The following is a 288,358-nucleotide window of genomic DNA, read 5'->3' on the forward strand; positions in this document are numbered from 1 at the left end:
CGAAAATGTGACCGTAGTAAATAAGCCCCATTGTGCTTCATGATAGTTGTAAAATTTAAGTGATAACTTTTGTGTTCATTCTGGAAAAAAAAAATTACATTTGGCAAAGTTTCTGAAAAAATTCTTCATTTTCAAAGTTTGAAATGTTCTGCTTTCCAGACAGACAGTTAAACTACCCAAAAAGCTTGATAACTAACATTTCCGGAATGTCTGCTTTATGCCGAAATGAGATTTTATACGTCATCTCATTCTACGATGTTATGAGGCGCAGAACTTTAGGTGCGATTTTTCAAATTTTCATGAAAATCACCAAAACTCACATTTTGAGGGACAACTCAGCTTCAATTGACTTTGAAATGCCTAAATAATAGTAAAACCCCATAAATTACCCAACTATAGAAACTTCACCCCTCAATGTATGTAAAACAACTTCTATTAAGTCTATTAACCCTTTAAGTGTTTCACATGGGTTAAAACCAAATGTAAGAGCAATGTAGAAACTTTTGAATTTTTTGGGAAAATACATTAATTTAGGCCAAAAGTTATACTTTCATAATGAATAAAATGATGAAATGCTCTGCAAAGTTTGATGCCCAATTTCTCCCGAGTGTAGCGATACCCCATATGTGGTAGTAACTGCTGTACGGGCGCATGACCGGGCATAGAATGGAAGCAGCGCTATTCACAGTAGATTTGTATTGTCACATTGTACAAGCAATACAATTTTAATATTTTTGGTAATGCAAACATATGAGGCTTATTATTTGTGGAGTGAGATACAATGTATAGATAATTTATTTGGGGGGGTCTATAGCTTATTCATGAGATTTTATTAACTATTTCAATGGGGATACAAACAAAAATATACATTTTTATTTTTGGATTTTTAGCATGTTATCTTTATTCTCTTGTTCACTACGATTACGATACTTCATTTATATAGGTTTTCTTATCTTCTCTCAATTTTACTGAGCAAAACCAATATTGGAGGAAATAGCATTTCTTTTTTTACAATCTTTTACTTTTCAGGGGCATAACTTCTGTATTTTTCTGTTGACAGGCCTGGTTGAGGGCTTATTTTTTGTGAAATGAGTTGTTCTTTTCATATCAGGGAACATAACTTTTTTTGATCACTTTTTAGAACATTTTTTGTGAGAGTGTTTGATTAAAAATTGTAATTAAATTAAAAATTACGGGAAGTTTTTTGTGTTTTTTTTTACGTTGTTCACCAAGCAAGTTCAATATTGTTTTAGATTTATTGTACAGATTGAGACAAATGCGGTGATAGCTAATATGTACGTTTTTGTGTTTTATATACTTTATTTGGATTTTATAAGTAATTGGACTGCATGCTCAGTTACTTACAGCCGGGTCCTGCTCGGAGGTGGAACCTGGTGTGAAGAGGAGCCGACAGCCTCGGGCACACACCAGTCCCTGGGGCTGCGGCACGATGAATCGGATGCCCTGCCAAGCAAACTGGGGGGGGGGGGGGAGATCCATGGTGGACACACTTACAGGCTTGACCGCGGCGTGTAATGGGTTAAACACCCGGGATCAGAGTTTTTTTAAACAAAGTTTAAAAAATAAAAAAAATTAATAAAATATTAAAAGTTCAAATCACCCCCCTTTCCCTAGAACGGATATAAAACATAACAAACAGTAAAAATCACAGACATATTAGGTATCGCCGCGTCCCAAAATGCCCGATCTATCAAAATATAAAAACGGTTACGGCCGGCGGTGACCTCCGAGGCGGGAAATGGCGCCCAAATGTCCGAAATGCGACTTTTACACCTTTTTACATAACATAAAAAATGAAATAAAAAATGATCAAAATGTCGCACAGACCTTTGGTATCACCGCGATCGCACTGAACCAAAGAATAAAGTAGTCGTGTTATTTGGAGCGAAGAGTGAAAGTCGTAAAAACTGAGCCCACAAGAACGTGACGCACATGCGTTTTTTTTTCAATTTTTCCACATTTGGAATTTTTTTTCAGCTTCGCAGTACACGGCATGTTAATATAAATAACATTACGGGAAAGTAAAATTTGTTACGCACAAAATAAGCCCTCACACAGGTCTGTACACGTAAAAATGAAAAAGTTATGGATTTTTGAAGTTGGAGAGCGAGAAATTAGCCGAAAAACCCTCCGTCCTTAAGGGGTTAAAGAGGTTGGCCACTTTTCAATAGATCTGTTCCAATAGACATGTCTCATTTACCTGTGTCTTTGCCTCCTGTAAGAGCCTCAGCCTTTCCCTGTTCTCCCCATGCTGCACTCTCCATCCCTACACAACTTCCTGTTTCTCACTCCTGCAGTCCGTCTGTCATGGCAGCCTCCAGTGTGTTTTTTTTTCTCTAGAGGGAAGGGGGGGAGCAGGATGAGTCACAATCTCCTGCTTCAGGTCCCTCCTATTCATCAGTGTTCAGACATGTAAACAGAGTGCACAGAATGGGGGTCATTTACTAAGGATTCACGTTTTTCCGGCGGGTTACGCAAATTTTTCCGTTTTGCGCCGATTTTCCCTGAATTGCCCCGGGATTTTGGCGCACACAATCGGATTGTGACGCATCAGCGTCGGCCTGCAAGCGACGCAAATCAGGGGTCGTGGCCGTAAAAAAAAAAACAGATGGATTCAGAAAAACCGCCGAATTTAAAATTACCTTCACTCGGCCCGGCTTGGTGGACTCCAGTGCATTCATCGACACCTGGTGGACGTCGGAGGAACTGCCTTAGTGAATCCCGGGAGAACCCGAATCCTCCACAGAGAACGTGTCGCTGGATCGCGAATGGACCGGGTAAGTAAATCTCCCCTATTGTCTGCACACAGCACTAAGCATCAAGGATGATGAATGAATTGGTGAGCATTGAAGGATTATTATTAAAGGGGTTTACCCAGGAACACAAGTTAAGCCCTTTCCACGGGATAGGGTCTAACTTGCTGATCAGTGGGGGTCTCAGTGATGAATTCCCTTGGACCCCTCGTTGCTCAGTCAGATCAATGGAGTAGACGGCCACGCATGACTGTTCTGCTCCAATAATCTCTATGGAACTGATGGAGATCGCCGAACGCAGCGCTCGGCAATTTCTGTCAGCTCCATAGAGATTAATGGAGCAGAACGGTCATGTGCTGCCATCTTCTCCATTACTCTGATGGACGGACATGGGACACCATCGGACCCCTCGTTTTTGTGATCTGTTGGGATCTCATCTCTGAGATCCTCACTGATTAGCAAGTTATCCCGTGGATATACCTAACTTGTGTTTGTGGGAAAACCTCTTTAAGGCAGTAAAAGCACATATGGTATATGGTACTAGAATCACGTTTCATGGGGAATGGAGAGTTAGTTTCATATGCCTACTTTTAATCTGTGGTTTAGGACCCTTGGGCATACCTCCCAACTTTTGGGCAAGAGAAAGAAGGACACAAAGCTCCTCCCCCTTTTTCTAAACCATGCCCATTGTCCCACCCTCAAACATAGTATAATATTGAACTTGATCGTCCCCAAATGCTACAACGCCCCTTTATTTCCCCCCCCCCCCCTTCCCATGGACCAATATAATACCCCCAATGCAACTCTGAAACATGTAAAACATATAAAACCCCTCTTTAATTTTATCCTCCCTTTACATTTGGTTTTCCACTTTTATTTATCTCCCCAAACTTACACATAATACTATCTGTACTTCTACCACCACCCCTCCTGTCCTCCATCCTCCTCCTGTAGCCCCCTGTCCTCCATCCTCCTCCTGTAGCCCCCTGTCTTCCATCCTCCTCCTGTAGCCCCCTGTCTTCCATCCTCCTCCTGTAGCCCCCTGTCTTCCATCCTCCTCCTGTAGCCCCCTGTCCTCCATCCTCCTCCTGTAGCCCCCTGTCCTCCATCCTCCTCCTGTAGCCCCCTGTCTTCCATCCTCCTCCTGTAGCCCCCTGTCTTCCATCCTCCTCCTGTAGCCCCCTGTCCTCCATCCTCCTCCTGTAGCCCCCTGTCCTCCATCCTCCTCCTGTAGCCCCCTGTCCTCCATCCTCCTTCTGTAGCTCCTGTCCTCCATCCTCCTCCTGTAGCTCCTGTCCTCTATCCTCCTCCAGGACCCTCCTCCTGTCTCCCAGCCTTCTCTAGCATCCTCCTTTGCTCCAGCCTCATCTTCCTGTCCCCAGCCTCCTCCTCCTGTCCTCCAGCCTGCTGCAGCATCCTCCTGATTTCCCAAACTCCTCTTCCTGGCGATCGGCTGCCATGGTAGCCTACAGTCCCATTGAGACTTGTAGGCCTGCCATGTGATCTCTAATAGCCAGCAGATGAGAGGCTATTAGAGATCAGCAGTAATATTGCTATAATACTGCGATACAGCAGTATTTCAGTACATTATATTAGTAATCAGTACCCTGGAGGGTCTGAAATAATGGAAAAAAATGTTTTAAAAAATTGAAAAAAAAGGAAAATTTTAAAGCAACCCACCTTCCCTAGATCACATATATACACATTATATACTGCTCCCCCACATTATATACATGTCACACTGCCCCCCAACATTATATACCTGTCATACTGCCCCCCCACATTATATACCTGTCACAAAGCCCCCCCAACATTATATACATGTCACACAGCCCCCCCCCACATTATGTACTTGTCACTTTGCCCCCCACATTATATACCTGTCACACCTCCTCCACAATATATACTTGTCACACAGCCCCTTCACATTATATAATTGTCACACAGCCCCCCCACATTATATACTTGTCACTTTGACCCCACACATTATATACCTGTCACACTGCCCCCCCACATTATATACCTGTCACACTGCCCCCCCCACATTATATACGTGTCACACCTCCCCCCCACAATATATACCTGTCACACAGCCCCCCACATTATATACCTGTCACACAGCCCCCCCACACAGTCCGACCCTGGTCCTGGGATCAGGAGACGGGACTCAATCTCTTGGCCCGGGACAATGCGGGGCACAGCGTGAAAATCTCTCAGCCCCCCTGGGCGGTGGGACTTGGGTTAAAAAACGTGACTGTCCCGCCAAAACTTGGACGGTTGGGAGGTATGCTTGGGGAACGTTCAAATGTCCTGAAATTCAGATGTATGAGGATTCATGGGTGAAGGCTTTGAATGGCCATGTGCCCCTCTAGAAGGCTTGGGCCCGGGGCTACTGCTCAAACCACCTGTATTATAATCCACTACTGCCAATGAAAATCTACAGAATTTTACAGAAAACACAGGAAAACCCTACCCATTCCATCCAGTGACTGCAGGTGGCATATCCATTAGGGCCACCATCAATGTGTCACACATTGTCCTTTAACGGGTTTGCCATGCAGATGTCTTCATGACATGTTGACACTTTTTCATCCTCTCCTCAATCCTGATACCATAAGGCCAGTGTCACAGGTCGTGTTTTTTTCATAGCTTTTTTTCGTCCTTGTAATCACATCAGTTTTGCATACTGGCTCTTTAAATGGGTTTTTGCATAAAGTGTCTTAACTTGGCGATGTTTCCCTTGCATTTTTTGTGTCTGCATTTTTTGAGGTGCGCTTTCATTGCGTTTTTCAAAGCAGTTGCATTCTTGAAAACGCATGCGTTTGTGGTCTGTGTTTTGAAGCGCATGTGATTACATGCACAAACAGCAGGAAGAACAAGATCACTGCGTTTTTACAAATTCCAAGACACAGCTGCATGCAATTACTGCACATCAAGTATTGCATTTTAAAATCCGCAAACTTTTAAAAAAATGCATGTGTAAAAGCACATGCGTTTTCAATGCCCCCAAATCAAAACCTAAGGCCGGTGCCACACGCACCGCTTTGTCTGCGTTTGAAAACGCAAACAAAGCCGCACCCACCGGGGCGGGCCATGGCCCGATCGCATCGGCGTTTCTATGGAAACGCCTGCGATCGGGAACAAGCCGCCGGTATTTTGCATTAAATTAATGCAAAACACCGGCGGCTTGTTCCCGATCGCAGGTGTTTCCATAGAAACGGCAATGCGATCGGACCACGGACCGCCCCGGTAAGCGCGGCTTTGTCTGCGTTTACGTTTTCAAACGCAGACAAAGCGGTGCGTGTGGCACCAGCCTAAGGGTGGTGGCACACATGGCATTTTGAACCCGTTTTAGTCCGTTTTTTGGCAAGCGTTTTCAGTCTGTTAAAAAATGCATGTGTTTTTGAAAACTCATCCGTTTTTAATTAGGGTAATTGGGAAAACCGGACAAAAACTGATGCGTTTTCAAAAAAACATGGGTTTTTAACGGACTGAAAACGCATGGCTAATAATGGACTAAAAACGGGTTCAAAACGCCACGTGTGCCACCATCCTATGGGTACGGTCACACATTCCATTTGCAATGTTTATTAAAATGAAAAACAACCAGAACAGAGAGGGGCTTGTGCCAATTGCAGTTACCCTGAGGGTGCAGTCACACATTACAGTTAAAACTGCATCGCAATTAGTTTTGGGGTGGTTTTAGGTGGTATTACTTATTTTAACTCCTCTCGGACCGCCCGCTGACTTTAGACGTCCGCGGGAGCAGGACCCGGTCTCCGGGTGTCACAGGCACCCAGAGACCCTAGGGAGAAGGGAGATGCGGTTCGTTACCGCTTCTCCCTTCTCCGATCCTCCCTGCATCGCGCTGAATGAGCGTGATGCATAGAGGAGCTGAGTGGCGTGACCGCCGGGTCTAAAGGGGTTAATTAGACCCAGTACAGCTCTGATCACCTGTGCCAGTGACAGGTGGGCATTTACCCTGTAACTGAGGCTCTTATAGATGCCTCAGTCACAGGGTAAAACTTGTAATAGAAAAAAAAAAGTAAAATGTAAAAAAACAAAAGTGAAAATGTCCCCCAGGGGTCTATTATGACCTCATGGGGGACATAAAGTAAAAACACACACACACACACAAAAATTAACCCCTTCACGCTCTGCATCCGATATATCGGACGCTGAGCACAGTGACATAACGCTCAGCGTCCGATATATCGGATGCGAGCGCTACTTGCATGGCATGGCAGCAGGCGTATCGTGGTGGAGCAGGCGTAGCGTGGTGGAGCAGGCGTTCTGTGGAGGAGCAGGCGTTCTGTGGAGGAGCAGGCGTAGCGTGGAGGAGCAGGCGTAGCGTGGGGGAGCAGGCGTAGCGTGGGGGAGCAGGCGTAGCGTGGGGGAGCAGGCGTAGCGTGGGGGAGCAGGCGTAGCGTGGGGGAGCAGGCGTAGCGTGGGGGAGCAGGCGTTCTGTGGAGGAGTAGTAATAGCATGGAGGAGTAAGCGTTCTGTGCAGGAGTAAGCGTTCTGTGGTGGAGCAGGCGTAGCGTGGAGGAGTAGGCGTTCTGTGGAGGAGTAAGCGTTCTGTGGAGAAGCAGGCGTAGCGTGGAGGAGCAGGTGTAGCGGGGGGGAGCAGGCGTTCTGTGGAGGAGTAGTAATAGCATGGAGGAGTAAGCGTTCTGTGGTGGAGCAGGCGTTCTGTGGTGGAGCAGGCGTTCTGTGGAGGAGTAGGCGTTCTGTGGAAGAGTAAGCGTTCTGTGGTGGAGCAGGCATTCTGTGGAGGAGTAGGCGTTCTGTGTAGGAGTAAGCGGTCTGTGGTGGAGCAGGCGTTCTGTGGAGGAGTAGGCGTTCTGTGGAAGAGTAAGCGTTCTGTGGTGGAGCAGGCATTCTGTGGAGAAGTAGGCGTTCTGTGGAGGAGTAAGCGTTCTGTGGTGGAGCAGGCGTTCTGTGGAGGAGTAGGCGTTCTGTGGAGGAGTAGGCATTCTGTGGAGGAGTAAGCGTTCTGTGGTGGAGTAGGCGTAGTGTGGAGGAGCAGGCGTTCTGTGGAGGAGTAGTAATAGCGTGGGGGAGTAGACGTTGTGTGGTGGGGCAGGCGTTGTGTGGAGGGGCAGGTGTTGTTCTACGTAGGTTGTGTACTAACCCCACCATGTCCCAGAAGTCATACACTGACTTGGAGGTATATAATTATATGGCCTCCGGATATGGAGTCTGCTAGTGGGGACGAGTGTGGGGACGTTTTGTTTGTGCACCTCTTCCTCATAAAGCGACTCTGAGGAACCCCCAAGAAGGCGCTTTCATAGTAGTGCTGAAGCGCCTAAGTACAAGGACAAGAGAGAGGTTGCATCATGATTCTTGGGGTGTTTATCTCCCGTGGCAGGAGCTGAGCACAAGATGACATAATAGATATTTTGTACTATCCATTAAGCATCATCCTTGGGGTCCACCTGTGGGGTTAAAATGCTCACTACACCTCTAGATTAATTCATGGAGGGATGTCGTTTTCAAATAGGGACAGTTCTCAGGGGTTCCTACTGTACTGATCCCCGAGGGCATCTACAAATGTTTTATGGTGCCAAAAAAATGTAAATGTCGGTACTCCAAATGCCATTGTCTTCCGAGCCCTGCCCTGTCTCCATCTTTTAGATTATTGGCATGTACCCGGGAGAACTTGCATGATGATTTTTGGGGTGTTTGCCTCCAGTTGCATGAATTGGGTAAAATACTTTTGACACTACAATTACAAATTTAGAGAAATTGCAAAGCAAATTTTACTCGACACCGTTCAATTTGTGTTACATTTGAGCCAGGATCTTATGGGTTAAAATGCTCATACAACCCTAAATAAATTCTTTGAGGGTTGCTCTTTCCTAAAATTGGGTCACTACACGGGGGTTTCTATTGTACTGGTACCTCAGGGGCACCCCAACACCAGTTTAGTGAAACGGGTGCTCCAAAATCTAGATTTTACTTGCCCCTTCTCCGGCCTGCTGTGTCCCCAGCCTGTAGACTATTGCTACACATGGGGCATTGCCATACCCGAAGTAACCCACTGAATGATTTTTGGGGTGTTTATCCACAGTGGGAGTTGGGCTGAATACATTTCTTCCTACTTTGGCACATTTGAGAAAACAATGCAATTTTTACACTGCCCCCATCATTTTGTATTACATTTGACCCAGCATCTCAGGGATTGAAATGTTCATACAACCCTAGATAAATTCTTTGAAGGGTTCCCTTTCCTAAAATGGGGTCACTACTTCGGGGTTTCTATTGTATTGGTACACCCCAACACCAGTCTAGTGATAAGGGTGCTCCAAAAGCAAAATTTCCCTTCTCAGCCTTGCTATGTACCCAGCTTGTCAATTTTTGGCACATGTGTGGTATTGCCGTACTCGGAACAAGAATTATTTTTGTGGTGTTTGTCTGAAGTGACATGAGTTTGACACAGTATATTAGGTGCAAAATGACATTTTTGAGATAAAAACACAATTTTTAATATGCACCATTTACTTTGCATAAAATTTTGACCATCATGTTGGGGGTTAAAATGCTCACCACACCCAAAGATAAATTCTTTGAGGGGTGTAGTTTCCAAAATGGTATAATTTCTCAGGGGTTTCTGTTGCAATGGTACCTCACGGGCCAGCGAACATAACATGGCACTCCAAATCCAGACAGGTGAAAATGGAGCTTCAAAAGCAAAATTTTGCTCCTTCCCTTCTTATCCCTGCTGTGTACCCAGCCTGTCAATTTTTGGCACATGTGTGGTATTGCCGTACTTGGGATGACCTGCAGAATGATTTTTGGGGTGTTTGTCTAAAGTGGCATGGGTGGGATACAATATATTAGGCAGTAAAATTACATTTTTGAGATAAAAACACATTTTTTACTCTGCACCATTTACTTTGCATTAGATTTTGGCCAGCATGTTGGGGGTTAAAATGCTCATCCCCAACCCCAGATAAATTCTTTGAGGGGTCTAGTTTCCTAAATGGTGACATCATTGGGAGTTTTCTATTATACTGTTACTTCAGGGGCTCTTCAAGTACACTGTGGCACCACAAAACATTTGCAGTCAAATTGGCCTTCCAAAAACCCAATGGTACTAACTCTGTTCTGGACATCGCATGTTCTGGACATCCACATGTCTAGTATTACTGTACTCGGAAGAAGCAGGGCAAAAATTTTGGGATGTATATTTACCTCAAATTCCTTCTGAATTTGTCCATTTTAGGGCTAAATGAAAATAATCTTATTCAAAAATTTCAATATTTTCAATCTATTTTTGTTTGCTTACAGAGAAAGATTTAAAGGGTTAACAGACTTCTCAAATGCTGATTTGAATAGTTTGAGATGTTAGGTTCATAAAATGGTGTTACTTGTGGGGGTGTATATTACATAAGCCTTTGTAGGGCACTTCCAAACTGAATTGGTCACTAAAAATTTAGCATTTTTCAAATCTCTTGAAAATCTGAGAAGTTGCTGCTAAAACTTGAAACCTTCTCAGATCCGTAAAAAAAATGGAAACTTAAAACAAATTATGGAAAAAAAAATAAGACAAATGGCAAAAGGTTTCTACAAAAAAAAAATTGTAGTATGACTTTTTGTCTAAAAAGTATAACATTGGAAATTTGAAAATTGTCATTTATTTTCAAATTTTTCCTAAATTATTGAATTTTTACCCCCCTAAAAAGAAACTGATCACCGAAATGATAATACTAACATAAACTACAATATCTCACGAGAAAACAATCTCAAAATCACAAGGATATCTTAAAGTGTTAAAAAGTTATTACCACAGGAAGAGAAACTGGTCAAATTTTAAGAAAAAGGTCTGAGCCTTAACTTAAAAACCGGCTGTGTCATTAAGGAGTTAACAAGTAAAAGACATCGAATCAATAGGTGAATGACATTTGTGGAACAGCTTTCTCCTTTAAAATCTAATTCAGTTCAGTTCATGTTTTTCACCTGTGAAATTGACAAAACTGCACCTAAAACCACCTCAAAACTAATTGTGATACAGTTTTAACTGCAACGTGCGACTGCACCTTCAAACAAAAGCGATTGGTAACAAGCAACAGGTGACTTGCATTGTTTACAAAACACATGGTGCTCGTTACCAATCACTTTCAAATCTGAGGTAACGCAGATGTGATCAGCACAAGCCCCTCCCTGTTGCAGTTGCTTTACGTTTCAATACAAATTGCAAGTGGAACTTGTGACTGCACAGACATCCTGCTGCTTTTATGCAGTGGCCATGAGAAAATGGCCTCATGCCCTTTACAGCAGTGAATCCGGAGGCTTATATGGAATGTCCATACACGTCACTGGTTGATTTGAAAGCCATGATCTCAGAAATCTTTTGTCGCTCATGGGAAACCAACATTGTTCTTTAGGTCACTACAATCATAGTGATACCACATGTATGGCGTTTGGGATCTTCAGGGGGGTGGGGGGATTACTTTTTTAAATCTCCGAAATCAGTGCCTTCCCCTAGTAGCCAATAGTTATACTGCCAAAAGTGCATGTCCCACAGTAGCCAAGGTCACAGTGCCCTTCCCCAGTAGTCACGGTGCATGCTCCAATTAGTCACAGTGTCTGCCCTCAGTAGCCAATGGTAAAAAAATAAAAAATGAGAGGGACCTACACAGATCCATGATTATGCCATTTCATTCCTGTTGTTTCTGGTCCTGTATCTATGTAGTAAGCTAAGTTGTGTTAACATATCTATTTAGTAAGCTTGGTTCTGGTAACATGTACATAGTAATCTAGGTTCTGGTATTGCATTTATGCAGTAAGCTTGGTTTTGGTTCTGTTAACCTCTTGTGTCAACACCCTCATCCTCATAGTCTGTAAGCTGTTGCAAGCAGGGCCCTCACTCCTATTGTTCCATATGACTGTTTGTACTCTGTAATGTAATATTATATTTGTACATGTCCGCTCTGATTTATAAAGTGCTACGGAATTTGATGGCTCTTAGTGATCTGGTTCTGATAACATATCAATACAGTAAGCTTTGTTCCAGTGCTGTATCTGTATTAGTTTCTGTGCAATAAGTATTGTTAAATTACTGTTTTTATATACTTAACATGAGATCATTTAAAAACTCTTGACCTATAATACAACTAAATCATGTTACAAACATAAGAAAGGAAACTAATGTGTGAGGGGCTAGATAAAGGAAAAGAAAAGAAACAGGCGCTCCCTTGTGCAAGGAAAAGAGATATTTTTCAAGAAGGTGCTCATAGTAGCGTGCATGTAATTGCGCTCACCTTTGTTTGTTGTGGGAGCAGGCACAATGCTGTATTAGGCACAATGGGGGTGCTGCCACGTCCTTGCCGGGGAGGGTGTCTTGCAGGTAGAATGGCTGTAGTACTGGGGTTTGGAGGAGCTTAATTTCCTCAGAGATACCAGATGAAAAAAAAAAAAAAAGGACTTACTTTGCGGCGCTCCCCAATATCAAAGATACAAGTCAATTTGAGCTTGTTTGTGTAGAATTTTTATTGAAACGGATAAAAATGGTTTCCAATAAAAACATATATATATATTAAAAAGCAATAAAAAGGTCAATGTTATACATAAGCATTAGTGCAGTTATATAGTCAATATCCGGAAATGAGGTCACAAAAATAAAAATTTTTTTATTTTTTTTGGAATAACTTAATTGTTAAATGTTAAAGGAGACAATTTGATATCCAAAACATAAACAATACAATATACAACAATACAATATAATACATCATATACCCTCACCGGCCACTTTATTAGGTACACCTGTCCAACTGCTCGTTAACACTTAATTTCTAATCAGCCAATCACATGGCAGCAACTCAGTGCATTTAGGCATGTAGACATGGTCAAGACAATCTCCTGCAGTTCAAACCGAGCATCAGTATGGGGAAGAAAGGTGATTTGAGTGCCTTTGAACGTGGCATGGTTGTTGGTGCCTGAAGGGCTGGTCTGAGTATTTCAGAAACTGCTGATCTACTGGGATTTTCACGCACAACCATCTCTAGGGTTTACAGAGAATGGTCCAAAAAAAAAAACATCCAGCGAGCGCCAGTTCTGTGGGCGGAAATGCCTTGTTGATCCCAGAGGTCAGAGGAGAATGGGCAGACTGGTTCGAGCTGATAAAGGCAACAGTGACTCAAATCGCCACCCGTTACAACCAAGGTAGGCAGAAGAGCATCTCTGAACGCACAGTACGTCGAACTTTGAGGCAGATGGGCTACAGCAGCAGAAGACCACACCGGGTGCCACTCCTTTCAGCTAAGAACAGGAAACTGAGACTACAATTTGCACAAGCTCATCGAAATTGGACAGTAGAAGATTGGAAAAACGTTGCCTGGTCTGATGAGTCTCGATTTCTGCTGCGACATTCGGATGGTAGGGTCAGAATTTGGCGTCAACAACATGAAAGCATGGATCCATCCTGCCTTGTATCAACGGTTCAGGCTGGTGGTGGTGGTGTCATGGTGTGGGGAATATTTTCTTGGCACTCTTTGGGCCCCTTGGTACCAATTGAGCATCGTTGCAACGCCACAGCCTACCTGAGTATTGTTGCTGACCATGTCCATCCCTTTATGACCACAATGTACCCAACATCTGATGGCTACTTTCAGCAGGATAATGCGCCATGTCATAAAGCTGGAATCATCTCAGACTGGTTTCTTGAACATGACAATGAGTTCACTGTACTCAAATGGCCTCCACAGTCACCAGATCTCAATCCAATAGAGCATCTTTGGGATGTGGTGGAACGGGAGATTCGCATCATGGATGTGCAGCTGACAAATCTGCGGCAACTGTGTGATGCCATCATGTCAATATGGACCAAAATCTCTGAGGAATGCTTCCAGCACCTTGTTGAATCTATGCCACGAAGAATTGAGGCAGTTCTGAAGGCAAAAGGGGGTCCAACCCGTTACTAGCATGGTGTACCTAATAAAGTGGCCGGTGAGTGTATACCTTAATCGGAACCCAATGTAGTGTACTTTAGAAGACTATCGAAGTATCTAGTGGCGCGGTTGTATGCAGAAGTGTTACCAAGGATACTGAAATACGTCAGTGAAGCGCATCGTGGATTGCATGGATCAAACTACGGAAATCGGGAGTGGTCAAAAAGACAAAAGCGTTAACCTTGTAGAGACATCCCGCTTGTGGAGATGTCAGGAGAGATGCAGGGGAAAGAGTAGGATATGAACATTGGACTGATAGCCCTAATGGATATAGATAATAGCTTCGGCTGCTTCATTTAGACCATCAGGAATTAAGGTACGTAATTTACAAATCAAAAAAACTTCCCTACGAGAGAGGGTTTGGTAGCGATTTATATCATTTTCGTCTATTTGATCTATAGGGCTGATTAACATCCTTTTGTCATTTTTTTGGTGGTTAAAGGCAAAATGTTTTGAAAGCCCATGTTTCAAGAAGCCCTTTTTTATATTTCCACGGCGGCTGGTGATACGGTCATTTAGTAGTTGCGTAGTCCTACCTACATATTGTAACCCACATGGGCATTCGATTAAATAGATAACATAGGAGGATTGACATGTCATGGTATTTTTGAGAAGGAAGGTTTCTTGGGTAACGTTCGACTTAATCTGGGTCGCATTATTATTAATGTTGGAGCAACATAGACAGAGTTTATGACCGCATTTCTTGATCTTATGAATGGTCTCTATTTTATTTTCATTTGTCCTTCGATGTTGTTTAATACAGCTAGGTTTTTTAAAGAAGCAGCTCTCCGATAAGTAATTATTGGCTTTTTCAGGATCTGATATTTCAAAAGTTGATCTTTTTCTAGAAGATACCAATGGTTCTTATATATATCGGACACTTCTCTGGATCTGTCATTAAATCTAGTAATAAAGTATATTTTGTTTCCTTACTTTGATCAGTTTTTGGAATCTTGTTTGTGTATTTGTCGTTTTTAGACAGACATACAGGTTGGGAGAGGTTTATTGTTTTTTTTATAAGTTTGTTTCAATACTCTTTTGTTTTGACTGAAGAGTATGTTATCCTTCCATTTCTTGAAATGTGAACTATTGTAGTTGAGGTAGCTGTTCGTATCTACCTTTTTTAAAAAAAAGTTGATGTTGATATAGAGCCATTATTTGAATGCAAATTGAGATCTAAAAACGTTATGGATGTAGAACTATATTTGGATGTAAAGGTAATACCCCAGATGTTTGAATTTAGATATTCAGAAAAGAGAAGCGCTTCTGCTTCTGTCCCTTTCCATATCAGGAACAGATCATCTATATAACTTCTATAGAAATAAATTGGGTGACTAAAAGGGTGTTCCGATTGTATATAATGGGATTCAAAACTACCCATGAATAGATTGGCATATGAAGGAGCAACACGTGTTCCCATTGCTGTGCCACATTTTTGATGGTACATTGTGGTACCATACGTAAAGAAGTTATTTTCTAGGACTAGCTTGAGGACTTTGAGCAGAAGTTCTCTAAAATCTATTGTTAGTGTGGGGTCATTAAGGAGAAACTCGTTCACACAATTGATGCCCTTTTCATGTTCGATGTTCGAGTAAAGTGCACTCACGTCTAGGGTAAGGTAGGATTATGAGCTCGGTAACTGTAGACTGTTCAATTCCTTTATTAGTTGATCTGAATCTTTGAGGAAACTTGGAAGATTAGTGACATAGGATTGTAAATAAAGATCTACATAATGAGAAATATTACTTGTAGCTGAAACTACACCCGAAATAATCGGTCGGCCTGGGTTTTTTTTATCATCCTTGTGGATTTTAGGAAGAAAATAAAAATGGGAAGTAGCTGGAAAGGGGATGAAAAGGAACCGTGATTCTTCTTCAGTGATGGTTTTGTTTTTTACTGCTGTGTCTAGAAGGTTCTTTATATGTTTTTTTAGGGAGGGAATAGGTTCGGACTGAATTTTTATGTAATAATGTGAATCCGAAAGTATATGCTGGGATTCTTGTTCGTAGTATTGAAAAGGTGAAATGACAAGTCCACCCCCCTTTATCCGCTGGTCTAAGGACCAGGTCCTTTTTGAGTGCATGTGTCTCCCCTTTGGTTAGATTTTTTGTTGTTACTCGTGAGTTCTTGGATTTATAAACCAAATGGGCTTTGCAAAGAGACCTAAAATCATCTTGTACTAGGTCTTGGAACATCTTAATGTAGTGGCCCTAATTTTGTAATGGATAAAATCTAGATTTATTCTGTATGATAATCGGTCGCGTAATTGCAGACTCGGCATAAGGAATAGTCGGATTTTCTGGGACAGAGTTTCTTTTTTCTAGTTCTTCTTTCAATAAAAAAATGTTGTTTTATTGTTAGCTTTCTAATAAACAAATTTATATCTAGGAATAGCTCAAAATCATCTGGTGGTTTGTTTGGACAAAACGATAGCCCTTTCGACAGTAATGACACTTCATCTGCTGAAAGTGTATAGTCAGTCAGATTATAATTTTTTACTGTACTATTTTGTTCGGCAGTTTGAGTTCTGTCGGAGGTACTAGGGGGCTTCTTTTTCTTATGGCCCCCTCGTGTTCGCGTTTTGTTTTTTTCTTTTTCTTTGATGGAGAGGCTGAAAAAAAGATTCCATTTTTTTAGTTCTTATTGTATGTAAGGGCAGAGGGTCAGAGGGGGTTTGTGTACTAGTTAAGGGATTCGAAAGTGCCCCGTCCAGGTTAAATGTGGAATCCCCACACTCTTCATGTATTGAACAAGGATGTATGCTAATATTTTGTATATTAGGCAGAGAGGGCTCGTTAATAGAAAAAGGTGGTGGTTTCTTGCCGACAAGTTGGCCGAGAGTGTTTAAATTGTTCCTAATTTTACTTGAGGTATCAGCAGGAGAATCCGGATCAGTTAGACTACTGATGTTCTCTTGTAGTTGTCGGACAGTATACGTGAACAGTTTGTCACGTGCATGTCTAGTAACTGGAGTAGTATTAGGGACTAGATTGTCACTAGAGACCACAGGGGGTTGTATATTTGGGTCATCAGTCTCAGTCGGCTCCCCATATGGGGGTTTTGACTGGTACTGATATTAGTGTTATTTTTTATTTGTAATGCCTCATAGCGGTTCTTATGGACAAAGCGATCTACTTGCTCGGGCATAGCGCTGTTTTGATTTGAAGGATTTTTTGAGAAGTTCGGCATAAAAGTTGTGGTCTCCCTCCTAGGATTCAAATTCTGAAATGACTGAGGGGAGGATTTCGCTGTGGGTTTGGCTAACGGTCGAAAGTTTTTAGCTGAGGTAGTATCGTTGGTGGTTTGGTTTCTATACATGTTTTTGTCATCTGAACCACCAGGGTGTATCGGTTTCGTGTGTCAGGTTCTATATCTAGAGTGATGTCCGTCATTCCTATCTCTAGTTTAATTTATTGAGTAAATTAATTCATTTTCCATTTTGTGTAATCTATCACTAATGTTGCTGTTAATTTTTTGAAAATCTCGGTGTGTTTGGAATTTGGTTAATTGTGTGGTGGTGTAGTGAATGTTATTTACAGCTTTTTGACATAAGACTCCTCTTTTATCTTTAATTGGATTAATAACACTTGCTGAAAATGTATTCAAATTTTCCCAACATAAAGAAAAATCTATGTCATTTGGAAAGGTGGATAGAAAACATGGTCTTAAGCCATGTGGGGCTAGGTTTTCACTTACTGTAGATAGATTTCCAGAAATATAATGTCTATTGCTTGTTGTAGTTCATCCTTGAGCGAATCTTCAAGGATATTGAACAGTCTTACCATAGTCCTTGTTTCTTCCTCAGGGAAGTGTTCGAATGTTGAGGTGTGTTCGATGCAGTGAACTTCACCTTTCGATGACAGTTGTTGGATCAAGTCAATCCTATTAGGTAAACGATCTTGTAGGTAATTCATTTTGATAAACTGCTGGTACCTGGGTGCATCTCTGGTTCAGCGGTTCCAAAGGTTCCCAATTGGGATTCAGCGGACCCGAAAGACAGATCCTAGCGGTAAGGCCGTCCAATGATGCTGATAAAGGAAAAAAAAAAGAAACAGGTGCTCCCTGGTGTAGGTAAAAGAGATATTTTTCCAGAAGGTGCTCGTAGTAGCTTTGTTTGTTGTGCAAGCAGGCACAACGCTGTATTAGGCACAGTGGGGGTGCTGCCACGTCCTTGCCGGGGAGGGTATCTCCGGTTTTTGCAAGTAGAAAGGCTGTAGTACTGGGGTTATTGAGGAGATTCATTTCCTCAGAGATACCAGATGGGAAAAAAAAAAGGAGGACTTTGCGGCGCTTCCCGATATCAAAGATACAAGCCAATTTGAGCTTGTTCGTGTAGAATTTTTATTGAAACAGTTAAAAATGGTTTCCAATAAAAACATATATATATTAAAAAGAAATAAAAAGGACAACGCGTTTCGCCCCAGGGACTGTGGGGAAGGGGAGGGCACAACATTTTATTTTTTTTACTAGATGTGGTCATTTTTGGCATCGGTGTGGAATCTGTACCAAATTTATTCAAATATTGCATGCCTCTTGGTGAATAGGCATACAATACAAATTAGGACCAAGTTCACATTTCAGTTATTTCATCAGTTTTTGCATCAGTTATTTTGAGTCAAAATGTCTTGTGTTCCAACACACAGAACAGATGCAAATATTTCCATTAAATCTTATCTTTGTGAAATCTCCACACTGGGTTTTAGTTCAAAATAACTAAACTAAAAAACTGATGCATGAAATGGTACAATTCACTGCAAATAGTTGTATGCGTACAAAAATTACTTCATAATTCCAGTGCACATCTACTCATAAATTGCTTGACAGGTTCCATTAAATACTCTTTAGAAGGTGGCATGCAAAAGAAAAATACTCAAAAGGTTGTCCAGGTATATATTTTTATAATAAAAACAAAATGAGTATATACTTACCTCTCTCTGCGCTTCTGATCATCTTTGTCACCAGCAGTTACTGCCGGATCTCCATTTATAGCGGTCAACAGTGCTGGCCTGAACACAGCTGAGTACCTGCTACAGACTGAAACTAATGCTATAGCAGAGCTATGGTCTGGACGGCACTGCCAACCTCTGTATACAAAGGTGACAGTGAAAGGCGGTTCTGCAGCTGAACATGAGAGGGGAGTATATGCTCTTGATTTATTGTTAAAGCCCCCCCCCCCATTCATATGTAAAAAATATATACCTGGACAACCCCTTCAATGCCCAAAGGAGGCGTGGCCTCACAAACGTGGCTGGTGTAGGGAGTTGTGTAAGTGTTAGCCAATGTGTCCAAAGCTGCATGGAACACAAAAAATAAGTAACAAACTTTTTAAAAATTTCCAGATTATGGTTATGGACTTTGTCACTTTTATAAATGCATATACAGTGTCATATTATATGTGATAAATGTGATTGAAGAAGATATATAAAAAATATTTGGATAAACACACTTGTGACTTGTTTTAGCTATGACTGATGGTGGAGTCTATTATTGTTTGCAGATCCCGTTCCATTGCATGAATAGAAGCCATGCTATTTTATCTACAACCCCTCTAAATTGGCATAAATAAATGACAAGGATTAAAAATAGTTAAGACGATTGATTGAAACACTGATTTTATTTTTACCTAAGCATCATAAAATACACATATTACAACAGGTACAGCATGAACTTTAACAAAACAAATGGATTTGAAATGTTCTAAATGTACAGACGTTTCTCTTTTAACATATACAAAAACATCAAAAGTGCAACAAAGAGAATGAAAAAGGCTCATCCATAGGACAAGATGTTAAAAAAGTCAACTTCAAACATGAAGCCAAAACAAGCAAATGCATATACAGATCTTGACCTAGGGTTCTATACAGCATAGTGCAGGCACTACATTTAGGCTACAGACCCACCACTACAAATCAACAGTCTTCTACCATGTACAAGAAAGTCTACACTAATCCATATAGTTTAATGGTAAGAAATCTACAGCTTACTATATACAAGTGCACAAAAACTCTGCATATTGCTGCTAACGCTTAAGACTTTTGCCTGAAAAGTCATATCTTTACAATGACTATAGTCCATGAAGCAGTTTCCAGTTAATGCAATTCTTCAATGGGCTTGCCTACATTTTATCTAAAGCAAACATAACTTATGCAAGTAGATCAATAGGAAATTTCTAAGAAACAAGATATGTTAACATATAGAGAACCTGGCAGGGAATGCAATAACACAACAATAGGTTGTTTTCTCTTTAAGGGCTTATTCCATCCAAGGTTTTCCCTATACAGTGTTACAGCTTTCTTCAGAAATGCATGTTGTATATAGGATATAGATATATATATATAATTTCTTTAAGTAAAGAATCTATAGAACTTGTCCTATGGTGCTGTAAACCTCTGTTCTTTACAAGCCTAGAACACCGATTGGACAGCCACTGATGGATAGCCTTTCCTGCCAGACTGTGCCTACAGAGATCTCACATTGTAGACCCATAACTGGACCCCTATGCAGGTTTTAAAAAAAGAATTTCATTTTGCATGCATGAGCCATTTCTGGTAAATCTATGTCTATACAGGTGATTTTGTGCTTTGAACTAAAAAAAAAATTCAACTGTAAAAGTAACTGGTCCCAGAATAACTGCGTAAAGAAAAGGACCAAGGGGATGGGATGGGGACTAATGTGATGAATCACACAATTGAACTATCCAACAACAGGTCCCTGCCATGTGGTATATACCCATTTATCTGGATGTAGAAGCCTTGTCATTTAACATCAAGTGTTTTACTCCTTGTTTTTTGTAGTGTAGTTTCGTTAACCTCAAGTCGGCATAAGTTTTCTAAAGCTAGTGTCAGAATAGAATAGAGAATCCAATAATTTAAGGCTTGATATGCTCATATATACAAATGGCAACTAACATTTTATCAAACAAATAAAAGATAACATATGCATCATTGCTCTGTTAACAAGTAGATAATTATCTCTGCAATCTAATGCAAGTTAAGTTACAGGTTATATAGCCAATGTTCAGATATTTACAGGCCACCATACAAAACAATAGCAACAAAACATTACTGACCCCTCTGTAATTTACTATAATAGATAAAATGTATGGAATGTACACGTCTCAGTGCATAAACATGCAGAACTAAGAAAGATACATTAAGGACAAAAGAATCCCTGCAATGCAGAAGGCCACAATATAATATGGGGAGATATTACAGCAATACATTACCATGCCAACCTGTTGCCCAAACAAGTTGGAAGCAAAAATTGTACAATGCTTTAGGGCTTAATATAGCTGCATAAACACTAAGATTAGAGTATCAAAAGGCAACTATACAGCACAATGTTTAAGGTGCGTTATCATGGTGGTAAATTATAAAACCAAAAAGGCCTTGGTTGTTTCGAAGCATCTCAGTGGTAGCAGTATGCGTGCTGACCACTGCTCCAGGCAAATTTCTTCTCCATGTAATTAAAAATTGGGACCCATTTCTAATGGTTGAAGAGGTCCTCCATTAATCATGTCATCACTACTGTGGTGGGAAACTCCTTTAATGCGAATGGACGGTCACTAAATGGGTTACCCCTTTAATGTGTTCTAGTTAATCTACATCAGAAGTCCATTCTGATAAATGGAGGAAAATGCAATTGTGAACTAATTGTAACGTATGTTGGTTTTTTAATGCACCATTTACTTTATAAACATTCTGGATTTCTATGAGTAAATGAAAACCAGGGCCTTATCTAGTTTTATATTCTCACACAACGAGTATGTATTACAAGCTATGAAATAAATTTGGTATGAAGTTTCTTAACTTAAAGTGATGACTGTATTGTATTTTCGGTTGAACTAATGTGTTATTATTATCCATCCAATTTCCATCTTGTTTACATTGTGCTTTATAGCAATCCTTATGCATTTTCTTTTAACAGTAAATCAGTTGTACAAGTCATATTACCAGCTATTGGACTGAGTTACTAAACATTGTTTTCTTTAATGATTCTGGAGAATGCACGCTATACAGATATGTGTAACTTGACTTTATATGTAAACAATACAATGCAACAATTGCCTAGAGTGCTGCAGTAAAACAGTGTATGACATTATTATGCTGTAATACAGTAGCTACAGTACTTTCTATTTTTGAAAAAGGAAGAAAAATATTCAAGCAAAACTACTTGAGCTAAGACATTGAAATTTTTCTCTTAGAGACTGGACAATATTTTGCTGGTTGGAAGGAGGTGCTCTCCAGAGATAGTCATTCAGTTTACCAACATCATCATAACCAGCTAGATTGGCATCATGTGTGTGTTTCTCACTTAGAGATTTTACTGGAGTAGTGGGCATGCTGTAGGAATATGGAGTGCTGGTGCTACATGGAGTTTGAGCAATTTCAGAATGGCTTTGCATATTAAGCTTTATTGGATGGTTGGAAGCAACCACAGGCTCATTTTCTTCATCTTCTGATTTGATCTCCACATAGTCATCATCGTCATCATCTCCATCACCAGCACCACCAGAGTCTTTAAAATTTGCAAAATAGTTCAGAGTAGCAATTTGAGCATTTAGGGAGGAGAGCTTGTTTAACACCAAGATCTTCTGGGAGTCTTGTAAAGTCATCTCGGAACTCTCCTCTGAATGTTCCTTTTCCTCAGTATAGCCACCACCAAAGTCATAAATATCTGACAATCTTTCAGGCTTCAAGTCACGTAGAGATTGTGGCGATGTAGGGATTTTATTTGATTTAATAGGCTCTTTTGTTCTATGGGTGAACATTGAGGATGAAGACTGTGAGCGAATATATGGCTGAGTTTTTTCACAGACCACTCGCCTTCCCAATGAACGGAAAGTTTGTTCCTGACCTGGATTTTCATCATGTTCTTGACTTATTGTACTCCACCTCTGTAGATGTAAGCTTGATTGACTAGATTTGACCAATGATGGAACAGAGCATGCAGAGATTATGTTTCTTTTCTGATCTTTAATCCCATTCGATGAAGTGTCAGATTTTGCCTTGTAGTCTTTTATATCAGGCCAGGTAAAAAAATCGCCTGTATCACCATTGATGTTTACAGTATGCAAACCTGTATTACTTTGCTGCAACAATTTACTCATCGGAGCAGCATGGCAAGCTTGTTGGTGCTTATGACTTGACTTTAAGACAGGTGAACTTTTGGGACTTGTTTTAGGTTCCTTTGGAGACTTTGCTGGTGATTCCCGAAAAATAACCTGGTCATACAACTGGGAATATTCTGCAATTCTTGCTCCTGTGAATACATAGACATAACATTAGTAATTATCCAAATAATTTTAGGTTTGTGAATAATAAAAACTAATGGTTTCAGTACCCCAGACGAAACGGATAGCACAAATGGAAAATCCATATCGGACAGTTCGTGATTCTCAATGGTAATTTTTATGGCTGAAATTCCAGGGTAAATCTTAAGGACCTTCATGCTCAGCTTTACAGGAAATCAACCACTTATAATATGTATTTGTGAGCTAAGCTCACTTACTGTTCGGTGATTTCTTACAGAAACCGGTGATACTTTTCTTTTTACAGGAAACAAAATCTCTTTTCCTAGGAAATTAAGTTTTAAAATCAGGCTTCACTGCTATTGCGCATGGTGTGTGCTTAATTCTGCCAAAAAAGAGCACCATAGCAGTGTTGCTTGGCGCTGTGTCGTATGGAAAGCAGTGGAGCGCACTTTTTGAAAATCTGCGTACATTCACAGCTGAATGTTCGCAGATTTTTACTCAAACCTAAGCCTCAAGATGGATCTGCTATGACAATGGAGGCTTTGGTTTTATCAGCCCCGGTGTATGATAAATTTACCCCATTTTCTCTTGAAAAAAAATGCAAAAATCATGTGGTCCCAAAATTTTAAATCTTACAAGTAATTTTTTTAGAAAACCGGCTCGGTTTCACAAAAAACTATATATTATAGAGCATGGCTTCTATCCATTCATCACATCCTGTATAGAATATTATTTGATGGTATTTAGCTCTTCCTTACAGTGATCTTACCTATTGCTGTACCCCCTTGTTTCTTCTCTTCCATTATTGCAGCAAGATCTTTTGATTTCAGCTTTTGTGATTTACAAGATGGTTGTTCCTGTTCTGGAGTTTTGATTTTTAAAAGTTGGTTGGCTTTCTTTATTTTTTGACTGTATTGACGGGCCATCAGGATAACTTTATTTTTGGATTTTTCAATGCTATCCAATCCCTGGGAAGCATTTATAGAATCTGTATAAGATAAGGTACTTTGTGACGAAAAGAAAGGAGACTCTATAAACGTCACTTCACTAGAAAGGGAGGTTCTCTTCAGACGGAGTAATGAGCTGTCTGGGGAAGTTGGGGGACTTGAATCCTCTTTCCGGATACTTTGACAGTTGCTCACCATCGTCCTTGGAAGAGGTTTATTGTCTGGTAAACATAAGGATGATATTAAAAACTGTGATTCTCTGCTAAAATGAGACCTGCTCATTACATGTCTCTTTTCACGTACATCATCTTTACTGACGGGAAAAGAAGCCAATGATTTGTCTTTCTTCTCTTCATTTTTCTTTATGTAATTTTCCAAGTCATTCCAGATCTCATCTACTTCTTCAGACAACTTGTCAGCAGCTGTTTTATGAGGGGTAGAACTTGAGTGTGAAGAATTGCTGAGCAAGCGATTATAGTCCCCTCCTAATGGCACACGGTGATCAGAGGATTCATCTTCACTAAACTGAAGGCTATCCTCTGACACAAATTGATCTGAGTGGTCATAACATTGAAAATCTCCATCTAAGACCAAAAAATTATTCTTTTTAGAACTTGAATTTCTGGCTACACGCTCCAGTGATTGCTCTGGAAGGCATATGGAGTCATAAATATTTTCTTCTATTATCCTAAGCTCTTGAGAACTGGAATTAGGTGTTCCCCTTCTGTATATTGCTTGCTCTTTGTTTGGCACCGAAGTGTTCTTTGCCTTTTCATGGCCTTTTCCTGACCGAGTTTCAGTGTTGATGTTACTTTGATAACATGGTTCATAGCTAGGATTATTATGATAATCAGAGTCTTCTCTTCTTGTAAGGCCCATCTGTTTAAGATCATCATAACTAATATTATCATATACATGCTCAATATCATCAATTGTCAACTCCTCTGAGGAACCAAGGGAAGAAAACTTTTGCTCAGATTTGCGTAAACTTTCATAATTAGCGACCTGATGACTGATATGATTCTGTCTGCTTCTCAAATTGCAAGAACGCGATTTATTTTCTCCTACACTACTAGCACGCCTGACAATTTTACAGAAAGAATTATTTACAGGATCTTCTTGCATTAAGCCCAGGTGCCAACTACATGGACGACTGGATGCAGTTCTTTCTTCTTGTGACCTTGAGGACTCTAGCTTTGAACATTCATTTGTCATAAACATTTGATAATCATCATCCTCATCATTGTCATTGGGTGATCTTCTCGGGGGAAACAGGGCTTGTCTAATTTGATGATCTGTCCAAATATTCCGCAAGGCGGTGGTATTCCCCAGCATATTCATTATTAAAGTGTTAGTTTGTGAGACACTTTGCTGTCTGTCAAAGGGGTGAATAGCAGAACATGAAAACAGCTGGTTTGTACTTGGCTGTGATGACTCATCATCTGACTGATCTTTTGAATTCTATGGATAAAATAAAAATGAAGCCAATGTCATTAAAGTTAGCATAGGAATTCCAATGAAACTTGTCAGTAGTTTTGTCAAAAGCAAATACAAAGCTGTCCATACAAAGCTGCAGTCTATGTTAAGGAGAATTCCCGGATATCTATGTAACAATAACTGTTCATGTGTTATTAGCAGCTGGACTATAAAAAATACATTTATATTCCAGGCCTGTAGATTTTGCAGAACAAAGATGCCTGAAATATGATTGCATTTTCCCCAGTCCTGCTGCTACTACACAAAGGTATTCAACAGATTTTTACAGCTGTCACCTAACACTGTCTGCAGCATTGTATGGTCTAAATTGCTCATGAACAAAGTCTAACCAATTACATATTTTCATATTAGTTTTAATACATGTGGGATACATATCCAGATTTCCACAAACCGGAAAATCTAACTCCCTGCTGTATTCATGAAAACCTTGAGGCTTCTATCACGGGTATGGCAGTATTATCATACATTGAATGGCTGATCTGGTGACCAAAAGTGAACCTATATATTAGTTATGTGCATTATACATAATGATTGTCACTGCCTGTTGCACTAATTAGGATATCATGTGTATATATTATAATTATATATAATATAAAATTATTCTATTATATTTTATATATTTTTATATTATTATAATGCCTTTTTATCCCTTTACACCTCTGTGAAATATATACTTAAATACTTTTGTGAGATGCGATTTAGGGGGATATCCTACTCTGCAAAGTGGCAAATCTCCCATCTCATCCTGCTCTATAAGGCCTAATGAACACAATCATTTCAGTCTTTTTTGTGCTGCCAGATCATGGCTAAGCCACAAATTTTAGAGCAGGTCCTATCCCTGCCTCAATCTCCGGCGCGGTCGCTATTTTCCTGTGGACATCTAAAAGGCTTAAACAGGCTACAAACATGACTAGTTTGTGGCCAATCATGCACACATGTTCTTGTGTATGAGGCCTTAACTATAGGAAGAACTACACTTACAACATGACAGGCTCCTTTGTAAAATATACATGCTCCTTTTTCAAATAAAAGCACTTAATTTTACCACAAAAAACTGGAAAAACCTTTTGACTCATTCACAGCAATGTGCCCATTTAATGAAAAGTCCAGGAGCAGCATCTCCCCCATTAAAGGGGTTTTCCCATGAAAGAAAATCCTCACATCTCAATCCCCTAGTGATGTTAACACAATGAAGATCATTTTAACGCGCCAGGGACGCGTCTACTGTAGGGGCAACTGAAATTGTGTACACCAGGACTGATACAGACAGGTTGGAACAAAAATGCAGCATTACACAGATATAACAGTGAATTAGATAATGTGCTATTTTGTTATTCTGACTACACATAAGAAACTTGTCTTCGTGGGAATACCCCTTAAATGAAATGTCCAGAAGCAGCTGCCCCCTATTAATGACATTTTCACAGCATTCCCACCAATTAATTGAATTTACAGCAACAGTTCCTCCAATTAATGATATATCCAGTAGTAGCCCCCCAAATTATTATTTCCAGGAGCAGCAGTCCCCCATTAATGAAATGTCCTCTTCCGAACTTCGGGATCCCGGCAGTGCAGGCACGTCTATGCACTTGCCTGCGTACGCACTATGATGTCAACAGCCCGTCATAGTGTGTGCGCAGGCAGAGTGCACTGCAGGACAAAGAGGACTCCATTGGCTGACCGCTGAAAGGAGAGTACTGCTGAAAAACTCGGCTTATACCCCAGTATATACGGTAACTGATATTCAAGACTAACTTCCTATTAAAATGTGACCTTACCCAGGGGAAACACTTACCTCACTGTCACACAAGCTGAGGTTAATACTTCTACGTTTCTCCACATTCTCTGCAGCCTGGCTGTTCTGTCTCTTTCTTCCACCTTTAACCTTTTGATGGGAACTGTGCTGTAAATTTTTAATTTAAAAAAAAATGTACTTTTGTAAAAAAAACATAGACCTGAAAGCATAGATATAAATATCACTACTGCTATGAACAAAATGATGTTAGACTAAAACAAAAGCACATAAATGCACACCTCCTAACCATCCCAGATTTTGGCTGTGGCCTGGCTGGAGGTTACGGATTTCCGTGATAATGCAGAGCGCCATCAGCATTCAGGTACCCATGCATCATACACACACGCGCCATTGGGGGGGGTGGTTTGGTGGGAATTTGTCACACTCTCCCCTGCACAGCCTGCGCTCCTTTTGGTATCTATAAACTGCAGCAGTAGTCAGAGAGTAGAGGAGGAGAGCAGGAGATCAAGCCGGGCTCAGGAATGGAAGGTGAACAGAAGAGGTATGTATGATGAGGTTCTGCGGCAACTGAGGCGAATATTATGACATTCCTTCTCAACTGAGGAGTGTATTACAAGGTTTTAAACCAGATGGGGTGTGTGGTTATTAGGTTCTGCAGCAGCTTTCAAAATAACTTTAGGGGAGGGGAGCACAAATATGTGGTTCAACATGGAAAACTAAAATGCCTTCGGAAGTGTGGGGCCCACAAAATTTGCCAGTCAGGGGCCCAGATGTATAATGTAAACAGTAAAACCCTCAATTATATGTATATAAATGGTCTAAACCTGTTCAGAGTCCTCTTCATCATCAGCATCAGTCTGATCTCCTGGCCTTAGATGCAGTTTCTCACGGTTATAGGTGTGCTGAAAGAAGTCATGGGAGTTGCTCATATCAGTACTGTGAGACAGTACAGCCTTCCTCATTCCAGGGCTCAGAAGTATGTCCCTTGATCCTATGATAGATGCTTGACAGAGCAGACTGCCCTGTATGCTAATTCGCTGTAGATATTTTAAAACAAAAACAATTCTTAAAGCATATTACAGATCTTACAGATGGTTCACTTTGAAATGTCACAGAATATACCCTTTTACAGTAGAAGAGCCAATTTGATAGATCTACTTCTGATTGGTTTCCTTTATGGTAACATGAAAGATAAGTTTTGACGGTAGATTCCTCCTGCTTGCCTCTGCCCTAATCTGTAATTTAATAATCCTGGAACCTAACCTAACTTGATAAAAACTATATTTTAATATTATGTAAATTAACTGCAGAGACTACTGGGGCGTGGACTAGCCTGGCCGGGAAGTTAGGTTCCAGGATTATTAATTTACAGATTATGGAAGAGGCAGGCAGGCAGGATGAATCTACTATCAGACCTACTTCTACTTCTGATAGTAGATTCCAAATTGTAGGTTTCCTTTAAAAGATTATGGCTAAACTTGACTGAAACTCCACCAATTGCATATTTTGCGTTTGATAGTTGGGAAGGGATGCTTCATTGATGGGTCCTTACTCTGATGATCACGGGAAAGGACTTAGCCAATGTGGCAACCATGTATATGTCTGCTTACAAAGAGAAGACTTAATAGGATTGTGCCATTGTAAACATTTATCCAATACCCAGTGTTGGGATCCCAGCAATCAGACTTGTGGATAGGTGATTAGGGTCTATAATGATAAATGCTTAAAACATGGCATTAGGGGGAATTCACCTTAAAGGGGTATTCTCGTCTGGGCATTCACATTCAGTTTCACTAATCTTCCATATATAAACATTTCTTCAATTGGATGTTATAAAAAAAAATGTTCCTGTGTGAAGATAATTTCCCATAAACATAGCCATATTGTCCCTTAGAAACGAGATAGCTTCCTCGGTTACGACCACCTCACATTTGGGCAGCAGTGGCCAGACATGCGCTATTGAGTCCTGTCTGACCTCCTGGATTCAGCGTTCATTACTACAGGACGGCTGTGGGACATGCAGTAACTCATTTCATATACAAAAACTTTTTGTTTATTTGTGAAATCCTTCCAGCAGAGGTAGCCGTATCAGAGGAAGCTATCTCGTTTCTAAGGGACAAAAAGACTACATTTATGAGAAATTATCTTCACACAGGAACATTTTTTTTAAGAACATCTAATTGAAGAAATGTTTATATATGGAAGATTTATCAAACTGAATGTGAATGCTGAGACGAGAATATCCCTATAACTTTATACTCCTCCTTTACAACCAAGTGTTTGCATTTGATATTGCATGAGAAGCTCTGTATCTTAAAGTCAATGTTAACTCACCTTCTGAACTTCAGGGCTCATATCTGAAAATTAAGGATGAAAAACAATGTTAAAGTATGAAATGAATGAATTCTCCAATATACATACATATAGTTTTCTATGAACTTACCATTTGATTTCATAACTTTATGTACAGTAGAGGATGGTTCTGAAAAAAAAGATATTGAAACATTATTAACATTTTTCATCTACTCCATGTTGCAATGAGGATATGAGAAGAGAACAGTTCCATCTGCCCATCCTCCATGTGCATTAAAAGAAGACTTTCATTTATAGATCTTAAGTTAGTAGGAAATTGCCTGTTATTAATCAATGACAAAGATGAACATTTTCTACAAATATATAAATCTGCTATTGTAGCAGATTTTCCTGACGTCAATGATGGCTCAGACATTAATAACATATCCACTGATTAACTTTGCTTGGCTGATTTTGGCACAACTATAGATGTAAATACAGATGCAACTAACAACTCCATCCACAGCTGCTGCAACAAGGGTCCCCAACTATTTCTCTATAGACAGTTGTAGGTTCCAAGGCTGTGTTCCTTTCCCAAGCGCTGGGTGGCACTGGTGTAATAGGGGTATTAATCTGCACCAACACATTTACTGTAATTACTTATTCTGTACTCTATACCATTGGACACTCAGGGTCAGAAAGGAGAACTTACAAAACAAATCACTTACATTTATTTAGATACAAAGTAAATGCAGTGAACTCAACCTTTGCCCTGAGTAAAGGAAAATTGAGCTACTGCTCAGTTTAGCGTGTTACTCATCTCATCCTGGAGTTGGGTTATAAACACTCTGTAATGTTCAGGTCTGTTATCTGTATAATAATCGAGGACTATACCTTATTATAAGATTTACTTTATGTATTTCTATTCAGTTCATTATTAAGTAGCAGTCTCAGTCCTATTTGCTGCACATAGATTGCTACATAATAGTTTACTCCTACAAATAGATTTACTGGCTTAACACTGCTAATCTAATCTATTGCTTTTCAAGGTTTATTGCCTATACAACTCATGCTGCTGTTCGCTTATTCAAAACACACTGCTCTACTAGAATGTGTGGTTTTTGCCTTGAGGTAGTCTTTGCTGCTTTAGGAGAAGTTAATAAGCTACCCGCTATATTTTGTTTGAACTGGAAAAAAAAAACAGGGAAAAAGTACTTCTAGAAAACTTCGCTGTTTTTCCACCAGCTGTCACAGGAACTTGAAACTAACATCTTTCTTAGTGACAGAACTATGCTACAGATTAGGTACCATCAATATCCTATATGTATTACAATACACCATCCCTTCTTAATATTTCAAATTACTCTACTGCCGGGTATTGAAAAAATTGTAGATGATACTTTATTGAAGTAAGTCGGGTAAAGCTATCATAGATTGTAACACAAACCTATATCTTATCTTTATAAAGTGTAATAAACTTAATAGATTTAAAGAGGAATTTGCACTGTAGTGTGCCCTTTAATCCATAGGATATAATATGCCTGCTGGATGGCGGTCCTACCTCTGGGCCCACCTCCTATCTAGTTATTAGGGGTTCTCAGTCTTTTTATCCTGCGTGATGCAATAGATTCAGAATACAGGCGGTCCCCTACTTAAGGACACCCGACTTACAGACAACCCATAGTTACAGACGGACCCCTCTACCCACTGTGACCTCTGGTGAAGCTCACTGGATGCTTTACTTTAGTCCCAGACTGCAATTATCAGCTGTAAGGTGTCTGTAATGAAGCTTTATTGATAATTCTTGGTCCAATTACAACAAAAAATGTTGAAATTCCAATTGTCACTGGGGCAAAAAAATTTTTTTCCTGGATCTCCCATTATAAAATATACAGTTTCGACTTACATACGAATTCAACTTAAGAACAAACCTACAGACCCTATCTTGTATGTAACCTGGGGACTGCCTGTATGATGAATAAAGTTATGTATACAAGACTACCTTTCCATTGACAAGGAACATGGCACTCGGAAGATTTGTTGCATGGTTTTAAGACGCTCTTACTTGTGTCATGCCAAAGGTGGCTTTGATGGCACCTTTATGTGATGTTATTTTAACTCTCTCAAATCCTGTCCTGTAACTGAACCAACAGGCAGATCATCGGCTGTCCTAATACTTACCAGACTTTCTCCGGACTCGGCCGGAGGAAAATTCTTCCTTCACATTTGGTGTGCTTTTCTTCTCTACTTCTGCGGTGTAAGAAAATCCTGGATGATCTAAATTTGAACAACAGATTTTTATCCCTATTGTAATGTTACACGTAGAAAGCCTCTTTACCATATCTAAGAATATATAGACTCTCTGCAGGAATTTATAGTAGAATAAGAGTGTATACACCCCATTGACAGGCAACACAAAAAAGCCACATTCCGTTCTCAAGGGAGTAATTAATTTATTCAAAAATTAAAAAAAAGGACAACATGTCCACTGTATTTTTAAGACTGAACCGAGTCAGTGTTAACCAAACACACCCATCCACATAGAGATATTTTCTCTGTCTATTGTTAAAATATAAAACATGTTTCATTTTATTATACATCTTTATGTATTGCTGCAATTTTTTTTTATAAAATCATTGAGGCTGCAAATATACACAGAACATTTATCAAGATAACATTATAAATAAAACAATTGCAAGTATTAAAATGAGGCATTAATACTTAAATATAATAAAGAGAACATTGATAGTGATGTTTGTTTTATGTATTTGCATCTACTGTAGAGAACTAAAGTTCAGTAAATTACCTGCATCCAGAGAAGTTACACTGGGCAGAGGGGTCTTTTTGTAACTAGGGGTCACTTGTAAGCAAGGTGTTTTTAAGTCGGGAACTGTCTGTACACTTCTCTATTATCCCCATAGACCTTTCACAGAGGCTTTGGGGACCCTTAATCCTATGATCTATGGAATCCCCAACAATTCAATTCCCAGCAATCTTACATTTATCACCAATCCAGAGGTTAGGCATTAAAAAGGTCAATGTACTGTAAAAACATTAGAATATAAACATTAAAACTTACGGATAGCATCCATTTCCAAAATGGCTTGCTTTGCCTAGAATTCAAAACAAAGGAAATATTTCACACATCGACACACACGCACTTATAAAATATAAAACCACAATACTAATTTGTCTATAAAACACTGGCCTTACATATGTTTTATGTAATGAATCTCATAACCATCAAGTAGAACGAGTTGAACAAACACTAAACATACTGCACATGCAGTTTCTTCTGCCAGACCAGGGGTGGGCATTTCATTTTCCCATTGGAATGGTTTTAGAGGACCAGACTAATATACTTAAGTGAGTTCTACTCAATACCTGTATACTGTATTCCGTTTATAACCTACCCCAACATAAAAACCAGAAAATAAAATATTACAATGATTCAATAAATATATGGAGGACCTAATTGCATCATTATTTAATAAATTAATAAAGAAGACCTCAGACTGTCCCATGTGAGCTCATTAATAAATCTGAGTTAGAGGGCCGGATGTGGCCTATAGGCTGTACAATGCCGAGGTCTGTTCTAGACCCTTCATCTACAAGGAAAAAAACTTATTCTGTTCCATTATCCCAGAGAACAACAGCACATTAACATATACAATCTTTTGTGTAGTGTGTAGTCTTCACTCTTTATTTTTTACTGATCTGAATACTGTAAATTTTTTTAGAAACTGTGTCATGCTTTCATACAAGTGTACAAGAAACCAATTCTACCACAAGGTGGCGGTAACATACAGGTAGAATAAGGATCATAAAGTTATTTACAGTACAGGCAGTCCCCGGGTTACATACAAGATAGGATCAGTAAGTTTGTTCTTAAGTTGAATTTGTATGCAAGTCGGAACTGTATATTTTATCATTGTAATCCCAGCCAGAACTTTTTTGGTCTCTGTGACAATTGGATTTTAAAAATGTTGGGTTGTCATAAGAATCAGGACTAACACTAAAGATTCATTACAGACACCTCTGATAACTGTTAAAGCTGTTTATTGTAGCCTAGGACTAAAGTACAATAAATTACCAATATCCAGAGGTCCGTTAGGAACACTCGACTTACATAGACCCCTAGTTCCAAAGTAGGGGACCGCCTGTATTTGGAATGTCTGTACAAGATAATTCTATATCCCACCGGCTCACTGTTATATTCCAAGAAGATTAGAAGAACCTGATATTTCGAAAATAATATTTTTAAGCTAAAACTATGTATCAGTAAGTCAGGCAGGTTTCACTGTTGACAGCATCTAATCCTTTTGTAGTTTTGGCAGGGATTTCTTCAACCTGGTTTTAATTACTTAAAGAGCAGTGAAAGCGTTTGGAATGAATACAGCATAGAGCTGTGATAGTCACTTTGAAGTTTTCAAGTATAGATTTAACATCTGCCTACTTTTTATCAGCACATTACAAAATGTGTTACAGGCAACCAACCTTTGTGCAAAGAACAAAAAAATATATTGTTTGACCCAATCCCAAGCCTAAAACCATCTGGATTTCCTGTATATCTTATAAATAGTTAACAGTAAGATCTTAGACTTTAGAATCTGCAAAATTGTGAAACAATTGTGAATCTGTGTGTCCAACCATGGTAATTACTTACTTGCCAATGTGACTAACTGGCCTCTTAATCATATAACCCTGTGAAAACCCTGTACAGTCATCATGATAGTCTACTCACCTTTGCTGGTATTTTCGCAGGATGATTTTCTAGAATTAATCTCTTCAAATGTAGAATCCAAAGTCGTTTTTCCTGCTGAGACTTAGCCTGACAAATGATGGAGAAGAATGCATTAAAATGAGAACGTGTTATTTGCCAGAACTTGTTATCCACAGCTTTACCAATTTCTGAAAATCTTTGTTCCCCCAGCTATTATTTTTTAGTAGTTTTGAGTTGTATATTGCAGGGTCTGTGAGGTAGGGGTACTGTTTTTCTTCATTGGTAGCAACTAGAAACAAAAAATTAAGCCAAGCAATGCTTTAATTAGAAATAGGCATACAGATCTCTTTACAAGAAGATAAACTGTGCCTTCAATTCCACCTACTGGAAGGTATCCGGTTATTGTGTAACAAGCAATAGCATAATGGAGGATGGAAACCAAATCAGAAACCTTTGGGGTTGTTTGTCCTACAAAAGTGCAGCTGAGAGTACTGGTTGGGTTACAGATTTTGATGTGGTTATTGGATGTTTTCTTCCTCCCTATGAAGAGCACAATTTGGAACATTACATCTGTAAATGGAGAGGTTTAGCTATGCCTTAATATTAACGAGTGGTCAATAAAGATCAAAACGAATTTATATTTTCACAGCTCCATATGTTCATAGCCACCAGGTAGATACCTACTGGCATCTTGAAGAGGTTATGATAGGATTTAAGTGCATACATCTGTATTGACTGTTGTGTCCATATTGTGGCTATGACTATAGATTAGCAGCTCACTATTGGGGCCCAACTTTCACAACCCCTGCTAGTTATGACAAGGAAGGGACAGGTTGATACAAAGAGATACAGTATAAGACCTAGTCACTCATACAGATGTGCCGGTGTAAAGAATGACGTTGGGCTGATTGACACACTTTCCTGAAAAATCTGGGAGATTTTGAAAAATAGGGGAGGCCTCCCAGAATCTTTGAAAATTAGGCGAATCCCCTGACCATTCCACCAGCCTCTAAACAGGAAATTAACTGTTATTTATTCATCATTTAAGATTTCACCAGCAGATGGCATTGTAGACATCTTTCTATAGTTTGTCTCGGTGAAGAGTTTTAAGTCTCTGCTACAGTGTAGATTCTACATATGCACAAAGTACTTATGGAACTATACACAAACTTGACAATCATCAAGATTCAGGCAGAATTTATATCCATTTATGCTTTCTTGATGCTTTCTTAAAGCAAATTAGTGAAATAGTGGGCTTTCCCTTTTCTGGAGCTCTAGTGGAGTCTAGCCTGCTATGTCTGCCTTTTTACTACTAAGTAGCAACTAACAACATTGCTTGTTCAGAAACCATCAAATGGCCACAGTTAGATCTTGGTGCTGCTTCCCAGCTAATCTACAGATTACAAAAAAGTCTTGTAGAAGAAGTCAGGCTATTGTCAAAGTTACAAGTGTTCTTGCCTTAATTATGGGTTAGGTATAGCAAAATGTCCAAGCAAACTCAAGTAAAAAATGTACACAATAAACTCCATGTAGTGGTGACAATTCCAAGACTATGCAGACAGTCAGATCTTTGTATCAAAAAAAAAAAATGTTGGATCACTATAAAAAGTTATTAATTTGGAACCTTATTAAAAATGCTATATATGGTGGATACTTTGCATAAAGGAGTTTAATTATCCACTTGTTTTGCTTGCTTCTCCATTCTTTACAGCCTTTGTTCTCATATGTCACCAAGTAGAAGTTACCTGCACTGTATGTTGGAGCTTTGGGTTCTTGTAATGAAAGACACTAAAGCTGAGAGGTTCCTTGGGAATCACTTCTACCAGCATTAAATTGCAGCACTGCAGGAGACAAGAAAGAAAAGTGCAGGTTTATTAGTTATTTATTAATGGTATTTTCTGGTTGACATATTAAATTAAAGGGTTATTCCCATACTAATGAGCTGTGCACCTGTGTAACCTTGGTGAGATTTCTGGTCAGTAAATATAGAAGCTTTCTATAGAATGACAGGAAGCAGAGATCTACAAAACTGAATAATTGATACGGAAAGTATATTGGAAAATTTGTATAACTTTCCATTATACAAACAATAACATTAATTTGCCATATTGGGACTAAGTGTTGACACAAAGCCTCATATTGTCTGAGATGCTATCGCTATTTACCATCATGAGCTTCAATATAATTCATTGATAGGGTTGTTATAAGGATATCTTTTTATTGATCCTATTAAGGGATTCATAACTCATAGAAATAGTGTCCTTTGGGATCTCGACTATCCTCAATATGAGCCCATATACAGATCCCCTCTTTAGAAAGGTCTATTTCAGTCACATTCTAAAAGGGTCTGTATCTAATCGAACAACTTTTTTTGTACCATTTTAAGGCCGCATAGGGGACGTATGGGAGCGGTATGGTGCAGAACACGTGCGGCACCGTACCGTTCCGTAGCCGGGAGAAAGATAGGACATGTCCTATCTTTCCCCGTAATGCGGCACCGTGCGCCATATATCACTATGGAGAGGGGTGGGGGTAAGCAATGCTACGGTACAGCGAGCCTATCGTTGTGTGAATGTAGCCTAATTTTATAGCCATGTAGCTGGAATACAAACACAGTGATCCATTGTATTGAAGACCTGAGTGTAACTCTTGTAGTGCTTGAAATGTTCAGACATATCCCCTTTAAGTACCGTATATAAGCCAAGTTTTTCAGCACAAAAAATGTGCTGAAAAACGTCCCCTCGTTATATACTCACCCTCCGGTGGCCCCGTCCTGCAGCGCTGCTCCCCCGATGTCCGCGCAGGTCCTCTTCTGGCTCCCGTGGCCGTCTTCTGTCTTCACTAACTTCGTGCCGGGCGGCGCCATTTTTTTCCCCCCAGGCGGTGCCTAGTATGACGTCTGCAGCGGCGCGTCATACTAGGCACCGTCCATGGGAGAACAATGGCGGCGCCCGGCACGAAGTTAGTGAAGAAAGAAGACGGGCGCCGAAGCCAGTAGAGGACCCGCGCGGACATCGGGGGAGCAGCGCTGCAGGTCGGGGCCAAGGGAGGGTGAGTATATAACGAGGGGACGTTTTTCAGCACATTTTTTGTGCTGAAAAACTTGGCTTATATACGGTACTTAAAGGGGATATGTCTGAACATTTCAAGCACTACAAGAGTTACACTCAGGTCTTCAATACAATGGATCACTGTGTTTGTATATATATTTATTATTTTCTTTTAATGCTGGGCTGGCTGTATATTATTGGGGGCAGTGCTGTATACTACTGGGGGCTGTGCTGTATACTACTGGGGGCTGTGCTGTATACTACTGGGGGCAGGCTGTATACATACTGGGGGGGTCTGTGATTAATGCATTTCCCACCCTCGGCTTATACTCGAGTCAATAGGTTTTCCCAGTTTTTGATGGTAAAATTAGGGGTCCCGGCTTATACTCGGGTCGTCTTATACTCGAGTATATACGGTAAGTATCTGTGTTGTTAAATACATTATAAAGAAACCCATTTGTAAGTAGAGATACAAGGATAATCACAATATGAATATTAGCACATCTGTGGCTTACTTTTCATATTAAAAGGTCTTGGATCCCTGACACAAGTTTTGCTCATGTCCTCTTTATGAAGAGTTTTTTCAAGCATGTCATGAAATGTTTCATGTGACCACTGAATCAGTGCTAGGCTGTCAGAACGCCACAAAGAAAACCTTGTTACAATGAATGAGATGCCGCACAGCCAACACTTCAGAGCTGTAACCTACCAGAATATGGGCTTTGTATGTGTAAGAGTCGTCTCTCTTCTTTGTGATGAGGAGCAGCCTGTCAAACAGGAACAAAGTGCGCTCGTTCTTGGCTCGTTGAAAACGAAATGTGCCCTCCAAAACAAGCTCTCCATAACTTGTCAAGTCTGGTCCTTTCCAATTAGTGAGGAGGCTCTGAATCTCCTAAATATTACATCAAGTGTAAATTTTGGAAATAAGAAACCATAAATTATATTCCAACACCAAAAGTCATAATAGATCCAGTTATTAAAATGTAAAGACAAAAATTCAAAGCATAAAAAAATGAAACTAAAATGTGTTATTTAAAACCATATGAAAATATCAAATCTTTGTTCACCGTATGGAGAGACTGAAAGGGTTGCAACCAGCAGCAGAGAACATGTCTAGAGAGTAGTACTGTGCAATCCATTTTTTAGTACAATGGGGAACATTTACTAAGATTAGTGCAAACTTCACTAAAAAGTGAACTGCCTGTGCATATTGCTTGGTGCACTAGATTCATCACGATTCTGGCGCTTCCCTGCAATGGCCGGACAGAATCTGCCGCTTCCCTGCAATGGCCGGACAGAATCTGCCGCTTCCCTGCAATGGCCGGACAGAAATCTGCCGCTTCCCTGCACAAAACAGTCGCATGTGACACAATAGTGGCGCGGACACTTCTTAAATACCTGTGCAAGCAGTTTCAACTTGAAAGAACGTGCAAAGTTCGACAGAAAATTAGCACAAAGCCCTTAGTAAATGTGCCCCAATGTATCTACATTCTATTATGGACATCATTTTTATCAGAAAATGGAGAGTCCACTTTGTTCCTGCTTATGTTACATAAATGCAGGAACAAGTAAAAGATCTCACAAGTTTCTCTATATCGGAGAAACAGATAGTGTGTGAAATTGGCCATTGTTTCAGTGGATAACACATATTCCCATGTATTTCTATTGGCTCACATACACAGCCATACTTTCCACGGCCGTGTGAGCCCAATTGACCTAGCTACAAAACTCAGTGGGGGTTTAACAAGGTTTGTACACCAGTTTTCAAGCCAACTCTTCACAACGCCAGATCCATAGCAAGTGGTTGGGGAGGGACGTGGATGCTCCGTCACTTTAACTATAGCCTGACACAGGTTCTAGCGCAATTCTACCCTAGGACCTGGCGGGGAATTAATCTGAGCCTCTTGGTATATCCGGCGCAACATGTGCGGTAAAGAAAACATCCAGCTCTTGATATATTTATCCCAATGTCGTGTAAGTAGAAACACTAAATCATGTAATAACGTTGTATTATACCTGAAGTCTGATATCATGTTCATGTTTTCTTTTCATGTCATTAATATGCCAAGCAACCCGCTGCATTGTGTCAATTGCATCAAGGACAACATCATACCCTTCTGTATCCTTATTCAGGTGGTTGGATATTTCCTGAAATAATATAAAATTAACATGATAATGAAACTTTTCAATCTTTTTATGACACAATTCCGACTTTATTTGCTCCAAACAAAAAAAAAAACAACTATGTATAAAACACCTTGCAGCAGATTTATCAAGACTTTCAGACACTTTTGTGACCAGTGTGATTGTGGCCTTGGTAAAAGGGTAAAAAAAAAAAAAAAAAAAAAAAAAAAAAAAAGGTAAAAGTTGCAACAAAAGTTTAACAAAAATGTTCTAAAATCGGTCATATTACTCTGGCTTGTACCAAGCCAGCCTAGACAGCCTTTTACTATGGCAGATTTATCACCCAGCATCAGACACTTTGATCAATGGGGTGTAGCGAGTATTCAATATATTCAGTGTTAACTTTTCATAGGTTTTGTTTTTCTTGCTTTATACTTTGCAAATGAAATGTCTCCAAGCCAAAAAAATTTGCAGATTGGTGGTAGAATCTCACAACCCTTAAAGCAATAATAATAAGCAAACAATGACTTGCCTTAGGTCATCAAAACTATGAGCCTATGTAATCAAGACCATGACTTTCACTACCGGCCACACCTAGTAACTGACTGTGAGCCAAGCCGTCTTTCCATCTCACTTTTGTTTTTATCTGGCAAACGTATCTGAATATCATCTATTCCCCATTAACTGTTCTCTTGTGAATACTTACATGCAGCAGCAGATGGTACTTAAGAATTCTTTGTACAGGTTTCAAAAGGTAGGATCCGAGAGGAAGACTATGTTGTAGGACGTCTTGCCTTTCTCGCAAGAATTTTGCTAGAATCTTATTTCTCATGCATTCCGTTAGCACAGCCACAGACCTGTAAAATATACATTTAGTTATAGAGATGTGGTCAGTGGATGTTATGGTGCCCTAATTATTGACAGCATGAAACACCAATGAACTCTGTCTTACTCCAACCATGGGATATTTCAGAGAAAACACACAGTAGATGGACTAAAGAGCCAATGATAATAAACCTCGGTGTGTCTCTACATTCTTCCGCATACAGTTTGCATATTGACTGCAGCATGTGCACATGACAAAATTATAATTTTTATAACTGGCATAGGGATTCTTTCAGTATTTCATTTTGCCTATAGTTGGGGCAGCATGAAATTGCTATCAGACATTCTTAAATTTATAACAATGCCAACTATATAAAGTACATAGAAAATATCATAGTAGACAATTGAGAAGCAGCACTCCGGTATTTCCACTGAAGAAAAAAAGTTTTATTCCACCAAAATAGTGCGACGTTTCGCCAATTCAATCAAGGCATTATCAAGCATGCACTCCGGTATTTCCACTGAAGTAAAAAGTTTTATTCCACCAAAATAGTGCGACGTTTCGCCAATTCGATCAAGGCATTATCAAGCATGCTAATAATGCCTTGATCGAATTGGCGAAACGTCGCACTATTTTGGTGGAATAAAACTTTTTTTCTTCAGTGGAAATACCGGAGTGCTGCTTCTCAATTGTCTACTACTATATATTGGGGTCGCTGTCGGACCTCTTAAGACGACCTGCACCCGAATGTTTGTATATACACGGTGCCGCTCAAAACACCCTGTTTGGATTGCTAGAAAATATCATACATGTATGTAATTTCTGTTAAAACAGACTACATTTGATCAGATACACAAAGTTCTTTGCAGAGGTGTAGCTGCCACATCCTAATGCAAAAAGTGCATCAGCCCTTCCAACTTTATTGTATTGTCATGTGCTCCGAGGCACCCACACCCTCTGCATATCCTCATACCCTATACAGTATATAGGTGCATAGGTCAGCAATTTTTCTAAATTATTTTTTTTAATCTATACATAAGCATGTACAGACAGTATCTTACCATGTAATTTCACATTTCTCTAATCTCACTCCTTCCTGAAAATAATATTGCTTTCCTTTACAATTTAATATCTATTTAAGGGTTCATTCACACGCGGTATGCCAGCCGTGCGGTCATACCGCCGTGTGGAGGTAAGGAGGAGGTGACCTTGCGGCCGCACGTACGTCCCCATGAACGGCCGTGTGAATTAGCCCACACAGGATTTTCAGCAGTAACTTATTGCTCCTTGTTCTACTTTCATCATGGTGGCCTTGAAGACACCAAAGTTAAAACAAAAAAGCAAATTTGGACTATCATTGTATCTTCTCTCCAGAGTCCCTCTGTACAGGAAAAATCATGTCAGCAGCAGGACCTCCAAATATAAATACGCCCTGTCCGCACCTCCTTTTTCTTTAAGTTTTCTTTAAGTTCCCTGAAAGTGCAGGACAAGTCTTGTCTTGGAGTCTTGTCTTGTGAACTGTGCTGGGGCGAGGACCTGGGTACCCACAGAGAGCACTCAGAGTGCCACCTCGGCACTCATGACATAGGTTCGCCAACACTTCTCTATGCTATGGTCTCTTCAAACAACTGTAGAGGGTATCAGATGCCCACCATTCATATAGCAGTCACCTTTCCTAATAGCAGCTCATCAGTAAAAGAAAAATCCACAATACACCTTTTATAAACAGATGAACATGGAAATTTCAAAATTTCAATGATAAATTAATTTCTAGAACCAACAACTGATATTTAATTTTCTAGTAACCAAATTGGTATAATTTACTATTTGCATCAACAAACCAAATGATGAAGACTTACCTCGGATAGTTTGTACAATACTGCGTGTAGATGTGAAATTCTTCACTCTGAAAATTATAAAACGTATTAATTATTCTCTATACACAATGAGCAATCAAAGATTTTGGAGCAATAGAAGTTAATTGATATCCCCTAGGTAGGTAGAAGGTAAAGCCTGCAATACATATACTGATATATATACTGTATATCAACAGGACCATCTAATGTCTAAACTGGGAAAAGTAATTTTGGGATTTTGGGATTTCATCATGGCAAGCTCTTTCGTTACCAACATCTGTTAGGTTGTAAATCCACATTTAGGTCCTCCAGCCAAATGCATTTGTATGGGGCACCAGGTAAATTAGCTACAAGCTGAGATAATTGCTGAGTAAACAATTATCCAGAAGCCATCCATAGTATATGGGCAGTAAATGGTTCAGAACCAAGGGTCCTTTAACACTCAAAGATTCCTTACTCATGATGAAAGCCATTTATATCTGGTTTATCAGCCGTCCATTAAAACAGATGAATGATTGCTGTATCATTCTTCCCCATATAGCATAGAGCGACTGCACCACATCCATTCACACAAAGGGGATGTGCTGTTGACAAATAATAACTACGTCTACATCAAAAATACAAGTAATGACAAACAGCAATTGTTTACACAGAGCAATGGTCATGAATGAACACTAAGAGCCTTTGTAAAAAGGATCTTAACATCTGAGAATAAATAAACTACCCAAACAGGGCAGGTTTACTAGTCATTGGTGCATTGTACAGATAGGCCCATATACAACTTTAAAAAAAAAAGATGAAGTAAACATCAGCGAAACCCATCTCCAGTTATCTGTAGCATTTACCATTTCCCTATGTACACAAATAAGTTATCTGAAGACAATAAACACAATGAAGACACAAAGCTGGTAATGGCCTCAGCCGCACTTTAAACATGAGCAATACATCTTAGAGAATTAGTACAGAAAAAAACATCTATTATATTTCTGTAGTATAAATCTTTAGGCTGAAAGCAAATGCTTTGTGCTGTGAATACAATTTTAGCAAATAGTGGTGAACTGTGTCATAAATGGCAAACAAAACCTTGGAATGAAGCCTTGCATTGTTGACATTATTGGAAAAATATTCACTTACATGTAGTTATCTTTAGTTAATGGTTTGTATGATAAGTGTTTAACTGGCTAGAGTTCCCTGTCCTCCACTGTATATAGATTTACATTGCAAAGATAATGTATAAAAGACCAAAGATAGCTGCTTAACCCCTTAGTGACCATCCTTATAGATTTCTCTGTAATTGTCTGATTTTCTTCCACTTCTATTATTTTCAAGTCAATATGACCCTACAAAACAATGGTATATTTTACTGAAAGATAGGACCAATGAGTGAACATTGGAATTTAATGTTGTATTTAGATGGGTTTTCAACTAAATCCCCCTTAAGAAATTAGAAGGATTGAGCCGTATTGTGATTCCAGCTACAGTATAAGTGTCACAAAAAATAAAAAGCGGTATTTCCATCTCATGAAGGCCATCATAGTATATGATCATGTAATGTACTTGTCTTAATAACAAGGTTTCCAAGTTGTTCTGTGCCTCTCAGTGTTTTCTACATCATTGACATTGTTTGGTTACCTATTGCCCTACCCCAACATATATCAGCTGTTTGATAGAAATGTGTACATACTGATGGTGTAACACGGTACAATAGCTCGTATTCTGCATTAGCAATCTTTCAGTCTTGCTAGCTAAGGGAGTGTTAAAAGCACTACTCAAATACACTTCTTATACATTTACCATATTTCTTAGATATGACATTGAATAAAAAGTGATAAATGGTTAAAGAACAAATACTGCTTAAAGTAAGTCTTGTTTTCCACATCGTATAGTTTAAAGGGCAAAAAAATTAAATACTTCAGTCGTGATTTACCCAGAGAAAAACCTTGGATTTTACGGTTACATGGCACCAAATCTAATAATTTAAAGCAACATTCAAAACAGATTTATAGTGGGGTCATCTATCCAGGATACACATTTCTTAGCCAGATTTACAAATGGCTAGAAAGCACAGCTCTTCGTCTGGAAATCACACAGATGACCTGTTTTTTAGAATGGGCATTCTATCTGCCCTGTAGGAAAATGTTTTTACCCTGCAGGAAAAATAAACACGGCCACTTTCACACAAGTTTTTTTTTTTTTAATCTAACAAGCGGCTCAACATTATCACCTATCAGCAAAAATTGGGCTTCCTAATGGTTTAGGTGGAGGCAGAGATTCATAATATTTCATTTCCAATAATCGTGCACACTGTGAATAACACTGTCAGAGGTCAGTTGTATTAAATCAAGCTTTGTGGGCTGCCATATCTTGTGTTCTTTCTGGGATGTTAATCTATAGGGGGACATTTACATAAAGTGTCAGTGTCTGCACTGGCTTTGTTACCAACCTGCTCTCAGAAAGAAGACACACATTTAATATTGTAGAGCTGTGCAGAGACATTTCTGGCGCCGAGACTATTTTCTGTCCCTGGGACCAAAATCTGTCCCGAGCACCAGAAAAGTGTCCAACAGTCCCTGCTAGACCAGTTTTCTTTTGGTCTACTTTCCGCCAGTTTACAGCGCCCAAAAAGACATATTAATTGTGTCTGAGTTTCCACTCCGCCAAAGCCACGCCCCTTTTCGGAGAAGAGTCGGAGCAGATGGAAAAAGTCATTTTTTCTGGCGCCGCCAGCTAATAAATAGGTCTGAGAGCAGAACATGTGGTGAGAGCGCCACAAAACTGGCGGAAACGCCATAGTAAATGTCCCCCATAATGTTAATAGGTAAATTGTCCACACCTAAGAACCTGTGTTACTTGGAGAGCCACATGGTCGACAGGCAAAGTTTTGGAGAGAATGGAAAGGATAACTAGCAAAACACAGCCACCAACTAAGACTGCAAAACACTTACTTATGTCTGAAAAATCGTTGAAAAGCACATGGACTGATATACAATTATAAGCATATTGATAAAATGTATGCTGAACCTTACAGGAAATCTACCATCAAAATCAAGCAGAAGGTGCTCTTCATAAGTGCTGAGGAAGCAGGGGGAGGGTAACAGCCTGCAATGTCAGATCACAGAGGGGCTAATGTAGCTTTTCAGGCTCATTAGCATAATCTAAAAGTTTATTTTAGAAGTAAGGAGGCATTGGATAACAAATATTTGTTTACCAGTCACAGTGCCTGGATCTATGAGTAAATCAAAATCGCATTGATGCTTGCAGGCTACAGGTTTTCTGATGTAGTTTTTGAAGCTAAAACTAAGATTGGAGTGAAAAATAAGATCAGTACATGTCAATTATACTTCCACTACCTTTCTGATCCATAATAATAGGTTTTGACTTCAAAAATTGAATCAGAAAACCTGAAAGGAGATAGATGGCCTTGGTTATCTAATCTACATGTGTTGTGCTGGTGACCATAGTGTATTGGCTTTGTAGAGTTCAATTTGACTCCTGAAAAGAAATGCAGAAAATGTTGCCCCTATAATCCCTGCTACAATCAGCTTTGTGTTTATCCATTTATGTACATTACCTTTGAAACAAAACATTCTGCAATGGCAACTGGGTCATTGTCACAGTTTTCTAGCTCTTGGAGAAGTTCACTAAGAAAAAAAAAAATTAAAAAAAGTGAGTGGTCTGTTAACCATTTTTGTCATTCTGCAATACATTTAGCATTACTTAATGGTGTAAAATAACATGTACAGTTACAGTTCTTAGAGTTCTAGAGGGGAATAAATGAATACAAGGGGTTTCACTATACAAACCTAAAGGTATTTTTATCAAACATATGCAATACAGGTGGTCCCCTACTGAAGAAAACCCGACTTACAGACAACCCCCAGTTACAAACGGACCTCTGGATTTTGGTAATTTACTGTACATTAGCCCAAGGCTACAATAAACAGCTATAACAGTTACTAAAGGTGTCTGCATTTCAACTTCATTCTTAATCCTGGTTCTTAGGACAATCCAACAAATTTTAAAATCCAATTGTCACAGAGACCAAAAAAAAAAATTGTCTGGAGTTACAATTATAAAATATATAGTTCCGACTTACATACAAATTCATCTTAAGAACAAACCTACAGAATCTATCTTGTACGTAACCCGGGGACTGCCTGTATATTACTTTGTATTTTATATTTAGAAATGTGTAAAACTATAGGAAAATAGTTTATATTTTATCATGTATCGGCCCACCTATTAAAATTGTAGATATCACGTATATTTCCAAACAGGGCAGATCTCTCTTCTACTCCTAAGGAAAGTCTTGTTTGGTCAGAAATGCAGTCAAGATAATCCTGAAATTAAAAAAATAAATTAAATATCAGATAATCTTCACTATTCAATTCATTTTAATATCAATTATGCCAGCATCCAATATAGAAAAATATAGTTCTTGCCTTAAGATAAATGTATAAATGTTTTCCAAAAACATTGAAAAAAATATAACAAATCAAAACCAGGTTGAAACTACATTACAGTTAGACTTATTAGACCAAAGCTGCAGCTAATGCAAAGGTCAATGTACAAATACAAGGTTAACATACAAAGCAATGTGTTAAATTATTCCTCCTACACATTATACAAGCATGTGTTTTTAGTAGTGAGAGAAATCAGGAGTTTTTAGAACTTTTTTAGGAGTTTTTACCATAAAAATAACAAACACTATATCAAACTCTAACAAACACTAATCTCTCTCTGGTTCAGAATGGTGTTCCTTCACCCCTGGCCTGTGTATGTATAGAGAGGTTCAGAGGAGACTGTGTCGACAACCATGAATCCCTTAGAACAGCAGTTGTACGCTGTAGTGGGTGCGCGCCTCTCAATGTGAGATCACCGAACTTTTATAAATTTGACAGGTGACACTGTGGTAAATGGGAACCCTGGATAGGGGTGAGACTACAAATGTTGTTTATTTTTATACCGCACCCTCCCCCAGGCCCTTTATGTATAAGCCCTGATCCTGGATGAAGGAAGAATTGCACATATTCAAATTAACACAGTGCCTGAGCTACAAACTAAATATAAATTCAACTAAAACAAACCTACAGAATATATTTTAAGAACAAAACCTAACATCAAAATCAAGCATGATAAACCAGGAGAACCTGCACTTGTGACTGTGGTAATCTTATATTTGTGACCTCCATCCTTCTATAAACCCCCCCCCCCCCAAAAAAAACAGAAAGACATTTATGCTAATGAGCATGACATACGCTGGAGGCGTTACTAGAGCCCCTCAGTGCTGCAGATTCACACCTAGTTACACGATCCCCCTGCTCTCTCGCTTCCTCCCTCCGCCTGTGTAATATAGAAGGAAGGAGGTCATGGATAACAAATACAAGATGATTATGTTTAAAATGGGGTTTCTTATTTGGTGTATACAAAATACACCATGGAGGGAAACGATTCTCCCCAATATCAGCATCAAAAAAGCTTATCCCCAAGAGGCACATTATAGCCCCCAGGCTGTATACTACAGGGGGCAGGCTGGCTATATACTGGAGCGGTCTGTGACCAATGCATTTCCCACCCTCTGCTCATACTCGAGTCAATAGGTTTTCCTAGTTTTTGGTGGTAAAATTAGGTGAATACTCGTGTTGGCTTATACTCGAGTATATACGGTAAACATGGAACACAAAAAAAGATTATGACATAATATACGTTACTTTTTAACATACCTAAAATTGTATTAAGAGACAGTAGTATAACCGTAGCCAACTTCAATGATCCCATAAAACAACTACTGCATAATATTAACAATTGTAATCGTGAAGTGGCACTTGCTTCTAACAGAATTACATTTTGACCATGTAACCACAAACATACAGGCGGTCCCCTACTTAAGGACACCCGACTTACAGACAACCCATAGTTACAGACGGACCCCTCTGCCCACTGTGACCTCTGGTGAAACTCTCTGGATGCTTTAAAATAGTCCCAGATTGCAATAATCAGCTTAAAATTGTCTGCAATGAAGCTTTATTGATAATTCTTGGTCCTATTACAGCAAAAAAATTTTAAACTCCAATTGTCACTGGGGCAAAAAAAAAATTGTCGGGAACTGCAATGATAAAATATACAGTTTCGACTTACATACAAATTCAACTTAAGAACAAACCTACAGTCCCTATCTTGTATGTAACCCGGGGACTGCCTGTAGTTAGTTATCGCCATGACTGTGTGGGAAACTAAAAACAGTCCATTTTCCATCAAGATCCATTTAGAAACATCATATATACTTACACCTGTGAGACTCTGCCTCAAGCAACTATCTTTTAAAGCTCCCTAGTCTGGATCTGAATTATGTACCGATATGCAAAGCAAGTCAAAAGAGATTCCCTAGGGGCAAGAGACCCAAAGATGACCTTACTTGTATCAGGCTCTTTTCTAAAGCTCATACCGGTTATGGCATAAGATTAATAGGTGAAGGAAAGACATGTGACATATTCCAATATACAATGCAAAATAAGAGAAACAGAGAACACTGAAATAGATATTTAGGATTCAGTTTCACTTACACAAATAAACCACGTCTGGAGGTCTCATAAATTGTATTATTTAGCACTGTCAAGTCATAGACCATACAGCGCTTTCATTTCATGTATTATTTATGCAAGTTTGAGACGTCTGTAATGTTGGAAGTCACTTTTTCTAGCCAACACATATTTATTTATTTTATTCACAGTTATTGTTTGCATCCACAAATGCAATCTTTTTCCAGTGTAGCTGCAACCTAAACTATTTATATGTTATGGAATAAACGTTCTCATATTTTATTATATTATAGTAATAGTATAGTGTTAAGAATTATTTTTTTGATCAGCCAGCCAAATGCATTACAGAACTATCAAGCAAGATTTGTTTGGTGGGCAAAAGGATTAAAAAAAAAGTTCCTGCAATACTCTGGTCTTCGACACCTGCATCTGACAGGTAGACCCTAGGTGATCTACTAATATAATAGGGTCAGTAAACAAGTGGTCTCCTATGAACAGGGATGTTCCTTCCTCTATGTCACAAGACTTGTCCCATGGTCTGAGAAGGACGCTCATTGACTAACATGAGTTGTGTGACCCCCCACGGAGCGGAAATACCACAGCAATGGTGAGCCAGAACATATATATGCTTTCTCTTCATTCACCCATCCATGTCCTGGCCCCCACAGGGTATTCCAGACTTCCCAGACTGCCTTTCCAGTTCCGGTTATATAGAAGTTAAAGGGAACCCTTCGGCAGAAATTGGCGTAATAAACCACTACCAGTATGTTGCCAAATAGCTAAACACCTTTCCAGATCATGTTTCATGACCCAGTATGGTGGCCTCACCCAAAAAAAAAACAAAAACAAAAAAAAAAATTTTGAGGTGGAATGTTATTTGGTTATATAAAGTCAATGACAGATTGAGCTCTCTCTTCCTTAGAAGGCCCCTTTCATAGTAACTGCTGGTCCTGCATCTAGAGACATCACTTACCAAATCTCCTGGTCCAGAGGAGGAGGTGTTTATAGATTCCCACCTTGACTTCAATGTTAAACTCTCTGCCTCCTTGACTTGATACAACCAATTTACATCTCACTTCAAAGTTGATTTTTGAGATAATACCATCACACCGGACCATGAAAGAAACATGGTTTGACAATATACTGGCAGTGGTTTATTGACCAATTGCTGATGACAGGTTCCCTCTGAATCAACATTGAATCTTAACATCATCCTATCTTTGTTTACTGTGTTATTATTGTAGGTAATCCATTTAAAGTGCATTCAATGTTGTTCAGATGCTCTGAAGGGATTGGTTTGTCAATAGGTAAAACAAGTCATGGCAATTAAGCACAAATGGTATATCTATGATTGTTTTCTATAGGATAAGTGACAAGTTCAGAAAAGTTTCTGCTACTTCTAACATACTATACCCAAGTTCCACTTATATTCACAGCTGATAAACATTTCGTATACCATCACATATTGTCCAATATGATCACATATAAAATAAAATGAATAAAAATCTGAAATTTCAAGTCTGCTTAAGACAAATTCAACAAATACAATTGGTGTTGAAATCTGAAACAGCTGTGGGTATTTAAGACTAGAGCTACTGAAATGAACAAGAATATAATCCATCCTCTAAGTTAACAGTCTAGTGTTGCCCCAGCACCACCTGTTTTCTACTTGAACTTATACAAGTAACACCTTAAGGCAAATTGTGGCATGAGTTTTCCTGAATTTCTGAAGAACATAAATAACACTTGAGTGTTTTGTGTTAAATGACCTCTTAGCACAAAAGAGGGGATGGTGAGAAAATTGTTATCAGCGTGGGCACTGGGGTTAAGGATTCACAGTCACAAAAATGTAAGGAGAAAAGACAATTAGAAAACAAAGCTCCATGTATTTAGGGATAGATTTCACTCTACAGGAAGTATTACATGCTGTGACATATTACACGGCTTTGTCATTCTCTCAAGTTACTAAATAATTCTTTTGTTTCTTATAAAACTATTTAACACTAACATAAAATACTATTTAAAATAATATTATATTTTTTTTTTTACTATGGAATCAAGACATCTGTATTTATACCCTGAACTACATACTTTACCAATATTTTTGCTACTTACATTTTGGTTTTATGAAGTGATGTAATATGTTATGCTATTTTGCCATATTGAAGCAATAAAGCAATAAAGTACTTTTTAATTTAATTTTAAATTCAATTTTAAACATGTTTTTTTTCAGACTTTCCAATATTTTTAACAATTGGGGAATCCACCTAATCAGACAACTGTGTGGGGGACACGGTGGGACACAAAGGACACAAGAATGGAAGGACAGCATTTCATCAGAGGTAAGCTTCAGACACCCTAGTTGCCTTTTTAAGAGCAAAACCGAACTAGTTTGATGAACCTTTAAGGGTAAACCCATGAACAGTTTGGTACCAAAACATCTTTGTCCATTTACATAAAGCTTAAAACATGTAATAGACAATCAAGCAAATATAACTTAAGGCTCAACTATGATTGAATGAATAAAACAATGAAATATCATCTTTCATATTTTTGACCACTGGCTAACATAGTACAAGGAATATTTTAGCTTATCTAATGAATAAGAAATACCTGTGAACTTGAATAAACTAAATGAAATAAATGTTCATTATTGTTATGACAGACCTGAAAGCCTGAACATGAATAGGTCAATTCAAATCATAATCCCACTCATAATACAAATCAAATAAATGGTGCTGAACTACAAGATTGTATAAGGATGAAAACAGGCTCTTTAAGGTGGGTTTTTACGGTTTTAGTTTCCATTATATAATGAAGCCATGAATGTAGTCACTTTAGAGGGCAGTATATTGGATAGAGATCTTGATATTTACATTTTTTAACATAAATGCCAGATGGTGTCCACTTTTCCTGCAATTTCACGTTGACAACCTGAAGCCAAAATTGTCAGATTTCAGGAAATTGTAACATGTTCTGTAATTGGGCAATCTCGCCCTCAAAGGCGAGGAGGAGAAGTAATAATACCAAGTAGCCAGTGGAAAAACCATGTTACATCAGATGTATTGTAAAAACATTGTATAAACTTCACGCTTTCTGCTTAAACAGCTGCACAAGGAACACCTAGAATAAACACATCAGGCTACAAAGGACAATGACTTTACACTCGTATTTCCTTCATTTTTCACTGTGCCACGGTCCAGACTGTTTACCCGTTAAAAAGTGTGACAAAGGTGATCACATTTTTGAAAACAAATTGAGAAGCCCAGACTAAATCCTCTAAACAAACACAAAATGACAACCAACAGTCCCATAAACTGTATAGACATCACATTAACCTTTCTGTTGACTTGTTGCCTTGCCTTACTCACATAATATAAGCTTTTCTCATTTGACATTATAGTTGACATTTAAAGCCTGTTTGCATGCAGTTTTAGATCATAGTCTAGTGACGGGTTTTATGTCAATACAAAGATAAAAGATGCTGTGAGGTTGTTTCACCACTGTTCAATAAGCACTGTTTAACAGCTTTACTAACTTGGCAATGAGAATTTTTACTGGATGCCGCTCTCAGTTTTATTTAATTTTTTGTGAACTATTTATGGAGGTTCTACAAAGCACTGAATAGTTCATTCAGCAGAGCAGTTAAAGAATTTGCATCAGCATCAATTTCTCCAAGGAATAAAATGTACTTAAAGGGAACCGGTCACCATTTTTAGCACTCCCCCAGTTCCCATAGAGCATAGTACATACACTGCCAAAGTGTTTTTGTATAAAAAATAGGTTTTACAGAAAAAAGATATGTTATATAGCACCTTTCAATACCATGTGCTGTGTGACTAGGCACTAGTCCCCTGGGAGTGGCTGGAAAGGAGCAGTTCCCCCCCCCCCCTTGGGAAACAGCTCCTCCATGTGTCCTTTTCAAATACATGAAAACACCCATCACTTGGCTTAGCGACACCCCCTGCTCCGCTACAGCCAATCCTGAGTGAGGGGAGTTATTCATATATTTGAATAACTTCCAGCCTCAATATGCATATTAGAAAGGCTAATGCTACTCTTATGATCCATGTGTGCATCTAAGTCCTGCTAAAAAGTGAGAAATTGTAAGTAAACAATTAATTAATGGTTTAAGAGAACCCATCATGATAAATAACCCCCCTAGTCTAAATAGATTTTCATAAACTGCCATTAGAAAGCATTACCTCTATCCCTTCATTGTCCCTCTACATGCCTGTAAACTTAAGCAATGAGGCCCTAAAGCTGTATGCAAATGACCCGTGAAATGTCCAATGAGTCATTAGCATATTCAAGCTCTCCAGCTTATTCATTAGTGGCAGGTACAGCCACACCCCCAGGGCTTCACCGACAGCCTCTACAATGATGTGATGTATAATGGTGTAATGGCTGTTACATGTGCTTCCTGGTGCTGGCGCCCCCTGCAGTCTGAGTATGAGATACTCCTATACCAGTGATGGCGAACCTTTTAGCGATCGAGTGCCCAAACTGCAAGCCAAAACCCACTTATCTACCGCAAAGTGCCAAAATGGTAATTTAGAGCAATATTACCTACATAAGGGCCAAATAATACTGCCACATGTTTACCACCACTATTAGTAAGCGTGAAACAGACATATACAGTGCACACATATATACAGTATGCGTGAAACAGACATATACAGTGCACACATATATACAGTATGCATAACACAGGCATATACAGTGCACATATATATACAGTATGCATAACACAGACTTATACAGTGCACACATATATACAGTATGCATAACAGACATACAGTACACATATATACAGTATGCATAACAGACATACAGTACACACATATATACAGTATGCATGGCACATATATATACACATATACACACAAATATGCACAGCACAGATACAGACACACACATTTATATACACATAACACAGACATAAACACAGACACACATGTGCATAACAAAGACATATTATATTTCTGTGTTACGCATATGTGTGTAAATGTCAGATAGATACACACACATATATGCATGTGAACTGTATAAACAAATTTTAGACACTGTACAACTTACAGTTATTTATGAGGAAGGCACACAGCAGCCTCTGGATGTTTTGGGTCACAGCATCCACCTTCCCCTCTGTCTCTGTCCCGGCTCCACTTTAGGTCTCCTTGTAGGAGGGGGAGGTGCTGCTTCCTGCTCCCAGCGCTGTACTGGGTACTTCTTATAAACATTTAGAGCAGCGGCTCCTCTGACAGGAGCACAGACATTGTCCTGCACCGGCCAAGTGCTGCATCTGAGGGGCCCGCAGGTCCTCAGTTTAGAAGAACTGCATTTACCCCGTGCAGTGTGACCTGTCTGCTCTGAGCGCAAGGGGCAGATGCTGTTCTTCTAAACTGAGGACCTGCATGCCTCTCTCTCTCAAGGGCCCAGTCGCAAGTGCACTCCCTGCGACCGTGATTGTTATGCCACTGCACATGGTGGGGGATGATGGCGTGTGTGCCAGCAGAGAGGGCTCTGCGTGCCCTGTCTGGCACGCGTGCCATAGGTTCGCCACCACTGTCCTATACACATGACTGAAAGCCTGTATAATGATGTGAGGTATAATGCTGTAATGGCTCCTCCATGTGCTTCCTGGTGCTGGCGGCCACGCCTCCTGCAGCCTGTGTGCATGTGTATGTGAAAGATACAACCGCTCCAGGCAGCCATGAAATAGCAGAACATGTCAAGTACATGTGTAGGTGATGTCTGTGTCTCTGTGTATTAAGAGGATGCAGCATGTCAGCAGATGCAGCACACACACCAGCAATGCTTTACTATAAATTACACACAGACAGGAGCAGGGGGAGGAGAGAGGAGGGGGAACAGGAGTGACAACACTGCCTCTGACCATGTGACCAGCATCATTTACATAATAAAGAAAATATGATTTGTACAATGATCAATGTATGAATTGACTAGATGAAGGCTGTGATGGAATCCATGTGAGCTGCTCCAACAGGTAGTGGTGACAGAAATAGTGACAGAGACCTGATGACAGGTGTCCTTTAATTGTTTTTCTAGACTGAAGGCTGGTTTCAGGAATGATATCCATTGTTTACCACAACTTTTTACGTACTGTGGAGTAGGAGATATGATAGTTCTAGTTATTTATTCAGATTATTTTCTTACAGAAGGAGAATAGGCAAAATTAGGTGCAGTAGCTAGGAGCAGTGTAATCTAGTAGTTATAACCTCAGACATTTCAGGTACATTTAATCATAAAAATGCAATGGTCACAATTGTCCCTTTGAAAGAATGAAACATTACTACTAAGGCTATGCTCTGTTTTTAAGCAGTCAACTAAACCCAAGTTCCATGTGAGTCTGAAAGGTCTGCTTTCATTTGCAATTCACACAAGCCATTATAAACTCTAGACGAACAGCCAGAATAATTTTATAGGACTTGGGTTCAATAGTGTAACAAAAGCTCCTGTAGGGCCTCACACAGTATGCTTGTAACATTACTCCTGCACACACTAGGTGGTTATTTTCAGTACATGTAATGGAAATCTTATAAAAACACAATATTTTGACTGTGGTTGCCTGCCACTTTCATGTTATTCCCTCAAAATCGGAAGTTTATTCCCTGCGTATCCAAAAATGCCTCATTCTTTGACATCAACTGCCTTTGTTATAAAAACAGTAAATAAACATCATCGGATTCCCTAATAATGCAAAGTAGAAGTACAAATGTAACTTTTAAAGTCTAAAACTTATCTAAGACAAACATTAGCTTTTACAAATAGCAAAAGGTTATTTACAGTATCATCTAAAATATGTTAATCATCAAGTCAATGGTTTAATCAAAGACTCCCAGGAAATCTAGAAAAGAATCCCTTTAATCTTTGGCGATATACAAAATAACAGTTACCAGCTGGCAAATAGACCTCATGGTATGATAGGCTATCTCACATATAAAAGCAGTCATCTCTACAGAATTTCTACAGTTCATTGAAGCAATAGTTTTGTTGGTAAAAACCATCAGGGGATGTTTATCTCCCACTCATTCAGCTGCAAACTCATTAAAAGCTCTGAATTAGGCTTTATTCACACGCCTGTACTATGGCTCTGTGTGTGAACCACATATTCATCAAAAAATATGGGAATGGAGAACAGCAGTGGATGCAGGATCTCGTCCCCAAGATTGGTTCATCTGCAGAAAAACTAGACAAGTTCTTGACTATGTTGATTGTTACATATAATTATTGTTATATGCAAATATTATTATGGTAAATATGGTTATTTAACATGTAGTTTCCTATATGCAGATAAAAAAAATGGACCAATGGGGGGGTATTTACCAGGGAGTCCTTTCTGTATGATGCATAGGGCTTCCACCCACTGCTCTGTGCTTGATCCATGGGCTGAACCCATTTGTGTGCAGTTGGCCAAATATTTATCATCTGGCATTAGCCAGTGTTCAAGGAAATGTATTGTCTCCTCCTCTTTTCCACCTAAAACACTGCTGAATTTTACTGTGGAAGAAAATCACTCACACCTGTTTTTTGCTGCATCCAGCTTGCAAGTTTCTTTATAGAAAGAAGGCCATGGCTTCAACTTCAATGGATAGACCTACAGCATTAATGTCTTCCAGCAGCACAAGTCACCTCTCAAGAGGAACGTGAATGGAGTCTGTTTAAATCCCAACCATTTTGCTGGAAAATTAAATGACCACGGATCAGCCGCTTCTCATAATATAGCAATTCAGGAGCACCGTATATTGTACATTGTGCTGCTCCACTGTTATTCTTATAGAAATATATAGACAAAGTGACAACTGACTGTTCTTTCCTTTGCCACAGTAAGGATATTGTCAATGTGTGCAGGAATATACCCCAACTAGTAAAACTTATAACTAGCATAAACTACTCATAACTTAAGGTCCACACTCAACTTCAGCTGGAACCCCATTGATCATGAGAATGGACCCCCAGCAATCCAGAGAAGGAGGTGGACCTGCTGCTTTCTTCAAATTGTATGGGATCTTATGGATATAACTTCATAGACTGTAAGCTCGTGTGCAGAGCTCTCAATCAATCACTTAAATCAATTCTCTTAAATGTATAAAACGCTTATACATAACATGACACAAAAAGCTCCTCCACACAGTGAGTGAATGACAGATGTATGCAATGGTATGGTACATTTTCTCATACGGTGACAAAAAAAGAGCAATATGTCTTAATTCCTACATATCCTTAGTCAAGAAGAGCATGATGCCCTGTCTGTTCCAAATTTCTCCAGGGTGAAGACGTGTTTGATTTCCATGACCTCTACCCTTTAAAAAGTTTTTCATTGCACAAATGTTTCCCACAGGAACAAATAAGTGTAGTTCAAAATCATAAGCCAATAAAACACTCTTGTCTTGTCCACACCTGACCTACAATGTGACCCTTCACCTGAACATCTGTTTCATTTTTAGGATCAGTTAGTAAATTGAGTTATTACTGTCGATTATTTAAACTGTGCAATTTCACTTTTCTAGAGAGGAGTTGTAATTCCCATGTCACAACCACTTTTAGTCATTTCATCAAAAGTGAAAGAAAAGTGTGTACTTTGTGGTCGGTTACCATGAAAACATAAAGTTAGTATACATTGTAATTATAAAATAAGGTTCATATTTCCTTAAAATTAGATTTTCATCAACTGAACTGCTAAGCATTAAAGGGAACCCGTCACCAGGGACATTATTTTCACTAAAGACGGGTTGTAAAAGCCCATTACACCTGCAGTGCACACATTATATCTGCCTTTTCTAAGCATTTGCATTAAAATATAATTGTATAATAACTTACCTTGCACCATGGCAGAATCCTCTGTGTAGTCCCAGGGATTGGGGCTTTTGGTTTGGATGCATTTCAAAGAACAACATGTGACTTGTCTGTGCTGCAGACTGCTCAGCTCTCAGCCCCTGCCTTTGTGCTCCTGTACAACGCCTCCCTCCCCCACTGATGTCAGCTGTGAGTTCTGTGAAGGAGCAGGAGGAAGGAATGTAATGGGCTTCTGTAACCTATCTTTAGTGAAAATGAGTTCCCTGGTGACATGTTCCCTTTAAAAGGGGTTATGATTAAAAGTTATACAATTTTCCAATATACTTTCTGTATCAATTCCTCACAGCTTTCTAGATCTCTGCTTGCTGTCATTCTATAGGAAGCTTCATTGTTTACTTCCTGTGGAGAGAAATCTGACCAGGGTCACACAGGTGCACGGCTCGTTATCACCCACAGCTTTGATCACTCTGATACTAACAAGCTGTGCACCTGTGTAACCACGGGGATGCGTGCGCACCGGAGCACGGAGAGGTAAGTGAGACTGCACGGACTGCAGCCTGCGAGACATGGCTAGCAGGGACACCCATGACAGGAGTATTCATATGCCATGAATTGCATACATTTTTCATCCCCAATAAGGTTGCAGGTAACAAAACGAGTTATAAAGGATGCTGACGGCAGCATCTGCATGAGGTTTGTATGATCTTCCCACGTTTGTGCTAGTTTTCTTTCAGGTCTAATCTCTCTTCCACCCTCAAAATACAGATAAGCCAATTGTGAATTTAGATTATGAAGACAAAAATGTATGTAAACCACCACAATCACTGAAAAGTGATGCAAAGTATAAATTGTAGATTCAGAGGTTTGGAAACAAAGATTTGACATAAATGTGCCACATAAAAGACTGATCCACAAATACATACTCCAAAAGGAGAAAGACTCACAACTGAAAATTGGTCTTTAAATGTGGATTCAAGTTTAGCTGGTCTCATTTGTCTTCTAGTAAGGATTACCAGTACCCACATTAGCTTGTTTGGTCAAATATCTATTATGCTTTAGATAGCAGCATAAAAATCAAGGCTTCTTACAAACAACAGTTTTTAAAATTGGTCATAAAAAATAGTTGTAAATATGAAATAGCTGTAAAGTCTTCTTTTCAGATCCATTCATCCGTTTTTTTAATAGACCCATTGGTGCTCATTTCCTAAGGGTCAGCGGACCACACGATTGCCGCTTATTCTGACGATTTCTATTTTGCGCCGCATTTAACTTGGCATTTTGGCGCACACGATTAGATTTTGGCACATCGGCGCCAGCTTTCATGTGACACAAATCGGGGGGGGCGGGCCGTCGGAAGATCCAACGATTTGGACAAACCGGGGGATTTAACTTAAAAATTCTGTCGCAAGCCAAGCACTTACATGCACTGTGGGGAGAAGATGGTGAACTGAGCGGGAAAGCGACACATGCAAGAAATCGGGCGCACAATCTAAGTGAATTGTGGCAGCTGTGCATTCTTGTCGGGGAACGCACCTTGGAAAACGTGCATGGACGGGTAATGAAATGTGCCCCATTGACTTCTTTTGGATGGTTGAAGCTTTTAAAACTGATCTAAGACTTTTTCCTACTCCACAATGGAAAAGACAAACGGTACATTAAAAATAAATGTTGCTAGGGAGACTAAATTATTTTTACATTGCTTTGCAAGACATAGCTATGAAATGAGACCCGGGCTTAAAGATCAATCATTTAATTAAGAAGATGTGCATATAACATGCAGGCCCCTCCGGTTTCCGCCATCATTCCAAAACATACTGGTAAGTTGGTTAAATTGTAAGCCCCATTGGGGGCAGGGGCCGATTGGACAAGCTCTGTGTAGCACTGCGTAATCTGTGTGCTCTATATAAATAAAGGAATTATTATTATTATTAGCAGCTCCTATGGGGCCCAGTCATCCGACCTGACACATTAAAGAGTGGAGGATGTGCACCATTATATACATATGATGCACATTGTACAGCATAATATGTATATAGCATGTATGGGATGTGTATATGCTGTATGTATACAGTGTATGATGTCTATATATGCTGTACATTTGTATGTGGCACTGTATGTGTGTGGACATGGTCTATATATGTGCACATGAGTGGATAAATGTGAGAGTATACAGGAATTTATATTTTTTAAGTGGGAAGGGGGTCCCCAATCATAACCCTGGCTCTCTTAGTTACTCCCCTGCCCCCACTTAATCTACCGGCTAAATAATGTTAAAAGGTTTTCTTTACTAACGAAGCTGAAAGTTTTGTTTTTTTTATTCATAATTTTTGTTAATGCCTTTTTTTAAAATTAGTACCTAAACTAAGAGCTTACAATCCCACATGGATAGATTTTGGAGGGGTAGTGAAGAAGCTAAGTGCCGGCTTAGCTAAGTGCCGGCTCAGCTGGCTCAACAGCTGGACTACCAAAGACTACCATCATTGTAGCCACTAATGGAACAACATTTACCACTGCTGGATAACAATTCTCAACCTAACATGGAGTTCAGTCAAGCCATCCTTTTGCTACATGCAAGAAAAATCTACAAAGTTGTATATCAAATCATACACAAGCTCCTTTCAAGTTTCTATATCTCTATCTCCCTAGTCATTTTGGAAAGTATAAGCATTTGATGCTTGGAAAATAGATTGTAGGACAATGCAGACACCTACACAATTTTTAATATCATGCGCACCATGGGGTAAATCAGCCACTTTGTGTGCTGCTGTATAGGTTGAGCGCTTATGACTATGACTAGTTTTACATGTGCAATACAGAAATATTGTTTTTCCATTACATTTTAATCAATTTTTAGTCCAGTGATTTTGTACAGTGAATCAGTTTCTGAAGCTCCTGGGTCCCAATGCAAAATCTGTATACATCCAATACAGTTTGTGGCACCCTTTGCACCAACCAAGAGTCTGTCCCCAAGACCTATAAGATCCAGCATGTCTGTACATTATATGGATGGCCAATTTGTTTCAAAATCAACAACATGATTCTTTGTTTAACGTGTGGTGGCACAAGTGATGCTAGAAGTTCTAAGCTATGAGATCTTCTATGGTCAGCTGTTTAATGGGGCCTTTTATAAAAAAATTGTTGTAAAAAAATGTATAATCTCACTAGTCTGCAGAATTTTTATAGACCTCATTTACCATGTTTGATAAGACACTGTTATACTATTAGTGAGTTAGGTCCCGTATCCAACACAATAAGATTTATATCAGATAAGTGGAATATTTTTTCTTGTAATGTTTCTGGCTGTTGATTAGGTAATGCAAGTCAGATCCTCTATTCAGAGTCTGTGGATTTAAACTACTGATTACTATACTGTATATCTCATATTCTAACATCAAAGATTTAGAAATCAACTCAAAGTTATAGCATGTATTTTCATTTCATTATTCAATGTAAAAAAAAACGTAACCTCACATGAATCTCAATATTAATATCGGTACTGGAAACCCAGAAAAATTTTGTGATGAGGAAATGGAAATCTAACACCGGCTTCCCTTGATGGGCTTCCTGAGAAATTATTGAACGTATTATAAAGTAAATGATTTAAGGGATATTTGCCCAGACAAGAACAAACACATTCCAGTGAAAGTTGCCATTTACCAAAGCGGTTCATTACAGTAGGGGATTTCTATTGTTATCACCTAGGGCTGTCTAGTAGAACATAAAACTCAGCCTCAAGAACATAGTTTCCTGTTGTAAAACAATCGAAAAAATATATTTTTTTAATAACACTGTGGCATCAATGGGCATGATCCTTATCCAGTCAAAACTGGAAGCCAGCGGCATCTTTTCTCATGTATAAGAAAGCTAATGGGACACATTTACAAAGGGCTTTGCACCAGTTTTCGGACAGACTTTGCACATTCATTTAGGTGTAAACTGCTTGCAAAGGTATTTAAGAAGTGTCTGCACCACTAATGTGTTGCACGCAACCATTTTGTAGCGCAGCTGCCCTAACCACCATGCAACACAAATTTGGGGGCGTTCCGGTGAACTCTGAAGTTGGTGAACTGTCAGGCCACTTCAGGGAAGCGACAGATGAATCTGACGCACCCAGTATAATACACAGGCAGAGCACTTTTAGTGTGGTTTCCCACATTCTTAGTAAATGTGCCCCAATGTCTTTTTGCATTGATAAGAACACTGATGAGAGTCTACAATACACAGACAGAGTGAAGTTATGTGGAATCAAACTTAGCAGCTAAGGGAGGAAAGACAAGCTGAGTAACCAGTACCCAGGAAACATTTCACAACCCACTATTACTTTTTTTTCCTGTTTAGTCATTTTTCTATTCATTGTATTCATAGAATGTTAGGTCGAAAGCCAAACATATTTTTTTTTACACAATTATTAGTAGTTTTAAAGTTGTATGTAATCTTACCTCAACAATGCTTTTCAAGTCTTGTACATATGTCCTCTCAGTCTGAAGAATTTCTTGGACCACTCTATCAACATACATGAGCTTTGGACTGGTGGACTCCACAACTTCAGCTTTGGAACAGTTATTGACAGATCCTTTGGATTCTTTCCAGGGTATAGTCCTTCTCTCATCATAATATTTGTCCCTTGGACCTCCATGGCCCTGTTCTCTGGTGTAGTTAGTCCTAAGGTCATCATTTGACAGCTGACGGGAAGGAACAAGTTCAAGTTTTATGGCTCCAGCTTCCTTATCCTGGTGAAACAAACCAATGTGGCTGTTTGATGCCAAGGTCATCCGACTCCCAAATGAACAGTGACTGTCCCTAGAAGAGGCAGATGAGGAAGTTGACCCAAAGCTCACAGGCCTATCGCTGTCTGAGAGCTCCATGGTTTTGACTCCGCAATAATGGAAATGTCTATTTGTCCTCTGCAGATCTATCCTCGTCGTTCTTGGACTTAGTGTTTTTGTGACAGATTTTAGAGAATCAAGTGGTAAGTGGTAGTCGTCTGTAAGTTAAAAAAAAAAAAAAAAATTCATATTAGGTTAAAATTATTTTTAAGAGCATTTTTTAATTCTGAAATATGAGAAAAGCAGTTTATACTACTTTAACTTTCTAATAAAATACAAGCAATGGGTGGAAGTTCTTGCTAATTCTTGGAAACCAAACATATCCCAATACTTATTCACTTACCAAATTGCATAATCAGCTGGGCCTGAATTGGCTCTATAGTAGTGCTGATTAATGATTTATGCCACGTACCCCCTAATAAAAACAAATATCATTGTAACCCCAAAGATTTAGTCATATAGTGTAGAAAATGCCTATAAACATAACCACCAAGATAAACAACTTGTAAAGTTGAGAAGCTAGGACTTTAATTATTTGGAAAAACATAATTTTAAAATATTTGCAACCTGTAGTCTCCATCGATCTCCTGTTTAATTGATCATGTGGATACCATTAACTTAGTCAGCCGCTTGCATAAAGAGCTTATTTAATGGCGTTCATATTTATTCTGTTCTCTTAACTCTTTTAATTTGTGATTCTAACTGACACAAAACACAATGTAATCTCTATTTAAACAGAAAAATTAGCTTATTTAGTAAAGTATAACACAATCCAATGCGTGTTTTATCTGGCCATTGATAAGAGCCTACATACTGTACACACAGAAATGAAAAGTGACACATTACATTCAACGTAAAAAGGACAGGTTTTACTGGGAGCCAACAATTAGATAACATGAGCCATTTGACTAGATTGAGGACAAAGACAGTAAAATGACATAATTGCTATATAAGCAGCACACACTATCCAAGTGGTGGATTGTTCCCACTCCAGCGACTGAATAGCAATAAAACAAAGATCACCATTATACGCCTTCCTCTAGTTCTACATTAAAAGCACAGAAGCAGATTGTGCTGTTGAGACTCAGGCAGCTGAATTCAAGTAGCAATTTTTGCTTGAGGTCACCTATCAGCAACACTACAGCTGACATTGTTTGTTCATTACATGCTTCCCCCTGGCAATTGTTTTGATGGGGTCATGTCAAGGCCATTTGTTAAAGGAAAACCATATCTTCGATGCCAGTGACTATGGAAAACAAAAAAGCATAATCTTTGTCATCAGGGCCGAGCTATAACTTATAGGATTCAGTCTTACCAGGTTTGTATCTTAAAAGACAAGCATAGCTGACCAAAAACTTTTGATGACCAAGATTGCCAAATGTTTGTTTAGCTGTTCCCCCGACACCCTCATACACATGTCTTCTCAACCAAACTCAATAGGGGGATTGGGGCAGTGCCAAATATCTCTAATTGCATTCTGAATACTGCAACTACTTAATAAAATTTTATTTCACATTACCAGACCCCCTGCCAGCAGTGTTTGGGGAGTCCCAGGGAGAAGCTGCAGCAGCCTGTTTCTCTATGTCTCCTCATGTTTTCTTCCTCGTCTCTACACACATCCAGCTTCCTCTACCCCTCCCCTCTTCCTGTCATACGCATTGAGCAGACAGTGTAGGGAGGGGGATGGCATGGAGGAAAGGAGAGGTAGAATGCATTCAGGAGACCGAGACAAAAGCACACAGGGTGCTGCAGTTGCCCTTCCCCTGGGCCTCACCACACACTGCTGGCTGGGAGTAGGGTAATGGGAAATATATTTTTATATAGTAATGGCAGTTTTCAGAATAATGACAAAGGCATTTTTAAAACCACCATAGCATAGGCTATTGGAATCTGTCACCAGCTAAAAAACTACATCTGAGGATTTTGTTGAAACCTGAAGAGTATCAAAATTGACTTGAGAATTAAGTCAGGACATCTGCAGTCTATAGTTTGCATATTTGGACAACTGATATTACTACTGTATACACTGCCCTTTTATGTGAAATTATTTTGCTTCATGTAACAGATTCATTTTTATTGCACTGGTTTTTAAAATTCATCCCACATTTTGCTTTCCATAGGGAAAACAATGGAATAATGAACATTAGGGCCGCATTCCCAAGGAAATGTCATGTGTCTCTAAAATAAGTCTCATTATTGTTTCAGTCTTCCACAAACTTAGTTACACTTCCCACTCTTGACAGGATACGCCCTTTGCAAGAATATATAGCTCCACAGAAAGACTTTTGAATAAAGCTACAATTACACATATACATCCTGTAGGGGAGCATTCATGCGGGAATGATTTATTCTACACCTTCAGATGGCCCATACAAAGCAGGTGAACATGTTCATGACTTCTAAATCAGGCAAGACCAGGAGAAAAGCAAAAACTATGCATGAGAAAAATGCATTATGCAGCTTTGTGTGGAACATGTTAATGGAATTCCCCGTCTTTTACTTCTGTATAGTGGAAAATTGGATTTCAACTTCAGATAATGCGTAAAATATTCTTTTGACTTTTCTGTTCAGGAAAATTCTGATGGTTCCAGCTTTGTATTTATACGGCTGCATCTCTCTGACACCAGAAGTCTTTTAAACTTAATAGTATAGCATTATACAACCTGCTCTTAAAGGGGTCCTGCCATGGAGAAAAGTTCTCCATTTTTAAAACCCTTAGTGATGTTTACACAACAAAGATCCTATTACTCAGTGATGGTCAGTGTGGGCTGGCACTAGCTGAGCACACTTCATGATTCCTCTGTGCTAGGAGATGCTGTGTGCTGACAATGGCCATGGTTTAGCTACACTTTGATTTAGCCTCTGAACATTCTACGAATATCCAACACACAGAAAAAAAAAAGATGAGACAGATCAGAGTCACAAGATGGATGTAAGACATAATGACACACTCCAGCAGTAGTGTGCAGAGGAGACAGCAGCAGCTCTAAACACGAGATAAGCTCTGGATCTGAGGGGACGGTAGCAGTGCTGACTGTGTGTTTTATAGGAGAGGTAGCAGAGCTATGTCACACCGTCCCCTCAGATCCAGAGCTTATCTCGTCTTTAGAGCTGCTGCTGTCTCCTCTGCACACTACTGCTGGCGAGGAAGTGCCTCAGTCTGTAGTGCTCCCCGCTTCCTGCCCCTCCCCCTGCAGTACAAGAAAAGCTATTCACGTTAGAGGAATCTGCCCAACCATAGTCAGGAGTTTAGGGTCGTATCCATGGACAACCAAAATGTAAACACCAGGGACTAACAGACAGGTTGGATTTATATCTGTGAAATGCTGTATTTTTGTTAACAACATATTATTATAACATGTTCTTTTGTTATCCTGAGTATATTTAAGAATTTTGTCTTTGTGGAAATTACCTTTAACCGGGTTCCATCCAAATCATGGAAAATGGCAGACACTGCAGCAAGTCTACCTTTATAAATCAACTTTAGAGTTGTAATGCATCCTTGATATGGGTCTGCATCGCCACTGCCCCTCCTGCCCAAACTGTCCTAGAGGGCATTTGCATTTTATTTGCAATTCTCGGCTCTGCGCTGGGAATTCAACTAAATCATAGCTGTATGCCTATTTTCCTTCATACAAGCCATGATGTGCCAACACTTGATGTTGTATGGAACCTTTATAATAAGTTCCAAAATTATGTTTTTATATTAATTATATAATATTTTTGTCTACATGATAGCCTAGGCTGCAACCACTAACACTTTTGGCAACAACGGTGGCAGGTTGTGTTGGACCACCAAAGGATCATCCAGTGGATCTACATTGTGGTAGGATAACAATGCCCAGCCACAAAAGGGACCATGAAGTTAAACAGAAATCAACCACAGAATATTCGGGGAGGAATGGATAACTTGTTATTTAGAGTTAACTCTGCTTGAAATAACAGTATAATGCATGATATAATGAAAGATAGGTTCACATCTCTCTCGTAAATATGCCATGTGCAGGACTTTTTTGTCTGACAAATTTAAACATATAGTATATGGGATCTTATGGACTTCTGGCATCTATCACAGTAAACAAACATCTTTGCTATAGCTGGAATTTGACACCATAGACTTACTATAGACCTCAAGTATCTCACATCTACTGCTGTGTGTATTCATTTTAAGGAAATAACATGAATGGGTGGCCAACAGAAATGGTGTGCTCTCAAAAATTTTTCTGTAAATAAGCAATTTGGTTGTCATTCCTTCTCGGTATTCGGTTCCATAAATTCATCAAAATAGTTAAAAATATGGCTGAGAATAGTCATTTTAAGTACCCATTGACTTGAAAATAAAAAAAAATAAAAAAAAACAACTTTAAAAGGAAGCATTAATGTCATCTAGAGAAAAGATAGCTTTTTCCTATGAAATATTTACACATGGGCAAATAGCATTGTACTTAGAAATGAGGGAGAGGATGGGACTGTATCTCACCACAGAGGAATGTCCTTGTACAGTGAATGCATAAATCCCAGCCCACTACATAAAGCTTCTCTTAATACAGCGGCCTGCAGTGACCCACCAGCCTACAGTCTCATCCCTGCCAGGATTACCTCACTGGGCTCTTAGGTAAATCGAGAGTCCTCAGCTTGTTCATCCTGCTCTCGATTGCATCGGAATATAACATGAGTCAGCTTTTACCAGGGAAAATGGTAGCACAGTAGGCCTGGGAGAAACCTGACTCGTTAAACGCCTTTCACCGTCTTCTTATACCACTTGAAACCCCCTCCCCTTAAAGCGAGGAACTTCAGACTTCAGCAAGGATAAGAGCCTTAAATGAAACATGACATCATTCAATTCAGCGCAGAACAATAGGCATCACTGTGGGTAGCCTTAAATAATACACTTCACTGAACACCACCCTTCCAAATTCTTTCCTGCAGAAGGCTGCAATCCAAAATCTTAAGCAATTTAAGTTCCTCAGCTTCATTTTACAGTAAGTGATAAGGAGCTTTCAGACATTAGGAATGTCTACTACACCTGGGGCATTCTCAGTGGTCATTATTAACAATGCCACTCTGTATCTGCAAAGCGCCAGCTCACTTATCAGAATCCATTACATTGCAGTAAACTTCATTCTTACAATTAACCCTATATGGGAACTTTTAAGTCCTTCAGCTCGATGGCAAAATTTTATTTTATTTTTCCCTAAATTTCCCTAATCAGATTTTACATTAGTCTGCAGTTATCCATATGGTCAGATGTTTCTTCCTAGGTAAAGAAATAAATATATCCAAAAGCAGCTCCCTGTACAGTATATACTATACAAGAACACTGTCCCAAATGTTCATGTGAACACTTGTGAAAATGTACTTGTGCATAATATGGATATAATTACTGTTACGGGTATAGGAGGGTATGTCAGGTTCCCAAGGCCACCTAATCTGAATATAGCGAGGATCAAAGGAAAAAATTCCTTTGAGCTGAATATATCATTTTTTGTGATTTGATTTTGTTAAAATAGTTTTTGTTTTTCAGGAAAAAGGTTCCATTTACAATATGGGTATGTAGCAACATCAGACTATTGGGAACCAAATATTACATTTTTAAAATAATATTTTTTTAGTACTAGATTAAATTTTTGTTTAAAGTCACATATTGCTTGCAATCTGTTCTGCATACAATACATTGCATCCTCTTCAATGCAGGGCATGACTTTTTTTTTATTGCAGAAGGTCTTGTATTATACTTGTATCTATCCGCTTATACAAAAAGTTGATCTAGTACAACGAACCCACTTCATCCATGCATCACCCATTCTGCCCAAGTTAGAAAAATCTTTTTATTATAGAAAGAAACTCACTCTCCCTGTTCTTACTACCATTTGCTAATTCTATAGACTCCAGCCTCCTGACATGGACTCTCAAATGAAAATAAACAATTGCCTTTTGCCATAGGAACAGCTCATAAACTTTCCTGCTCGCCTCCCACATCTGGCTATAACAATCTGGACATGAAGGTTTTATAGGGATAAGTACTCATATAAACCCACTGAGCAAATGGCATACATTCACCTCCCATTGAACCTCTCAGCACTAAAGTCTATCTAGCCCCTGTTGTGTTTGCAGCTATGAAATTTATACAGCACATCCTCCATGGACAGCACAAAGAAACCCCTGAAGCAAACTCCCACATAGATACATGTGGGGCAGTTTAAATGACTTTAAATTGCTATGGAGTTTGCATTTAATATGCCAGTGGTAGGCAAATGATCCTGAAGCACTACTGCGACAAACATGACGGTCCCTGAAGATTCTCTATATGAGGCAATCAATTGTTACGTACATCATAATTTGGTGTTTAGTGGAATTTTAGATCATGATATGGAGTTTACAGAGAACATAATTTATTCTGATACTCTGGTCATTTAGGTGGGTGAAAATAGGACATCTGTGACGTGTAAAACCTATATAAAGCTTGACAAGATAAACAAAGCCATTTGCAAGAGGTTAAAGTTCAGAATGTAACTACAGAACAGAGGCCCTTACGAAAGGACATACTTTTCACTGACACCTAATGTAGCATGGTTGGTAGAAAGGGTCAAGAGGCAGTCAAAGAACAATATACACGGTCAAGCAAGAAAAGACAGATTCTCAAGCATGTGACACTATAGGACAGTGATAAACGATAGATAATCTGAATCCCTTACCACTAATTGGATATACTGTATATCAGAGTCTACACTTTAATAAAATAAGGAAAACAGAAGTCCTTGTACACATGTTGGACTTGACGTGGATTCTACACAGAAATCTGTATCTTTATATAACATAAGTGAAGCCACACTGTTTATTTTTGCGGTAAAAAACAATTGGGCTAATCCTCGCGTAGATCTGTTGTACACCCATCAGTGTATCCGTAGCAGAAATTATATGCTTTGTATACACATAAAAGCCAAAGTGGGAAATTTGACATTTCTGGGTCCCTTTTTCTGAATACCTGTACTTCACTATTCCTTCTGTAGCCACTGAAAGGATACTGAGACTATGATGGGAGCTGACTCTCACACCACACATGAAGTACTTTACTAGTATACTATATTATGTAGTAAAAATACAATGAACAAATCAACATGGCGCTACTTTACACGTAGCTTCAACAGATCACTCTGTTGATGGTCTGTTATTATAGTACAACCTACCCGGTGAATAAATCACTAGTACATTTGGAATAAGTTTAAGTGTTTTATTTGAAGTGTAATAATCTGTCCTTTGCAGTCCTCACTGAGCTTAGAGGCAGTAGGGTGATGGAGACCTGGATACTGCGACTTACTGCTCACCCTCCCCCTGTATTGAACTTCTATGCCGGGGCGTAACTCCAGCGGTAGCAGCTGCTATAGGGCCAGCAGTGGCAGGGGGCCCCGTCATCCAACCTGACACAATAAAGAATGGAGGATGTGCACCATTATATCTATATTGTACTGCGCATGTCCAGTATATAACATATACTGTGATGTATATATGCAGTATCTGTGATGTGTATATGGTGTCTGTATACATTGTATGTGAGTATGTTGCATATGGCACTGTATGTATGTGTATATGCACTTGAGTGTATTTATATGTGATTGTAACTCGCATGTGTGAGTATACTAATATGTATATTTTTTAAGTGGGATATTTTTTAACTGCTAGGGAGCCCCATCTCTCCTGGTTACGCCACTACTTCTATGTAATCGGGCACCTTAGCAAGCTTATGTTATCTTGTTGGCACAAATTTTTGTTACATTCATTTCATCAGCAGGTGGGTGACTATGATCAGGAGGGTACCACCACGCTCGGCAGTGATGGGAACTGCTGCAGCTGGAAGAGAGAGCAGAGACTGGCAAGTATAAGAGGTTTATTATTTTTAAAGCCACCCCTCCCCCAGCCATATATTATTTATTTTATATTCCCGGACAACCGCTTAATTGGCTGTTCTGAGAACTGCATTTTTGTCACGTTTACATAATCACTGCAAAAAAAATATGTTAGCGTCATATACAGTAAAAGAAAGAACTTAGTGGGATGAATAAACTTTCTTCACTCATCAGACTAAGATGTCCATATATTTCCCTGTCAATTATTTCCAGACAGAGTTTCTTCGACATCTGTCAAGAACAGTCCCACCAGGTACCCTAAAGAAGGGCCTCTCTCGCCAATGATTGGCATATGTTTAAGAACACTTTGAAGTCATGCAGCTAGTATGAGTTTTTAAGAGAATGGTCTTACAGATTTGTCAAGAGGTTAAAAGAAACCATTAACAATGAATTAATTTCTATGGGATGCATTTACAAAGCATGGTATACAAAACTAAAAATAAGCATAATATTCAGGTACTTCCCAAGTTTTGAAGGACATTTGTTTTAATTTCCGTTTTTTAACTAATGACTATTTTCCTTTTCACGGGCACTTGAATTAGCAAATTCCTCTCGACAATCTAACATCTACTGAATTTGAGTCCTTGGACTCAGTGCCAACTTCAGCGCCTTATTTGGAATGAATGTACAACTTGATGTTAAGTCATGGAGACATGTTAAAGGATTTCCTAAGTAGTAGAGACATAGCTGAAGATGGACACATTTTGTCTTTAGTGCAGTTTAAAGCTCTCACCTAGATACTTAAAAGATACAGTCATGAGAAGAAAAAAAAAAATGTTCCCTCTTTCAGTTTTAATGGTTTTGGATACAAGGATAGAATAAAAAAAATATATTTTGTTAAATTTGGACCATTGATGAACAACAAGATTCCAAGTAGGAACTACCGTATATACTCGAGTATAAGACGACCCGAGTATAAGCCGAGGCCCCTAATTTTACCACCAAAAACTGGGAAAACCTATTGACTCGAGTATAAGCCGAGGGTGGGAAATGCATTGGTCACAGACCCCCCCCAGTATACAGCCAGCCCATCTTGCCCCCAGTAGTATACAGCCAGCCCATCTTGCCCCCAGTAGTACACAGCCTGCCCCATGTAGTACACAGCCTGCCCCATGTAGTACACAGCCTGCCCCATGTAGTACACAGCCTGCCCCATGTAGTACACAGCCTGCCCCATGTAGTACACAGCCTGCCCCATGTAGTACACAGCCTGCCCCATGTAGTACACAGCCTGCCCCATGTAGTACACAGCCTGCCCCATGTAGTACACAGCCTGCCCCATGTAGTACACAGCCTGCCCCATGTAGTACACAGCCTGCCCCATGTAGTACACAGCCTGCCCCCAGTAGTACACAGCCTGCCCCCAGTAGTACACAGCCTGCCCCCAGTAGTAAAAAGCCTGCCCCCAGTAGTATACAGCCACCTCAGCTTGCCCCCAGTAGTATACAGCCACCTCAGTCTGCCCCCAGTAGTATGCAGCCACCTCAGTCTGCCCCCAGTAGTATGCAGCCTGCCCCCAGTAGTATGCAGCCTGCCCCCAGTAGTATGCAGCCTGCCCCCAGTAGTATGCAGCCTGCCCCCAGTAGTATGCAGCCTGCCCCTAGTAGTATGCAGCCTGCCCCCAGTAGTATACAGCACCCCAGCCTGCCCCGTGTAGTATACAGCACCCCAGCCTGCCCCAGTAGTATACAGCCCAGCCTGCCCCAGTAGTATACAGCCTGCCCCGTGTAGTATACAGCCTGCCCCGTGTAGTATACAGCCTGCCCCGTGTAGTATACAGCCTGCCCCGTGTAGTATACAGCCTGCCCCGTGTAGTATACAGCCACCCCAGCATTAATAAAAAAAAAAAAAAAAAAAAAAAAAAAAAAAACTTATATACTCACCCTCCGGTGACCCCGATGTGAAGCGCTGCTCCCCCGATATCCGCGCCGCTTGTCTTCAGGCTTCTGCGCCCGTCTTCCTTCTTCTGCCGGGCGCCGCCATTGCTCTCTCCCGGGCCGGCACCTAGTATAACGCGCCGCTGCTGACGTCATGCTAGGCGCCGCCCGGGGGAAAAACAATGGCGGCGTCCTGCAGAAGACAGAAGACAGGCGCGGATGCCTGAAGACGAGCCGCGCAGACATCGGGGGAGCAGCGCTGCGCATAGGGGGCCACCGGAGGGTGAGTATATAAGTTTTTTTTTTTTTTTTTTTTTAAGTAATTTTGACTGACTGACTGACTGACTCGTGTATAAGCCGATGGGACGTTTTTCAGCACATTTTTGTGCTGAAAAACTCGGCTTATACACAAGTATATACGGTACTTCCTGCATGGTCTTAGTGAAGCAATGGTTGCTATTCATCAGTCTCTGATGAGTTATAAATTAATAAAAAGACAGAGCGGGTTGTTAGGAGAGTCCCGACCTCTCCCTAAATGCTGTAGGGAGACCTGGTGAATGCCCAAAAGCATAAAAGTACTGAATGTAGAAGTAGGCCGACATTCCTCCAGACCTATGTAATAGGCTTATAAGCCAATTAGAATATGACTACCACTCAAATTACTGTTGCTACAGGTGGTTCTACTTCCTGTTGGTTGATGGGTTGTGCTTTTTTAATTTTGGCTTAGTTTTTGCCACCTTTATAATGACAAGGTGGAATCTGTAGTATCCATCTGTGTAATCTGAACATTGATTCTGGTGGGATATGCAAACAAACAGTTTGTATTTTATGCCATATAAACATAACCTAGGGTAAAATGTTGGTAGCCTTGTATATGGATGTATTGCATCTATAATTAAAAAAAACAAACACAAATGCTAATTTGAATAATTACCTACATAAATGAGTATATATTTAATTGTTAATAAGTTGGTTTGGTTGATGCAACAAGAAGGAGAATCTATACTTTTTAGGAAAGATTTTCTTCTTTCCTCATATAAGATTTTAAAAAAATAATATATATAATAGGAGATATTATTTAGACCTAGTAATAGAGGCGAGAGAGATTTGGTTTTAAACATCAGCACATTAACCTTTCCTTCTCATCCACAAGTAAAAATCAGCATTGTGTAGGTCATCCGTAATGGCAGGACACAGACAAGGACAGTGAGCCCTGGCACTGAGACCCCCAATCTGTCCCTATAACAATAATAGTTATTTATATAAAGCACACTAATTACACAGCGCTGCACAAAGCATGTAAAATTGGTCCCTGTCCCCATGGGGCTCACAATCTAAACAACCTAACAGTATATTTTGGGGTCCCTACCTACTTATTGGGCCCCCCCTAAAAGGAGGCCATTAACTGGGCAACGTTCCCTCCCTGGGTAAGGTGTGAACACTTAACAATACAGACAAACACAATAATGTAAGGTATGCAATCCTAATCGGCAATAGCGGGGAATAACAATAACCAAATCACAATCCAAATAGAGAAGTCAAGACACAGGCAAGATCAGAAACCAGAACTAGAGAATGCAAGAGAAGCTAGTGAACACAGCAAGATAGCAGTTTGACCAGCAAGGATTCAAGGCTAAACTGGACACTTAGGGTGGTGCCACAGGTGGTGTTTTGAACGCGTTTTTGACCCGTTTTTAAGCAGTTCGTCAATAAACCCATGTGTTTTTGAAAAAAACTTGCATTTTTTGAAAATGCATCCGTTTTTGACAGGTTTGACCAATTATCTTAATTCAAACTGGTCAAAAATGTATGCGTTTTTTGACGGACTGCTTAAAAACGCACCAAAAACCCGTTCAAAACGCCACATGTGGCATCACCCTTATAGGGAAACTCGGCCCAGCTACAGGTGGAAGGGGCAAGCAATTACAGGTCCACAGTTAACTCTTGCAAAACAGAATCAGTGAGGGGTGTGGTAGAAATCAGGTCAGACAGCCATAGAACCTAGTTCAGACTGCAGGATGATGAAACTCAGTGTCTCCTAATCCTACCAGCACAGATAGAGGAGACAGCAGGCGCAGACGTGACAGCATCCTATAAAATTTCCAGACAAATATATCCTGTTTCCCGGTGAAAACAGTGGCGAAGTTGGGTCAGGGGCACCCAAACCTGCAAAATTCGGTAGGAGGGTCCACTCAATATAAGATGTGGATCATTGAGCAAAGAGGTGATATTCCTTGATGTTGGGTATAAGTATAAACTCCCTACAAGATATGTAATTGATAAGTTTCAAACCTCAATTCCTTTAACAGGTGTCATGAAAATGTGGAGATGTAAACAGTCATACTTAGTTTGGATAACAGATGTTCACATAGAAACAACTTTCCTTTGAACCTTAGTTTAAAAAACCTAAATGGTTTGTTGATACCCCCATAAAACTAGAGGTGGCCTGTTTTGTAAGTTTATTATGGCCATATAATTTAAGACATTAGTGAGTGGCCACTGAGCTCTGCCCAAGTGGGGGATGTATGATTGTCATTACCTTAGTTTTCAAAATGTCTCACAATTTGCACCAAATTTGGATCGGTTTTGTAATTTTTTTTACCAACCCACTCCACTTTTCACTTGAGACAACTTACTCCAGATAGATCATGTGAATCGAGATGTGCTAGAGCGATTTATAAAGTTTAAATTAAAAAAAAAGTCCCAAATTTAGTCTCAAATCCAGATGTAGAAAAAAATATAGAAACCAACAGACACACATTTGTGTGGCATTTTAGCTCAAGACATTGACAACGCAGGTTGTCTAATCCACTATGATATATCTGATGTAACAAAGAACTAAAAAACTGGAGGAAGATCCTTCCTAGTGTTAAATTTCCTCCCTTGAGTTAGTCAGTTTATATGCATCTTTATTAGGGTAGGTACACACAACAGTGAATATAAGCCATGTGACGTATGCTTATAAAGCAGCTGCACTAAATGCTATGCTTTTCAATAGATCAGTGCCAACATTCATTATTTTAAGCGGACCATGTGACTGATCTGTTAAGAAGTTGTGCATTTCCTAGCCAGAAACATAGAATTGCTGACCACGCACCAGCGTATGATGAAAACCCCCATAGTCTCTATTTTGATACTATGGGGGTCATACACACTCATAACGACAGTTAGAATATAGCCTCGGGTCAAACTTCAATGTATCTTCATTTTCTTCCAATGTTCACACTGATATGTTTAAATTCTATGAGAAAATCTAAAGTATGTTGTCTTATGAAGGTATTGAAATAAAGCAAGGGATCCAATCACTCAACAGGAATCTGCTTAATAATGCCATACGTCAAACATTTAGGAAAATAATCTTAAGCTGCTTCTACTCGAGTGTAGTTTGTTTCAACAAACTGGATTTCTCTTTAGACGTCAGTTCAGCAGTTATAGACCCGGTCCAGTAAATCTTGCATATAGTGGATCAAACTCCTACATGTACTACTACCCCTAAGGCTGCATTCACACGGACATGTATTTCTCCAGTCCTGTATCTACAGGCTGTATTTCTGTATAAATACGTGACGTTTTTCATCCGTATGCAGCACGTATTTAACCCGTATTTTATACATGCCCATAGACTTTTAGGGCATACAGAACTGAAATACGGGAGAAAATAGGACATGCTCTATATTTTTATATGGCTAGTATACGGTCCGTACACTCCAGTGTCAAAAACGGCAATATAAATGGTTGGACGTATTGTCCATTGAAATGAATGTGGCCGTATGTAACCCGTAAAAAAACGGTACGTATACGGCCGTTTTAATACGTCCGTGTGAATGTAGCCTAAGTGTTTTGCCTAAGCCATATTGCATTCCTACATGGTCGCTACCCTACTATTTGGGCTGGTCTGTTCACACACTAATCCTCTGCTAAGCAATGGAAAAAATTAATAAAAAAGGACTAGCAACTTTGCTAAAACTTAGGGTTCATTCACATGCGGTATGCCCGCTGTGCTGGAGGTGAGGAGGAGGTGACTACTTCTCCCTCCATAGGAAACAGAGGCGCACGGCCGCACACTCGAGAAAGATGCTCTAACCGGGCCACCATTGCCGTCTACGGGTACGTATATGCGGCCACGTATACGTCCCCATGAACGGCCGTATGAATGAGCCTTTATTTAACAAAGTCACTGGGAGAGAATTTATCAAGAGCTGGCATATTGTGCAGTTACTCCTGCCTCCAAGTTGCTCTGGATATACTACTAAACTTCGGCCATCCAGTGCACAACCATGCGAAAAGGAACTGGCTCAAGAGCAAGACGTCCCTTCCCCCTCTGTGTTGCTCCCTGGGGTGGGGGTTGTTTGGGAAAGATCACTACTCCGGGCCACCGTCAGGAATTGCGACTGTAAGAGGGTACATCAGATCAATGTTAAGAATCACTGAGATCCCAGGGATCACAACCTCTTTCATCTTTCTGTAACAACATTTTTAAGGTTTCCACAAGAAGTCATGTACTGGAAAAGTCCTCTAAATGTATTTGTTTTCTGGACTGACCAGTAAGATTGAAAATTTACACTTTCTTCCTGGATTGTTTACAGAGACTGATTGTAGATCCGTCATTAAAGATTGGACAAGAATGACATCACAATGGTTAACCATAGACTGATCTGGATTGTTCCCTGACAAATTATTAATGAAATATCTCCTTGTCCTTGCAAGACACCCTATGGCAGCTTAGAAATCCTCTTTATAGCTGGCTGTACACACAAAATGTTCTGCCAAAGGTTTTCCCCTTCCTCCCTGTTCAGGACACATGCGCCGCTCAGCTGAGCCAAACAAGATAGTTGTGGACCTAAGGAGTGTTTTCCCAACGACAGTATAGGATTACAGGGTGATGTAGCCATAGGATATAGCCTCAATTTCTAATTTGTGGGGGATCAAACATCCAGCACCCACACCTTTCCAGCAGTTCAGTCTGCACAGTGTCCACTACACATGCCTGTGACATCACATCTTTTCAGACAGCTGCTTGAGGCTGCATACACACATTGCATTTCAGTTGTGTTTTGGGACAAAATTTAAACACAATGGGGATAGGCTTGGCCCAACTGCATATGCATTTCCACTTTAATGCCAGCATTTGAGAATAAGCACCACGTGTTTTGCATGTAAACAACGCAAAACACATTTGCTCATAACCGATCACATGCTGCCTGAAAGAAGACCTCCAGAGCAAGCACAATTTTTTCCCTCCCCCACTAAGGCTCTTATTTGTGCAGTACAGCCTCTCCAAAATGATTTTAGTTCTCTCCTGATCTAAAACTTAAGTATGGGGTTACAAGGACAATAAAGGCAATTGCGGCAACTTGTGCAAGTACATCTAAATTCTGGCCGATTAAGATAATTGGCATATAAGGCACATGACAGTATAGATGTAATGCAAGCATGAGATCTACAGTACACTATGAATAGGACAGTGTTCACATATGAAGATAAGCATCAAAACAGCTCAGGACATACTGCAGCCTCTGTTCAGATTCCATAAAACAGAAAGCTCAAGCCCACTAAGCAGGCGAGGGTGAAAAGGACAAGTGCCCTTTAACACTCGTACCATAGAGCATCTAAATGCAGCGATCCTGGTAACATCATACACTAAAATAGTGTACAAAGCAGAAATACAAAGAAGTGAAAAACAAGCAATAAAGTGATTAACAAGATGTATAACCTGGCACCAACATAGCAGAAATGTGATACAAAAACAGTGTCACCCAGGACAAGTGTCAAGAGGGTGTTGGACAGAAACAAGTGGCAAGCTGACAAAAAAAGTTAACTCTTTTATAACAGCGCTGACATTGTTAGCACAGGCTTCCTGGTCAATGACTGCAATGAAGTAATGAAATGTGATTGTATAGGGAATTGCAAGTTGCAATACTGCTGCAGTCGTGTCTATTACTTGCAATGAAGGCAGCACAACATATGTTGGACCCAAAGCCGTTTTGTAGCCTTAGGAGTCTGGAAAATTATACATAATGCATGAGAATAATGGCAAATTATTTCTACTGTCAAACTATATCCTTTTCATAGGTTAATCCCTTGTCATATGTTATACAGGATCATAATGCTATACGCAATCTACGTCACTACTACCCATTTTAGCTTCTCGTAGTCTCTATTTTGTACTTTTACATAACTAAAAATATCAGGCACACTGAGTAAATTGCCCATCAGGGTCATAGAGATGCAAATGAATAGGAACGTTACTGAAAACGTCTCTAATTAAAACACTGCAGGAGGTTTTGATGCCTCAGTAATGTAGCACAAGCCAGACGAACCTTGAATACGTTCCCAAATAATTACCCATTTGCTACAAAAGATTAGTGCGAGTAATCTCCAAACGATGACAATTTTACACAACAGGCTTCACAACATGGTCCCACCAGAGATTGTTCTCAATCGGGAACTGAATTTCCTTTCATTTTAAATTGTAACATCTACAACATACAAAAGTGTGCAAAAAAAAAAAAAGTAACAGAATCTGATGCAAAACTAGGTCACCGTACAACAACAAGTTATAGAAGGACTACTCACCTGTAGGCATTTTGGTCTCAGATACAGTAATAGTATCCACGAACAAGAAAATCCTTGTATTGTGTCTATATATTCATATAGTTATGTATCGCCTCAGCCATTAGTGTGGCCGAGTAAATTTCAGCATTCCACAAGGATTTCAACTGTTTTCTCAGCTTCCTTCTGACCCACACAGGCAAACCCCCCTGGAGGAACTCTCCACAAGACAAGCAGAAACCATATGAGTGGTAAAAAGATACCCAACCTGTTTGAGATTGTAAAAGTGAATAGCCATGGCTCCCCTCCCCCGGCCTATCCCTCCCACCACTAAGAAAAGCTGCCAGTTTCCAATCAGTCTCTCTCACTCAGTGCAGACATATTTACAGCTACCCAGGAACTTTCCTGAGGGATGAACAATGCTGCACATTGAGCTGTGAGATGCAGAGTGCAGCAAAGGCTTCAAGGCCCGGCCAATGGTATTATGTCTGTGAGCCCGGGCCTATGACAACAGCCATTAGGCGACATGCTCACTTTTCAAACCATAATCTCTGTGGAAACCGCTCTCTACCATTGTTCTAACACAAAGCGACACATGTTATAAAGGGAAGGACTCACTTCATTGTCCTGCCTGTTTCTTTTCCACTCTTTTACTTTATAAAAAGTAAATCTATTTTAATGGCTCAAAAAATGCCCTGCATCATAAGAAAACAGACAAGACTCATTAACATAATGCAAATGTACTAATTAATACTGTGATTAATAGATTACATAGCATACAATATGCAGCAGTAATAGCTGTTCGTTTTTTCATTGTGTTTTTACTTCCATTAGTTTATCCTCAAATGCAGTGTGTGCAGGCATAATGGTCTGGTGTAGTGTGTAACAATGCTATCACATGTGCATTCTTTTGCGCCAAGTACAGGAGTGGATTTAAAAGGATCGGATAACAAAAAGAAGGGATTTCAAACTTTCCGCCAGTTTACAGCGCCCAAAAAGCGCTGCGACACATATTAATTGTGTCTGAGTTTCCACTCCGCCAAAGCCACGCCCCTTTTCGGAGAAGAGTCGGAGCAGACGGAAAAAGTAATTTTTTCTGTCCCCGACAGCTAATAAATAGGTCTCAGAGCAGAACATGTGGTGAGAGCGCCACAAAACTGGCGGAAACGCAATAGTAAATGTCCCCCCATGTGTCAGGGGTCTTAGGCCGTGTTCAATTGTTGCTTCTTTTGCTGCTTTTTTGACACATTGGAAACGCATGCACTTTGAACGCAGCCAAAGACCAGTCTACAAATTGCATTTTATAATGCTTATTATTTGAAAGCCATTGTCTTCTCTACCCTTGAAAAACGCATTAAAAGTGATAAAAAAGTTAAGGGAAACTGCTTCCCAGCAAAAACACAAATGTTAAACCGCATCACAAAATGCAGCGCAACAAAACAGAATTGGAAGTTTGTGTGTTTTTCAAAAATGCTACTTAGAGACAGAAGGGCCAAAAAGACATGCATTTAAATGGAAGAGGGAAGGGAGCTTCTTTTCCATTGCATGAGAACACAGCAAAAAAAATGGAACGTGTGAACGCAGCCTCAAATGCAGTGTGTGCAGGGATAATGTTCTGCTGAAGTGTGTAACAATGCTATCACATGTGCATTCTTTTGCACCAAGTACAGGAGTGGATTTAAAAGGATCAGATAACAAAAAGAAGGGATTTCAAATAGTGATATTAAAATCATATCAGAAAAATGCATGCGTTTTTTTGATGTGGTTTTCTATTTACAGGTGGAAAGTTAAAGGGGTTGTCCATGTCTTAAAATTGGTGCTGCTTTCTTCCATAAATAGTGGGTTATGTGTGTTACTGCAGCTTATCTTAAAAAAAAAATATCAAAATATCAAAAAGCTGAGCTGCAATACCACATAAAGCCTGTGCAATGGTGTGGCACTATTCAGTATACAAAGCAGCCATTACTTCTTGATATAACTACATTATTACTCATTTATAGAGCAGCGTTAATTCCATGGTCCTGCACTTTCTGAATAAGGCCCCTTTCACACTTGCGTTTTTCACACGCGTTTTCTGCGCGTGCTTTTGACGTGCAGAACTTGCATTGCACTCTGACCCATTGTAATCAATGGGTCTTTTCAGACTTGCATTTTTTTTCACGCACACACGCGCGTTTTTTTTTTAACGCGTGTTTAAATTTCGACATGCTCTACTTTTGCAAGTCACGCGCGTGAAAAACGCACCATGCAAGTCTATGGAGACGCATCAAAAACGCATTGCACTCTGAGACACTTGCAAGTGCACTGCAAGTGCAATGCGTTTTTCACGCATCAATTGCCATAGAAAAGATAGAGCTCAGTCCTGAGTCATTTTCTGCGCGTGAAAAATGCATTGAAATTGCATCAAAAACGCGCTTGAAAAACTGAGACACTGAACAAACTCTGACTGAAAACTGATTGCACTCTGATGCAAAATGTGCGTTTTTCACTGACCAAACCCTGATCGCACCCTGATCAAACTCTGACGTGATCTGCAAAGTGTGGAAGTGGCCTTAGACATGAACACATGGAAGTATAAAAGACACATAAAATATAGTCATCTGGAACAAGTGGAGGGAGGACCCTGCCTGTGAGGGTTCAAAATCTATAAAAAAAACTGGCACAAAATCTGCATGCGTCATTCTACACCAGGGTTTTTATCAGTATTTGTAAGCTAATAGTAGTGGAACCCAAAGAGAGAAAATCTGAAATAGAAAATTTTGCCATCTGAATTTGGTTTAAGGCTGTATTCATTGGGGGATATTTATCAGGACCTCTGCGCACCGCCAGTGGGGCGTGAATGGGCGTGAAGGGGGCGGGGCTGGACAGGAGTGGGCTGGCGCGGTGCGTTACTGTCCCCGCGCATGCGCACTCGCTGCTGCCGGCGACTTTTCAAACGTGAAAAGTCGCCGGTTGCGTTTTTTTCTATGCCAGGCCCTGCCTGGCGTAGGATAAACGCTGCGCAACTGGCAGCCCGATACATCAAGAGGCAGAAGCCTCTTCATGTATCGGGCTGCGAATTTGTAGCGGCGGGGCTATCATACGCTGGCGCACGAGCGCCAGCGTATGATAAATATCCCCCAGTATCTCCATGGCTGAACACCGTGGACTGTACAGAACTCTTGTCCCATTTTTAAATCATGATTTTGGTACAAGACAGTCAACAATAAGGCAGTAGTTGTAGTAAATTAGGCAGAGACTCCTAGCATCATTCTAGACTGTGATGCTGTTTGTCTACATCCTGAGGGCATCCCGGAGGGATTGCTTAGTTTAGGAAATGTGTCTGATTTTCATGGACATAATATGCCTGTCTGAAGTTGGCTCTGGGCGTTTTTGTCACCTGACCATTACATCACCATGACATCCTGGCACAAAGGTAGGTCAGTGAAACAGGACACTGCACAGTCTGTGATTTACAGACCAACCACACTTTTCTGTTAGAGCCCTATGGATGCGTAAACACGATGGGTCGCCTTTATTATTTTTGGGGCTCGGTGTTGTTTTTTGTTGCCTGAATTTAGCAGTGACAAATATTGTGGTTCACGGCCTTACAGAATTTGCTGTACTATAAGATGGACAATGAACACCAGATATGTCAAAACATATTCATGAGGGGGTTTAGAAGTTGGTAGACTTGCGTTTCTGTTGGTCTAATTATGCTGCAAAAATTGTGCCAAAAAACTGAAGTGGAGGAAAAGATTGAAGAGCTACACCCAAATTGAGTGACAAACTAAAAAAGTTGTGTGTCAGAAAAGAAGCTAAATTGTGCCGCAAACATATAATAAATACGGTGCGCATACTGGAGCAACAATAAAAAAAAAAAAAACATAATTATTTTCATCAAAATACATGCATTTTGTATGCAGAAACGTGTTTTGCCTTTTAACATTAAAAATAATAATTAACTATGCAAAATACATTTTGATTTGCATTTTCGGATACGTTTGCAGTCCACAGCCGCAGCAGATACATTAGATCAATCTAATGCCTAAGGTTGTTATCCTATGTATTAATAAATGTTAATATCCAAAACATCTCATAATCTGACATAATTTCTCTTATAATTAATAGTATAGAAATATATTTATTTATATATAGTTTTCAGGGCGCTCTTATTTGTGTACAGTACTCAGGATGTTGACATTAAATTAAGAGTTACCAAAATGTTTACTGATGTAATCCTGGCCACGCTGATCAGTCAGGGGAATGTTTTCCTTTGTACTTGGCACAGGGGGGTAAGGGAAGTTCACTTTCCCTCAAGTAGGTAATTAATCAAAGCAGATTTCCTAACTAGTAAAAAAAAAAAAGTTAGGATTTGGGATGCAGGACTACATGGTGCTACATGGACCTTGCAAAGGTATGTGATCTCCATCCTTTTTGTAAATAAATACAATTTAGCCATGAAACCACATTGACCACTGTAAATCATCTTACTACATCAGGGTTCTCCCTCTGTGGTCCTAACTTATATTTTATTTATTACTTTTTTGTTGTGTCATGGAAAATATAAATAAACGTCCATGAAATTAATACAGTTGTGACAAAAGACCCACCTATATGTCTTCAAGTAAAAGAAGTTGTTTTTACCCGTAATAAATATCACATACTAACTGGCATTGTCTAAGGATAATAAAGGACTTTACAGGCCTTATTTACTAAGGGTCCACGGCGGCACTTTGGTTGGATTTTCCGACTGTCGATTGTGTCGCACACGATCGGATTGTGGCGCGGATGCGCTGGCTTTCATGCGACAAAAATCGGAGTTGGCCGTCTGATGATCCGACTGATTCGGACTGAGCGCGGTATTTAACTTTCAAATTGTGACGCAAAATCAAGCACTTGCATGCACCGGGAAAAGTAGGTGACGTCCATCGGACCTGAGCGGGGAAGCGACGCATGCAGCATATCGTGCTCACGATCTTAGTGAATCGCAGCAGAGGGCATGATCGTTGGACAATGCACTTTCGAAGAACGCGTCAGGAAGGGTAAATAAATGTGCCCCTATGTGTCAACTATATAAGTGCCACACAGTCGCCAACAGCATTAAACAGCCTCTGTCAAAAAAACATGAGTAGACATTTTCTACACCAAAACTAGTAAGCAGTTACATTTCCCATCAAGCGATGAAGGTGGAAATCAACTATCTCCTTCTCTACAAATCATTCTTCAGGGAAATTTTGGTAAAATATACATATTTAGGATTACACGTTTTTCTGCCAATTTAAAGCTTTGTAATTTTTTTTACAAAACAGTTTAAAATATCATTAAATGATTATCACTTTAAAGGAGTTGTCACAAGTATTTACATTATTCCCTATCCATAGGACTGGCTGATCAGTGAGGGGGACCCCTCACTGATCATGAGAAAGGGACCCCCACTGATCCAGACAAGGGGGATCCTGTATTCCCTGATGGATGGGGTGGCTTGCTGAATATCCTGTTGCTCCATTCACTGTCTATGGGTGAGGTTGGCAATAGCTGTGCACTAGGTTTGGTTGTTACCATCATTTTCATAATTAAGGATGATCATGTGTCCACTTATCAGTTAGAATTTCTAATAATAATTTCTTTATATAGCGCACACAGATTACACAGTGCTGCACAGAGCTTGCCAAATCGGTCACAGTATCCCTGTTCTTTGGAAATATGAGGGTCCCATTCTTGTGATGGGTGTTGGTCCCTCACTCATCAGTTAGTTATCCCCTATCCTGTGGATACTTTGGACACCTTTATTTGCACCTCACACTCTCTCAGTCCTTTACTGCTTGCTGTATTCAGGTCTACTATATTGATGACCTAAGATGGATCACACCAGTCATCACTGATCACTGTGGCCAGTAGGTGACCATAGCAGTCACGTGCCTGTGCTGGGACATCATCACTTGAGGACATGATGCAGATACAGTTGGTGGAACAGTAACGGTGGTAGATTTATAAGTGAAGTGTTAATTATTTCATTAATGTGGAGCATTCTAAACTGATTTGTTAAATAAATATATGGCAAGACACCCCCTTTCTGGGTAATGCTGCTACTAGTTTTATTATAAGCACAACACAAGGAGCTAATGCTCCATTAAGCTTGTTCTGCGACCATATGGTGACTGCTCTTACACTGCAAGAATGTTTTGCTTTGTGCCATTTAGCTGAATAAGCCTTATATAAACACACTGTAGCATGAAAAGGTGAGTGGTGGAGTCAGCCTTCATTTGGTGACAGCACTTGGAGCACATGCTCTGTGTCACATACTCTCTAGGATAATGTGACCACCCACTTTCACATCACAAGTCGCACATTTTCTACTTGTCATCTGAAAGCATGGCTAAAACAATACAGAGAAGGAGTGTGAATGTGAGAACATGTTGTGACTATAAATCATGCACAGTCTACAGTACTGATATACAGGGCATGGCTATGTTGTAATTAGGATGGGCAATTAGTTTTTTTAGGCTGTCTATAAATCTTGTCTAAAATACTCATCAGTGATTTATTGGATGCTCTTCGGGTGGACAGAACTAACAGATGGAGAATGAAAACTCTCTGAAAGGGTTCTTTATGGGGACAGAATAGATATTAAGGCTTAATTGCTAATTATGTTCTTTTATCCAAGTTCAGAATGAGGCATTCACTGCATGGGCAAGAAAGGACCAACCATGTTAGGGTCAAAACCAGGTATGGAGACCACACTCTCACACACACTGAAGCCTTACTGAACCTTCCTTCTCTATGGATGTTTTCACATCTAAGTTTCCACTTGAAGTTTTTTTTTTTCACGCATGTGGATCCCACAAAAAACATGATGCAAGGTCCATTTTTTCATTACTTATGTTGGGGAAACAGGTATTATGTTTTCTAACCAATGATAAACCTTCAGTTTTAGCAATAAAATATCAACCATAGCATAACTAACAAAAAAAATAACAGAAGCAAAATGGACACAAAACATAACGGACACGCTAGTGTGAATCAGCCCTTAAGGTACAATTGAAACAATCAATAAACAGGAGAAAGGAAGAAAATTCCCAGCTCACCTCCAACCATACACTGGGGTTGGCACGGCACCCGCCTTGTTTGCAACTGGAAGATACAATTTAAGAAATAATCCAATGGTCCAGCCAACAACCGGTGATCATTCACACTTATTGAATCATCTTCATTTATCCACAGTGTAATTCCTTAGATCCATAATTCCTACACGTTTCAAACGGACTAGCCGTTCTTAATCATGGAATATCTAACCATACCCATGCTTGCCCTTTTATACACTCATAAGTGCAAACACCTATAGGTGGGCAGGTTTAAATCAAGGTGTCGCAGGACCACGTAAAATTAAAGCATTTTTTTCCTTTTACAAAACAGTGCAAAAGAGGACAAAAAATACAAATACACGTCTTTAACAATACAAATTACAAATAATTATATACAAAAAATATTTTGTTTTAAAAACAAAAAACAGAGTGCTTGTACAGACTATTGTGATGCTATTATGTTGCTTTGTGTACCACAAGGGTCTCAATTGTAATTTTAGTCTTTTAAGAGAGAGATTTTAACTACATTTCCCATTTATTTTAATAAAGACTGAAATCCCATATGGGCCACCGTTATGTTAATAAAAGGAAGCTGATCCCTCATGTTTTTGGTTGAGTGGGAAACCTAGAATTCAAAACCTCATTGTGCAATTTAACATGCAACATTTTTAAAACCACAAATGCAGTGTCCAAATTTTCTTTAACAGGGCCGCTGGTGCAGTCAGGTAAGATTTTTTTTTAACAATGTTTAAATTATATTTAAATTAGAAAACCCCTTAAAGTTAATAATAACGGCAGGGTTATGTACAAAATAGGTTCTGTAGGTTTGTTCTTAATCCCTTAAGGACGGAGGGTTTTTCGCCTCATTTCTCGCTCTCCAACTTCAAAAATCCCTAACTTTTTCATTTTTCCGTGTACAGACCTGTGTGAGGGCTTATTTTGTGCGTAACGAATTTTACTTTCCCGCAATGTTATTTATTTTAACATGCCGTGTACTGCGAAGCTGAAAAAAAATTCCAAATGTGGAAAAATTGAAAAAAAACCGCACGTGCGTCACGTTCTTGTGGGCTCAGTTTTTACGACTTTCACTCTTCGCTCCAAATAACATGCCTACTTTATTCTTTGGTTCGGTGCGATCGCGGTGATACCAAATTTATATAGGTTTCATTGTGTTTTAATACATTTTCAAAAATTAAACGAATGTGTACAAAAAAGAAAAAAATTTTTTTGCCATCTTCTGACGCTAATAACTTTTTCATACTTTGGCGCACGGAGATGTGTGAGGGGTCATTTTTTGCGAAATGAGGCGACGTTTTCATTGCTACCATTTTGAGGTCTGTGCGACATTTTGATCATTTTTTATTTCATTTTTTATGTTATGTAAAAAGGTGTAAAAGTCGCATTTCGGACATTTGGGCGCCATTTCCCGCCTCGGAGGTCACCGCCGGCCGTAACCGTTTTTATATTTTGATAGATCGGGCATTTTGGGACGCGGCGATACCTAATATGTTTGTGATTTTTACTGTTTGTTATGTTTTATATCCGTTCTAGGGAAAGGGGGGTGATTTGAACTTTTAATATTTTATTGATTTTTTTTATTTTTTAAACTTTTTTTTTTCTTTTTTTTTCCACTATCTTTTAGACCATCTAGGGTACATTAACCCTAGATGGTCAGATCGCTGCTACCATATACTGCAATACTACAGTATTGCAATATATGGCATTTTTGCAGCACATTCATTACAATGAGCCACTGGCTCATTGTAACGAATATGCAGCTGCCAGATAGCCTCGTGTCAAAAGAAGACACGAGGCTACCATGGCAACCGATCGCCGCCCCCCGATGACGTTCGGGGGCGTGGCGATCGAAAAAAAGATGGCGGCGCCCGCGCGCCGCCGTCTTTTAAACGCCGCCGGCGACTTTGCCGGCGGCGTTTAGGGGGTTAATAGCCGCGATCGGTGCAGGCACCGACCGCGGTTATTAGCGGTGGGGGTTTTGTGCAAAATGCAAAAACCCCCACCTCTGTATGAAGAGGACTCAGCCCGTGAGCCCTCTTCATACATCCCTTATACCTCTGCGCCGTAGAGCTACGGCGCAGAGCGTTAAGGGGTTAAGTTGAATTTCTTTGATAACTGTCATGGCTCTTTACTGCAGTCTAGGGTTAAAGTACAGTAAATTACTAATTACCAGAGTTCCGTTTGTAACTAGGAGTCATCTGTAAGTCGGGTAGAGCAAATGAACACATATTGCAACATCTGTTTTATAAAGAAGAACATTGAATTACACTCCGCATGGAATTCTATCTGAATTCTATGTGTAAGTTCTATCTGACCTTGTAAATGTCAGGATTGGTTAATTTTATACTTACTATAAAAAGAAAAATGGTATGATGGCTAAGTATCTTAAATTAAGAAGAAGAAGGTATAACTGAATAGAACATATAATTTATAGCATAATTTACAATGCTACATATTAGAGCTGACTCAGAGTGTCATGAGAGTGTCAATTGTGTTTTGTATCCATCTCATGGATCTCATCATCTCTCAGCATAGAGGAATCATGAAGTGTCTGCTTAGAGAGTCCTCGCTCACACTTTTACAATGACCACCACTGAGTTATAGGAGCTAAACCAGCAGTAAAATTGTAAAGTAAGGGGTTAAAATGATTTTTATTGTGCAAACATCACTAGGGGATTCAAATTTGAGAACTTTCTTTCATGGGCAAACTCCTTTAACCCCTTAAGGACGCAGGGTTTTTTCGCTCATTTCTCGCTCTCCACCTTCAAAAATCCATAACTTTTTCATTTTTACGTGTACAGACCTGTGTGAGGGCTTATTTTGTGCGTAACAAATTTTACTTTCCCGTAATATTATTTATTTTAACATGCCGTGTACTGCGAAGCTGAAAAAAAATTTCAAATGTGGAAAAATTGTGGGCTCAGTTTTTACGACTTTTACTCTGCGCTCCAAATAACTCCTCTACTTTATTCTTTGGTTCGGTGCGATCGTGGTGATACCAAATTTATACAGGTTTTATTGCGTTTTAATACATTTTCAAAAATTAAACGAATGTGTACAAAAAAGAAAAAAATAATTTGCCATCTTCTGAAATTAATAACTTTTTCATACTGTGGCGCACGGAGCTGTGTGAGGTGTCATTTTTTGCAAAATGAGCTGATGTTTGCATTGCTACCATTTTGAGGTCCATGTGACATTTTGATAATTTTTTATTCCATTTTTTATGTGATGTAAAAAGGTGTAAAAGTCGCATTTCGGACATTCGGGCGCCATTTCCCGTCTCGGAGTTCACCGCCGGCCGTAACCGTTTTTATATTTTGATAGATCGGGCATTTTGGGACGCGTCGATACCTAATATGTCTGTGATTTTTACTGTTTATTATGTTTTATATCAGTTTTAGCGAAAGGGGGGTGATTTGAATTTTTAATATTTTATAAATTTTTTTATTTTTTAAACTTTTTTTTTCACTAATTCTTAAACCATCTAGGGTACATTAACCCTAGATGGTCAGATCGTTCCTACCATATACTGCAATACTTCTGTATTGCAATATATGGCATTTTTGCAGCTCATTCATTACAATGAGCCACTGGCTCATTGTAATGAACCTGCAGAAGCCATGTAGCCTCGGGTCAAACAAAGACCCGAGGCTACCATGGCAACCGATTGCCGCCCCCCCCGGCGATCGTAATAAAGATGCCGCCGGCGACTTTGCTGGTGGCAAAGTAAGGGTTAATAGCCGCGGTCGGTGCGGTCGGTTATTAGCGGTGGGGGTTTGCTGCAATATGCAACAACCCCCACCTTTGTATGAAGAGGACTCAGCCCATGAGCCCTCTTCATAAACTCCCTGTACCTCTGCGCCGTAGAGCTACGGCGCAGAGCGTTAAGGGGTTAAAACTAAACATAGCTTTGTAACTTCAACTGCCCCCAGTGTAAACAAAAAGTGTGTTCTGTTAGATTTCTGTAGGAAAGAAGTCACAGAATGAAGATGGCTCCCCATCCTAGGAGTAGATGAAAAAAGTAATAACGCACAAATTCTTCATATGGGAACTAGTGATTCTAGAGTGGTTTGGGTGCAACCAATCGGGATATAATGTAGCTAACAAACGTGATTCTTACCCCTGCGGTCCACACTGTAAAAATGGGCCCCTAAAGCTTATCTGTCAGCTGATATTTGGAGAGAGGTGGCTGTTTGTCTCTTGAAATGTTTCTTAAAACATGTTTGTTTATTCTCAGTTCCACAGAAGTGAATGGTAAGAGCTTTGCTAGTGTGTCCACGTGTTCACACAAAGTATCCCACAGACAGGGTTAAGGAGACCTCCATTCTAAAAACAGCTGGGTTTCCAAAGTGGTTACCCCAGCCCTCTCCATAGGAGGTGGGTGTTTGCTGCAAACACCCACCGCCACACACCCTCCTAGCACTGCTTGCAGTTTTTAACCCTTCGTACATTATAATCGGCTAAAACAAGAAAACCTAATTCAGTAACAAATCGCCATTCTACTATGATGTCACAGGGAGCGACAATCTAAGCCAATTGCACCAACCCACACTGCCAGCTTTTTACCGCTGCCTTCAGCTTTTCTGGTGGCACATGGGCGCTGCCATATTGGCTTAGATCTTCACTCACAGTGACATCATCTGGGAGCGGGGATCTGTTACCATGACAACCTCGGGACATACAAACACCTGAGGCTTTCTTGTTTTAGCTGACCTATTACAATGTGCGATTAGCACTTTGTAATAGATGATGTGTAAAATCCCCATATACTGCCATACTGTAGTGAGGCAGTATATGGTGGGATCAATCAGACAACCTAGGTTTAAAGTACTCCAGGGGTCTGAAAAATAGTCAAAAAATAAATAAATTAAAAAACATAAATAAAAAAAATAAACATTGAAATCACCCCCTTTCCCTAGAACTGATTTAAAAAATAAATAAACAGTAGAAATCATAAACATGTATTGTTGCATCCCAAAATATCCGATTTATCAAACAATAATAGCGGTTATACCCAGCGTTTAACCCTGTAAAACAAATAGGAAATAGGAAAATAGCGCCCAAAGTCACTTTTCGTCATTTTGCAACATACAAAAAAATGTAACGATAAAAGTGATCATTATGCCATAAAGTCCTCAAAATAGAAACATTGAAAACGTCATCTCCCAAAAAATGACACTACACACAGCTCCGTACCCTGAAGTATGAAAAATGATTAGCGTCAAAAGATTGCAAAATTAAACATTTTTGTACAGGAGGTTTTAATTTTTGTAAATGTATGAAAACATTATAAAACCTATATAAATTTAATATTCTCGTGATCATACCAACCCAAAAAATATAGGAGACATGTAATTTGGGGCGCACAATGAAAGCCATAAAAACCAAATGTTGCAAATGCATTTTTTCACGAATTTCACTACATTTGGTATATTTTTCCTGCTTCCCAGTACAGGGCATGGAATAATAAATACCATCACTATGAGGTGTTATTTGTTACACAGAAAACAAGCTAGCACACAGCTCTTTACATGTAAAAATAAAAAAGTTATACATTTTCACGATGGGGAGTGAAAAATGAAAATAAAAAAAACCAAAAAGGGCCTCTTCGTTAAGGGGTTAATTTCTTACATTGGTCAATATGAGAATAAGAACAGTAACACTGTAACAAACTCATAGTTGTGTTCTTTTAGTGAGAAGCCGGTAAGCCCTTTTCAAACTAAATTTTTGAGAACTTTACAAATGCTTTCTATTCCTCCCTGTTATGGGATCCATTTCCATTTTAGTGGTAGAATTCACAAGAGAAAACCAATATCCCTAATGATGGTGAGAACAGCATAGTAAAGATTTCTACTTATCTCTTTATGTTGTTGATCATTCCCATATGTCAACATCCAAGAACTCATCTGCAAATATTCAATCCCACTAGCTAAACATGTATGCCCTTTTATTTCCTTGTACACTATAGAACTATAATAGTCCTAGTAAACAACTAGACAATTGGTTAAGGGTCCATATTTCTTGTTAAATGTGGCCACACTCTTTCATTTTCTTTATTGGTTCTGTTCATCTCAACATGACGTCATCATCAGCTATATATATATATATATATATATTCCTTGTTTCACTAAACAGACCTACCCTGAAAATTATGTATGATCACGTGGATACCAAATTTGTATAGGTTTTATAATGTTTTCAAACATTTAAAAAAATTTAAACCTCCTGCACGAAATTTTTTTTTTTGATTTTGCCATCTTCTGGCACCAATAACTTTTTCATACTTTGGTGTACGGAGCTGTGGGTAGTGTCATTTTTTGCGAATTTCGATGGCGTTTTCATTGCTATAACTTTTGGGACTGTGTGACCTTTTGATCACTTTTATAAATTTTTTTTATATATTTCAAAATGGCAAAAAAAAATGCCATTTTCGATTTTGGACGCTATTTTCCGTTACGGAGTTAAATGCAGTGAAAAACCGTTATTATATTTTGATAGATTGGACATTTTCGGACGCGGCGATACCTAAAGTGTTTATGATTTTTACTGTTTATTTATATTTATATCAGTTCTAGGGAAAGGGGGGGATTTGAATTTTTCGGTTTTTATTCAAATTTTTTTATTTTTACTTTTAATATTTTTAAGACTCCCTAGGGTACTCTAACCCTAGGTAGTCTGATTCATCCTATCATATACTGCCATACTACTGTATGGCAGTATATGTGGATTTTACTCCCCATTCATTACAATGTGCAAGTAGCCTCAGGTATTCAGAACACCCGAGGCTACCGTGGCGACGGATCGCCGCTCCCCGTGACGTCATCGGGGAGCGACGATCTGCGGCCATGCGCCGCCATCTTTTTGAAGCCGCCGGCAGCATTGCAATGTATGCAACAAAGACTTACCGGCTATGGAGAGGGCTTGGTCCGCCGTACTAGTTTGATGCGCATCGGGAAGGGGTTAAGTGCTATGAAGGGGAAATTCCCCTATTCAAATTAAATGTAGGTTTCTAGGTTCAACAGTACAGAAAATATATCTGTATGCTAAAGGGATAATGAAGAAGCAACATGGAGCTGCAGAAAAGAGTAAATACCCATGTTATAAGAAGCTACATGGAAATTGAGGAAAGTGCCATTGCTAGACACAAGAAATTTGCCAATGATTCTAAAGGAACAAGAAATTCACAATGGAATTTAGGATAAAGTTCTTATCTGCCTGTAGCTTTACTCTCCTCATAAGCTGTCAGCAGGAAGGCATTGTATGTGAGCTCATCCAGGAATGCAAGGGTGGAGGCCACTGCAGAGAGCAGTATCAAACAGAAGAGCAAGATGTCTGCCGACCCTAAACGCAGGTGATACAGGGTTGGGTCTATGAGAAACCAATATTGTGTAGAACAGGACTGATATAGACAGGTTGGAATTATATCTGTGAAATGCTGTATTTTTGTTAATAACATTGAATTACAGAATGTGTTATTTTATTTATTTTAGCAAAGTTAAGAATCTTTTCTCCGTGGATATACCCCACTTTGCTCTGACGAAAAACGTAGAGAGTACTGAGCTCTGATGTGTAACCTGAAACATACACATAAATCATAGGTCCAACTTCCTCATTAAATCCTATGTGATGCTAAAAATCAGTTTCAGAGGAATGAATATGGAAACTGGCTTCAGTTTTATAGATATACATATATTGAATACATATATATTATATCAGAGTATCATAGTATATAAGGTCGGAAAAAGACGCAAGTCCAACCTTTAAGAATTAAATAAATGTTTTATCCCCATAACCCGTGATATTTTTTCTCTCCAGAAAGGCATCCAGGCCTCTCTTGAACATGTACATAGAGTCCGCCTTAACAACCTCCTGCAGCAGAGAGTTCCATAGTCTCACTGCTCTTACAGTAAAGAACCTTTGTCTATGTTGATGGTAGAATCGCCTCTCCTCTAGGCTGGTAAGGTCAACCAAATCTGAGAATGTGCCATTAATGACGACCCTCTGTTTTCTATCACTAAGCCAATTACTTACTCAAATACACAGATTTTTTCCTATTCCCAGCAGTCTCATTTTATATACCAACCTTTTATGCAGCACTGTGTCAAATGCCTTTGAAAAGTCCAGGTATACAACATCCACAGCGTCCCCCAGATCCAGTCTGGAACTTACCTCCTTGTAGAAACCAATCAGATTAGTCTGACAGGACCGATCTCTCATAAACCCATGCTGACGCTGGGTTATAAGGTTATGTACAGTGAGATACTCCAAGATAGCATCTCTAACAAACCTTTTCCCCACTACAGAAGTTAGACTCATGGGTCTGTAGTTTCCAGGATCGCTTTTTGATCCTTTTTTGTATATTGGTACCACATTCCTTATGCGCCAGTCCTGTGGAACATAACCAGTCCTCAGTGAATCTATATTAAAAATAACGGTCTGTCTATCACGGTACATATTTGTTGACCACATAATTAGACCAGGTTAAAAGGGCCTTAAATAGAAAATAATGTAAGAATTTTAACCAAATGCAAACACAGTGGAGAGGATTAAAATAGTTGTGCCTCATTGATAGGTGCTGAAGTATATAATTCCACTATATTTCCATGGCTAACTACCCTTCCAGCTCAATGTACAGGCTATGCCTACAAGAAGGATACATTTATTCTAGAAACAATATATTTAATCTACTGACAAAGAAGTACAGCATGACTAGACCACTGGCCTCTGAAGTACTATTTTAGGGACTTTGTCAAATCACTGCAAATGCAAACGTTGTAATATCATAATCATTATGATAATACACTTTCATCTTATTTCAATTCTGCCAATTTTGAAATAGATTCCATAGACATACAACTACTTAATAAGTGCACAGTGATAAAAGTATCATGGGAAAGGCCTTAAAATGTGAAGAATATCACACCCTTTTGGCAGCCAGGCAGTTGTCCCTTGTAAACACATTTACCAGAAAGCTAGCAATTGTACAAATGAATGTCTCTAACAGCTGAAGTATTGGGCAAATACCTGCAGCAGAAGGCTGTGACGCTAGATGCAAAATAATTGCAAGAATGAAAACGTAGAGAACAATATATAAACTTTTGTTTAAACAATTATTCTTTGAATAGCTGTTGAAAGGCTCTTCTAATGATTCATTCATAATCAAAGCAACAACAGTAAATAGGACCTGGGGAGTATAGGGCAGTAACGTTGCATGATGCATGATATTTCCAGTGTTGAGGTGAGGTGGGCAACACAGAGAAATAGCTGCACTGTTCTTTCCAGCATCTACCTTATTGGTTAATATAATTAAATGCTCTACTTAGTAAATTACATTTCCTGTAATGGCACTCTGCTTGAGTAATATCTCAAGTAATTGTCTCTTAGGCTCCAGCGACTCCATCTATTCAGGGAGACAGGGCAGGCAATCAGTGAGCACAGTGGGAGGTTTACAGTATAACTGCAGGCGCCTGTCGCTGCCACTTTATGCACCATAAAAGAAAAACAAAAATAGTTTGTTACAAGATACTGCTTGGCGTAGCACATCTCTCATTACAGATCATTGTGACCAATCTCAACATTCACTGTTGAGATTGCCATTTATTTTATTTGTTTGCATAGGGGCAGCATATTCCATAGCCCAAATGCTGTCAGTATTCACTGGGGGATTATCAGGGTTTGGGCCCCTTCCACACATGCGCGTGTGATCCGATGAACTCGCATCACACTCGCAACGCGTGCAGCCCAGATCTCCCGGCCCGAACGCTGCAAACCGGAACTGAACTGACATGAGTTCAGTTCCGGATTGCAGCGCTCGGGCCGTGAGATCCCGACAGCATGCATTGCGAGTGTGATGCGAGTTCATCGCATCACACTCGCAAGTGTGGAAGGAGCGTTATTCACCAGAAAACTGGCAAGTCCTCAAACAGAAATGTCAGGTGTTTTTTCCCCTATAGATAAATTATATTATAGGTTCAGAAAACCCATATAGGGACTTGCTTACCTCCCTCCCTGACCAGTAACAGCCTTCTAATCTTCCTCATAGTTAAGCATTCTGATTGGATGATGTCCATATGTCCTAATAAATGTTTATTATTCCATGTCTACATATCTGCCTATGCTGCTAGCAATATAATCCTTTAGAAAGTTTTGACCAGTTAAAATTTGTAACATTATAGCTAAAATCTCCTAATATTCTAATATTATTCCAGGGAAAATGACCTTTAGCCCAAATCTGTTTGGCTCTTCAATGAGATGAAACCGTTCTTTATAAATAATCTTATCTTTTTAACTTTGACCATAAAGGAAAAACTTCTTAAGGATTTATTATTACTATAAAAATAATGGCACACTAAATCAATTACCGTATTTGTTAATCATTACGCAATGACCTTTATCAATGCGACTAATTTTTGTTTACCTCCATTCAGTAACTGATGATAACTTATAATGTAATACCTTATAACTTATAATGTAATACCTTATAATACCTTATAATGTACATTTGTAATGTGTACTTTATTAATAATACACAATGGTTCAACTGTGGGTATACTGTATATAAATAAGAAAGAGGGCATTGTGTCAAAATTACCAAGATCAATTTTCTTGGATTAAGATGGTTTTCGGGATCTCTGTTAGGTTTAGTAAATTTTTTAGTGCACAATGTTCCATCATAGTCCATGCCCGTCTCCTGATAATTCATGCGCCCCTTCTATAAAATGCACCCTCTTTGATGCAGAAGATGTAAAAAGTATATAAAACATTTTATATATAAGCCAGATTTTTTACAAAAATTGCAAAAGATTTTCATGATAAATTATCTTTCCCAATATGGCTTCATATGACATCGTACTCACTATGCATTACTATGCTGACACAGATCACACCTGCTTTTTCCTATATGTTGTATTTTTCATGATTACCTGCCAGTTTCACTACTATATATATTAATGATAAGAGTTGTAAACAAAAATGCATCAAGGTGAACGATTTCCATTATTTGTGGCCTCCATTTAAAGGAAGACCCATCAAATGTTATTAAGAAAATGAGAATTGCTGCCAATGTGCACACACTAGATAGTCTTAAAGCCAACTGGCACAACCTACCAGGAAATGATTCTTTACACTCTGAGATTATGTGTGACTCATGTCAGTGATAGGGATTTCTATCAGGCAGGAAACAGTCTTTAAAATAGATGTGAACAGAACCCAAACCAGAGCACAAGGTTAAAGGGGTTATCCGGGTTTAAAATTTTTTTTATGGCCGGGCTGGGGAGGGATAGTTAAACATAATAAACATAGACTTACCTTCTCCGGCGCCGCCGATGTCCCGCGCCGCGGTCACTTCGATCCGTGCCCCTGTAAACAAACAAGGGCACGGAAGCCGCGAACAGGGAGCTTCTGGTCCACGTTGTGGACGGCTCCTCCCATCCGTCCCTATCTCTCAGCGTTGTAAGCGCTGGGAGATGGTGCGCATGGGAGCTTCCGGCCGTCCGGAAGCTCCCTGTGCGCCCTTGTACTGAAACCGGCGCACGGAGAAGACGGGCAGCGGCGCGGGACATCGGCAGCACCGGAGGAGGTAAGTACATGTTCATTATGTTTAAATAGCCCTCCCCAGCCCGGCCATAAATTTTTTTTTAAACCCGGATAACCCCTTTAACTTAGCAATATGAAACTTCTATGGGTATAGCATATACACTGACAGTGACGGTACTGAAAACACAGTAACAGTATGGGTATAGAATACACAATGACCATGTGGGCACTGGACACTGAATTTACAGTGGCAACAAACATTTAATATAGTCAATTATTTGTGGAAAATAATTAAACATATAAAACAGTGATGAGCTCGATTTTTTCATATTTACTCCAGTGGAGAGTCTCTGTTGTCTTTAAAAACCAATCATGGATCGGCTTTGATTTGTTACAGTGTCTTTTCAAAATGAAATCTGTGTTGTCTTTGGTTGCTATGGAAACATAGACATTTTTCCTAATCTTTCCCAATTTATTTTTAAAAAATCAAATGTCCAACTTTTTGACAACCATTTCTTAGTTCTCAGGATCCCTTGACATGGTTACCAGTACAAGATAATTTGAGAGAACACAGTATAGATGCCCTTTAAACCCCAAATGGCAGATATCTTATACTTGTCTTTTTCTCAGTAGTTTTTTATGAGACTTCAGACAGATAATGTGTTACCCATTTGATCTGTGAACTGCTGATTTTACAGCAGTATGTTATCTCCTAAGTGACATAGGAAATATGTTTTTACTGTGTAATTACTGCCCTAACAATTACACATCAAAAACTACACATGTGAAATGTACACATTGTAGATGAATGACCTACATTACCATTTCCCATGTCTTCACAAATCCATAATACTTGTTCAATTAGAGCAGGATTAAAGTCACTTATCTTGTAGAACGCAGATTCTAATGCTTTAACTAGGGGCTGCAGTGTGGATCCTGCTATATTTTGTAGCAAAGTAAAATCAGACCCTTGCATAAATCTTAAAACCCATATTAATTCAAAACACTCCAATAACTGAAGTAACAGATACAAAACTGAGCACTGAGGTTGGCTGTTTCTTTTATCCTAAAATTCTATTCATCTTCATGGCTTTTGATATGCCATGGTTTATCTATACTTCTGCCATTACACACACTTCTTCATAGTGTGACACTTCTACTTTGGTAAACTCACATGGTATTACTTCCAAAAACAAACCAATTACAATCATTTTAATCAAGCATGGTCTGCTCTACGTCCTTTCCCATCCACTTGGCATGGAGGTAGCATAAGTGGGGAAATAGTTGTAATTCCTGGCCATGCGGTCAGAAATTGCACCTTTATCAAGGCTTGTATGCAGTACCAGACTTGATAATTCCCCCCTCTAGATATAGTGGCAGTTATGCGTAATGACAAATCATGCACCCAAAACCTGCATTCAGTATTACCCATGCTATGGTGGTATTTTGGTAGTTTGTGATATTTTTGCTTCAATTTTCTGTAGCATGTGTGTTCTTTTCTCATGGTTGGACACATCCATATATTTGTGTCACAACATCCTTAGCTTTTGTTTTACTACAAACAGATATGCTGATTCAGGCATACAAGACCTGAAAGAATCACAGTTACTAGCAATCTGCCAGTAATTTCAATGTTTTCACCATTTATGCCACTTCCACATAGTACAATTGTATGCCCATGCAAGCCACCAGAAGGTCGGGGCTGGTGGGGGTGTGTGGGGCCTCCATCATTATGATGTAACAATAAGTGACAATGTGCCGCTCCTTATTTATTACCTTTGGCACTTGCGTATTATCTTTAGTTGTGATGGTTCGGCACTCGGTCACCTGCGCCTCGTGCTCGTGGACAAATGGTGCTTATAAATAGACAAGGAAAATCCCTGCACTTCGAAGTAGGTGAAAATCAAATATTCTTCTTTTATTTAACAAGACATCATAAATCAAGTATAACACTCTTTTTTCCTTATACTAACATCTGTGAAAAATTAATTTTGTCTCCAGATAGGAGATCGACGTCAATAATTCTCCTTTTAATTATATCAAATACTACTAACAATAGATGTTACAATGTAGCGATTTTGAGAATTTGGTACTTAAATAGTTTTTTGAATATAAAACATGATTTAAACTATGCTGAAAAACAGTAATGTTCAAAATGGTTATTATGTTTACATGAATGTTCCATTCTTATGTACATACCTTATGTTTTGTCCGATTGCATCTCCCTGCAAGACGATAGCATCCGTTAGTGTTTGTTTTTCATTTAAAGAGAACCCGTCAGGCAAAATAACCCCCTAAACTAAATATATTTTCATAAACTGCCATTAGAAGGCATTGCCTCTATCCCTTCATTGTCCCTCTACATGCCTGTAAACCTAAGCAATGAGGTCCTAAAGCTGTATGCAAATGACCTGTGAAATGTCCAATGAGTCATTAGCATATTCAAGCTATCCAGTTTATTCATGAGTGGGAGGCACAGCCACACCCCCAGTGCTTGACTGACAGCCTGTATAATGATTTGAGGCTGTATAATGATGTGAAGGCTGCTCCATGTGCTTGCTGGAGGCCACGCTCCCTGCAGCCTGTGTGTGTGTGTATAGGAGAGAAATAGCAGCTCCAGGATGCAGCCATGATATACCAGCACATGTCAGGTACTTGTGTAGCTGATGTCTGTGTCTCTGTGTATTAGGAGGATGGAGCATGTCAGCAGATACAGCACACACACCAGCAATGCTTTACTATACTTTACACAGACATGAGCAGAGGGAGGAGAGGAGAGGGGGAACAGGGGTGACATCACTGCCTCTGACCATGTGACTAGCCTCATTTACATAATAACGAATAGATGATTTTATAATGATTAATGTATGAAATAACTAGATAAAGGCTGGGATGGGATCCTTGTGAGCTGCTCCAACAGGTAGAGGTGACAGAACTAGTGACACAGACCTGATGACAGGTGTCCTTTAAACTGATCACGTGACACGATCACGTGATCAGTCACATGGTTAATGTTAGATCACGTGATGTGATCACATGATTGATGACGCAGCAGAATGATGATGTGTTCTGGTAGCAACGCATTCATTGGACGCTCATCTGCTTAAGAAACACCACTGATGAAGGCTCAGGTGGAGCCGAAAAAACTTGTTTTCCTTGCGTGTTATACTTGATTTATGATGTCTTGTTAAATAAACGAAGAATATTTGATCTTCACCTACCTCGAAGTGCCGGGATTTTCCTTGTCTATTTACTTGCGTATTATCTGTTAACTGCACTTGAGACCAAAGTGAAGTTAATTAATTGAATTGTACTGAAAGTGGGTATCTCGGATAATTTCTTCTATTTAGAGATTATTGCTTTAGATTATTAGTTCTCAGGTGTGACCATTAAAATTTTCTGAGCCATGTTAAAAGATGGAAGTCATGTCTTCTGTATTTAAATCTGCTACAATTCATCCCTGATGATAATCATAAGCAATATAATTAATATAGTTCCTAGCATTTTATTCCTAGTATCGTTCCTGTAACAACAATTCTTGCAATTGTTCATGGGAAAAATAAGGGAATAAACTTTATACTTCTTGGCATCCTTCTGGACTTATCTGAGTCGCCCTTAAGACTTCAATACATAGTTTTCCTTCTGATGTGGTGTAATTCCATTATGACATCATGTAACATAGTGTAGTTATGTCTTGTTATGTGGCTTCGGAACCAAAGGTTTGCAGGAAACACCAGGGCAATTGGATGGCACCAGAAGGAGCTGAAAAACAACAGGATCTTTGTTCTCTGGGAAATCTACATTCATAGCTAATACAAGAGATGCGCAGCTACATTTTTCTACACTACACTGCCCTTTGTGAACACAGGCTAAAACAAAATTATGTAATAATTATAGTAATTCTTTATTTATATAGCGCACACAGATTACGCAGCGCTGCACAGAACTTGCCCCCCCCCCTTCACTGCATAATGAATGGCAGACATGTAGACATTGGTCCACCCAAACACCCAATATCTTACCTGCAAATTCATTATGCATCTTCCAAAGATCACTTACTGAAATGTATTTTCCTTTGCTTTTTTCCTTCCTTTAGTGAAATCACTAAATTGGATTCCTACATAATGTGGCATTTATATTTATCCAGAATTTTGCTCCTTTTTGTAACCTGTACTTGAGTAACTAACCGTATGTTTAGACTTTCTAGAAGAACAAGAAACCAAAGGCGTGGCTCTTCTGCAATGTAATGATTAAGTTGCTTAGTGCAAGCAGTCTGGTTGAAATGACCTATTGTAACAAGTGCGCTGCAGCACAATGACAATATTTACAATACATGAGGTCATCCTCCCTAGATTTATATGGAAACGGTTACAGACTCTGAGCAAATAATGGAATCAATGTTTTAGTTTCCCTTTTATCTGGGACATTATAAACAATAATTAATAATTGCTTTGTTCTTGAACTTTGGTTTGTGATTTTAGTGTATGTTTCTGGAGTTTGAAGTTTTTATATGTTTAAAAAAAACAAGGATGAATGACCCATTCATGTAAAACCTGCCCTCCCTTCCCCGGTGATCCAGGACTACAGCTGTGGTCATCTCCAGTGTGTTCTATTGGTGGCACAGAGATGGCAAAATGTATCAGGGAAGGAAGCCATAATGTCACTGAGCGTAAGATAATGGCTGCAGTGGACATGTGCCAACCATTACTAAACAGAGACTTGGAAAGGATTGGACATGTTGGAATCCAGCTAATACCTGTGATAGTTCATGTAGTCTGTAATTGAAGTGCAAACAATACTGTCCAATGGATGCATAGTACGGGCAGCAACATGCTTCAACATGGACTGCTCATATATGAGCTAAATACAGTTCAATGTATGTTAGAGGCTGCAGAAGACTTGCGACAGGGGCATAGGTTCACCTTTCAGCAGGATGAGGACCTTGATCAAACTACATGGAACACTTTAATTGAAAGCGTATTCATATGTTAGAATAGCTCAAAATTCATGTGATAAAATGGCTTAACTCAAAAATAGTTGTTTACAATAGTTCTCCAAACAATTTTACTTAGTTTGAGCTATTTTGCAAAGAAGTATAGAAAAAAATCCCAGCCTCTAAATGTGCAAAGCTGGTAGAGATTTCAACATACTTGCAGGGGTCATTGAAGCCAAAGTATACATTCAGAGATGCTGAATATACAGGTATATCAATGCCATGTTACCGCTTTTTTTCAATTTGCAACAATTTGCTAAAGAAACATTTTGAGGTAAGTGGTGCATGGAGAAGTAATACACATGTTCTCTACTGAAACACAAGTATAAATCAAGATGCATATATTTCTGTTATGTGTCTTCATCAAAACATCTTCATGAACATAGCACCACCTTTGTCATGGTACAGAAATGTAAAATACTTTATTAAGGCTATAAGGAAGTCATTACAAAAATCAATGTCAGAATCAGTGGACATAAAATACATTGATTGTTAGATAAGTTTTTATGAGGGAAATTTTCTTATTTTTAGTTTATAAAACAAATAGAAATGGTATTTCATCCATCAATCATAAGACATATCTCAATGGTGCCTGATCTTCAAAGTCCGTGGGGCCATTAACAGCTACAAACATTGGGGGAGATTTATCAGAAGTGTCTCAGGTAAAACTGTTCTAGTTACCCATGGAAACCAATCAAAGCTCAGCTTTATTATTATAAACAGCTGTGGGGAAATGAAAGCTGAGCTCTGATTGGTTGCTATGAGCAACTGGAAGAGTTCTGCCCTCAGACACTTCTGATAAGTCTCCCCCATTGTCTCTTTAATGAATGTGATCATTTGTATACCACATCAGAACACAACAACCTATAAAGAGAATACACACCACTCCTCTCCTTGATGTGGTTACTTTGCTGCATTCCCTACAGTGTGTTTGGATGAGTGAATGTGTATATTTACATGGGGCTGCATGTTAAGAGTGGGAAGAATTTAGTTACATGGCACTGCAGTTAAAAAGCAAAGAGACAAGGGGTGCATTTAAATAGTACTGCATGTTAGGACTGTGGGGAGTGAGGAGTGATGCATTTACATGGGACCAAATGTTAGGATGCTGGGGACAGAATGGATGCATTTACATGGGACCAAATGTTAGGTGCCTAGGGGGACAGGGGATGTATTTACATGGGACTATGTTTGAAGAATTCAGGGAGTGCCTTAAATATACTGTAGCCCAATATGGTGAATTTTGCTTGTTGGTGTATTTAAAGGGGTTATATTGGATTTTAAAAACATGTCTGCTTCCCTCCGTAAACAGGTAATACATGGTATTGTAGCTTAGCTACATTCAGTTTTCTACAGGACAAACTGTAACCCGGTGTGGTGACCAGTGTTGTGGTGAGACGCCATTTCAGTGGGGCAATGTGCAGTGATGGTAGTTATAGCCAATCCCTAGCAACCCATAGAAATGTGTCTGTGCTGCTATCGCATTCCCGCATTTCAGAAGCAGCTTTTTTGCTTCAGATTCTACTTTGACCTCTGTCTTTGCATCGGCATCCCATGACAAATTATTGAACTTCTTTAAAGATTATGTATGTTCTTTAGCTAATAATTATTAAAGATGAAACATGCATTCTATATACAAATACATATAAAAAGAGATAGTAGGTATAAACAGCTACCACAATGGTAGAGACAGATCAACCATGCATTAGTAGAATAGCTGCTTGAGGTTTCCCATGGCTTAAAGGAGTTTCCAGCCATATATCAATTTGATAAAATCGATTTATGGCTGGAGTGTCTTAAAAAAGCCATAGCCATATCAGGTTTTTTTTTATACCTGACAACCCCATTTACAAGAGAAGCAAGCTTGTCTTTATGAGAGAACCCCTTTAAAGGCAATTGTATTTATTCCATTAGATATAGAGACCTGGACATGTTACAGAGACCTTTATAACCGGTACAGAGCATATGAAATGAGGCATTTCATTAACAGCAGATAATATCATACAAAATACAGTCGTTGTAAGACAGAATTAATAACTTGTACTTATCTGGGTTTCAGAGATACTTCTACCTTAATTATAACATTCCTGAAAGATGTAAATGCTTGCATCATGTGGAAAGGAGGGCATGCCAGTAAATTTATTACATTTACTCAGGTTTCTCATCTCCTGTAACAAGTACTTAGAGCAGCTCTTGTTTCTAAATATGTTAGAAGAGGTGTAGCTGACTGGAATATTTAACACTTGCTGGCCATAAGCCAGGGAAATGCCATAGAGACCATTGTATTCCGATTTGTTCGCAGAGTAAAGACATTGCACAGTATACATTTCCGTACTTATATCTGGAGTTTCACATAGTGCAGCACATTGGTTATAAGAAAATCATAGCTCTCTACTCATATGTATAGTAGGCTTTTATGTAATGCACATTCCATATGTTTATATGTTTTATAGACATTTAGTGGCTTTAGAGCTTTTTTTAATATTTTGTAGACCTAAAGTATTAAAGTTGTCCTTCGTAAGTCATGGCGTAGATAAGCCAAGAAAATATTATTTAACTTTAAAAGTAATTTGGCAAAGTATGTCTACACTAGTAGCATTGTTGTTGACTGATTTATAAAGAAAGTTCAAACTGTTTGGCATCTGTTTTGCTTGTTGCCAGATAACACAGCAGTAGTAACATTAGAGAATGTTCCTATCGTTTCTCATAAATCTCTTTTGTCACAGCGAGGGGAGGCTCACTGGATATTGTTTTATTAAAGTGCTCTGTCCATAGACAGTTTGTGTTACGCTGTGAAACTCCCCCTACTGGTCGCTATGTTTAGTAATTATTTTATATTTTAAGATACTTTTTTGGGAAATTTAAAGGTCTGTATTATAAATACTACAGATTTGTAATTATTATAATGTTATTTTGCTATTTTTATTATTTTAAGATGAATATTATTAATTATAAATAATATTAATTAATTTCAATGTGCTATGCAATAGAAAAGGATGAACATCTTAAGAAGCATAAATAGTTTAGAAAGACACAAAACTAGATTGAATTGGTGGAAAGAGGATCACAACATAAGCTATAAGTAATAATAAACTGTTCAACCACTTTAAGGACTCATGCACACGAACGTGTGTGCATGCAGGCTGCAAACAATGGGCATGTGCCCTTGTTTCTGGCCCACCCATGTGAGTTGAAAGAGACCGGTCAGTTGACACGTTCACAATGTGGTGAGGTACGTTTCATGCTTCACACCGTGAATGTGACTAATAAAAGTCTATGGGGCCGTGCACTAGCTGCAGTTTGTGTGCATGAAGTCTAAGTTAGAATAAGAGGGCATAAGGTACAAGGAATCTCGGCACTCACATGCAGCCACCAGGTTTAGTTTAAATAAATTTCTTCCTCTTTATTCATATCTCCGGAACAACATGCAGTTACAGCTTAAAAGATCGACGAGTTTCGGCGCTTGTGCGTCTTAGTCATGATCAGACTAAGACGCACAAGCATCGAAACGCGTCGATCTTTTAAGCTGTAACTGCATGTTGTTCCGGAGATATAAATAAAGAGGAAGAAATTTATTTAAACTAAACCTGGTGGCTTCATGTGAGTGCCGAGATTCCTTGTACCTTTTGCTGATTTGGGACCCGGAGGTGGTCTTTCCTTTTTCGTGCACCAAGGCTGATACCAGAGGACTGTGGACCATCACACTGTGGGGTGAGCTGAACACGGACCTGTTTGGGTGCTATCTGCACAATAAGAGGGCATGTTACGGACTTGTCATTTCACATTGTTGAAGTTAAGTTATTAAGAAGTAAAATAAGAATAAGAAAGTTTGTGTGCAATTTTCTGAAATGCATTGCACATATTAAATAAATCGACATACCACAAATGCAGCCTAGACACAAAAATAAATTGCATTAAATACTCTCCCACAGAATTTTATATCACTCAGCTCATCTTTAGGAACATGATAGGAACTCTCTGACATTACTTGTACTGCCTAAAAACCTTATCCTGCTAATGAAAAACTGAATATTTCTTAGAAATAGTGTAAATTTGAATGACTAATAGCTTAAAGTTAACTTGCAAAATCTGCCACCTTCTAATTTATTGTATAAAGACTCCCCGATGAAATATGAAATACATCAAAAACGTCTTTATTTCTCGCCTTGAAAATAGCCATTACAAATAGCAGTCTTGTATTCCCCTGGCTAAGATGCAGACACTTAAGCAAGTCATGGTGGGAAAAGACCTTCGAAAAATGTATGTTGCTCTGAGATCAGCATGTTCTTAAACCAACCATGCTTAGGCCTTGATGTAACAAGTCAATACTAGATACCGATAATACCATAATTTTTGTAGATCCCTGCATTCTGTCTTTCTTTGTTTCCTTTTAGTGGATGATAACCAGAGTATGTCACAAACCTGTTTGTTAATGTGTTTCCTTTTTTTGCTCCCCATCTTCAAAAATCCATAACTTTTTTTTTATTTTTCCTTGTACAGAGCTGTATAAGGGCTTGTTTTCTTCATAACAAATTGTACTTCGTATTAACAGAATTTAACTGCCTTGTACTGAGAAGAGGGAAAAAATTCCAAATCCAGGTAAATTGGTGGGCTCTGTTTTTACGGTTTTCAATGTGTTCTCCAAATTACACCTATCCTTCCTTGGGTATACAAAACACCAATGAGGATACTAAACTTATATAAGTTTTATTGTGTTTTAATAGAATTAAAAAATAAAACCTTTTGTAGAAAAAAAAAGTCTTCTGTTTTTGCAGGACAAGAGTGTGGACATTTGGACACTATTTTCTGTTATGGGATTCTCCACAGGTATTAACCATTTTTTTATATTTTGATATATTGGGGCTTTTGAGATGCAGCAATAACTAACATGTTAGGGATTTTATTTGTTTATTTATTTCTAGGGGAAGGAGAGTGATTTGAGGCTTATATATATATATATTTTTTAAAATAAAGGCGCCCTAATTACTTTAACCCTAGGGGTTCTGATTAGTCCTACCATATACCAATACTGCAGTAGCTTGCAGAATGGGAACAGATCATCATTTCCTTATGACCTCACAGGGAGTGCAATCCCATCCATTTAAATTATGTTGGCAGCATTTAAACAGTTAACACTTGCGATCAGTGGCAATGCTGATTGTGGGTGTTTGCTGCAATAAGCTGCAAATAGCTGGGCTGTATGGAGAGGGCATAACCCGTGAACACTCTTCATACTCCCTCTGCATATCATATATCTGCAGGAAGCATTGTGTATCATTATTAATTATTTCATTATTATAGTTGCATTGAAGCTGCAATGTCATAAAGTTGGACAACCCACAAGTTCAAGCATATCTGCAATTGGTTAGATACAGAAAATAAAGAGTAGAGTTTTCATTGCTAATCTATGAGAACCTTATTGCCACCAACACTTCTTATATACACTCACCGCCACTTTATTAGGTACACCTGTCCAACTGCTCGTTAACACTTAATTTCTAATCAGCCAATCACATGGCGGCAACTCAGTGCATTTAGGCATGTAGACATGGTCAAGACAATCTCCTGCAGTTCAAACCGAGCATCAGTATGGGGAAGAAAGGTGATTTGAGTGCCTTTGAACGTGGCATGGTTGTTGGTGCCAGAAGGGCTGGTCTGAGTATTTCAGAAACTGCTGATCTACTGGGATTTTCATGCACAACCATCTCAAGGGTTTACAGAGAATGGTCTGAAAAAGAAAAAACATCCAGTGAGCGGCAGTTCTGTGGGCGGAAATGCCTTGTTGATGCCAGAGGAGAATGGGCAGACTGATTCGAGCTGATAGAAAGGCAACAGTGACTCAAATCGCCACCCGTTGCAACCAAGGTAGGCAGAAGAGAATCTCTGAATGCACAGTACTTCGAACTTTGAGGCAGATGGGCTACAGCAGCAGAAGACCACACCGGGTGCCACTCTTTTCAGCTAAGAACAGGAAACTGAGGCTACAATTTGCACAAGCTCATCGAAATTGGACAGTAGAAGATTGGAAAAACATTGCCTGGTCTGATGAGTCTCGATTTCTGCTGCGACATTCGGATGGTAGGGTCAGAATTTGGCGTCAACAACATGAAAGCATGGATCCATCCTGCCTTGTATCAACGGTTCAGGCTGGTGGTGGTGGTGTCATGGTGTGGGGAATATTTTCTTGGCACTCTTTGGGCCCCTTGGTACCAATTGAGCATCGTTGCAACGCCACAACCTACCTGAGTATTGTTGCTGACCATGTCCATCCCTTTATGACCACAATGTACCCAACATCTGATGGCTACTTTCAGCAGGAAAATGCGCCATGTCATAAAGCTGGAATCATCTCAGACTGGTTTCTTGAACATGACAATGAGTTCACTGTACTCAAATGGCCTCCACAGTCACCAGATCTCAATCCAATAGAGCATCTTTGGGATGTGGTGGAACGGGAGATTTGCATCATGGATGTGCAGCCGACAAATTTGCGGCAACTGTGTGATGCCATCATGTCAATATGGACCAAAATCTCTGAGGAATGCTTCCAGCACTTTGTTGAATCTATGCCATGAAGAATTGACGTAGTTCTGAAGGCAAAAGGGGGTCCAACCCGTTACTAGCATGGTGTACCTAATAAAGTGGCCGGTGAGTGTATACTGTATAATTGATGATGCAGTAATTTTAGCGTGCACATTAGTTTAGTGCCTACAACATTATACAAAAATGGTCTATCAAATCTGAGAGCTCAAGCTGCACAAACTTTCTACAAGTTAACTGGGAAATTCCTGCTTTTAAGTTGATAATATTTTGTCTGCCAATAAGAAATGCATTTATTCAGAGTTAGTTTGTTTCATAAAAGTCAAAAGGTGTCAACAGATTTGTATCACACAATGCAAACAGTTAGTATTGATGCAAGTTTCACTAGGGAATAGATATCTGCAGACTTCCTTGTTGACTTTGTTTTGTGAATACTGGTGAAGAGGTTTCTCAGTTCATCTGCTACAGACAGTAGAACAAGTTTTCTTCTCATCATTGTTAGTACATGCTCTCCAAAACCCATAAATAATATTTTAACCACCTGCCATAAAACGATCAAATTACAGAGTCTCCTGGAGATCAGATGATGTCATCATGTCTTGGAGCCATTTGTTGAGTTCTGAGAAGCATATTAGCTCACTAAGATGATAACTCTTTGTTATCAACCAAAAAATGTTGGTAGCACCTGCACATGAAAAGGAAGGGAGGCTTGATATCACCATACTGGTCATGAAAGAATACAGAATGGGAGTATCAGAAATGAATCATAGATTTTATCTAGACCGATGGATAATATACAGTAGATGTCAACCTGTTTAAAAGCTACTTATTTCAACAGACGTCTCAAAGATTTTTTACCTGGTGGTTATCACCCTCTTATGAAGACAACACTAGTCTATATTGTAATAAGCTGCTATTATTTTGGCACATTAATGAACATTCCTCCAAGTAGCCAATGTAATGATACATTTTAATTGCAGCAACATTTCAGGAGACATGTTTTGCTGCATGCAACTTCCAAAAAGATGGATGCATTCTGAGACATTTTGACTAGTCAATTGCAGTTATCTCATCTTACACATTGTCTGATGGAAGATACTCTTTAACAGACTTTCTCAGAATATGTGAAACTGACATTTTAGTAGCTTAGTCAAAATTCACATAGGTCCTTTTTATTTAAAGAGAGCCATAAAGGGTGCCCTTTGCCAAGCTGGAATTCACATGAATACCTGTTTTTGAGCCTCAATTGGAATAGCACAACAAATGTTAGATTGGAGACTGTGCAGGCTAAAGTTACAAACTCAGTGATCTCTTTCATATAAAAGTAAATTTACTATCCAAATCAATCATAGATCCAGGCACTGTGACCTCCTTGTATTTGTTATCCATTGTCTCCTTTCTTCTAAAATCAATTTGTTTTAATTTTGCTAATGGTAAGAAAAGCTTCTGGGGAGTGGTTACCAGAGCCTCTCCATGCATAATTTTAAAAGTGGATTTTAGAAGGAACGGGCCAAAGATAGCAAATATAAGAACATTACCACAGTGACCAGGAGTAAGTGTCCCTATTTTATCATGCTGGATTTTGATGGTAGATTTCCTTTAAGCCTTTATGATTTCCTCATAAGATGATCAGTGAACTGCAGTTACATCAAGGTCAGTCTAAATAAAAATTAAATACTCAATTTGCATTTGAAAGCTGTATAGTAAATGGTTCTGTGACACCAATGCAACTTCCATGGATAATAAGTATTAAAAGATTACCTCAGACACAGTGCCTCTAGTGGATCTAAGTATCTCTGGTTTATTATGCTTAAAAGCCATGGGGAAAATATAGATGCTACCCAGTTAATTGATGATACTTTTGGGGGCATTTACAGTATTATGGCCTTTCAAACTGAGAACTGGCAGTGGTGGACTAGCTTGCACCATAATTTATGAAGTGGCGCACCATAATATTAATGTTTTCCGACACTCTTGAATAATTTTTTGGCGCTGCTTGTGAATCCACCCGTTTTATGGTGCTTCTATTTTTCCTCAACAGGTTTTTGCCACTATTTTTGGTGCAAAAAGAGCCCAGCTAAAAGCTGGTCTAAGGAGTTCTAAACCTTTCAGTTTGTGCGCCAATTCATTAATCCCTTGCGCCAAACTTATATCCCATAAAAAACAGAAGGGTTCTAGCACCACCCTGCGCCAAAAATAATAAATGCTCCTCTTTATGTTAAGTTCTAAAAGTATATTTCCCTTTTATACTTGGAAACAATGAATAATTACTATTATTCTCTTATATTTACTGTAAGTATTCTTCTTTGTTGTAATGTAGTTTAAAAAACTGTTTTAGCAGAACGTGCTGTTCTCAGTGTAGTACTTACCACACCCTTTTGGAGTGCTTTTAGATGTTCCCTATTATATAAAGAAAAAAGTATTGCAGCCATTTCCTCCTGTGCCCTGAAAAGACCAGATTTTGAGTGTATACTTGATGGGTACTTGTCGGACAATGGTTTCTTTAATCATCTAAAGTCAAACAGCTCTAAGGAATCCGCAGAACCTTAAACATGGTGGTGACTTAACAAACCAACATAGTCAGTGGTCTTACTCTGCACTAAAACTGTAGAGGTCAATTCAAGTTTTGCATCCAATTAGATTCCCTAATTCAAAAACACAAATGAAAACTGCAATGAGACATATATGAAAGCTAGTTCAAATGACTTGCAATGTTTTAGTACAATATTTAAGATAAGTACAAAGGTATCTGTTTATGTGTCACATCACTGTGGATGTTCCTGGTGCAATACTATGACAGACAGGACCAGGTGTACAATCAATGTGGGCACAGCTTCCTAGTATATCCGGTGTGACATGCATTTTAGGACTACAGTGAGCACATATGTGGCCTCATATGTGTGGCTTTTTATATACACGTCTTTAAGACCTCAGTTTACCACTCCAAGATGGTCAATATTTAAGCACTAGTCAGCTATATTCCTAGCATAATGCAGTACAGGTTGAATTATGTGGAACTATGTGGCTCCATGTTTCAGTAGTCGCTGGGCGACAGAACGTCATTGGGCCCCTTTGCAGTGACTTCAAATGGCAGCATTAAAAATTTAGAAACTAAGTCTCCTGTTCCCTAAAATATTACTTAGTTTATCATACCAAAACCCTCACCTCATGGTAATGTTATATTAAAAAAATCCCTCACCCCCTCACTAGAGCTCCCCTCACATCCATGGATTCCTTATGTATAGCCTTTTGTGGGTCCGCCAGGAGCTCTGGGCCCCGGCACTTGCCCGGATATGCCCAGTGGTGGTGCCGGCTCTTGAAATACCCCTATATTGTGGGGTCGGGGACTACATAACCTCTTGACAACCCTAGAGGAAGCGACGGCTAAACGTACATTGTGGTGCTATGGTGGTGGTCAACTACAGGTCTTCAAAACTTTTATTACTATGCAAGGCCTGGGTGGGTAATATGACTTTTTATACCTAAAATTGTAATTTCTGGTTGTGATGACTTGGTTACTTCATAGTGGATGTACATGTATTTGATTGATAAGACCACCACCACACCTTTTGTTTTTGTGGAATTTATTATGTTTTAGTCTTTTTGATTGCCACATTGTATATATTGTTTTTCAGAACAGTTACAAATGAATTTTCAGAATCTTTTTGCTGTCATAGGAACAAGGATTTTCAATAAAACTTTATTACAGACACCTTACAGCTGATCACTCCAGGCACTAAAGTAAACCATCTAAAGAGCTTCACCAGAGGTCAAAGTGGGCAGAGAGGGTTGTCTGTAAATTGAGTGTCCTTAAAGAAAATTTATAATCAGAATTAAGAATGGATAAACCAGTGAAACTTACTCATAGACCCAGGCACTGTGACTGTGGCAATCTTCTTATATTTGTTATCCATGGCCTCCTTTCTTCTAAAATAAACTTTTAAAATTATTCTAATGAGCCCAAGGGGCTCTTGTGGTTGTTATCAGAGCCCCTCAGTGAGACATGTTAGAGCAGAACATGTCTCACCATCCCACTGCTGTCTCCCTCATCCCTCTGCCTGTGAAATCTAGTAGCAACAAGAAGTGCATGGGCAGAGGAGACCTGCTCTGCTGATAATGTAACAACCAGTGAAAAGACTTTACTGAGGGCATCCAGAAATACTCACCGGAGCCCCTCAGACCATTAGCATAATTTACAAGTTTATTTTTAAAGTAAGGAGGTCTTGGATAACAGATATAAGAATGTTACTCTAGTAATGGTGCCTGGAACTATGAGTTAGTGCCCCTGGCTAATCATGCTGGATTTTGATGGTAGACCGTCTGTATTGATAATTCTGATTACTGTGAGGACAATGTGAGGACATTTTATATGACTGAATTTTAATAAGCTAATTTAGAATTTCAAAAGATCTTTTTGTACAGCACTTAGCCTTACCACTTTCCCATAGCAATGAATGTAACTCCATTCAGATTACAAATGAACCCGCACTCTTATACTGAGGACTCAAAAAGGGTGGTTCACTCCAAGGTGGAATTTCCTCACTCGAGTCACATAATTCACATTGTCCCTCTTTCTTTCACTGTAGGACGTGTTAAACTATTTAGCATTGCTAAAACCTTTATCTTTGCACATATATATATATAGTGTTTGTGCTCAAAGCTAAGGCCAGTGTGGGAAAGTGCCACTAAAAAACTCTTCACAACAAAGATACAAAAGTCCTCACAGTAACCCATGAGTAACCCCTAAAATTTAGTGCATCATACTTAGCTGGAATATTTTATGTACATGTTATGTTAGCGTTATCTAACGGTTGTAAACTTTGTATTCCACTGACTTCATGCCCACCTATGTTATTGATTGCAACTGAGGGCAGTAAAATGGGTACAATAACACATTACTGTACAATCAGACCACATACAGTGGCACCGATTTTATTAGAAAGGGGCATGGCTTGTCAGGAGCAGGGATATAGCTTAGCAGTGACCAAATTTCTGTCATTTTTATCTAATCATTCAGTCATCATGCTAAATCATGATGAGATTGACATGTCCCTGTGTCACTGTGCGACATAATCCTGAGACCCTATTGCAATCCCAATCAGATGAAGGCTTGACTAGAAGAGGTTGCACACTGTGCCCAAAGCTGGTTAAAGTAATTTGGAATATGTTAATTTTGTTATGTTAGATTTTGAAATTTTATTTACAAAAAACTTAGGTCACTATTTGGACATATTTAGAGAACAAAAATATAACCTAAATAGATTGATAAAAAATATGACTGATATTAGGGATCATTAATGCGGCCATATATTATGCCTCCATTTTGGTTAATATATTATACAGTGGCCATATTGGGATATGAGGCCATTATTTTACCTTTTAATAATACAAATCAGTTATTTGGGCATATTTATCATAAACCGGCACTTCCGCCTCTTAATGTGTTGGGGCAGGTGGCTGTGCAGCGCTTCTTCATAGAAATGGGAAAAAGTCGCATGGGAAAAGTCGCCAGAGCAGCAGGTGCGCCGTTGCGGGGACAGTAACACCCCTTGCCGGGCCACTCCCGACCGCACCCCCCCACCTCACGTCCCTTCATGTCACACTGGCGTGAAGGTGGCGGATTGGGGCAAATAATCACAAGTGCTGACGTGGAGCAGAGGCCCTGATAAATATGTCCCATTGTCCCTATTTTATTTTTGACTTCCACACTCTCCTATGTTTGGTGAAAAGGATATATATATATATATATATATATATATATATATATATGTTTGTTGCTATGGCTTATAAAAGGTACATAACTAACAAGATCATAAAATTAACAGTGGCTGTAAAGTGAGCCACCAGTATGTTGTTATTTACACATGCACGCTCCTGTTCAACATCTTTAAATATTCGAAGCTGTCATGTCAAAGTGAATATAAGAATGTTATGTTATGGTAATGTAACCAATTTCATACACGCCTTTTATCAGCTGGAATACTCTTGTGACCATCATATTAGATGGGGTAAAAATAGGAACTACTTTAGATGACCTCTAGACACGAAATAAATATATCTAGCACTGATTAGTTTAGTATTTTTTTAACACCCATTAGATGTGAATTGGAGAGCAAAGAGATGTGGGAAATGTAGATGAACAATGGTCTGTGGAAGTCAACTCTCGGCAGGAGTCTGAGAAACATTCTGAAACTTTCGATAGGTACTTGAAGATCAGAGAAAACATTTGTAGTGAACAGCTCAGCAGGGGGTCTGGAGTGATCAAATTTGTGATATGATTGAATGTTGTATAAAATACAGTTATAACCCACCCAGAAAAATAGATGTACATTTATGCTTTTCTGACCATTGTCTATAGTTTTATAATTAGAGCATACCCAAGTTAAAAATACAGGCGGTCCCCTACTTAAGAACACTCGACTTACATACGACCCATAGTTACAAACGGACCTCTAGATATTGGTAATTTCTTGTACTTTAGTCCTAGGCTACAATAAACAGCTATAACAGTTATCAAAGGTGTATGTAATGAAGCTTTAGTGTTAATATTGATTCTTATGACTAACCAACATTTTTAAAATCCAATTGTCACAGAGACCAAAAAAGTTCTGTCTGGGATTACAATGATAAAATATACAGTTCTGACTTACATACAAACTCAACTTAAGAACAAACCTGCAGACCCTATCTTGTATGTAACCCGGGGACTGCCTGTAACAGTATCCTACAGTATCCTACAACCCCTACAACTTATGGTCAATTTATTGTGGAGTCTTTCTCTGTTTCTTCCATTTGTTATGAGCTGAAAATGTGCCGTACTAACTGCATTTATGGTTGTCTCAATAACTGTATAGGGGATAAATGTTTAATAGCGGGGATCTGGCCTGCTCCATACAGGCAGAACTTTTGAGTGTCATGATCTGCAAGTCTCCCTGACCTGCTCCATAACAGCAGAACTTATGAGCTTCAAAACCTCTGTAACCTGTTCTGTAAATCACAGAAGTCTGACAGTTAAAGGAATTGGTCACTTTTGATTTGTAATGTGTATGTAAGAGTGGGGGGGGGGGATATTAGGTAATTTACCAATATACATCTATTAAAATTTCTGCTCCATTTTCTTGGGATGTAAAGTGAAGCCTCTTGTGGCTTTACTTTATATATCAAGAAGGCGGAGCAGAACTGTTAATAGATGTATTTTGGTAGATTACCTAATATTCCAACCCCACATTTACACACATGTTACAAAAATGAGGCAAATGGCCAACCCCTTTAAGGCCTTTCATGTTGTGGTTAAGGTCAAATAAGTGTCATTTTGGGATTTTTTGGGAGCCTTTACACTTTTGCAATGAAATGAACTTCTTGTAATCTTATTACTTCAAGTAAAAGAATGAACAAAAATGATTATGTATGGTCTTAAAGAGGACGTTAAAGGAATTAAAAAGGCTGAGCTTTAGGATGAAAATGAACTAGCCCCCAACAAAGCATTTGCGCAAGTGCTGTAGGACATGGTAAAATCAATCTTAATTGACAAGATTTCCATGCTGGGAAATAAAAAAAAACAGAGCTGGCAGAATGTATGGCCGTAGGCTTTTCATGTTTACAAGACTAAACATATTCATGAGAGTTTATAACTCTGAAATCTACAAGCTATAAAGACATAATAACCCACAAACACTTAACTGAGGACTACACCTAGACTATAGAAAGACTTATTAATATTTTTCCCCAATGCATTGCATAAAATAATAAAATACACAGTACTTTCCTGCAAATATTTTTATATATATTATACTTCAATACATTATCAAAGATGTTATCACTAAAATAAAAAAATATAGAATGATCTTACGTAATATAAATGCTAACTTTGAAGGGCGGGCAAAAACTGGTGGCTACTAGACACTTAAAAAGGCACCCGTGTCTTGTGTGCCGTTAAAGTGCACAACACAAATCTATATACCGGTAATATTATAACACAAGTGTAATATCATTTATTAGTGCCCTTTTAAGTGTCTAGTACCACCATATTATTTTATTGTATTTTATTGTCATTGATTTTCAAATGTTTGAGTACAGGTACTCAAGAAATATCTTTCTATGAATGGAAGTCCAAGTTTCTAGACTAAAGGAAACCTACCACTTGAAGTGGCAGGTTTCAGATGGAAATACCTGACACCAGCTCAGGGTGAGCTGGTGCCGGAGCTTATTTTTGTTAGTGTTTTAAACCGCGGTATCGCGGTTTAAAACACTTTTTAAACTTTATAGCCGGCGCAGGGAGGTACGCGCTCGGCGCTTACCATGCGCGCGACCGTGCGCGCGGCTACATAGGAAGTGAAGGAGAGCCGCGCGCATGGTAAGCGCCGAGCGCGTACCTCCCTGCGCCGGCTATAAAGTTTAAAAAGTGTTTTGAACCATGATACCGCGGTTTCCTTAAATAATGTTAAAAAATGTTTTATATCGTAGGAGATGCACAGCTCCTATAAAATATATAGGGTAATATTGTCTTAACCAATTAGCTGAAATATACAACAACAATATTTAGTATCTATACATGATAACTGCAGCCAATCACATTCATTCAACCACCTTACCAATTGTTTTTTTTTTTTAATGTAACAGCTGTGGTCCACAGAACTGCCTAGAAAACGACAACATGATATGCAACATGATATAGAGAGTTTACCTTAGGTAACCCGTTTACAGCTCTATATAGGCACTAACTGTACCGTTTTTTTACATTGCTGGGCCATAAGTATAATAGAGAAAGTAGAAATTGAAACCAAGGGTTTTTCCCACAAAGAAGTTAGACCCTATACACAGGGTAAGGCATACCTTGTTGATCGGTTGGGGTCTCGGTTATGGAGCTCCCACAGATCACAAGAATGGGGGTTCGATGTAGCCCAATCAGATCCCTTATCGCTCCCTGAGACTACTGGAGCAGCCAGTCAGACTGCCATGTTCATCTGACGGAGATAGCTGACCACCGCAGTATGCGTACCCCATCAGACCCCATCACTGAGACCCCCAGCTATCAGCAAGCTATCCTGTGGATAGGGTCTAACTTATTTTATGGGAAAACTTATTTTTTTAATATCTTTATTTAAAAAATTTTGAGTATTGTTTGCTACTAAATACTCCCTGTCAATACATAAGTTATAATAAAAACTGGCACAAAGATAAAATTTTAATATACAAATGTGTGTTGACAATCCCTTCCAGAAACTATGCACTCCAATGTTGTATAGCAGTACAGCTGGGAAATAGAAAAGGCTTCTCTCCATCAGCAACATAATACTCACCTTCATTCTGCGATGTGGTTTCTGTACCCTCTGGTGTTTTATCTGGCATCTCTGCTGAGACCTGGTTGGCAATACCTGCAGAACACAAAGAATGGAAAGGATTCTCACGCAGAGCCAAGACATTCCAGTCAAAGGACACCTTTACACAGCGCTGAGGCTAATGTTTCAGGATAGCTTTCATTAATTTTTCCCTTTTTGTTTTGCATCTTTAGAAACTGAAATGATCCGTCCTAGCTAAGATGTGTATAGGAGAACTGCTCAGTAGTTGCACTGGTAGTGGGCACACATCTATCATAGACAGTCATACAGAAAGCAGCATACGTGCTATGGATTGCTGTGATTATTTTACTTCTTTATCATGATCAGCGATGCCCATTGTATTTGTTCCCTATTCTGAAAGAATATACTGAAAATTAAGCTGTGCCTATGACTGAATGCCATCATATATTATTGTTTAGTATAGTAAAGTATTTTAAGAAAAAACTACCAAAGTTACACATCCAATGATGGATGTCATGTAACTATTTCTGATTGCTAACATTACAGATATGTTGGCTTATAGAGGCTATCCTTAGTAAGCATTTGCAGGTCGGCAGGTAACAACACTCTGCACCCCTAGAAGTCAGCTGCCAGAAGCGCTTTGGGGGCTCCATTATGACTGATATACCGGGGATTTGTATTGTGGCATAAATAATGCTTAACTTTTGCAGTTGTAGGCCCATATTCATATACAATGCTATAAAGGCTCCGTGCATATGGGTCTGGAAGGAGCATTAAGTATTAATGTATAGTAGAAACTGGGTCTAATGTGAAGCTCATTGACAAATTTATGTCATGCATCAACTCAACTCAATTTAATTTTCTATACTTTCTGCAGCTGTAAAGGCTTGAGAAAGGCTCACTGTTTGGAGCCGAAACATTGCTCTTTCACATGGAATAAATCCACTAAGGTATTTTTCACTACAATCTATGGTGTGCTGCCTGTTTTTTCATTTGTCTCATGAAATATTAGAATTAGTTCATGAGGAATAAGAAATGTCTCAAAGATTAAGATTCCTTGATGACTGTTAATATAAATGACATAGATACTTAAAGACTATACAGTTATATCTCAATAAATCTCTTTTAGGAAAATTTAAGAAATAAAAGCTTCACTGTGATTGGTTGCTATGATCTAATATTTCTAAATTGAGGTTGGGTTCTCATGGGGCAGAACAAGTTGGGTATTTATGACATATCCATAGGAGAACGGGGATCTGCGCAAACATTCACGTCTAAGGCACCCAAGCAAATAACTGTGCTTATTTTAAGCTCTCCCATAGGCCTGAATAGATAGTACCTGGTCATGTGCAGCAAACTCTCCACAGCCACACTGTAGGAAGGGATCAGCGGACCCCCGTTATTAAGATGGCTACATTGGGAATACCCCTATATGGTTCTTATACACCATATTTAAAAATTGGCGCCATACTGGAAAATAAGAGACATAGCGGTCAGAATCTATGGCTGGAGGCTTTTAGTGTTTACAAGAATAAAGTTATAAATCTACAAGCATGACTGGTTCAATTGAAAGCGCAAAAGCAGCTGCCAGTAGCTTATCTCCTGATAAAATCTAGGCAGTTGAATTCCATAAGTCAAGGAAGTAGGAAGACCTAATACACATGAGATGATTGACCAAACCCAACTAAATTACTGTAATTGCCTCATATTCATCTGATACTTATGGTGGGCCCAATTTGCAGCAAAGTAACCGCTGCAAACAAAAAAAAACTGGAGCACAAAGAAACTAATGTCCATTTATGTGCTGGGTATTCTTCATATGCTTTTGTCCCTTGCTGAAATCAGTTTTGATAACAACAATGTTTCCCTTGTATTAAATGAGCAGTGGTGCTGTTCAATGGGGAACCCAACCTGTAGGCATTGTAAGGGTAGGCTTTATGTCAAACATGGCTTTCTTTTAAAAATAAAAAGTGCTACACTTGTCTACAGGATATCTGTGTTCAGATACTATTAAAGAGAACCTGTCACCGCATTTTTCACAAATACAGCTAGTGACGGGTTCCCATGGAACACTATTAACTAAATGCCATCCTTCATTTAACATCCCCATAAAATCAACATTATCCTGCCTTGCATTAGTGGGGACATGTCTTGCTCGGCTAACCCCTCCCTTCTACTCCTCCTCACGCTAAACGTCTCTTCACCATTCAGCACTTAATGCCATGTGACCAGGTCAGTGTTATGTCGTCTAAGGTCCTATACCCTGTAAAAATTGCATTGTCAAGCCCTTGTATGTAGGTGATCACATAAAATCACAGCATTCCTCTATGGAGGCATAGAGAGAACTAGATGTCCATGGAGGCATGGTGTGATTTCATGTAATCAGATACATGCATGGGAGGTTATTTATCATTGGTTTTTCTGATTTTTTTAGGCGTACTGCAAGTAGGAAAGTTAGTGCTGCTCCACCAGGTTAGTGCAAAAAAACCCCAAAGTTTTATAAAACCCCCTTAACCCCCACAGGGCTGCTCCCCTGGCCCGGTGCCCAGGCATAAATACGGAAATATGGCCATGGAAATAGACCGACTAAAGTAATGATGGAAACAGAATTAGTCTGCAGGAGTAACCAAGAAAGCTGGAGATACCTAAGCCTTGTGATCCGCCACTCCCTTAAAATATAATGGGCCGTCAGAATGCATGCTCAGCCTGCTGTTTCATTAATTTGTGAAAACTGGTCCCAGCACCGTGGATTGAGTATAAAAATGTACCTTACTATAAGTTATGCAGTTAGAAATACATTTTTAGGCCATTTGTGGCTCTCATATATGTATTACATATTGTGTGGTGGGTGATGCCACGGTGGATGGTGATAATAGTACATCGCTTTTATTTTAATAAAACAAGTATATTTGTTGTATGAAACTAAGAAGCTTGACCTTTTTTTACACTGTTTCCTGGGTTTGCTAAACAATGGTAAAATTGTAAAGTTCCTATTGTGTTTTAGCCAATAATTTGTCAAGTTTTATATTTCATACTGACCTTTTCAAAGTTACTTTTGCTACTTCACAAGGTCACTACACAGTGAAATCCCTGTTCAATTAAATTCCCCCCCCTCTTAGCAGATAATTTTCTCTTCACTGGGAACACCAGCTGTCTTGTCCTTTTAGACAAATAACATACTCTTTGCTATTGAATACTCCCCAACATAATGCATATCCATTGGATTTCATTTTTCTGTCTTCAGTAGACGATTGTACATTCAAAGCCATGACCTTAAAACTAATCTCAAAAGCAAATACTTTGCCAATACCAAACAAACCTGCTATATTATGAGAATTATGGTACTGTGATGGCGTTTCAAATACGAATTATGCTGTAAGCAAGGTACTAATATTGCAGAAGTTGTCTAAACTCTTGAACTCCATGGTTACAATATGGCACATCCTGCCCTGAGGTTATCTTCAACCTGTAGTAAAATTGTGGTAGCCTCAGAATTTCTCTATTTGGTGAATTTCTTCAGGAGTACAAAAGTTTAATATCCTATTAAACCCTTGATTAACTGATTTACATTCTGAGATGGGAAGAGTAAACAAGCCATTTGATAATTGACGTAAGGGAAACTAACTGTCCCTTCACTGTACATCCAAGCAAACGTAGAATTTGACTCAATGAAGAACACACTGACAAATGCTTTTCTATGGGCTCACACGCACGGCCATGGTGTAAATAGCTTTATGTGTAAGCCGATTGTCCAACCTGCTAAATTTTAGGGAAAGTCCAGTTCCTGCAAACTTGGGCAGTCTTTCCTACTGTCTTTGGCTCGGGTCTGTAGTTTGTGGCCCAAGACTGCACATGTTCATATACATGTAGACTTAGATATTTGTCTAACAAGTAGCTGCAGACAGTGATAGGGATAGCATGGTCACCTGATGATAAACTCCCTTTCATTTAGAGTTACCTATCCATAAGCTCATATTGTGTAAAAATGTTCCATTTAAAAAGAAAAACTTGTTTTGCTTTACTAGAGATTTCTATATCCTGTACTGTGTACATTGCTTGCCTTTAAAATTACAAAGCCCTTTGTTCCTTGCTGGGTCTTACAAGAATAAAGAGCGTGTTATTGTTTCCATCACAAAACCAACGTTAGATTTCAGTAAACATTTATTTTGCAGATGGGATCAGAAACCTAGTTGTCAATGTAAATTATTGTTGTTAACAGGTGCATGCAAACTAAACAATTGGACTTTCTAATTGGAAAGTAAGAAGATCGAGACACAGAATATACAGTACATAACATTTTACATTAACCAAACCCTATGATGTCATGCAATTACTAAACTTGTCCAGTGACATTTTTAGGAAATCTTCCAAAAATCAGGAACAGTCAACTGTTTATAACTTATTTAAGAGAACTTGCAGCATTGTGAAATAGATACAATAATCCAATTGTGCATTGTAAATTTTATAGAAAGACTTTAAAATCCTTATATATTTACTAAGTTGGAAAAAGATTGTAAATGTATAGGTCTACTCCTTCATAAAGATAGACAAAATACAGTTACATTAAGAAACAACCTCCATATGTTTCTATCATGACTATTTGGCAGCCTTGTTCATATTCCAAACTTGGACATCTATGGTATAAAGAGAGAGTGGCAGCAAAAATGAGCTGGAACTTATCAATCAACAGTTTTTACATATATAGTTATTCATTTCATTGATTGCCATTTAATACTTTCCTGTAGGAAAATACAGAGCCAGACAGTTCTCCTGCCAACGGCAGTTGTTTGGGAGATATCCTGGAGCATATCCACAGCTAATCATGTCTAAATGCATTATTCAGGTCAGCAATTGGTGGGGGCTGCTTGGTGTCATGTACACACAAGTGTTGGAAATAGAAACGGTTGGTTCCATGTCCCTGTAGCAGTCAAAATCCATCTCTGCAGTCAAAGCTCCAAAATGAATGGGAGCCAAGGCTTATGTAACAGATTTCAGCTCAGTGCGATCTGTTTTATTAGTGTGGTGGTTAGTTGTTGCCTCTAGTAGTTGTCATCAATAGTTATTCCTTAAAAACCCCTAGAGTTTTAACTTCTAAATATATCTGGAGGTGAATGAATGCTTAAAATTTAATACCAAGCTAGAAAAAAAACCTTAGGAGAATGGTGCATGTTTTGCATGAATCTAGCACCCCCTGCACTGCTCCAACAGAGCGCACCACTTTTATTTAGTGCAGCATTAACATTCGGCGTGCTACACAATTTTGCCGGACTTTGCATGTTAAATCTGTCACACATTCCGACTGAGCACTGGAACGTCCCCAATTTGTGTCACATGTCCCATAGTTATTTGCCCCATTGCCTTGAAATCTACACTTAAGTTGCACTTTTCTTTATATCCCTCTTGAGCAGATTATTACTCGTTCATCTCCAGCTTTTTCCTTACTGTTCAATATGACATTTCACTTTCATTGGTTTTTCATTGGTTTACACAGTCACCAGACCTAAACCAAGCATTAATTGAGATGCATCCCAGGTGGCTATCCCATCAGGCTGAACAAGACAATACCAAAAGTATGCAAATGGAGATTACTTTGTAGAATCTAAAATATGAGTGATTTAGTTATTGTGCACATGTTACAAACCATTTTACATGAGTTTGTATATCTAAGCATGTTTTAGGAGTGTTGTAGGAAATGGGACGTTGATCTTATTCAACTCATTGGCCTAAGTGCCAAACAACGAGCAATTGTCCTCTGTTACTGTCCATATGTGGTTGTATAGAAACAGAAAATACTTGATATATCTGCTATGATATGTACAGCAGGGAATGACATTTTGGTAGTTTTATGGCACACACATCTGTTCTGTACTTAAATGTTATCTGAATTGGCCACATCATTATTGCTGCCCCGACATAATTAACCTTCATTCCAATTTAATTGGGTGCCCATTTTAATCTGCAGAAAAGCTTGGCTGCCTCTGAATAGTGAAGCTGCTTCACAAAGGGTATTAATGACAATCCTATTTCAAGTGCATTGATAATATTGGCCCAGTTCCCCTCTCTCTTGTGCAGCTGACAGATAGTAAGCTTGATTTCTTTGGCTTCAAATGTTCGGTGCAGCAGCTATTGATATAGAAAACAAAGCTAATGGCTATAGACTGTTTGGGTGTTTAAATAGAAGACAGACAATTCCAAATGGAAACAGAGTCCACATGAAAGAAAATGTCAGATTATTACATCAGGATGGAAGAATAAAGCTCTCCTTTAACTTCTAGTCACTTCTCACTTTATATGCTATTACAGGTAGCTCCTATTTATTACATACCAATTATTACAAGAATAATCATCAACATTACCCCACATTTGTCTTTTGGAGACTGTAAATTGTTAATTAAAGAGATTGATAAGGAATGAAAATAAATGTCTATATGGTAGGAAATCTACCATAAAAATCATTATGAACCAAGGACATTTAATCTTCTTATATTTGTTACCATGCCCTCCTTGCTAAAATCCACTTGTATTAATAAGCCAGAAGGGCTCTGGAGGGCATCACTAGTGCACCTCTGTTCTGTAGTTTTACACGCGGTTACACTTCCCCCTGCTCCCTGAGCACTTTCTCCTCCCTCTGCTTGCTGTAACCTCATAGAAGGAAATAATGTAAGCACCCAGGGGGTGGGGTGGAGGCGACAAGTGCTCCCCCACAATGTAACTGCCTCTAAAGCCAGAACACTGAGGGACTCATGTTACACCCTCTAAACAAAAGGTTAAAAGGGTTGGCCTATCTTTTACATAACTTGCCCATGTGCCTTTACTGCCTTAATAATTTCCAAATGTTCATCATGAGATTCAGCATTCCTGCTACTTACTTAAGGGCTGTCTGCAGACTCTTTGTTTACATGTGTGAGCACTGATGTATAGGACGAGTTGCAGCAGAAGAGACATGACTCATCCTGCTACCACTCCCTGTGTATGTAATGATAATAATTCCTTTATTTATATAGAGCACACAGATTACACAGCGCTGCACGGAGCTTGCTAAAATCGGTCCCTGTCCCCAATGGGGCTCACAATCTAATTAACCTACTCGTATGTTTCGGAGTATGGTAGTAAACCAGAGGACCCGGAGGAAACCCACACAAACACGGAGAGAACATACAAACTCTTAGCAGATGTTGACCCTATGTCAGTGAGGATGGACTGTGTGAGAGAGAGAGAGACACGGTGGGAGATTCCATGAGGCCAAGCTGGAGCAGTGAGAGAAGAATATGTGTATGGCAGCATGGTGAGAACAGGGAAGACTGCAGCTCTTAAAGGAGGCAAAGTCCCAGGTACATATGCAGAGACATGTCTAATGGAACGGCTTTATCGAAAAGTGGCAATCCCCTTTAAGTATATAGAATGGAAAAATGTTTTTCCTAAAATAATAACAAAAAAGGACGACTCAAAGTGCGGCTTTGACATTTTTAACACATTAATGATATCAGTTATACTGAATGTAACATTCAATAGTAAAACAATCCAAGTGGTGGTGTTCTAGGACTTAAATTTGACTTAATTTTGAGTGGCTGACCAGTCTTTTAATTTTCATAGCGAATTGTATAGTGGTAGCATTTAATTTTCCATGCCATGTACTGGGAAGGAGGCGAAAAATTCTAAATGCTTTGGACAATTACAGGAATACTGAATTGATTTGAGGTTTTAAAAAATGAAATGAAAAAAAAAATTCTTCATTTTGCCATATTGCCTTTTTCATACTTTGGTGCATGGAGCAGTGTAAGTTGTCATTTTTTTCCATGTGTAATGGCGTTTTTATTTATACCCTTTGTGGGACTGTACGACCTTTTGATCACTTTTAATTTAAATTTTTATTGTTGTAAAATGACAAAAAAGTAGCATTTTGGAGATTTGGGCGGTAGTTTCCATTACGGGTTCACTGGCAGAAATAACCGTTTTTATAATTTTGGATTTTTGCAACATGGCAATATGTAACATGAAAAAGATTAGGGACTGTCTAGCCTAACACAGTAGATAATAGTCAATAAATATAGTAATGCAATCAGACCTGGAAGACAATACACAATACCTTGAGCAAGAAAAGCTCTGAGATGTCCCTATAAGGTATAGTGGGAGACCACATAGATTAAAGCATTTATAGTACAAAATATGAATGGTCAACAATGGGGCTCCCTGGTACCAAAACCAGTATCTAATCCCTAAAATAGGAATATGCCAATTCAATATATAGAATGGGATAGAGACATTGTTCCACACTTGTAGCCGGAGGCACGTAGCTTGTACTACATTACTACAGTATAGCAGTATATGGCGTTTTTGCACATGATCTGTTACATTCTGCTAATGGAACATTGTAACAGCTATGCAGAAAATCTTATAAAGTCCCCAGGCTGTCATGGCGAATGACCATTGGTCCCCCATGATGTCACAGTGAGTGACGATCACAGCCAAGATGGGGCGTCCATGTGTAGCTAGCTGTTACATACTGCCAGAAAAGCAGCATGTAAATAATTAATGGTGGGTGTTTACTAAAATATGCAGCAAACACCCAGTCCCTTTTCAACAAAGGGTTCATGGAGCAAATAATTGCAACCATTTATGTAGTTATATAAATTAATAATGCCCCCCAACCCCCTTAGCCATCTCTTCTTGAGACAGAATAAATCTAATTCTATTTTTAAGCTACTTATAATTTTTGTGCCTCTCCTTTGTACCATCCAGGTCATCCTTTTTCTGAACTAACCTAGGTGAGGCCGAACAAATTCTTTGCACATAGGTAATACTACATCGCTATCCCAAGAGTCCATACCACTTTTGATACATGACATAATACTGCTGGCTTTAGAGTCATTGCATGCTGTTATATAATCTATGATCTATGACAAAGACGAAAGTGATGCCCAAAAAACGGCCAATACACATATACTCAAAATATACACCAAAAAAATACTCATTTTATTAATGTTAAAGGACAAACAAGAATACCAGACAAAGACATCTAAAACCATTTAAAACAATAATATACATAGAATGACCAGAGTGGAGATCCCGGTGTGGGTCATCCACAAATATCCTCTTATCCATGCAATTTGTTGGTTAGGGCATTACTTGCAATTCATGCAATTCTTGTACATAACTTTTTTGGAAAGAGGTGTTTAAACAGTATTTGTTGTCTGGATAAGAGGTTATTTGTGGATGACCCACACCGGGATCTCCACTCTGGTCATTCTATGTATATTATTGTTTTAAATGGTTTTAGATTATTTTTTTGGTGTATATTTTGAGTATTTGGTATTGGCCGTTTTTTGTGCATCGCTTTCGTCTTTGTCATATGCCTACTTATGTTGCACAAGGCTATTGGACATTGTATTTGGTTGTGCTAACCAGTCCTTCAAGTTGTATAATCTATGATCTACTACCAGGTTCTTCACAACAAGGGACTTTGACAGATGTAAATCTGTAAGTGCCGAAATTTGTCCCAACTGAAACTCATTTGCCACTAATGATGCTACTAGTCTAAGCAAGGGCTGCTGTTGACATTAAGGCAAAATTTTGCTTGTTGAAAGCAGAAAATGTGTTTTTTCCACATTAGCATTTCTCAATATTCAAAATCAAGGTAGCCACCACAAAATAATATAGCAATGCACATTAAAAGCACAGCATGAGTGCCCCTTAGAATTACAACTGTGCTTAGGGTTGGTGAACCTAGTATTAATGTATCTAGAATATTGGATTTTTGTATTTGTCAATCTTCATTGGTATAATAAAAATACTTGATAATTGTCTATGGAGCTGCTATTTAAGAGTGTATCTGCATTTCTTCAGTTGAATACAATTAATTGGCCAGTCGTTTATCCCAGTAAAGAAAATATGAAACATGTCTTGTATGATTTAGAAATAGAGATAAAGGACTGCATCTAGTAGCTTTTCTTTTGTTGTGTTCCAAATTCCTTTAACACCTTAAAGAACATGTGGGAGAAGAGACCTTCAACTATTCTATAGGTTTTTAAGCATTGTTCTAGTTAAATTCCACATTTCCCAGGATCTTTTGACCCCAAACAAAGCTGAATTTCTAAAAGCCTTCCAATGTCCAATTGCTGGCAAAGTTCTACCATGTGGACATGTATTCACCCAAAGACATTAAGAATACACCAAGACAGCTGTATACTTTTTAAAGCTTATAATCACAATCTCTTCACTGAACATTTAAACTACTTAAGAAACCAAGAATTCAAAGTGGTTTTATTCAAAACAATGTCTAAATATTTTAAAATAGTCACAAATGGCCATAGCACATAAAAGTCCATTGCTCGGAGTAGTAGTAGTCTGCAAAAGATTTTACATTTCATGCATTGTGGAACCCTACATAACATCTTATATTTACAAACACTCTGACGTCTTTGAAAAACACTAGTAGTAAACTAATGTGACAAGACAAATCGTAACTTCATAATTATGAATAATATTTAATCTGTAGATCATGTACATCTGTAGATCCATTAATCTATTTGATATTTACGGGGTGTCCAAATCTCTCCTTCAGATAAATGCCTGATCTTTTGGTTTTTGGGAAAATCACAGTCACATTCACACATTTTGGCAACAGGTAGAGGTTTGTAGAGATTGTATTTAGCCGGATTGCTCCATAGATATGCTTGCTGGGTTCAGCTGAGCAGTGCATGTGTACTAATGTGTCCCCTCCCTGAGAATAGAAGGACGTAAAATCCAATCTGCAATACAGTTAGGAGGCCACCCAATACACATTATATTATTGACTTTGACTTGCCCCATCAAAATTGGCAGGTTTGGTTATACATATCTGTATGCCTAACTTTATGACCTTCATCAATTGAAAACCTAATGGGTATCATAAGATATTATTTGTGCTTTCAGCATTATTAATGCCAATCCAGCAAATGAACACCCCTAGCAACAAGCAATGGCTATGATTGGCCAGGGGGAGCTGAACCTGAACTGCTCATCTCTATATGTGAACCCGAATTCAAAAAAATAAAGTGTAAGATGAACAAAAATTATTCCAGCTTTACTGTTTTCATAGTTCGTAATAGATACTAGACCCAAAAAACCTAATTAAACAAAAATTCAATTTGTAGGATATAAAGTATATATCAGAAAATTCTAATAGTAAATGACTGTTCTTTGTTATAGTCAATGTAACTTCATTAATACATATATCTAATCTTCATTAATTGTCCATCCTGCCAAATAGTAAAATAAACAAATAAGTCATGTCATGATTATGGCGCTATTGATCTTGACCCTTTTTGTTTGCTATGGTTGGATTTCATCACATTTTCATGTTTCAGTTACTACTGAAAACATATGGTATTGCGTCTGGTGAAAGGTTACACATACAATAGGTTCTTTAAGAGCAAAATTTATTTGACAGACTGAACAGTGTATGATGTGACAAATACAAATATAAATTGTGCAGAATGATATTCCTGAGCAAAGGTTTCATTATACTTATGTAATTGTGATCCTGCTCTGAAAGACATATGCGTGTATGGCTTGATCCAGGCGACATGGTAATAATCAAAACTCTTGGCTAAGGTTCTATATCTTATGATCTATATAGCTTGGATTATAGGGGGTCCGCCATCATTCCCTAGTAAAACATCACTGAACAACTGAACTCAATCATTCAATATTCTCTTAAAGACAAATAAATAGAAATATAAAATGTAAAAATAAATATAAAATTTTTCATTGATGGACAGCTCAATGGGTTGAATCACAAATGCTGTTTTGACAATTTTTGGATCTGCTCATAAAACTATACAGTAAACTTCATCAAAAACTGCACTGCTTGAAGGATAGGGACACATGGGTTTGACTGCCACAAGTTAACCGTGGTTTAATTGGCAATGGTTCTATAATGGGAACAATTTAAAAGTAAAAAAAACTTGAAGTGCATAGTTTTTATTTAATGCTGTGGTTTTTAAACCCCCAGTATGTCAGATACCGCCACCTTAGCCACCCACAATTATCAAACTTTGTAAAGCACAGGATGAAAACTGCAGGGGTCAGGGAACCCACCACAAAAAATCCCATTTTAGCTAGTTTTTGCAAAAGAAGTTTCTCTAGAAAGTCTGCACCTGGCATTCATCTGCAGAAATGACCATTGTCTCCTCAGCATAAGGGAGTTGTAGGCTCCAAGATGAGCTTTTCCAACGTGTCTTTTATCAATAATATTTTATCAAAAACAGAACAAAAATCAGGTCTTACTGACAAACTGCAATGGGACTTAGTTTGCTAGCATTACTTTTAATGACTGAGAATTTTATTTTATGTTATGATTGACCAAGGTCAAAACAAACAGTTCATATAATCAGTTACTTGAAAAGAAGAATCAGAAATGGTAACATTCCTGATTTAGGAGGTCAAGTATAACAAGGAATCATTTGTTGTCCTTGATTTTGGAATTGATCAAGGTCTACACAACTACTGCACCAACCTTTATTTATATCCTTTCCTTTTTTGCCATATTATTGAATTTTCAAAATCTAGAAATATAACATTTTTGCAAATATTTTATCATTTAAAGATATAATAACTGCTATTATAAAATGATAATGATATGATATTAAACATCTGGTTTAGCACTAACATACATAATCTGTACCTTCAGATTTGTATCTTGCTTTTGTTACAACCTAGGCTATACTATGAAGCTTAATAAAATAAATGGTCCCTTTTCTTGAAGTCTAGTAAAACAGTGGTCTCATTCACTGGCAGACCATATGGAAAGTAACTACATGTTGTAGAAAATGTGATTTCCTGACTCTGAATGAAAGTTTTCACTGCATGGTTTCCGGAGGACCAGGATAAAAAAAAAAAGGTAAACTACATATCATTTGCAATCAGTTATTTGTGGACTGTAGCCAAGACTAATGTGGGGGTAATGTGAATAAATATAATATTTTCATTATATTATTATTTAGAATTTTTAAATTAAAATGTTTGTAATTTCATTCTTTCCATGTATGAGAACAATAAAAGTATATAGAATTCATGTTGCATAGAGATATGTGGAAGCTGTATCGAAGGCTGGCACTAAGGAAACGGAAAAGTTGGCATTTACCCAGGGCCAAAAGAGGCCCCTGCAGACTTTTGTGGGCAGAGGATGTTTTGCCCTTTTAATACCCCTTGTAGTGATGCTTATCATCTATCTGTTTAGTTATCTATTTCCAATAATTTGTCTATTTCCTATCAATATATCTAACCATTTATCTATCTAGCTTTTTGTTCTATTTATCTATATATCTTTTATCTATCTCCTATCTATAATCTATCCATCTTTCAATCGATCTTCTATTCTTCTATCTCTCGTATCTATTTACCTATCTATATATAATCTACCGTATATACTCGAGTATAAGCCGACCGAGTATAAGCCGAGACCCCTGATTTTACCACCAAAAACTGGGAAAACATATTGACTCGAGTATAAGCCGAGGGTGTAGTATACAGCCAGCCAGCCCCATGTAGCATACAGCCAGCCAGTCCCCCAATGTAGTATACAGCCAGGCAGCCCCCCCAATGTAGTATACAGCCAGGCAGCCCCCCCCCAATGTAGTATACAGCCCGGCAGCCCCCCCCCCAATGTAGTATACAGCCCGGCAGCCCCCCCCCCAATGTAGTATACAGCCAGGCAGCCCCCCCCCCCAATGTAGTATACAGCCAGGCAGCCCCCTCTCAATGTAGTATACAGCCAGGCAGCCCCCCCAATGTAGTATACAGCCAGGCAGCCCCCCCAATGTAGTATACAGCCAGGCGCCCCCCCCCCCAATGTAGTATACAGCCAGGCAGCCCCCCCCCCCCAATATAGTATACAGCCAGGCAGCCCCTCAATATAGTATACAGCCAGGCAGCCCCCCAATATAGTATACAGCCAGGCAGCCCCCCCAATATAGTATACAGCCAGACAGCGCCCTGCCAAAAAAAATAAAAAACTTAATACTCACCCTCCGGCGTCCGGATCGTTGGCGCGGGTCCCGATGTTCAGCGCGCGGCTCCCGACGGCTCCTCTTCACTCTTCTTTCTTCTCTGTTCTCTCGCCGGCACAGTCGCATCCATGCGATATGCGGAGGGCACACACAATGATGCGGCTAAACGTCATCAGCGGCCACCGCAGATCGCATGGATACGACTCTGCCGGCGAGAGAGCAGAGAAGAAAGAAGAGGAGCCGCCGGGACCCGCGCCGAGGATCGGGAGCCGCGCGCTGAACATCGGGACCCGCGCCAACGATCCGGACACCGGAGGGTGAGTATTAAGTTTTTTATTTTTTACTTGACTCGTGTTTAAGCCGAGGGGAGTTTTTTCAGCACATTTTTTGTGCTGAAAAACTCGGCTTATACACGAGTATATACGGTACTTTATATTTCTGCATCTATAAATCTATCATCTATCTATACATCTATATCATCTTATATATATATATATTTATCTTCTATCATCAATCTACCTATCATCTGTCCATCTCCTATAAAATTCTACAGTCCCATATTACAGATTGTAGTTACAAACAGTAGAATAGTAAGACAAAGTGTTATTATTGTGCAGGGCTAAAGGGAGCAATCTAACTGAATGTGACTGTTTATGAAATAATTTTATTTTGGGGCCCCACTTTTAGTTTTGAAACCGGTCCTGGCTGTCTCATAAAACTTTAAAGGAAATCTACTATTTGTTTTCATGCATTGTGAACCAAACATACCTTGAAAATGCTGCAGCTACACTGTTGCGGAAACATATCTTGGTTAATCCCTGAGCTGAGTGGTTTTGCTGAAAAAACAATTATAAAATTATAATAATGAGACTCTGTCGCTCCTGTGGCTGGCTCGATGCTTCTCCTCGTACCCTAATTTTGCACTGCTCTAAAGAATGGTGTAATCACTGTGTTGTCCGTGACAGAAGTAATCAATCGCTGTACCATTCCCCAGCTGATCCAGCTCAGGTTCATTAGCCCTGACTGGACAGTTCAGGAAGCTTTGAGTAATGTGTTTGTAAACAGCAGCCAGAATGCAACCCAGCTTTCCCAAGGTCCTGAATTTTATAATTGTTTTTTGAGCAAAACCACCCGGATAAGGTATTAAACAAGATACGTTTTTGCATCAGCATTGCTACAGCATTCTCAAGGTATGTTTGGTTCTCAATGCATGAAAAAAATGGTAGATTTCCTTTCAGTAGGGGCATGCTTAGGGCACTGTGTGAAGGTGTTGTTTCAATCATTCTTTGTCACTGCTCTCCTTTATGGAGAGCTGGACATCTCTGCAAGCAAGCGACAATGGAATGTATAGAACTAAAAGCATCCAAGCTAATTAAAATTGTCTTGGACCCTACAACCCTTTTGCTCCCCCTACTGCCAGCTTAAAAAATGCCTCCCTATGTTTTGGTGTGGAGGGGCACTTATTGACCCTTTCAAGGTCTTTTGACATTTTTTCGTTTAGGTTGGCATGCAATGGGCTGCAAGTTTTGTGTTATACAAGCATGCCTTTTCACACTTTATGTAGTGAATAAAAATACAATTTAGTTTTTTGTTAATGAAAATAACCCTTGTCACAAGCATTGCTGCTTAACGTTAAGGAAGTCCTACTTTTATAAACGTTGAAAATAAAGCCATGATGGCAGTAAATACATCAATGATCTTAGCCAATAGAATGTTTGGGTATTCAGGATATACCGTAACTTGGACAGACAAATTATGAGCATTTGGTCTGTCTGTACATGGGAGGGTTTAATGAATATCAGTGCAGGACTGCCGGTGGGTGGAATTTTAAGACTGTAATGTAGGAATGTGTATGACTTTACGTGTATGTATATAATTATATAAATATGTGTGTATATATGAGTGTATAAATGAACCCAGCTAGTGCTGACCTTAAATGTGCGCTGCTGGTTCTGCCAGATTGAGGACACCTATACAAGGAGCTCATGTCGCAATGAAGGATTATGTGTAAATACAGAGAAAGCAATCTGAAGCCTAACCAATCATGTAGCACAGCGGATCCACAACTCACTGCAATATATTTAGCATATATTTACCAGATGTATGTAACATCTCCACTTGGTTACCACTATATTCGTCAGTATAATGGAAATAATGGACACGGAATGAAAAAAGAAGATGACAAGTTTGGAATACCACGATGGTGTCTCATGCAATGGTATCAAGTATAATTAAAATTAATTAAAGTAAAATTAAAAGTATATCACATACAGTTATTCTGACAATCATATACATTAAAACTTCAAATAAAAAGGTCAATTATTTAATAACACAGACCAAATAATAAGCCCATGAATATTATCTTAGAGGTGCTGTGCCATTGTCTAAATTGTACAAATGCAACAATTGTACTTAGAGCATAGTGCATTTTGTCTATAATATTTGTGCATGTTGTCTATAATATATTGAACTGACAATATATTAGATTGTTACCGTATATTCATGTGTCACAACTTGCTTTAAATATTTTATTATTCTATTATAATACAGCCTGGTTGTCAAATAAAATCACTATGTCAAGCCATGGAAATCCCATAGAAAAACCCTGTATAGAAAACAGCCATGCACTACTACCATGAAAGACAGCAGAACAATCCAATATGTGTTCCTTCAGCCTTGTTAACATTGTGCCTGGCTGTGAGTGACAGCTATTAGGTTAGTTTTAGAGGTCAATCAATTGTTACATTAAGTCAAGTTCATGTCCTTGTGGGAGGAAAAGCATCTTGCATTTATCTTTCATTGACAGCAGGTTGTGTTGATAATGTTCCAACTTCATCAGGCCTACAGCCCATATCCCGATCCAGTGACAAGTCCTGCTAACCAGCTGGCAAATAACTGCATAGCTGTGCTACTGGAGATGCCAAGGTTTATAAAAGCATAATAGGAACACATATCAGCTATGTCCAGGGTGAGTGATCTCCTGGCTGGATCTCTACTAGTAGCAGGGTGGCTGGTTCCTATTACAAGTGTCATCATTGCGTAAATCTCTTTAGTAAGTAGTTGCATTGCTCACTTTATCTTCAATAATCTTCACAATCTAAAGACAAACTTCTTGGGTGTCTTTATAGTTTTGACTCAATCTATAAAAGCTTTAAACTATAATTGTTTTTTTAGTTTTGCTTTATTATTTATTATTAAGTGCTTCAGTAATTCCTGGCAATGCTGAATGACAATGAATAAAACTATCATCACACAAAATGAAATAAAAATGAAGCATGATAAACCAGGGACACTTACTGGGACTGTGGCAAACTTCTTATATTTGTTATCCGTGACTTTCTTCTTTCTGAAAGCAACTTTTAAAATTATGCTAATGAGCCAGAAGGACTATGTGCATGTTACAGAAGCCCTCTGTGCTCTGGCTTCACAGGCTGTTGTACCACTGTGCTGCACACCTCATTCTCACCCTCCCCCCTCCAGTTCCCGTAATCTCTGCAGCAGTGAGCACAAAGTGAAAGGAAGAAGTGCTGCTACAGAATGTAACAGCCTGTGAATCTGTAGCATGGATAGCATCATTTTAGAAGATTATTTTAGAAGGTTGGAGGCCATGGATAACAAATAAGAGAATATATAAGAAAGTGCCCCTGGTTTATCTAGGTTGATTTTGACAGTAGGTTCACATCACATCTTTTGTATACGCTCTGTTATTCCCTGAGGAGGCTACACATATGTAGCATTACTCGTAGGATCCGCTCAACTAAACAGTCAACACTAACTTGTTCCCCATAGAACTTTATTTGCCAGGCTTGTAAGTTTTGTTAATTTATGTAGTCATTATTTTCTTATGTATTTCGTATCGTGTTTTACTTCTGGTACTGACTGCTAATTACTGCTACCCAAATATAATGACAGACTACAGAAACAACCCCCAAATGGTAACACCCAATTGTCAATAAATTAGTTTTTAGAAGGAATAACATAGACGCACACATAAGGGCACATTGACTAAGGGGCGTGCGCAAGTTTTTTGTTGAACTTTGCACATTCTTTTCAGTACAAACTGCTTGCACATTACATAAGAAGTACCGTTTTGTGTCGCAGCTGCACTATTCTTCATGCAACACTAATTTCTGCACTGAAGGAGGTGTTCCGGCACTCAGTTGAACCGTGTGCCAGATTTAACATGCAAAGTCCGACAGAAGATAATTAATTTTGGTTCCAATTTTGATTTCCAATGGACTGTTCATGTGATCCATGCAGCAACCACCACTGAGTCTCATCCCTTTAACTTCAGATTAAGGGACAACTAGTTTTGACTGGACAACCCCTTTAAATATAAAATCCCTAAGAGTATGTTCACACAACAGTTTTCTTCAGTTATTTTGCATCACTTATTTTATTTCCGAAATGGAATAAACAGTGGGATTATATGATAGAGATTCTTGTCATTTTCTTAAGGCTTTACTTTAACTGACTTGGGTTACAGCAGCTGTTAATTCTCCGCAGTATTTGAGAGCCAATGCCTTTTTTTAAATGTGTTGATTCAGCAAGTGCTACCTGCCATCAGCCATATTTAGCTGTAACCATAAAGAACAATGACACAACCCCAAGGTGACATTTTCTTGGTGTGTTCAGCATTTTAATAAAATTGATTCTATTAGCATTAAGAGCGATACAAAAATAGAGAAGAAGGAGCTTTGCCTGTGGCCTCAGATCACCCAACAAGTTATAGACTGCCCTTCATGGTCTAAGCTGTGTATTTAAATTATGATACCATTAACATTCATACTACATACCTTGAATGATCTTTTTACTAGAGGGGGTTGGCCCCCATCTAGAATTTCATGATGTGATATAAATTTTACCTCCCAAACAATATACGTGTCTATATTTGCTACTAAACAACAAATGTGAGGTAATGGGAGGACAGACAAAACTGAATTATTGTACCTAATTGTTATAGTATTATTGTAGTACAGAATTGTTGTATTACTTTCTTAAAACAAAGTTTGGAGAGTTATCAAAAGTACATGAGAGCATAACTGTTCCAGTTTCTCATTTTTTTTCCCATTTATAAAATAGAAGCTGCACTCTGATTGGTTTCCACTGCACTGGCTGCCTGTCTCCTTCTGTATTCACTTTAAAATAATAACACTCATCCACAAAGCTCTGAATAATGCTGCATCTCCCTATCACTCTTCTCTCATCTCAGTCTGTCGCCCTAACCATGCTCTTTGATTTGCCTGTGATATTAGATTAATCTCTACCTTAATTTGAACCTCTCATGCACGTCTATAGGACTTCTCCCGAGCTGCACCAATTCTCTGGAATGTCCTTCACCGGGCTATCAGAATAACACCCAACCTCCAAAGTTTCAAACGTGCTTTTAAAACCCATCTCTTTAGGCAAGCCTATCACAGTCACTAATTGCATGAAATGTCAACTCTCCCTTTACTAATCTATCGTGGGTTCTCCTCCTGTCTGTTATACAGCAAACACCAGATATTTACCAAGTTCCAGGCTTCTCTGCAGTAATTTTCACCTTGGACCTTGTAAATAAGATGGCGGGCGATGGGAGCAGAATTTTTATTATTTTTAAATTATTTTACACTGTTTCCTTATAAAGAATTGCTGGACCATTATACAATCTCTTATATCTCCTGTGCCACCCTTATCCTCATAGACTGTAAGCTTTTGCGAGAAGGGCCTTCACTCCTATTATTCCATATGAATGTTTTACTCAGTAATATAATATTATATTTGTATATGTCCCTTATGATTTGTAAAGCGCTACGGAATTTGATGGCGCTATATAAAACAAGCGGATAATATTGGAATAGGAAAAAAGTTAGATACATGCCAGGAGAAAAAAACCTGGGGTTATTTTTATCCTAATAGTGTTACACTGCTGGATTTGTTCTTGACCTTACCAACTCAGCAAATTGCTTTTCCTTGCATAGTTTCAAAATTAATACATCCTTAGGCAAAATGTGTTCAAATTTCAAGCTTTGCTGTACAACATTGCATTTGGCTAATCAAACCCCATGCACCTGGAGGCGAGGTTATGCGCTTTTTTCTGCCTTCTTGTGGTATAAATATACCAGGAGGTAAAGACTGTTACTGTGCTGTTATGAAATCTACAGAATCAAGACATCCTCTAGGCTATATAAGAAACTCTCAAATTATGACCTGAATGCCTGAACGTCATGTTTATATGAAGATATTTTCAGTGTCTCTGGAATTTATTGCTCTAGGTTTTACAGCAAAGCAAATACCTAAATAATGATAAATTTGCTGTATTAGATGTATGTCCTTATTTTTTCACAAAATTTTTTGGGATAATCCAGTCTTAATTTTCCATTACTTTTTCCTTACATATTACACTAGTAAACTAAAATGAAATGGACAATAGCTATTTCTTGCAGATCAGGGGATACATTGCAGATTGTGTAGTCCCAGCAGTCAGACCCCACCATTATGGCAATGCAGGTCCATTACACTTCTGCTTTTAAGGAGAGATAGCCTCACAGATCATTGTCACAAAATTTATCTGGATGGAACTGCCAAAGATAGCCTTGTACATTGCTTGTCTACCTCTAATAGTCCTGTAAAGTGGTTCAGCGTTTCTATTAGCCGGGCCAACCATCACTACTATCAGACGCCATAAACCGACTCCCCAAAAAAGGTACTCCTAATCCACTAAATAGTTGTTATGGGAAAGTCTTTTAACTCTTTAGCTGTCCATGCACTTGAGATATCATCATACATATGCTTGTTCTGCTTGGCCAATTATTCTTCGGTTCTGATTGGGAAGAAGGCAAAATACTGCTGCCAGAAACCTCTGTTATTTAACTTGAGAGAAAAGGATTAGGCATATTGAATGAAACATTCCCTGACATCTGGTATTGCTAAGACTCGAAGGCCCTATATAAATTAGCTGGTGTAACATGTCAGTACAAATGGCTTATCATGACAAACAATGTTATAGCTTGAAACTTTAAAGGAAAAAGATTATACTTACAGTTCAAAATAGTCAAGTCTCAGTGTCTGTAAAGTCTGCATTTTCCAGTGGGAGGATGTTAGTTTATCGATGAAGGTGTTTTCTTGCAGATATCCTATGCTTCCTAGCCAAAAGCAATACCTGATTTGAGGAAAACACAACAAGCATATTTTAGGAGGCTACCTGTGGAACCACTTTCAAGACTACAATCTGTGTTTTAAATATATGCAAAAAAAACAATATTATAATCAAGATCCAATAGATCTTCATGTATTTGTTGCTCCTGGGATTTAGATATATGGGGAGTAGAGGTAGCAGTTGCTACTCTGGATAATTAGAAGGTACCAGTATTATAAAGGGTGCATTGTAGTCAGGGTCTCTATTACAGATGTTGTATTGAGGACCAGAAGTTAGTTGTGAAACCTCTATCATCTCCTTTTAGCAGGTCCAAGGTAGATTTAAGGCAATTTTTTAGTTGTAATATACCATGTATGATGCTGAAAGCACCAAAGCTCTGCTCATTGGAATAATGTGGCTTCTAAAAGGAACATTTAGAATAAAATTACATTAAGGAATGACAATTTGAATTGTTTTTGCTAATGTCTCTTGCCTCAATAAACTTGTAAATTTCAGGAAAATCTATATGAGAGCTGATTTTGGAAAATATCTGGCCAGATTATCAAAGCATTTCTTGATCCTGATTCTTGTATAAGGAGATGACTTAACACTTTATACAACCTTTAGTACAGAGAACATAAAGTGAATTTAGTGACACTTTATTCTCTGATTTCCCAAGTAAAACAAATAAAAAATAACAATAACAACCACATAACATTTTTTTCAGGATTTTGCCAAGTAAGTTGCTACAATTCAACCAATGTAGACCATGAGTATATGGAAACATTATGGGAAACTCTGTGACATTACATGGTCCATTGCATTGTTGTTCTTCCTGTTTAGATAGTTTTGTCTTTGATGAGCAGAGGATGGAGACAACATTGTCGTAAATAGCATTCAACAAAAGATGTGTTTTGCCTAGCAAGTCCAATGTACTGAGTGACATGATGGGAAGCAACCATTATTCTCTACATACAAGTATATTGAAATCAGTACATCAATACACATTGCCTTAACCTTTTCCTGTTAATAGTAGCATCTGATAGTTAGCATTCATGTACATGGCAAAGTCAGTGACACTGGGAGCTTCCAGCATCTCCAATGTAAGTATTCTCAAATACTTAATGTACTGCCAAATAGTGGGTTATTTAAGACCAACGGTTTCATGGAATTTAAGGCCACACCCACAGGTTGATCGTAAGGATACGTTGGGCAGATTCCCAATGTTTCCTCTAATGGAGGGTTGAGACGTATCCCACAATGTGCTCATACAGTGGGATATGTCCTCCAGATCCACCCCTTCCCCTTGAAAGATGGAGGATATTTAGGGTGTCTCCCTAGTGATGTACTTGTCCTTATATGGACAGTTACATCATTGGGGAAACACCCACAGCATACGCTCAGCAGAGGCCATGGATTGATGCAATACGGTTGCATCAATCCCACATAGGCTATAATGGCCTTCACTAAGCTTGCTACATCTTTCCATCCTCTATTTCGGGCAGCATGCAATGTATACTTGGCAAACAGATGCAAAAAGTATGCTTCAATCAGCCAGTATATCTCTATGGCTCTATGTTCGTCCTATATATTGGGAGACTTCCTGCCATATACACTGAACATATCCGTATGATGTAGCGTGAAAATAGCCTTAGGCTGATTTTACTAACAAACATTTTGTAGGGCAACTTTCTGATTATCTATTAAAAAAGTTATCATAAAGTATCCAGGCACTTTAATTATATATTCTTCATTAACATTCAGCTGGACTAGCCAACCAAAGGTGTGGGTATGTGTCTCAGATTACCAATGCACATTGTGAGCAGTTCAAAAGAATCTAGCAACCACTGAAGAGATATTTTATTTTATATGCATCAATAATTTTGCATACATAGTAGAGAACCAGAATGTAACTTAATTTAACGTACCAGCAGTCCATACTTTCAGATGAATGCATTGTGGTGGACTAGAGCAGGCGCTCAATAGTTAAAATTGGAAACTAGGGATTGAAAAAGTCTCCATGTAGTCCAGCCTTAGACCTTGCTAATGCAGCAGTAAATATAGTCACTAGCAGTGTTAGAAGATCAATTGACCTTCATTTGTTGACATTATATAAGTTACCTTTGTTGAAATTAGTAATAATCTCCTATTACTAAAAGTCATCTGATAAATAAATATTGTATTCAAAAGACCAAGCATTACAGTACTTTGAGCATGATAAAACACAAAATACTTATATAACACATGATGTCAAATATTTGACCATTTGGTCACAGGCTATATTCCAAAAACATGGTATTTTATTCACCTGATTCTACAGTTTTCTTATCAGGTTAAAATTTCAATTTTCCTGTAGGTAAAGTAAGAATGCAGCTATTGTGCTCAAGATGCTAATATTATTCAGAAATCCTAAAAACAACTAATTGAATTTGATGTTTTGATAAACTTTTTATCATTAAAAGAAGTTAACCACGGAAAGAAAGGATATCATCTGCAAAAAGCAAAAAAACCCTCCATCTATGTCAAGAGGTACGGCCAAGAGGTACAGCTATAGCCTAAAGTAAATGACGGTGGTGATGACAGTCTTAACAGCTTAATAACTAACAGTACAGGATAGGGTCAGAAAGCATGAGTAATCTGAAGCACACCTGGTAAGCAGGACCAATTTCACCCTTGCAGATGGAACACAATACAGCTATTTATATGCTGTCCGCTGTATAGCTAGAGGGCCTTTAGTTCATTTTAATGGAATGTCCTGAAATCTGTACCAGCAGTGAAGGGGTTAAGCATATTCTGTAAGGTCATTCAGTCTACGAGAACAGATAAAGTAAATGCTCTAAAATATGTCAATAATAAAGAATATATATTCTTCAAAAAAACATGCTGGGACTAGAGTTCAAAAATGGAGGCCAAAATAAATATGGACCAATTGCCCCTAGTTGCCAGTAGAATAATTTATTTCCTTTACAGTGAGAAGTATTTAAGAATGTAAATGCTCAACGAAGCCTAAATGTATAATGTAACTGATAACCCTTAAAACAAGAAACCATTTGTCAAAATAAGCCACTGATACAGAACTTTTCCATATTTAAGGTTTGTGGCCATTTCCACATGTTTTTGTGAGGATAAATAACAGATCCAGCAAAATGAAAACGTAGATAAAGCTTCCAACATTTCCCCCCATATTTTCCAACATTCTCAGATTTCCACACCACATAGGCAAGTCCAATCTTATTTTTGATACGACAGGAACTTTGCAATAAAGATTATTTGCAAAATGATCACAGCTCACCACTTCTGATGCTTGCGCAGATATCTGGGATTGCCTTCTAATGTGAACGGTGCCCGGAGTAACAAAGTTCCTGTGCCGATGGAGGTAAGTTCAATATAGAAAAAAATAGAGCGATGATCCAGCACTCATTAAAAAATTAGTAGAAAACTTTATTTAATTACTTGTTTAAAAGTCAGGATAGGTACAAAGCGATTGGGTGCATGCATGCTCTATGTCACCCTATCACTTTGTACCTATTCTGATTTTTAAAGAAGGAATGAAATAAAGTTTTCTACTTATTTTTTAATGAGTGCTGGAACATCGCTCTATTTTTTTCTATATTTTTGATACGCCCTTATTTAGTGCCCCTAAAAAAGTTACAGAGGTCCATGAAGTCACATATGAGACACAAAGGCCTTGTACATCAAAGCATCTTTTCAAGAGACCTGAATTGATTCCTCACAAAGCAATTTGCAAATATAGTAAGGGGTTTGCAAAGAGCATACCTCCAAACAGTTCCAGATATAGCAGGACAGTCTCAGGGTCTCAGGGTACTTCTGGACAGGAAACGGAAGAATGCTCTATAAAATATGGAGTGTCACAGGAAGTGGCAATCATACAATGTGGGGCTACTATGGGGGAATAATTTAATGGGAGGGGAAATACAGGTATTATACTTTATGGGGTCTTTTGTTCCTCTTTTGGCATAACAAAAGTTTGGAGGTATGCAAAGAGGAACAGTTTCTCATCATCAATTAAAACAACAGATCACATGTATTCTCTCTGCCTTTCACAATAATGTGTTGTAAGATGTGTTGGTACTTGATTCTCAGAGTTTATTGGGCAAATTGATTGTAATTGTTATAAAAACATTGCTTAATTTGAGGCACAGAAAACCATCACAATCTGACTTTGGAAAAAAAGTGCTGGAAAGAAAAGATGAACCCAGGACAATCACCTTTTTAAGTTGTTCAGTCTTAAAATGACACAATTTTTTTGATTTCTATCCCTTTATGCCCCCCTCCCCCGTCATGCTGCATTATTGAAAGTGATCATGATAAACTTGCAGCTTATTTTATGTTGCACATAGAAAAAAAACTTCATAGTTCTGTAAAAAGGTATATTTAGGCCAACTTTAAATGGCTGAATTGTGAATACAACACCCATAAGCTTCCCTCATGATCTAAATTAAGACTATCTAGGGTCTGGGTGTTGCAGCCATGTACAGATGTTCAAATACGTAAGATATAGAATAAGTAAACTAATTTTAATGGAAAACAACCAATTGAAATAGGTTTCTCTTCTGCAGAACAGGGGGAGCTAAGAAAATCACATTTCTGTGGAAAGAATAGTGTTTATTCTGTGATATTTTGATCTGAATCTCCGATTGTTCTGGGTCTAGAAATTCAGTAGGTGGTCCAATAGAGATTGATAGTTATCAATCTGCTGTAATTCTTCTACTCTTTTTTTATAACTGTAATTTGTATTAAACATTTTCATCATCCAAAAGAAACATGCAATGCAATACAATAGACAGCATAGTCAGCATACATTAAATAGTACACTAGGTCATACAATTAGCTCACAGAATATACAATAAAGCCTCTCACAGCAGCATATAAAATCTACAGAAGGCTACAGAAGGCAAACATGTACCACCCAGTCTGCAAATCAAATCTGGCTATTGTGAGCAAGTTCACTTCAATGATCCTTAACACCAGGCACCATAGAAATGGAGAAAGTCAATGAAGAGAACCGACAATCTCTATATCAAACATGTGTAAGACAGTAACAGAAAATTTGTAGACAAAACCAGGTCAGACAAGACACAGGACACAGTAGGACAATGAGGAACAGAGGGTACATGGATCTGTAGATTAATATTATATCAGGAGGTACGAGGGAAAACCAGCCCGGGGAGGATTACATACCAGCTTGAGCACAGAAGGAGTCCCAGGATTATCGTATTCAATGTATGGAGTAGTGCAGGAGTGTGATACATGCATCAAAACTTTATATTGTGTCTCTTTATAAGACGCACAAATGGACAACTTATCAGTTTTGCTCCATATTACTTGCCATAATGCAGGAGAGACAGTCTGCTTGCTCTTTGCTTCCCATTTGGCCATATACTTATTCGTAGATGATGAGCCATTCCGGGTAATACTCCTACTCTATAGCATGCTGCCTATAAATTTCACATTTCCAAGGTGACAGATTCCATACTAATTCTATACTGCAGCTAAAATGCTAAATGACAAATGGGAGCTAATGCATTATTCACAGCTGTTGCCAAACCCTCAAACATGTTGAGAGTCGTAGTTCAACAGCTGCTGAGCCACAAATTGGAGAACACTGGTCTAGAAAGATATCATATATTTCTAATACATACATAATAATATATATTATTTTCTAGATTATAATCAATCTTTGGATTATTTTACAAAGATTCTTATCTTTGTTTTTAATACAATTTATGGATGTTTAATAATTATGGATGTCAACTCCAAAATCATAAAATCTCTCAGGGAAAGGGACATTGAGTGGCACAGATATGGCTTTTAGTGAGCTGACCATCTGCAGATATTTTTCTTACAAGTGTTTCTATAATTTTACAAGGCTATAAACATCACTTTCCCCACTGACATTCCCCATTGTACTGACAAGCGATCATGGAACAACATACACTTCCTCTTTTAGCCACAAGATGAAAAGTCTGCTTGGGTGACCTCCTTTTTAACACAAGGGAAATGAGTGGGCAACATTGATTATTATACAGCTGTTGTTTTGTACTGCGCTTCCTGTGCAGGAATAAAACAATCCCTAACATTTTTTTTTTCCGTTAGATAGTAGTAAGAAGGAGGTATACTTGCGACCACTTCCTAAACAACACAGGTGTGGATGACATAATGGAAAGATCCTTTAACCCAAGCATTGCCTCATATTTAGCTGGCAGAGTTCATCATGTGGATTTTATTGTTCTACTGTGTTGCAGTATAATAGTAGTGATAACTACTAATAGTAGTCAACAATAGCAAAGGCTTGTTCCTAAAGCCATTCCAAGTCCAATGAAACTGAAGACTATGTGACAACTTTACATTTGTTTTAAAGTGTTTTATTAGAAATGTATGAAGAAAATAAATGCTATATGCAAAAGATTGTTCCATGTGGATGTTACTCTATGTTACTCTGTAATGTAATATTATATTTGTGTATGTCCCCTACGGAATTTGATGGCACTATATAAATAAAGATTAATATTATTATTAGAGATACTGGTACATTCTCATTACTAACATTTATAAAAGATCAATCGGAACAGACTAAAGCTAAATGGTAAATGGTTTTTAATGTCAACAAACTGGAGACTTTTTGCTTTTTTTCCTAGGGGTTGTATGACATTGAAACCTAATGTTCAGTGACTTTTTTTTTCTTATGCTGTTTACTCATGAGAATATATCAGAACGGGATATGATCCAAGAGTTCACTCACTGCTAATTCATAATCCATGCTTATGGGAGAGTCTTCTAGTTGACAATATAGTCTGATATTGGGAGATCTGTTTGCTACCACAACCAAAACCAGGTGAATAAAGTGTACTAAATTTTGTCACAAATTCTGCTTCATATTATGTGGATATCTTGCTTAGCCCAGCTGCTCACAAGTGTGCTTGGTTCATGGGAATGGTCCTTCATGCTGGTCAAATTCAACGGAAAGGGAACAGTGCACTGAATCCATGTCTACCGGCTTAACATCAGCGACAACACTGTTACAACTATTATATTGTCAGCAATGCTCTTTGACCAGCAGTCATTGAACTGTGCTTGGTCCAAGGGGTCTGACCATTAAACCCGTTTGTTTACATGGAATGAGCTGCTTCTTGTGCAGCCGGCCTAAGAAGCAATGTCTTATGCAGTATAGTATTGTAAAGAGTTTGTATGTTCTCTCCGTGCTTCCGTGGGTTTCCTCCGGGTCCTCTGGTTTCCTCTCACACTCCAAAAACATACTGGTAGGTTGATTAGAATGTGAGCTCCATGGGGACAGGGACCGATTTGGCAAAATCTGTACAGCGCTTTGTAATCTTTGTGCACTATTTAAATAAAGAATTGTTATACAGGGGCATCTTATGCCTTCCCATATATTTAAAAATATAGAACCATAGAGATAACCATGTAACATCATACAGCTCCAATCACACTGCTCTGCTGTCTACACGATGACTTGGCAGGTCCCATAATCTCCAACATGAATACATATATATATATATATCCTTTTGTTAGAAGCCTTTTTAATTATTTACAATCATTCATATAACATGTTACGTCAAGCAAAAAAGAGAAAAAAGGAAAGCAAAGCAGAGGTGTCAGCATATGAAACTGATCCAATGTAATCGCCACCTTTAACTGATCTTGCTGCAACTTGCACATTCCTTTGAGTCTAAGTGTTACTTAGATCATGCTATGTTATGTTCTGTAGCCTTACAATTAAAACTCTTTATAAAGATGATTTTGGAATATGCAGTAAAAAGGATTTTTAGCAAACAAGTTAGAAAATGCTGACTGCATTGTTTCCATTTTTCACCTACTTCAGAAAGATGTAGCAGATTTAATGGTTTCAAATTAAGGTCAGTTTCCCGCAAACCAAACATCAGTGAAAATTGTCTGATTTTGAGTCTAGTGCTAACCGCTAACCAACTATCCATCCATTCTCGACATCCTACCATCATTCTAGATGTATGGCATTTTCACAGATTTTCACAACTCTGAGCTACTTTTTTGAAACTTGTGTGTGAAAAACTGAACACACTAGGGTGGCCTTCAAGTGCCGTCCATTTTTTTCATGCAGCTATTGACTTCATTGGATGCATACAAGAAGATTATTTATGGGCAAGGGACATAAAGGTTATCTGGAGCAAAGATGTATACATTGTATAAGCAGACCCTGCATCTGCTATGGGACCCAAGAAGAGCTTTAGATTATAGTGTTCTTTTCCAATGTTGCAATGGGTACTTTATCCATTTAGAATGTCAAGCTTCTTTTGAGTCATCAGGAAGTATTTGGGTTGAACTTATTTTTTTTTTACAAACATAGTATATTTAATTCAATATTAACATGTTAGATCAACACTGACAATTACCCCAACTGATCTTTTTCAACGAGTAATATGTAAATCTCAACATGATGTTGAATTTTATACTTTATGTAATAGCTAATCTAGGGGTTTGCCCAATAAATACAGTCCTCAAATCTTAATTCATTAGTAATGCTAACATGATAAAGATAACTTTTAATCCTTTGCAATTTTACTAATTTTCTTGCTGCTTTTGCTCCTAACGCTGTATTAGCTCCAGCGGTGTGAGTGGGCACTATCTGAGCAGACACTTTGTGATTTCTATGTAGTCATGCACATCTTCCTATCCACCTATCGCTATGTGCTGACAATGTGCTTAGATTATCAAGGTACAGGGTTCTCTACACTGTCATTTAACTTCTGAAGATCCTTCTAATATCTGATATAGAAAAAGAGAGATGAGACAGATCAAAGTCTTGAGATGGATGTAAGATCAAATGCGCACTCACCACTGCTATGTGTTGTTTGTAGAGCTGTTCTCATCTTCACGCTGCTGGACAGAAAGTGCCTCTGGCTCTAGTGATCTCTGGCTTTTCCTCCCCCTGCTCCCTCAGTACAGTGTTCGTGTGAATGGAATCTGACCAGACAGGAAGACCTGCCCGACTATGTCTAGCATTGAGTTTATGGTCGTATTCCATGCCAACCAAAACACCCAGTAGCAATTCTGATAGAGACAGGTTAGAAAATGCTGTATTTTTGTTTTACTACCTTCCGTTTAAATACATTTGTTTGTTAACAGTTCTTACAATTTCTTGTTGTTGCTATTTATTTTCCATGACAAAATATATATTTTTAAATAGTAAGCTTAAATATAGTCTTGTGTTTCCTTTTCTGTAGAGATCACTTTTAGCCATCTAATTATCATGACAAACAAGATTCCCATGTAAAATAATAGCTCTATAAAACAGATGACACATAATTTTCTGCTAACATTATGATATGGTCTCAGCTTACCTTATCGCCCCCCCCCCACACACACATTGGGGAGAATTTGTAAAGCCACTTTGGCCAGACTTACTTTTTTACTCCAATAAAATGCCTTATGACACATTTTCAAGGCCTTTATGCATTTGTTTCCACTTTTCCGACTTGCTCTATAAAGGGGATTTGGCCTTCGGAATAGGGCGTGTGATCTGGCTGAAAATAGCCCATATGCCAAATGGTGCCGCCAGTTTGGACCAGCTCAAAACAGGTATAAAATAGAACCCAATAGTCATAAACTGTGCCAGAATGCATCATCAGCAAATGACTAGTGTTGTAGAGCTTAGAGTTGAAGACAGTGTGCAATCAAAAAAAAGGTGTATCTGTATGTGGTTTTCATAAGTAAAGCAAAAAATTAATGATGGATTCCCTTAAAGCAGACAGTCAAGATTATAAATAGAAAATAAAGAATGGGGGACCTTTTGGCTTCTGGTACAAGTACTAGTAACAACTGCCATAACAATAGATGTTAAGGTCTTAAAAAAGTTGTCTCAGTGGAAAGACTAGACGTGTTTCTTAAATGCTGATGACAAATGAACTACACATGTTCATATGTTCTCCTGTTCAAATTGTAAGAAGGACAGTGTCCAATAAGTTGCAACTGATTTCCTGCATGGAACTTTATAAACTGGCTAAGGACACAGCTGAAGCTCACACAAGTTACCGTGAAGGCTTCGAAACTAGTTCCTGCTGCTTGTTCCAGAGCCAGAAATAACAGAATTCCTTAGTTGATCCAAACTCCACTATGTTTTTCTTAGAGCCATGTATATGAAACAGACTAATGTTTTTAAGTCAACCCCTTGGCCCAGAATTTAAAAAAAATTATTCAGGGAGTATAAGGCTCGCTCACTCCTTTAACCTTTTCCATTCTACTGTTTCGTTAAGGACACACATGCAAACAAAATAAAGAAAAAAAACACAAAACAACTTTTCATAAAGACTTTCATGTTCTATTGTAGTCGAAATACTGTTGAAACATTTCTCTAAGATGCTTTGATGTTTGCAACTAATGGTTATCCAAGATACCCTGCGATATTTAGAATTTCCAACCACATCTGGGTTACATTGTGCTATTATTCTACACACACAAACACACAGTGAATGCTTTATCTTAGCAGATGGGAAACAAATCTTGTGCCTTAATAAGCAATCTCTTAACAAGATGAATAGACATGGCTAGAGAACTAACAACACTGCTCTCGCTAGACTCTGCATTGGCAGTGGTATTGGCAATTGGCCTAATAGCACATTGTGTCTGGCCAGAAAAAAAGAATCACAATCAACAGAAAACTGTGTATTATACCACTTTTAGATATATTACAAGTCTTGAATTCTTATTTCAGTCTTATTCCCGTATTTTCCAGAAAGTAAGACTTTCTGAAATCTTTTGTTCGAGAAGTTAGAAAGCCTTTCTAAAACTTAAGTGGACCATCTAGTTATCTAATGGCCAACCTTTGAGGTGCCGAGTGTCCAAACTGCAAAACAAAACCAATTGCCAATCAAAATGCATGTGCCAACTAAACAGTTACCTTTTGTTTCCTTCTTTTAAAGATATCAGCGTCTGAGGCATCTGATATCAAAGCCATTGAAAGAAGGGGTGGAAATTCATATTAATCAACATGTATTTCTTTCTCATCCATCATTGGCTAAGATGGAAGTACCCCCTAACAAATATATATTTAAAAAAAATTAATTGTATGGTTCTAATATATTATTTGTACATTAAAAGTCTCATTCTAGGTTTATGCACACTGCATGGTGCTTTTAATAAAAAAATATATAATAAAATTCAAAATTATAACATTGACTTCTACGGCATATAAATGTAAAAATGGTTAGGAAGCCAGAAATAACACTGGCAAATGTTATTGTTATAGCAAATGTTCTCGAGTCAAACTTCATTAAGTGGGTAAAGGTAATAATTTATACCCTCTGTACCAATGTATCACCTTTTAATTAATAAGGACTTTGGCACACAGCAAAAAAAGCAAGCCAGTCATTGAAATAAAATCATGAAAAATCAGTGCAGTGATCCAAAGCATTATACATCAAATTTAATGAATAATAAATTAGTTTTCTGCTGAAAGAAAAAGCCAAAAATATCCATCATGTTTCAAAATATTAAATTGCATGTGTTATACATATTGAAAGATTTAAACATGATGGCTAAGAATAAAAGAAGGGAGACTAGTTTAAGCCCACCCCCTTCTCTAAAAGGCTGGGTTCACATCACATTTTTTGCATCCGCCTGACATATGCATTTAAAAATTGACAAAATCGGATGCATTTTGTGTCATTCATCTATGTTTATTTGACATATATGTGACATCCGTTTGCATCTGTTTCTACACTTTAAAAGCGTGTCGTTGTTTTTTTCACCTCCACTTCCTGCACCTTCTGAAGCCATTCATATGTGTCCTTACCAAGATGGAGATTTTAAGATCCAAATATAGGCATGAAAACGGATGTGACGGATTGATATATATATATATATAGATATATATATATATATATATATATAGATATATACATGTAGATATATATATATATATATATATATATATATATATATATATATATCTCCAGTTTTGTGGAGTTCTCCGGGTATTTAGCACCTCTGGCCTGGCCCGTAGTGACAGTGGTCACAGGGCCAACTTCAGCAAATCAGTGGCTTCAAAGCCACTCCACAAGTTCTGAATGTGTTAAAGACCAGGAGACTGCTAAGATACAGGGGACGTGAAGGCAGAGCAGGGAAAGTAAAAAAAAAGTTAGTTTTGTCCTGGCCCCCAGGAACTAGCAAAGGCTTCTTGGAAAAACCCACTGAGTACAGCTAACCTTGGTTTAATGGTTAAATTACACATGCACAACTCCTATGGCTAAAATACATGTTGACACATACTGTAATATGTGGAGGTGTTACAGATTTGGTACTAGTTCCGATTTTCTATACAATATTTTCTGAACACTTCCTATGCTAACCATATAATATGGGACAAGAGGGATATTTATACCAAGTGTTCGGTCCATTCTGTGCAAGGTTTAATTTAGAAACCTTCATTCAAAACTACAAAGACCTTTCCAATTTTTGATTTATAGACCTTTACTTTCTGATGTATAACACAGTACATTGTTTCATTTATTATAGCAATACTCTAGAATTGCTGTTTTAACAAGTCACTTGTTGTTGATACACCAAGCATGACTAACTGGCTGAAAATCTGCAGTCAACCTCAGGCAATCCCAATATTCCATACAAGATATATAAACCAGCTTCCCACATAAATATTTGGGTATCATTTTCACCTACACACGTGCACTTCTAAGATCATTGACTATTCCTCTGTTTTATACATAAGATAAACTCATGGGCCCAGACTATTTTGCAGTAAAGCCATCGGTAAACACGGATAACACATTTAGACTCAGGAACGGTTTATCAGACATTTGCTGCTGATTAGCAAGGGATTACTGAGGACATGGCTAAGCCTGGAGCCAACAGACAGAATGGAAACATTACTACTGATGTAAACAAAAGGAAAATTGTGCCAAGACCACCAATACTATTCTCATGTTACTATGAGGATAATTTCACTGAACGGTCCCAGATTCAGTAATATAGCATTAGAAATAATCCAACTCAAAGTGAAGAATACAAATCTGAGCATGATCATGATGATCAAATTTTCTTACACTAAGATTTGGCAGATGCAAGTGACAACTAAACATAACAGGACCAATAACACGTAAGACATTTAGTTCTGTTGCTTCTAACTAATTACATGAGCTTGATTCTTTTTTTAAAGGAAACCGGTTATCAGGAGGGTCAATTTTACATGGTGACAGGGTCCAATGGCCAATGGTACTTTTTAATAATTTTTTTTAACATTACCTGGCTCCCTGCCAGCAGTGTGTGGTGAGTCCTTGGTAGGGGGCAGATAATATAGCACAAGTGGTCTTCTCAATTTGTCCTCCCTCCTCTGCTTACGTAAGATCGATCACAAGAAATTCTCATTTGAACTGCCCCCCCCAGGACTCACCAGCCACTTTTGGTAGAGAGCCAGGTAATATTAGATGCACAACAAATTCAATAATGTATGCTAAAGCAAGGTTATGTGAACATAATGGGGCTCATTTACTAAGGGTTGCACTGCTCGCTTTTGTCGGACTGTGCGTGTTTTTCGGAGATTGCACGGCTTGCACAGGTATTTAAGAAATGTCTGCACTGGGATTTTGGTGTATCCAATCAGATTTTGGCGCAGCTGTTTTGGCTTACATGCAACACAAATTGGGGGGCAATTTGTTAATTTAATTAAGCGGCTACCGGGGCGTGGAGTAGCCGGACACGAGGCTACACGGCGCGGCTACTCCACGCCCCAGTAGCTGCTTTCCCCCGCCTACCCTGTGATCTTCGGCGCGCAGCTCCTGGCAGCTGCGCGCCCTCGTCCGAGAAGCCGGAGTTCTGCGCATGCGCAGTAACTCCGGCCTCGTTCCCGAGATCGCGCATCTTGGCCGGAGTTACTGCGCATGCGCAGAACTCCGGCTTCTCGGATGAGGGCGCGCAGCTGCCAGGAGCTGCGCGCCGAAGATCACAGGGTAGGCGGGGGAAAGCAGCTACTGGGGCGTGGAGTAGCCGCGCCGTGTAGCCTCGTGTCCGGCTACTCCACGCCCCGGTAGCCGCTTAATTAAATTAACATATTAGGGCAATAAAGTTTATGTGACGCTAGCGGGGACGTGAGGATTAGCTCTAAAAAGGGCTATCCTCACGTCCCATACATCCACCTACCACCCGATCTACCTTTATAGGTAGATTCGTGGTGGTAGGTTCCCTTTAAAGCACCTTCAGGCAACTTGTTAAATATCCTTTTAGTGTCCTTTCCAATAACTCACAATTTAACTACAAAAATTAGAACTAAAGACATATACAAATGAGCTGAAAAGAATAATTATTTGTTTGGGATGGGTCTTGCTGAATGGGCTATATGCGACCTGCAGATAAAGATCAAACTCTGGACTAGGTCTTTAACTGTCTGCGATTCTGGTGCATCTTGTAGAGAGCTCAGATTTGCAAATTTCAAATTACACTAGAAGCAAGGTTCTAGATGATATAGAGCCAAAGACAGTACCTTTTGTAATGACCTTCCAACTTAGCATACCCACCCCCAAACCTCATTAGATGTCAGCAGCGATTGTGGGTGTTACTGGTTGGGGTCTGGGGCTGAATCCAAATTTCAATGGGTCTGCTCATAACTACTCACTAACATGTGACTTTTATGTAGTAGACACTTTTAGCTAAAAAGATACACATCATTTTCAAGTGTTTAATACCAAATGGGATAAGTTGAAACACTAATTTAAAGCAGTTAAACAGAGCAATTTCTAGATATAATGTGGCCCAATTTTTAGCATAAAGAGCCCCCCCAATAAAACTATTAGAGACACATTTATGTATAGATTATAGTGTATGCTGAACTATCCCCCTAAGTTAGCTTTCACATTGCTCACCACAAATGATTTCAAACATATACAGTGTCTTTCAAATTATAATATTGTACCTAACATAGCAACTCACATATATACTTCACCGAAACAAAGCTTAGTAGATAAATATAGCACCGGTATGGAGTCCAATACATAAGTACAGTACTAGAGCTGAGCTTCCAGGCACTCCCCACAGCTCTTCTCTCTTCTGGCAGAAGTGCCAGCAGAGCCAGCTCCATGCATTTGGCCCATGCGCCCACATAGTGTGCAGTAGGCACTTCTACAAAAGAAGAGGAGAAAAGAGGAGCCACGGGCAGAGCATGGAAAGTGAGTAATGAGTTTATTTTTTTATGTGTGGGGGGCATTCTGGGTGAATGGAAGAAACAGCCCTCCTGTAAAACAATAGTGGTTTTCTGCCCTATATAAAATATTACAGTTTTTAAAGCTGTTTTTAAGCCAAAGCCCAAGCTCCCCTAATGGAGCCACTTCTACTTTTAACCCAAGAAACTGAATGAAGGACTGCACTCATATTTCCTCCAAAAAGTTACAGTCCCAATTCTACAATTTCATTTCAGTTGAAATAAAACACCCATGGACTCATGGACCTGATGTCTTATTCCATGTAAATCAATTTTCATTCAAATATTATACAATTCATGACACCTGATTGGAGAGTTGCACAATAAGTAAGTAAGAATGTAATACAAGTAAGAATGTAACCACAAATTATCTTCCCATCTTTCTGCCATAATAATATTTTACAGTCTTCTACTTTCCCTTATGTGTAGTGTAGCAATATAAAACCACAATATAACTTTTCAGCAAGCTCAAGCTGCACTTTACATTCAGTACCTGTAATAGCAGGCTAACAATTTCATATATATTTATATAAACCTGACAACTATGTTTAAGATCATCAAGGTAATAGTTTTAAAACACTTTTAAAAATACTTTACAAATAAAGTTTTAGACTAGACAGCCTCAAAATGCCTCACATTTGTAAAAATGGCTGATGTTGGTGAATAATCTAGTATATGCCTGGTGCATGTTTAGTTTGGAGCAGCCAGTTGACTTTATTTCTAACATTTTACATTTTGGTGTATTTTATGGTGTTGTACCATAAGCTCAGCCTCTTCTGTTGATGGGCAAAGCACAGCATGTGTCAAAAACAGTCAAAGGGGTTTCCCATGTTGACTGTTTATGACATATCCTAAGGATATGTCATAAATAGATGACATAAGTTGTGGTCCTACCCTTGGGATTCACACTCATCTTGGCTCCCCACCAAGTTGAGCTGTACGGAGAGTGTGCAAATGCTTGGAAAATCTCCATTCAAGTCTATGGGACGGCCAAGGCTATAGTCATGACTGTTGTCTCTCCCATATAGTTTAATGGAGAGTGGCTGCACATGCAAAGCATCTTCTCAATGAACCCTGTCTGTGAAAAGTACATGACAGAAGGCTTCAGTATGTCACACATCGCCCACTAGGCCATACACTTTGAATAGTAAAATTTAGCCAATTGTGGCTTCCTATCAGCCACAATTGCACAATTAGACTGGTCAACATACAGCGGACAGGCTACTTACTATTTCCATTCAAATAATTGAATAAATTAAAACATAATTGAATAAATAAAATGGTTTTATGATGCCCTGGTAGAATTGAAATCTATTATTATTCTTTTCTACGTGACAGATGTAGAGAGTTTGAGTAAATTTCTGATTATTACTCAACATACCGGAAATATTTAAAATGGCCTATAAAACAATACATAAAAAGAAATTTGCTTTTTAAACATTGGCTAGAACAATAGTTTCACATACGAGCCCTGTGGGACCTCTAAACATGGCTGAGGATGTTTTGACTTAAGCCAGGTGGATGAAACGCTTCTTTACTTAACTTGCTTAAATGAATACACTACCTGGCAAGTCAGTATATTAATACATTATTTTCATTATAGTCAATTTAACATTTAGGCAGATGATTCTGGTCCAGTTGAAATTTTTTCTCTACATCCCACCATTCGTGAGTAATAATAGGTATTCATTTTGGCTAGTAAAATTCTTTACTGTCAGGTGGGTGGTGCCAGGCTACCTGCTTGAGCACAGGACTACCCACCAGACAGGTAGCACAATGAGTCATGCTCCAAAGAGCTTGACTTTAAAAGGGGTACTGTCAGAAGAATTCACCTTTGCAACATGCTAGAATGGAATAATCATATCAGCTAATGTTGATTATTGTGAAGATAGATACAAACAAACTTTAATAATCCCCAACAGGGTTTGTAGCAACCGTCTACAAACATAAAATACGATATGCAATTCCAAGCATCAGTCTGAGTGGTGTAAAACACTTTGCCACTGCCAGTGGTACAAACATGTTGTTTGTAATATAATATATATCTTATCAAAGAAACATGATGCTTTTACCAGATTACCCAAGTACCCTACTTTTCTGGCAATCACTCTGACGTCTCAGCTGCATCCATATTCCTAGTGAAAAGAAAGCTAGACCCACAGAGGTAACAGATCACATAGAAGCCTACAAGGGGGGGGGGGAGGTGCACAGGAGCTAGATCAGTGGCGTAACTACCACCGTAGCAGCCGTAGCGGTTGCTACGGGGCCCGTGAACTTAAGGGGCCCGGGGACGCACGGCCGCATGTGCCTAACCCGCCTACTCCCTCCCAAACAGCCACCCATACGCCGGCCGACAAAGGGGAGCGACCACCCACCCCGTGACTGACCCACCCCGAATACTGAACTTCCCTCCCAGCCGCTGGCACAAGGAACCTCCGACCACACTGCCCGCCCCCACCGCACTATCCCCGCGTGCGCGCGCCCCCAGCACTTGCCGCCCGCCCCCCGCACTTGCCATCCGCCCGCCCCCCCGCACTTAGCCATCCGCCCGCCCCCCCGCACTTAGCCATCCGCCCGCCCCCCCGCACTTAGCCATCCGCCCGCCCCCCCGCACTTAGCCATCCGCCCGCCCCCCCGCACTTAGCCATCCGCCCGCCCCCCCCGCACTTAGCCATCCGCCCGCCCCCCCGCACTTAGCCATCCGCCCGCCCCCCCGCACTTAGCCATCCGCCCGCCCCCCCGCACTTGCCATCCGCCCGCCCCCCGCACTTGATAACCGCCCGCCCCCCCGCACTTGCCAACCGCCCGCGAACCCACCTGCCCGCCCGAACGCCGAACCACCAAGCTGATGGCCTACACAGCCGCCACGCTGGACATCAAAAAAGTAAGTACTATTATTTACATGTGTTTGTATATATATGCTAATGTGTGTGTTTTGTATATATATGCTAATGTGTGTGTTTTGTATATATATGCTAATGTGTGTGTTTTGTATATATATGCTTATGTTTGTGCGTGTATATATATGCTTGGGTATGTGTGTGTGTATATATATATGCTTGGGTATGTATGTATGTATATATATGCTTATGTTTGGGTATGTGTGTGTATGTGTGTATATATATATACACTAGTGCTTGTGTGTGTCTATGTATATATATATATATACACACTAGTGCTTGTGTGTGTCTATGTGTATATATATATACTAGTGCTTGTGTGTGTCTATGTGTATATATATATACTAGTGCTTGTGTGTGTCTATGTGTATATATATATACTAGTGCTTGTGTGTGTGTGTGTGTCTATGTGTATATATATATACTAGTGCTTGTGTGTGTGTGTGTGTCTATGTGTATATATATATACTAGTGCTTGTGTGTGTGTGTGTGTGTGTCTATGTGTATATATATACTAGTGCTTGTGTGTGTGTGTGTCTATGTGTATATATATACTAGTGCTTGTGTGTGTGTGTGTCTATGTGTATATATATACTAGTGCTTGTGTGTGTGTGTGTGTCTATGTGTATATATATACTAGTGCTTGTGTGTGTGTGTGTCTATGTGTATATATATACTAGTGCTTGTGTGTGTGTGTGTCTATGTGTATATATATACTAGTGCTTGTGTGTGTGTGTGTCTATGTGTATATATATATACTAGTGCTTGTGTGTGTGTGTGTGTCTATGTGTATATATATATACTAGTGCTTGTGTGTGTGTGTGTCTATGTGTATATATATATATACTAGTGCTTGTGTGTGTGTGTGTGTCTATGTGTATATATATACTAGTGCTTGTGTGTGTCTATGTGTATATATATGCTAGTGCTTGTGTGTGTGTGTGTCTATGTGTATATATATGCTAGTGCTTGTGTGTGTGTGTGTGTGTCTATGTGTATATATATGCTAGTGCTTGTGTGTGTGTGTGTGTGTCTATGTGTATATATATGCTAGTGCTTGTGTGTGTGTGTGTGTGTCTATGTGTATATATATACTAGTGCTTGTGTGTGTGTGTGTGTGTGTGTCTGTGTATATATATACTAGTGCTTGTGTGTGTGTGTATATATATACTAGTGCTTGTGTGTGTGTCTATGTGTATATATATACTAGTGCTTGTGTGTGTGTGTGTCTATGTGTATATATATACTAGTGCTTGTGTGTGTGTGTCTATGTGTATATATATACTAGTGCTTGTGTGTGCGTGTGTGTGTGTGTCTATGTGTATATATATACTAGTGCTTGTGTGTGTGTGTGTGTGTGTCTATGTGTATATATATACTAGTGCGTGCGTGTGTGTGTGTGTGTGTCTATGTGTATATATATACTAGTGCGTGTGTGTGTGTGTCTATGTGTATATATATATACTAGTGCGTGTGTGTGTGTGTGTGTGTCTATGTGTATATATATACTAGTGCGTGCGTGTGTGTGTGTCTATGTGTATATATATACTAGTGCTTGTGTGTGTGTGTGTCTATGTGTATATATATACTAGTGCTTGTGTGTGTGTGTGTGTCTATGTGTATATATATATACTAGTGCTTGTGTGTGTGTGTGTGTCTATGTGTATATATATACTAGTGCTTGTGTGTGTGTGTGTCTATGTGTATATATATACTAGTGCTTGTGTGTGTGTGTGTGTCTATGTGTATATATATACTAGTGCGTGTGTGTGTGTGTGTCTATGTGTATATATATACTAGTGCGTGTGTGTGTGTCTATGTGTATATATATACTAGTGCGTGTGTGTGTGTGTGTCTATGTGTATATATATACTAGTGCGTGTGTGTGTGTGTGTCTATGTGTATATATATACTAGTGCGTGTGTGTGTGTCTATGTGTATATATATACTAGTGCGTGCGTGTGTGTGTGTGTCTATGTGTATATATATACTAGTGCGTGTGTGTGTGTGTGTGTGTCTATGTGTATATATATACTAGTGCGTGCGTGTCTATGTGTATATATATGCTAGTGCTTGTGTGTGTGTGTGTGTGTCTATGTGTATATATATACTAGTGTGTGTGTGTGTCTATGTGTATATATATGCTAGTGCTTGTGTGTGTGTGTGTCTATGTGTATATATATGCTAGTGCTTGTGTGTGTGTGTGTCTGTCTATGTGTATATATATGCGAGTGCTTGTCTGTGTGTGTATATATAATATATAAATGCTGTATGTGTGTTTTTGTATATGGTGCGAATGTGAATGTATGCATGTGCTGTATGTGTGTACATGCTATATGTGTGTGTATATGCTATATATACTAAATGTATGTGTGTAAATGCTGTATGTACTGTATGTAAACACTGCATGTATATGTTGTGTTTATACTGTATGTATAAGTATACATACATATACATACTATATGTATATAATGTGTATGTAGTATACAGTAAGTGTGCAAATTTGATGTGCATATACTGTATGAGTTTGTATATATGTGTATAAATGTATTTGTGTACATAAATGTATGCATATGAGTGTATACATGTATGTATGTGGATGCGAGTATAGGATAGTGAATGTATGAGTGTAGAACTTTATATGTGTGTATATGTCTGTATAAATTTGCATATATCTTTTAAAGGGGAAGGGGGCCCCATGCAGAAATCTGCTATGGGGCCCAGCCACTACTAGTTACGCCACTGAGCTAGATCAAAAGAATAAAGACATAGTCAAAGAGATGACTGGAGCTATTTGCAGATCCATTCACATTGGTGCTATTTACACCAATAATGACAATTGTGATCTTGCTGATGAGAGTTATGGAACAGCTTATCCACTATTTTAGATGTGGTCATTGGCTCACATCATTGTAGTGAATCTTCAGTCATAAGCTTAGGGAGGCCTAAACAGCAGTACCACCAGAAGCAGTAGGACATAACACTGAAGCAATGACTAAGAGTGGTATGAAAGAAAACACTTGTGGTCAGATACAGCACTGTGCCCCATTTAGGAAGAACAGTGCAAATTGCACGAAATGTAGTTTGCCTGGGTAGAGTGCAGGGTGCGTCAGATTCAGGCTTTCTGGCTCATGTTCTTCATGAATCTGGCACCCTCTGCACAGCTCTGAGAGTGCACCACTTTTTTTGGTGCTCCTCTAACATGGCGCGTGCAACACAATTCTGTTAGACTTTGCATGATAAATCTAGCGCACGGTCCGACTGTGCACAGGAACGCCCCCAAATTTATGTCGCATGATGACTAGTGCAGCCGTGGCACAAAAGGGTCATGTGCGACACAAATGTGACGCAGGCAGTTGTTAAATATCTGTGCAAGCAGTTTGCACTAAAAGGAACATGCAAAGTTTGACAGAAAACTGGCGCATGTCTCCTAGTTAGAGATGAGCGAACATGCTCGTCCGAGCTTGATGCTCGTTCGAGTATTAAGGTACTCGAGACGGCTCGTTGCTCGGACGAGTATTTCCCCTGCTCGAGATCGAGCATTTAATTAAAAAAACACAGTGAAGAACAATGAAGAATAGAATAAAAACAGTGAACACAGTGAACACAGGATCATTTAAGTGAAAAACACAGTGAAGAACACAGTGAAGAATAGATTACAGATGTTCGGCACATCTGCTTACTTGTCGGAAGATACGCGCGGAACGGTGTGAACAAAATAGTATGTGAAGAACAATATATATGTGTGAAGAACACATTGAAGAACACGGTGAGCAGGACAGAGACAACGGGGAGCAGCACAGAGACACCGGGGAGCAGCACAGAGACACCGGGGAGCAGCACGGAGACATCGGGCAGCGGCAGCACAGAGACATGGGGCAGCGGCAGCACGGAGACATGGGGCACGGAGACATGGGGCACGGAGACATGGGCACGGAGAGCAGCGGGGCACGGAGACATGGGGCACGGAGACAGCGGGGCACGGAGAGCAGCGGGGCACGGAGACATGGGGCACGGAGACATGGGCACGGAGAGCAGCGGGGCACGGAGACATGGGGCACGGAGACATGGGCACGGAGAGCAGCGGGGCACGGAGACATGGGGCACGGAGACATGGGCACGGAGAGCAGCGGGCACGGAGAGCAGCGGGGCACGGAGACATGGGGCACGGAGACATGGGGCACGGAGACATGGGCACGGAGAGCAGCGGGGCACGGAGACATGGGGCACGGAGACATGGGCACGGAGAGCAGCGGGGCACGGAGAGCAGCGGGGCACGGAGAGCAGCGGGGCACGGAGAGCAGCGGGGCACGGAGACATGGGGCACGGAGACATGGGGCACGGAGACATGGGCACGGAGAGCAGCGGGGCACGGAGAGCAGCGGGGCACGGAGAGCAGCGGGGCACGGAGAGCAGCGGGGCACGGAGACATGGGGCACGGAGACATGGGGCACGGAGACATGGGCACGGAGAGCAGCGGGGCACGGAGAGCAGCGGGGCACGGAGACATGGGGCACGGAGACATGGGGCACGGAGACATGGGCACGGAGAGCAGCGGGGCACGGAGACATGGGGCACGGAGACATGGGCACGGAGAGCAGCGGGGCACGGAGAGCAGCGGGGCACGGAGACATGGGGCACGGAGACATGGGGCACGGAGACATGGGCACGGAGAGCAGCGGGGCACGGAGAGCAGCGGGGCACGGAGACATGGGCACGGAGAGCAGCGGGGCACGGAGAGCAGCGGGGCACGGAGAGCAGCGGGGCACGGAGAGCAGCGGGGCACGGAGAGCAGCGGGGCACGGAGACATGGGGCACGGAGACATGGGGCACGGAGACATGGGCACGGAGAGCAGCGGGGCACGGAGAGCAGCGGGGCACGGAGAGCAGCGGGGCACGGAGAGCAGCGGGGCACGGAGACATGGGGCACGGAGACATGGGGCACGGAGACATGGGCACGGAGAGCAGCGGGGCACGGAGAGCAGCGGGGCACGGAGAGCAGCGGGGCACGGAGAGCAGCGGGGCACGGAGAGCAGCGGGGCACGGGACAGCGTATCTCCCGACAAGTAAGCAGATGTGCAGAACATCTGTAATCTATTCTTCACTGTGTTTTTCACTTAAATGATCTTGTGTTCACTGTTTTTATTCTATTCCTCACTGTTCTTCACATCTGTTAACTTGTCGGGAGATAATATACGCGCGGAACAGTGAAGAATAGATTGCAGATGTTTGCATACATCTGCTAACTTATCAGAAGACATTCTTTTTCAATTAATTAACACATTTTATTCCCGAACCATGGTCCCTTTGAAAAATGCTCGAGTCTCCCATTGACTTCAATGGGGCTCGTTATTCGAGACGAGCACTCGAGCATCTGGAAAAGTTCGTCTCGAATAACGAGCACTCGAGCATTTTAGTGCTCGCTCATCTCTACTCCTAGTAAATGTGCCCCAGTGTTCTTTGCCTGTGCCTTGCTTTTCATTTATAAATCTCATCCCCCCTCCCCTCTCCATAGACTAATACAGACACATGTAATCTGACACATCAGTGAGCTAAAACTGTCTGGGTAGAGCAAATATGGTTTCTAGAAAGATTTTGGAGTGGAGATACTGAAGAGAAAGGTTATTTCCTGTAACAAGATACATTACAAAGTTTCTTTCATTTGCTTATGCTATTTTGGAAAGTTATTTGGAGAGTTGGTGAACATTTAAGCATTATCCTTGAAAAATCAATTGCAGAAGCAATACATTACGCATGTGGCATATTTTTGTGGGCAAAAACATGGATTTCCATCTTATACCCTGTATGCTGAAATACAGTAGTGAAATACATAAATGCTGCTACAATCAGCAAGTAAAACAATGCAATCTTCACCTGGCAGCTGGAAAGTCTTGATAATATTAAAGGCACCTAATGTATTCAGTAAGATATAACAGATAATGGATAATTGTTCTTTGAAATGACGTTCCATACAAAGTGAATCCAGACTTATTCAACTGATATCTTTGACACATTGAAGCCGCCTTTCACACACATGCACTGGCAACAATAAAAATAAAGTAAGTCCTAATCTTCGCTGGGCAATTGTAGGCATTGCTTGTCTTTTCTAAGCCCTCGGAGGAGATTTGGATTACATGACTCAGGGTTATTGCAAGCCAACAAGATAACAGACTGAAACTAGACCAATTACACTGTGTTATCAATACCGGAAGAACACAAACACAACTTCTGTACTGCTCAATCTAGAAATAATCTATATGCTGGTTTCAGTTCAAAAATTTCAGAATAACACCTGGTATCCTGGTAACATCTCCTAGTGACATTAGACATGTTGTGGATATATCATTAATGTATGTGGTGAGAATAACCCTACATAGGACTGCAGGTGAATTCTGCTGCTACATCCGAGTTATCACAATGCACAAGCAATGCAGTCATGAGGCATTAAATGGCAAGTTCAATACTGTTACATCAAGCCTGCAAAAGCAAGAGCTGACAATATATTGTTTGATTAACATTGATACACTGTTCTAAATTCTGTAACATTCATTTATAGTTCTACTTATTGCTAAACTGTTAACAGTTTACTGCCAAAAAAACTGGGTGTGATGGGTGTTCAGTATGCAGCTGTCTATGAAGTAGAGCTTGGTCTTTGTTGCACATAAAATGCTGCTGTAAAGCATATCTAAATGTATTGTGCTTCTCCGATTTGCCTTTAAATAGAGGGAGGATTTCCTGTAAGTCCCATACACTTTAGTTTACAGCTGCAGTAGTGACACTATACATAGACTGCAGTGGAGCAAGACAGAACCTGTCAGATCACTGACACCCAATAATGTTCCATCTACTATCACTTCATCTAGAGGGGCAGTCATCCCAAAGTATAATCAATTAGGATAAAGGACGATATTTATAGTCTGACATCTACGATAAAAGAAAACTGATTTACCTTTTTCTCTCCAGCTCTTTATCCATATAATCCAAAGAATCCCCACTTACAAAGTAGCAGGATAAAGAAAACTTCTGTGTCCTAGGATGTATCTCAGTCCAGCTCTTTATATTTACTTCAGCCTGTTGAAATCCTCCATGGAATAATAGCAGCACATGCGGCCAGGATACAACAGACTTAAGAATTCAGCATCGTCGCTTCCCAGTCCAAACAGCCAAGCATACACTACCATTCAGCCTGTGCTACTGACTCCTGTCCCTCCCCTAAAAGCAAGCCTTACCCTCCCCTGCTGCAGCAGCTGATCCACAGAAGAAACCTACCCCTCCTTTTCTTTCCCTTCCACTCCCCAGCCAAAGGGTTGAGGCTGTAGGATATGTCTCTGGAGATCTGCCAGTTCAGAGCAGTTAAATTATTTCTCCAGTCCTTGAGAAGTCAACCACAGTTTTCAAGCATTTTTACTTCATACTGATGAAATGAATGTATTTTGCTACTACCTTTTTATGTTGAAAGGTTTTACGCTATTAGTGGTTAATGTGTAATATACTTATTTCTAGTATATTTACTAGCAGCACACAGAGACAACTCACAATTCTTCTTGTCCTCATTAAGATTCACATTCTAATTTTCTTACAAATAAACTTCATAGGAAGTCTATTAACCTCTCGATGGAGTGTGGGAGGAAAGAAGGACACCCAGAGGTTCTTGTGCCTTTAAACTAGTAATGTGATTATTACACCTCTATGAATTTCCACATAGACAATGACATACAAGTGCTTACAAGCTGAATATCTTTAATGGCATATTAATCACAGTCTAAGGCGTCACATAGGTTTACAGTCAGCAGGGGGATACTGTTGTTATAATAAACTTTGTCCTCTAAGATGTACTTTGTCTAAATTGTAGACTAAATGATATTGTATTATCCTGATAAACTTTGTAGGAACTACAGTTACATGAAGATATTATACTTTTTATTTCAATCTGCATTAAGGCAATCTATCACCTCCAGAAAAGGTTACCAAGGCTAACAGCATGTTGTAGAAAAACATTCCATTATTATATCAGACCTTTATGTCAATTTCCAAGATGTTCCTAGTTTAATATGTACGATAGTGAGGCCGTTGATGCCCCCAATGGCAAGTCCTCCCAAAAAATCCCAAGTGCACCCAAAAACTATTCCCACTTAAATCTGCAGGTATCACCCCTTGTTATGCACAAAACAAATCCCCTGCTTATGTGATGGAGCAGGGAGTTTTCTAGATATAAATTGCAGTGCTCCAGGTGCTTGGGACACATCCTTGGTTCGCCTACTGCAGTGATGGCGAACCTTTTAGAGACCGGGTGCCCAAACTTCAACCAAAACCTACTTATTTACCATCGAGTGCCAACTTGACAATTTAAACAGTAACTCATTGCTCTCTTTTGTTACACAACAGTCAATCGTATCAGCCCCCTGAGGACACCAATACAGTTGAAAGCAGGAAGGCAAATTCAGACCTCATTATAGCTTCTCTCCAGGGTCTCTCTGTACAGGAAGAATCATGGGCAGTTCCAATAAGTCAAGGATACATCACTTTAAAAGATCTTCATCTCAACTGTCTACGACTGCAGGAAGATTTAAGTCCTGACTGGTGAACTTTGTCCAGGGGGACATCCCGGGTGCCCACAGAAAGATTCCCGAGTGCCACCTCTGGCACCTGTGCCATAGTTCGCCATTACTGGCCTACTGTCTCATTAGCATACAGATTAAACTGGAAGTATCTTGGAATAGACTTAATGGCCTGAAATAATAGAATTTTTTTTTAAAATCACTTCAGCATTTCTGCCAGCAGATTATAATATATAGAGGAGGTGGAAGATTCTCCTAAAGGTCTTTTTCCAGAAAAGAAACGTAACACCAACATGACTAGGATACAATTTTAGATTACTGGTAGACCCCTTGACGAAGGCAGCGTGCCGAAACGCGCGTCGGGGTGTTCATCCATCTTGGAGGCTGTATACTCTTGGTGCCTAGGTAATTGTCAGATTGAATTGTCACACATGACTCTACTGTTTACTACTGCTTTTACCTTACTATTGTATATGCTAGCACATTAGATTGACCCTATTCATTTACAAAATACTCTTCCATTCTCCATGCCCCCTTGATGTTTTTAGACCACTTTTTCAGCATTAACTGGTTCTCTCTCAGTGTCAAAATGTCTGTTCCTTGTATTTTACATTTAGTGTATGATTTTTACTAAAAATATCTAATAACGTTTATGCTTTACAGTAAATCTTTCGGTGCAAATCTGTTTTTTTTTTTTTAGTAGGTTTTGTATTACTGGTAGAATGATGGCTAGGACCCTCTGCAACTTGGATAATAGGGTAAAGAACGTTCACCTGTGAATGAAGCACCATTCTCTCAAAAGACAACTTTTAGCTAAAGAAAGCTTAAATTCTGTCTTCTCTTCAAATGGTCTGTTGACAACCAAAGGCTGATATCTAAGAATGAGTAAAAGTACTTATAAACAGGGCTGCAGGTACAACTCCTACTACATTAGGTGCTAAGCCCCAATATGCCTGCATTAAACGTAGGGGTCCGACCTAGACCCTGAATGCATGTGTTAGTTATTCACTTGAATAGGACTATGCTGCAAATAGGACATATAGGCAGATAAACATAATGTTGCAGGTATGCCGCTGGTTGGCATAGACTAGAATAGATAACAGTTGTATCTTTCTTCCTTATACAGGATTTTATTCAAATAGTGAAAGTTAAAAGTCAGGTGAAAATTAGCAGGATAAAATGTACATTTTACTGCAGGTTAGCAAAGTTTACAGGTGAAACATTTAAGTTGATAAGTATTAACTTTAAGAAAATATTGCATATCAAAACTTTATTTTAAATGTGTGTTTAAATGCAACCAACTCTTTCACACACATTGAAACTTGTCAGTTCTTTATTTAAACTTTCCTTGTAAGTGCGCATTGTGTGAGCAGCACTCTCATTCCTCCATATGCTGTCTATTGCATTGTCATGTGAAAAACTAGAGATGAGCGGACACTTACTTTGAGTACGGCATTCTGTGTTTGGGTCCTAACCCGGACAAAACCTGGACATGTTACATTATAGGCTGAAGAGCAGCCAGTTTGGTAGATTTACACCCCTAGCAGATAGGCATGTCTGTGATTGGACAGGGGTGTCCACAAAACCGGCCACTGAAGGCTTTGGATCTAGAGGACCTAGTGGGAAATATGGGCCGGCTTACATATATTATATTCCAAGATTCTAACCAGACTTGGAGAGCTGGGGGGGGGTGTCTATTGCATACACAAATTGAACAAAGAGAAGTAACACTCACCAAAAACTCTTCTTTATTCAGAACATCAACCTAAAAGACAGGGAGGGTAAGCCTGGAACACACTATTGGTGACAAGCCGTTTTGTAAAGCCACGCAGAAGCACAGGAATGTGTGAAACGACCTGTCGCTGATTGTGGGTGTGCGGCTTACCCTCCCTTTCTTTTAAGCTGATGTTCTGAATAAAGAATAGTTTTTGGTAAGTGCCGCTTCTCTCACTACATAAAGACAGTGAACGTAAAAACAGCCTAGGCATCTCAAACAGCCTATGGGTCCAAGCGTCAAGCTACTTAGTTTATATACACACATCAAGTAACTCAAGTATCGAGTAATTACAAACCAACCAGTATCATTATCTATAGCAGATCCCACCATATTGATGTAGCTTTGGTGACCCGACGTTCTCCTTCAACCCCACTGGCAATAAACTTGAAAAATCTTCCACTGTGAGAGCATGTATTCCTGGCTTACAAATCCGAAAGGGCCCTAGTATAACCAAGTCAGAAGGCTACTGGCAGGGCTCTAAAACCAGAACTAGCCAAGATGCCTAGATGGGCAAGGGATTACTACTTTCTGCACAATTTCAGGAATTCAGGTAATATTAGCATGAAGATCTAAAGTAAGCCCCAGAATGAACTTTAATATGGGCCTTCAGTACCTCAGTCACGTACTGAAGAAAACTGTACAGACATTGTATTTGCAAGAAACTTCTGCAACAAAACAGCCACATGAACATAACCTAATTATCTGTTATGGTTTATTGGTTTCAAGAGCTTGTACACTTTAATTATAAGTTGGATTAGAATATTAAAGACGAAAATGTCCCCATTTAAACTCTACATAAAATATAGAGAATTAAAGAAAACCTACCATCATGGATCTACCTAATAAGGTAGATCCGGTGGCAGGTTCATATATTGATTGCAGCCCAATCCTTTTTACTTAATATTTTAGTTCCCCAGAACTTTGTAAAACTTTTATCTGATAAATATGCAAATTATCTAAAGAGCTCACTGGCGTGTGGAGTAGCCACCCAGTGGAGTGGGTGTTACGGCTGCTACACGCCCCGGTAGCCTCTTTGAATCCCTCCTACGCTCCTGTCTTCACTCTTCTGAGAAGCTAGAATTCTGCACATGAGCATTATCTCTGGCTTCACAGCTGAGAGCCTGCCACGCCTTATCTGAAAAGCTGGAGCTACAGTGCATGCACAGTACTCCTGCTTTTCAGACGAGCTGCTTTGAGCTGCGCGTTGAAGACGGCAGGGTGCGGGGATTCAAAGAGGCTACTGTGGCGTGGAGTTCCGGCTCCATAGCGTGGCTACTCCACGCCCCAGTAGGTAATTTTCAGATTTATCAGATAAAAGTTCTGAGGCACTAAAGTATTAAATAAAAATAGATTGGGCTGCAATCCCATAAATGAACCTTCCACCAGTTCTACAGTTCTACCTTATTAGGTAGATCCATGATGGTAGGTTTCCTGAAAGCGCAACATGTAAAGTGTCTCAAATGTAATGAATATTATATAAATTTCTATAAATTTCCTGTTATCAGCATTTCCGCCACTAAACCCACAGCACCCTAGGTTAAGGCCCCAACTTAATGACATCCCATGATATCATGTAAGGCCAAATTCACACAACGTGTGGGGGACGTTTGTAATGCTATGCCATACATTGGTCCTGTAAGACATTGATTTTTGCTGCACACTAAATTAGGTGAGAAGCACAGGTGCTCTGGAGAGGGTCCCAATCCTGTTGAATATAGGAAAATCGTGGACTCCAGTCATACTGTTTCAGTTGCAAAAGAAATCTTTATTGATACAAAAGTTTGTATCAATAAAGATTTCTTTTGCAACTGAAACAGTGTGACTGGAGTCCACGATTTTCATACATACGTCCTGTGACACCGGTGCAGGACAGGTTGTGGAGGGGAGGTATATTTCTCACCTGCTGCCTAATTAATGTGCTGACCATAAGGAAGGTATACAAGGAAAGTCAGGTGGGCAATTCTCTCTCTCTACCTGGAGACACAGGGCTGTCTATGTGAGAGTCACATGCAAGTAAGGTTGCAAAATTGCTGTGTTGGTTAGCTCGCAGGGAGAAGTCTTCTAGTTGTTCGTCAGGGCTGTACTTTGTATAGTCAGTGCCGAACAGGCAAGGATTTTTTTTGTTTGTGAATGTTTTGTTTCTTTTCTTGCAACCTTCTGCAATAAACCTGACCCAGAGTCAGCTTATACCTACCTGCTAGCCAACACAGCAATTTTGCAACCTTACTTGCAGGTGGCTCTCACACAGACAGGCCCTGTGTCTCCAGGTAAAGAGAGAGAATTGTCCACATGACTTTCCTATATACCTTCCTTCTGATCACCTTATTAATTAGGCAGCAGGTGAGACCCTGGACTGCTTCTTCACATATGAGAGGAACCTTGGAGAAATACACCTCCCCCCACAACCTGTCCTGTACAGGTGTCACAGTCCCTATAGACGGCAATAGCCACAAGTAAAGTTCTGGTGAGCACAAAGTGTGCTCACCGTACAGTTCCGTAGCCACAAGAAGATAGAGCCTGCTCTATCTTTAGATATATTTAAGGCCATGCTGCATTATTTTCAATGGAGAATGTCATCCCTATTCCTCTCCAGCGCAGCTCACATACGCCCGCCCAGCTACCGCCAGGTCGCCATAAGTTGCTGTATATGTAACCTAACTCCTATACATATAATGAATACAAGGAAAACTGGAGTCATAAATTACACTGATTACTAAATAAAGCAATTAAATTAATTATCATTAAACTATTCACATACAAAAGATACTGCTTAAAAATAAAGACCAGATTCCAAATCCGCAAAACGTGTGTTGGGGTGTTAGCAGCTGTTGAAAACCCATTTAGTTTGGTGTAATGGTGTATGGACTAATAGTTGGAACAGCAATTCGTTATTGAGGACTGAATTAACCCTTCCAAGGAAGCAGCCTTGGAGAGCTCTTCTATTATGCCTTTCTGCTTTTTTTTTTTTAGTAGCAGCTGGACTATGAAAAATGCTTTTACAATATATTCCCAGATTGAAATAGGACATTGAACACTGTGGGGAGTCTTTTTAAACTGCTTTGTTCTTAGATTTCTCCAATCAAACGCCTCCCCAGCCACCCCTCTACTGTAATATCTAACCACATGTCTGCTATAGTTTGTAGTCAAAGAAGAGATGTGCTCAATGAAGAGATAGAGGTGCACCACAGTTCTTCAAGTCCAGCAACAATCCAGGAATATAAACATATTTTTATATTTTCACAGAGCTGCTTGCCGTTATGTTTTGTCAATTCTTCTGGTTGACTCCCTTTAACGATCCATTTAAGCTTTCCTTCATTTATTTTCAATTTTCGCTCCTTTGTCTATAAAAAAAAAATCATCTTTATGATATGTGCAAATTAGTAGTGCCAGTTACTGAGGAGATAAATGAAGCTGAAAGGATAAAAGGGAAGGATTACTTCAGATGTCCCTTGGACTTTATAACAGCAAGATCTGTGTTTCTGTTGTCATTTTAAAGAAGGCCAGTTCTCGATTGTAATGTTTCTAGTTACTTCATAGCATCACAGGATGAAGAAGCTTACATCACTTTAGTGGTTGAAGTCCATATTTATGAATTGTATGCCTTCTTTTAGCATTTAAGGAAAGTTTTTTTTATGGTGATAGAAGTAGTAGTGGGACAACCCTACATAAACCTGTAGTAGATCCTTTTACTAAGAAGGCTAGTTCTTGTTCAGTGTAATGTCACATTAAAGAATTTCTTTGGGCTTTTTAGGCTAATTAATTATTAAGAATAAAAGGAGCCTGTGGCAACCACTGCCATGTGCGTAAACACATATAAATGAAGAGGTACCACATGGACAAAAACAATGTTCCTGCGCAAAGTTCCTTAACAGTTGCAGAGACTTCTGATACAGTCAGCGTTTTGCACAGTAAGAGAGCGGACTTCCCCCTAGAGTTCTCAAAATGTCTGAAATGTTTAGGTGCATAAACACATAATCACATAATAAAAAACATATTAAATGTGTTTAGATTTCTGATGTTAGCAGCCCACTTAAAGGGGTTTCCCAACGAATTAAAGTTAGGCCCTATCCATGGGTTCAATGGACACCTCGTTTTTGCGATCTGTGGGGTCCCAGCATGGAGACCTTCACTGATCAGCAACTTAGGCCCTATCCTGTGGACAGGGCCTAACTTCAGTTCTTAGGAAAACCCCTTTAACATACAAAATTCAAGTGGCAAGTTACCTTGAATATTTCCAGTGTTGTGGATGTCTTTATAACTCCATTTAGAGCATGATGTTCACAGGGCCAACCTTAGGTCAGAGAGTAACAGTACTCTCAATAGGGGCAAGGTTTCACAAAAATGTTGTTGCCTAAGCCAAGCAATAAATGCACTAAAGTTAACCAATATATTTTAGTGTTTTTCAATACTATAATATTGCAGTATATTGTAAGAATGATCAGACCTATTTGGGTTTAAAGGGAACCCGTCACCACTATTTTCACAAATACAGGTAGTGGCAGGTTCCTATAGAGCTCTAATAACTATCTGACACCCTGCTTTTAGCTAAAAATTGTTCCCCTCAGATCCCCATAAAATCAGAGTTATAATCTTGCCTGGTATCTATGCAGCTTTGGAGCTAGTCCACGGGGGCATGGCCTAATGTCATGTGACCAGGGTGACATCATCAAAGGTCCTTGAGCTACTTAATATGAAAACTATACCCCATGTACATATCTGACCACATAAAACCATCACAGCAGCCTCCATGGACTTCTACTCCTCTCCATGCAGGCTGCTGTGATTTCATGTGATAAAATATGCTGTGATTTCATGACATATATGCTTAGTGTACAGCTCCTAATGCTACAAAAGCTATAGGACCTGCGATGATGTCACCCTGGTCACATGACATTATAGCAGCATACAGAGATAGGGATGGGGAGGAGCTGCTGGATTCAGCCCGAGGAGGCCACGCCCACCTGGACTACATGTAGCCATGCTTAGTTACCAGATAAAACTATAAAGTTGAATATATGGAAATCTCAGGGGCATAATTTTTAGCTACAAGCAGGGTGTCAAATAGTTATTAGAGCTCTATAGGAACCTGTCACTAGCTGTATTTGTGAAAATAGTGGTGACGGGCTCCCTTTAAACACTCTAGGGTGGCCAGAAAAAAATGTAAAGGTAAAGGCAAATATCACACCCCGTTCTTTAGAATGCATGTATAAATTACCACAGAAAATCATGAAAACATTCAGTATGTAAAAATAATTATTCAGTATAGCGGGAAACAAAAACAGCCCAAATGTCCAAATTATCAATTAACACCCACATAAATATGTACATACATGAATTGAAAAGGTTGTACAATTCCCAAAATGTATCAATAAAAAAATCAAAATGTCCCACAAAAACTGATGTCTGACCCAGCTCTATACATCCTATATTATGTGGCATAATATGGTGGAGAAATACTTACTATACTGTTACTGTACATAATAATGTAAATATTTAATTTTTTTTTTAAGTTTTAAATACGATAAATTGGCTGTTTTTTTTTTGTAAATTTCCATGCATTTGGATATTTATTCCAGCTTCATATTACATTGCATGGAATATTTAATGTTGCCACTAGGAAGTACAATTTTTCCTACAGAAATGTATCATCCAGCATTTGACACTTTGACAGATTTGGCACAGTATAAAATTGTACAGTCTAATTTTGCACTGTTTAACTCTAAGACACTAAGACCCATTGGTTTAGTCATCTATTAATAAATTATATTCTCTTGCAGATATACATCCTTTTCCTCTGCAGTGATTAGATAGGGCTGACAGTATGACATACAGCATGTTCCTTTAGTATGGCAGACAGATGTGTGCTTATATTGTATTCGATTTATTCCAATGACTCTTCGCCAAATCTCTCAAGAGAGTTAATTGGAAAATTGCTCAGGAGCAGGTCCCATATTCTTCTGCAAAGCAAAATAAATCAGAAGTGGTATGTCAGCAAAAAGCATAGAACCATATGATACCAATTTGTCTTCTATATAAAAAGCATGAACTCTAACAATGTCTGTAATGTGTCCAATCCTTTTTCTTCATTCTTATGTGATCCGTATTCCTACCTAAAAAAAACTTTGGAACCATAATGGAAAAAAACTATTGTGTGTTCATATCTGTATCTATGCAGGGCTGTACAGTACCTACTTTACACAAACAGTGCTGTTTTATTTATTTATTTTTTTATATATTCGGGGGAATGTATTAAGACTGGCTCTTTATGTGTCAGGCTTTAAAGCGGCGCTGCACACCGGGATTATTAAGAGGCAGGGGTGTTGGTAGGATCGCAAAAGATCCGGGGCACGGGCCCCAATGCATATGTAACAAATTTTCAGTAGTATATCTTATACATAACCCCCTTCACTTGTGGTTGTGCCAATAACAACTGTACCTAACATATACAGCTACATAAAAAAACGGGAGAAATCCCTACCTATTACATCTATCACAAGTTGACGTGTCCTGTGAATTGTAGTTGTTCACGATCCTCTCCATGAGGCCTGGCATCACCATGTCTCCTCTTCAGCCACGTGTCACCCCTTTGGAGTTTACCACACAGAAATCTTATGTTCTTATGTTCAAACTCTTTCTCCCCTTTACTGTAAAGCCCCTTTCACACACACAGGGGTGGACTGGGAATTTAAAGTGGCCCTGGAAAAAACTGTTAAAGTGGCCCCATTCTGTGGGCGGGGTCAAAACAAGTAGGCGTGGTCATGTGATGTGGGTGGAGTTACAAACTGTTTATAGATGGTCTAAATAAACATGTACAGCACAGAGAAAGAAATTCATACTACCTTCCTTATACAGGAATAAAGCATCTTTTTTTAAGAGAACACAACTTAATACTACACTACCTTTTCCGATAAACAACTACTTTCCGATGTAACTACTATAATACTGCCCCCTATGTACAAGAATATAACTACTATAATACTGCCCCCTATGTACAAGAATATAACTACTATAATACTGCCCCCTATGTACAAGAATATAACTACTATAATACTGCCCCTATGTACAAGAATATAACTACTATAATACTGCCCCTATGTACAAGAATATAACTACTATAATACTGCCCCCTATGTACAAGAATATAACTACTATAATACTGCCCCTATGTACAAGAATATAACTACTATAATACTGCCTCCTATGTACAAGAATAAAACTGCTATAATACTGCCCCCTATGTACAAGAATATAACTACTATAATACTACTCCTATGTACAAGAATATAACTACTATAATACAGCCCCCTATGTACAAGAATATAACTACTATAATACAGCCCCCTATGTACAGGAATATAACTACTATAATACTGCCCCCTATGTACAAGAATATAACTACTATAATACTGCCCCCTATGTACAAGAATATAACTATTATAAACTACTATACAACACAGCTACATACAGCCGCCTCGCCCCAGTTTCGCATGTAACATACTCCTCAGTCACACCAGCCACGCAGTCCCATGCAACATACACACCAGCCACGCAGTCCCATGCAACATACATACCAGCTATATGGTCCCACGTAGCATACACACCAGCCATACAGTCCCACGTAGCATACACGCCAGCCATACGGTCCCACGTAGCATACACACCAGCCATACGATCCCACGTAACATACACACGAGCCATACATTCCCACGTAGCATACACACCAGCCATACGGTCCCATGTAGCATACACACCAGCCATACTTTCCCACATGGCATACACACCAGCCATACATTCCACGTGTCATACACACCAGCCATACATTCCCACGTAGCATACACACCAGCCATACATTCCCACGTGGCATACACACCAGCCATACGGTCCCACGTAGCATACACACCAGCCATACTTTCCCACGTGGCATACACACCAGCCATACATTCCACGTGGCATACACACCAGCCATACATTCCCACGTAGCATACACACCAGCCATACATTCCCACGTGGCATACACACCAGCCATACATTCCCACGTAGCATACACACTAGCCATACATTCCCACGTAGCATACACACCAGCCATACATTCCCATGTATACAGCCACTTACCCTGTAAGTTCTCTTCTGATTGCCATCTTCATCCTGCATCCTTCTCCTTCTTGCAAACCAGGGAAAGGGGGGGCAATCGCGGGTGGGGGGGGGAGATCCCTTGGGGGGGGGTGATCACGGGGGGGGGGGGAGGGGGCAATCGCGGGGGGGTTGGGCGGTTGGCTGTGTGGTCTCTGTGCTCAGGCCTCCAAATCTAGCAGGGAGAGATGCCGGCCCGCGCGGGGGACGTCATGAGGCGGGTCACGTGATGACACTGGCATCAGGCAGCAGAAGCACAGCAGGGGGAAGTCCCTGCAGCGCTGCGCACAGCCTCCAGTTCCTATCGTCCATCCTTACCAAGGTGAGTTAATGTTTTTTTTTTTTCTCCGGCCCCACAGATGTCAGACCGGCCCTGGACCGGCCCCAAACGAGTCGGCCCACCGGGATTTCTCCCGGTGGGTCTTATGGCCAGTCCGCCCCTGCACACACACATGCAAGCTATGTGAGCCCTCTCCATAGCCAGTAAGTCTGAGCCGACAGCTTCAAAAAGATGGCTGCACCCAATACAAATTTGGTATCCCTACCCCCATACAGTGAGAAACACTACCCCCATACAGTGAGGAACACTACCGCCCTACAGTGAGGAACAATACCACAATACAGTGAGGAATACTACCGCCATACAGTGAGGAACACTACCTCCATACAGTGAAAAATACAGCCATACTGTGAGGAACACTACCGCCATACAGTGAAGAATACAGCCATACAGTGAAGGACACTACCCCGATACAGTGAGGAACACTACCCCCATACAGTGAGGAACACTACCGCCACACAGTCAGGAATACTACTACCGTACAATGAGGAACACTACCACCATACAGTGAGGAACACTACCGCCACACAGTGAGGAACACTACCGCCATAAAGTGAGGAACACTACCGCCATACAGTGAGGAACACTACCTCCATACAGTGAAGAATACAGCCATACTGTGAGGAACACTACGGCCATGCAGTGAGGGACATTGCCCCCATACAGTGAGGAATGCAGCCATACTGTGAGGAACACTACCCCCATACAGTGAGGAACACTACCCCCATACAGTGAGGAACACTACCAACATACAGTGAGGGACCCTACCACCATACAGTGAGGAATACAGCCTTACAGTGAGGAATACCACCAGCACACAGTGAGGAACACTACCGCCCTACAGTGAGGAACAATACCACAATACAGTGAGGAATACTACCGCCATACAGTGAGGAACACTACCTCCATACAGTGAAAAATACAGCCATACTGTGAGGAACACTACTGCCATACAGTGAAGAATACAGCCATACAGTGAAGGACACTACCCCGATACAGTGAGGAACACTACCCCCATACAGTGAGGAACACTACCGCCACACAGTCAGGAATACTACTGCCGTACAATGAGGGACACTACCACCATACAGTGAGGAACACTACCGCCACACAGTGAGGAACACTACCGCCATAAAGTAAGGAACACTACCGCCATACATTGAGGAACACTACCTCCATACAGTGAAGAATACAGCCATACTGTGAGGAACACTACGGCCATGCAGTGAGGGACACTGCCCCCATACAGTGAGGAATGCAGCCATACAGTGAGGAACACTACCCCCATACAGTGAGGAACACTACCCCCATACAGTGAGGAACACTACCAACATACAGTGAGGGACAATACCACCATACAGTGAGGAATACAGCCTTACAGTGAGGGACCCTACCACCATACAGTGAAGAATACAGCCATACTGTGAGGAACACTACGGCCATGCAGTGAGGGACACTGCCCCCATACAGTGAGGAATGCAGCCATACAGTGAGGAACACTACCCCCATACAGTGAGGAACACTACCGCCATACAGTGAAGGACACTACCGCCAAACAATGAGGAACACTGCCGTCACACAGTGAGGAACACTGCCGCCACATAGTGAGAAATACAGCCATATAGTGAGGAACACTACCGCCATACAGTGAGGAACACTACCTCCATACAGTGAAGAATACAGCCATACAGTGAGGAACAATATGGCCAAGCAGTGAGGGACACTGCCCACATACAGTGAGGAATGCAGCCATACAGGGAGAAACACTACCCCCATACAGTGAGGGACACTACCACCATACACTGAGGAATACAGCCTTACAGTGAGGAATACCACCGGCATACAGGGAGGAACACTATGCCCATACAGTGAGGAACACTACCGCAATACAGTGAGGGACACTACCGCCAAACAATGAGGAACACTGCCGCCACACAGTGAGGAACACTACCGCCATACAGTGAGGGACACTACCGCCAAACAATGAGGAACACTGCCGCCACACAGTGAGGAACACTGCTGCCACACAGTGAGGAATACAGCCATTCAGTGAGGAACACTACCGCCATACAGTGAGGAACACTACTTCCATACAGTGAAGAATACAGCCATACAGTGAGGAACACTATGGACAAGCAGTGAGGGTCACTGCCCCCATACAGTGAGGAATGCAGCCATACAGTGAGGAACACTACCCCCATACAGTGAGGAACACTACCACCATACAGTGAGGGACACTACCACCATACAGTGAGGAATATAGCCTTATAGTGAGGAATACCACCGGCATACAGGGAGGAACACTACCCGCATACAGTGAGGAACACTACCGCCATAGAGTGAGGGACACTACCGCCAAACAATGAGGAACACTGCCGCCACACAGTGAGGAACACTGCCGCCACACATTGAGGAACACTGCTGTCACACAGTGAGGAATACAGCCATACAGTGAGGAACACTACCTCTATGCAGTGAAGAATACAGCCAGAGGTCGCACTAACATATTTCTAGAAGAGTAATAATACTCCTCTTACTATTTTTGAGGAGTATTTTTAGCCGGGAAGGAGTATGAAATTTTCAGTAATACAAGTATATAACTCATAGCTGTATATAATGTTGATATACGCTAATTATATAAGAAAATCATGTGTCAGTATCTTCTGTGTTTAAAGGGGTTATCCGGGTTTTAAAATTACCTAGGGCCGGGCTGGGGAGGGCTAGTTAAACATAATAAACATGTACTTACCTCATCCGGCGCTGCTGATGTCCCGCGCCGCGGTCCCTTCGATCAGTGCCCCTGTTTGTTTACAGGGGCACGGAAGCCGCGCACAGGGAGCTTCCGGTCCGCGATGTGGACGGCTCCTCCCATTCGTCCCTATCTCTCAGCGTTGTAAGCGCTGGGAGATGGTGCGCATGGGAGCATCCGGCCGGCCGGAAGCTCCCTGTGCGCACTTGTAATGAAACCTGAGCACAGAGAAGACCGGCCGCGGCGCGGGACATCGGCAGCACCGGAGGAGGTAAGTACATGTTTATTGTGTTTAAATAGCCCTCCCCAGCCCGGCCATAAGAAATTTTTTAAACCCGCATAACCCCTTTAAATAGCAAAAGGAGGCAGTTGTAGTGATGTTACCTCATGCAATGACCAGACTGGAGCTGACGCCACCAACCCCCCAACCACAGTCGCTGAAACCTCCCACCATCACACTGTGGCTAATGCCGCTGACACCAAACGTCCAGACTGCGGCTAACACACAATGGGGGTCATTTACTAAGGGCCCGATTCGCGTTTTCCCGACGTGTTACCCGAATATTTCCGATTCGCGCCGATTTCCCCTGAATTGACCCGGGTTTCTGGTGCACGCGATCGGATTGTGGCGCATCGGCGCTGGCATGCACGCAACGGAAATCGGGGGGCGTGGCTGAACGAAAACCCGACGGATTCGGGAAAACTGCCGCATTTAAAACAAAAAATTGGTTGCACGGGCCATACTCACATGCACCAGAAAGAGATCAGTGAACTCTGGCGGACCTCAGCGCAGCAGCGACACCTGGTGGACATCGGGCGCAGGACCTTCATGAATCGCCGGAAGACCTGAACGCGCGTCGGAGAAGCCGCCGCTGGAACGTGAATGGACCGGGTAAGTAAATGTGCCCCAATGTATCCCTCTCCCCATGTGACCAGACTGTGGCAGCCGCCGCCGAGCCCCAGTGGCCATACTGCAGCTGACACTGCAAATCCATGATAGTTGCTTTGTAAAATGTTTTTTTTTTAAAGAAATTTTGGTTTATTTTTTTTTGGTGTCTCTGTTGGGGGGAGGCGTTTTTTTTTATAGGTTTTTTATTAATTGAATTTGTGTCTGTCATTTTTTACGTGTTTTTACTGTTTATGCAGTCCTGTTTCACATACACCTCATGCCACCTCAGCACTCGCCAGACATGCAGTCCTACGTAACCTATACCTCATGCCACCTCAGCACCAGACACGCAGTCCCACGTAACATATACCTCATGCCACCTCAGCACCAGACATGCAGTCCCACGTAACATACACCTGCCACCTAAGCACAAGACACGCAGTCCTACGTAACATATACCTCATGCCACCTCAGCACCAGACATGCAGTCCCACGTAACATATACCTCATGTCACCCCAGCACCCGCCAGACACACAGTCCCACGTAACACACACCTAATGCCACCTCAGCACCCGCCAGACACGCAGACCTATGTAAACTACACCTCATGCCAACTCAGCACCTGCAAGACATGCAGTCCCATGTAACGTACAGGTCTTCCCTGACCTTATCACATCCACTCCTGTCAGGCCCCCTCCCCTCCATACACATGTATGCACACAGTACCTGTACACGTTCTACTTGCAGGCAGCTATTACAGCTCTACTTCCTGTGAGGAGACTGCGTAGTAAGCCACGCCCCTTTCCCGGAGGCTCCGCCCCTCCCGTGACATCACGGCTACCCGGAGCAGCTCCATTCTAGAGGCTACCAGCGCTGTAGTGTGAGCTGAGCAGAGCCGGCCCGCACGCTGCCAGTGTAATGTCCTGCACACCATTGCTGTGCGCTCCGGACCGCTCAGCTCACACACTACAGCCAGGGATAATTGCCAAGCGTACTTTTACGCTTGGTAATTATTCTGGGGAGTAATGGCGCCTCATCATGCGTCTATGACGCTTGGTGAGGCGTTAATGCGATCTCTGAATACAGCCATACAGTGAGGAACACTGCCCCCATATAGTGAGGTATGCAGCCATACAGTGAGGAACACTACCGCCATACAGTGAGCGACACTACCGCCAAACAATGAGGAACACTGCCGCCACACAGAGAGGAACACTGCTGCCACACAGTGAGGAACACTACCGCCATACAGTGAGGAACACTACCGCCATACAGTGAGGAACACTACCTCCATACAGTGAAGAATACAGACATACAGTGCGGAACACTACGGCCATGCAGTGAGGAAAACTGCCCCCATATAGTGAGGAATGCAGCCATACAGTGGGGAACACTACCCCCATACAGTGAGGAACACTACCGCCATACAATAAGAAACACTGCCGCCACACAGTGAGAGACACTGCCATACAGTGAGGAACACTATTGCCATACAGTGAGGGACACTACCCCCATACAGTGAGGAACACTACCGCCATACAGTGAAGGACACTACATCCATACAGTGAGAAACACTACCCCCATACAGTGAGGAACACTACCGCCATACAGTGAGGAAGACTACCTGCATACAGTGAGGAATTCTAGGCCCATACAGTGAGGAAAAATACCGCGATACAGTGAGGAATACCAGCACCATACAGTGAGGAACACTACCGCCATACAGTGAGGGACACTGCCGCCACACAGTGAGGGACACTGCCACCACACAGTGAGGGACACTGCCGCCACACAGTGAGGGACACTGCCGCCACACAGTGAGAAACACTACCTCCATACAGTGAAGAATACAGCCATACAGTGAGGAACACTACCACCATACAGTGAGGGACACTACCGCCACACAGTGAGGAATACCACCACCATACAGTGAGGATCACTACTGCCATACAGTGAGGAACACTGCTGCCACACAGTGAGGAATACAGCCATACAGTGAGGAAAACTATTGCCATACAGCGAGGGACACTACCCCCATACAGTGAGGAACACTACCGCCATACAGTGAAGGACACTACATCCATACAGTGAGGAACACTACCCCCATACACTGAGGAACACTACCCCCATATAGTGAGGAATACTACTGCCATACACTGAGGAACACAGCCGCCACACAGTGAGAAACACTGCCGCCACACAGTGAGGAATACAGCCATACAGTGAGGAACACTATTGCCATACAGCGAGGGACACTACCCCCATACAGTGAGGAACACTACGGCCATGCAGTGAGGAAAACTGCCCCCATATAGTGAGGAATGCAGCCATACAGTGGGGAACACTACCCCCATACAGTGAGGAACACTACCTCCATACAGTGAGGAATTCTAGGCCCATACAGTGAGGAAAAATACCGCGATACGGTGAGGAATACCAGCACCATACAGTGAGGAACACTACCACCATACAGTGAGGGACACTACCACCATACAGTGAGGAATATAGCCTTATAGTGAGGAATACCACCGGCATACAGGGAGGAACACTACCCGCATACAGTGAGGAACACTACCGCCATAGAGTGAGGGACACTACCGCCAAACAATGAGGAACACTGCCGCCACACAGTGAGGAACACTGCCGCCACACATTGAGGAACACTGCTGTCACACAGTGAGGAATACAGCCATACAGTGAGGAACACTACCTCTATGCAGTGAAGAATACAGCCATACAGTGAGGAACACTGCCCCCATATAGTGAGGTATGCAGCCATACAGTGAGGAACACTACCGCCATACAGTGAGCGACACTACCGCCAAACAATGAGGAACACTGCCGCCACACAGAGAGGAACACTGCTGCCACACAGTGAGGAACACTACCGCCATACAGTGAGGAACACTACCGCCATACAGTGAGGAACACTACCTCCATACAGTGAAGAATACAGACATACAGTGCGGAACACTACGGCCATGCAGTGAGGAAAACTGCCCCCATATAGTGAGGAATGCAGCCATACAGTGGGGAACACTACCCCCATACAGTGAGGAACACTATTGCCATACAGTGAGGGACACTACCCCCATACAGTGAGGAACACTACCGCCATACAGTGAAGGACACTACATCCATACAGTGAGAAACACTACCCCCATACAGTGAGGAACACTACCGCCATACAGTGAGGAAGACTACCTGCATACAGTGAGGAATTCTAGGCCCATACAGTGAGGAAAAATACCGCGATACAGTGAGGAATACCAGCACCATACAGTGAGGAACACTACCGCCATACAGTGAGGGACACTGCCGCCACACAGTGAGGGACACTGCCACCACACAGTGAGGGACACTGCCGCCACACAGTGAGGGACACTGCCGCCACACAGTGAGAAACACTACCTCCATACAGTGAAGAATACAGCCATACAGTGAGGAACACTACCACCATACAGTGAGGGACACTACCGCCACACAGTGAGGAATACCACCACCATACAGTGAGGATCACTACTGCCATACAGTGAGGAACACTGCTGCCACACAGTGAGGAATACAGCCATACAGTGAGGAAAACTATTGCCATACAGCGAGGGACACTACCCCATACAGTGAGGAACACTACCGCCATACAGTGAAGGACACTACATCCATACAGTGAGGAACACTACCCCCATACACTGAGGAACACTACCCCCATATAGTGAGGAATACTACTGCCATACACTGAGGAACACAGCCGCCACACAGTGAGAAACACTGCCGCCACACAGTGAGGAATACAGCCATACAGTGAGGAACACTATTGCCATACAGCGAGGGACACTACCCCCATACAGTGAGGAACACTACGGCCATGCAGTGAGGAAAACTGCCCCCATATAGTGAGGAATGCAGCCATACAGTGGGGAACACTACCCCCATACAGTGAGGAACACTACCTCCATACAGTGAGGAATTCTAGGCCCATACAGTGAGGAAAAATACCGCGATACGGTGAGGAATACCAGCACCATACAGTGAGGAACACTACCGCCATACAGTGAGAAACACTACCCCCATACAGTGAGGAACACTACCGCCATACAGTGAGGAAGACTACCTGCATACAGTGAGGAATTCTAGGCCCATACAGTGAGGAAAAATACCGCGATACAGTGAGGAATACCAGCACCATACAGTGAGGAACACTACCGCCATACAGTGAGGGACACTGCCGCCACACAGTGAGGGACACTGCCACCACACAGTGAGGGACACTGCCGCCACACAGTGAGGGACACTGCCGCCACACAGTGAGAAACACTACCTCCATACAGTGAAGAATACAGCCATACAGTGAGGAACACTACCACCATACAGTGAGGGACACTACCGCCACACAGTGAGGAATACCACCACCATACAGTGAGGATCACTACTGCCATACAGTGAGGAACACTGCTGCCACACAGTGAGGAATACAGCCATACAGTGAGGAAAACTATTGCCATACAGCGAGGGACACTACCCCCATACAGTGAGGAACACTACCGCCATACAGTGAAGGACACTACATCCATACAGTGAGGAACACTACCCCCATACACTGAGGAACACTACCCCCATATAGTGAGGAATACTACTGCCATACACTGAGGAACACAGCCGCCACACAGTGAGAAACACTGCCGCCACACAGTGAGGAATACAGCCATACAGTGAGGAACACTATTGCCATACAGCGAGGGACACTACCCCCATACAGTGAGGAACACTACGGCCATGCAGTGAGGAAAACTGCCCCCATATAGTGAGGAATGCAGCCATACAGTGGGGAACACTACCCCCATACAGTGAGGAACACTACCTCCATACAGTGAGGAATTCTAGGCCCATACAGTGAGGAAAAATACCGCGATACGGTGAGGAATACCAGCACCATACAGTGAGGAACACTACCGCCATACAGTGAGGGACACTGCCACCTTACAGTGAGGGACACTGCCACCATACAGTGAGGGACAGTGCCGCCACACAGTGAGGGACACTGCCGCCACACAGTGAGAAACACTACCTCCATACAGTGAAGAATACAGCCATACAGTGAGGAACACTACCACCATACAGTGAGGGACACTACCGCCACACAGTGAGGAATACAGCCATACAGTGAGGAATACCACCGCCATCCAGTGAGGAACACTACTGCCATACAGTGAGGAACACTGCTGCCACACAGTGAGGAATACAGCCATACAGTGAGGAACACTATTGCCATACAGCGAGGGACACTACCCCCATACAGTGAGGAACACTACCGCCATACAGAGAAGGACACTACATCCATACAGTGAGGAACACTACCCCCATACACTGAGGAACACTACCCCCATATAGTGAGGAATACTACTGCCATACAGTGAGGAACACAGCCGCCACACAGTGAGAAACACTGCCGACACACAGTGAGGAATACAGCCATACAGTGAGGAACACTATTGCCATACAGCGAGGGACACTACCCCCATACAGTGAGGAACACTACCGCCATACAGTGAAGGACACTACATCCATACAGTGAAGAATACAGCCATAAAGTGAGGGACACTACCCCCATACACTGAGGAACACTACCCCCATACAGTGAGGAATACTACTGCCATACAGTGAGGAATGCAGCCTTACAGTAAGGAGCACTACCGCCATACAGTGAGGAACACTACCTCCATAAAGTGAAGAATACAGCCATACAGTGAGGAACACTACTGCCATACAGTGAGGGACACTACCCCCATACATTGAGGAGCACTACCCCCATACAGTGAGGAATACTACTGCCATACAGTGAGGGACACTACCCCCATACAGTGAAGAATACAGCCATACTGTGAGGAACACTACCGCCATACAGTGAAGAATACAGCCATACAGTGAAGGACACTACCCCCATACAGTGAGGAACACTACCGCCACACAGTCAGGAATACTACTGCCATACAGTGAGGAATGCAGCCTTACTGTAAGGAGCACTACCGCCATACAGTGAGGCACACTACCTCCATACAGTGAAGAATGCAGCCATACAGTGAGGAACACTACCCCCATACAGTAAGGAACACTACCCCCATACAGTGAGGAACACTACCATCACACAGTGAGGAATACAGCCATACAGTGAGGGACACTACCCCCATACAGTAAGGAACACTACCACCATACAGTGAGGAACACTACCATCACACAGTGAGGAATACTACCGCCATACAGTGAGGAATACTACCGCCATACAGTGAGGAACACTACCCCCATACAGTGAGGAACACTACCGTCATACAGTGAGGAACACTACCTCCATACAGTGAGGAATTCTAGGCCGATACAGTGAGGAACACTACTGTCATACAGTGAGGAACACTATCTCTATACAGTGAGGAATTCTAGGCCGATACAGTGAGGAACAGTAGCGCTTTACAGTGAGGAATACTACCCCCATACAGTGAGGAACAGTACCGCCATGTTTCTTTCTTCTTCCCAGAGTTCTCTGCCTCATGTAAAACGTTGTGCTTGCAGCCATTTTGCTAATAAAGGGGGGAAAAAATAAAATTAAAAAAATGAAATTTGAATCATTAGAATCAACTTGCCTATCTCTATACATCAGTGTAAAAGAAAAACACATAGCCGCGCTTCTGCCTTTAAAAAAAACAGAAGCTGGCAGTAACGGGTGCCACAATGGGAGAACAGGAGTGGGGGCAGCGGTGAGTATGAGTTCTTTTTTATTTTAGACCCTGCCCAGACTATTCTATAATCCCTAACAACCCCTTAAACTTAATGTTTTACATTACCCTAGTCCAGTGATGGCGAACCTATGGCACGGGTGCCAGACGTGGCACTCAGAGCCCTTTCTGTGGGCACTCAGGCCATCAGCCCAGGACAGAGTTCACCAAACAGGTTAAAATCCATTGACTGTTTAGAACTGCTTTAAAAGTGAGAAGGTGTAGAAAGAAGTGCATTATCTTTGTAGGTCCTCCTGCCGGACCCACCATTCTTTCTAAACAGAGAGACCATGGAGAGAAGCTACAATGATAGACTGAATTTGCCCACTTTGTTTCAACTGTATTGGTGACCTCAAGGGACCGATACAATTAAAGAAGTGGAAGAACAGGTAGCAATAAGTTACTGCTTAAAATGGCACATTGGCACATCAGGGTAAATGAGTGGGTTTTGGTTGTAGTTTGGGCACTCGGTCTCTAATAGGTTCGCCATCACTGCCCTAGTCCATTGTACAGGCTAAGCAATTTGGTAAAAATCTGTGTCATCTGCAAAATGTTCTAATCTACATGGTTAGTACCATGGTACATGGTAAAACTCCAACCACTTTTATTGTACTTTAAATTGTGTAAAATTAGCAACAGTCTTAACTCTTATGATTGAAGTTTTATTTTACTTTGCAAATATGTATTTTTTAAAAAACAAAATGGACTAAAGATTGGGGTTGAGTCTATTGCACTCAGCTGATACAAAGGTTAGATTTCCCTCTTTGCTTCCAATGCAGTCCCATCATTGCTTGCTCTAAAGCTTCCTGTCTGGTTAAAGGAAAAGGCACTACACAGGAAGGAAAATGTATTTCCTTTTAGGTACAATATGTAGCACTGATGGCTTAATGGTGCGTAGGTCCATATTTCAAATACTCCTACAGTATTAAATATGTAGTAAATGAACTACTTATAACAGTGGTGATTTCTGTTGTACCATTATTAAGTACATTTACCAAGAAATATAAATGTATTGTGATAATAAACAATATGGTACAAGATCAAACATTCCAACAATACAAGGGCTTCTAGTGTATAATATTCTTGGCATTCTATAAATGCCAATAAACACCAATAAAATGGGCAGATTAAAGATCTATCACAGAAAAAAACAATCTTGATGGGGGGGGTCTCATATTTTTTAATGAATAAATAAAAATTGAATAAATATCCCATAATATCCCCATAACCCGTGATATTTTTTCTCTCCAGAAAGTCATCCAGGCCTCTCTTGAAAATGTACACAGAGTCTGCCATAACAACCTCCTGCGGCAGAGAGTTCCATAGTCTCACTGCTCTTACAGTAAAGAAACTTTGTCTATGTTGATGGTAGCATCGCCTCTCCTCTAGGCGTAGAGGATGCCCCCTTGTCCTGGTCACAGGCCTAGGTATAAAAAGATCTTTGGAGAGATCCTTGTACTGTCCGTTCAAGTATTTGTACATTTGTAATCTGTCATTGTATTCTATCCCCCTCATAGCCCAATAATCTTGGTTGCTCTCCTCTGCACTCGTTCCAGTTCTACTGTGTCCTTTTTATACACTGTTGCCCAAAACTGTACACATGAGAATCAATTCCTCTCTTGATACATCCCATGAGTTTATTTGCTTTAGCAGCAGCTGCCTGGCTCTGGTCACTAAAATTAAGTTTACCATCCACCAATACCCCCAAGTCCTTTTCAGCTCCAGTTTTACCAAGTAATTGACTGTTTAAAACATAATTATACTTTTTGTTTCCATGGCCCAAGTGCATAACTTTACATTTATCTACATTAAACCTCATCAACCATTTCTCTGCCTACTCCTCAAGCCTCCACAAATCCCTCTGTAATACTAAACTATTGACCTCAGTATTTATTTCTTTACACAGCTTAGTATCATCTGCAAATATTGAAACTTGACTGTGTAAACCCACTACAAGGTCATTAATAAAAATATTAAAAGTGGCCCCAATACTGACCCCTGTGGCACTCCACTAGTAACGTCAACCCAATCTGAGAATGTGCCCTTAATGACGACCCTCTGTTTTTTATCACTAAGCCAATTACTTACTCAAACACACAGATTTTCCCCTAGTCCCAGCAGTCTCAATTTATGTACCAACCTTTTACGTGGCATGGTGTCAAATGCCTTTGAAAAGTCCAGATATACAACATCCACAGCGTCCCCCAGATGCAGTCTGGAAGTTACTTCCTCGTAGAAACCAATTGGTCTGACAGGACCGATCTCTCATAAACCCATGCTGACCCTGGGTTATAAGGCTATGCACAGTGAGATACTCCAGGATAGCATCTCTAACAAACCCCTCAAATATTTTCCCCACCACAGAAGTTAGACTCACAGGTCTGTAGTTTCCTGGATCGCTTTTTGATCCTTTTTTGTATATTGGTACCACATTTGCTATGCGCCAGTCCTGTAGAACATAACCAGTCCTCAGTGAATCTTCAAATATTAAAAATAACAATCTGTCTATCACGCTACATAGTTCATGTAGAACCCGGGGGTGTATGCCATCTGGCCCTGGTGATTTATCTATCTCAGTGGTTGTGAGGTGGCACCATAAATCTTCCTGGGTTAAAATCTTGACATTCCAAAGAGAATTTACATAATTCCTCATTGTGTCTTCCACTAGGGGATTTTCCTGGGTAAAGACAGTCGGGAAGGTGACATTCAGTAGATTGGCCCTTTCCTCATCTCCTTCCACCTTGACCTCTCCGTTTTTAGGTTCCTATCATTTATTTGCTTGAAAAATAATTTGTCATTATTTTTGTTCTCCCTGGCAATATTTCTCTCAATCTCTATTTTTGTGGCCGTTATCTGCTTTTTACAGGATTTATTTTTCTCTCTATAATCCTGTAATGCCTAATCGGTACTTTCGCGTTTTAGCACCTTAAATGCCTTAGCGACATTGGCTTTTTCTTGTTCCTCTTAAGCTTTTTCCCATATGGTATGTGTTTCTCATAGGACTTTTTTAGAATATATGAGAAAAAGTCCCATTTTTTTTTTGGGGGGGGGGGGGGTAGGGCTTTTGTCTTTGAGAACATTGTCCCAGTTTATACCTATAAAGTCTTCCCTTAGGTGCTGAAGTTTAGAGTGTTGGTTGCCCCTCCACTAATCCTCTTAGTAAAGCGTAATACAAAATCAATTATTTTACGATCACTATTACCCAGGTTCCCCCCAACCTCTAATTTTGATACCCTATCAGGTCTTTTGATTAGAATAAGGTCCAGCAGTACCCCCCCCCCCCTCTTGTTTGCTCCAGGACTAGTTGCGACAGGTAATTGTCTTTTGGTTTCAACAAAAAACAGCTACCTTTGAATGATCTGCAGGGTTTTGCCCCCGGTCAATATCTGGGTAATTGAAGTGCCCCCATGATAAGTACTTCACCATGCTTTGAAGCCGCATCCATTTCACTTATCAGCATTTCCTTTGCTGCCTCCATTATATTTGGGGCCGTATAACAAACCCCTAGTAATATTTAATTATTCTTTTTCTTCCGCTTATCTCCACCCATATGGACTCCACATTTTCATTTGCGTCACCGATGTCATCTCGCAGGACAGGCTTGAGGCAAGAATTCACATATAAACAAACTCCTCCCCTTTTTTATTTATACAATAATTTCTAAAAATACTATAACCATATATAATAACAGCCCATTAATAGCTACTGTTCAGCCATGTCTTGCTGATACACACTATATAATGTTTGCGCTCCAACATTAAAAGTTCCAGTTTTGTTTGTGAGGCTTCTGGCATTTGTGTACATGCACTTTATATGGTTTTCCCTATTCCTTTTGTTCTTATTCCCCAATCTTATTCCAGACCCTATTCCTCCCCCATAGACTATGATTCTTCCCAGCTCTCTATCTACACTGTCTTTTTGCCCTGCACAAGTGTAGTTGTCCTTCCATCAGGTCTCTAGTTTGAACACTCCTCCAACCTTCTAGCCATTTTTTCCCCTAAAACAGCTGCACCCTCCCCATTGAGGTGCAGCCCATCCCTACTGTAGAGCCTGTACCTGACAGAAAAGTCAGCCCAGTTTTCCATGAACCCAAAGCCCTCCTTCCTACACCAACTTTTGAGCCACTTATTTACCTCCCTGATCTCCCGCTGCCTTTCTGGTGTGGCACGTGGTACAGGTAGTATTTCGGAGAAAGCTAGCTTTGAGATCCTTACCCTGAGCTTATAGCCTAAATCCCTGAAATCATTTTTAAGGACCTCCCACCTACCTCTTTTTTTGTCATTAGTGCCATGATCGCTGGTTCCTCACCAGCCACTCCCAGTAATGTGTTAACCCGATCCACAACATGCCGAACCCGAGCACCCGGCAAACAACACAATGTTCGGTATGCACGGTTTTTGTGACAGATTGCCCTGTCTGTTCCCCTAATAATCGAATCTCCCACTACCAGCACCTGTCTGACCTTGCCTGTGCTCCCATTACCCTTCTTACAGGAGCGGACAGTCCCCTGGACACAGGAATGCAGGGGACACAGGAACGCAGGAGAATCGCTAGGGAGCTTTTTCTAAGACTGTGAGGCACATAGATCTGGCAGAGAAGACAGGAAGGGACTGGGAATATATAGAGAAGGGCATCTGGCCAGCGTCAATTATCGGCGTACTGGCCCTTTAAATCTGGAAGAGTTGGCACACGTGCCCTATGCGGCGGGAGACACCGCTGGATCCCAATGAGGTGAGGTACACGGCTGCTCCTGCGACCCAAGACAAGGGTCGCAGGGACACCCGTGACACATACATGGCAAAGGATGTACACTGTGTAGCAATGCCACCATCGTGCTAATGGGGAATACAAGAGAAATACGGAATAAAAAAAGAATTCACAGTAAAAGAAACACAAAAATATATAGTAAATAAAGGCTGCTAATTAGATAGCCGCACCCCGCTATTAATTAGGCAGCACCTGTGCTATCCTGTCTAGATAAGCAGGGTGAATGCCTCATACTTAAAGGGGTATTCTCGTCTGGGCATTCACATTCAGTTTGATAAATCTGCCATATATATACATTTCTTCAATTAGATGTTATTAAAAAAATGTTCCTATGTGAAGATAATTTCTCATAAATGTAGTCATTTTATCCCTTAGAAATGAGAAAGCTTCCTCGGATACGGCCACCTCTGCCTGAGAGATTGCACAAATAAACAAAAAGGTTTTGGTATATGAAATGTCCGGCAGGTCCCACAGCCGTCCTGTGGTAATGATCACTGAATCCAGGAGGTCAGGCAGGACTCAATAGCGCATGTCTGGCCACTGCTGCCAGAGTGTGACGTGGTCGTAACCGAGGAAGATATCTGGTTTCTAAGGGACAACATGGCTATGTTTATAGGAAATTATCTTCACACAGGAACATTTTTTTTCATAACATCCAATTGAAGAAATGTTTATATTTGGAAGATTAGTGAAACTGAATGTGAATGCCCAGACGAGAATACCCCTTTAACCAGCACTATACCCCCCACGCAATATAGAGATTATGCAGGTAAAATACCTTCAGATCTACTTGCCCTACACTTAGTTTACAGTAAAACTAACCCTATGGCTAACTGTGGACAATATCTCTTTCATCTATGTTGGATTACCAGCAGTTTACCCTTTAATTTGTATACTGGAATATGGACTTTATTGCAATATATTAGGTTGCTACCTCCTAGAGAAGACTTTCAATTGAAATCTGACCTTAGCACTTCATGAAATATGACATCACACACCAAAAGGTTAGACAGAGATGAGATCAATGAACAGACCGAGGTTAAGGCAAGCAGAGTTCATGGAATACAATTAATCAGGCAATACATTGGGGAAAACAGATCAGAATCAGGTAGTAAGCCAATGTCTAATACGTGTTAATTGAAGATGCACAAGCAGGAAAACACCTACAGGGGATCTAGTAAACTAAGAACCATTTTGCTTATGCAGGAACGGGAATTTCCAGGGCAAAGCTATAAGTGATCGGTTCACAGTAATATCTGGTATATAGTATATAATCAGTAAGTAGGCAGTAGCTTATGTATGAAAGAGTGGAGATGGTTTTCTCCTTTATCTCCATTATTGTTCCATATTGTACTCTGTCCTGAATACATGGCCCATACATCATTTCTATATACCTGAAGCCCGACTTATATGCTGTTCATCTTTTTATTATTATAATAATTTCTGTACTTTTTGTAAAAAATCTTAAATGCATATACACATGTGACCTATACTGAGGAAAAAGTCACTAGTGGGAGTTTGCATGGCCACTACCTCACGACCAGAGCTGTTTGCTTCTATCTTTGTCCTCTGTATAGCATCACTGCTTACAGGCACTGGCACTGCTTACAGCTGATTGGTGATAGTGTCATGTGTTATATCGCAAGGGTCATGCCCAGAGCAGGAAGATGGTGTAGGAGACTATGCCCTGATAGTGCCACAGCGATTTAAAACAGTATTGTTTGCAACACCATTATTTTATGACTATTGAAGGTCTGATTTCACTGCCAATGTTGATTAATTTGTGTTGGTAAGAGATTTTGATGTTTTCCAATCTTTTTGCCATAATTCCTGTCATGTCTGTGCTCTCCGTTGTTCAGGATTTTCTCAGGGGCCATAGTTACAGTATTTTAAAATTATAAAATTATAAATTCTGCTGTTAAATACTTTCACTAAAGATTATGGATACATTGGATGATTCTGCTTCTTACTTTTGTTTGGTTCAATCAATTTTTTTGAGTTAACTGTCTTATCCTTTAGAGGCTGAATTGTAAGGATTATATATTGCAAAGAGAGTTTCTATGGAGATATCTACACAGGGAAATGCAAAATCCAGAATTTAAATATATGGAACTTCAGATTTTTACAAAGGCTTAAACATTTTATGATAAATCTTATGTACTTACAGATAGAGTCTGGGTGTCTGCTGGCACAGTGAAACATCTGATATAAAAGGTAGTATTTGGATTTTTTCACTGAATCAGACCCCTATGTTTACTATAAATCCTAGCCTTCAAAGAAAACAGACATTGCTTAGTGGATGAGAGCTCTGGCAACTGCAGATATGAAGAATTCATTTTTTCATCTTTCAGTCTAAACATTACTCCTGGCAGATGAGCTGAAAGCACTATTTATATGTCTTTCCCCAAAGTACACACAGAATACTTTTAAAGATATTACAGATTCCATGGACACAAATGTGTCTATGCAAGACTTCATTGTAAACCTTGAATGTAATAACATCATGCTGACATTAACATTTTTATTTTTTTTCATTATGTATTTTGTTGTCCAGAAATCTTGAGGGGTTCCTACAGAAGTAGTGATGTACCGCTGTCATCTTTAGTGTGGAATCTATTCCAGAAATAACAAAGAACATCATAGCTGCTTAAATGAAATTAAAGGTGCTGTCCACTTTCAGCAGATCATTGATATTGTTTGTGCAATGAAATATTATACAATTTTCCAATATACTTTCTTTATCAATTCCTCATGCAGGTGCACGAGGCATTAGTATCACAGAGAGTAATCAGAGACGTATTAATACTAACAGTTCGTGCATCTGCATGTCCACCACATGACCATTGACAGGTTTTTATGCGCTGGAGAGCGTAAAAGTGTCCTATAGAATGAGAGCAAGCAGAGATCAAGAAAGCCATGAGGAATTGATATAGAAAGTATATTGGAAAATTACACATACCATATCAATTATTTGCTGAAAGTGGCCAACCCCTTTAAAAAAGACAAAGACCTGAGGCTGTCTGATTTTTACTGTGCGATTTGCGACTTGCACATTGTAAGAAATGATGTGGTAAATCCAAATATACTGCCATACTGTAGTATGGCCGTATGTGGTAGGATCAGTCAGACAACCTAGGGTTAAAGTATCCTAGGTGGTAAAAAAAAAACTAGGAAAAAAAAAGGAAAAAAATTAATTAAGAAAAAAATTCAAATCACCCCCTTTCTATCGAACTGATCTAAATATAAACAGTAAAAATCACAAACATGTTAGGTATTGCTGCATTCCCAAAATGCCCGAAATATCAAAATATAATAACGTTTTTTTTACCAGTGTTTAACCCGGTATCAGAAAATAGCAACCAAAGTCGAAAATGCCAATTTGTCGACATTTTAAAAAAAAATCTAGAAATTCAATAAAAAGGCTGTATAGTCCGTAAAATGGTAGCATTGAAAACATCGCAAAAATGACAACACCCACAGCTCAATACACCAAAGTATAAAAAAGTCATTAGCGCCAGAAGATGGCAAGATTATAAATTTTAGGCGCAAAGTGAAAGCCTTAAAATCCAAGCCCACAAGAAAATGATGCAAATTCATTTTTTCACCAATTTCACTGCTTTTGGATTTTTTTTCCTGCTTCCCAGTACACGGCATGGAATATTAAATACAATCACTAAGAATGGTGTCACATGGACCTTACTTTGGAACAGTGTCTGTGGCCGTTCAACCCCTTAATTGCCAAACTGAGCCCAGTACTTCAGGAAGCTAATAACAATATTAGTTGTTAGTTTGCTAAATTATAAAAAGTCACACAGTGAGTCTCACTTTATGTTCATGAGGGACATAAGTCTGAGGGAGCAGTGGGGATGGTGAGACAGTGTAACAGTATGTAAAGCCAGATCACAGAGAGGCTGGGGTAGTAAATCAGACTCATAAGCATCATTTTACAAGTTATAACAGGAAGGAGGCCATGGATAACAAATACAAGAAGATTAACAAAGTTCCTGTTTTATCATGCTGGTTTTTGATGGTAGATTTCCTTTAAATTTTTGGTTTTGCAGCCAGATCTTGTTGCAGTGAGCTCAGCAGAGTTTTCTGGCACATAACCTTTAAAAAAAGCATCAGAAAGCGAGTGTGGGAGCTTGGTGGCGAGTGTGCATTGATCCGAAGAGTGTGCAGAGTCCTAAGTGTGACTTAGGTTTAAGGGAAGGAGTACTTTTTGGATCCAGTAACAGATACATTTTTTATTTCCTGATATTCATTGTGTGAGTTTTATTGCAACCAAGTAGATCTGAAGGTATTTTACTTGCATAATCTGTATATTGTGTGAGGGGGTATAGGGAGGCATTCACCTTATCTAGACAGTATAGTCACAGGTGCTGCCTAATTAATAGTGGGGTGTGGCTATCTAATTAGCAGCCTTTATATACTTCTGTGGTCAGTTTGGTGGTTTGCAGCCAGATCTTGTTGCAGTGAGCTCAGCAGAGTTTTGTGGCACATTACCTTTAAAAAAAGCATCAGAAAAGCGAGTGTGGGAGCTTGGTGGCGAGTGTGCATTGATTCGAAGTGTGTGCAATGTCTTAAGTGTGACTTACGTTTAAGGGACTTAAGTTTGAGGGGCTTTAGCAGGTAACTGCTGTATTTTGTGTTACTTTGATTGTAAATTCTTCTTTATGTGCATATTTCTATTGTAATCCCCATTAGAACAATAGACTCCATAAGTGGCATTGATACACAGTGTACATCCTGTGCCATGTATGCTTTCCTTGAACAGCCGTTCGAGGGGGAATACTGCGGTGTGGGATGTGTGAAAATTGCTCATCTGGAAGCCCAGATTCTGGATCTAAATGAGCAAGTTTCAAGGCTGCGGGCAATTGACAATATGGAGCGAAGTTTGCTGCTCCTAGAGCACAAACTCTATGGGGAAGATGGGTGTGGGGAGGGAAGTATGGAGGTGAAGAGTAAGGGGGCAGCTAGTTGGGTAACATTTAGGAGGTGGGGTAGAGGGAAGAGTTGTAAGGAGTCTAGTCCTGATCTGGTGCACCCCAATAAGTTTGCCAGGCTGGCAGATGAGGGGGATATCAGCTCTGGGGTAGCAATGCTGCAGCAAGACGTGGCCTCTAGCAACCAGGGGACTGTCTGCTCCAGTAAGAAGGGTAATGGGAGCACAGGCAAGGTCAGACAGGTGCTGGTAGTGGGAGATTCGATTATTAGGGGAACACACAGGGCAATCTGTCACAAAGACCATGCATACCGAACAGAGTGTTGTTTGCCGGGTGCTCGGGTTCGGCATGTTGCGGATCGGGCTGACAGATTACTGGGAGGGGCTGGAGATGAACCAGCGGTCATGGTCCACATTGGCACTAATGACAAAGTAAGAGGTAGGTGGAAGGTCCTTAAAAATGATTTCAGGGATTTAGGCTATAAGCTCAGGGCAAGGACCTCAGAGGTAGTTTTTTCCGAAATACTGCCTGTACCACGTGCCACACCAGAAAGGCAGCGGGAGATCAGGGAGGTAAATAAGTGGCTCAAAAGTTGGTGTAGGAAGGAGGGTTTTGGGTTCATGGAAAACTGGGCTGACTTTTCTGTCGGCTACAGGCCCTACAGTAGGGATGGGCTGCACCTCAATGGGGAGGGTGCAGTTGTTTTGGGGGAAAAATGGCTAGAAGGTAGGACGAGTGTTTAAATTAGAGACCTGGGGGGAGGGCAACTACACTTGTGCAGGGCAAATAGACAGTGTAGATAGAGAGCTGGGAAGAGTCATAGTCCATGGGGGAGGAAGGGGGGCTGGAATGAGATTGGGGAATAAGATTGGGGAATAAGAACAAAAGGAATACGGACAGTGAAAACCATATAAAGTGTATGTACACAAATGCCAGAAGCCTCACAAACAAAATGGAGGAACTGGAACTCTTGATGTTGGTGCAGAAATATGATATAGTGGGTATCAGCGAGACATGGCTGGACAGTAGCTATGACTGGGCCGTTACTATAGATGGTTATAGTCTTTTTAGAAAGGATTGTATAAATAAAAAAGGGGGAGGGGTTTGTTTATATGTGAATTCTTGCCTCAAGCCTGTCTTGCGAGATGACATCAGTAACGCAAATGCAAATGTGGAGTCCCTATGGGTGGAGATAAAGGGAGGGAAAAAGAATAATAAAATATTACTAGGGGTTTGTTATATGGCTCCATATATAATGGAGGCAACAGAGGAAATGCTGATAAGTGAAATGGATGCGGCTTCAAAGCATGGTGAAGTACTTATCATGGGGGACTTCAATTACCCAGATATTGACTGGGGGGCAGAAACCTGCAGGTTCTTCATAGGCAGCAGGTTCTTGTCAACAACAAAAGACAATTACCTGTCACAGCTAGTCCTGGAGCCAACAAGAGGGGGGGGCACTGCTGGACCTTATCCTAACCAACAGACCTGTTAGGGTATCAAAACTACAGGTTGGGGGGAACCTGGGGAGTAGTGATCATAATATCATTGATTTTGTACTACGGTTTACTAAGAACGTTAGGGAAGGGGCAACCAACACTCTAAACTTAAGGAGGGCAAATTTTCAGCAACTAAGGGTAGATCTTAAAGGCATAGACTGGGATAATGTTCTCAAAGACAAAAGCCCCCCCCAAAAATGGGACTTTTTCTCATATATTCTGAAAAAGTCCTGTGAGAACCACATACCTTATGGGAAAAAGCATAAGAGGAACAAGAAACAGCCAATGTGGCTAACTAGTCTTGTAAGGAAAGCAATAAGCGAGAAAGATAAAGCGTTTAAGGTGCTAAAACGTGAAGGTAGCGATGAGGCATTACAGGATTATAGAGAGAAAACTAAATCCTGTAAAAAGCAGATAAAGGCCGCAAAAATAGAGACTGAGAGAAAAATTGCCAGGGAGAGCAAAAATAATCCCAAATTATTTTTCAAGTACATAAATGATAAGAAACTAAAAAATGAGAGTGTGGGTCCCCTTAGAAATAACATGGGGGTCATGGTGGAAGGAGATGAGGAAAGGGCCAATCTACTGAATGTCGCCTTCTCAACTGTCTTTACCCAGGAAAATCCCCTGGTTGAAGACATAATGAGGAATAATGTAAATTCTTTTTGGAATGTCAACAGTTTAACCCAGGAAGAGGTACGGCGCCGCCTCGCAACCACTAACATAGATAAATCACCGGGGCCAGATGGCATACACCCCCGGGTTCTACATGAACTATGTACCGTGATAGACAGACAGTTATTTTTAATATTTGAAGATTCACTGAGGACTGGTTATGTTCGACAGGACTGGCGCATAGCAAATGTGGTACCAATATACAAAAAAGGATCAAATAGCGATCCTGGAAACTACAGACCCGTGAGTCTAACTGCTGTGGTGGGGAAAATATTTGAGGGGTTTGTTAGAGATGCTATCCTGGAGTATCTCACTGTGCACAACCTTATAACCCAGCGTCAGCATGGGTTTATGAGAGGTCGGTCCTGTCAGACTAATCTGATTGGTTTCTACGAGGAGGTAAGTTCCAGACTGGATCTGGGGGACCCTGTGGATGTTGTATATCTGGACTTTTCAAAGGTATTTGACAAAGGTTGGTATATAAAATGAGACTGCTGGAAATAGGAGAAAATCTGTGTATTTGGGTAAGTAATTGGCTTAGTGATAGAAAACAGAGGGTCATCATTAATGGCACATTGTCAGATTAGGTTGAGGTTACCAGTGGAGTGCCACAGGGGTCAGTATTGGGGCCACTTCTTTTTAATATTTTTATTAATGACCTTGTAGTGGGTTTACACAGTCAAGTTTCAATATTTACAGATGATACTAAGCTGTGTAAAGTAATAAATACCGAGGTCGATAGTTTAGCATTACAGGGATTTGTGGAAGCTTGAGGAGTGGGCAGAGAAATGGTTGATGAGATTTAATGTAGATAAATGTAAAGTTATGCACTTGGGCCATGGAAACAAAAAGTATAATTATGTTCAAAACGGTCAATTACTTGGTAAAACTGGAGCTGAAAAGGACTTGGGGTTATTGGTGGATGGTAAACTTAATTTTAGTGACCAGAGTCAGGCGGCTGCTGCTAAAGCAAATAAAATTATGGGATGTATCAAGAGAGGAATAGATTCTCATGATAAAGACATAGATTTGCCCTTATACAAATCCCTGGTCAGACCACACATGGAATATTGTGTACAGTTTTGGGCACCAGTGTATAAAAAGGATATAGTAGAGCTGGAACGGGTGCAGAGGGGAGCAACCAGGATTATTAGGAGAATGGGGGGATTAGAATACAATGACAGATTACAAAATTTGGGATTATTCAGTTTAGAAAAAAGACGACTGAGGGGAGACCTCACTACAATGTACAAATACCTGAACGGACAGTACAAGGATCTCTCCAAAGATCTTTTTATACCTAGGCCTGTGACCAGGATAAGGGGGCATCCTCTACGCCTAGAGGAGAGGCGATTTTACCATCAACATAGACAAAGGTTTTTTACTATAAGAGCAGTGAGACTATGGAACGCTCTGCCGCAGGAGGTTGTTATGGCGGACTCTATGTACATGTTCAAGAGAGGCCTGGATGCCTTTCTGGAGAGAAAAAATATCACGGGTTATGGGGATAAAACATTTATTTAATTCTTAAAGGTTGGACTTGATGGGCTTGCGTCTTTTTCCAGCCTTATATACTATGATGATAAATTGCAGTGATGGCACATTGTGATAAATAATATGTTTTTGGGTTGCAGTTTGGGCACACACACTCTAATTACCATTACCTAATTATAAGTACCTAATTACCATTACCTCTTTCACATGTTGCATTGTGATTCCAGGCGAAGTAGACAGGGAAGAGCGTGGAGTGGGCCATCCCAGATCATAAAATAGGTCTGTGTGGGGAGGGGTTAACATCAAGTGCTGTTACGCGATACACCAGCGGTAATTCTCCCTTTATTTACAGACAAATAGAGATGAGCGAGTATACTCGTCCGAGCTTGATGCTCGTTCGAGTATTAAGGTACTCAAAACGGCTCGTTGCTAGGACGAGTATTTCCCCTGCTCGAGATCGAGCATTTAATTAAAAATACACAGTGAAGAACAATGAAGAATAGAATAAAAACAGTGAACACAGGATCATTTAAGTGAAAAACACAGTAAAGAACACAGTGAAGAACAGATGTTCGGCACATCTGCTTACTTGTCGGAAGATACCCGCGGAACAAAATATTATGTGAAGAACAATATATATGTGTGAAGAACACATTGAAGAACACGGGGAGCAGCACAGAGACACCGGGGGAGCAGCACAGAGACACCGGGGGAGCATCGGGGCTGGGGCAGCACGGATACATCGAGGCTGGGGCAGCACGGATACATCGGGGCTGGGGCAGCACGGATACATTGTGGGAACGGGCAGAACGGAGACATCGGGGGAATGGGCAGAACAGAGACATCGGGGGAATGGGCAGAACAGAGACATCGGGGGAATGGGCAGAATGGAGACATCGGTGGAATGGGCAGAATGGAGACATCGGGGGAACGGGCAGAACGGAGACATCGGGAGAATGGGCAGAACGGAGACATCGGGAGAATGGGCAGAATGGAGACATCGGGGGAATGGGCAGAACGGAGACATCGGGGGAACGGGCAGAACGGAGACATCGGGGGAACGGGCAGAACGGAGACATCGGGGGAACGGGCAGAACGGAGACATCGGGGGAACGGGCAGAACGGAGACATCGGGGGAACGGGCAGAACGGAGACATCGGGGGAACGGGCAGAACGGAGACATCGGGGGAACGGGCAGAACGGAGACATAGGGGGAACGGGCAGAACGGAGACATCGGGGGAACGGGCAGAACGGAGACATCGGGGCTGGGGCAGCACGGATACATCGGGGCAGCATGGAGACACTCACGGAGGGGCAGCAGGGAGACACTCGGGGAGGGGCACACACTCGGGGAGGGGCAGCACGGAGACACCGGGGAGCAGCAGCACGGATCCCGACAAGTAAGCAGATGTGCCGAACATCTGCAATCTATTCTTCACTGTGTTTTTCACTTAAATGATCCTGTGTTCACTATTTTTATTCTATTCTTCAATGTTCTTCACATCTGCTAACTTGTCGGGAGATAATATACGCGCAGAACAGTGAAGAATAGATTGCAGATGTTTGCATACATCAGAAGACATTCTTTTTCAATTAAATAACACATTTTATTCCCGATCCATGGTCCCTTTGAAAAATGCTCGAGTCTCCCATTGACTTCAATGGGGTTCGTTATTCGAGACGAGCACTCGAGCATCAGGAAAAGTTCGTCTCGAATAACGAGCACTCGAGCATTTTAGTGCTCGCTCATCTCTACAGACAAACCATTTAATTAATTCATTCAAGTCCTCACTGCATCCCATGCAATCCCTATTCCCATTTTTCGTTACAAGGTAAATTTCTGGCCCTGAAATGTGCATGCCAGCTATGGTTATGTCTTGCTATGTCTTGCCATTCTTTACCTTAGATTGACCAATTTTACTTTTATTAATTTCTATATATTTTCCATACTTCTCTAGTTTATAGCAAGATGATCCTGCAGCTTTGTTTTATGATTATCATGTTCCCCCATTCGGTCTACTGCCCATTTTTTAAAATTTAGCTTTTTATTGTATAATTATACAACATCTACAGTATAAAATCCAAAAATATACATTTTAAAATACATACATATATACTGAGTGTGCTAATGTTTGCCATTAGGTAAAAAATATAATTTCACAAAGTCTACCAAATGCAAAGTAACAATTTACTATTGGGATATACAAATATTCCTGTAGCACATTAATATACTATATCAGTACATAATAATATTAATAATACTGCCAATAATAATAAAACTTTATTTATAAACCGCCATTATATTTCACAGCACTGTACATATCATAACATTAGAAACACTCTAATAGAAACAGCTCTTCTCATTTATTTGATGATTTTCAACAAAAGAAAAATATTTAGTAATACAGCTTCCTCACATGGCACATTTTAAGGCTGTATCTAAATTATTGTTGACACGCCCGTGATTATAATGAAAGAGCTGATGGGATGTGGCTAAATCCTTAAAGCTGAACAATTGTCTTAAAACAACTAAGGCTTAACTGGATTTAAAATAGTGTCATTCTTGTGACACTGTCTTCATTGAAGTGAGATAGGTGTTGAAGCATATGCCCCATGTTCAGGAACATTTATAGTTAATTAGAGTTTGTGCGCCAGGTCATTGCCTTGGGCAGTTTTAGGTCGCTGATGACAGACATTTGCAGATATTCAATGACATCATAGAACACAGTTGTATCCAATGTTACAAGTCAAATCCAAGCCAAAAACTTTGAAAGCCTGTAAAAAAACGTTTTTATTGTTGGTGACATGCTCTTATACATTTTTACAATGGAATAAATTCTCAGGCATGAACAAAGGATTGAGTTCAAGCGAAGCAGAGAATTACAGATGTCATCTATAATTACAAGGAATGAAGGAATCTAAGTAGTTGTAATCCCATGAACTTCTTCTAGTTGCCAGTGGCAATTTAAGGGTTCTTCTACAGTAAAACCAGAGACACACACTAGTGCTTATTTCAGGCTTAATGGAGTGAGGAATGGTATCAAGCATCTAGGATGAGGTTTAAAGGATAAGAACCTTCACGCATAAAAATGTGAGTGAATAAAAATGGATTTTAAGGTCATCTCCCATTGGATGGTAGATGTCCCAAAGATACTTGCTCATTAAGTCTGCCAGGGGTGTCCTCTCTTTTCGTATGCCCGTGAATGGACAGGTCATTGTAAAAATGATCTGGAGGCTCTCTGATCTACATCTCCGTTGCGCCTCTTGGCTCAACTGGCTGATAATGTATGCTGTTTTCTCCATGTTCAGTGAAGCCTAATCCTGCCTGCCAATTGTGACGTCTGCAGATCGGCGGATGAAATCGGCTGCAATGACGTAGACTGTTGTGCATCCGGCTGATTTGAAAAATTTTATTAAGCCGTGTTAATGATAACCTGTCCGTTCCAGGACATTCAAAAAGCGAGGTTATCCCCTGGCAGACGTAATGAGCAAGTAAGTTTAGTACATGTACCATTAGTAAATCTGATCCTTTAACTTAAGATCTTAAAATCTTCGATCTGCCACTGATCTTAGATTAATCTCTACTTTAATTTGAACCTCTCACGCATGTCTCCAGGACTGCTCCTGAGCTGCACCAATTCTCTGGAATGACCGTTCGTGGACTTCCAGACCAATAGCTAAGCTCCAAAGCTTTAAACATGCTCGTAAAACTCATCTCCTTAAGCAAGCCTATCACATTTGCTAACTGCATGAAATGTCAACTCTCTTCAGCAACCTTTACTATGTCCTCTTCCCATCTGTTATCCGGCAATCACCACATAGATACAAGATCCTGGCTTCTCTGCAGTCCCATTGACCTTGAAATGCTGATAGCAGCTGATAGCTGGTTCAAGCAGCAGCATTTATATTTACTTTTACTAATAAATCTTTTATACTGTTCCCTTATAAAGAATGACTGGATCATTATACAAGCTCTTATACCTCTTGTGTCACCTCCTTCCATATAACTGTTTATACTCTGTAATAACATTATATTTGTATATGTCTGCTAAGATTTGCTACGGAATATGATGGCAATATATGAATAAATATTGTTATTAATAAATTATATTCGGCAGATTGTATGAACATATATTAAAAATACTAAAGGAAATAAAACATCCTTAAAGTATTGTACACACATCACAATAATGTTTAAAAATTACTAATTAAAATATACAGCACCCCTGGAGTTAATTACGTTATACACAGAACCCTATTATGAATCAATTCTATAATATAAAACTCACTGCCCTCTGAAGAAAATAGTGCCTGATTTCCCTCCTCCCATTAATTATATGATGCATCATACCCCTAATGCATGATCATTTTTAATATTCCACCAATGAATTTTAAAAAATACTGCGCTCCAAATAATCTTTTTTTGGGTTTCAGGGCTGGCAACAGAGACCCACACATTCACCAGAGAGTCTTAAGAGAGTCCTTTCCAAATCTGTGACTAAATAAATTTTTATTAATATTAATGCTACCGTAATTTCTCTCTTTAACTATTTCATCATATCTATAAAGTGATGCTGGAACATTGTAATTAATTGTAAAAAAATTCTATACAGGCAGGTTACGTACAAGATAGGTTTTCTTTGGTTTTTTTCTTAAGTTGAATTTGTATGTAAGTTGAAACTGTATATTTTATCATTCTAGATCTAGCCCAAATTTTTTTTGCCCCAGTGACAATTGGAGTTTCAAAATTTAAAACTTCATTACAGACACATTGCAGCTGATCATTGCAGTCTGGGACTATAATAAAGCATCCAGAGAGCTTCACCAAAGGTCACAGAGGGCAGAGGGGTCTGTCTTTAACTGGGGGTCATCTGTAAGTCGGGTGTCCTTAAGTCTCACTGTGTTTACATTTTTCTACTGACACCTATCCATGGGTTGGTACAATCACAAAGATACAAAATTTATACAGGGGGTCCCCTACTTAAGAACACCTGATTTACATACGACCCGTACTTACAAACGGACCTCTGGATTTTGGTAATTTGCTGTACTTTAGTCCTAGGCTACAATAAACAGCTGTAACAGTTATCACAGGTGTCTGTAATTAAGAATTATTGTAAATCCTGGTTCTTTTGACAATCCAACATTTTTAAAATCCCATTGTCACAGAGACCAAAAAAGGTTTGACTGGGGTTACAATAATAAAATATACAGTTCCGACTTACATACAAATTCAACTTAAGAACAAACCTGCAGAACCTATCTTGTACGTAACCTGGGGACTGCCTGTTTAGGTTTTATTGTGTTTTAATTGAAATGGAAAATGATAACATTTGTGGGACCTTTTGATCACTTTTTCTTTCAATTTTTATAAGTTGCAAAATGACAAAAAAAAGGGGTTCATCATCGGGAATAACCATTTTTATATATTGATAGAACTGAACTTTTGGGATGCCAAAACATAACATGTTTATTATTTTAACTGTTTATTTTCATGTCACTTCAGAGAAAGGCCAGTGATTTGAATGTTTAGGTTTTATTTATTTTTTCAACTCCTTTTTTAGAATTTCACACACCCTAGGGTACTTTAACCCTAGGTTGCCCCTTCAATCCTACCATATACTCCCATACTACAGTATGGCAGTTTATGGGGATTTTGCACATCTTACACCATCCAATGTGCCACCGGCTGTGATGGCTAAGGATCGTTGTTCGATGACATCATGGGGAGCAATTATTGCAGCCAAGATGGCGATACCCATGTACAGACAGCCTCTCTGGACAGGGTTCTGCCATGAGCCCTCTTCATGCACCCAATGCAGCACTGCAATATGATACATTCTTTATCATATAAATAATGAAAAAAATCTAATTTTCCATTTATTTTTAAGGATTGTTTTCAAATTTTACCTTTTTGAAACACAACCCTTAAAAAATGCATTTTCATTTCTGATTAAGGGAGTATGGTTTCTATCCAAAAATTTCCCAGGCATAGCATTAATTCAGAATGTATGTGGGAGTATTTAGCACACAGCATGTAACGTTATCTGGCCTAACCTATCCTATTTTGTCAAAAAGATTGTTTTTTTATCTAGGCTTGGATGACAAGCTAGCGTATCTTCCGTCCACATGCAGCTGGGAATTTTACTAGAGATGAGCGAGCACTAAAATGCTCGAGTGCTCGTTATTCGAGACGAACTTTTCCAGATGCTCGAGTGCTCGTCTCGAATAACGAGCCCCATTGAAGTCAATGGGAGACTCGAGCATTTTTCAAAGGGACCATGGTTCGGGAATAAAATGTGTTAATTAATTGAAAAAGAATGTCTTCTGATAAGTTAGCAGATGTATGCAAACATCTGCAATCTATTCTTCACTGTTCCGCGCGTATATTATCTCCCGACAAGTTAACAGATGTGAAGAACAGTGAGGAATAGAATAAAAACAGTGAACACAAGATCATTTAAGTGAAAAACACAGTGAAGAATAGATTACAGATGTTCTGCACATCTGCTTACTTGTCGGGAGATACGCTGTCCCGTGCCCCGCTGCTCTCCGTGCCCCGCTGCTCTCCGTGCCCCGCTGCTCTCCGTGCCCCGCTGCTCTCCGTGCCCATGTCTCCGTGCCCCATGTCTCCGTGCCCCGCTGCTCTCCGTGCCCCGCTGCTCTCCGTGCCCCGCTGCTCTCCGTGCCCCGCTGCTCTCCGTGCCCATGTCTCCGTGCCCCATGTCTCCGTGCCCCGCTGCTCTCCGTGCCCATGTCTCCGTGCCCCATGTCTCCGTGCCCCGCTGCTCTCCGTGCCCGCTGCTCTCCGTGCCCATGTCTCCGTGCCCCATGTCTCCGTGCCCCGCTGCTCTCCGTGCCCATGTCTCCGTGCCCCATGTCTCCGTGCCCCGCTGCTCTCCGTGCCCATGTCTCCGTGCCCCATGTCTCCGTGCCCCGCTGCTCTCCGTGCCCCGCTGTCTCCGTGCCCCATGTCTCCGTGCCCCGCTGCTCTCCGTGCCCATGTCTCCGTGCCCCATGTCTCCGTGCCCCATGTCTCCGTGCTGCCGCTGCCCCATGTCTCTGTGCTGCCGCTGCCCGATGTCTCCGTGCTGCTCCCCGGTGTCTCTGTGCTGCTCCCCGGTGTCTCTGTGCTGCTCCCCGTTGTCTCTGTCCTGCTCACCGTGTTCTTCAATGTGTTCTTCACACATATATATTGTTCTTCACATACTATTTTGTTCGCACCGTTCCGCGCGTATCTTCCGACAAGTAAGCAGATGTGCCGAACATCTGTAATCTATTCTTCACTGTGTTCTTCACTGTGTTTTTCACTTAAATGATCCTGTGTTCACTGTGTTCACTGTTTTTATTCTATTCTTCATTGTTCTTCACTGTGTTTTTTTAATTAAATGCTCGATCTCGAGCAGGGGAAATACTCGTCCGAGCAACGAGCCGTCTCGAGTACCTTAATACTCGAACGAGCATCAAGCTCGGACGAGCATGTTCGCTCATCTCTAAATTTTACATAAGGTGACCTTGCTGCATAGACTGACTATAATATTCCAGCTACTGGCAGAAAAATATGCTAAGTAATCTGAAGAAGAGTATTACTCAGCAGAAAATGGAGAAAGACACAGAGCAGACAAAGTGAATGAGCAGCAAGATTTCAATGAAGGTCAGACAAAGTAATTTTGTGTAGTGCAGTGTCCTCTTACCTATATGGTTAATGCATTATTAAATACTGTGTCAGTTTTCATATAGCATAACACAACGCTGCACATTTTATGCACGCACACTAACGTTCTGTAAATACTGGAAGATGTGTTGTCTCTTGTTAAAAGCATGCATAGGTAAATTACTTATCACATAATGTCTAACTATGGATAATTTTTTTTCCGCTCATAGATGGGGGTTCAACACTGAATAACTTACTACTATTAAAGGGGACCTAGCAGGGGAATTTGGGACACTAAACAGTCCATACCTCTCAACTATCTGGGATCCAGCAGGACAGTCCCGGATTTCAGGCTCTGTCCTGCTATCCTGGTATGTCCAAGACATCAACTCTGTTCATTACAGTGTTAATGCAGAGAGCCATCAGGGGGTCTACAATTTGAGAAAGGGCACACAATGTGACAGGGAGCTGGGGCGACACAATGTTAGGAGGAAATGGAGGGAGGAATTATACTGTCTGGGGTGGAGTAAGGGGCTGAGCAATAGGTCTAGCTTAGGGCAAAAAAAAGTTGCATTTTTGGCCCCTCTTTCACTACAAAAGTTAGGTGGTATGACTTAACCATCCACATGTCCTAGGCTGCAATAACACTGACAAATGTTGATCTTACCTTGGTTCTGAGCTCTCAGCACCTGCACATTCATTCAGCAAAGTTGACTCTAGGGGTGTACTAACTAAAGCATTGCAAAAGCAGAGATGAGTCTGCTGTGCCCTATCAGACTCATCTCTTGGTTTGTTTTTTCAAAATGCCATGAGGACCTGTATTTAGTTTAGAGTCCCAAATCACTCTGTTAGGTTCCCTTTAAAGGACATTTACCATCGCCCAGGTCCTGGCAGGGTGATTGTTCATGGACAGATAGAGATTACATGAACCTGCAACTGCAGCCATTTTAAGGTCTGGAATATCTGATGAGGTAAAAGACAGAAGGCTTCAATTTACATATCAATAAAGCAGTACAGAACTTTTAATATATGTATATTGGTATATTATATAATATCTTGACCCCACATTTACACACACACATTACAAAAAAAAAGAGGTAAAGTGGTCACCCCATTTAACAAGGCAAAAATCAACCCATTTCAGGTATCTTATGGATCACCTGCCTCTTGAGAACTCTAATGATGATTTTTACACTGATGATTCTCTACACTGCGTTTTTCAATTTACATTACAGGATTGTAGTTGGATTCTGAGCACCCTGGTGTATAAGATCTTTATATATACCGCTATACAGCCCATTCCCTCTTCTATGAATTGGCTTCTGTTAGAATAATATAACAATCATTCAGTGGGGTGGGGTTATGCTGTGTTCAGTGAAGAGACTTCAGGAGTGCTCCAAGCCCAGCTACAATCCAGGAATATAAATTAATTTTTCACTACTTTATACACAGATTATTACACAGCTATCCAAGGGTGCCATTATCTGCAGTTATGCATGGTCAATACTGTAAGTATAAGTAAATAATCCTATGTTACAGGACGAAAAATGACATATACAATTAAGAGTTTGGGAAAGCTAGCCAGCCGTCTTCATCGGTCATGAACCAATTTTCCTAGTTATCAAGATAATAGCTGAATAGAGTATTTCAAGACTTAATACAAGCCGACAACTGTAATAAATTTTTTTCAAAGGGTTAAAGGTGTTTTAGTTTCGACAAGATTTTATTGTTTTGGAAGCATAAAAGGCTAAACATAAACCCTTCGTAGGGGGAACAAAATTTTTTGATATAAGACCAGATATCATATTATTCAAAACAATAAAACATGGATGAGGTTAAAGGTCTTTTAACTTTGATACATCCTTCTTTATTTGCAATATACTTTTTATCTGGTTAGACTTCCTACCCCTATATTTTCTTTTTATACACAAACACTTTGAATTTGCCAGAGCCCATTTCATAAACCGGATACATGTACATTAAAGGGGTTGTCCATTTAAGGACATTCCAGCAAATAATTGATATTGTTTGTGTAATAAAAAGTTATACCCATTTCCAATATACCTTCTGTATCAATTCAATACAGTTTTCTCTTCAATGCAGGAAAATTTACTTCCTGTAGATAAACACCGGTCCATAGTCATGTGATGTCACACAGGTACACGGCTCGTTAGCATCACACAGTTCTGATTACACTGTATTTTATAACGAGCTGTGCAGCTGTGTGACATCACATGACCAGGGGCCACACGTAGTAAAGAATGAAATTTCCTGCTGCATGACAGCAAGCAGAGATCTAGAAAACTGTAAAGAATTGATAGTTTGATGAAAGTATTTTGGAAATTTGTATAACTTTTCATTCCACAAATAATATCAATTATTTGGTGGAATGTGCTTAAAGTGGACAGCCTGTGTGCCTTCCTGTGCCCCCACTTCCTTGCACCAGTCCTGCTTACCTCTCCTCATTCCACCGGTGGTCTCCAGCAGTCTCTGCCGGTGTGTGCGTCCCTGCTCCCTAGGGTGCACGCGTGCCAGTGTTCTGAGATTCAATTGGATGCTGGCCGGCCGCCTTTCCTAAAAGGCCAGCGCCTTTTCCGGCCCCTTCCTGTGTCCCCTGCAGAATCTTTGAGCCTTATGTCTAAGAAAAAGCTTGTTCCCAATGTCCTCTGTGTTTACAGTGATTTACCGTTGTGACCTCGATTCCATTCCTGACTTCGCTCCTGTGCTGCCTGTCCTAAACTTCCGCTACATCCAGACTCTGATCCTGTGCTGCCTGTCCTGACCTTCTGCCTGTCCCCGACTCCATCTCTGTATCATGATTCTGCACCTCACCTTGGTCACCACCACAAAGTCATGCGACCTGGTGGTTGCACGCCGCACCAAGTCCAACCCACTTTGCGGTGGGCTTTGGTGAAAACCAGGTACCACTTAGACTCCAGTCCCAGAAGTTGGCTTACATCATCGTCCGCGGTGGTTCAGCGGGTCCACTAACCCTGAATCCTGACAGCATGCTTAACCCCTTACCAATACACGCCGTAATGGTACAGAACACGTTGGGTCCCGGTGCATGGAGAGGGCTCACAGGCTGAGCCCTCTCCATAGCCAGTAAGTCTTGGCTGTATATTACCGGTAACACCCGGTACCCATCGCGGGTGTTTTCCACCGGCAATACTCCGCCAAGGTGCCGCAATCTTGCCAAGGATCGGTGCTCCCTGTGACGTCATTGGGGAGCAGCGATCTGTCGTCATGACAGCCTCGGGTCTTCCAAAGACCTGAGACTGTCTCGTTTTAACCCTTTCATTGCAATGTGCTATCAGCACATTATAATGAATGAGGAGGAAAATCCCCATATGCTGCCATACTGTAGTATGGCAGTATATGATAGGATCGATCAGACAACCTAGATTTAAAGTACAGTAGGAAATCAGAAAAATTGTAAAAGCAAAAATAAAAAAAGTTTTAAAAAATTATAATTAAAAAAACTTAAAAATTCAAATCACCCCCCTTTCCCAAGAACTGATATACATATTAATAAACAGTAAAAATCATAAACACATTAGGTATCCCTGCGTCCGTAAAAGCCCAATATATTAAAATATAGTAATGGAAAATAGCGCCCAAATTGGAAAATGGCACTTTTTGGTCATTTTGAAAAATATAAAAAATCTGTAAAAGTGATTAAAAGGTCTCATATTCCTAAAAATGATAGCAATGAAAGGGCCATCAAAAGTCGCAAAAAATGACACCACCCACAGCTCCGTAAACCGAAGTATGAAAAAGTTATTGGCACTAGAAGATGGCTAAATCCCCCCCAAAAAATTTGTAAATGTATGAAAACATCATAAAACCTATACAAATTTGGTATCCCTGTGATCATATTGACCCAAAGAATAAAGTAGACATGTCATTTGTGGCGCACAGTGAAAGCTGTAAAATCCAAGACCACAAGAAATGCATTTTTTTGCCATTTTCACTGTATTTGGAACTTTTTTCCGCTTCCCAGTAAACACCATAGAATATTAAATACCATCACTATGAAATCCAATTTGTTACGCAGAAAATAAGCCATCACACAGCTATTTCCGTGTAAAAATAAAAAAGTTATAGATTTTTGAAGGTAGGGAGTGAAAAATAGAAATGAAAAAAACAAAAAAAAGGCCAGGTCGTTAAGGGGTTAAGATGTCTTAAGGATAGGAAACAGGGAAGCCTTTATATCTTTATTTATAGAAAAAAGGAATCTGAGTTTTGCAGTGTCCTCCTGTGGAAGTAATTAAATAATGTTAAAAAAAATACCTTTTATTTAAAATATCAAAGGCTAAGAAAATCCCATTTCTTAAAAAGAAAAAATAAAGCCAAATGTGCTTTCACTATAAAAGAAAAATAATGCCAAATTGACATTTTTAAATCATCCATTACATAAAAATGTATATTAAAGCTTCAAAAAGCTTTATTAACCCTATGTTTGTACAAATAAAAACTACAAGTCTTTACTAAAAATTTTACAAAAAATGTGTAAAGTTATGGCTCTAGAGTCTAGAAGGAGATTATGCAAATTTATTTCTCAATAGGATTTAATTATTTAAATGAAGGTAATTTATTAAAAATATATAAATTTGGTATCGCTGTGTTTGTACTGACCCAGAGAAAAAAAGTTTTATGCTATTAAGGTTTCACAATAAATGCAGCAAATATTTATTTTATAAATATTTATTTGCTTTCTTTTTAAAATATACTGTACAGAAATAGTTAAAGAGTAACTGCAAAGGTTTTTTTCTCCACAAATCAATAGCTCATGGGATGTTAAACAACTTTGCCTATTATCTTTGTTACCTATATGCAGTAGTTACCTTGCTATCCCCCTCAGATTACCTTAGAGCTGCAGGAGCTAGTTCCTCTCCATGTGTTGATAAGCTCTTTGAATCATGCTTTGTGTATACTTTGTTTCCGAGTCAATTTAAGAAGGCGAGGAGCTCACAAAGGAGGAGGTCATTTGACAGTGTATGAAGCAGAGCTGGATGTCTCCAAGACAGTGAATGCAGATGTCTCTTAAACAGAATAGTGAGGTACAATATCTCCCTGTTTCCTATCAATCCCTCTATACCAGTCTGTGGTTCTACAGAACTTTCTCTGTCTCTCTATGCTCTTCATGATGCCCCCTTCCCCCACATTTTCATTGGAAGTATCAGCTCTGTGCAGATAAGCTATTAACCCTTAGTGCGCACAGCACAGGCTACAGACTACATGTACTAATGATTTCTATCGCGAATTACATGTTCCCTGCTCTTCCATGTGATGGAAGCTGCCAGGCTGGTCACTATATATCCTGTATATCCTGTATGTGCACTGTGCAGTGTTCATTGGATTAATTTATGGGAAACTAAAAGGATTTAATGCTAAATTACTTTGAGAGAGAACACAAGGCATCATTGGATCTGTGGGCAAGCTAACTGGCCTCTGCTTGAGGGTATAAACATTAGTCTCCGCCCACTTCACCTCTGGTGAGAGAGATTTTTGTCAAACACTTTCAGAACAGAAAATGTTTGTTTTCAAAGGAGGAATCACATATAATAATTTGGTAAAATCACTTAAGCTTTACAGTTACGCTTTAATAAAACTAAGATATATAAACACAAGATCTTGGTATTAAAAACTACCAATCATCCTGCAAAAAGCAAGATTCGCTAAAGCTGTAGCTGCAGAGAAATAATAAATATTATAGCTTGCAGAAGTCATTGATTGAGCAAAACAGTAAGGGGTTAATGCTTCTCAGAAATTTATTATTACAGTTATTATAGGTATTGTTATGAGAGCCTTTAGGGGATCTGACGTAGGCCTGCACACCCACAGCCAACACTCCCCATGCTCTCTCTTTACACAGCCAGCAACCCCTAGTCTCCTGCTTTTAACACAGCCAGCAATCCCATGTTTCTCTCTTTCTCACATAGCCAGCCCCATCAGTTTACTCCTTTCCCACTCCCACAGCCACCACTCATATCCCCCTACTCACACAGTCACCTCACCTAAATCCCCCTACAGAAAACATAACCAGCACCTGATGTCCCCCTCCTATTTCATAGCCTACACCGGCCTTAACTAAATTATTATTTATTCTCCAGCTAATAGATAGAAAGTCCCAGTGCATCAAAGGGACAGCAAGGAGGGTTTATTGTTAGGGCTCAGCGCTTTTTTGCTTGATTGTACATCACCTCTAAGCAGCATTAGAGGTGTACTGAACCATGGGTTCAGACAGAGAATGGTCAGAGGAACCTGAGATCAGGTAAGGCTATGTGTGCTTAGCTAAGGATGAGGCCAAAGGTCAGGACAGGGTGCTCAGAATTGTAGAGAAGAATGACTGTCATGGGTTGCCTTAGAAATAATGTAGAGCTAAATTGGAATGCTGGATCACACTCATAGTACAAACCAGTCTAAATGGGGGACATCTTACAGAGGGTGCACTAGACCATTAAATTACGGAAGTGTTGGATGCATTCACCTTAAAACCTTGTGGTACAGACATGCTGGTGACTACAAGCAGAGCGGCCAGATTTTACAGTGTGTTCCTATTGTTGCTCCAAAGTAAAAGCTCATCAGAGATGTCTGACAGCCTCTTATTTCTCATGCTCTGAAGAATTAAAGACGGCTTTAGCTACTAGTTCTTAACTAATCCCTCATTTACTATCTATTCTTCCCTTCTTGCTGGATCTACACAAGGAGAATCAATACCTTCAGTAATCCAATTGACCGACCCTAAAGGCAACCTCCATCAAGGTGTTAGGGTTGATAAGAGGGGGTAACAGATTGTGTTGTATTGTACTTTTGTAGATAAGACAGCAAATGTACTAATACTTAGTTGTTCTGCTAGATTTCTATAGCAAAATCTTTCATTTCCTTATGGATCTTCTGCTCAATGCATACCTTTAGTTCACGGCTTGTACACCAGAAAACTCATGTACAAGCCACGATAAATGTCCCTAGATCCAAGGAAGCTTTGTAAGAGATCAATTAGGTCATAGCTAAGAAAACCACTCAAGACTTAACTTATCTAGATGTTGGGAGGCTCAATTCTTTTCTTAAATTGTGTCTCTTCAATGGTCCTCCACCATTTTTTCATAGCTGGAAATAGTGATGCACAAAGAAGCACATCTGTATTACTGTTTTTCTTCTAAGTCTCAAGATTCCTATTGTTATGCACTCAGAATACCCATCTGTCATGCAAGAAACTCCTGTAAAATCATGAAACCTTGAATGTATTCAGAGCAGGTATGTGGTGTAAATGTCCCAGGATTTTAATAAAAAGTTAAGTTTATTTGTATATACTTAGAAAAAACGTTAACATCATGCACATCAAAATCACAATAACAACTTCCAAACATCAAACGCCATTTCCCAACCCAGGGTTTCTCTCAGTCTCTCAGTATGGTTTTCTCCAGGGCATTGAAGAACACAAAAATGAATCCAGCGCGCAAGGCCGTCCAAGTAACGAATGTGGTGGGGTTCCTTCCCCATTAATACTTTAAAAGGGCCCCACTTAATTAAAAGCCCTTGTTTGTGACCAAGAAAATAACATTTTGAAAAGACTCACTAAAACAATGCCTCTTTTTGCCTCCAATGTTCTAAGTTTTCTCATCCAAATAGATTATCTGACCTCTAGACTACCTTCCAACTCAGAGTATTCTTAGTTAAAACTCATAATAACTTTGTCAGCTTAGAATTTTCGCATTTTTGAAAAACTATTTCATAAGCAAAAAGGCTACATGTTACCTCGGAAGGGTGGAAAGTCCTCGGAAGTAGAAGCCCCTTTTTGGCGGATCCAAGGGTAAAAGCCCACTATGAACTCCATACATGGGTTAGAAAGAAAGATTAACACTATCCCAGGCAATTATTTCTTTGTGCTGCAATATGGATATCCTTTTCATCAAAAAAGTATGCATGAGCAAATCTCTCACATAATGTACAAGTGACTTTCAAAGTATCCCCCTCAGTTATAGAATGAATGACTGAAAATGGAGATATCATCAAACAAGATTAAGATTAGATACACATTCTTGAATATTCTTGCCAATTGCAGTGAATAGAGAAATCAGTTAAGTACTCTTTTGATGGATTCCAAAGGAAGTTTTCTATGCCAGGAAAAAATGATTATTGAAGCAAGCATTTCATTGCACTTCACAGCTGTGTCTAATTCTTGTCAAATAAGGGGCTTGCAGAATTGTCCCATCGGTACAATTACAGCAATCACAAATGTAAGGAACAATAAAGGAACACTTGTCCTCCAGCTGAGACATGATGTCATCGAAAATATAAACCACTAGTAGCAATATTACAGATTTCCAAAATTTTGCTGAAAATTGTTGCAAGCCTAATAGCAGTAGAAAAAAACATACGAATGAAAGAAAATCTACTGTCCATGCCGCCTGTAAACATGGCAGAATGGCCCAAGTAGCCGTGGTGGCTTCCAGGGCTCTGTGGAGTAGCCTTAGCCACAGATTTCACAAAGGAACTGCATGCCCCATAGCCTCTGTAGATCATTAGCATATGAATAAAATAAACTATTAAAATAGATATCAATACCTGCTAACCAGATATCAAATAAATGTACACAGCCTACAATACTATACTCAATATATACCTATTCCTAGACTCTGCAAAAAACCAGACATAGACATACAAATAAATCACAGACTGATTGATCAAACCATAAAATGTATTAATTGTTCACAAGATCTAAACATGTATGGTCACTAGGACATAAAAGCAACCAATAAAAACAACACATTGGTGGACAGAAATAAAGTACATCACTGATCCCTATATAATAGTTCCACAATGTAATCCAAAATTCAATAGCCAAAGCACAAATCATTCGGATATCTCTTTACAAAGTGCATAGTACATGTGAAATCATTCAAAAATATGTGGTATAGTATATACAAATATAAAGTGCTTAGAAAAGAAATATCTGAATGATCTGGGCTTCAGCGTTTGAATTTTGGATTATATAGTGAACTACTATATAGGGATCAGTGATGTACGTTATTTCTGTCCACCAATAATAAAGTTTATGGTTTGATAAATCAGTCTGTGATTTATGTGTATGTCTGTGTTTGATTTTGTGCAGAGTCTAGGTGTAGGTATATATTAAAATAGATAGGCTAGGTTTTAGTAATAGTTAATGATATATAAGGATGAGTTAAATTCAGCGAATCTACCGTCTGGATCTACGAGGAAGATCTAAGTAGATTCTTGGTGGTAGATTTCCTTTTAATTATTGTTGGTACCATTCCATTGTATTGATAGCTAATATTATAATAACAATGCTAGTAAAATAACAGTACCATGATAAAAATAGTAAAAGCTGCTTGTTCACAGTTGGGGTTCTGGATGACTATAACATTATGCTGAAAGTTGCAGTGAAGCTCACTAAACACATATCCTGAGTTCGAAGTAAGGAGAAGGTAGAGCACCATTGCCAAAACTGTACCGGTGGTGGCTGAAGGTCTTGGTACTAGCATCACAGGATTTGAAAATGATATTCCAGAGAACCTAGGCCATCACATTGACTAGGATGATCAGGGAATCTAAGATCACACTTATTGCAACCCCATACATCTTCAAAAAAGTATTAGGATAAGGGTCAATGTTCCTTGTCAGGACATGGCCCGGCTATAACAAACTAAAAACATAGATCATTATTATTACTATTATTTTTTAACATGACTTTTACAATATGGCAATCTCAGCAGAAATATAATTCAGATTTTTATACAAAATAAAAAAATAATTAAAAAAAAATCTAAAAATATTTGTCCCTGAGTCACTGAAATAAATTTTTTAACTAACCCATTAGAAACCGCTAGAAAAGGAACCAAAGTCAGTTCCAAATGGAAAAGTGATGCTGTGAGGAGTGGAGAAGGGAGAAGCGGTAATAAACCACATCTCTCTTCTCCCTAGGGTTTCCGTGTCTCTGACACCATGAGACCTGGTCCCGCAGCTAAAGATGTCACTGCAGACCCCGGAAATACGCCCACTGACGTGTAAGGTCAGCGGGCGGTCCGAAACAGGTTAAATAAACTATTTATCCCTTGTTGCTACATAACTAGACATAGTTCATTCAGTTCTATTACAAGCAAATGTGACAAAAACTAATTAAATAGAGTTTTGAATGAATTGGCAGAAACAGAATTTTGTTGTGTAATATAGTTCAGAAGAATGGAACATTTTTTAAATCATAGTTATCTAGATGTACATGCTATATACATACACTCACCGGCCACTTTATTAGGTACACCATGCTAGTAACGGGTTGGACCCCCTTTTGCCTTCAGAACTGCCTCAATTCTTCGTGGCATAGATTCAACAAGGTGCTGGAAGCATTCCTCAGAGATTTTGGTCCATATTGACATGATGGCATCACACAGTTGCTGCAGATTTGTCGGCTGCACATCCATGATGCGAATCTCCCGTTCCACCACATCCCAAAGATGCTCTATTGGATTGAGATCTGGTGACTGTGGAGGCCATTTGAGTACAGTGAACTCATTGTCATGTTTAAGAAACCAGTCTGAGATGATTCCAGCTTTATGACATGGCACATTATCCTGCTGAAAGTAGCCATCAGATGTTGGGTACATTGTGGTCATAGAGGGATGGACATGGTCAGCAACAATACTCAGGTAGGCTGTGGCGTTGCAACGATACTCAATTGGTACCAAGGGGCCCAAAGAGTGCCAAGAAAATATTCCCCACACCATGACACCACCACCACCAGCATGAACCGTTGATACAAGGCAAGATGGATCCATGCATTCATGTTGTTGACGCCAAATTCTGACCCTACCATCCGAATGTGGCAGCAGAAATCGAGACTCATCAGACCAGGCAACGTTTTTCCAATCTTCTACTGTCCAATTTCGATGAGCTTGTGCAAATTGTAGCCTCAGTTTCCTGTTCTTAGCTGAAAGGAGTGGCACCCGGTGTGGTCTTCTGCTGCTGTAGCCCATCTGCCTCAAAGTTTGACGTACTGTGCATTCAGAGATGCTCGTCTGCCTACCTTGGTTGTAACGGGTGGCGATTTGAGTCACTGTTGCCTTTCTATCAGCTCGAACCAGTCTGCCCATTCTCCTCTGACCTCTGGCATCAACAAGGCATTTCCGCCCACAAAACTGCCGCGCAATCGATGTTTTTTATTTTTCGGACCATTCTCTGTAAACCCTAGAGATGGTTGTGCGTGAAAATCCCAGTAGATCAGCAGTTTCTGAAATACTCAGACCAGCCCTTCTGGCACCAACAACCATGCCACGTTCAAAGGCACTCAAATCACCTTTCTTCCTCATACTGATGCTCAGTTTGAACTGCAGGAGATTGTCTTGACCATGTCTACATGCCTAAATGCACTGAGTCGCCGCCATGTGATTGGCTGATTAGAAAGTGTTAACGAGCAGTTGGACAGGTGTACCTAATAAAGTGGCCGGTGAGTGTATATGTCACAATGAGTAATATCAGAATGATATCTGTGCTTTTCCATAGAACTATATCTGCTTTGCTCCAAAAAGGTTTCAGGATTTAAAATAAAATTTTAATTCATGCCCACGCCCAACCGTCCCCTAATGCCATCAGGTGGGCATAGCCGGCTACTGTGGCCAGCCGGTAGATGGTCTGAACACAGCCTCCAAGCCACTGTAAAGAAACAAGGGGACACCAGGAGGGACCACGGAGGTAAGTACAAGTTTATTTGTCGGGCAATTTTTTGTCTCGGAAAACCCCTTTAATTTTTGCTGTGTTGATGTAGAAGGGGAATTAAACACAAAGGTTATATTTACATGATTAGATCTGGATGGATACCATTGACTTTTATCATGTTAGTAATTTTACCTTGAGAAAATTAATGAAATCACATATCCATAAACACTTCATATTACATTTACATTACATGGAAACATGGGAGACATTCAATGATAGGGCTCAGGGTTGAATGAGAAGATATTCAGGCTGGATTTTCATATAAATGCTGCGTCTTCGAAAACTGAGCTTTGTTTTCCGCGAATAGAATCATTTGTCAACAGCATTGTATATATTCAGCAACTAATAGAAAGGAATGCAATATGTGGGTGAGCTAAAAAAAAAGTACTAGCAAAGCCCACACCTGTTTCCAGGCGCCAGGATAAGAAAAATATGCAAAAACACTAGAAATGCTATTAGTTAATATGAGCAACTATCACCTACAGGAAGGATTAAGAATTGTACAACTGACTGTGTTAATTTGCTATTTTTTACTTGCTTGCCATAATTTATCTGACACATATGAAAGGAATTTCAATATGCTAATTCATATTGGAGACCCCAACCCACCAATCACCTCCTCTATTTAATGGCTGTGTCAGGTAACTGCAGCATAGCTTCCATTCAGTCAACTGAACTCTAGAAGTTGAAACCATAGCAATCTGATTATTAAAGAGACATTAAACATTTATATGTTACATTTTTGAGGAAAGAGCTTATACAAAGAAACAATAAATATCTTAGAAGACATCTGATGCCTATTGTGTGCTTCCTGCAGACAGTACAGTATTCTCCTAAATAAGACTACTCACCAGGGGCATAACCATCGTGGTCACAGTGGGTGTTATGTGAGTATGTGTCGTGTATATGTACAGCATATGTAATGTGCACAAATATACCAGGAGTAAATGTGTGAAAATGTGCTATATGTGTATGTAAAGTATGTATGTTCAATAATGTATGCTATATACATATGTAGCTATATAATGCATGTTTTTTTCAAGGGGGTATATGTACTGCATGTGTGAGTAATTATTTTTATGTATATTTGTAATTATATGAGACAATGTGGCAGTGCCCGTGGGTTAGCACCCTTGATTGAAAGGGTTAGTGCCCGTGATTGAGATTGTGAACCTCTCCATACTCCTGTAACAGTGTGACATGCGACATACTAGTAGGTCACACAACGCTAAGGGGTTAATATGTATGAATATTCTATGGGTTTGTGTTGTAATGGGCAGGGGGTGCAACTAACCAAGGGGGGAGGCTGACAGGGGAACATGAAATGAGGGGACATGAAATTTAAGAAGGGTTTTCACCCTGCACCTATACTGCGTTATCTACATCAGCTCATTGGTCATTTTTATTGTGTGGAGGCATAAAAATAATAATTATAGTGCCTACCTTTTCCAAACACCCCCTTAGGTATTTTACAATTTCTGCTCTTTCCATATGTGATGTGATGTACGCCCCCCCATTCACGAAAGAAGGTCTTAGCATGTTTTTCTTTATGTTGTAGGATTTCTAGCCTATCCATTTTAAACAAAAATCGCATTTGGGCGTTTACTTCTACCACGGTCGGTAAATTTGGGAGATCCAATTTTTCATGAAGCATCGTTTTATAAAAATGTTCAATCCAAAGCAGTCGGATAGTCCGACGGCATGCCTCCTAATTCGTGTTGCATGGAAGCCAGCGCAGCTGCGCCAAAAAAGAATCACGTGCACCAAAATCCCTGTGCAGACACCTATTAAAATACCTGTCCAAGTTGTGCAATCCTCGAAAAATAAGCAAAGTCCGAAGAAAGTGCAGCGCGACCCTTAGTAAATGAACCCTTTCATTTAGGTTTGGGGAATAAACAGGCCAGTCCATAGCATCATTGGGGGAGATTTATCAGAAGCGTGTGAGAGCAGAACTTATCCAGTTGCCCATGGCAACCAGAGCTCAGCTTTCTCTTTCCCACAGCTGTTTATAAAATTAAAACTGAGACCTGATTGGATGCCTTCATCATGCAGGAACTACAGACACACTACAGCATTGTCATGGATCAGAAGTAACCCAGGACCCACTGTAATTGCATACGGTCTCACAATGCGCCTGAGGATCTCATGCTGAACGCCTAATAGCAGTCAGGGTACCTCTGGCTAGTGCAGCCCTGCAAGGAAATGCCTTTCCACAGCATTACTGACCCACTGCCAAAGCAGTCATGTTGGAGAACATGGCATATCCAGACTCTGTCACATGTGCTCAGTGTGCAGCTGCTCTCATCCGCAAAGAGCATAGGACGCCAAAGTCCAATCTACCAATTTTGGTGTTCTTTGACAAATGCCAATCCCCTTGACTTGTGGAGGGCAAACCCTTATGGAGGAGTCTGTTCCGACAGACACATGGATATTAGTGGCCTGCTGGAGGTAATTTTGCTGGGCAATGGAGGAGGTAGCAGTGCTAAAATATATGGCTTTAAACCAAAAGAAATCTATAAAGGTAACAGAAAAAACTTTTGCTTTTGTTTAAGCAGAAAACAAGAGGGAAATATTTGCTTTATTTAGTCCCCATATTTTCTTCTCATATGTATTCTGCCTACATATTCATTTTTATGTTCTTTCTGTATAACAAATTAAGGCAATATTTCTTACTGGCATGGGGGTTAACACCACATACCTCTATTGACATAATATGCCACTATTGCCAAAAAAAGCATACCAAAGCCACAATTTAACCGGCTCTAAAGACCACTGCTGCAAGTGTTGATGAACATTTCCTTTCCCTGAAGGGGAGTTTATCTGTACTTGAGAAGAAAGTATGTTTAGTCCAGCTTCATACAACGATCCAGGGTAAATAAAACGAAAAATTTATTTCATTCTTTAAAAAAATCATAGTAGCGAATGAACACATCGGAGAATTTAGACACACACAGCTTTATTGCCTGCACGTTTCGGAAAAGTCATTTATCAGTCCTTTTACTTACCCTGGATCATTGTATGAAGCTGGACTAAACATATTTTCTTCTATTGTGGACTTGGAACTGGGTAAGGGGCGGAGCCTCACGCAACCACCGTGATGACAAGAGCACACCCACCGACACGTCAGGGGGAGGAGCAAAGTAGCGGGCGGTAAGTATGTGGGAAGCAAAACACACCTCTGTGTGCGGCACTTGCGCCACAAACCACGGCTGAATCGGGGGGAGGCCCGTGATGTCACAGGGAGGTGGGACCACACACGCCCCCCATTAGTGGGGGGCACACCAGCCAACCCCTGAACGCATGATAGTAAGGTACATATATAAAAGTGCATTGATATATAGGCAGTGATAAGAATGTAATTTCATTCAGTACAAATAATACAATAAAACCCATAAGATTACATATAAAGGGGATAAAAATACAATATATACATATGAAGTGCAAAAGATAAACCTACATAAGAAAATATACACAATGACATAATGTGAATTAATAAAAAATTAATAAATAATTGTTTATCATGATATCATGACAATGAACAGACACATAATGCAGAAAGTGTAAAACGTGCATAAGGTGCATACAAAGTGCAAGTGCAAGGTGAAAAGGTGAAAAACAAAACTGATAAATAAAGATATATATAATAAAAGTGAATACAATGCTGAAAAATGATGCATACATGAAATTTGACTAAAGCACATCAAATGCATGAGGCACTAATAAAATGACAATTATATGACAAAATATATAATAATGCTTTGTGGCTGATTAATAAGAACATCCATCATAGAACAGCGGCCCATAGATGTAGGTGTAGTATTCAAGATAATATACATACCATACAAAGTACAATAAATAAAAAAACTAAATAAAAAAGAAATTACAACATCAGGTACTAAAATGCATGATGCAATGATGTATTTGACTATAACGCACATAGCTGAACCCACAAACAACCCTAAAGATTACATAACCCTGAAGAATGAGGGTAAATATTGTCACCATATGGTCCAATTTTAAACCAACAATATAAACCAGATGGTGACTAAAATACATGCAGATTAAAAACAATCACAAACATACAATACAGACATAAAAAACAAAAAGAAGGACGTCAGATAATCGATCGTGAGGTTGGCAAATGGCAAAAATAGTAGCAAAGGCAAATGGCAAATGGTCAAGGCTATAGAAAGGAGCCAAAACCCAAACTTTCATTGAGCCCTAGTGGATGAACCGTGCTGAGTGACCAAATCCATTATGATTCAGTTTGAAGTAGTTTTTTCTTGAGTGTTTCGCTCCTCATGGTCAAATCTATATGGTCAATGCCACAAATTTTCAGCATGTTTGAGTTGCACCCATGATATTTTTTAAAAGGGCGAGGGATGGGCTTGAGTTTATCGATCTGTGGATGTAACAAGGGGGAGTGATTAGTGGATCCTGCTCTTCTATAAGCTTTCTTTATTGATCGTCCACAACATCCGCGGTCCAGAAACCGTTGTTGAAGCTCAGATGCTCTTGCTTCAAACTGTTCATTAGTGGACCAGATTCTCCAGATTCTGAAAAACTGTCCAAGAGGAATGGCATTTACTGTGCATCTCGGATGTGCTGAAGAAAAATGAAGGTAGGAGTTGACGGATGTTTCCTTCCTCTGCCCGCAATGATCGATCTTCCAGGTGGTCTCATTTTTCTGGATCTTAGGGAGCAGGTATAATGTTGAGATACTTGGATCCTCCTTAAAAAAGGGCATCAGCCAAGGGTTTGGAGATAATGTTGTCATGAACCCCCTGCTCAAGAATATTAGATTAATTGTAAGCTGAAAGAGCAAAGGGGATTAAAAGTAAGATTGTCATAGCACTGTATATGACGTAGTTGTCTGCAGGCCTCTTTGATATACATGGAGGTGGGCCATAAAACAACATTACCTTTATGTGCAGGCTTTATTTAAGTGTTGTTGAGTGATTTCAATTTTCTGAGACTAGCTCCTCACTGAAAGTGCCATGTCCGACAATAATGCACTCGGACGCGATTCACAAAGATTGTGCACCCGATATCCTGCATGTGTCGCTTCCCCCCCAGGTCCGCCGGAGTTCACCTTCTTCTTCATGGTGTATAAGTGCATTGTCTTGAGACAAAATTAGAATCTTTAATCCTTCACTCAGTCCGAATCAGTTGGATCGTCCGACGGCACTGCCCCCCATCCGATTAATGTTGCATGAAAGTCATGGCAGCTGCACCAAAAAGCGATCACGTACAACACAATCCCAGCGCAAACTCCTGTTAAATACCTGTCAAAGACATGCATATCCCGAAAACAGCACACAGTCCGACGAAAGTGGGATCCGCGACCTTAAGTAAATAAGCGCCAATATGTCATGCAAAGCTAAAAAAATTGCTGAGCAGGCATACAGCAGTCACCAATGCACACATAAAACACTAGAAATATTCAGTTTACTGCCCTCCCTGTGTATCTAACTTACTTGACTATGGCAAAGCAAAACAATTTTACTCAGGGCAAGAGACTCACTGTGGGTCTCCTAATTTATAGAAGCATTTTGGCAAATGACTAGTATATACACATCAAGTAACATGCAGAAACACAATTCATAATACCACAACCAATTGATGACAAACTTTTCAGGAAACACTCATCATTTCTCCTCAGTAAACAGAGCATCCTGTTTCCTGCTAAGTGAAAAATATACTGTGTGCATCAACCCAGTCATCGCGGAGATGAGAGTGACATTTGTGTAATACAAGGACAGCAACACCAATCACACTAAACCACCAACCATTTTTATGGTAGTGCGAAAGTGGTGATTCATCCCATGTATAGTCATCTTAGTCATGAGGTTGCGTCCAGCTCTATAACTATTGTATTGTTTCAACATTACAAGCTGATTTTACTGGTTTCAATTTTTACGTGTCACCGGGGTTACTTTTGCGTAATAGTGTGACAGCAGACTCACTTCCCATATCTTTTACTTCCAAGTCCAGTCAAGGACAAAGGATACACTTTTTGTACTTATATAAATATAAACAATGAAATTAATTGTGAAAAGTTTTATAAATAAACTCTGCAGAGATTGGTAAAACGATCTTTTCACATATCTAAATTTTAGATACTAATGAAATGTTATCTGTGGTCTCAGTTTGTATCTTTGAAATGTAACTAAATAGTGAATACATTCAATATGTCTAAGTTCTAATACATGACTTTAGTTTGGACAGAAGTGTACATGATTATGTTGAGGATGCATACATATAGTCATTTGCTAATCTGTTGACCGCAAGATTTGTGCTATATTATGCAGTAGGTTATTGGAAAGGGAATACAAACAGGACAGTGAGCCCTAAACCACCCTAAATGGTGGCCAGTGACTGGGTGATAGTCCCTTCTTTATGTAAAAGTGAAAACACATAACAAGACAAACAAACAAGGAAGAATGGTCAAAATGTCAGGTGATAACAGAGATAGCAATTAAAAACCCCATAGCAGAAAAAGAAAAGTAGTCTAAACAATAGACTAGATCAAAACACCAAAAAAGCAGTATGGAAAGTTTCTCTATCACAGTATAAAGCTAGCCAAGCAAAACTTTAACCAGCACTCTGCTGGACCAGATCAGACTGCAAAAGTAGAAAGGGTGTGGTGCAATAAACTCCAAACTGCCATCAACCCAAGTCTTTGTTCACGCAAAGTACAAATGGAAGACAGAGACAAACTCAGTTTTTGGATTGGCTTTGGGCCACACTCTAAGGGAATTATCCCTGGACCTCTCTGGTATTCACCCTTTTACCCTATGCAGGGATCTGGACTTTGCTGCAGAGAGATCACATGGCCGCTACCCCTTGTGGTGGTCCCAGTGTGGCAGGCACAGAGACACCAGTACGTGATAGCAAGGGATCAGCCAGAGCTGATGGTCAGAGTCAGTCCATAGTCATGGCAGGCAACATACAAGCCAAAGGTCGTGGCAGGCAGCACAGGTTCCGAATACAAGCTGGGGTCATATACCAGGGAACACGGAGCAGGAGAAAATACAGAATAGAGAAAAATGGCATTCATAACTACCATATACACGATAAATTCAACAGATATATACAGATAACATTTTATCAAATTTTTAACCCTTTTTTCAAATATCATAACGTGATATTATAACGGGAGAAAAATAGATCAATAAAGGACCCCCCTAATAAAGCCCTTCACCAACATACTATCTCTCAGAGAGCAGGCCAATGGCTCTAATGCTATTAAAAATAGTAAAGGGGACAGAGGGCACCCTTGCCTTGTCCCCGTAAAGAGCTGCATTGAGGCCTTACCGTTTATGCTAACCCTTGCGGTTGCCCCATTATACAGTAATTTCACCCAGCTAGTGAAGAGAGGCCCAAATCCCATATTTGCGAGTGTCTACCAGATGTAGTCCCACTCGACCCGATCAAAAGCCTTGACCACGTTGAGTGAGACCAACATCCTGCAGCCCTCCACCGTACATGGGGATTGTATGTTCCACCACGTATTCAAAATACTATTGTAGACCAATTTCCCCGTCATGAACCCAGACTGACCCTTGTGTATTATTATGAGGGTTATTACCCTCAGTAATATCCATCTATGTGATTCTCAAGAAAAATGTTAATGTCTTCTTTCAACATGTTCGCATCTTTGATCAAATTAAACATAAAGGGTTTAATTTTATAGAAGGTGATCCCTGGGTTCACCCTTAGGAGTAGCATAAAGCATATTGGAAAATTATCTGATAATCCTCTTGCACCCATTGAGATTTTTTCGATTAAGCAGCTTCCCCTCCTATTTGCTAGAATTAGATCTATTCTAGAAAGAATATTATGTTTTAGAATAACAAGTGTAACCTAATCTAAAAGGCCACCTCGTTCTCCACAGATCACATAACCCTATTGCTTCCAGCAATCTGCCAAATGCCGTTATCCCTTTCATAGCCTGTGCAACACCTTCCATTGCTCTATCTAGGCCAACGGTTGAAGTCCCCCATCCATATAACAGGGAGATTGTCATACCTTTTCACCTTGTTCTATATATCCACAATAACACTCCATGAGGTAGATGGGGGAAGGTAAATTCCTACCAATACTAATTCCAGTTCATTTAGTATACAGTGCAGGATAATAAACCTACCAAGCCGTTCTATCTGTATCTCCAGTTTTTGATATGTATCGCGCCTATTAAACATTAGACTAACGCCACGAGCATATGCCGAATGGGCTGAGTGATCATAATGGTATAACCATGACTTTTGGATCTTACAACAGGAATCTCTTAGCAGATGGGTCTCCTGCAGGCATATCAGGTCAGGTTAATACGAGAGACACAGATCAAACACAGCTTTGTTTTTTGTTTTGGAATTTAGACTTGTACATTCCAAGAAAGAATTTTAATCATCCTACATACATTAGAATCCTACCCGCCAATATTTTAACCTCAGTGCACACATCACCAACCACTTAACCCACCCCTCAACCTCTCTAGGACAGTACCACCCTAGATTCAAAGCATTACCTCTACCTCTAGATTTTCAGGACCCTCTCTGCCCACTCATTAGTCTCGAAAGGGCTCTCAAAGAAAAGGATTTTCTCTTCATATATTACTTTTACCCTTTGCCCTTAACCTTTTTTTGATATCTACATAGCTTGCCCTCTTTTTTGAATCTCCTGTGAATAGGCTAGGAAGATCATAATAGGGACACCATTATATTCTAAATTACCAACTGTCTGTATCGGGGATCATTAAAACAATTATAACTTTATTAGAATACTTATTAAAATATAGGCTTAAATTTGTGGAAGCCCAATAGATAGTTTTCCCCTAATACAGGCTTAGAATTAGGGAGGACCCCTAGTGGTGGCAACTGGTCAGTACATATTGAAAAAAAAAAACCATTGGCTCCGTCTAGAAATAGGACACTACACAGAACCAGGAGATATTATGTGGATGAGTGTACAGTAAGACCACTGATTTAGCACCAAGGTCGTATCCACTAAAGTGCAATTTGGAGAAGCATGAGTAAACCATGTAAGGTTCTACCAGAAGGAATGAAACTCCAGATGATCACTATGGGGGATATTTATCAGGACCTCTGCGCACCGCCAGTGGCGCAGAGGCCCTGAAATAATCGCAAATGCTAGCTTATTGCTAGGTTTTGCGATTATTTTCCCCGATCCACCACCTTCACGCCAGTGGGGCGTGAAGGGGCGTGAAGGGGCGGGGGCGCGGCCGGGCGAGCGGAGGGTGTGACCGGACGGGAGTGGGCCGGCGCAGGGCGTTACTGTCCCCGCGCCTGCGCACTTGCTGCTGCCGGTGACTTTTCATCGGTGAATAGTCTCCGGCTGCGTTTTTTTCTACGCCAGGCCAAGCTTCGCAGCCTCCCGCCCCAATAAATCAAGAGGCGGAAGCCTGTTGATGTATCGGGCTGCAAATTTTCAGCAGCGGGGCTATCATACGCTGGCGCACGAGCGTCAGCGTATGATAAATATCCCCCTATATGTCTATCCTGTCTTCAATCAGCGATTGACCCATATAGCAAGATTTTATTAATTCAATAAACACCTGACACGTTTCCCTGCTGCTTTTTACCGCAACAGTTCCGCAGAGGTGACTTTGAAAATGGAGTAAGGTGTGGTGCCTACAAAAATCAGAGTTGAAAGGTACATAGTCTCTGTTTAGCACTATCTTATGCTCAAAGAGTCAAGTGCCCCCATAAGAGGTATATGCGTTCACAAGGACCCTATATTACTCTCACCCCCAACAAATGTGGGACACTACATTAGACATTAGAGTTAGCCACTCATTTGTATTAGTGTGTGATTTCCTTTGGAAGTGAGTATTTATGACTCCAAATTGCACTTTAGGACTTGGGGATACGACCTTGGTGTCAAAATCAGTGGTAGCTGGTCTTACTGTACACTCATCCACATAATATCTCCTGGCTCTGTGGAGTGTCCTATTTCTAGACGGGGCCTATGGGGTTTTTTTTTCAATATGTACTGACCAGTTGCCACCACTAGGGGTCCTCCCTAATTCTAAGCCTGTATTAGGGGAAAACTATCTATTGGGCTTCCACAAATGTAAGCCTATATTTTAATAAGTATTCTCATAAAGTTATAATTGTTTTAATGATCCCTGATACAGACAGTTGGTGTTTTTGATTTTGGTTAGGGGACATAAACCAGTTTATTCAGGGATTGTTATTCCCGGTTTGTTTAATTATATTCTAAATTACCAGCATTTCTTATGTTTTTAAGAATATTGTCCCGATCTCTTGGAGACAAAAGGCGGACCAAGATGTTTCATGGCGGGCCCCCAGGTTTACAGATCTTAAAAGGCACTCTGTGAGCTCTACCCAGCAAAAACATCCTGGTTAGGACCTCTTCTGAGAAGGTAGTCTCCAACCATTCTGTTATGAATTTTATTATATTCGCCCCTTCTACACCCTCAGGGAAACCCACCAACCTCAGATTATTCCTCCTTGACTTTTTTTTCTAGGTCAAGGAGTCTTTCCTGTACCTTTTTTTTTTGAGCATCTAAGCTTCTTGATCTTTCGGCGGTAATTTATTAATTCGTCACCAAAGGTGTCCATTTTTTCTTTCATACTTCGAATTTCCTTCAACACCTCCTATACTGCTGAAGTGCACTGAGCGATCTGCAGCGCTATATCCTTAAGAGAAATGTTGTCTGCAGAACCTGCTGATCCTGCTCACTTAACATATTATAAATCACAGATGTTAATAGGTGTTAATATTCAGTAAACTTGCAAAGCAGATATTATTTTTTCAGCAGAATGCAAACAGATATATACACAATGGAGTATAGAAAGCTTGGCAGACACTGTGGTGGCATAAATGTCCTGCAACCAAATGGCAACTTGAATAAGCGCAGGGTCTTCTCTCCAGATTAGTTGCTAGGAGCTTTAACGCCAATAGCATTGAGTTTAAACATTCAACACTATGCACACTGAATTGGACCCCGCAACTCCACCTATTCCTTCAAATTGATCAGTTAATAGAAGTTACGGAAGATAGATCGCACAGCCGAATGTTGATGTTCAAGCCCAAAGAGTTCGGGGGTTCGCAACGCTGCCTAAAACCTCCACCTCTCTGCGCTGACAACAGAGAGGTGGAGGCAGCGTACCGGCCCACAAAGTTCATCTCGGCATCGCTGCTGCGTCAACAAGCAGCAACCACCATGCTCCTCCTTCCCCTTGCGTCATTCGATTTTCGCTACTTTCGCTACTTCAGAAAATGGGGCAGGGAGCTAGGTGGGTTCTGAGACAGACCAATGCATAATGGTTTTAAGGGAAAGGGAAGTGTTAAAAAACAGAATGTCCTGGTATGAAAGAGACTTTATAAAGTATTGTTGTTTTACTGGACAACCCGTTTTACACGGGTGTTTCATCTGTTTCAATAAAAAAATTTTGGAGAGTGCATAAATGTTTGGTGCCCTCCTTTATCATCTTTAACTTGGGGTTCCTCTGATTTCCAGTTTGTCATATCCACCAGCTCTGGAAGTCTGAGACATTTTCTGGTTCCAAGCTGATCCTTCCCATTATAGGTTGAGTGTTTCAGACTACTAAAGCACAATGTAATATTGAATACATACATTTTGCATATTTTACTGGATATCAATTATTGCAGGTGTCATTACCATATGACATATTATTATTTCATCATCATGATATCACATAGTCCAAATGTGTATTCCAGGAATATGAACGTCTGATACAAAAACCCATAATGCTATAGATAAATGAATATAACAAAACTCAATGTCATTAGTCACAAAATGGAGATTAAATAGTTTGTTTTTAAGATTCACAAAATGTAATGAGCTTTCTAAAGTAGGCGGAGTTATCACCAAGATGCCCGCCACTGGAGACTACAAGTCCCATGATCCTTTAGTTCTCAGTAACTCCCTCTCCCTTTTATTCTCTGCTCCCAGTGATGATGTAACAGACAGTCTTGCTCTGATACCATAATAATGATGTGTTACTGTCATCACTGGACATTACCTCGCTGAGATGATGTCTCACAACAACACTGGGCATACTGGATGCACTGCAAGTTAACCACTACAGCCAAACATAGTGGTGATCACATTATCTGCCCAAGCAGGTGCATGGAATATGATGTGGACATGTGACCAGCGGCCATCTTCTATCCTGTGTCTCCTCCGTGCAGGGAAATCAACGGACTGATTAAAGGGCCAGTAGCATTTTAATTATTCATTACAGGGTATGACAACAGCATTTTTCTGCAACATTTTTAATAACAATTAATTACATATTAGCTTATATTTTTAAAGACCCATTTGTATATGAATTATGCTTATTCCTTGAATAACCTTTTAAATAATGGGTTTAAGGGAATACCATTACCATAATTTATTTAAAGCAGCTAAAATAGTAGAATCTTCAGAATAGTTTGTGATAAGGTGAGGAAAAGATTATAACAAGACACAACATGCATCTTACACTCTCACTGGAATTTTAAGAATTTTTTTTGTAATAAATAAGTCATATGATTATGTATGTCTATAGATGCATTGTTTTTTTTAACTGATACATTAGTAAACCCACAAAACATACATTGGTTTTAATTATAAAGATACTTGGTGGAATTCATAAAGCTACTTAGGCTTCCAATAAACAAATAGCCCATAGCCCCTCAGTCTCATTTGCATAACTAGAAAAGCCTTTTTAAAATTAAAAAAAAAACAAAAAAACTGGGAATAAGAAGTTGAGAGAAGAACAGATACTACCGGGAGAGGCACACACAAGTATGTCAGTGTGCTTGGTCCTTGATCCTGGTGGTAGATGACCTTTAAACTGCAATAGATTGATCACAATGATGCAAAGATATGAAACACATTAATGAATTCCCCCACTCTGTATGTAGAAATATATATATATATAATCAGGATGGGACCAATGGTAGATCTACATATAGGAAGTATGGCCGGGGGAGCCCGGGCCCTATATGATCTGCCACAAGTCTTTAAAGTCTTTCTTCTTCCTGGCCCTGCGACTATGAAATAGTATGTGCGCCCCGGAAGAGAAGAAGACAGAGCTGCTGGGCTGGGAAGTAGAAGCCAAAGGTGAGAGTAGAAGGTTTTTACCAATAGGGCCCTTCAGTGGACATTTCATTAATAGGGGGATCTCTGCTGTAGACATTTCATTAAATTGGGGCATCTATTGTGGACATTGATTTAATGGAGTCCCTCATTTCTAAATAGGGGACTCTGCTGTGGACATTTCATCAATGAGGGCTGCTGCTGGACATTTTATTAGAGTAGTGGCTGCATTTCCCACCCTAGGGCTTATACTCCAGTCAATAACTTTTCCTATTTTTTTTGTGGTAAAATTGGTGCCTGGCTTATATGTGAGGCTGTGTCAGCCATTGGTAGCAGTCTACATCTCCTTCACTGTCTGACAGATCTAGTCTGGACGGTAGACGTGGTGGATGGTTTCATGCAGGTAATTTGATTGGCTTTCCTAAAACGATGGGTTGTAAGATCATCAGTTAATAACTTTTATGAACACTATGAGATTAAAGATATAGTATAGACTACAGTGGACTATGTAGTGGATTTAGAGGATATAGAGTAGTACTTAAGTCCTAGTCATGTGAACAGCTCAGGGCCCATGACACTTAATCCACCACTGGGTGGGACAGGCCAGCAAGGTACCCCAGTTAAGGAATGTTAATTTCCCCAAGTGTTGGGTTCAACCTTTGATATTTTTCTGTTGCTATTAATTTGCTGGTAGACAATAAAGCAGGTACAAAAAAGTTATGTTGCTTCTGTCCTAGGAGGTTTGTGATACTTGCAATCCTGGCTGTTTAACCCTATAGACAACATGATCTTGGCGACTGCGGGGTCTATAGGGCAGCCGTTTGGCACCCTGCCATGGCAACCGCTTTCATGAAAGCCCTGGGGTCTTATGAAGGACTCCAGCATTGCCGTCAGTAGGTGCCTATTAGATTGTGCTTTCAGCGCAATCTAGCAGTGTGATGATATGATTTTACATAAGATGACTAAGGTCATATGCCTTAGTATTGCAGTATACAATACATTAGTATTGCAGTATATTACATGGAACAAGGGGTCAGATGATCACTTGTTCAAGTCCCACCCTGGAAAATAATAAAAAAAAGTTAACAAAAATTGCAAATTAAAAAAAAAGGAATAAAGGTTCCCTATTGCACTTTCTAATCTCAAAATCACATCATATAAAAAAGTGAAAAACGCCAAAAAAATGCTACATATTGGGTATCACATACATATTGGGTTGTTACTGAACCCGTATAGTGAACGCCATAAATTTTTTTTAAAAAGCATGCAAAAATTATATTTTCACATCCAACCTCATAAAAAACAGGATATAATGTAATCAAAAAGTAACATTTACCCCATCAGGATACCACTAAAAAGTACAGATTTTCCCACATAAAACAAACCTTAAAACAGCTCTGTAAACAAAAAAATAAAAATGTTATGCCTCTTAGAACATGGCGATGCAAAAAAAAGTTAATTTCTCTCCAAATTAGTTCTATATTCTGTAAAACAAATCAACCATAAAAAGCTGTATAAATAGGGTATTGTCGTAATCATGGTGACCTATAAAATATAATTATTATGGTATGTTAAACAGCCAAAAAAAACCCCTAAAAACACTAGACCAGAATTAATGATTTTCTTATCCCCAAGAAAGAGTTAATAAAATCTCATCAATTAGCTAATGGGTATCTTAAATTATGTACCTGAAAAGTGGATCTAATCCTGGAAGAAATAAACCCTCATATATCCACATTACAAAAGAAAATAATAATTTAATAGCCTATTAAATGTAAAACGTAAATCTGCTCTGACTGTTGCTCCTTCCATTCTATGCCCTGTCGTATACCCATACAGCAGTTTACCAACATATATGGGATTTCGCTACACTCAGGAGAAATTGGGTATCAAACTTTGTGGTCATTTAATCCATTTGAATGTTTAATTTTTGGGCCAAAATTTGTGTATTATACCCCAAAAAATCTAAAATTGTTAATTCCACCATTTTGTTTTAAAGAGGACCTTTCACCACCTCACTTATATGGAGATTAAGATACCATTCTGTAGGGGCTGCTACACAGATTCATGGGCACTTTAAATTTTCCTCCTAGCCCCCGCGGTTGCGGAGTTATGAGTCCCGAGATCTGCCCATTATAATCTGTGTTTGGTCAGAGAGGAGGAGCTGGGGCAGGAGCTGGGGGCGTGTGTTATGCTAATCTTCTCTTATACTGTCAGTAGTGAGCTGTGATGTGCATCTACTGGCTACTTCACACACATTCAAATAAGTATTCTCTTGACATTGCATTTACACTGTGTTTACAAACATGCATGCAATGTAAACGGAAACGCATACGCTATGTAAGCGCAAGTGCAAACGGGACATCAATGCATACACCACATAAGCGTAAACGTGATGCAAACAAGACATAAATGCAAACGGCATGTAGATGTAAGCACAACTGTAAAGGCAAACGTGATGGCACAGAAGTGTAAATGCGCCGTAAACGCAAGCACCAATGTCAGCATAAACACAAATTAAACTCGACATAAATGCAAATACCACGTAACCGTAAACGTGATGCAAAGGCAAATGCCACGTAAGCTTAAACAATATGCAAAATTTGTAGATGCACCTTAAACACTGCATAAGCGTAAACTCACCACAAATGGTGCGTAAGCATAAACGCAAACATACATGTGAGACAAACGCACCGCCAACGCCACGTAAGCGGAAAAGAGGCACAAAAGCCACAAAAGTGTAAACACTATGCAACTGGCCCATAAGTGCAAAAGCGACACAAATGTAAATGTGACGCAAACGCAGTGTAAGCGTACATTAGATGCAAACATCGCATAAACGTGACGCAAGCGATGTTGTGTAAGCGTAACTGCGAAGCAAACACTGTGTAAGCGTACCCATGACGCATACGCTGCGCAAGCATAACCGTGACGCAAACACTGCGTAAGTGTAACCGTGATGCAAGCGCATTGTAAGCGTAACCATGATGCAAGCGCCATGTAAGTGTAGCCGTGATGCAAATGGTGTGTAAGCGTAACCATGACGCACACGCCGCAGAAGTGTAAGTGCAACACAAACGTGCATAAACATGAAGCCACATTAGCGTAACTTAAGCGCAACTGTGACACAAACACTATGTAAGCGTAACCGCTAGCAAAACTGGCGAAACATTGTGATCATGTAAACGCAATGTCAACAGAATATTAGCGTAATGTGTGTGAATATCGCCTTCAGTTAAACATAGAAAAAAAAATCACAGCTCAATATTCATAGTACTTCTATGACATTGCCTGCGACTGATTGCATCTTCGTGTATTTTATATAAATTCATTAAGTGTTTATTGAACAGTATCTGAATTTGCACTGGTGTCTGTTAAACTAAACTAACCCTGTTTTGGGTGTACTTCCATTGCAAGAAAAGTAAACCACTTACAATATGCTCCATTATAGACATTATATATAACAGTTCCTGTTTTGTTCTAACACATTGGGGCACATTTGCTAAGGGTCTGAACACCGCATTTTCGGCCGTTTTTTACCGTTTTGCCCTGAATTGGCCCAGGTTTTTGGTGCACAGGCACGGGCTTGCAAGCAACACAAATCGGGAGGGGGGGGGGGTGGACGTCGGACAACCCGACTGATTCGGACAAACCGCAGAATTTATAAACGAAATTGTGTCGCAAGATCAGCACTCACATACACCGGGAAAAAGAAGGTGAACTCCGGCGGACCTCAGTGGGGAAGCAACGGATGCAGGAAATCGGGCGCACAAGCTATGTGATTCGCGGAAGATCCGAATCCTCATCGGACGACGCACAGCGGGGACAGGTAAGTAAATATGCCCCATTAACTTTTCAGCACGTTTTGTCATTTGCATAGTCTGCTCACAGAAGTGCCTTCACTTGACAAACTTTTCCTGCCTTCTTTCTGTTCACAGCGTCTCTGAGGTAAATGCAGGATATTTCCAATGTTCTTCCAATGTACATCCTCCTATGTATTCTTTCCACAAGTGCCATTGGTAATGTGGACTATAGGGCTACCCTTATTTAAATATACTTTCCTAACTAAATGGAGCATAAAGTGAAAGTATCATGCTGTAGCTAACTACTTTTTCACTTGCAAGATTGAGGCATTTAAATGGGTATCCCAGGAATATGAATGTCTCATAAACCCATAATGCTATAAATAAATGAATACAACAAAACTCAATGTCACTAAAGTAGGCAGAGTTATCTCCAAGATGGCTGCCATCTACAACTACAATTCCCATGATCCTTCAGTTCTCAGTTTCAGGGCCGTTTTAGACAAAGTGGGGCCCTGGGCAAAACTAAGTTTGACCATAAAGTAAAACTACTTTATGATCAGTCACATACCGTAAGAGGCTCTGTTTAGGTGTGTATAGTAGTATGGTAAGGCAATCTGTAATATGGGACTGCAGGAGAATTTTATAGGAGATAGATAGATCATAGGTAGATTTATAGACGCATAAAGTAGATTATATATAGACAGCTAGATAGATGATAGAAGTGTATTAAAAAGATATGAGAGAGAGATAGATAGATACAGTAAAATAGAGACAAATGAAAAAAAAAGGCAGCACACCATAGATTTTAGTGAAAAATACCGTAGTGTATTTATTCCATGTGAGAGAGCAACGTTTTGGCTCCAAACAGTGAGCCTTCCTCAAGCTGAAGCTGCGCTAAAATCCATTCACTTGTGACTCAATGACAGTGCAGACCCCTGTCAAATACCTGTCAATGCAGGTGCAATCCCCGAAAATTTCAGAAAGTCCGATGAAAGTGCGTGCGCGGACCCTTACTAAATAAGCCCCAATGTGTTTAATACTGTTTAATGTTATTTGCATGTTTTACACTTACATTAGTAGTCTAAATAATCACATAGACGAGCAGCGCTGCGTGCTGTGAAATATTTATTCACAAGTGGAAATGTTTCTGCTAACGCAATGGCTACTGTAAGGGATTAGCTCCGGGGATCGTCGTCTCCTAAGCAGACGACCAGCACACACAGGGAATTCACACAATGTGAGTAAGGTTAAGACTGGCCTCAGCCAGCTTTATTTGGCAGTACACAAACTCAAAACATAAAATAATACCTAAGCCTCTCCGGCACTAACTATACATCGAGGTTCCCTACCTCACCAGGTGCTGGCCTACTGCCAGCCACCCCAAAAACACAGTAACAGTTCACTGCCACCGCTCCACAGGCCTTTGCCGTAGCCTGTCTCTTCCCCAGGGTGGAGCCCAGTGTGAAGTCTGCCCCATGTATTAGTGCAGCCCCTCCAGCTGAAAACTAATCAACTTAATTAGACAGACCCAACTTTTCCAGGTCTGTCTTCTACTCAGCTTTTCAGAAGGCAAAATGCACATTTTATGCCCAAAAGCTTCTCTAGTGGCAGCCACCCTGCCACATATCCTCCCCCTGTGATCAAGGCCGTAGGCCTGATCAATAATCTTAATTCTCCCTCCGGGGTCAAAGCTCCTATATTGGGGTCTAATCCCTACGGTTCCTAGAAGCACTGTAGAGACCCTACTATCTACTACATCTTCTATACCTGGAAAATGACAGCTTTTTTCCTTAACTGCAGGAGACACAGACAGCTCAAAATTAGTCCCAGCATTTCTTCCTTCACACAACTGATCATCTTCAATCATGTCTCTATTAACAATGATAGATTTTCTTCTCTTTCTCTTGCATTTTACTGGAGACTCCACATACCCCTCAGGGCTTGGCATGGTTAGGCCCCATCTCTTCATCACCTTGTGGATGCCGTCACACCGGTTACCATCCACTGAGGCATATGCACTGTGCTTTTTCCCCTTAGCATTGCACACGACACGCACTGGTTTGCCCGTTTTCCAGTCTTCAGCACCTTCTTTGTCATTGAAGGGGGCATTACCGTTCAGAACCAGGGCACGATTCACATTGGTGAGCTTCTGGTCACATGTCTGCAAAGCTGTGCGCTTGCTACCTCTGAGGTCACAACCTCCGCTCTCGGTGTAGGTGAAACTCATCTCATCATCAGCATCATCCTCATCACCTCCAGCTAACACTTCAGACTTCGGACCCAAGTCCTGGCATGGACTTTCCACAATGGCAGCCTTAAGCTCTTCATGGCTTGCACTAGGTTCCTGGATGACCTTTTCCTCGGTCAGTCCTTCATACGCCTTGCTGGCCAACACCTCAGTCTTCACCGTGTCTTTCCTGTGTAGGAATTTCGAGGGCTCTGTTGACATTATATCAGACACCGTCTCCTCACATCCACTGCAGTCATCACCCGGTATATCTTCAAGGCACTTCTCACCATCCAGACCATCTTCACTTTCGCTCTTCAGATGATCAGGCAGATCTACCGTTGGGTGCAGCTGTGCTGGAGTCTCTGTAGGGCCCATCTGGGTATTCCTCCACTTGCCCAGAGAATGCTGGCATGCACTATGACAGAGACGAGACGACAGAGCTTCCACACGTACGCAGCAACTCGGCTGGTCCCTTTGTTGTAGACTTGGCGCCACTTCAACCTTCTCCACAGGTTCAGCAGGCTGAGACAGCTCTTCACCTGTCTTCGGGGGGTAACCATTAACCCATTCTTCGGATTTTCCCAAGACTGTATTCAGACTACTGGTTATAAGCGATCCCACTTGGGTGGCCATCACGGTTGAGACTACAGACTTAGTCACACCCACACCGCCTTGTACTGCACCAGCTTCCCAGCCCAATATATCGGACGTCGCACCTGTAACAGTGTCTCGGGCACCAGTCACTGTATTTGTCTTCAATACGGCTTTTCCAGTTGGCTGCTGAAGAAAAGCCAGGTTGGACTCCTGTTTCCCCAAACCTTTGCGAGCAAAGTCATTACTTGTGGCAACCGGTGGCTCCAGAATGCCTATGAGAGGCCTTGATCCAGTCACTGTAACGTCAGTCAAGGGCTTCTCCTCCTTCTCAGCAACATCATGATCACTGCGGATGCATGGGCAACCTTCCCTCACAGAGTTGTAGACTGCACTCACCACACTGCAGGCAGAACTACCAAAGGGCTGGTGCATCACATGTTCCACCACCTTCTGGGGATCTGGGGTCCCCTCATCCGTAGGTGTATGATTAAGAGTGGCGCTTCCACCCTGTTCACACACACTTTCAGTCAGCACGCCATCATGCGTATTCTGCGGTTCATCAGCAGGTGTACAGGGGTCTGGTTTACGCCTGGTCTCCTTCCTAGGACACTTCTGGTGCCACATCACGACAGAACACACCTGGAGGTCGGCATCACCATTTTGGCACTTTCTTTTGTTCCCCGAACACGTACACATGTGAACCTCCCATTCACTTTTCTTTGCAAACACTGTATCACAGAAAGGACAGTACGAGATATCAATCTTCAACTCATGTTTCTGTAATATATGTCTCTTTAGGTCATCTTTTCTTCTATAAGACACGTGACAATTGTAGCATTTATACCAGTTATTCCGCAAACCAGTATTCACATGACGCTTCAGTTTATTGATGCTTCTTCTGGCCTTGTTCACACACGAACTCAGTACATCAATCTCCTCAGAAGCCTCAGGTGTATCAGATGTCTGGTTTCCCCCTGACATTTCCTGAACACTGATGTGAGACTCCTCCACAGGTGACTGACACAGGCTATCCCCACCTCCTGCAGGTTCTGAGCGAGTAGCTGCTTCTCTAGGGCTCTGTTCACACTCACTGTTTGTGTAACTCTGGGCTGAAGAGAAACCACTAACAATCAGGATCTCATTATCTTCACCTGCCCTTGCTATGGCGGTATCCCTATCTGAACTGCCATTAGCTACATTACACATCTCAGGCTCGCTACCTGTGTCATTACAACTCACCACCTCTAGGGGCACCTCTGAGCTAACTCTCTCAGTATCTAGGGCTGCACCTAGTTCACACTCTGCATAATTCTGAACAGACATTGTAACGCTATCAGATGTTATCGGCATTGCAGAATTGTCACATGTTACAGGTAGTGTCATATAATCACAATTAACACTATAATCACAGGTTAGAGGCAGATTATGCACAACATTACACTTTTCTGGTTTAACTTCAGAAATTAAGGCATCACAAATATTATCATCATCACATAGTCCATCAGACTTTATCAGTCTCAGTTGCAGAGTCTCCTTCTGTGGGATCAAGACCCCTTGGTCACAGTTCAGACTGCAACCTGTTGAGACTCCACCCACCATCACCTCAGGTCGCTGAGACTTCTCCAGATCGTCCTTTGGGGAGATTGGGACTGTACCCGATGTCAGAGGGGTCTCCCAGGAAAAGCAGCTATTCCCACTACTTGGAATACTTTCCCACAAGTCCCAGAAAAAAGGGAAGTTTTTCCCCAGGACGAACTCCACCTCCAGATCTGCACAAATCTCCAGCTTATGTGTCAATATCACTTTCAAAGTCAATCCAGACAGTCTTACCCCTCCCTGGCTGGTACTTCAGGAACAATAAGATGTCCGGATTAACTCTGGAGACATCCTGAGAACAGTCCAGTTCCACCATCAGCGGGATTCCACCCACTATCATCTCACAGGTCTTGACTGGCAACTTCTCTGGTCTCCTGACCAGAGGACAATGAGGTGCACTGACCTCACATGGCACAGCCGCATGCTGTCGCCGTTGGTTGCCCCTAGCAACCACATCTCTGCGCTGCTGCATACACGCTGCAACACGTGGCCACTTGGCCGCAGGACATTCCGACACACACCGGTTCATCTGTAGACATCTGCAAAGCTGCTCCCGTCGGTTGCCCCCGGCAACGGCACATAGCAACCTCTCCTCAGGAACTGCAGACCGATCACAGACATCTTGAACCATCGGCTGGGATCCGCTCGCCTTGGCAGTTGGGGTCTCCATAACCCGAATGGCTTCTGGCATTCCAAGGTCCTCCCACATCATCTGCCGGCAGCGTCTCTGGAACTCATCCATCGGACCCATGGTGATTACTCCCACAGCAAACAAGCAGTCTCTGTATATCTCTCACACCAAGACAAATCTTCCCGTGACCACAGCGCCTCCAGCAGCAGGAACAACAGTCTCTCACATGAGGGCTACTGGCCCTTTAAATCTCGCTGTGTGTGCTGATTTCCATGCCACAGCATACCGCCACCATATGTAAGGGATTAGCTCCGGGGATCGTCGTCTCCTAAGCAGACGACCAGCACACACAGGGAATTCACACAATGTGAGTAAGGTTAAGACTGGCCTCAGCCAGCTTTATTTGGCAGTACACAAACTCAAAACATAAAATAATACCTAAGCCTCTCCGGCACTAACTATACATCGAGGTTCCCTACCTCACCAGGTGCTGGCCTACTGCCAGCCACCCCAAAAACACAGTAACAGTTCACTGCCACCGCTCCACAGGCCTTTGCCGTAGCCTGTCTCTTCCCCAGGGTGGAGCCCAGTGTGAAGTCTGCCCCATGTATTAGTGCAGCCCCTCCAGCTGAAAACTAATCAACTTAATTAGACAGACCCAACTTTTCCAGGTCTGTCTTCTACTCAGCTTTTCAGAAGGCAAAATGCACATTTTATGCCCAAAAGCTTCTCTAGTGGCAGCCACCCTGCCACACTACATTGAGAATGGCTACATTGAGTTAGCTGAAATGTTGCATTTTCACTTGTGAATAAATATTCTACGCCACGGAGTGCTGCCCGACTGTGTGATTATTTGGATTCCTGGGATCTTGAGCCGGCCTCCTACGAGCCTACACCCACCATTGGATATTAATCCGTTTTTCACTGTGCCACCCTTTACCCCTTACATTGTTTACATGTAGTTTACATTTAGTAGTCTGGTGTTCTTTCTGGTTAAAAGATAGGGTGGGCCCCAAAAATAATTTCCTCTGGTGGGCCCAACCAGTCCGACCCTGTTTGCAGGTTTTGGATTCAAGGTCCTAAATGCATGAAAGGTATGGTACTTCTAAAGATAACGCGATAACATGTAATACATTTTTAAAAGAATACAATTTTCAGTGCACTTTGGAAGGGGTCTAACGCCTTCATCATGGACTCAGAAAGTCCCTCATGCCCTGAGTTGAAAGGTTGGCTATGCAGGATTGTCTACACCTCAACCCTGCCCCACAGGTCACTTTTCACATGGACACAATTCAAATAGTTTTAGTTAGTCAGAAGTTGGTCTATCACCAGTTTCACATAGTCTCAAGGCTGCATAGTGTGCGGTCTCTGGGTTTACCAGTTTCTTGGGCCAGTGACAAAACTTCTGTCACTCCTATGACTTTTGCCTTGGGTGTTGGAAAACATTGCCAGTTCTTATTAGGTTTTAACCCACTTAACCATTGACGCACTTAACCATTAACTTGTCTAAGACTGTGTGGTTCATCTTATATCATAATTGTATAAAGAACTTCCATTCATTCTAGATTTGTTTTTAACTAAAAAATAAGAAATCAACAACTAAATACCGTTTCTTTCTAAAAAGATCCTAAATGTTGGGTTTGCTATCAGCAAAACTGATGTAGAATACTCAAAAACAGGAATCGGGAGAGGAAGTAGCCAAGTTTACAAGGTCTTTTTTTAGTGCATAGTATGTTGTCTTCCTGTCAGGAAGCTTACATCAGACATATGTTATCTGAACAGATCTTGAAAATAATGATCCAAAAAAAAACTGAGCAGCTGCAAGGTTGATATTTTACTCACTAAATTATTTCCTTCACTCTTACAGAATGCAGTGGATTTAGGGCCATGCTCTACACATTATTTCAATGGCTAGCACATGGCCCCCATACTCTCTATGGGCTCATGCCTGAGCCAAATGCCCGTGCCGCTAAAGACAGGCAGGGTCCTATTCCTTCCCGTGTTTGTTGCTGGGGCAGTTTTTTCCAATTGTCATTGGCCTGTAATAGGTGCTGTGATGGGCTGCGAATATGAACTCTGCTGTATTTTAGATGCTAATAAATACAAGAGCCCTGTCAGATAAATATTTTTCTCAGGTCCATTATCTGAAGGCTGCTGGCACTGTCAGGTAAATAATTGTCAATTCGCTTCATAGATGTTTACTGTTTGTCAAAAGGTCATGGTTTGCGTCATTAACCCCCCTTACTGGGAGTCCAAAGACGGGGTGCACACACGCCAGGGAAATTAGCTCTTAAGCTCTGCCTACTCACAAAAAATGGCATCCTTAACCCCATAGCGCAATAAGACGTACCCTTACGTCTTACTGCGCATGGGGGAGTATGAAGAGGGCTCACAGGCTGAGCCCTCTTCATACTCACCGGGCATTTGCTTCATAATGAAGCAAACGCCCGTCGCTAACACCCGCGATCGGTGCTTGCACCGATCGCGGGTGTTAACCCTTTGATTGCCGCCGGCAAAGCTGCCGGCGGCATTAAAGAGCCGGCGGCGTGTGGGCGCCGCCATCTTGGCTCCGATCGTCACTCCCCGTGACGTCACCGGGGAGCGGCGATCCGTTGCCATGACAGCCTGGGATCACACAATGATCCGAGGCTGTCATGATCGAGGCTATCTATTATAATGTGCGATCTGCACATTATAATAGATGGTATGCAAAATCCCCATATACTGCCATATTGTAGTATGGCAGTATATGGTAGGATCAATCAGACAACCTAGGGTTAAAGTACCCTAGGGAGTCTGTAAAATAGTAAAAAAAATAAATAAAAAAAAGTAAAAAAAAAAAATTATATTAAAAAAACATAAAAATTCAAATCACCCCCCTTTCCCTAGAACTGATATAAATATAAATAAACAGTAAAAATCATAAACACAATAGGTATCGCCGCGTCCGAAAATGCCCGATCTATCAAAATATAATAACCGTTTTTCACTGCGTTAAACCCCGTAGCGGAAAATAGCGCCCGAAGTCGCAAATGGCATTTTTTTGCCATTTTGAAAAATAGAAAAAATTCTATAAAAAGTGATCAAAATGTCGAACAGTCCTAAAAATAGAAGCATTGAAAACGTCATCAGAAGTCGCAAAAAATGACACCACCCACAGCTCCATACACCAAAGTATGAAAAAGTTATTAGCGCAAGAACACGGCAAAATGAAGAATTTTTTTTCTGTACAGGAGGTTTTAATTTTTGTAAATGTATGAAAACATTATAAAACCTATACAAATTTGGTATCCCCGTGATCGTATTGACCCAATGAATGAAATAGACATGTCATTTAGGGTGCACAGTGAAAGCTGTAAAAACCAAGCCCACAAGAAATGGCGCAAATGTGTTTTTTCATCATTTTCACTGCATTTAGAATTTTTTTCCCGCTTCCCAGTACACGGCATGGAATATTTAATACCATCACTACGAAGTGCAATTTGTTACGCAGAAAACAAGCCATCACACAGCTCTGTACATGGAAAAATAAAAAAGTTATAGATTTTTGAAGGTGGGGAGTGAAAAATAAAAACGCAAAAACGAAAAAGGGCCTGGTCCTTAAGGGGTTAAGCTAATTCCTACTCCCCTAGCACACAGCACACCCAGTCAACTGAAGTCTTGTGTCAGGGAAACCAAACGCATCCGAATCCCAGACACTACACACAGTGTCAGACTGGAGTACCTTGGGCCCACCCTTCATGTACAAAGAAAGACTACCAGACTTCTCGGAATTGAAGTGTTAAACACGTTCTGGCAAATTTATTAGAAGTGAGGAGTGGTGCTCACTCCTCTCCATAGAAGATAGTGGTGCACTGCTGTGCTATCTTTTCCCCGTGTATGGTGCCACACGTGTGTGGCACCGTACCACCAGCGGGAGCCTATTGCTATCTATGGGGAGGTATATAAGGCTGCAAACCATATATGCATCCATATATGCATCCCCACAATGGCAGTGTGAATGCACTCTGTGTCCAATCATTGCTGGGAAAACATCTTATTATATTACTATGTACTGCTGCTATAGCTCCATGTATGGCTGTGTACTGCGGCTGTAGCTCCATGTGTGGGTGTGTACTGTGGCTGTATCTCCATGTATGGCTGTGGACTGCAGCTGTAGCTCCATGTATGGCTGTGTACTGCGGCTGTAGCTCCATGTATGGCTGTGTACTGCGGCTGTAGCTCCATGTATGGCTGTGTACTGCGGCTGTAGCTCCATGTATGGCTGTGTACTGCGGCTGTAGCTCCATGTGTGGCTGTGTACTGTGGCTGTAGCTCCACGTATGGCTGTGGACTGCAGCTGTAGCTCCATGTATGGCTGTGGACTGCAGCTGTAGCTCCATGTATGGCTGTGGACTGCGGCTGTAGCTCCATGTATGGCTGTGTACTGCGGCTGTAGCTCCATGTATGGCTGTGTACTGCGGCTGTAGCTCCATGTATGGCTGTGTACTGCGGCTGTAGCTCCATGTATGGCTGTGTACTGCGGCTGTAGCTCCATGTATGGCTGTGTACTGCGGCTGTAGCTCCATGTATGGCTGTGTACTACGGCTGTAGCTCTTTGAGTAAAAGTCTGATTTTCACCTCTTAGGAGAAAATAACACAGCACAGGAGAGATGCTGCAGCATTGTGAGTTTAGAGGTAATAGCAACACTTACTATAAATCTAGCGTTCATCTTCTTCTATGACCTAGCCTGCTGTGTCAGCTTCATGAAGCCACCAAGCTTTTTTTCTGTAGATTCTGTAGAACACAAAAACATTTTAGGCTCCTCACTTCATAAACAGTGTCCCAAAGTGGGCAATTGTACAATGATGACCCCACTGTAGCCTGCATGGTCACCGGGCCTCCCCCGAGTAGCCAGCATAGTCACCGGGCCTCCTCCCAGTAGCCAGCATAGTCACCGGGCCTCCCCCCAGTAGCCAGCATAGTGCCGGGCCTCCCCTCACCCCAGTATAGATACAGGGCCTCCCCTCACCCCAGTATAGATACAGGGCCTCCCCTCAACCCAGTATAGATACAGGGCCTCCCCTCACCCCAGTATAGATATAGGTTATCCCCTTACCCCAGTATAGATATAGGGCCTCCCCTTAGCCCAGTATATAGGGCCTCCCTTCACCCCAGTATAGATATAGGGCCTCCCTTCACTCCAGTATAGATATAGGGCCGGGCCTAGCAGGCCTTTGACGCAGGGGCCTAGCAGGTGCCGGATGCCGGGGCCAAGCAGTCGCCGGAGCACATGATGTCAGGTGCTGAGGCCCCGAATGTCAGGCAGGGGGGCCCAGCAGGCATCGGACGCCGGGGCCTAGCAGGCGCCGGAACACAAGATGTCAGGTGCGGGGGCACAGCAGGCCCCAGACGCCGGGGCCTGGCAGGCCTTTGACGCCGGGGCCTATTAGGCGCCGAAGAACAGGATGTCTGGCGTCGGAGGCCAGGGCCTGGCAGGATGTCAGGCGTCAGTGCCCACTGGAGGTTTCTCCGGTACTCCGGTGGGCCAGTCCGACACTGACTACACACAATGCACGCACAGCCCAGGGGGCGTACAGTCACATTAGGTACCCCCCTACCACTTACGAGCCTATGGAATGCTACTGCACAGAGCCACTCTGCATCCCGATACAGTCACACCTCTCACAGCTGCCACCACTTGTAATTACGGCTCACGAGACGCCCAGACCAGGAACGCACACATACACCCAGCTACACACTCTAGGTGAATTACAGGTCACCTGGACACACACTGTCTATAGCTACTGCTAGCCCACAGACACTCACTAGGTAACACGGCTTAGCTGTAATTCACCTCTCCAGAGTAATGGGAACGTATAGAGCACAAGGAAAAACTTATTAAGTGCAATTTAATATGCAAAATAGACGTAATGCTTAATATTTACAAAAATGGTGAAATAACAGACATACATAAAAGCAAACAGTAAAATAAAAAGGGATAAAATAAAGAAAAGACTGACCTCTAATGAATTGGATTGCAATAGAGATCCTCGGTGGAGAAACCGATAAAAACCCTTAGACCGCCATGCAAACTTAATGCATCTCCATGGACAGACCCCAAGACAGATATGTTAATGTTAACTAACCACCTAATACATACCCTTGGTCATGGGAAGGGGCGTGGCTGACCCTAAATCAAATTTATAACTTCATATCTTCTTCCAAGGGTCTTCTGAGTAGAATATGTGCCCACCACATTTTCCAGTATGAATTAACAAATACAACAATATCAAACACCATTATGAAATGTTGGCCCATTTTCTTGGCTTCCTTACTCTGAAATCCTTGGTGCTCCACATCCCAGGACTGTTAGATGATGCCGATAGCAGATTTGATTACCAGAAATTGATATATTTGATTTATGACTATGTTTTCTTTGAAGTATAATTTTGCTATATTCTTAAGCATCCATTTAAGACACATGACACAGATTCATGCACGCTGGAGTCATGATGTCTTGGTCAATTTAAAATTCTATTCAAGGGACACAGGAAACCAATTAACATTCTATTGATAAGACAGGGGAATCACAGAGGGGGAAAGGGGGCAGTTGGTCTGCGAACCAGCTGCGAATTATATCTCATAAGGCCAAGTTGATTCCCCTCAACACATAACTGGCAAAGAGGGGGCATTTTAATCCATAATTTATTACAGTTTGTTCTGTAGGTAGCCCTTTGTGGAATGCAGGACCCAAATGGATAGGGCGCCCATCCAAAAAGATTGTATATGCATTATATGTAAAGTGATTTTGTGCACATTCAGGTCTTTAAACCTACCGACTGTCCCAAGTTATTCCTCCTCTACCTGCCCAATTGTGCTTCTCCTGAACCTTTTTGACTGATTAACATCTCAGGACACAGGTGCTTTTACTCTGCAGTCTGCACTCTAATGGAGTGACACTGTTCAGCAGATAAAAATGAAAGTGAGGGCCATGCAGGAAGCGTTATGAGTTATTGTGGGCAGAATGGGGTCCTTGGTGGTTTAACATTTGAAGGCAGTTTTAAATACCTGTTATTTTTTTGGGTGGGGCGGGGGGTTAAGGATGTAAATGCTGATGAGGAGTAGTTATTTAAAGAACGGTCTGGTGTGTATGTTGGGATGTGATGGATAAGGGGATAAGCTTACTGAATGCCAGAGGGGGCTGTTTAGGTGGTTCTGGAGAAGTTTGACAAGGTATTAACTCCTACCATTCGAGTAATCCTAGTCAGCCCTGCATACTTATAATACTTATAAACACTGTATGTGAATGTTTTGTACAGATGTGTAGCAGTTTCTATGTTAGTTTGCTCAGCTTTCTATAAAAGGTTATTTGGATAGTTAATCACCTCAATATGCTGACAGTGGTATGATGAATTCTACTTCGAGGTTGTTTGGCTTTCTAATTAAATGGATATCACAGATGTTTTCCTGACTTCTCCTCCTGGCAAGTTCACTTTAAAATGAGGATGGTTTGTTCCAGAGTACTTTAGTTCCACCTTTTGTTGTCTGCGGGAGAAGGTTATGTAAGATGGAAAGAAACCTGTAATTGTAGGGCTACTCCATGAAACCCAGTCTAACGCTGGAATGTACAGCAATGTCTTCCACATGAACATCTGCCTGTACTAAAAAAAGGTTGCTCATATAGTAAATGTATGATTAGATTGATGATATTAAGTCATGAGGGGTTAACATTAATTATTTGATCCCATTGGGGTGACATTGTAATAACAAAAGTAAACATGATCTTATAGTGGTTTTCTGGGATTTCAGACAAAACAAGTTCATACAAAGAAACTAATTTGCAGTTCTTTTAAACCTTAAAGGGGCCCTGACCTGATTAGGCACGTGCTCCAAGATAACATTTAACATTTCCACTAACAAAGTGGAATCAAATGCTAACTGACCACAGTGGCTAATGATAGGACTCCAAATGCAGCCCTATAAATACATATGGATTTTGCACTGGGTCCCAGAAGCTTCATGTTATATCAATGGGCTAGAAGATATTTCCTTCACTCACCACAGAGTTTCATGCACGGGAACAAGCAGAGTGAGTATAGAAGTAAAATGTTCTTCATCTAGCAGATGAGTGTAGAAAATATGGTCGTCAAAATGAATGAGAATATAATAAATGGGTATTATTGTAAATAAGCATGATGTGTATTTATGATAATGGACGCTGGGGTATTGTGACTATGGTAATAAAGCAAATTATATTGCCTGCTACAGAGCAGTTAATCATATTGTTGCTTATGTTAATGATTTCTAGTAGAGATGAGCGAACATACTCGTCCGAGCTTGATGCTCGATCGAGCATTAGTGTACTCGTAACTGCTCGTTGCTCGGACGAGTATTTCGCCCGCTCGAGAAAATGGCAGCTCCCGCCGTTTTGCTTTTTGGCGGCCAGAAACAGAGCCAATCACAAGCCAGGAGACTCTGCACTCCACCCAGCATGACGTGGTACCCTTACACGTAGATAGCAGTGGTTGGCTGGCCAGATCAGGTGACCCTGGGATAGACTAGCCGCTGCCCGCGCTGCTCGGATCATTCTCTGTCTGGATGCCGCTAGGGAGAGAGCTGCTGCTGGTCAGGGAAAGCGTTAGGGTGTTCTATTAGCTTACTGTTAGGCAGGAGTGATTCTAAAAGAACCCAACAGCCCTTCTTAGGGCTACAATAACGTTATAATTTTTATTTTTTTTTATTTGCAGCTAGTACCATATTGTGAGGAATTAGCAGGGGGACTTGCTACCGTTGTGTTTAGCTCTTAGTGACAAACATATCCACCTCAAACACCAAAGTGGGAAAATTTATTAGGGGTTTGAGTAGAATTAGGCACAGTCTGCCAGTTTCTTTTTATTTTACGTTTATTGTTTTAATAACTCAGTGTCATCTCATCTTGCATAGTAGTGTGCTGTAATACTTGGCTAGAAAATAGCCATAGGAGAATACAAACGGCTTAATTACGCCTACAGTAGCGTTATATATATTTGTTTTCTGGTTGATCTGCTGGTGGCTGTAGTTGTTGCAGTGCATCTACTAGTAAATTGTGAGCAATTTGGAGTCAGACTTGCGACCACTGTGTTTTAGTGACGCACATATCCATCGCAAAGACCGAAGTGGGAAAATTTATTAGGGCCCGGGGTTGTATTTCAATTAGGCACAGTCTGCCATTTCCTTTTTTATTTTACGTTTATTTTTTTCATAACTCAGCGTCATCTCATCTGGCATAGTAGTGTGCTGTAATACTTGGCTAGAAAATAGCCATAGGAGAATACAAACGGCTTAATTACGCCTACAGTAGCGTTATATATATTTGATTTCTGGTTGATCTGCTGGTGGCTGTAGTTGTTGCAGTGCATCTACTAGTAAATTGTGAGCAATTTGGAGTCAGACTTGCGACCACTGTGTTTTAGTGACGCACATATCCATCGCAAAGACCGAAGTGGGAAAATTTATTAGGGCCCGGGGTTGTATTTCAATTAGGCACAGTCTGCCATTTCCTTTTTTATTTTACGTTTATTTTTTTCATAACTCAGCGTCATCTCATCTGGCATAGTAGTGTGCTGTAATACTTGGCTAGAAAATAGCCATAGGAGAATACAAACGGCTTAATTACGCCTACAGTAGCGTTATATATATTTGATTTCTGGTTGATCTGCTGGTGGCTGTAGTTGTTGCAGTGCATCTACTAGTAAATTGTGAGCAATTTGGAGTCAGACTTGCGACCACTGTGTTTTAGTGACGCACATATCCATCGCAAAGACCGAAGTGGGAAAATTTATTAGGGCCCGGGGTTGTATTTCAATTAGGCACAGTCTGCCATTTCCTTTTTTATTTTACGTTTATTTTTTTCATAACTCAGCGTCATCTCATCTGGCATAGCAGTGTGCTTTCATACTTGGCTATAAAATAGCCATAGCAATAGGATAGCATCGTTTGGTTTTAAAAACTAAAAAACACAAAAAAAAACAAAAACAAAAAAAAAAAGTTAAAAAAAAAATTCAAGTTATAACTCTCATTTTCAAAATGTTTAACCCGAGGACTAGGGGTAGAGGACGAGGGCGGGGACGTGGGCGTCCAACTACTGCAGGGGTCAGAGGCCGTGGTCCTGGGCGGGGTGAGACACCACCTGCTTATGAGGGAGCAGGGGAACGCCGCAGAGCTACACTCCCTAGGTTCATGTCTGAAGTTACTGGGAATCGTGGTAGAGCACTGTTGAGGCCAGAACAGTGCGAACAGGTGATGTCGTGGATTGCCGACAATGCTTCGAGCAATTTGTCCACCAGTCAGTCTTCCACGCAGTCCACCCATGTCACCGAAATCGGCACTCCTCCAGCTCCTGCACCTCAGCCTCCTCCCCCCCAGTCTGCCCCCTCCCAGCAAAATTTGCCATTTGAACCGGCATACTCTGAGGAACTGTTTTCTGGACCATTCCCACAGTCACAAACCACTTGTCCGGTTGCTGATGAGCAATTTTCCGATGCCCAGGTTTTCCACCAGTCGCAGTCTGTGGGTGATGATGACCTTGTTGACGTACTGGAAGAAGTGTGTAAAGAGGTGTCCGACGATGAGGAGACACGGTTGTCAGACAGTGGGGAAGTTGTTGTCAGGGCAGGAAGTCCGAGGGGGGAGCAGACTGAGGGATCGGAGGATGATGAGGTGACAGACCCAAGCTGGGTTGAGAGGCCCAACCCCCCACAGTGCTTCTGAGACGGAGGAGAGTCCTCGACCAGAACAGGTTGGAAGAGGCAGTGGTGGGGCCAGACGGAGAGGCAGGGCCAGAGCTGGTGCATCAGCGCCAAATGTGTCAACTAGTGAAGCTCCCGTGGCAAGGGCTCCTGCGGCGAGGGCTAGATTTTCAGAAGTCTGGAGGTTCTTTAAGGAAACACCGGATGACCGACGGACTGTGGTGTGCCACATTTGCCAAACCAGGATCAGCAGGGGTTCCACCACTACTAGCTTAACTACCACCAGTATGCGCAGGCATATGAATGCTAAACACCCCACTCAGTGGCAACAAGCGCGTTCACCTCCGGCCGTGCACACCACTGCTCCTTCCCCTGTGTCAGCTGATAGTCAGCCCCCTGCCCAGGACCCTGCCACAAAAACCCCATCGTCGCCTCCACGATCCTCCACAGCATCCACCAGCGTTCAGCTCTCCATACCCCAGACGCTGGAGCGGAAACGCAAATATAGTGCAACCCACCCGCACGCCCAAGCCCTTAATGTGCACATCTCCAGATTGCTAAGCCTGGAGATGCTGCCCTATAGGCTAGTAGAGACCGAGGCCTTTCGCAGCCTCATGGCGGCGGCCGCCCCTCGGTATTCGGTCCCCAGCCGCCACTACTTTTCCCGATGTGCCGTCCCAGCCCTGCACCAGCACGTGTCAGACAACATAATCCGTGCCCTGACCAACGCCGTTTCTGACAAGGTCCACCTGACCACGGACACGTGGACGAGTGCTGCCGGGCAGGGCCACTATATATCTCTGACGGCACATTGGGTTAACTTGGTGGAGGCTGGGACCGAGTGTGACCCTGCGGCTGGTCATATACTGCCGACGCCGAGGATTGCGGGGCCTACCTCGGTCCAGGTGTTTGAGGCCTACTATGCCTCCTCCTCCTCCCACCCCTCCTCCACCTCCTCCTCCGAACGACCATCCGTGGGCATGGCGCCATCAGTCGGTAGCTCTAGGCACAGCAGCAGTGCCGTCGCTAAGCGACAGCAGGCGGTGCTCAAACTGCTGAGCCTAGGCGATAAAAGGCACACCGCCCAAGAACTATTACAGGGCATCACGGCGCAGACTGATCTGTGGCTGGCACCGCTGAACCTGAAGCCAGGCATGGTTGTGTGTGACAACGGCCGTAACCTGGTGGCGGCTCTGCAACTCGGCAGACTGACACATGTGCCATGCCTGGCCCATGTGTTAAATCTGATAGTTCAGCGTTTCCTCAAGACATACCCCAATCTGTCTGATTTGCTCACGAAGGTGCGCCGCATCTGTGCGCATTTCAGGAAGTCCAGCACAGATGCTGCCACTCTCAGGGCAGCGCAGCGCCGCCTCCAACTGCCCGCTCACCGACTGTTGTGCGACGTGCCCACGAGGTGGAATTCAACACTGACCATGTTATCCAGAGTTTACCAGCAGCGCCGAGCGATTGTAGACTGCCAGATGTCAACTTCCACCAGAACTGGTAGTCAGGTCAGTCAGCTTCCTCAAGTCTACAATGAGGAGTGGACGTGGATGTCTGATATCTGTCAGGTGCTGAGTAACTTTGAGGAGTCAACACAGATGGTCAGTGGCGATGCCGCCATCATCAGCCTCACCATCCCGCTGCTTGGCCTGTTGAAAAACTCTCTGGTCAGCATGAAGTCGGAAGCTTTACGCTCCTCACAAGAGACGGGGGAAGAAGATTCCCTTGTTGATAGCCAAAGCACCCTTAGGTCTGTTTCTCAGCGCATATCGGAGGAGGTGGAGGTGGAGGAGGAAGAGGAGGAGAATGTTGGCGAGACACAAGAGGGGACCATTGTTGAGTCCTTCACTGTTGAGCGTGTATGGGCAGAAGAAGAGGAATTGGAGGAGTTGGAGGAGGAGGAAATGGACAGTCAGGCCAGTGAGGGGAGCGAATTCTTACGCGTTGGTACTCTGGCGCATATGGCAGATTTCATGCTAGGCTGCCTATCCCGTGACCCTCGCGTTCAAAGAATTTATTCCAGCACCGATTACTGGGTGTTCACTCTCCTGGACCCACGGTACAAGCAAAATCTGTCCACTCTCATCCCTGGAGAGGAAAGGAGTGTGAGAATGCATGAATACCAGCAGGCCCTGGTTCACAAGCTGAAACAGTATTTCCCTTCTGACAGCGCTAGCGGCAGAGTGCGTAGTGCTGCGGGACAAGTAGCGAGGGAGAGTAGGCGAGCAGGCAGCTTGTCCAGCACTGGCAAGGGTACGCTTTACAAGGCTTTTGCCAGCTTTATGTCACCCCAGCAAGACACTGTCACCTGTCCCCAGTCTCGGCAGAGTAGGGCTGATCTTTACAGAAAGATGGTGAGGGAGTACGTAGCTGACCATACCATCGTCCTAAATGATCACACAGCTCCCTACAACTACTGGGTTTCAAAGCTGGACATGTGGCACGAACTGGCGCTGTACGCCTTGGAGGTTCTTGCCTGCCCTGCCGCTAGCGTCTTGTCCGAGCGGGTTTTCAGTGCAGCTGGTGGCATCATCACCGATAAGCGTACACGCCTGTCGACTGACAGCGCTGACAGGCTGACGCTTATCAAGATGAATAAAGCATGGATTTCTCCTAATTTCCAATCTCCAGCAGGTGAAGGAAGCTCAACCTGAATAATTTATCCACTCCTCCTCCTCCTCCTCATTTTCCTCCTTCTCCTGCTCTTTGTACAGTAAAGCAGAGGAAACTGGCTATTTTTTGACAGGGCCCACTGGCTCTACCTATAGTACTTTATGCATTTAATTTTTCTGGAGGGCCACCGACCCGGTCCTCTGTTTTAAACAATTTTTTGGACTGCCACATACAGGCACTCAATCTATTCCATTTTTCTGGAGGGCCACCTACCTGCTCCTCTGGTTTGAAAACTTTTTTGGACTGCCACATACAGGCACTCAATCTATTCCATTTTTCTGGAGGGCCACCTACCTGCTCCTCTGGTTTGAAAACTTTTTTGGACTGCCACATACAGGCACTCAATCTATTCCATTTTTCTGGAGGGCCACCTACCTGCTCCTCTGGTTTGAAAACTTTTTTGGACTGCCACATACAGGCACTCAATCTATTCCATTTTTCTGGAGGGCCACCTACCTGCTCCTCTGGTTTGAAAACTTTTTTGGACTGCCACATACAGGCACTCAATCTATTCCATTTTTCTGGAGGGCCACCTACCTGCTCCTCTGGTTTGAAAACTGTTTTGGACTGCCACATACAGGCACTCAATCTATTCCATTTTTCTGGAGGGCCACCTACCTGCTCCTCTGGTTTGAAAACTTTTTTGGACTGCCACATACAGGCACTATCCAAATTGAATTGTCTCCATAGCAGCCTCCACACGTTGTCTCCATTGCTACCTCCAAAAGTCGTTTATATAGCTGCCTCCATACATCGTCCCTTTATCAAACGAGGTGTGTCAGGCCGAAATTTGGGTTGTTTTCATGGATTCCACATCAAAGTTGTTAACCTTGTCGCCACCCTGCTGTGTTATCCACAAAATACACTGGCAAACTTTTACCATTTACGGATATTATTTCAGCGCTTCTTGCGCATCTGTTTACATTCCCCTCACCCGCCATATCCTAAACTTATAAGAACGCTACTACACTTGATCTTATACAAAAGGTTCTTAGAAGTGCTGTTTGGGGAGTAGCCTAGAGACAGGGGCTTGGATTGGCGAAAGCTCGCCTGGCAGCGGAGCGCCAGCTCCATGCGCATCATGCGCTTCTTGCGCATCTGTTTACATTCCCCTCACCCGCCATATCCCAAACTTATAAGAACGCTACTACACTTGATCTTATACAAAAGGTTCTTAGGAGTGCTGTTTGGGGAGTAGCCTAGAGACAGGGGCTTGGATTGGCAAAAGCTCGCCTGGCAGCGGAGCGCCAGCTCCATGCGCATCATGCGCTTCTTGCGCATCTGTTTACATTCCCTTCACCCGCCATATCCCAAACTTATAAGAACGCTACTACACTTAACTTGGTGCACGCTGGGACCGAGTCTGACCCTGGGGCTGGTCATATACTGCCGACGCAGAGGATTGCGGGGCCTACCTCGGTCCAGGTCTAAAAAAGGCCTACTATACCTCTTCCTCCTCCCACCCCTCCTCCTCCTCCTCCGAATTACCATCCGTGGGCATGGCGCCATCAGTCGGTAGCTCTAGGCACAGCAGCAGTGCCGTCGCTAAGCGACAGCAGGCGGTGCTCAAACTGCTGAGCCTAGGCGATAAAAGGCACACCGCCCAAGAGCTATTACAGGGCATTCCACATCAAACTTGTTAACTTTGTCGCCACCCTGCTGTGTAATCCACAAAATATACTGGCAAACTTTTATCATTTACCGATATTATTTCAGCGCTTCTTGCGCATCTGTTTACATTCCCCTCACCCGCCATATCCCAAACTTATAAGAACGCTACTACACTTGATCTTATACAAAAGGTTCTTAGAAGTGCTGTTTGGGGAGTAGCCTAGAGACAGGTGCTTGGATTGGCGAAAGCTTGCCTGGCAGCGGAGCGCCAGCTCCATGCCAAGGTCCAACTAACATAGTTTTAACTGCAGCACCTTTAATCTACTACTAGTTCACTGCCTCCATACATGGTCCCCTTATCAAACGAGCTGTGTCAGGCAGAATTTTGGATTGTTTTCATGGCTTCCATGTTAACTTTGTCGCCACCCTGCTGTGTAATCCACAAAATATACTGGCAAACTTTTATCATGTACCGATATTATTTGAGCGCTTCTTGCTCACCTCCTTTGGTTCCTCTCTGCCACCCATTGGTTTGAAGCCTGAGTCCATTTAGGGTATGTTGCCATGACACTCTCTAGCCTGCCGCTGCTGCCGCTGCCTCTGCATGCCATCCCCTATAGTGTCAGGGTCAATTATTGGATGTTTTAGATGCTATCTAGCCTCATTCGGTCACTCTGTCATGGCCATGCTGTTGCCCATAATTTTGGCATAATGGTGCGATTAAGCAGCCTCAGAGGCATCCATGCATGCTGCCCCTGCTGTTTCCTGTCCATTTCCGTGGTGTTTCCATCCTTTTCTGAGGTTCCCAGGTGTTTGGCCAAGCTTCCCTGTGCAGAGCCTTGGTCCCCTTGAAAAATGCTCGAGTCTCCCATTGACTTCAATGGGGCTCGTTACTCGAAACGAGCACTCGAGCATCGGGAAAAGTTCGTCTCGAATAACGAGTACCCGAGCATTTTAGTGCTCGCTCATCTCTAATTTCTAGCACAGATGTTGCTTTTGCATGTAATTACTGGAGAGCAACATTATTTCTGATTATTTCCTACACTATACAAGACATGGGATGAAATCTAGCTCCAATACATCATTCTCTTATTGAGGGAAGACTAGGGGATACATGTCTGATAGTGACTACTAAATATGTAACCAACAACATTACCCCAGCCCAATAAATGTAATGATATTAACAATAAAAAGAAAAAGTTATTGGCGTTTGATAATAGGTCATAATTATTCTTAATCACATAGAGGAACTTGATAAAAAATACAGAATTTCAAGGTAAACTTTTGTATGTACATCTCTTACATTGTCCAATGAGGAAAATAGGTCTTTCACATGGAGCCAATTTTGAAGCCACCAATATTATTAGGGAAATTGGGGGTCGAGAATACTAAACATTAAAAAATTTGGGATTATTCGGTTTAGAAAACAGACGACTGAGGGGAGACCTTATTACAATGTACAAATACCTGAACGGACAGTACAAGGATCTCTCCAAAGATCTTTTTATACCTAGGCCTGTGACCTCTATGCCTAGAGGAGAGGCGATTCTACCATCAACATAGACAAAGGTTTTTTTACTGAAATTCTTAAAGGTTGGACTTGATGGACTCTTTTTCCAGCCGTATATACTATGATACTCTTCTTTCTCTCCACAGGCTCTATTTGTAAGAGATGACTCAGATTCAGCAGAGTCTATAACTATTTTTTTTATTGTGTTATGCCAAACAGACATACAACAAAAACCTTCTGCAAACAATAGGAAAGAGTAAAAAGGAAGCATGTGACTATCAGTCACAACAGATGACTGAACTGCAAGCTGTGTCCCCATTGTATAGATATTGTGCACCACTGTATAGATATTCAAAGACAAGGCAGTTAGAATGGAACATCAGTTAAAGTCTACTTAGCTTTACTTTACAGTATTAAACATAAAACAAACCTCTAAAACTATTTTTATTGCAGAAATGAATAGAGTAATCTTTGTAATATTCTTCATTATGTAAAACATTTTCTCTGTGCCTCTATTTTCTGCTCTTTCTCCTGCTGTGAGCAGTACATCTGAATGTCTTCTAAGGTCTGATCATTCCACATAGATATGGAGGCTAATGATAAATAATGATATCTTTTCATGCCTAGAACAAATTTCCCTTGGTAATTCAGCTTTGTAACGAGATTATACTATCGATGGACTGTCTGTAAACAGTTATATCAATAGGAGCATTATCAATTATCTTTATCTACAGTGGAGTATGGGACAGAAAGCTGATTTACACAAGCTGCTTAAATAAGAAAGGCATGGATACTAGAACGACACAAGAACATATTTCTTTAATAAAGTATATTTCAAAGTTTGTTATAATCTATTGATGTACAAAATTTTGTTGAAATTTTAGTTAATGATGTGCCTATCTACAAAGTGATGTAAAAAAACAACTTCTCAATTATAGGACCTCTGGATAAAGTTTTTGTAATTTGCATAAGTGAACTAAGGAATTTAATTCAGCTTCTTCATTCCTTTATGTTCTTTCGAGTAGTTTAAGAATGTGGCTGGTAAGATACAGGCGGGTATTCTGCCAATGTATGTTTATAGAAGTCCCTGATGATTAAGAGCAGCATCTCTGTACAAGCGAAAGGTAGATAGTGATATCGCTACATTTGTTCCCCTAGCTTCACCAGTTGTATGTGGAGATCCATTGAGGAATATACAATGATAGAGCTTTAGGTAATTTATTCAATTTATCTTTGGGGTTGACATATAGATGTTAAAATAAAATCCTCTCTACAGTTATGACCAACATGTCTGCCATAGGAGAGATACTTGTGATCTGTCATTTACAACGAGCCAGCTCTTGTTCATAAATGACATGAGCCGTCTCACTGAGGTTCACTTAAGTCCGCCACCAACCGGTTAACCGGTTGACTGTCCTGTAGCTCTCTACTATATATTTATATTTAGAAGAGAGCCATTCAGGAGCCAGAAGAGTCGTCTCTTCTTAATGATTGGAGCCTAATGATCCAGCTCACTAAGAAGAGCCAGAATTCCCATCCCTAAGATATACAGCAGAAAAGGAGGAGATGATATCATAGGATGGGAGGAGTAACATGAGAGCAAAGATACATGGGAAAATTACATCATAAACACCTTATAACAATATCTAACAGTGGCCACAGGGTGGCAGTAATGCACAAACTAAATGAATCATCATACAATAAATGGATTTGTTTATATATAATGCATTGTTGGCAGTTAATTTATAAAAAAAATTAATCTGGGGCACTGTATAAATGTATGTAAGAAGTATGGTTCTGGTGCTACATTTCCACATGAAACTCCCTTCTGATGCTGTATTTCTGTAGGGATACCAGTTTTGATGCAGTATTAATGGTATCAATATTATTCTCAGCTGTATTTCTGAAAGGGATCTATTTCTGGTGCTGTATTTATATACTGGACTCCATTTTGGTGATGTATTTATGTAATAAGCTTCGTTCTGGTGTTGTATTTGGAAACTGAGCTTGGTTCTAGTGTTGCATTTCTGTATGGAGCCCATTTCTGGTGCTGTGCTTCCTTAGGGAGCCTTATTATTGTATTTCTCTAGGGGCTTTATTTTAGTAAAAACATTATTCTGATGCTGTATTTCTAAATGAAACCTTATTCTGGTGCTCTAGAATGGATCCTGGTTTTGTAGCTCTATTTATATGCTGGGATTGGTACTGATGTTATATTTACATACTTAGCTCAGTTCTGTTGATGTATTTTGAAACTAGGCTTGTACTGCTTTTTTCAAAAAGTGCTTAAGCTTAAATTACTTAAGCCAATTGGATTGAATAAAAGTTCTATTTTATCTTTAATTTTTCCTTAAAGAAATTAGGTCCCATTATTGGTGCCTTAAGCACCAAAAAACTTAAACTTGACTTGCACCAGTGAAAAAGTCTTTTGGCAGAAGTTTGAGCTCAGTTCTAATGCTATATTTGTTTTCCAAGATTGGTTCTGATGCTGTAATATTTTATTGAGGTTAGTTCTGTTGCTGTTTTTTGATACTGAGCTATTATAATTCATGAGCGTGAATAGATTATAATGTCCAGAACACAAATATATATTTTAATTAAAATAAATTAAATTTTGATGGGTTGAAACTGCGACAGGACCAAGTCCCTAAAATGCACATTTGAATATTGAATATCCTGTATATTTCATTTATTTGTATTACAGTATTGTTGTTTATGTTTTTTTATACATTACAGTCCAGCTTCCCGACATCTGGAAAAATATGGTGACACAAATGTTGATTTAAAACATTATCCAACCCAGTTAAATTTTCTAAGAAGGTAACGGAAAGAACAAATGTCTAGGTGATGTCAGGCTACGAACAAACAGAAAGATTTATATTCTACCTGGCAAAGTATAACATTCAGATTTAGCATTCTAATAATATTTCCAGCTGTTTCCTTTTTGCAAGGTACAGAAAGCTAGCAAAAAGATTTTATTGATTTTCTTTCCAAGTCTTTTCACTGAAAAACCACTTGAGTGTCTATTCTTTTGCCAAATGAGGAAAAGGATAAGAACATGAAAAAGAAAATAGCAAAGATAAGGCTAGTGATTTATAGGTTACCTTCATTGACCAATGCCAGAGATTTAAGATCTGTGATTAATAATGTATTTGTCCACAGTTATGTTTAACAGTATTCAGCCTATAGCTCAAATATATTTCCTAAGAAGTCAGTTTGATATGATGGAGCTTGAAGAAATGTTATTTTAGCTATCGATAAATAGTTTTCATAACCATACTTGCTTAAAAACCTTAGACTTTTTATAGGAGCTTGGCTCTATAATTGACAATTACAGTGGATTATTAACAATTTAAGAGAGTTTTACAGAGTAGCTTGAGCAGATTGGTATGTAGAGTAGTTTTGTTTGAAAAGTTCCAGATAGAGGTAATAAGATGCCCGAAGCTTCCCTGGTACATATGCTGAACAGGAGGTCATTTACTAAGGGCCCGATTCACGTTTTCCCAACGTGTTACCCAAATATTTCCGATTTGCACCAATTTTCCCTGTATTTCCCGGGGTTTTTGGCGCACGCGGAAAAAAAAAGTGTTGCAGGTGGACCTCGGAGAACTTCAGCGCAGAAGCGACAACTCGTGGACGTCGGAGGAACTGCCTTAGTGAATTGCCAGAAGACCTGAATCCACCGCAGAGAAAGCGCCGCTGGATCGCGAATGAACCAGGTAAGTAAATCGCCCCATTGTGTGTAAATGTAGCCTTACAATACGATTTGTCAAAGTGTCTGATGCTGAAATCTGACATAGTTAAGGACTGTCATACTTTGCAACTCCTATTAGAAGGCTTAGTTAATGGTCAAAAATATTATATACTACAGCCAGAGGAATAATTTGAGGGGATGCAGGGGGTGCGGTCACAATTAGGCCCAAGAGTCTAAGTGGGCTTTAGTGTAGCTTTCCAAAGTGAGAAGACTAGTACTAAAAACCATAGATTAGGCTACTGACTACAGCGATGGATGTATTTACTTCTATGGAAGTTTTGCATAAGTGGTCTTGATCTAATGTTCAGATGTGGGGTAAAAAATCAGGACCAATAGTCGCGCTTCTCAGTGTTGACAAGGCTTTTATTAAGATGCATACAAGGACGACGCGTTTCGGGAGCGTACCGCTCCCTTCTTCAGGTCCGTATAGTTTTTTTAAAAACAGTGCTCTATTATACAAAAATATAAATAAATATATGTATATATAAATATCAATATAAATGGATGCATAAAGGTTAAAAAATATTTATGCATCCATTTATATTGATATTTATATATACATATATTTATTTATATTTTTGTATAATAGAGCACTGTTTTTAAAAAAACTATACGGACCTGAAGAAGGGAGCGGTACGCTCCCGAAACGCGTCGTCCTTGTATGCATCTTAATAAAAGCCTTGTCAACACTGAGAAGCGCGACTATTGGTCCTGATTTTTTACCCCACATCTGTATATTCCTATCCCCGACTCAACTCGATCCGGGAAAAAGGACCACGCAGCTAAGTCTCGGTTGACCTATACCACGTTTATCATCTATGTTCATCTACCCTCACTATGTTCTTCAATATTGACTCTTTATAATACTCTGATGCGCTGTGTTCTTTTTTCTACTTATTCATTTACTTGATCTAATGTTCTCACTGCCGTAGAGCACATTTTATACTTCAAGGTGCCAATTACCTAAGTATTTAACGAGCCACAATACTATTGAAGCATCATCAACACATTTACATTGTGAAATGAGTGCAGAATAGGAAATCTAATTGTTTTTATTAAAGGACATCTAGACTGTCCTACAATGCATGCTCGTTCACCCCAACGCTGAGTTCGCCAGACAGGACTCAAGGCCTCTTGCAGTCCCAGGTAGCCCAGAACCCTAGTAGGAAGCTACAATGATAATCCGAAACTTCTGCTCCTTATTTCTACTGTATTGGTGTCCTCAGGTGCCTATACAATTTAAACATGTAACAGAGCAAGGAGTAATAAGTTAATGTTTAAATTGTCGAATCGGCACTTTGCAAAAAATATTTGGGTTTCGATCGTATTTTGGGTACTCGGCATCTAAAAGGTTTGCCATCACTGCTCTAGGGGATGATTGACCCGTCTTCAGCTAGATCATGAGCCTCCACGATAGCCAGGAATAATGTTATAAAAATATGCTAATTCGCCTGCAGCAGTAGGCTCAAGTCACCTAAGTGCCTCATGGCTCCTCCGCACGGCCTTACTTCATTGATATGCACCCCTCCCGCTGCTTGCTCTGGCCACACAGCCAATGATGTCATCCAACTGTCGGGAAATATCACACATGTGCGCGATCTTCTACTTTGAGGAGCCGCAATCGAAACCTGCGGGCTGAGATTTCCCGACAGCTGGATGACGTCAATGGCTGTCTGGTTAGAGCGAGCAGTGCATATCAATGAATTGGGGGAGATACATAAATTAAGTAGAGGAGGATCCATGAGGCACTCAGGTGACTGAGCCTGAGAGCCTCAGGCTAATTAGCATATTTTATAACCTTCTTTCTGGCGAACACAGAGGCTCAAGATCTAGCTGGAGATGCCGTAATCATCCCCTAGAGGTAACAAGCATGCATTATAGGACAGTCTACCACCGATAAACTGGTGGTAGATGACCTTTAACCCCTTAACGCTCTGCGCCGTAGCTCTACGGCGCAGAGGTATAAGGGATGTATGAAGAGGGCTCACGGGCTGAGTCCTCTTCATACAGAGGTGGGGGTTGTTGCATATTGCAGCAAACCCCCACCGCTAATAACCGCGGTCGGTGCTTGCACCGATCGCGGCTATTAACCCTTTCAACGCCGCTGGCAAAGTCGCCGGCGGCGTTTAAAAGACCAGGCCTGTGGCTCATTGTAATGAATGTGCTGCAAAAATGCCATATATCGCAATACAGAAGTATTGCAGTATATGGTAGGAGCGATCTGACTATCTTGGGTTAATGTACCCTAGATGGTCTAAAAAATAGTAAAAAAAAGTTTAAAAAATAAAAAAAATTAATAAAATATTAAAAGTTCAGAACGGATATAAAACATAATAAACAGTAAAAATCACAAACATATTAGGTATCGCCGCGTCCCAAAATGCCCGATATATCAAAATATAAAAACCGTTACGGGCGGCGCTGACCTCCGAGGCGGGAAATGGCGCCCAAATGTCCGAAATGCGACTTTTACACCTTTTTACATAACATAAAAAATGAAATAAAAAATGATCAAAATGTCGCACAGACCTCAAAATGGTAGCAATGAAAACGTCGCCTCATTTCACAAAAAATGACCCCTCACACATCTCCGTGCGCCAAAGTATGAAAAAGTTATTAGCGTCATAAGATGGCAAAATTTTTTTTTCTTTTTTTGTACACATTCGTTTAATTTTTGAAAATGTATTAAAACACAATAAAACCTATATAAATTTGGTATCACCGTGATCGCACCAAACCAAAGAATAAAGTAGGTGTGTTATTTGGAGCGAAGAGTGAAAGTCGTAAAAACTGAGCCCACAAGAACGTGACACACGTGCGTTTTTTTTTCAATTTTTCCCCATTTGGAATTTTTTTTCAGCTTCGCAGTACACGGCATGTTAAAATAAATAACATTACGGGAAAGTAAAAATTGTTACGCACAAAATAAGCCCTCACACAGGTCTGTACACGTAAAAATGAAAAAGTTAAGTAACCTCATATGTCATAAAGTGAATGGCTGTGACCCACACCCAATTCCCAATGTCTCTGCAACGTAACAGCACCATCAGTAACAAGGGTTGAATGAATCACTCATCTTTTATTACCCTTGCGGATGATGTACAAAAAATGTAGGAAGTTACATAGCATTTTATCACTTTGTTAGGAAATGCCAACATTATGGGTGAATGTGTAAAGAGACATGAATTATGGAAAATTTAGGGATGTCTGCATAAAGAAATGGATGTTTGCTACATAGTTGATGGAAAGGACATAAATATCTATATAAATGTATGAATGTTGTCAAATACTGTATCCAAATACCAGGGAGTCTTGATTTGTGCTATATATATATATATATATATATATATATATATATATATATATATATATATATGTTGTGTAGATCTTTTTTCACTTCCCTTTCCTTTGTCCATGTCATTTTCCACCCATTTTGATTATTCTAGCTGTGCTGAATAACTATGCAGACCTCCAAAGGATTTCTCTTTGAAGGGCGCCTCTTATAGTCATGGCTGAGATTTGGATATACACTTCGGTATGATGTTTTTATAGAAGTTAATGGGCATTATGGTGTAAGGAATATACTTCATTAAATTCCCATCTCTGTTATGAGAATTTAATGGGAATTTATAGGGAGTGAACAGCCTGGTGGTCGGGGCATTCTTGATATTCTTTATGAAGGAAAAATTTACAGAGAGTTTCCAAGAATTTTGACCAAATGGCACTAGCATCAACTACAGGAGTCACAAAGGTTGCAGCTGCATCTGCTCCCTTAAACCAGGGGGCCCAGTGGCCACCACCACCACTATTGACTGGAAATGGTTCTTTTCGTTCCTGTCACTGCATATAAATGTGATTAATGAAACTGAGGAGCCGCAGTACAATATAAACAATGGGAGCTCCATATAGAAGTTTAATAGATATATATGAATTTATTTATTGATGGGGTAAAGTATTTTATAAAAAGGTGGGGAGTTATACATTAATGAATATATCAAACTGACAGGCCTCAGTATATTATAAATTAATAATTTGGGGTGATTGGGGGTAGCTGGCTGTAAATAATAATATAATTCAGGGAGTTGCTGTAGCAAATATAATTTGCAGAAAAAGCAAAAAAAAAAGTATGTACATGCTGTATGTATGCTACATGTAAGAGAGCAAAATCCGCAGAACTACATATATAACATATATAAAAAACTACAATTTATTCAGCAGCCACAGTGTGATTTAGATAGGTGGCAGTGAAATTTATTATTTAGGACCACAGTTTGGATCATAGTGTCCTCTAGGAGTTTGGAGATGTGCTGCAAGGAGCTGAAGACAAATGGGAGCCAATTTAGCAGCAAGTGATGCTAGGAGAACCCATCATATAATTCTGGAGCAGAGTCCCAAACTATAAATTGCTAGATGTTCCTTCTGTTGGGCTGATCTGTAGTCACTGACTAATCACTCAGTGTCTGTGAGTAGAGATAAGCATACCTCATAACTGGGGTCGGGTTTGGCCGACTGACCTGGATATATTGTCAGATTGGTGGCCAAAAAGCCACCCAGGCCAATTTTAGCTATGGCTAGTTGCTAGGGGCGTCAATTTGCCAGATCGCTGTTTGGATGCAAATCTGGGTCAGGCAGGCAAACTTGAATGCCAAACCTGAACCCAACTATCGGATCCACTTATCTGTGAGTATGCCCTTTCAAAGTGACTAGTAGTACAAGTTGGACTTTGGTTGTTAACATATGAATAATGTGAGAAGTTTATTTTCATCAATCTGGTCATTTGGGTATCCATGATATATCCCTTGCATTACATTACATGTATATCTATATACAGAATTTCCATTACAAACAGGGGAAATAGTGTCCCTTTAAAGTGTGTTCCTTCTGATTCAAGCCTACTGAATAATATAACCAGAACAGCAGGATACATGGTTGCAGCTGCAAATGATCAGAACTAATCCTAAGATTTCACAGAGAAACTTGCCAGGTTAATAAAAGCCACAGTTATGTTTTATATCCACTGACTTTATGATTGCAGTAAAAGGATCTTTCCTTTAAAAAAAAAAAAAAAAAAGAGGCAAAAATGGACTTTGTGGTAAACCACAGAATTCTAGTTAATACAGTATCATAGCAAGATAAATTGTGTCACCTAGTGGCATAACATGGAAAGAACAATGGGAATGCCAGTCTGCTTTACATCTAGGCTATATGGACAGTATTTAGTGTGTACATATATATATATATTCTTGTTTTTATTTGTATTCTTGTTTGTATTTCACTAAAAGAAGAAATACAGAGGACCCTTTCATGTATAAGAACAAGTGTGTAGTTACTTGTGATTTTATTATAAATGTTATTGTTAATATTGATCATCTTCCCAAAAAATATCCACTAAACAAATACAAATGTACATTTTAATAGCCAACATACATGTGTGAGATTTCATCATATGTCGAAAAACTAGTAAACATATCCATTAACATCATCCCTAAACCTCACATGCCACATGATGGCATGCAGACTAGGGACAGGAGCGACATACAATGTTATAATTGTTTTTTCAGCAAAACCATTCAGCTCAGGGATTAAACAAGATATGTTTCTGCATCAGTATAGCTACATCATTCTCAAGATATGTTTGGTTCATAATACATGAAATCAAATGGTAGATTTCATTTAAGGGGGTTAAGCACTTTAGCTAGTGTTTTTTGTAATGTGTTTGTGTAAATAGGTAATTAACTAATATACACCTATTAAAAGTTCTGCACTGCTTTCTTGACAATTTAAAGTAAATCTCCTGGTTCAGAAATGTCCTTCTTTGTACCTCTAGTGTTTTGTCATGTATGAGTCAGGGGGGGGTGGGGGGGGTGGGAGAAGGGGATATATGGTTAGTATTGTATCTGTTAAAGGGTTAATGAATTGTGAGAGACATTTCTGACCCTTATGTATATCTCTAACTAAAGGGAAGCTAGCAATTTTCCACTGCCATAGTAGAAATAGTTTTGCAGGAGAAAAACAGACTTGTTTACAAGAAAAGCAGAATGCCAGATCTTTAGAATGACAGGTGCTGTCTGGAATGTTGTTTACCACTTTAGAAACTTTCTGCAATAGAATATTATGGGGGCTCAATGTAAGTCTATGAGCACATACTATTTCATTGTGGTGGCTAAAATGTAAGGTATATAAAGAGAACATATTCAGCGTTCCACTCTTAAAATCAATGTTGATTTGACTTCCTATCTGCCTGGGTAGCCAGGATGCTGACAGTGTCACAGAGTGGTAGCTCCACTCCTTCCCGAGCAGCGTGAGCTGTGAGACGATGAATAGACACAGAGAACAGTTAATGGAGCAGATTTACTGTTGCGATCCAGCGGCGCGTTCTCTGTGGAGGATTTGGGTCTTCCGGCGATTCACTAAGGTAGTGCGCCCGATGTCCATCAGGTGTCGCTGCTGAGCTGAAGTCCGTCAGAGTTCACCATCCATTGCTGGGTGCTGGTAAGCCTGTGTCAAGTGACTTTTTTTTTTTTAAATACGGCGTTTTTTTCCAAATCCGTCGGGTTTTCTGACGGCCACGCGCTCGATTTCCATTGTGTGCATGCCAGCGCCGATGCGCCACAATCCATGTAATTAAGAGAAAGAGAATGGTAGGCTGCAGCAGTCCTGTGTAAAATATGGGGGCATAGACTATACCAGCTAAAGGCTCCATTCACACAAACGTATGGGGGACATATATATATCCAAATAAACTTCCCCTAATAGGTGTCTATGGCACCCGGGCTTGATGCAATGAGCAACAAGTGCTCACCGTTCCAAGGCCGTGGCCACAAAAAAAAAGATAGAGCATTCTCTATCTTGTCTTAGGAATGGCCGTGCCGCTCTATTTTCTATGGAGAGGGGAGGGGTTTTCAGCACTTTTCTCTCCTTGTCTACTGATGTGTGAGGGGCGAGCACACATTCATGTGAATGCAGCCTTTAGCTGGTACAGTCTATGGCTCCATATTTTACACAGGATTTTGCAGCCTTCTAGTCTCTTTCTTTCCTTACAAAGAACTGTTGTCTTTCCTTACTTACTTACATGTAATGGACCAGAGGTTAACACTAAATTGGAATGATTAAATGAAATCTAACACATGGATGTACACCAAGCACACTTACACACTGGTTTAAGTGTGTAAGTATCCATTCTTCCTATCATTTCCTAGTTTTGTAGAAAACCGTTTTTTTTAATTACGCAAATGAACATCGGGGGCTACTGTCGACATCACATAAGCCCCTTCTGGCTCATCCTGAGTTCACCAGCTCATCAGGGTGGAGGAGGCAGGCAGTAACAGAACTAGGAGGGGCTTCTGTGATGTACACAGTAGCCCCTGAGGTTCATTTGCATAATTTTTAAACACTATTTTCTCCAAGACTAGGCCATTAAAAGATAACAGATAAACATATTCTCTTTCCGTGGACACACACCAGCCTGTAAGTGTGCTTGGTAAAATACTGACTCCATGTGGCAGATTTCCTTTAATGTATTGTTATCAGTTGATGTGTAATGTTTTCTGTCCCTAGGGTGTAATGCTGACCCATAATGGCTGTTTGTTGTGTATGCAGGCTGGCATGAGATATGGAGTTTGAGTACCACACATTCTGATCCGCTGAACATATGGATATTTCCTGCAAAGGAGAGGAGCTAGATCATCACTAAAACCAACTGCCAGATGTAGTTTTGAGTTACAGGCAGAGTGATATAGCAGAGTGGAGTTAGTTTAGAGGAGAGGATGAATAGTTGTTTGGTCAGTAGAAATATCTGTTTAGCCATGTTAAAGGAAACTGTCATCCGGGACCTCATTTTCACTAAAGACAGGTTGCAGAAGCCCAATACATTCATAATGCATACAATACATGGATTGCAAAAATGTCTGCCTTTTCTGTGCATTTGCATTAGAATATTATTGTGTGTTTTAACTTACCTTGCTTCTTGACAGAATCATGTCCCAGGTTTGTTTTGGTTTGGCTACATTTAATCCCTTGATGACTGCCCTATTGGCTTTTTACCGTGGTCAGTAAAGGCACTTCTTCTGACGTGCCGACCTAGAAAGATGGTGCATCAGAAGAGGTACCCTTACTGACCACGATAAAAAGCCAATAGGGCAGTCATCAAGGGGTTAAATGTAGCCAAACCAAAACAAACCTGGGACATGATTTTGAAGATGATTGTGGGACATCGGGTCTCGCTAATGCTGGTGTCGGGCTGTATGCCGGGTGTTCCCCAAGGCTGCCGGCTCCCCTAATGCCGGGCTCAAACAAGCAGCTGGATGTTATCCCTTTAAATATAACAACCCCCCAGGAGTTCAGTGCGTGAGTTAGCAGGGAGACAGGTAAACATTACCATACATTATTTCTGTAACCAATTCATATATGGAATATTTAAAAACATGTTTCCTGAGTACTGTTTACTGTCTATTGTAAAATGTCCCCATTTAAAAAGAGTCCTGTGGTGACAGGTTCATTTTAAAAGACACAATTATATTGTTATGCAAATGAACAGAAAAGGCAGAAATACATCTATGCAATATAGCTGTTATGGGCTTCTGCAACTTGTGCTTAGTGAAAATTAGTTCCCTTGTGACAGGTTCCCTTGTTGCTACTTACTAGATGCAAGTATTTAGGTCTAAGCACTTCTGTGTTGAGGGAATAGTTATTTCGGATGCACTTGAAATGTGATTCAAAATGCAATTCAGTTGCATTTTGTGAACACAGTGTTATGCAGAACTCGTGCTACGTGTCTGCATTGTGTTTGGCACCTGTGCTCTACAGAATAAGCCTGTAATAGAAGATGTATGATTTAAAAAGGCTCACAAATGGTACTTTTGGGTAGTATGCCAATTGGTAAAAAAACATGTCTCTATGAGGCACTTAGAGACAATGGGGCACATTTACTTACCCGGTCCAGTCGCGATCCCACGGCGTGTTGTCTGACAAGGATTGGGGTCTGCCGGGATTCACCAAGGTCGTGCACCTGATATCCAGAAGGTGTTGCTGCTGCGCCGAGGTCCGTCGGAGTTCCCCTTCTTTCTGGTGCATGTGAGTGCTTGATCTTGCGACACAAATCGTTTTTTAAATTCTGCGATTTTTTCAAATACGTCGGTTTGTCCGACGGCCACGCCCCCGATTTCTGTTGCGTGAATATTCGGGAAGCCCGACGAAAGTGCGGCGTTCTGACCCTTATTAAATGAGCCCCAATTTGTCCAATAAGAGATGGTGCATTATTGGGCTGGAAGAGGCAGGAATTGACATTCTAAACTAACCTTCTAACTGGCTTTTTTTCAGCAGGATACTTAAGAAAAGATTTCCTAGAAATGTTTTTGCTAAATTGTAACACTTACTTGGACAATTTGGTTACTAGATTTATCATCATTCAAGCATTTTTGGGACCAGCTACCACACAAACTTCAGTAACCAACTGATCAGGATGTAGCGGGCGAGATACAATATATGTGGAATAATGTGGACCAATGATACTGTTATAGGTGAAAGGCAAGATTTAACATAAAAGAGGGAATTCTAGAAAGGACATTTCATACCCTAACAGAGGTTGCTGATGGTTAAGTGGGGTAAAAGCTTTAATACAAGATCAGTTGCTATTAACATTTAGGGTGCATTCAAACGTTCAGTTTTTCAGATGCAGTTTTTGAAGCCAATAGCAGGTGTGGATAATGGGTGAGAGCATCTAATTGAGACAGGCTGTTCCCACTCCCTTTTCACTCCTGGTTTGGACATCAAAAACTGCACCTGAAAAACTAAACGTGTGAGCACACCCTCAAAAGCAAAAATAAAATAAGACAAATGACAAATAATAGTGTTACATGGTTTGTAAGATGCCAGGTTAAAGAGGATTTTTTTAAACAACCACCATGATATCTTCCAATTGCTTTCTTTTTAGGTCTGGTACAGTGGCACTCTTGCTTGCATAACCGACTGGCAGCAACATGAGCAATTTTTCATTGACAGGACGTTCAAGCAGTAATCTGAGCCGTGGACCACAATTTAGAGGAGTTGTTGTTACTGTAACCAAACCTGCATTCTAAACACAAATAATAAATAGTTATCAAATATTGATGAAACTATAACTCTTTTCACAGCATTTATATTGAGAAAGGAAATATATTTTACATTTGAATTGGGCTGGACTGTCGTAATGGATTAAGATAACGGTCATGACAGCAGCTGGGGGATAGTGCAGCGATTGATTACTTCTGCCTGTCAGGAACAATACAGTGATTACATCATTCTCTGGAGCAGCACATAACTAATGTAAGAGGAAAAGCGCTGGAGCCAATCACAGAAGTGACAGAGCCTCTTTATCATAATTTTATACAGTTTTTTCAGCAAAACACTGAGCTCAGAGATTAAACAAGATATGTTTCTGCATAAGTGTAGCTACAACATTCTCAAGCTTGGTTTATAATGCATGAAATTAAATGGTAGATTTGCTTTAAAAACTTCACTAGGAATTATCCCCATGGACTATGGAGATCAACTGAGGTGCCAGACTTAATTAGGCACATGGAATAATTCCATAACACATGGTCCGCTTGGATAGATCACTGTCCTACACCCGCCCTGAACCCTATTACCCTATTGTATACTGTCTTGTCTTTTACTTGTAAACTACTTTCAACTACCCTTAATGGGTTGATTTGTTGTTTTGTTACGGTTAGAAGCTTACTTATTGCTCCAAATGTGATGTATACCATTCTCTAAGTGTGCATACTCAGATACTCTTAGTGCACACACATGCCTGACTGCTGTAAGATATGTACAGTAATGCCTTATCATATGCAGTAACATGATGCAACAATTAATAAAGTTTGGTGTTGAGCCATAAAAGCTTCACTGGGGAGGCGGGTATTGCATTTTGGTATCTGGCCCTATGATGTCTCTTTGCTTTGCTAATATATTCATGAGGCCTTTTCTTGAAAGGACATCTTTACTGATGGTATATGCCTTAAACTTGCTTAGACTTGCTCGTTGTTTTGGTTAGGGGTGACCTCTCTTTTTGTAAGTCCTAGAATAACTCAGACGTTCTCTTGGCTATGTCACCCCAGCGCATCTCAGCTCAACTGACTGCTAATATGTGCGTGCATATATTAGCAGGTGGTGGAGTCGAGAGGCGATTGGGTGATGCACTTCACTTGGGGTGCACTTCAAGCTCATTTGAATATTTTTAAAAAGTCTATTTTAGGGGGAGCGTAACAGCATGACGTAGTCATGAACACCTGCTGTCTTCCCCTCCCCATACCTCCCGATGCAAACCTGAGCGTTATGCGAGCTGTGACAACCTACGGCAGGCTTCCGTTGATGGGGCTGTGAGGTGAGCCGACCGAAAGATCCGGAGGGTGCAGCGGCCGTGGCGCATATTCCGATTGCCGTCCAGAGGACAGACAGAGTGGCTGACGGGTGGCGAGGAGTGTGAGGTGTGAGGAGTCGGCATCACGGACCTGGGTTCCGAGGCGCGCTGCCTCGCGTGGAGGGATCTTGAGGCTCGGTGTGGGAGTCTCAGGGCTGAGGAGGCTTCCACGGGGACATCGTGAGCAGGACCAGGGGACGCAACTATAACTTTCTGCCCACCTGGCTATATGCAATACTTATAACTAACTTTGCTTCATTGCCAAGGCACCTTATCTCTCCCAAGGCACCTGCTGCATATCTATCCTGGGTCGTTGGAAAGTACTGTTTTTTACGCATTACGCTTAAGACTAACCTCACTTCACTGCCCATACTGTCTCTGTGTATAACGCTTCGTTGGATTTAATGGTTTGGGACGCTGATTGTGATGAACTTTCCCTCAGTGCTATGTTATTTAACCAATGGTCTCTAACCCGTAACCTCCTAGAGTTACATGAAAGGAACTCTTATGCATCTCTTTTTTGTCTGTTAGGTCCTGTATGTGGACTATTATTAATCCTTTTCCCACAGCACAATTATACTAATTAACTAATGACTTCTAACCTGCTACCCCCCTGAATCTCAGGAAAGAGAGGTCTATTTGTCTTTAATTTACATTTGCATGATTTTGCATGCTCATTAAGACCTCAAGTATATACTTTGGTTCATAGTCACAGCTTGTGTTTTAGCTTTATAAGAGGGAAAGTGTGAGGCCTGGTGCAGCTGTGATTTGTGAACTAAAGATATCCTTGATTCCAATGCCGCATTGTATTTTTCTATTAACTCAGCTTAGAACTTTGTGATTGGTGATCTTTTTTATTAATTGTTGGTTGTCCAATGTGCGGTATAGAATAGGACACATGTTTTATTCTGATGAACTATAATATGATGTCTATTTAGTAGACATTCTTGTATCTGTTGATATATCTAAGTAGGTCTGCAGGGTGTTTGCAACTATTTTGGAAAGCGGCTCCGATTGTATAGGAGTCGCTTTTGCTGTGAGTCCACACGGTTCTTTTCTTGGCTGGTCCGCAGGGGTATTGAGGTAAATCAGTGGGAGATCGGTTTATCAGGTGTAAAGGGATTAAGGCATTACCATGCCCCCCAAAAATTCTGGATGTAAATCTTTAGGAGCAGTGTCTCTGAAAGAGAAAGGGGGTTCAGGGAAAAGGGAAAATACAGCAAAAATAGATAAACTATGGAAGTCTCCCTTGGTTCAAACTCGCACAATACAGAAAAATCAGGGAGGGGAGGAGCAGAGATCGCAGGGTTCAAGATTTGCAGCACTTGAGGGAGAAGAACAGGAGGGAAAAGAACAGGAGGGAGAAGACCGAGGGGCAGGAGGGGACAATGAGATGCTCAGAGAAATTAAAAATTGTAGTAATGCAATTGGTGATTTGACGGAGCAGGTGGGGACCTTGAGAGGAGATATGTCCCTTTTGAGGGAAGACCTCAATAAAGTTAGAGAGAAACAGAAAGTGACAGAAGAGAAGATATTAAAAGGAGGTAGGTGCAATAAAGAAAAGAACAGGTGCTCTGGAAAAGGAGAATGAGTTCCTCAAAAATAGATTGACAGATATGGAGGATCGGTCCAGAAGGGCCAATTTGAGGATTATTAGGGTCCCGGAAAAGGAAGAAGGGGAAAATATAGTTCAGTTCATGAAAGATTGACTTCTTGAGAAAATAGGTAGAGAACATCTTTCAGCTAACTTTGAAATTGAACGAGCGCATAGAATCCCACTTGTATTAAAAGTCCCCGGTAACACCCCACGTACTATAAAATGTAAAACGCTCCTTTTTAGAGACAGGGATACAATATTGAGGGTGGCCCGTGAACACAAAGATCTGTCTATTCAAGGAGCAAAGGTGGCCCTGTATCCAGATTTTTCTAAGGACACCCTGCAGAAAAGGAAAAGTTTTATGGAAGTGAAAAAAAGGTTGAGAGAGAAGGGCATTATGTATTCCCTCCTGCTTCCAGTCAAACTGAAAATTATCTATTAAAATCAGTCCCACTTTTTACTAACCCGGAACAAGCTTCTGATTGGTTGGATTTGAAGGGGCTCTGAATCAGGTTGAATTGTGATATTATTATTGTTGTTTAGCATTAGGGAGGGAAGGGGGAGGGGGAGGGTGGGAAAGTGGATCTAGTAGGAGGAGTTCTACTATGGTAGGACAGGTGGAATGGGTAGAGGAGGGGTGAGAGATGGGGGGGGGAGTGGGCGGGGAGTGGATGCTGGAAGTGGTAGGGGTTGCTCGTGGAATGTTAGAGGGATGAAGGATCGCTTGAAACGTTGCATTATTTTTAATTATATTTGCAAACAATTGCCCGCCATTGTGTTTCTCTTGGAAACCCATCTTGTGAAAGAGACCTTATATTTGATAGAGAGAAGATGAGCAAGCCACTCATATAGCTCAGTCTTCTCATCCTTTACTAGGGGGGTTACTATATTAATTCATAGAGCTATTGAATTCCAAGTCCTTGATTGCCAGTGTGATGTTGATGGAAAATTTGTGTTCCTGCATGGGATTTTGGAAGGTACTAGATGTACCTTTATATACCTCCGCCCTTTAGATATGAGGTTCTCCTAAAGCTTATTAGGTTTATTGAGAAAATAGGTGATTGTCTGGTGCTAGTGCTAGGAGACTTCAACGCTGTATTTTCGGACAGTAAAGATCGGGTGAGGAGTAACCATTCCGTTACCCGGGCAACGGGTGATACTCCGTTTGCGAGATTTTGCCAGGAAATAGGCTGGATAGACGTATGGATATATATTTCTGGTGATCAATTGGCATACTCATGCTTTAATCGCTCGTACAACTCTTTGTCTAGGATTGATTTAGTTCTGGGGAACGAGTTGGTTTTGGGGCGAATTAAAAAGATGAGATATGACAATCGCTCGATCTCAGATCACTCCCCGGTAGTGTTGGAGTGAGTGAAACCCCATGTAGATTTTGGAAGATTTATCCTCATTGGTTGTCACTGATCTCGAATGTTAAAGAGAGAACTGTGCTACTTTATTACACTAAATAGAGGGGTTAACAATTATGGTTTATTATGGGATTCGACGAAAGCCTTCCTGAGAGGCCTCTTAGATTCTGAAGTGATATTTTTACGAAGGCAGTTTGCAAAACAAGAAAAGCAGTTAAAGGTAGAAGTCCAAAAGTGGGAGAAGGCTTTCAGGAGAATAAAGCACAAGATAGTTTGGATAATATGAAAGAGGCGCAAGAGAAATATAATAAATTTGTTGCTAAAAAAGCCATGCAAAAACTATTTTTTCTAAAGCAGTCGGCCCATTGTGAGAGCGGATTATCTTCAAGAAGGCTTGTTCAGAAAGTAAAGCAAAATCAGGAGACGAACAGAATTCAGGCAATCAGGAATAACTTGGGGGAGATAGTGTATAGCCAAAGTGAGATTAAGGCTGAATTTTTGAGGTTTTTTCATTCTGTTTACTCATCTGACCTGGAGGCCACTTCAGAGAATATTAAAAAGTATTTAGATGGGATTAGTTTTCCTAAAGTACAAGAAGAAAAGAGAAACGTATTATCCCATCCAAAATCAGCTAAAGAACTTGAAGATACTTTGTTGTTCTCTAGACGTAATACTGCCCCGGGATTGGATGGGTTAAATCGAGCTGAGAGGGTGATGTTAATTAAAAGTATTCTTTTACCCCAAATCCTGTTTGCATTATGTAATTGCCCATGTTGGATTGACAAGAAATGGTTTGATCTCAATCGGGCGATCATTAACAAATTGTTGTGGGGGAGGAAGAAGGTGCGTATAAAACAAGAAGTCTTAATGAGGGATAAGGGTAAGGGAGGTCTCTCCCTCCCGTCATTTTTTCACTACTTTTTAGCAGCACAGTTGCAATTTATAATTGAAAACAAAGGAAGCTTGCTTTTTCAAATTCTTTCCAATAAGGTTAAGAGACGGTTTAATTCATTATTTTAATTACTGGAGGCAGGACAATTAAAGTGTTGGAATATTAGGAAATTACCTTTGGCTACACTTTGGGTGAACACTTGGGGTGAAGTTCTTAGGAATTGAGGGAGGATTCAGTTTTACGCCTTTGTGGGGGAATCTTAATCTCCCGGGGCTGTTTAAGATAGAGGATTTTGGGTTTTGGGAAAAGAGAGGTATTACCTCTTTGGAGCATTTGGGTCAGATTGGGGAATTGCCCAAGTTTGAATTTTGGGTATATGCTGATATTCTTAGGGAAAGGGACAGTTTTAGGTACTGGCAATTTTTTCATGCGTATAGTAAGGAAATATTGTAAGGTTGAAGCAAGATGGGAGTAATATTTTGACAAGTATATTAGAATGGGGGGGTTCATCCAAAAAAATTTGCGAAATTTTACAAAATCACTTGATAAGGAAATTGGGCACATTAGTCAAAGTAAATCGATAAACCAGGTTGGTGTGATCACTAGTGAACAATGGGGAGAAATATATAAAAATGTGGTTAGGAGCACGATCAACTTAAATCATAGATGTATACAACTGAACATTCTTATTTTTCACCACTGTTAATGTATAAGATAGGGATAAGAGACAATTCTAAGTGTTTTAGATGCAATAATGTTAATGCAGATGCTCTCCATGTTCTTTGGAATTGCCCAGATATTGGGGAATATTGGGGAAAGATTTTTGAATTAATAGAGGCGCGGGTCAGTTGTTCTCTTCCGCGTACTGTAACTTTGGGTTTATTGGGCTTAATCCCAGATAAGATAGGAACAAAATAAAAACAAGATCTGGTCCTGAAGGTTCTGTTTCTGGCAAGGGCGGTTTTGATTACTGCTGGAGCTTTAATATCTTTCCAGTGTTTAAAGGAATGGGAAAATACAATAGATTGCATCAGAGCATATGAATGTGCATTTGAAAAACGATATAGAGGAGGAATGAGACGGTATATGGGACCAATGTAAGGTATAGAGGTATCCTTTTTTTTTTTTTTTTGGCTCCCGAACACTTCCAGCAGGGGGATGGATTGGGGAAAGGGGGTGGGATATTTCAATTATGTGATTTAATTAGATCATTGGATAAGCCAACATTAATAGAACTTCATGAGAAGAATACTCTGTATAGGCATGGCATCCTTTTATAATGTGTAGTTTTAAATCTATGTGGACCTGTTATTGTTATGCATAAATGTTCAATAAAGAATTAAAAAAAAAAAAGTCTATTTTATGATGATCTGGCCATTATAGGACTTACAAAAATCGAGGTTATCCCCTAACCTAAACAACAAGCAAGTCAGATCATAGGGAGATTGATGGGCCGCACGGTGGCTCAGTGGTTAGCACTACAGCCTTGCAACACTGGTCAACAACTGGAAAGAGTTTGTATGTTCTCTCGGTGTTTGCGTGGGCTTCCTTCGGGTCCTCCGGTTGCCTCCCACACTCCAAAAAATTACAAGTAGGTTGAATAGATTGTGAGCCCCATTGGGGACAGGGACTGATTTGGCAAGCTCTGTGTAGCGCTGCCTAATCGGTGTGCGCTATATAAATAAAGAATTATTTATTATAATTATTATGATAGAAGATAAATATGAAAGATAAAGAGAAATAGAAGATTGATTAATAAATAGTGAAAAAGTGAGATATATAAATGGTCAGATTATAGGAGATGATAACCAGACAAATAGATGATAGATATATGGACAGGCATCTTCACCCGGGAATTCAACCAAGGGGTATTAACCCTTTTACCCCCTGGCATTTCTGTATATTTTTTCGCCTTATTGACCAGAGAAATGTTTACAATTTTGACGGTTAAAAATAAAATCGAAATTACAACAAAAAGAATTAAAAGAAAAACCCAACAAACCACATAATTTCTGAAAGCAGTAACTTGCCCCATTTTCAAAATTGCATTAAAGAGTTTATAGACGCCTTCATGCAATTTTAATTCAAACTGAAACATTTTTTTTTTAAAAATCCTAAATTTGACTTTGGTGGCAAAAAATGTGCTCCAAACAGAAAATATTTACCTCCACATCTCCTAAATGTACCGTATTTTTCGGCCTATAAGGCGCACCAAAAATCCTTTAATTTCCTCAGAAATCAAAGGTGCGCCTTATAGGCCGGTGCGCCTTATACACTCACCGGCCACTTTATTAGGTACACCTGTCCAACTGCTCGTTAACACTTAATTTCTAATCAGCCAATCACATGGCGGCAACTCAGTGCATTTAGGCATGTAGACATGGTCAAGACAATCTCCTGCAGTTCAAACCGAGCATCAGTATGGGGAAGAAAGGTGATTTGAGTGCCTTTGAACGTGGCATGGTTGTTGGTGCCAGAAGGGACGGTCTGAGTATTTCAGAAACTGCTGATCTACTGGGATTTTCACGCACAACCAATTCTAGGGTTTACAGAGAATGGTCCGAAAAAGAAAAAACATCCAGTGAGCGGCAGTTCTGTGGGCGGAAATGCCTTGTTGATGCCAGAGGTCAGAGGAGAATGGGCAGACTGGTTCGAGCTGATAGAAAGGCAACAGTGACTCAAATCGCCACCCATTACAACCAAGGTAGGCAGAAGAGCATCTCTGAACGCACAGTATGTCGATCTTTGAGGCAGATGGGCTACAGCAGCAGAAGACCACACCGGATGCCACTCCTTTTAGCTAAGGACAGGAAACTGTGGCTACAATTTGCACAAGCTCATCAAAATTGGACAGTAGAAGATTGGAAAACGTTGCCTGGTCTGATGAGTCTTGATTTCTGCTGCGACATTCGGATGGTAGGGTCAGAATTTGGCGTCAACAACATGAAAGCATGGATCCATCCTGCCTTGTATCAACGGTTCAGGCTGGTGGTGTCATGGTGTGGGGAATATTTTCTTGGCAAAAGGGGGTCCAACCCGTTACTAGCATGGTGTACCTAATAAAGTGGCCGGTGAGTGTATATGAACTTATACAGAAATGTACTACAGACAAGATGTACTGTATATTTACCAGTGTTTAATAGCTCCATTCCCAGAAATTTCCTGCACCTTCCCACACAGTATACAGGGTCCCTAGCCCCTGAAGTGCCCTGGCACCACAACTAACATTGTGCCCATCCTGCCCTCCCCTAGCACAGAGAGACCGGAGCTGCCATAGTGCCCCACAGAAATATCACCCTGGCTGAGAAGGGAAGGAGAAGGGGCAGAGGGAGACCGCTTAACCCCTGCTGCATCACCCTGCATTATCCCCCAGCAGCCATACATCTGAGATCGGAGCTCTCTGACACGCTGAAGACAAGTTTCCCGGAAAGTGTAGCTGGCCTGCCACCTGCCGGTCATTTTTAGGTACTGCATTTGATCCTGCGCCTTAAACTCCAGTGTGCCTTATATATGAACCTAGATGTCTTAGCAGGCATTTATTAGAGGTGCGCCTTATAGTCCGGTGCGCCTTATAGGCCGAAAAATACGGTAATAGATGGACATGTGTAGACTTCACAAACGCCTCATATTGATATGTTCACATAAACAAATCCACATAATATCACTAAAACTGTAATAACTAGATATCTGCTTTTCAGCTACAAATTTTAAGGCAGTCACAACCTGCAAAATATATCAATATAACAGATTAAAAAGTAAAGGCACCATAAATCCTATATAATTTTGAAAGCAGACAACTGGACGATGCATTTGGCAATTAACATTTAAAGTTTCCTCTAAAATATCCAGAATACTTAAATATACTTTCCTAAAACAGTAAGGTGTGAGGAGATCACACATACCCCACATGTGTATATTGACCAAAATATGCAACAAAGGGAAATCCACAGGTGACACCAGACAATTTTTGCAGAAAATTGCACTAAGCTTCACACAGACCTATCATTGTATGATCCCTTACACAATTGTCACCCAAATAAATAACTAAATATCTATAAACCTCAGTGAACCCTCATGAAATAAAAGGCAATAAGAGAGAAAGTGTGTTCTTAGATATTAGTTGATATTATCCCTTCTCAAAATGTAGTAACATATAAATATATTGTATTCAAGCCAGGGTTTTGACACGACCCTCTGCCTGTTTATGTTTCTGCTTGTATGCTGCTTGGCCCGACTCCGGACCGACTTTGACTACCCGTTCTGCCTGACCCCTTGGTACCACGTAGCGGTATCTCTGTGCCCGCTGGGCCAGCTGCCATCTATACCGAGACCACCACAAGGGGTAGCCTTGTGATCACTCAGCAGCAAAGTCTAGATCCCTTTATTGGGGTAAAAGAGTGAATACCAGAGAGGTCTAAGGGATATTGGCCTTAGTGGGTGGCCCAAGCAATACCAGATACATAGCACAGTGAGTTTACAACCTGATACATGTTTTTCTCTCTGCAGTCTCCAACATCATGTCCTTCCTCTACCTGAAACTTACTCTTTCTAACACTGAATGACTTCCTTACTATCCAACCCAACCCCAACTACTTCATTTCCATGTGTGGCTTCACCATAACTCCGAGGCAGCAGTCCGCAGCAATGTATCAAGAGGGCTCACGGGCTGAGTCCTCTTCATACAAAGGTGGGGGTTTTTGCATTTTGCCCCCTCAACACCGCCGGCAAGGTCGCCGGCGGCGTTTAAAAGACGGCGGCGCGCGGGCGCCGCCAACTTTTTTCCGATCGCCGCGCCCCCGAACGTCATCGGGCGCGGCGATCGGTTGCCATGGTAGCCTCGGGTCTTCTGTTGACACGAGGCTACATGGCTTATGCAGGTTCGTTACAATGAGCCAGTGGCTCATTGTAATGTATGACCTGCAAAAATGCCATATATTGCAATACTGTAGTATTGCAGTATATGGTAGGAGCGATCTGACCATCTAGGGTTAATGTACCCTAGATGGTCTAAAAAAATAGTGAAAAAAAAAAAAAGTTTAAAAAATAAAAAAATTAATAAAATATTAAAAGTTCAAATCACCCCCCTTTCCCTAGAACGGATATAAAACATAATAAACAGTAAAAATCACAAACATATTAGGTATCGCCGCGTCCCAAAATGCCCGATCTATCAAAATATAAAAACGGTTACGGGCGGCGGTGACCTCCGAGGCGGGAAATGGTGCCCAAATGTCAGAAATGCGACTTTTACACCTTTTTACATAACATAAAAAATGAAATAAAAAATGATCAAAATGTCGCACAGACCTCAAAATGGTAGCAATGAAAACGTTGCCTCATTTCGCAAAAAATGACCCCTCACACATCTCCGTGCGCCAAAGTATGAAAAAGTTATTAGCGTCAGAAGATGGCAAAAAATTTTTTTTCTTTTTTGTACACATTCGTTTAATTTTTGAAAATGTATTAAAACACAATAAAACCTATATAAATTTGGTATCATCGCGATCGCACCGAACCAAAGAATAAAGTAGGCGTGTTATTTGGAGCGAAGAGTGAAAGTCGTAAAAACTGAGCCCACAAGAACGTGCGTTTTTTTTTCAATTTTTCCACATTTGGAATTTTTTTTCAGCTTCGCAGTACACGGCATGTTAAAATAAATAACATTACGGGAAAGTAAAATTTGTTACGCACAAAATAAGCCCTCACACAGGTAAAAATGAAAAAGTTATGGATTTTTGAAGTTGGAGAGCGAGAAATGAGCCGAAAAACCCTGCGTCCTTAAGGGGTTAATACAGCACAGACAGATTCACCTTCCAATCCAGACACTATGCATATGGCTCCAGTCTGTGCCAGGCACTGAACTTGTAGCCCATCTCCTTATGAATACAGTTTCAACTAATCTAACTAAACTAGTCTATTGTCCCGTGCTCTTCGATCTGCCAGCAATCTAAGATTGTCGTGGGTGAGTGTCATGTTGTGGAGGTACGTAGTCATGTCATGGTTATCACATGGGCTCAGATGTGAGCCCTTGTGGTTAAAACTGTAAAGGACAGCCAGGCTCTCACACCAACAACTGGGATCACTTTAGTCGCTATTTAACCCTGTAGGCACTGCAATCCTGTTGATCGCAGTGTCTATAGGGCTTTACGTGTCTGCATAGACTATTGTAACATGCTGCAACAGTATTGCAGTATATCTCTCTGAACAAGTGATCAGATGATCTCACACTGGAACAAAATAAATCTGTAAAAAAAAAGGAAAAAAAGTGTACACATAAAATAATCCCCCATCCAATGTAAAAACCACATAAAAAATGAAACTCTGCAAAAAAAAATAGATGTTTGGTATCACTGCATCTATAACAACCCATATAAAACAATAAAATTGTTAATGAATTTGTACAGTAAATGGCAAAAAAAAACATGTTTTAAAAACTCACAAAAAATATATATTTTCACATCTAACCACATAAAAAAATAATAAACTGATCAAAAAGCAACATTTACCCCTACATGATACCCATAAAATGTACAACTCTCGCTGCAAAAAAAGGCCTAAAAAAGCAGTTCCATCAACAACAACAAAAAATAATTATATCTTTTAGAACATGGCAATACAAAAACAAGTTAATTTCTCCCTAATGTTAATGATATATTCCTCTACAGTGGCCATATTGGACCAAGAGAACCAAACAGAAGCCATTTTGAATATCAAGCGGATATTTTAGTATTAGCCGGGGGTCATGCTGACCACTGTCGGGCGAATGCCATAGTTCAGCTATTTTTATGTAAACTGTTGTTTGCCTTTCAGCCTCTCCTTGACATTTTACTAGAGACAATTATTGTATGCTTTCTTCTTATCATGTTTTGGTTAGCCAGGAGCTGATGGAGCCATTCTCTGTACATTCTGTAGCTGGGATAATATAAAAATGTCTGTGAACAAGGCCTATTAACCTTTTTAGAGAATGTCCTGGTAAAATTCATTAAGGCCGATAGCATTGCAGTATTCTATCTCCTTGTCACGCCCCTTTGATGCAGATTTTTCTGTCTTTGATATATTCAGCCGAGACTTATAAAATGGGAGAGATTTCTACATACACTAAGGGACTCATGTGTCTTAGTTTTTGTTCTCGTTTCCGATACCGGGCAGCCATGAAAGGGTTAATTTGAAAGTCACCTTTACAACTGAAGTAGGGACTGTTTTGAGTCATAGATAAAAAATCTCTATCACTACAAACATTAAAAAGCTATATAAATTGGGTATCAACATTATCGTGGTGATCCATAGAATGACGATTACATGTTGTCTATTCAATATGTTGTATAGAAACAAAAAAATATATATAATTTTATTGTCAAAAAAATGAAAATTCGAAATAGAACCTCCATATTGTTTTAAATCCTATGGAATGCTTTAAGGCTTAAAAACCTTAACAATAGCTGTTTTGAATAGGTTGAGGGGTGCAGTTTTAAATATAGGGCGATTTGTGGTACGTTTCTAATAAATAAAAGTTTTAAAACCCCTGTAAAAATGATATGGCCTCTAAAGGTTTATTTTCTAAAAGTGAAATAAAATCATGTAAAAAACATGCACAGCGCTCCACACATTTTCCATACGATCCAGTGCGCTTAACAAAGGCCAAATAAAATGATTAATTGCATCAGACTCAAATAGTGTACAGCCTTTATTCTATATTGAATTCGGCCAGGAACCCTAGACTGATGTACATGCTTCAAGAAATGCTGACCATTGTTATAACATATAATTATTAATATGTTTAGGCAAAAATTCCAAAATAATCTGTATCCTGTAGGTCAAAGAGAGCTATGAGGGTTTAATATAAACTCATTTGCAAGACCTACACATATATGGTACAATCAATGAGACAGGTAAACTTTAACTATACCATATAACTCATGTGATTATAGAAACACAAATTACTAAATAATAATTTTTCTTAATATGATGATTTTTTTATCCAATTGATTGCTAAATACTTTATATACTGAAAGGAAATTTGTAGAGTACCTGAATGGCAGCCAGGAGAATTCCACATGCTATTGACACACTGATCTCATTATAATAATGGGTCCTCTTTTTGGTGTTAGAAATAATTCCATATACTTGTTTGAAGATCAAGATTAAGTAAGGGGCTGTATCTAAATATTCCTTAACCCAGTTTGTTCTAAAAGAAAAGAAAAACACTAGAAATCACTTCACCCACAAACATTTTGTAAATACTTTAAAAATGTGGGCAGAGAATAATTAACTTTGTGGCCGATGATATGGAACACAAGACACTGTAGAGACATGAAGGTATGTTCCCGTTTCAGCAAATACATATTGGAGCACATTTACTAAGGGTCGCGGATAGCACTTTTGTCAGACTGTTTGACTGGTATTTTACAGGCGTCTGGGATTGTTTCACATTCCATTCTTTTTTTTCGTGCAGCTGTGCTGGCACAAATTGGGTGACCTACTGTCGGACGATTCGTCTGATTTGGACTGAGCACGGGATTTAACTTTCAAATTGTGTCACAATCCAATGCACTTACATGCACCAGGAAGAAGAAGGTGAACTCTGTCAGATCTGAGTGGGGAAGCGACACATTCAGGATATCAGCCGCACAATCTTAGTGAATAACTGTGCATTATCGTCAGACAATGCACTTTCGGTGACGGGTAAGTAAATGTGCCCCATTATTGTTTGCAAAATGAAAAGATATACAATTTTCCAATATACTTTCTGTATCAATTTCTCACTGTTGTCTAGATCTCTGTTTGCTGTTATTCTATAAAAAGCTTCTATGTTTACTTCCAGTGGATAGAAATCTGTAGATGGTCACACAGGTGCATGGTGTGTGATATAACGAGCAGTGCACCTGTGTGACCATGAACAAATTTCTATCCACTGGAAGTAAACATAGAAGCTTTTTATAGAATAATAGCAAGCAGAGATCTAGACATCCATGAGGAATTGATACATAAAGTATATTGGAAAATTATATAACTTTTCATTATACAAACAAATGACTTCTATTTGCTAAAATCAAACCATCCCTTTATGCAGTCATTGTATGAATTTTGGGGAAAATCTGACATGATAATTGCATACTTCTGCTTTTAAAAACATTAAAGATTAGCAAAATATTCTTTAAGACATCTTACTTCAATCTCTTCAGATCATTAACCCATTTGTCTCCCATTCTTTTTCGGTAGTTTATCTCTTCCTCCTCCTCAATAATTTCTCTAATTTTATGCTTCACTTCTGGATCTTCTACAACCACAAATGTCCATGGCTCAGTATGAGCCCCGCTGGGCGATGTCCCTGTACACAATATAAAAGAGAATTTTACTATTTTGAAAACACATTAGAAATTGAGGTTCAAACATATGACAATTTATGAATTTGTTTAAAAGATTTTTTGAAATAGAAAATAAAGTATATAATTAGTCCTTAGCATTGTTACCAGGACCAGATTAGCATACTGTCAAAGTTCTGCTTTTATAGGGGTGGTCACAATTGCAGATGATCATTTCATCAAGAACATTTGGTTCGCAGCACCTGGCTAATACTTAATTCCAATTGAAGTAGTGTAAGGGTATACATAACACTATATGTATTTCTACCCTGTCACAGGTTAATTTATTCAGGATTAAGCCATTTTAAGGCTTCAGGACCAAGGACCATTTTAAAATCTGCCCTTTGTCTGGAATGCTTTAACATACCCAGGGGTTTTTGAGATTGACACATTGGGGCACATTTACTTACCCGGTCCATTCGCGTTCCAGCGGTGGCTTCATGAAGGTCCTGCGGCCAATGTCCACCAGGTGTCGCTGCTGCGCCGAGGTCTGCCGAGTTGCGTCGGAGTTCACTGATCTCTTCCTGGTGCATGTAAATACGGCGCTTGCAACCAATTTTTTTTTAAAATGCAGCAGTTTTTCCGAATCCGTCGGGTTTTCGTTCGACCACGCCCCCCCCATTTCCGTCGCGTGCATGCCAGCGCCGATGCGCCACAATCCGATCGCGTGCGCCAAAATCCCGGGGCAATTCAGGGAAAATCGGCGCAAATTGGAAATATTCGGGTAACACGTCGGGAAAACGCGAATCGGGCCCTTAGTAAATGACCCCCATTGTACTTCAAATTAGTTGAAAAATTTGGAGGATATCTTTTCCATTTACCGTATATACTCAAGTCAAGAAAAAAAAAAAAGTGTATTCACTTTCTGACACCCCCGGCAGGTTCTCTTCTATCCATTGATGCTCTGGCATCGGCTCCATGTCCCCGTGGGGTCCATTGCAGGCATCATGACATCAGCCGCATCCTGACATTTTAGTGAGTGTGTCGGCATCGGCATACACTGACAGTGAGTGGCTGACATCATGATGCCATCATGATGACTAATGCGGTGACACGGAGCCGATGCCGGAGCATCAATGGATAGAAGAGGACCTGCCGGCAGTGGCGTCGGAAGGTGAGTACACTTTTTGTTTTATTCCTACAGGCTTTATATTGGGGGCAGTGGCTGCAGGCTATTTACTGGTTGGGCAGATCTGCAGGCTATATACTGGGTGGCCAGATCTGCAGGCTATATACTGAGTGGCCAGATCTGCAGGCTATATACTGGGTGGGCAGGGCTGCATGCTATATACTGGGTGGAGGCATGGGCTGCAGGCAGGGGCGGACTGGGAAAGTAATATGGCCCTGTTGTGGGTTGGTTCAAATTCTCAGAAGGTGGAGTCAACAAAAGGGGGCGGGTTCAGAATACGAACCACAGCCATGTTTGTAGAAGGTTTGCTTATGCAAAAAAGCAATTCTAACATTCCTTTGATATAAATAATATATTCTGCAGCAGCTGAGGTGCGTATTATGAGGTTCTGCAGCAGCTGACTGTATTATGAAGTTCTGCAGCTGATGAGTGTATTATGAGGTTTTGCAGCAGCTGAGTCGAGTATTACGAGGTTCTGCAGCAGCTGAGGTGTGTTATATGATGATCTACAGCAGATGAGGTGTATATTATGAGGTTCTGCAGCAGCTGAGATGTGTATTATGAGGTTCTAAAGCAGCTTAGGTGAGTATTATGAGGTTCTGCAGCAGCTGAGATGTGTGATTTGATTATCTACAGCAGCTGAGATGTATATAATGAGGTTCTTCAGCATCTGAGGTGATTATTATGATGTTCTAAATAAGCATGTGTTTTTGACAGGTTTTACCAATTATCTTTATTAAAACTGGTCAAAAAGGGATGCGTTTTCAAAAAACACATGTGTTTTTGGATGGACTGATTTAAAAACGGACCAAAAACAGGTTCAAAACTCCATGTGTGGCATCACCCTAAGGGTGATGCCACACGACGCATTTTTGGACCGTTTTAACATGGTTTTAGCACTTTTTGTGAACTCCAAGGCACAGGTAAGTAAATGTGCCCCAATATTTTTACAGTCCATCTCTGGAGTGCTGCAAGCTTTTTGGTTAAGATTGAAAGATAGAGAGAAAGATATAGGAAAGATAGATTATAGATAAATAGAAAGCTAGAAAGAAAGAAGATAGAAGTTATACAAGTAGACAGAGTTACAATAGCTAGATATATACCTCTTAAAGGCAGCAGCCCAGACTCTTCTCTGCTTTATTATGGCACTCACAGGCAGGAACTATTCAGCAGC

The 288,358-nt window shown here is 40.4% G+C and overlaps 2 protein-coding genes across 8 annotated transcripts in view; both read right to left on the bottom strand.

Annotated features, from left to right (window-relative positions):
* Positions 1-19,321: 19,321 nt before the first annotated feature.
* On the bottom strand, positions 19,322-164,437 carry PLEKHG1 (pleckstrin homology and RhoGEF domain containing G1). Of its 7 annotated transcripts, none has more exons than XM_072140901.1 (20): positions 164,189-164,437; positions 139,024-139,143; positions 82,764-82,890; positions 61,846-62,390; positions 46,290-46,390; positions 45,622-45,691; positions 42,054-42,100; positions 40,075-40,225; positions 39,261-39,392; positions 37,954-38,136; positions 35,940-36,035; positions 34,216-34,302; positions 32,551-32,584; positions 31,653-31,748; positions 29,623-29,661; positions 29,514-29,536; positions 28,004-28,216; positions 27,219-27,326; positions 23,749-25,387; positions 19,322-22,987 (listed from the first exon to the last, which is right to left on the bottom strand). In XM_072140901.1, exons 4-20 carry the CDS (start codon positions 62,269-62,271, stop codon positions 21,885-21,887), a joined length of 4,548 nt encoding a protein of 1,515 aa, XP_071997002.1. In that variant the 5' UTR covers positions 62,272-62,390; positions 82,764-82,890; positions 139,024-139,143; positions 164,189-164,437; the 3' UTR covers positions 19,322-21,884. The 7 variants fall into 7 exon arrangements, with proteins under 7 accessions (XP_071997002.1, XP_071996998.1, XP_071997001.1 ...); XM_072140897.1 differs by lacking the exon at positions 82,764-82,890 and adding an exon at positions 118,015-118,089; XM_072140900.1 differs by lacking the exon at positions 82,764-82,890.
* A 106,592-nt stretch (positions 164,438-271,029) lies between these two features.
* Positions 271,030-288,358, bottom strand: part of IYD (iodotyrosine deiodinase) — a 47,841-nt gene continuing 30,512 nt past the window's right edge. Inside the window, exons 3-5 of the mRNA XM_072140904.1 lie at positions 285,862-286,021; positions 284,722-284,878; positions 271,030-271,508 (exon numbers count right to left, since the gene is read on the bottom strand). Of these exons, the coding sequence (XP_071997005.1) occupies positions 271,326-271,508; positions 284,722-284,878; positions 285,862-286,021 (500 nt within the window). The 3' untranslated portion in view covers positions 271,030-271,325. The remainder of the gene's footprint in view (positions 271,509-284,721; positions 284,879-285,861; positions 286,022-288,358) is intronic.

This window comes from Engystomops pustulosus, chromosome 3 (genome assembly GCF_040894005.1).
Source record: "Engystomops pustulosus chromosome 3, aEngPut4.maternal, whole genome shotgun sequence".
Taxonomy (NCBI): domain Eukaryota; kingdom Metazoa; phylum Chordata; class Amphibia; order Anura; family Leptodactylidae; genus Engystomops; species Engystomops pustulosus.

What these genes read in the sequence shown, in the direction of transcription:
- PLEKHG1 (XM_072140897.1), bottom strand. Translation starts at nt 118,063, where the DNA reads ATGCCAGATAAAACACCAGAGGGTACAGAAACCACATCGCAGAATGAA. An exon ending in CAGAATGTTTTGTTTCAAAG is followed by an intron (nt 42,101 to 45,621) that starts GTAATGTACATA and finishes TATAATTTTCAG; the next exon opens with AGTGAAGAATTTCACATCTA. An exon ending in TCAGCTTGTGTGACAGTGAG is followed by an intron (nt 25,388 to 27,218) that starts GTAAGTGTTTCC and finishes TTTTATCCATAG; the next exon opens with AATTCAAAAGATCAGTCAGA.